The sequence below is a fragment of the Eleutherodactylus coqui genome, chromosome 3 (assembly GCF_035609145.1).
Source record: "Eleutherodactylus coqui strain aEleCoq1 chromosome 3, aEleCoq1.hap1, whole genome shotgun sequence".
Lineage (NCBI taxonomy): Eukaryota > Metazoa > Chordata > Amphibia > Anura > Eleutherodactylidae > Eleutherodactylus > Eleutherodactylus coqui.
The window spans coordinates 272,409,420-272,679,952 of NC_089839.1; the positions used below are offsets into that span (position 1 = coordinate 272,409,420).

Genomic DNA, 270,533 nt, shown 5'->3' on the forward strand with positions numbered 1-270,533 from the left:
GCACATTCTGCATGAAATGTTCCCTATCGGCTCTTCAGCATGGACGAAATTTCACATTCCATTTTCTTTTAAACTCCTTGTAACCTAAATAGAATGTCTATGACGTCGCCCCCGTGACAATGTGTCAGCCTCATGCGGCACACGTGTTCCACTAAGGTGGGAATCCATCTTTTTTGCTGCTACAATCTGTCCTGTTTGTGTGAAGCCCCTTATGTCACCGTGCCAGCTGTCTATACTAGTCATATCTCTGGCCCATGATAATCTGGGTACTGGGGGGATCCAATGTTTGCACTCACAGAGGAGCCCATCTGTTAAATCCTCATGTAACCAATTGGATGGTATTATGGAACAAGTTATCCTGGGTAATCCGGCTCCTGCCCTGCTGTGGATACATAGGGATAACGGAGCGGCTGCTAATCAACTCTATTAAGAGCTGGAGGGGGCAATCCGATTTGATGTGCAGTATACAGATTTCATTCTAGAAGCAGTGGAAAACAGACACAGCTTCCTGTGCATATTTTCTGACACTGATGTAGTGTTATAATATTGGATGCAAGTCGTGAGCAGCATTTCTGGTCTGCTATCCTGCAATATGGGAGAATGTACTCTAAGGAAAAGTTGTCATTCAGAAGATTAGGAAAGCTGGATGACCAGCACTGCGGGAGCTGTAAATGGAGGCCATAATGGTTTGATCCAGTTTTTACAGAAATAGGACTTTAAAAAAAAAAAAAAAAGACTAAATTTAATTTGGAACAATCAATGGTCTTTTTTTTGAGAGGCAAATGCCACCAAATAATGGGGTACATGTATTGGTATAGGAACATTTGATGTGTAGTGTGGCCTGGAGCGTAACGTGAACAGTGCAGACATACAAGGAGAGCGCTCATCTGTTATGCTTGGTTCTTTTCCGGAGGCAGTGTTAATGATTCTGCTATGCTAGCTGCCTTGTTGGTCCCTGGTTGTGCTGCACCATAGTTCCTGTTGTGGGGGAGCGGAGGAGCAGTGATAGGCCTCACAGCAGAGTTGCCTCAACTATCTGTTGTTTAACTGAGTTGTGCGGACGTGGTGGACATAAGCCGGTGGTGCATGTTTCCTTCATGATGGCACTCAGGTGCAGGCTTCTGGGAAAGTTACTGCAAATACTGTGCACCGTGAAGCTGCCCACACAACATCAAAGGCAATATTGAATGTTGAGCTGGGTGATCATGCGGAATATACAGAACACTTTGACCATTGTGATTGCTTTACTGAGAAATACTGCAATGTGGTGAACAGGTTGGTGGACCTCAATAAGAAATGCACTCATCTTGGAACCTCAATAAGAAATGCACATGAAACATCTACAGTTGTATTTGCCTCCTGTGATAGGAATTTTAATACAGTATCTTACTCTGGAGAGAAGGATAAGCATGGCCCTGTTTTATATGCTTCATCTGCCTTCATACGCTAAGGAGCTGGGAGGGCAAGATGTTGCCTTGTCACGGCGGCATTTACCACGCACCCTCTCGGAGGGACACACGCAGCCAAGGCCAGGGCAGCGCTGGGCCTCTTCCGTACACCCCTAGGATAGGGATGCCCAATGGATGGTAGAACAGACATTACAGTTGTCACTGGTGACGCCACCATTCCTGTAACACCCCCCCCCCCCATATGAACATTAGCGGGGGAATAAGTGAGCCACAGACAGGAGTATAGTACCTCAAGTCCCCAGGAACAGTCAGGACCTGAAATAACTTTACTTGAATAAACACTCCAACAATACAAGACAAAAATAGACAGTATTCCAAGTGCAGATAGAATTGGAAATATATACATACAAACTTGAAGATGAGTACCTCCACACAGCTATCCCAGGCTTCAGGACGTGTGTGTGTGTGTGTGTGTGTGTGTGTGTGTGTGTGTGTGTGACAATTGCAGATGCATACCTCTACGCAGCGGTCCCAAACTTTAGGATGCTTGGGCATGAACAATTGAGTAGAAGAGTACTTCTGCACTGGGCCTTGTTTAGGAAAAGCTTAGGACTGGCTCACACTCTCCCTCTCTCTTCCTGGGGGCTCACTTACTGATCATGCTGATCCTTGTGTTCGGGAAATCTCTCCTCCTGGGAGTTGAACATGGGAGCTGAAGGTGCTCCCATGTGCCTCTGTGCTTTACCCTCTGTGATGGAACTCCGGACAGCAGACAAGATGGAACTCTGAACTCCTTTCCCGCTCTCAAGCACTCACATTTATAGCCTCTCTCATACCATGTAACAGGATAGAAATTGATACATTTACAGACAGTCAGCTCACACTTTGCAGACATTAACCTCTCATTTGCTGCAGCAGTACAATACACAAAACAGAATGACAAGACCGTTTTGCACAGAGCATCTACATAAGACATACATGTATGACATTATGGAGGGGGCCAGGAAAGATGGGCGACTACATAGGTTCAAAGCATAAATAATGCATATCATTTATCATGGTTCAATAGCATAATATAATTTTGTGGAATCTGTGGGACATGGGGATAAAACTAAAAGATATGTTATTTTTTTCATGTATTTAATGATTTCAACCAGCTATTGTTTATTAAATACACACTAAGCAGGAGATACTGGACACCTGCTTCACCATTCTGTATGAGCACACACTTTTCATTCTGTGCACTCGTTATTTGTGTTTATTAAGTTAGTAATAAAAATGTAATAAAAATGTAATAAAAATGACCAGGCTGTTTTGTACCTTAAGGACCAGACACGTTTTAGGGATTTTACCCATGTGGTACTTTTTTCTTCCCTGTTTTTTTCCTTCAGTTACCAAAATTAATTTATGCGGTTTTTTTTCCATGACATATAAAGCTATTTTTTAAATATCTTTTTCACTGATTTTTTTTCCTGTGTTTTAGTTTTATTGGGTGTAAAAAAAGATTTTTTTTTAACATTTATATTTATTTTTTTAAATTAGTATATTTATGCTAAAATAAAGTACAGGAACGGGTTCCTCATTTTGTTTTGGACGTTTTGATATATAGTATGTATGGTTTTGGTTTTCAGGGCGCATGTAGCGACGGTTTTGGTTGGCGTCGGCTGTGGGTTATTTTCTTTCTTATGTATATATTCTTGTATTCTGTAATGTTTATTTACTGATGTATGTAATTATGTTTTTTACTATTTATGTCCCCCATGATATCATATTAGACCTCTGGGGGAAATTCATGTGTTTTTTTTCTTTTATTTGACATTTTTCTACTGTAGCTGGGGCCTCCATAGGAGCCCCAGTTACAGGGAAAAACATCCCCTGTAGTGACATTAGTCACTGGCAGAGTTGATCAGGGTCTTCTAGGACCCTGTAGCTTTGCTATAGCGCTGTGTATTCAGGGAAGGAGAAGACATAAAGGGTTAAAAACCCTTCCTGCCTTCTCCGGGTTATCAGCTGTTACTAACAGCTGACAACCTGTCCTGCCTTTGATTGATTGCAGAGACAGGAGGCTTAAATCCCTGCCGTAATCTTACATGCGGCTGGGCTTTAAGCCTGGGACTGGGCGCCGTAAATTTACAGTGCCTGTTCCAAAGTTGATTAATAGATTTTATGGGGAGATTTGTTTGTCTTAAATGTATTATTGCACAAAGAATTTTGTGGTGGCAATATATATCCACTCTCCATATTCCAGCAAACGTATTAAGGTGGTGATGGAATTTGTGGCTTTGTCCCCTACTGTTCCTACTTTAATTGCAGGCGATTTTAAGAATTGTCTGGATCCTTGTTTGCCAATAATTCTTTGGCTATAAAAGGAGGATGACAGTTTGGAGACACAAAGCAAGCTGCATTTTCTTTTGACCCCAAATGTGCAGGCAAATATGTGCATGTGAACGAACCCATTGCAAATACACCCATGTGCAGGAAGCTTTAAGGCAGGGGTGTCATACTCATTTTTACCGAGGGCCACATCAGCCTTATGGTTGCCTTCAAAGGGCCGATTCTAATTGTAAGACAGTATAGTAAAAGTGAACCCTATAGTGGCTCGATTGGTAATAAGGTCCCCCATAGTGGCCAGTGGCGCACACTATTGTACGTGTGTGTGTGTAATATATATATACACACACACACACACACACACACACACACATACACACATACATACATACACACACAGGCGCACACTATTATTATACATGTATACACAATCGCACACTATTCTACACATATACGCACAGACGCACACTATTCTACATAAATACACACAGACACACACTATTCTACATAAATACACACAGACGCACACTATTCTACATAAATACACACAGACGCACACTATTCTACATAAATACGCACAGACGCACACTATTCTACATAAATACGCACAGACGCACACTATTCTACATAAATACGCACAGACGCACACTATTCTACATAAATACGCACAGACGCACACTATTATACATATATACGCACAGATGAACACTATTATACATATATACACACACAGGCGCACACTATTATGCATATATACGCACAGACGGACACTTATGCATATTTTATGCACAGACGGACACTATTATGCATATTTACGCACACCATTCTACACATATACGCACACTATTATACATATATACGCACAGACGCACACCATTCTACACACACTATTATACACTTATATGTACAGACACACACACGTGCACATACATATATATATGCACATACGTACACACACACGTGCACATACATATATTATATATACACACACATATATATACACATACATACATATGCACACAAGGACACTTCTGCATTTTTATAGACATATTTATACTTACCTGTATCCAATGTGGTCCCACTGGCAGATATAACAACTGCTCTCAGTCCTTCTTGGGGCCCTCCTGCATACTTGGGCCCCCTGATGTCTCCCAGGCCTGCAGCCATGAACAGAGGGAGGGCCGGTGAGAGGAGGTCAGCGCTGACCAAGCTCTCACCCTGCAGCTGCTCCTCCTCAGCGCCGCTGTCCTCGCACCAGAGATCATGTTCTCTGCAGTCTTCTTCCCTCCTCCGCGGCTGTTGTCAGTGTGCTATCGGCACTCCTCTATTACTGTCTGCACTAGACAGAACAAGCCAATAGAAGATTGCATACCGACAGCAGCACCGAGGGTGAGGGAACTTGCTGTACAGCCGGCAGGCCACAGATAATGAGGTGTCGAGCCGGATTCGGCCCGCGGGCCTTGTGTTTGACACCTGTGCTTTAAGGGGTGCAGTAGAAGCACTTCATAATGAAAAGTTACTTGAGTTGGCTAGACTTCCAAATTAAGTATTTAAGCGTTACCAGGATAGGCTTCTGCCACACTTTTTGATGGTGTTTAATGAGTTATTGCATGAAGGTATACTTTCACCATCAGAGAGAGAGCTGTGATTGTTTTAATTCCTGAACCGGGAAAAGATTTGTCTCTTCCTGATTCCTATCGTCCAATATCTTTGTTGACCACTGATGTTAAAATCTTGGCGAAGGTACTTGCGAATAGATTACTTCTAGTAATGACTCATTTAATACATGAGGATCAGCCCGGCTTCATGCCAAACAAATCAACTGCTATTAATTCAAGGAGGCTATATCTGAATCTTCAGGCGGATCATCAAGTTTGTGGGAGAAGGGCTGTTTTTTCACTCAACATTGCAAAAACTTTTGACAGTGTCGAATGGAATTATTTGTGGGCTGTTCTTCATAGGATGGGGTTCAGTGAGAAATGTGTGGCATGGGTTAAACTTTAGAAGAATATAAAGAAAGTAGTGCATGTTTAGTGTTGTAAAAGAAGGCTTCACAGTCAAGGTCTGTCTCTCTGACATGCTCTTTTATAGACAGTCATGTGACTTAGTAGAAAATTGACCCTCCAGCTGTTTTTCATTAGTACCATTTACTTCTCCAGCCTTCTGTTACTCCTGTCCCAACTTTTAAGAAATGTGTTGCTGCCCTTAATTTCTAAATAAGTAATTTATTTTTAAAAGATCCAGAAAAATCTCTCACTTTAACTTCTGATATGTGTCCTATGTTCTATTGTGAATACAATATGGTTATATGAGGTCTCCAAATAATTGCCTACTTTTTTTCCTTTACATTTCACAGAGCGTTCCAACATTTTTGAGTTGGGGATATATATATATAATATGAGGGGGTACCCAAAAGAGACAGGAATCTTCTTGCGGGTGGGACGTTCCTAGTACAGGCTTCTGTTGCACCGTGAAGGTCTACAGAACCTATCCAGGGTGAATCTGGAGGGTGAGGCAAGGGTGGCATGCCATTTGTCATTAAAAATTGCTTCACACTCAGTGCTGTGTGGGCAAACAGGCGACTGGTTCTTCCATCATGACAAGTCACCTGCCCACACAGCCCTGGCTGTGGAGCAATTATTGATGAAAAACAGCATGACACCCTTAGGCCCCCTGTCTACGGGCGCTAAATCGCCAGCAGATCACGCCGGCTGAAGCTTTCCATAGCGCTACTATGGAAACCACCGGCCCCGTGTCCACGAACGGAGAAACATTGCGATTCTCCGCTAGCGGCCGGCAATTCGCTGCATGCTGCGAATTGCCTTAATTCTCCGCGGTCAGCCTTTCTGTCAGATAGGCTGACCAGCGGAGATTAGTCTGCCAGCTCCTGCAATGCAGATTCGCCGTGGGACTTCAACACCCGTGGACAGAGGGCCTTACCTCACCCTCTCTATTCACCTGAATTTGCTCCATGTGATTTATTTTTACCAGTGGTTTTAGCAGCAAAAAAAGAAACAAATTTCCACAGCTGCACAATGCTGTATGAACCAGCCAACACAAAATAGGCAAACAAAAAGCATAACTTGTTGAAAAAAATATCGCTGGAGCAGAGCGCAAACTTCCCTAATGTCGTCAGGTGACATAAGGCCTCAACAGAAGCCTGTACTAATAACACCACACCCACCAGAGGGAGAGTCCTTTTGGGTATCCCTTCATTTGTGTATGTATGTGTATTTATATGTGCGTAATATACATACATGCATACACTACCAGTCAAAAGTTTTCCAGTTTAAGTTTTCCAAAGTAGCCCCCTCTAGCTGATATAAGAGCTTTACACCATCAATACATTCTTTCTACAGTTCAAATATTGTTCAGAATTTACTTCCCAATAGTACTGAAAAAGTTCCCACAAATATGCGGTACTTGTAGGTTGCTTTGCTTTCTTCCTCCTGTCCATTTCATCCCAAACAAGATCAATGAGGTTAAGTCTGGAGGCTGTGCAGACTATTCCATTCTTTAAAGCCTATCGGCATCTTCTCGTCATCTTAAGTAGTTCTGACATAACCTAGAAGTTGCTTTTGGATCATTATGCTATCATAATATGAACCCATGACCAACTAGGCGTACACCAGAGGGTATTGCATGCCATATCAAAATACTGTGATAGCCCTTTTTGTCCAGTGTGCCAGTCACACTGTGCAAGTTGCCAACTCTGGATTCACCCAGACCACCATGCTTCCTCCTTTGACAGTTCGTATCACACACGCAGGAAGCATCCATTCTGTCCAACAGCGTACAAGAGCCCTGCATACCAAAGATGACAAATTTTGATTCATCAGACCATAAGACCTTCTTCTACTGTTCAGTAGTCCACTGGAGGTGCTGCTTGGCCCAGGTAAGTTGTTTTTTTTTTCAATTTTGCAATTTTAACAGTGGCTTTCTTACTGATACTCTACCTGTCAAACCTGCAGATAGAAGTCTTCTTTTCACATTTGAAATTGAAACTTGTTAGTTTTTGCTGCATTAAGTTCTGCTTGAATATTTTGTGCTGTGAGGCGCTGATCACGCAAATTGTTAACTCATAAAAACTTGGCATCTGACTTTGCAGTGGCCCTTTGTCTGCTAGACCTCTTCCTGTCCGTTTCCTCCAGTTTCCAAATTCCTTTTGATGGTATAGGAAACTGTACTGAGGCCCATCTTGGCTTTCTTGGCAATTTCTCTGTAAGACAAACCTTCACTTCTAAGGGTTATAATTGTCTGTATTCTTTGGTTAATTACCTTTTTCTTGCCGATATGATAACAATATGCGCTGCTCTGAAGGGCAAAACTGTCCATACCCCGACGTAATGAGGGTTGTAATGTAGTTTGTTCCAAGACTGGTTAAATAGAATCAGAGGGTTTGAAAGTAATCTACAAAAGTTGAGACATCTGTAGGAATAGTTTGCATCCAATTTCAAACCATAATGTGCTTTCTGTGCTGCAGAGCAGCTTTCCTGGGTGTGTTTCCTGAAAAAAAGCCCTTTGGTTAAAATCATAAATTCAGACTATTGTTGCGTTTCAGGTAAACATTTCATAATATTTTTTAACTTACTTTCGAACCTTTGAACCATTTGACATTATTTGCTGGATTTCAGCTCTGTTAATGGAAAAAATAAGTGAAAAATATTGAGGTGTTCTAAAACTTTTGAATGATAGTTTGTATGTGTGTGTATATGGGTAATATATATTTTAGCAGAAAGCCCATCCCAGGAGAGCGACTGCACTCTATATATAAATATCGATGCTCAGGAACATTATTAATTGGAATTAGGATAATAATATATCTGAAATAATTTGCAGCTTTGTATTAGTTATATTATAATAGTTATAATACAAAGGTGTAAATTAATTCAGATATATGAAATTGAGCAAACCAATGTGGAGGTCCCTTTGCATGTTGCCCCACTGGCCTATTTTTGTAGACATTGGCAGAATTTTTCGTAGACTTATTTTATTTTTAACGCATTTGATGTTTCCCAGTAAACAACATTCCAATAAAGTTTGTTGCACAGGGAGGGCCATGGAAAATTAGCCCAGCAGCACACTCTAAAAGAACACTTTGAAAGCCTTCTAAAAGAAAATCTTTGTTGCCCATAGCAACCAATCACAGCACAGCTTTAATTTTACCTCAGCAGTATAAAAAAATGAAAGCTGCGCTGTGATTGGTTGCTACGGGCAACAAAGACAGATTTTACTTTTAGGAAGCTTTCATAAGAGTGTGGTGTGGGCTACTTTTCCAAGGCCCACCCTGTAGATGCTATGGTGATGATGAGTAGTTTTAATAACAAACCGCACTACATGAGGTATATATGGACAAAAATGACCGTTCCAAGGAAAAAAAAGAACATATCCTTTTTTTCTAATCCCATCTAACCCCTTAAAGTCATTCTACTTTAAAGTGTTTTGCCTTCCTTTAACATATTTGTCATTCTTCTCCTCATTGGCAAGCATATGTTCCATTTGAAGATCAATACTATAAATCAAAAGGTCTTTCTGTGATTGAAGATCAAAAATGAAATGAGGAAAAGAAATCTTCTGATCAATAAGAAACCACAACATCAATTTTGAAGGAAATTCAGAATCATCTTAAAAATTCTTGTAAAACTGTACGTGACCCATAAGAGAAGACGCCGAGAAGGAAGCTAATCAGAAGTGCGAGAATACTGTAGCAAATCCTAAGTAATCAGGACTAACTGTATCAATGGTAGAGCAATTTCTCATTAAAGGGGTATTTCCATTTCATAAAGTAATAGCATATCCCAACACATGCATATAACATATCCATAGGCGTCATACATATAATGTATCCGTAGGCCCCTGTTCATCCAATGGGGGTGCAAAAAGTGTTCTTTGCCTCTGTAGAGTCTGTATATGGGAGTATAACTTTTTCTGACTTATGGAATGGTGTAGACTGCCACACTATCCCATACATCATGCAAAACGATTTATAGCATGTGATATATATGTGTAATTTTTTTTTTTTTTAAACATAGGAGCTTGTGACTGAAATACACCTCCGTATGGTTGTGCAGTGGCATATGCTGCAGGCAATGGCATGCATTAGAAAATCTTCCCAATACCTGCAGCATATACAACGAACTGCATGAATTGATCCTAAGTTGTCATCTACTATGTGAATGTATATGTGTGTAATATATAATACAAATGTAAATGAGGGACAACGCTCTGGAAATGGAGTAGCTTATGTATAGTAAGTATATCATTGTAGGATTAGGACTTACCTTGCATGTGCGGCCTTACCCTAATTAAACAGTTGACCGCAAACCTTGATGGCATCCCCGTAAAAGTTTTTTTTTGTATCTTCGTTCCACATCCACCTCAGGCAGAGAGCACAGAGGGCGATCCAGGCACAGATGCAATAAAGGCTAAAAAAAATTGGTCAAGTGTAGAGATGAGCGAGTATACTCGCTAAGGCACATTACTCGAGCGAGTAGTGCCTTAGCGGAGTATCTCCCCGCTCGTCTCTAAAGATTTGGGGTCGGCGCGGGTGACAGGTGAGTTGCGGCGGGGAGCGGGGGGGGGGGGGGGGGGGGGGAGACAGGGAGAGAGAGATCTCCCCTCCATTCCTCCCCGCTCTCCCTCGTCGCCGGCCCTCGAATCTTTAGAGACGAGCGGGGAGATACTCGGCTAAGGCACTACTCGCTCGAGTAATGTGCCTTAGCGAGTATACTCGCTCATCTCTAGTCAGGTGCTCACAGGATTCAGTACAATAAGCGTACAGGATGACACTTACTAGTAGGGGTCTCTCAGCTGGAGACCTCCCAAAACGACCTCCCCCACTGGTAAGTGTCATCCTTTACACCTAATTGTACTGAATCCTCTGAGCACCTGACCAATTTTTTTAGCCTTTATTGTAATATATAATACACTTGCGGGAAGGAAGTCTATTTCTGTAATTAGTTAACTGAATGACACGGCATGTGCGCACGCATCTATGATATCCGAGATAACTGCAACCACAAATCCAGCAGTGGACGGGACCGTTCACACAGGATGGAATATCTCTGCAACATGCAGCAAAATCTGCATCTAAATCCGCATATCTGAACATGGATTTTGATGCGTAATTAAGACATTTTCAATGATGCATTTAAATCCATACGTTAAACTTGCAGGACCGTAAATCCTGCTGTGTCCTGCAGAACAATTCTGTCCCCCGCAAAAAGTGCACCAAAAACTTTGTGTGTGAAGGCAGCCATACGGACTTATGGCTGCCTTTACACAGTTTTTGGTGCACATTTTTGAACCTAACACAAAAGGACACAGTTTAGGCTTTGATATATGCTTTTTCTTTCTTTATAATACATTTCTGCATTTGGTTAAAGAATGTTCAGAAACTGAAAATAAATTGTAAGGGCAGGTTAAGGTGACAAAGAAACCCAAAAAACTGCTGCAGCAGTTGTGCCATCCATTGTGCCCATGGCCGCAGCAGCCATCAACTGGCTTCAGTGATCATGATGCTTCTATGAAAAGCACATGACCAATTCTGCTACTTCTGGGACTGGAGTGGTGGGGTCAGTGGGGCTTTTTAAGAGCCGAGTATTGTTTTCTATGTTTTGTATGTTTGTTTTTTAATTTTACACTCATTCCCTGCTCAGAATTTTAGGAGAACGTAAGGAAGATACTGCATGTTGGGAAGTGACATAGGAGAAGCCTTAGCAGGTAAGGTCCGTCTGTTTGCTGATGACACAAAAGTGTGCAATACGGTTGCTACGCATGTGGTGGTGTCTTGAACATGGAGAACAGTTTCCCCTTACTAGATAAATGGTCAAAACAATGGAATCTGCAGTTCAATGTTTGCAAGTGTCAAATAATGCCCTTGGGGAGAAGAAATTCTAAGTATCATATCGGCTGTTTTGTGTTATTTTGGACTTCAGAAGATAAAGAATTAGAGGTTCTGATTTCTGACAGCCTCAAAATGAGTCCACAGTGTGGCCTGGCAGCAAAGAAAACAAGTAGGAGGGTGCTTGGCTGCCAGGCTAGAGGTATAATCAGTAGAAAGAGGGAGATTGTGATCCCGCTATATAGAGTTCTGGTGAGACCACATCTGGAATACTGTGTTCCGTTTCAGAAACCTCCTCTGCAGAAAGACATTAATAAAATAGAATGACTCCAAAGACGGGCTATAAAGATGGTGGAAGGTCTCAAGGAAAAAACTTAAATAAGTTAACTTACATAGCCTGGAGGAAAGAAGGGCGAGGGGGAACTTGATGGAAACCTTTATATATGTTACAGGTGCTAAAGTTATCACTTTAGGTGATACTCAAAAGGTATGGTAGCCTTATCAATCAGGTATGCCTAATTTTTATTCGATGTATCGGAGAAGAAAATAAGAAACCTCAAGTGATGTTTCTAAGCTCTTCAGTTTTATTGTTGCAATGCACGAGGTTATACAGTGTGGCACCCCCACAAAATCAACAAGTCAAAGTCTACAGCATGTGTGATACTTCTCTTCTAGTAAAACATTACAAAGGTTAATTATGACAAAGCTGCAAAGTCAGATGCAAGAGCTGGTATTAAAACATCCAAAGAGGTGTCTTTATTGGCTCACACATCGTTAAAAGATAGTAACGTTTCGGCTACCCACTGTAGCCTTTGTCGAGCTTCACAAAGGCTACAGTGGGTAGCCAAAACGTTGCTATCTTTTAACGATATGTGAGCCAATAAAGACACATCTTTGGATGTTTTAATACCAGCTCTTGATACCAGCTCTTGTGCCAGAGTCTGCTGTCCTGCATTGCCGCCGGCATGCCGAGCACATCCGCCGGGCCGAAGAAGGAAGATCCGGCCGCAAAGCAAGGAAGATCCGCATTGTCCGGAGCAGGTGAGTTTATTCTGATTTTTGTCCTCATGTCCGTGAGGCAGGAGGGACCCTCTGTGGATTCTACATGAAGAATCCGCGGCGGGCCTGATTTTCCCCATGGACATGAGGCCTAAGGCGGACTAGATGGACATGTGGTCTTTTTCAGCCCGCAATTTACTATGCATGTGTGAATACACCTACATTGGTATTGCATTGTCAGTTTTGGCATCTACACTGTGAATCATATATTTCATTGTAACAACTAAAAAGTGAAGCAAGCTTATACTTAGAAAAGATGGATAGATTAGATATCGCTTCCCAATGTGAATAGAAGGTTTAATCAGTCACTTCATAAACTATGTTGCCAATGCCATACAAACACACCAGGAGGGCGAGTTGTGGGCTGCATTTATTGTATTACTTCAGCTTGTTGTATGGACATGCTGAAACATTTATCCAAAGATCACAGCTTATAAACCCCATTTTTTGCAGCTCACATATACAAAGGGACAGCGCTTCTAGTTACCTGGAGGGATTGGCTACTGACCCATCTCTTCTCGGATTCTAGGACCACCATGTGCAAACACCCAATTGAAGGAAAGCTATTTTAAATCGCCCGTGTGCATGTACCTGTAGCGGAAATGTATACAAAAAGTAAAAAAGAAAATGTAATTTATTGTCGGTATTACTAAAATGATTTGTACTAAAATAAAGTACAGGAGTGGGTTCACTATTTGGTTTTGGATGTTTTGTATAGTCTCCAATTACAGGGCAGATATAGTGATGGTTTAGGTTGGCATATATATATATATATATATATATATATATATATATTATTATTATGTAAATTTTTTTTTTTAAGATCTATGTTCCCCGTGACATTACATACGACTGGAGGATATTCAATCGTATTTTTTTTGTATTTCACAGTTTTCCACTGTAGTAGCGGCAGCATCCATAGGGGCAGTATCCATAGGGGCTCCAGTTACAGAAGGAAACAAACCCTACGGTGACATTGATCACTGTGAGAGCTGGTCAGGAGTCTGCGAAGACCCTGCAGCTCTGACATGTCGGGGGTCGACGGCGATCACGTGATCACTAGGTCCCATATAGGAAATGGCACTGTCACTTCCTGTATTCTCTGCATAGTGCTCATTGAGCGCTATGTAGCCTACAAAAGAGAAAGCAGAAGTGGTTATAAATAGAGATGAGCAAGCATACTCACTAAGGCAAACTACTCGAGCGAGTAGTGCCTTATACGAGTACCTGCCCGCTCGTCTCTACAGATTCGGGTGCCGGCGGGAGGGGCGGGGGGGGAGGGGGGGAGAGTGCGAGAGAGATCTGCCCCTCGTTCCTCCCCGCTCTCCCTCGCCGCTCCCTGCCGGCAGCCGAATCTTTAGAGACGAGCGGGCAGGTACTCGCATAAGGCACTACTCGCTCTAGTAGTTTGCCTTAGCGAGTATGCTCGCTCATCTCTAGTTATAAATCCCTTCTGTTTTCTCCTCCTGGTCCTCGGCTGTGTCTGACAGCCAAGTACCTGACCTGCTCCTGCTAGAAATCTTAGGCCGCCTGCACACGGGCGGAAATCCCACGGCGGGATTTCCCGCGGGATTTCCGCCACTGAAAGTTTGCATAGGAGTGCATTACAATACGCACTCCTATGCAGATGGCCGCGCGAAATCTCGCGCAGCAAACAAACCGCGACATGTCCTATTTTTGTGCGGGGCACGCACTCACCCGGCCGCCGGCTCCGGTCTGCGCATGCGCTGGCTGCGCCGCAGCCGGCACATGAAAGAGCTGGGGCCACCAGGCGCGGGAGAGTACGCGCTCGTCCCTGCAGGCTCTCGGGTCGGGTCCCGCGGCGAGAATTCTCGCTGCCGGATCCGACCCGCTCGTCTGCAGGCGGCCTTAGGCCATATTTTTACTATGGCACAGGATTAAAGCCCAAGACCAAGCACCTTTTATTTACAACACTTGGTTCTTAACCAGTTGAAAACCTGACAATCGAAAGCATCTTAGTCACTGACACCCCCTCCTATCAGGAAAGATGCTGTTGGGCTATTGACTGTGTCTAGGATTTCATTATTTACTGCAATTGTTATCGTGGAGGAAAGTCTTTAAAGGGGTCGTCTAGTTCTAAGATATTGATGAGCCATTTGCAGGATAGGTAATCAATAGTAGATCAATTGGAGTCCACAACCCGAGAGCCCCACCAATAAGCTGTTTGCCAAGCCATTGTGGTTGTTTATGGAGTTGATTTCTGCAGGAAGCAGACAGCTCTGTTCTCACTGCAGTGGCCAGGCTTGGTATTACAGTAAAGTTTCCACTATAGTGAAGGATCTGTAATACTAAGGCTCCCCTCTGTATTGAGAATGGAGCAGTCTGCTTCCTGCAGAAATCATCTCAGTACCTGAGCTTTACCGGGCTGGCTGATCAGTGGGGTCTCTTGTGGCAGATCCAAGCTGATCTTCTATTGATGGCCTATCCCGTGCACCCTAAGGGCTCTTTCATAAATGTATTCCAGTCCCTGAATAAGCTGCTTCTTGTGGTACACATTGTGAAAATATTCTGCTCATATGAAAGCACCCTACATATTGCTGCTTCTTTTTGTAGTGGCGGGCTTCTTTCGGTCTATTTTTTCAGGTTGTATTCTAGCATTTTCCAATAGGCATAAAAAAACACTAAAGAGAAAACACGTGTGGGACTAAAGAAAACAAACAAAAAACATGAAGCATCAAATAAATATGCGATTTCTTTGGCTTTTCCACTCAAAAATAGCAGAAAAGAATCTGTATTTAACCCTTTAGTGACCAAGCTTTTTTCTATTTTCCTCCGCCCTTTTAAAAAATCGTAACTTCTTTATTCATCCATCGACATAGCTGTATGAGGGCTTGTTTTTTTGCGGAACGAGTTGTATTTTTCAATGGAGCTATTTAATGTGCCATATAATGTACTAAAAAACTTCGCAGTGCGATTTCCCTCCATACACGTCCTGCAACGGCAGGATGTAAAAACACGATAGCGTGGTCACTAAGGGGTTAAAGAAATCCTTAACTTTCTTAGTTTCTATCTTTCTTCATGTCCCAGAGAGAAGGCTATTTAAACATGCCAGAAGAAAGAAAAAACACACCAAGGGCTCATTCAGATTGCCGTAGGCGCAACTACGCTCACCAGCACGGAGATTAGTTGCGCCTGTTCGGTGGGAATCCCATCCATTTCGCCAGCTTTTTAAACTCTGCGCCAGAGCATAGGAGTTTGAAAATGATTGCAGGAAGACCAGGGCTGATGGAACCTCCCTGAAGTGATGCGAGGCAGTTTTGAGAGAAAAAAGGTCTTGCGTCTGCAGGAAAAATGCATACGGGCGAGCGTGAAATCGGGCCGTGATTCACGCCCCACATCGCCCTCGCAATCCATATGAAGCCCCTGGGTGCAGGGCATTTTCATGTGAAAACAGCCTTGCATCACTGTGGGGAATCCCTTTAACCCTGCCGTGGCTGAAGGGATTTCCCCCACCGCTTCTGAATGGACTCCCCTGGCGCAGCTGTCACAGCTGCAGGAGGGTATCCTGATGTTCCCCCATTGTTTTCAATGGGGCCAGGGCTACCGCCAGCCCCATTGAAAACAATGGGCGATATCGCAAAGGGAAAGGACATGCTGCAATTTTTTTGTTCCATGCAGCATCGCAGGAGTGAAAACATTGCAAAGCAAATCTTTGACTGAAATCATTGGTTTCATAATAATGAGTTTTCACTTACTCTCGTATCGCGCTATTTTCTTGCCATTATGAAGGCCCCCTCAGACTCACATAAAAAGAGCATTTTGCAATTTTTCCATCTCACAGCAAGTATCGCACTTGCAAACCCGCGTGCAATGTTATGTTTTTAGGAGCTTCATTTAAAATAATGGGCAATATCGCCCAAAAATAGAACTTGCTGAATCAGTATTTTCTCGCAGAATAACTGCGAGAGAAGAATCACTCATGTAATGATACACGCACACAGATGTGTAAAACGTTGCGTGTGATATTCAGGCGCAAATCGGATTGGACAGCGCACGGACATCCCATCTCACAGAACACAAAACTCTCATGATTGAATCACCCGTGTAAATGCATCTTAAGGGCTCTTATGTGAATGTATTTCAGTCCCTGAATACGCAGTGCATTCGCGGACTGAAAAATCGCCTATTCCCTGCATATTCTGGCCAGGCTTGTATTTTTTGTGCGCATGCAAGAAAGCCCATTCATTTCTTGCACAAATACGCAATGAATACATATGTATTTCCGCAGTTAATTCACTTCAATTACCGGTTTTGGTGCGTATTTTTTGCACGCAACCGAGAATCACATGAAAAATACGCACATGTGAATAATCCCACTGAAATCAATGGGCTTCATTCACTGCATATTATGCATGTACAAAATGTGCGCAGAAGGGTATCTCCACGCAAACGATCTTTCCATTCGATCTATCGGTTTAAAAAAAAATTGGACCAAAATAGGTGAAAATAAAGCATAGAATTTTCAATGGTTTTATTCACAGGTGTGATCTTTTAATTGGATGATTAATCCAAGAGTAAAAAAATTAAAAAATCACTGCATGTCCTATTTTGTTGCTAATTTTGGATAAAATTCACCAATGCAAATCTATGGCTGTGATGAAAAAAAAAAAAGGATTGCACTTGTTTCATGCATCCGTGGGGAATTCACATGGTGGGGAGCACTATATGGGGGGGGGGGGGGGGCGTGATTCACAGCCCCATATCGTGCTTGCCTGTGTGAATTTAGCCTAAGGCCTCCTTCACACGGGCACGGTCTGCGCACATTAGAGGCACGTGAAAAAGGGCTTCTATAAGGACTGGTGTAGAGTTTGAACAGCCGAAGAAGGGAAAGAAATTTCCCTTGTTCAGACAACAACTATGCGCCTACGGCAGTGTGTTTTCGCCCTTACACATTGATTTCATTTATTCACATAAGCGATTTTTTTTCCTCATAGCGATGCTGCGTGATTTAGAAAAAAATGTTAAAAAAATAAATAAATTTAAAAAAAAAATTAAAAAAAATTAATCGCTACATGTCGTCTTTTTGGGGGGATTTATCACTGATTTTCCTTGCAAGGAATCGGCAATTATTTTCCTTAGGATTTAAAAACAAAAACAGTCACACTGCGCATACAAATTTACCACTGAAACTTTTGTAGGCACTTGTGATTTTTTTTTTTTAAACACACGTGTGAAAATCCCAAGTACATAGATGCGATGTGTTTTTGTTTAAAGAAAAAAAAAACCTCATCATGATCGCATCGCTAATTAAGTACAGCAAACATTAACTGCTTTCGTACTCGCCTGTGGGGATGTAGCCTCGAAATGGGATTTTTCTTCCCACTTTGAGTGAAAATCTCATGTTGTTTCAATAAGAAAAAAATATGAAATCCCACTGCAATGAAACGCGCGTGTACATACGAGTGCAATGCGATTTTTACTTGCCCATAGCAAATAATGGAGGATCCGGTACTTTTCTGTTGCACGTGTAACTGCACCCATTGAAGACAATACAGACTTCTTTTCCCATGCGAGTTCTATGCGTCTCGCCGTGTGAATCCTGCAGTCTGATGGCAGAGCCGATGGACTGTTTTACCGAACGGTCAGCATCGGAAAGGGGTATCGGCTCTAATCAGAGATACCTGCTACAGCTCTTGTAGCCCGAGGGGGGTGTGGCCATTAGAAGACCACGCCAGTTTAAATGTAAACCACGCCTCCTGGTAGATGCCTACAGCCCGTCTGCACACTCCCCTTTGCCTCTGATTGGCTGCTGGGCGTGGCCTCCCAGCGGGCGGTGACGTCACAGCAGCTCCTGCAGTGTGAATGAATCAAACAGGCTGGGGTGTAAGCGGCACTCAGGCTGGAAGTGCTGCAGCATCACTGAGCCCCGGAGCCACCGCTACCCCGGGACGGCAGGAGGAGATCCGGCCAGGCCCAGCTCCAGCCACCTGTCAGCTGCCCCCATGCCTGCCTCCGCAGCCCTGCTGCCCCCATGCACTGACTCCTGACAGCCTCCTCTTCCTCCACGTCCCGTTACATTATTACCTTTTATTCCATTTCCATCTGAGATTTCTCCAGCGACGTCTCCATAAAATGATGCAAAGCTCAGCAGCGCTGGCCACAGATGCATCAGTCAAGGGGCTTCCAGAAATTCTTGGGCTGCCAATGCAACGTAAGGCATTTTATTCCTCATCCATTGATTTAATCATAAAGAAATCTGGCATTATGGAGGGCTGGTGCTGCAGGGAGTGGGATGTGCAGCAGTATGGGGACGGCATGCAGCTTGCAGATACCTTTCACCCCCCCTTTCTTCATCCTCCTTAGAGTCTTGGTTGATGTAGACTATATAGGGCAGGGGTCAGGGGTGCTAGAGGTCATGTACATAGAAAGCAGTCCCTTGTTTGAGATCATGATAAGGGTCTTTCTTCAAATCCCCTATGTCCTGTCACCCCCCCAAAAAAAGTTTATTGCAAACTTTCTGCTGATCACCTCTCACCTGCTGCATCCTCATTGCCCTGCAGCTCCATCCTCCAGTGGAAAATAGGATGGCTATTAGCTATAGCAACCATTAAAGCTTCTATACTAATCTTTCAATGTAGGGTATTACTGATGGAATGGAAGTATATAATGGAATCCATGGAATATAGGATAGAACTGATGAAATCGAAATCTCTGCATGGGCAATATACTGTATGATACTAAAGAGATGGGAGTTTATACATAACCCATATAATAGAGGATATTACTGATGAAATTGAATTTTCTATATGACCCATTTAATAAAGGATATATATTACACATGAAATGGGCATTTTTGTATAACTCACAAGATTTTGCATAATGTTGATGTTTGGAAGTTGGTATGTAAGCTATAGAATAGGGAACACTGGTGATGATATGGAACTTTCTATATAGTCCACAGAATATAGGATATTACTGATAAAAAATAATTTCTATATAGCCCACAGAATATTACATAATAATGATAGAATAAAACTTTTTCTATAACCTACAGAATTCAATGTAATGCTAATGAAATGGAAGATTCTATATAAACCATAGAATATTACTGATAAAATTGAACTTTTTCTATAACCCATAGAATACAGTAGAACACTGAGAAAATAGAAGGTTCTATATAACCCATAGAGTATAGGGTATTACTAAAGGAATAGAGGTTTCTATATAATCCATGCATAATAGGATAGAACTGAAGAAATTGACATTTTTAGGCAACCAATATAAATTGCAGAATATTAATGAGATGGAAATTTCTATATAATCCATAGAATATGGGATATTACTGGTGAAAGTGAACTTTCTAACCCATATTTTATAGAATAGATCTGACTAAATTGAACCTTGTATGTAACCTATATAATACAGGATATCACTGATGAAATTGAACTTTCTATATGAACCATGAACTAGAGGATATTATAAATGAAATTGATGTTTCTATATAACCTACAAAATATTGCATAATGTTGATGATTAGAAGTTGGTATATATTCCATAGAGCATAGGATACTGCTGATGATATGGAACATTCTATATAGCCCATAGAATATAGCATACTACTGATGAAAAAGGTATTTCTATATTTCCCACAGAATATTGCATAATACTTATGGAATAGAGTTTTTTATATAACCAATACAACATAGTATATGAATGCTGGAATGGAACTTTCTATATAACTCATAGAATACAGTATAAAACTGATGAAAAGGGCATTTTCTATAACTCAAAGTATATTACATAATAGTGATGGAATTTAAGTCTATATATAATCCTAAAATACAGAATATTACTAATGAAATAGTTTTCTTTTTATACCTATAGAACAGAATATAATATTGATAGAATGTAACTTTCTATATAGCCCATGAAATATAGAATATTACTAATGAAAAGAGCATTTCTATATATCTCACAGAATATTATGTAATATTTATGGAATTGAAGTTTCTATATGAACCATAAAACATAGGATAATACTGCTGCCATGGAAATGTCTTAATAAACCATAGAATACAGTATAATATTGAGTAAAAGGAAGTTTGCATATGACTCACAGAGGTTTACATAATACTTATGGAATGGAAGTTTCTATATAACCCATAGAATATAGGATATTACTTATCTGGTGGAAGTTTCCACATACCCCATATGATCTACTGATAATTTAAAAACCCCAAAATGTATACTCCTAATGGATTAAAGTAGTTTATACAATATACTACGGACGTATAGGATGAAATGTGTAATTAAGACATAATATGGTGTCGATAGGATGGTAGTTTCCATTTAACACATTCAATACATAGAACTCCGATGAAACTAAAGTTTATATGTATCACTCATCGAATATTGGATGGTCTTGCCTGGTTTCTAGTATTAATGACAACGGGCATCGGATTTATTGCGTAAGGTCATGGATTGAATGGTCTCCACAGGGCTTCTGAAGAGGGTTAAGTGGAGGTGTTGACAATAATGTGTATTGTCCTTCAGAGCAGAACTCGTTGGTGTAATTGAATTGTGTCGTATTTGTATTCTCACAATAACTAGAGTAACAGGAGCATCATTTAGGAATAAGGATGTTTTATGGAGCAATCTAGAGAATTACATCCTAGTGCTGGAGGATCTGCTATTTTGTCATTTGTAAACACTTACTAGCTGCAATAGTGATGGAAGTGACAGTCAACATCATAGTTTTTACTTGCTGAATTTCAACCCTAATCATACGTTGTACGATCGCAGTGATCGATTGTATGTATGATTTAAATGGTAATTGTTCTATTGTAGCCAATTTCTAGATAAATAATAGATTTTTATTCTTTTTAAAGATTATGCTAATTTGTGTGTGTACTTTGCCTATATAACTTTATAAAGTATAGGACTTAAGTTTCATTTAGCATCCAGTACATTAAATGAATACAATTTGCATCAAGCCAAAGGTCGTGCCTTTCACTTGATGGACAGAGGCAAAATGTAACATCTGATTATATTTGGATTATAGTCTTCTGTAAACAAGATTGCAGAAAATCAATTAATGCATACAAATACTTTTTTTACACAAATATTTGTTTTTCCAGTTGTAAAAGATGAGAAAATAAACTACACTGATGGAAGCATCACATTTCTATTTCTATGCAAAATGTTTAAATTTGGCAACCATCTTTACATTCAGCACTATGTAAAGTTTCAACGTAAATGGGGAAAAAGTAATTTACAATACAATAAAATACAAATGTGGAGTATTATGGAATTGTATGCATAAATGATGCAGAAGTAAGTTAGGAAATAGTAGTTGTAATACATAACTAACAAAATAATAAATAATAAGCAAAAATAACATTATGAAAGGAAATACTATACAATGCACAATACTGCTAAGTGATAGAAGCTAATTTAAATAAAATATACAAATTAGGTAAATAAAATATTTATAATATACAAAAATGAGAACATATACAAAAATAAATCAGTGAGTAGCAATTATAAAATTTGTGGAAATAGTATATGAAGGAGGGAAAAAATATTTCACACTGTGGACGGTGAGTGTACAGTACATGTCTCTTTATGTATGTATCTAATTTGAATGGAAGGACTCATCCTGTTAAAATCTGTTTTTTAACCCCTTATTACCAGTATCCGTCCTCTAGTAATGATAACGAACAGTAGATAACTGCAGTGATCAGTAATCTGGACTAGTTGGGTTGTCGTCTCTTCTCCAGTAAAAACTCTATGACAAATGTTGATCTTTTTATCTGTAGAGTGGAAATGAGTTTCTGGAGTCCTGACATTATATTCTCTCCTATTTCCGTGGATATTAACCCAGAGGTGAAGTGTAGGGAGCTACTGTCATATATCACATATAGCACACAGTCTGCTCCCGCCTGTTCTGCCTTCTTCCAGCTCTCCCTATTGCATCTTACATGTTAAATACATATATATTCTACATCTATACTAAAAGCCGTATATTGTGATTTTACAATATTGAAACAAAAGCAGTCACAAGTTCTAAGGTCAAGTACAAAGTATATACACTTCATTCACACTGAAGCACGCATTTATGTACACTCCTAACGAAATGGATGCACACTTGCACATAATCATATGAACACTACATACAACACACAGAATATTATGTTTGAGTATCTATCTATCTATCTATCTCTCTCATATCTATCTATCTCTCTATCATAACATTGTATTGCGTGGTGCTTTCAATTTAGTTTTTTAACTTATTGTTTTTAATTTGTTTTCTTTCGGAAAGCCAGCTATTAGTTTATCAGATTATTAGTAATGTATTGACAGACCTGTAATGTTAGTACAGTTTGTATTTGGGTCTACTGCAGACACACAGCTGCTAGAGATGTATGATGAACATATACATTACATCGAGTGGCAATGTGCTGATACCTATATATACATGCTTATGTATGTGATATAGGAGACTGTACCTATCTATATAAGACTAGTGTTTTGTTCTTTTTTATGCATGTGTCTTCTTCTAATTTACCTAATTATTATCTCTTCATATGTGGAATAGTTAGTTAGCCCATTAATCGATCTCTCTCTTTCTCTTGCTGTAATCAATAGTGCAGCCATTACCTTCCCTATTCATTAATATTTCTGTTGTTCCCTGTGTTGTAAATGCCTCTATTTATCTAATGGTCTGTTTTCTATATGATTAGAGAAGCTGCAGAAGATCAGTCTCATTTCTTGAGCAAATGTCAGTCATAAAAGTATTCGTTTTCTTCTTTTTTCATGTATCCAAACTACAATCAATCTGTCTCCTGTACACTATGTATGATTGCTGAGTTCTGTCTATCAGTCTTGTACAGAAATTACAGGCCACTGATTAATACCCTATGTCATCTCACTGTTAATGGTTATTAGGTAACTTCTATCTATCTATCTATCTATCTATATCTATATCTATCCATATCTATCTATCCATATCTATCTATCCATATCTATCTATCCATATCTATCTATCCATATCTATCTATCTACATTGCTGCTGTTCTCTGGCTATTGTAGAACTGCATTTCTGTCTTTCTCCATCTAGACACATCTGTCCCTGTTTTCAGTATAGGGGATATCTGTGCTGCTGCTTAGTCTGCCTCACAACCTGAGGTTGGTCCGACTATTTAATCTGGAAGCTGACCAATGTGAGAATGACATGTGCTCTGTCTATATAGTACACTGTGCTGTGCATATAGCTATATAGTCAGTGTATATTGTGTAACAGGCAGCAGATCTGGTTAGTGAAGGAGCTTTGTTCACATTTGCAACCTCCTTTCCATGTGCAGTAGATGGTGCTCCTGAATATTCCACATGGCCAGTGCCCTCTAGACCCCGGGCTATCCATCACTGACTGGCAGGCGGGCACTGGGCAGCCACATAAATTGTGCTTCCGTACAATTCATGGATATATTATGACTCTTCACTACACCAGGGGCTACATTGCACATCGTGTGCTTTATTCTCATTATTACAGATGGGATTCAGATCTGTAGGAGATTGCAAATACAAAGAACTAACTAGCAAGCAGGGGCACATGTTGCAATTGAACATATTCTGCACACAAGTCCATGTATACAGAGAAAGACAGATAAGTAGATTGATAGATGTTGTTGATACATTCATTTACATGAGGACATAGATTGATGGACGTCTGTAAATCTCACATCAATCCTGGTTCATTAGCTGATTGTATCAGGTATTCCAGTGCAGTATTGTGTCACCAGCAGTCACCATGTATTGACTGTCTATATCTCTGCTCTACAGTATACTAGCAGAAGTAATCCGTTTAAGATTCTGTCTAGCTGTGTGTAAAATATATACATATTTACTGCCTGCAAACTCTATTCTATATAACACAAGCTGCACATAGAACTTTTTGTACTGTCACATCACAGATTTACTGCAGAGATCAATGTCAAGAAAGCCTCTGAAGTTACATAAGATTTTATGAGTTTGAAATATAATTTATTACATCTCCTTACAAGAGCATAATAAAAATTCAGAGTCCATGCAACAGAAGTCTGATTACTGTTATTTTATGTAATATGCTGATAAGAAGTATATCTATTTTAACACAAATGATATTTTCTATTAAAACATATTTTGCTGTTGTTATTATTCATATAGTAACAGTGTATAAGACTAAAAAAAACATGTCCATCCAGTTCAGCCTATTATCCTGCAATGTTGGTCCAGAGGTAAAAGCCAATTTTCCTAATTTTAGGGAAAAATCAATTTTCCCAGCTCCAAATCTGGCAATCAATTATTATTATGTAGGATGCAGGGTTCCCACTAGTTCCTGTTAAGGTTTTAGATATAGTTTGGGAGATTTCTTACACAATGGAAAAAGATCTGTAGTAATAAGCCTTGCATTGTATCAGATAATTTCCTCTTTACATGCATAATAATTTACCTAATTTTTAAATACTGTATGAGTGGATAAAAAATAAACTTGTTTTTCATAGCTATTATGTGGAGTCTTAATGTAGATTTGCACATTTAAACCATATTGACAAAGTCAGTACCCTAAAACTGTCTTGCTGTTCGTAGTATGCAGAAAACACAAATAATATTTTTGTCTTGTTAATCTGCATGCAATTTATGTACAGGACATCGGAAAATATTCTATGGAAGCTACAAAAATAATGCAAAAACATTTTAGAGGACTTCAAATGCAGCAAGAAGTAGTAAGGCAGCACATACAGCATATAGTCCTGATACACATGATTAGGTGTGATAGATTTCTCTCTGTCTTTGTCTAGTGTTTACACTTCTGCAGTATTTTCAATTACTTTCTATTACACTCTACATTAATTGTTTGGTGTAAGTAATAGTAAATGGATAATAGGATATATATATATATATAATATATATATTCATTTATTCAGACTTTGTAGTTATATCTGCAGTCATATAGAAAACCATACATAACTATCAGCATATAGCATCCAAACTAACATATTGGGGGAATTTTTCTCCCACATTTTCTCCCCTTCTTTAGTGCAAAATGTGACAAATTAATCAAATGTGGTACAATGTTTATAAATTTGTCATGTATTTAAATCTGTCCAGAGATGTGGAATCACTTTGTACGCCAACCAGCTAGTGGAGTGAGATTGCAGCTTTTTAGAAAGTTGCAATTTTTAATTCTGCATAAAAACTTCATTTCCGTCAAACTCCGCCACTTTTTGTAGACACTTCTAAAAAGTGGAGAGAGAGGAGTAGCATCTGTTGTTTTCGGTGCAAATCAATAGTAAACTTGTCTACATTGATTTGTGCTAAAAAAGGCTTAACTTGCACCAGAATTCTGGTGCAACATCAGAAATAAACGTGTCCAATTCTTGTTACATTTTATAGAATCTGTATATTGTTTGAATATCTAATAAGATGCAAGAGCAGAAGTTATACAAAAGGAAATAGATGAAGCATAGACAGAGAATAGATATATGACATAGGGAAAATGGACAAACAAAGATAATTATGACTTGATGGGTAAATACATTTAAGATAGAATGACATACATGTAGATATGATATGAATTGATTTGATATGGATCCGTGTAAAATAGGTTGATGTGAGATACAAATTAGATTTTTCCTTACACAATATTCTAATTTAGAAGTTCATAATTTAGTGGTAATTAAACTCCGACATCTTCTTCTTTTTCCAAATGGCAAGGATGCGATCACATGATCTAGTAAAGGCGATCAGTCCTGACGTTCACTAGTAGATTATAGTAACCCTATGTGGGGTCACATACACTTTTGTTTGGCTGATCTCTGAAGCAGGGGATACATAAAGCAACATAAACCAGTTGTGTAATATCATGGATTTACCAGCATATATAGGTCCTTGCCACTCTCGCACTCAGGCATTTTTTATAGCGTTTAGCGTGGCATTTAAAACACCCGCTAGAAACGCTGTACCGAGCCTATTGATTTCAATGGGGCTTCTCAGATGAGTGTTTTGTCCAGCATTTCTAACGTGATGCTTTTCGAATGCTCTCTGTTCCATTTTAGTGCATTTCAGCAATTGTTAATACACTACATCATCCATTGCAATGATGGGGTGCATCAAAAGCGCTGTAAAATGCTGCGTTCAAAAATGTGGCGTTTTTACTATTGCCTGTGTGAGACTAGCCTGGAAATGGTAGTTCTTGTTATATATTAGTGTTATTAATAGTACTGAAATCTGTATTAAATATAAAAGCTGGACTGTAAAGATCACCATCTAATCAGCTGGTTCTATCAGGAAGCACTACCGGTAGTTGTACACATTGCATCATAACTTCTTTTTGAGAGGGGCTTTGTATTACAGCACATTATATAAGAAAAAAATTATATTATATATAGTGTGTGTGTGTGTGTGTGTGTGTGTGTGTGTGTGTGTGTGTGTGTGTGTGTGTGTGTGTGTGTGTGTGTATATATATATATATATATATATATATATATATATATATATATAGTATCAATCATAGTTCAAACTAAGGGCCCTTTAAACAAGCCGATTCAACAAGAGTGATGTCACCACTAACTCATTGGCCCCTATGTAGCCTATTTAGACAGGTAAACATATGGTTGCCTCATTCAAACCAGAATCGTCCAGTTTTTCACCTTCATTGTATAAGTGAATGAGAAGGACTGAACGAGTAGCTGATGTAGACTTCAGATTTTGTGCACAGCTCCCCCACAGATGGAACCTGAGCTTCTTATTACATTTGCTGCACTTACAAACAGCACAAACTTTACTTAGACTGGTGGATGACATGTTGGTCAAAGTCAATCTACCCCAACTTTACCTGATGCAGCCTGCTTTACTCCTTGCTCTGCCATTTCCCATCACTTTGCCCTCCTATCCATAACCCTACCTCCTTTGTGGCTGAGCTGGTTTCCATCCACCATAAAGGTTATGAGACACACAAGTCTCCCACAAATATGAAACCCATTCTTTTGAATGGGTTCATACACATTAATGATGTTTTCCCGTGATGCGGGAAACACATCACTGCATGTCCTATCATTCTGCAATATCGTCCATTCTTTTCAATGGGGCTGACCAGGGACACAACTATAGGGGATGCGGTTGCACCCGGGCCCAGGAACCTTGGGGGGCCCATAAGGCCTCTCTTCACCATATAGGGAGCCCAGTACTATGAATAAAGCATTATAGCTGGGGGCCCTGTTCCAGGTTTTGCATTGGGGCCCAGGAGCTTCAAGTTGCGCCTCTGGGGCTGACGACAGCAGTGCTGGTCCCATTGAAAGCAATGGGGGAATTCCGCCATTCTGTGATATCCACGCTGGGGGATTCCTTCAGCCCCGCAGTGATGCGACGTTGTTTTCACATGAAAACACATCACATCCACGGGGCTTTCACATGGTGGCAAGTGCAATATCGGGCCATGAATTAGTGTGAACGAGCCCTAAATGAGAAGAAAATGGGGCATATTTACTTACATGTCATATGCTTTTCTAAGTAAAGTTTGCACTAACTAAGGACTCTTTTACGTGGGCCAAGAAATCGTTCAGATCTCCACGATCAGCGGGAATGGGAATTACTATCATTCAGTCTAAATGCATGCATGACTGAATGACGAATGATAAATTCATTTGGCATTCAGTTTCTGCATACATAAAAACTAGAGATGAGCGAACCTACTCGTTGCGAGTAATTACTCGATCGAGCACCGCGATTTTCGAGTACTTCCATACTCGGGTGAAAAGATTCGGGGGGTGCCAGGGGGTGGGGGAGGCGTGGCGGAGCGGGGGGTAGCAGCGGGGAACAGGGGGGAGCCCTCTCTCTCTTCCTCTCCACCCCCCCCCCCCACTCCCGGCTGCAACCCCCCCACTCACCCACGGCGCCCCCCGAATCTTTTCGCCCGAGTATGGAAGTACTCGAAAATCGCGGCGCTCGGGCGAAAAAGGGGCGTGGCCGAGTACACTTGCTCATCTCTAATAAAAACTGATCGACGATCGGCCCGCGTGAACAGTCAATCGCTCCTCTATGAATAACTGCCAGTAAAGTGTGAATGGAATGATCCCTGGCCCACTTGGACTTGCAGAGGAACAATCATCACTTTATTGTGCTTTAGGACACATCCAGCTGCTGCAGAACCTCATAATAAACCGTCTAGCTTCTGCACATCTATTTAAAAAGAGAAGAGCTTTATGATCTGCGGGATGGCTTCACCCTCTCAAATGGTCAAAAAGTGCTTAAAGGGGTTTTCCAGGGAAATTCTACTGATGACCTATCCTCGAGATGGGTCATCAATAGTTGATCGGCTGGGGTCCACTGCTCTGTACCCCAGCCAAGCAGCTGATCGGATGCCCGCTGTTTGTGCCACAACACACGGGTATGGAGTGGAAGCTATTGCTCCCACAATTATGTGGTGGCCAGCACTTGTAACTGAAAATGCAACTCACATTGATTTTATTGCCAGTTGTGTCTGCAATTCCAATCACCAGCCTTTACACAAGGGTCGGCGCAGTAGTTTCCGCTCTATACCCCTGTGTGTTGCAGCGCTGACAGTAGGCACCTGATCTGTTGATTGGCCGAGGTCTCGCTTAGCGGACCCCAGTCGATCAAATAATAATGACTTATCTTAAAGATACAGTAGGTCAGTGATTCCGAATTGGTGTGCTGCGGATTGATCATTCAGTCCACCGTGAAAAATCCTGGAGGGCCGCTCATGTCTCAGTAGTGGCTGCTGCAGGCATCCCCCTAAGCCTCTAGTCTCCATGGTGGCCGGATTAGGCTATAAAGTATTCTTAAAAACCGCAAAAAACAGTGCACTCACCTCCTGCGCTTTTTCGCTGGTCCGATCCTGCCGGTTGTACAGCCATGTGGTATGTAGCTGCTGTGGCCAATTGGACACAGCAGTCACATGTGCCCGTGCAACCCAGAAGTCAGGAAGGACCGCCGGAGCGGAGCAACTTAGACCGCAAAGGAGGTGAGTATATTGTAGGACTTTTAAAAAAAAAAAATTTATACAGCATAAGAGAGTCCGGGGGAGTATTATTATTATTGTTGGGGATAAGGGAGAGTGTTTTTACTGATGGTGGGATACAAAAGGCAGCATTATTACTGACGAGGCAATAATGGGGAACACTATTCATGATGGGACAATAAGGGGGATCCTTATAACTAACAGGGGGAACAAAGGACAGCATTATTAACAGGACAACAAGGGGCAGCATTTTTAATAATGGGGCAACACTCAAGGGGATTATTAATGACTAGGAAAGAAAGGGAGCATTTTTAAGGATTGGGCAATAAGGGGGAGCATTATGTGTGAAAGGGCATAAAAGGGGGACACTATTACTACTGGAGCCACTGAGAGGGACAATATTACTAATGGGACCACTGAGAGGGGGCGCTCTTACCACTCGGTCCACTGAGGGGGTGCTCTTAATATAGGAGTCTCTGGAATAACAGAGGTAAAACCATATATCATGATAAGCTACGCACCTAGCCATGCCCCCTGACCAAACCTCATTTTTGATCGGCATGTCCTGCCCTAACATTTTTTCCCCAGGGGTGCCCCGAGGCTGAAAAGTATTTTCCTAGAAAGCCCCTTTTTAATGACTTCATATTCTTCCTTATTCATCATTTTCAGTAGGTGGTAGAGTATTGTGTACAAGGGCGTAACTATAGGGGATGCGGTTGCACCCGGCCCAGGAGCCTTAGTGGGCCCATAAGGCCTCTCCTCTCCATATAGGGAGCCCAGTACAAGGAATAAAGCATTATGATTGTTACAGGTTTTGCATTGGGGCCCACGAGCTTCAAGTAACACCTTTGGGGTAGAGTATTGTGTATATGTGTAGCACCTATGGAAAACATTTCCATTGGACCTAACACTATAGAATTACCCTGTTTTCCTGCCATTCCTATGCAGCCAGCTGGTTCCCTGGCCGCTGTCTGTATAGATTTCTACATGATGTCCGTACGGGCGACACAGCATTTGAACAGTCGTCGTCTGGAGACTTACCTAACATCACGTATGTAGAACACATTGTGAGGCATTGATTTGCCCACAGATTTTTCATGTGAACCAACTTTGTACTTTTTGTATCTATAGTGTCAAACATTGCAGGCACACAGTGGGGGGGATTTATTAATTCGACTGTGACAGAACTCTGGGGTCAAAAAGATGCAATTTTAGAGGAAGTGGGTTTTTGTACAAAAAAATTACTTTTTGCTATTTTATTCCACATCTGTCAACTTTTTGAAAAGTAGGCAAGGCTTGTAGGGAGGGGGGGGGGGCAGCTACAGCTCAACATATTTATTATATTTTCAGCCAGAAATTAACATAAATTATAGCCTAAATCAAGCCAGCTCATAGCTGGGGTAGATTTGCTTGTCGGACGCATGGGACAACCAGAGATCTGCATTAGTTATTGAAAGGCATGCAACTTTTAGGCCGGTTTCACACTGGCCAAAAAATCACGCAAATATCTCACGATGTGACAGCGCTACAAATCGCATGTATGTGAAGAAAAAATGCTTTCCAATCGGTTCCTTCACATTAGCGATGTTTTGTAGGCTGCTACATCGCGAGAAAAAAAATCGCGGATTGCTAAATATTACTGCGACTTGCAAGGCTTTGTAGCCCATGTTTCCCTATGGAGCCTTCCTATGTGTTGCATTTAGAGATGAGCGAACGTGTTCTTAACGAACACTTACGCACCCGGACACCGGCTTTACCGAGGACTTCAGTGTCCGCGCGTAAAGATTCGGGGGGCGCCGGGGGGCGGGGAGAGGCGCGGCGGCGCGGGCGGCAGCAGCGGGGAACAGGGGGGAGCCCTCTCTCTCTCCCTCTCCCCCCCCACTCCCCGCCGCACCCCCCCGCGCTGCCACGGCGACCCCCGAACTTTTTTCGCCCGAGCACGGAATTGCTCGCAAAGTTCGGTGTTCGGGCGAAAAGGGGCGGAGCCGAACACGTTCACTCATCTCTAGTTGCATTGCATGAAAATCCAGTTTACGTGCAATTCGATTCTACTTTTATAGTAGAAAATCCTACTGTAAAAGCCCAAAATTAAACCCTAGCTGCAGAAAAAAAAAGAATACATCACCTAACAGGCGCCGTCTCTCCTGAAGCTCCGGCAGACTTGCTGGAAGTTTTCCCTCAGCGCTTCCTAGTTTGGAAGTTCAAAATCCACGTCTCCAGGAAGCGCTGTCTGTCATTGGTTCTCGAGCGCCACAGCTCAGCAAATCATGAGCCAGCACTCAATGAACCAATCACAGCCATTCAATGAAGCTGACAGTGCCTGTTAGGTGATGTTTTTTTTTTGTTTTTTTTTCCTGCAGCTAGGGTTTATCTTTGGGGTAGGGATTATATTTCAAGCCCCCCACCCCCTCAAAAATCCTGGCAAAAGAGCGCTACTAAATTGCGTGTCTGTGTAGCACCACGTGCAACTTTGTAGCGACACAAAATCGCAATGTCACCACAAGAAAATGCAGCAATATCGCACAGATGTGATTTTCTCGTGGCGTTATCGCTATCGCCTGTGTGAAAGAGGCCTAAATTAGGTGACTTTTACTACAGCGCAGCTTATATTAAGACAGCTGTAGGAAACGAGTCTTGATAAATTCTCTCTAATATGTACAAAACGTACAGCTTTATTGTCCATTTAGAGAATACTCTTCTAGCATACTCCATCACTGAGGTATTCTGTTCTAGAGGCATTGCTTCTATGAGTGAAGATGGTGCCTCATCAATGCACCCATGGTGGCATACTGTTACTTGGACCAGTGTTTCATCCGACAGTCTAAGTAAATAATGTTCCTGTGACAAATGTATTAAGAGGTGCAAGCCTCCTATTACATTTATTGCAACACCTCTGAGCATGAGATGGAAACCTACACCAGCTATGAACGGGAGTAGGTTTCTGCTAGAATTACACAGGTTTCTGGTGTAAACTATAGTAAATCTGTGCAAGGCTTAACCACAATTTTCAAAAAGTTGTGGGACTCAGAGTAAAACTCCAAGGAGTTGCAATTTTGATGTACGCCCAACATTTTCAAATTGTGGGCAAAAGAATGCATTATATATAATTTACACACCCCAGAATGCCTATGACTGCACATGTGCAATATGTGGTCCACGCATGTGACATTCTTATGCAACTATTAGAACCAATGGTTTCCTATGGAAATTTTCAGATGAAGTAATTTTAGTTGCGCAAAAAAAAAATCAAATCGCACCTAAAAAGATAGGACATCAGTGACTGAAATTCAGCAACTGAAATTCCCTGCTGCACAAAATATAGCCTCTGACTTATCTTTGGTGCACACAGCGCAGATGCCTCCATAGTCTTCTATGGGAGACTATGCGAGCCGGCCGTAAAAGGGAGATGAAGGGATTCTTCAGCAGTGGGGCTAGAGGGGTCCGCCTGCAGGGGAGATGGAGGGATTCCCCAGCAGCTCAGCTGGAGGGCTTCCTCTGCAGGGGATAAGGAGGGATTCCCCAGCAACGCAGCTTGGGGAATTCCCCTGCAGGGGATGTGGAGGGATTCCCCAGCAGCTCATCTGGAGGGCTTCCCCTTCCGGGGATATAGAGGGATTCCCCAGCAGCGCAGCTTGAGGAGTTCCCCTGCAGGGGAGATAGAGGGATTCTCACCTGAAGGGAAACCCCTCCAACCGTGCAACTGGGGAATCCCTGCATCTCCCCTGCAGGGGAACCCCTCCAACTGGCTGAGATGAAGGGAGTCCCTGGTGATGGGGGAAAACCCCAGGGAGATGAAGGGAAGCCCTGGGGGACCCCATCATCTTCCTCTACAGCAGCACATATTTTCAGCACCTCCTGTTCAGTGAGGAAAGATCATGCCTAAAGCTTGGGACTTCAGCATGGAAAAATTGTCAACGCCTGTGTGAATGAGCCCTTAGTCAATAGAAGTGCATCACCAATAGAGATGAGCGAGCACTCTCAGTTAAGGCAGATACTCGGACGAGCATCGATCTTCTCGAGTAACTGCATACTCGTCAGAGCAAATGCAGGGGGGGGGGGGGGCAGCGGGGGGAAAGTGAGAGAGATCTCTCTCTCTCCCACCTGCGACGCTCGCTCGAGTATCTGCCTTAACCGAGCATGCTCGCTCATCTCTAATCACCAACTGTAGTCAGTTTAACTTCAGAGTTCTTGCCATCTATTGCCTTGACTCCTCTCATCATCCAGGGCGCAGGTCCCCAGTGCACAGAGCTGTGTAAAAATGTGCTATTTCGGCAATGTAACTTTCCATAGATTATATGTATCAGAGCTACACTGACCAAATAGTCTCAAGGAATAATGTGGGAAATATTTAAGTTTAACTTGACTGTTTTGCTGTGGTATATGGAATTTTCATGGTAAAGCGAATTACGTATTGGCGATTTTCTTAAATGGCAATTTACTAACATAACACCATTACATCAAACTCTCCTCTTTAGCTTCTGAAAATATGTCTAAATCTGTTATTAATTCTAAGAAATGAAAGAGACAACCTCAGCAAATAAGGGAAATGAAATAGAAGTATCACTCCACCATACTCCTCTACAAAGTGTGGGAAGATGAAGGGGTTAACAACTGCCAGACCTACCTCTTAAACAGTCCTTTTACATGGGATGATTGTTGGATGCTCAAGGGTCCGACAGTTGGCCCAATGATTATCGCTCCTGTGCTTTCACGTAGGAGCAATAATTATTCAGTGAATGGAGGCATAGTGCGCTGGAGATCGCTTCTAGCCCGCCTCCATTCACAGTAAACAGGCAGTTATTCGTGGATGGCTGCTGCCTGTTCACACAGGCCAGTTGTTTGATTTTTATGCCTGAATAAACTGAACAACAAACAATAAGCAGATATCATTCGTTCTTTAGTCACTGGCAGCGTTTACACTGAACAACTATCATTCAGTTTCACGCAACCTAGTGAGAAACTGAACGATAACCGTTCCGTGTTAAAGGGACCTTACAGACCAGAGAGGGTGGACCTGCTGTGTACAGAAACTGCATGTAAGAGGTTGGCCTATGAAAGTAAATTATCCCCTATTCATAGGATAGGGGATAACTGGCTTATCTGTGGGGGTCCGACTGCTGGGACCCCAACCAGTCATAAGAACAGTGAACCCAAAGATGTCTGAAGGTCCCAGGAAGTGGTGAGCACACATGCACACTACTGCTTCATTCATTTCAATGGTGTGAAGTGCAAGTACAAAAAGACTGATGAAATGGCGCAACCTTTCTGCAAATAAACCGGTGGAGTCTGGTGGATGGATGACTAACATTTCTTTTATTGGATTATATTAAAAGCCAACATATAAAACACATTCTGCGGCATTAAATCCCCTTCATCAGTTGAGCTGAGGTAAACTGTTACTGCGGCAGGGGGAGCCGAGCGCAGGGTGCTGCCAAGGGCAGGAAAAGTGCCGCCTATCCATCCACATGACTGAGGTTCACGCGCGGAACGGTGGCACCATTTTACCCGTCTTTTTGTATTTTCACATCACATTGATCATAACACACGGCTTCTGCAGGGAGATTTTCTTCACCTATCCGGTCTTCTAGCTTCAGTTATACTACGTGGGCAATATATCCATCAGGAACCATCTGGGCTTACTCCACCTTTTCCCTCACTATCATTCATTTCAATGGGACTGACAGAGATAGCCAAGTTTAAGTGCTCAGCTATCTGTGGCAGTCTTATTGAAATTAATGGAGTGACAGTGCACATGAGAAACTACCGGATAGTGGATAGGGAATAAGGCCTTTCATGGGACAACCTCTTTAAGGGTATACAAAATGTTCAGTGCACATAGCCTGTCATTTCTAAAGATCTTGATGGTCTGTGAATTGATGCCTGAACCTTTGGAAATAAAATTGTGTAAAAGCCAGCTTTTTCCTAGTTTTATTATTTGGGTAGTTTTGTTTGTATATGGTATAGTAGGGCATGGGTAAAGGACAGTTTCTAAGGACACAGGACTGGACCAAAAGGTTTTGATGAATGCTACCCCAGCCCTTGGCAGGTTTTTTGGGTAGGACTTAAGGGACCATAGCTCACCCGCACATTGGGAAAGGCTCCAGGTCTATGCAATGTTCTAATTATGTTTACCACCTGTCTGCTCCAGGGGCTGTAAGATGATGCATCACTATGCCATATTGTGCTGCCAAATGAACTCTTTAATGCAAATGAATGAAACAGTTCATAAGACACACAGTGCAAGTCCCTATACTTTAGAGCTCGTGGATCGAAGGCTGCAGGTCCTCAAAAAACTGAATTTACGCGAGTGCTTTTATACACGTCCGAAAAAGATAGTTTTGGTTCTATCTTTTGACCGATATATGCTGGCGGCTCCCATAGACTCCTATGGGAGCTGGAAAAATAGGGAGGTGCAGGTGGTTTAGCAGCATCCAACAAAGGGAAAAGCTTATAGGTGCCTTTTTTTAGCCATGTAAACTAATTCGAGGGTTTATGCTGAGTGAGGGATTTCTTGGCTGTGGCGTATTTTTTCACTAATGCATCGCAACCAGCAGTATGAATGGACAAGAAAACACTAATTTAGCTCAAGACTTAATCATGTCATTTCTCCATCACGCAATTTAACGGCGGGTGACCGCAAAAACGCATATGCTCGTGTGAAGGAGCCAATATACGCACAATCCCCCAGGTACAGATCCTACATAAAAAAATAAAGAATTGTAGAGGGAAAATGACAAGGAGTGACATAGGTCCCCCTTCTACACAAGGTATAGTTTTGTTTTTGGAGCACTACATGGTAACACTTAAACATAGAGCATCAATAGAAAGTTTTTTTCCATTACGCCATTCAAGCTAAGGCCAGTTCTGATTGTGTGAAGAGGTATAAAAAGGGTGGGGGCTACTGTTATGATTTTTCTCTGGGACTCCCTTTCTTCTATGTACACCTCGGTTAATTTATATGATAACCCCAGGGACAGTAGTGACTGGACAATCACAATCCCTGTTTTTAAATAACCAATTAGATCTAGCGTTTCTATCGCAGATAACCATTTGCTTTCATACTTTGATGCTGCTATCCTTAAAAACTCTGGTTTGGTACTTAAGGAAAAAAACTGACACCAAATTGGCTCTGCACCTTATAAAGGAAAAGGCTGTTCCCAGGGACTTGAGTTCAATATGGCTGATATGTAATGTACCTTTTAAGAAACCATATTGTTCTTTTAATTTCTTGCACTGTACAGATAAGAGCTAAAGTATAATTTACTCCTACATAATGAGAAATAATGGGACATTTATCCTATTCCTGTACATAGGCAATGAAAAATAATTAGAGAAATTGGAAAAAAACCTTAAAGTTCAGAAAATGTTACTTTCTGTGATACAATTTAATGGAGGGTGGAATGGAGAGCGTTCAGGTAACAATCTGTGACCAGGTGACACCATGTTCTTCTCTAGTAAATAAGAAGACTAGTTTGTGCCCTGGCAGCCTCCTCTGCTCCTCTCTATACAGTATGTGCATTCACATACAGATGTACACCAATCTGCCAATCCATTAGCATATTGCAGCCTTTCATAGAAAGTATATGCTTACTGCACAGTATTTAATACTAGGCAAAATCCTATTTACAGATAAACAGCAGCATTTTCTTAAGATGTATTTCTGTTCCACATCTTTCAGTGTCTGGAAGATTTTCCTCTAATTCTTTTGTAGCAGATCTTGGGGGCTTGGTGAGATTATGATCTGACCTTAATCCTAATCCCTCATTGCCCTGGGGACCTATAAGGAACTGGTAGGCAATGTGTCATCTCAGATTTATCTTCTAGAACACTGTTACAAAATTTCAGTGCAATTTTGGTTCAGACAAGTTAAATTAGCTCTAATTGCTATAATCGACTCTCCCTTATATATTGCTTTCAGTTGGTTTACATTGTAATCAGTGAAGATGGACGATGGTTACATAGTATACAGTTTTTTTTTTTTTGTGGATATTCCTTTTAAAATTCAGGAAAAAATACATAGATTGTCTGCTCTACATGTCTAAATGCAGGTTTTCCTTTTCTTTTTCCCCCACGTAAAGGGGTCTGCCCTGGTGGCAGATTCAATGTAAAATGACAGAATGATTTTAGTATTCAGTCAGTTGGAAACATTGTAACAATAAACATTTGTAGCTAAACAATTGGAGACTGTAAACCAAACATGTTGAGATGCTAACAAAAATCTATTGAGCATGTTTTGGCAATAGTGTTGTACCATATTACTCATTAAAGGGGCTAGCTCAACCTGACGGCACCTTTCCATATGTCCTAGACATTTGGATAGAGTCGCTCAGTATGGACCCCCTGCATAACCCAGAGAAGAATTCTGCTAATTTTGTTCTGGGTTAAATTCCACTGATTTGAATATCCACATATAGTCCTATATTTCCCCTTTATTGATTGCTGTCTGTGATGAGACCCCTCCTTTAGTAAATACGACAAGGACCAGGCATCATACATGTACAACACCTGGTTGTGGCCATTAATCCCCTGCTGCACTTGGGTTTAATGGGAACCTGTTGGATGTCAACTGGCACCAAAGTGTAAAGCAAGATCTCAACAGCATTACTAAAGCAAGCTATCAACAGCATTACATGCAGGTATCAAGTTGAAGGGAGTGATTTGCCACAAACATTATTTTGATAGCTCAAAAAAAGTTAGGTCCATTCAAACACCATGTGCGCAAAATTACTAAAATGTGTCAAACTATTTAGGACCAAAACACTCTATCAGGCAGTTAAAGTCAGACCCTTTCTTGTTTAACCTTCAACTGTAGACATGATTTGTTACACTTCCATGGGGTCTCACGGTTTCCTATATATTGTGGTTGACCTTTTTCACAATAATGAACTGGATATTTACAAAAACTTGCTTTTATTAATTTTCAGGTTATAAGTAATTAAAAAACATGTAGAAATAATCAACTTTTATTTATATATTTTAGTAATGTTACATAATAAAGAACTATAGGAACTTTTCCGTCTAAATTGACGACACAACCTCCTCTTGTACTGGTCTTGTCGCAATTAAAACAAAAGTTACTGAGCAGTTCAATCAAAGTGAGGAAGTGGTGAAATACGTAATTCTCAAAAAATCTAAAATGGGGCGGCGGGGGGGGGGGTCTATGAGCCTCCACATCCACAGTTAAACGTTAACTTGAAAGATTGGGAGTGCAAGCTTATTGGGAGGAGCAAATCTAGGTGTTTCAAAAGTTTGCATTGCCTAGCAGCACTTGCTGCTGCTAAACTCCCCCCTCCTTCCTTTGCCGCCCGGCTCTCATACACTTCCATAGGAGTCTATTGAGTCTCCAGTGTTAGTCCATCAAAAAATAGGCCAACACAGGAAAAAGACATGTCCTATCTTTTAGCGCACCAAGAAAGCTCGGTGTTGAAATAACGCGCCTATCTTCTATCTTTTAACAACTTAATTTTTACGGGCATCCAAAAATCAGGAAACCATTGGTTGCTTTAGATGCGATTTTTTTGAAGCGTCTACATCGTGTCAGAATGAACGAGCCTTTAATGTGTGTGTTACCGTGTTTCCCTGAAAATAAGACAGTGTCTTATATTAATTTTTGTTCAAAAAGATTTAACTTTTTTACATGTATAGCTGCCTGGACACTATTTAAATGGACTTTTTTAATTAACTGTTAGCAGGGCTTAATTTTGGAGTAGGGCTTATATTTCAAGCATCCTCAAAAAGCCTGAAAAATCATTTTGCATCCTCAAAAATTCTGGAAAATCATGCTATGTCTTATTTTCGGGGAATGTCTTATTTTCAGGGAAACAGGGTATGTGTGCAGTTTATTACTGCATTGCAAAAATACATATAGAGCAATAGAAATGCGCAGAATGCTTGTCATATCGTGGCCAAATATGTACGTCTATGGCCGGCTTCATGCTTAAACGCGTGTTTTTATTATGTATACTACAGCTCATTAGTTTCTATTCGCCACAAATAAGGCAATTGAACATAATTTTTACTCATACACATTGGTTACAAATAAATTGAGCCTTGATTTCCTTCAAGTTTGCTCCATGTATCCATCCTCACAGTATGTATTTGCCTAAATAAATCCATATTCACTACATACTAGCCTCTTTTGTTCACTTCTGAATCCACGACCATAGAAGAGCCTATGTAAAGCTGCACACTCTGCAGCAGTGGAAATAAGATGATCAGTGGCCATGGGGTTCATGCTGTCATCCAAGTACATCAATAAGGATCTTTCTACTTTTCCTATTTCCATACATGAGCCCAGAGGCATAACTTGAAGCTCCCAGGCCCCGATGCAAAACTTGGAACAGGGCCCTGAACTATAATGCTTTACTTATAGTACCAGGTTCCCTATATGGAGAAGAGAGGCCTTATGGGCCCCCTAAGGCTCCTGGGCCCGGGTGCAACCGCATCCCCTGCATCCTCTATAGCTACTCCCCTGCATGAGCCCCTTCCCAGCTAAGGTCCCTGTAATCCGTTCTTGCAACAGAGCTGGAAATTTGGGGCAGGTCTATATACTGACAATAAATGAGAAGTGTTACAGTAAAGCTGGGGGTGTATTTATTTCCAATGCATTAATGGCTTCTTGCTTTTGCTCTTTCTTTTTAGAGATTCCTCGCTGCTCAGGATGCAATGAGCACATATTAGATAAATTCATCCTGAAGGTTCTGGATCGTCACTGGCACAGTGCATGCCTTAAGTGCTGCGAGTGCCAGGTACCACTGGCTGAACGCTGCTTCTCTCGGGCTGGAAATGTTTACTGTAAAGACGACTTCTTCAAGTGAGTTCCAAACCTTTAATCACATTGCAGCATCTCTGAATATTTATACATAGACTTTTCCGTCTACTCCTTTTGCTATTATGCTGTAATCTGTCCACTTATTGTCTGATCCAAAATCTTACTGCATTTTTATGATTCGAAGCTTGTATTTTGTGATCTGCATTGCGTACATTGGAAGTGGTTTCTTGTTCATTGGCTCATATAGACCATTATAGATTTAGAAATTCTGTATATGGATTAGGGCTATTTACATAATACATGGAAGAAAATGAGAAAGTCTAGGGAGAAACACTACAAAAAAAAAAAGTCCCATAAAAGGAGTTGTCGAAGTTGGCCGAAACTTTCTCTGTGATTGTAACATTGATATAAGTAAGTGATTACAATATCAGAGCAAAAGGATAATTTATTGTGGAAAACTGAGCATTTGAAGGGAGGCTCTAGTACCCTGTTGTACCGCCTCTAGCTTGGACAGAAGATGTGATACGTGTGGGCATAGAGGCTCTAGTAGCCTATTGTACCGCCTCTAACTTGGATATGGTGATATGGTGGGCATGAAAGCTCTGGTACTCTGTTTTACGGCCTCTAGCTTGGATACAAGATGTGATATAGGTGGGCATGGAAGCTTAAGTACCCTGTTGTACCACCTCTAGCTTGGATAAAAGATGTGGTACAGACGGGCATGGAAGCTCTAGTACTCTGTTGTACCATCTCTAGCTTGGATACAAAATGTGATACGGGTGGGTATGGAAGCTTTAGTACCCTGTTGTACCACCTCTAGCTTGGATGGAAGATGGGAAAAAGTGTGGTATGGAGCCTCTAGTACCCTGTGGTATCACCTCTAGCTTGGATGGAAGATGGGAAAAAGTGTGGTATGGAGCCTCTAGTACCCTGTGGTATCACCTCTAGCTTGCATACATGATGTGATACGAGCAGGCATGGAGGCTCTAGTACCCTGTTGTACCACCTCTAGCTTGGATACAAGATGTGATACAGGTGGGCATGAAAGCTCTAATACTCTGTTGTACCATCTATAGCTTGGATGCAAGATGGGATCCAGGTGGGCATGGAAGATTTAGTACCCTGTGGTACCACATCTAGGTTGGATACAAGATGTGATATGGGTGGGCAAGTATACAGGTTTCATATTGTATCCTGCAGCATACATTGTACTTTTGCTGTAACTGAGCCTCTAGATTGTACAACTTGTAGGCTGTAGAAGTTGGCATCCTAGATGATCCCATACATGTTCTGTTGGTGATACATCTGATGACCGGGCAGCCATGGAAGTGTGACAATGTTGTGGAGACATTCCTGTGACCCCCCCATGTGTGTGCGGCTGAGCATTATCCTGCTGGAAAATGCCTCTTGGAAGTCCTGCCATGAGAGGAACACATGTGGCTGCAGGATGCCCTGAACATATCGCTGAGCTGTCGTTGTCCCTCGTACCATTTCTTCAGTGCCTGCTTAAAGCTGAGAGACCCTGTAACCTACTTTTAGCCCTATTAGCTAAACTTATGGGATAAATGTAGGTGACCCACTGAGTCCAGGGATGTAAGGGTTATACTTACCTACTCTGTTGCTCCTCCCCTGTGTCAGCGCTAAAAGCCCCGACTCAATGTGTTGAGTAGCGCTAAGTAGTCCGCCCATTATAAATTAGAATTAATTATATAATGAGGCTCCCTTTAACCCTTTCCAATCCACTGTCTGACCTCTGAAGACATTATGATTTAAGGCTGTACAGCTCCGATGTCGGAAGACGTCCATCAGGGTTCTCTTACTGTATATTGCCAGCCTCTCTGCTGTCGGAGCCTATCCAATGTGTCACCTCATGCAGTACTGGCTTTAGCCAGCAGATAGCGCTGTTGTATAACGACAGAAAAAGAGTAAGCCCCCTAGGAAAACCAGGATACAAATTGGATTGGAAAGGGTTAACAAAGTTCTGTCTGCATTTGCACAACTTTTTCAGGTGAGCAGATATCTCACCATCATGTATTGTTTTTCCTTTACCGAACAGTATTATGCAGTACTGCCCTGTATGTTTTTTATTGATTTTACAGATTAGCCGAGCTTTGCGATCACCATGAATCCTTATATTCTATATGAGCTTACTATATGCACAGAGCTATTATTTGAGCACTGAAGGTATTTTCTAGCATTTTGAGGCATTCCTACTTAGATACTTTACAGCATTTTTTTCCTGTAGCCAACCTATGGATATTTAAGGACTTTTCTGTAGATCATTGATAAGTCAGCATCATGGACAACTTGGTATTATAGTATTTTATTATCGATGTTAGAGCTCCCCTTTAATATAGAGGTTCTGTGCTATAGTGTAACCAGGTTGTTGTACCACAATATATGAACATTCTAAACTTATAGGAACATTTCAAACTTGCTGTCCACTGCTTGTAATATGAAGTCTGTCTCTAGCAGTAAACACTGAGTCAGATTATAGTATGCAAGTAGGTGGGGTGGGGGTGTCTTTGCTTGTTGCTGTCAGATGCTGGCAATAGAAGTCTATAGAGAGGAGAGGGGTGGAGGAAGGAGACAGAGAGACTCAGTACTATATTCATAACTACACTATTTAGCACTGCTACTTCTCTGAGTATGAGAACTAGGGATATGCTAGCAGGAGCTCCTTCTCTCTGTGTGCTGTAGATGGGAGATATCATGGCAGTTAGTCTCCACCCACCAGCTCAGGGATAATAGAAAATAAGACATGGAGCCTCCAGATGGGAAAACTGGTGAAAAATTCCATATGCAAGTCACATAATGGCCATAAATAGTATTCCTCATCGAAACACATGGCAGTGTATTTTGAAAAGTCACCTGAAAGTGTGGGTACACAAACTTACAAATCTGGCCATTAAATGAATTAAAACCTGCATTTTTACCAGCTCCCACCCTCAACCCGCCACAATAAAAATCTATTAGCTGAAGCACCATCTTTGTATGTTTCACAGTTTCTCTCTCACTTGTCTCCTCCCTCTTTCCGCTTCTCTTCTTCATAGTCTTCTATGGGCAGCATGTAATCTTATATGTCAGTGAGCTCTTCATCTTGCCTGCTATGACGGATTTTGGCAGTTTTTCTAAATAAGTGCACAAGGAGTCTAAAGCCCCATTTACACACAATGATTATCGCTTAAAATTCATTAAAACTATGGCATATGAACAATAATCATTGCGTGTAAGCGCTGCCATCGTTCACTCTTCGGCTGATGATTTTAAGGTGAGCTTAAAATCCATCGTTCAGCTAGAGAGAGATAACACAAACCGCATGCTGTGTTCTGCATAGGAGTTGGAGATTACATTGTATTCTGCGAACATCCCTGCGAGAACAATGGAGCTGTGTGCAGAGCTCAGACCACATGCTGTGCGCAGCAAACAGCTTCCGGAGGCCATTTTACACGCCAATGAAGTTGATAAAGTTGTAATGGACATTAGTGTGCATTAACACTTTATGCAAAACGATTGCTAAAACTGTCAATCTTTCAATCATTTGAAAGATTGCCTTTGCGTGTTAATGGGCCTTAAGGGTAAAAAGAAGTATTTTTCTGATTAGCTGTTTTATAAAGTTTCACTTGTACTATTAAAAGGGTTTTAACTAGAAAACACATTTATCAATTATCCATAGAATAGGTGATAAAAGTGTGATAGGTGGGATCTCACCGCTGAGGTACCCATCAATCCCAAGATTGAAGGTCCCGTGTTCCCCTCTTCTGTCACTGTGGGCTGTCTGCACCCACCCACAGTGATGCCAGATTCAATGGATCTGTGGCCGAGCATGCAACAGCTGCTGCTATATTAATTTAATTGGGGCTAATGGAAACAGTGGCGTACAAGCACTTGGCTATCTCCAGCAGTCCCACTGAAAATGAATAGAGCAGCATCACGCATGTACAATCGCCACTCCATTTAATCCTCTCACTGCCGAGGGTGCAGTAAGGCCTCATGTCCACAGGCAGATTGGATTCCGTATGCGGGAGCCCGCAACGAAATCCCACCCTGCCCGCGGCCAAGGACCCTATTTTACCTGTGCGGGTCCTGTCCGGGTCTTCTGTGTGCTGTTCGAATCTTCTTTCTTCCTCACTGTGGATGTGTGCAGAAGTGCTGGCCGGCCGCTGCCCATGCGCAGTATTTTTTTTTGAACTCCTGCTTTCCTGCGGTATCGGCAGCCACGTCTGCAATTAAATTGCAGACAGGCTGCGGATCGGACGGCTCCCATTGACTTCAAAGCAAGCCGTCCATGGGGGATCCGCAGGGAAATAGAGCTTGCTGCAATTTGTTTTCCGAACCAAAGGGTCCCTAAAACAAATCTGTATGCTTTAATACATTTGCAGACACCGATGTTTCCCTATTGGCAGCTTGATTTGCGCATCTTCCGCGTGGATTCCGTAGATCAAACCCGCCCGTGGACATTGGACCTAAGCCTGCAGTGAAGAAGGGCGTGAACACAGGAGCCCCATTCTTGGGATTGGTGGGGGTCTCACCAGACTTTTAGCACTCTTTACTTACCAAAGTATTTTTTTAGTACAACCCCTTTCAGTTATGCAAAGTTTGTTGAAAGTGCAGTGCCTTGTTAAACTTTATTAGATGCGTCCTATAAAGCCATCAGGAGTAGAGAAGGCACCACTTGCACATTCTATACCTTTGTTAAGGCTAAAGACAACCAGGTCTACACTATGACTAAGGGCCGACTAAGGTCTGAACCGCATTAGAGATGCTTTTTCTGCTTATGATTGCTTTTAAAGGACACATCAATAAAGGTTGAAGATTTGATCCCACAAGCCAAGTATTGGACATTCTCCGTTTCAGATGATCCTGGTACTGCCTGCATGTCTGTGCATTGCTTGTATTGGGAGATACTGGTGAGCTGGACTTCCTCCACAGCGTATATGGATTATATGCAGTCACAGATAGTGAGGGGAGCTGTTTTGTTTTTTACTTTGCATTAAAATTGGAGGTGGAGGAATTTATGGGATTTTGCAAGAGCTGATACTCTAATCCTTGACATCAGATCCAACAATAAAAAAAATCTGTAATGTATTATTGTGCAAAATAATCAATAATATGGTCATTTACAGGATGAGCTTTCTATAGTCCATTTATTTTGTATAGTCACATTTGTCACATTTGTCTTATGGGTTGTTCTTCCAATTTCATTCTTTACATAACAATTCTGGACTTGCCCGCTGTAATACTGGGGGGCAGATTTGTATACTTACAGGCCGATCTGTATAGAAGGGATACATACATTGGGGTATATGTATTATGTTTTATAGCCAGTTTTCTTTTTGAAGTTTTCCAATGGGTTCCGCCGTTTTGTCAAGACATAGGCGGTGCCTAGTGTCAGGGGGTGTGGCTACATGCGGCCCATCAGGTTTACTACAATTTATGTCTGAAACTGGTGTAAATTCTAGCTGACACACCTGTAGGCTGCAGTCTGGCACACAGAGGGGCCATCAGGTGCAACAAATGTAGAGGCTTGTGACCAGTGTATGAAATGCCTCCTATGTACAAATCCCATTCAAATAGTTGCATATTCGGTCCTCAACGTCAACATTTGGGAACTAATTTCTTATATAATATCTGTTAGTTGTCTGCCCTTTCAATGAGGCCGCTTTCACATCTGTCTTGGAAACTCTGTTTTGAGGTTCCGTTGCAGATTAAGCCCAAAATACCAAAGAAAAAGTCCAGTAAAATGCTGAACAGCTGAGCAAAAACCAAGGGGGGCAATTCGGCGCTGTTCGGTTCTGTCATAAGACGGATCAGTTCAACCAGGGGATTCCCCTTTCCTGCTCCCATAACGGAGCCAGAAAATGGAACCCAGACGCTCATATGAAAGCAGCCTAACTCATTTATTCCACGTAACGTGGCTTCAGCTGGCAGCATGCCCACGGGTGATGCCATTACCACTGCATTCACTCATTGACTCTTAGTCAGTGTTGGACTGGAGCACCTAGGGTCCACCAGTGAAAGTGATTCTAGGGGCCCACCCTACAGCTATATGATAATCATACATATGTACTGCAGTGTATTAAAAGCGACCGTGCAATTGCATCTTCAAGTCCCCTTGTGAGATTAATATGTGTAAAAAAAAATATTCAATAAAGAGTAATTATATATTAATTTTTACACAAAAGAATAGCAAAAAAAATTAGTACAGCCACATTTGTAAAGACCCAAAACCGTGAATAGTGAACGCCATAAAAAATTCAAGCCAGACTTGTCATTTTTAGGCTAGCTTCACACAGGCGATCGCGACTTTTGTGCATCACCAAAGCTTTTTTTTTTTGAGAATAATCTCGCATTGCATTGCTGCCGCCCACAATAAAATTGCCTGATGATATCGTAGTTTTTTTTTAATCCCGAAAGTCAATCAGACTTTCTAATGTTTGTTGTGTTGCGATGCGATCAAATGCCGCCTCCATAGGGAAACATGGGAGATTAAAAAAAATCGCACATCGCATAAAGATAGGGCATGACGCACTTTTTTGTTCTCTCAAAATCTTTTTTTTTTTACCGACAATCGCATCAGGCGAAAATTGCGTGATTTTCTAACTCGTGATCACAATTTTGGAGCACAAAAAATCACGGCAAAATCTCATCTTTGTTCCGGCGATTTTTGAGCGTCAGCAGTAAAATAGCTATGAGGCGTATACTCGGCTCTCCCGCTGTGTCCCGCGTCGGTGCTCAGTCCTCCACCTTTGTGTTGGTTTGCAGGCCACAGTCCCGCTCGGTTTACGGCATAAGCTATATTATAAAGTTTCGCTTGTACTATTAAAGGGGTTCTACTGCATAGAAAAGCCATTTTAGTTAAAACCCCAGAACTCCCCACAACTCGGACAACCCCTTTGATCAATACATTACACATACATTAAAATGGCGCCACTAATAAATAAACCGCCAGAAGCAAGCCTTCCAATGGCTATGTTGGTGGAAAAATAAAGCGAAGTCTCTTGTGAGGCAGCAATGAAAAGAAGAAAAAAGGCACCAAAAGTCGCATCCAAATTTGCACTGTTTGATGCGTTTTGCAGTAGAGCCGCAGGGGATTTCACCCTTTCAGTTGGAAGGATGAAGTCTGATGCAGATCCGCTGTAAATTCTGCTTCAAAACCCATGCGGATTTTACTGCAGTTCCTGCAGCGGAATTTGGTGCAGATTTTCCGATCCGTGTGACCGTATGATAAGAGAATCTGGGGCTGCCCAGCTGTAAGGAAAACAACGACCAGCGTCTCTGCTGCTGGGAGTTGTAGTTCTCCAACAAATGGTCGGAAGTCTTGTCACATGATGACAACTATAAATGTCAATTAAAGCATTCATCTCCCTTTTTTGCAATGCAGGGGCAATGTACTGGGGGCACAATCTTTGCTTGTCACCTTCAGCCCCTTGCCTCGGCCCTTAGCTCTGCTCTCGGCGCTGTGAGAGCGACACACGTCTGATTCCGCTGTCGCACTCTGCGGATCAGGATGGCAGCTGGCGGTGGGGATATGCTGCCTGACATTCTCACTCAGCGGTAGACAGCAAGAAGCAAGTTGGAGGCCATGAAATGTCTGATTCAGGAGGCCTATAGAGAGACACAACGGGCCTTGCTGTCTGGTCACTAATGACAGAGTACAGGTACAGGGGGTCTACTGCCCCAAGGACTGGGGAGAGGTGACAAAGGACTTTGTTGGCAGGGCAGTGTCTGGGGCCCTTATATACAAGGAGGCCCACATGATGGTTCGGGGACTCACCGGAGAGCTCCTTGGTAGGCCAGCCCAAGCCTGCTCTAGTTTGTGGAGGATAGAACTGTGTTCTGTAAACTTTGTTGCTTTGCTTGTATCTTGCTTCAGTTTGCAAATGTTGGAGGGTTTGAATAGTTAAGAAGTTTGACTGTGTCTATGAAGGGACGTCATTCCCATTAGTGTGGCACAGAAACAGGCAATACTTTACAGTACGGCTGTTTAAACGGAAGACCGACAACCCCTATAATTCATAGAGGTTGTCTAATATGATGTAAATAAAGTTTTCAAAGTTCTTATCTGCTTACAAAGTCACATTTTAAAAATAGAATTTAAATGCCTTAAAAAAAATTAAACAATGGTACTTACCCGTCCTCCGCCTTGGCGATTCAGAGCTGCAGCCCTGCAATTTTCTGTGACAGCATTTCCATTGATTAGGGGCAGGGAATCTCCATTCAAATCCCCTATCAACAGATTATGGTTGGTACTACAGGCGCAGCTATATATCTATGTATGTGTGTATATATGTATGTATATATGTCTATCGATAGATAGATAAGCTGCGCCTGCAGTACCAACCACAATCAGCTGATCGGCGGCGATCCAAGATAGATGGATATGGGAGCTGTGCTACAGTACCAACCTAGGCCACTGTGTTATGATCAGCGCTTTCTGCTTCCTGTGGTGACAGCAGCTCTGGGAATCAGCTGATCAGGAGGGATCTTAGCAGCGACTTCCTGCTGGTCAACAATAGAAAAAAAAGGTTCCAGAATACCCTTTAATTTAGATTTGGTGGCTTTGGATTATGTAAGCATTGTAATGTTGACTCTGTGCAGTCTGGTACTGCAGGCGCAGCTTTATCTACCAATCTATCTTGTCATAGGAAATGGTGGGACATAATTATTAACTACCGTACGCCAGATTTCTGGGGTAAAAAAGTTCACACACCATCATTTGCAACTTTGTCTTTTTGAACCTGCTTTTGACACTTTTCTAAAAGTGGACGTGGCCATGCAAAAGGGGTCTTTTTTTCCTGGACAGCAGTACCCCCAGACACCCACTGTGCCGGGTAACACAATACAGCTCCATGTAGCTGAGTGTGGATAGACGGGAGCATCACAGTGGAGGAAAACACCAGAAGTGGCCTGTCAGATTTACAATCCTTTACACCAGAAATGGGTTTTGTTTAGTTTTTCTTAATTTATTGCGTAAATTCAAGCTACAATCTATGCCAACTTGTAGCTGGCATGGGTTTCAGTCTGGAGCATGTAGATGCCACTACATATGATAAATGTATCAATAGGCTTGCATTGCTGCCGGAGCATAGTTTGCCCAAAGCAGCGTAATCCGGTCTATGTAAATATGCCCCATTGACCTCAAGTTGGGCAGCACCTCCGTCTACTAAATATCAAACAACCTTAGATAATGTTAGAAAGGCAACAGTAAATGCGTTCTGCCATAATGCATATGTTCTGATATGAAAGTAAATCCTACGATCATCACTCATAATACTGATGGTATTTACATGTAAATGAGAGCTTAGAACAGATTCGGGGGGCAATCCAATGGCCTGGAAAGTTATCCTTGCGAAAGGTGCGATAAATGGGAAATAAACATGTATCCACCTTTATATAGCGCATACTTATTCCGCAACGCTGCACTTCACTTCCATGTAAAATAGAGCATGCTGCGATTTTTCTTCTGCTCACAGAATACGCAATTCGTATCTGCAAGTGTGAAGGAAGAATCGAAGGTTTATGCCTTTCCATGCCCGCGCACGACGAGCGCGGAATCCACAATTCAAATCTGGTCATGTGAGACCGGCCTAACAGCACCATAACATAGTCTATGGTGCTGCAGTGAGGTGACGGGTTCCCTTAAAAGTATGCCAGTGGGGCAGGATCACGTTACTTTAAAATGATGGTATCTGATTATGTAGCGCTGGTGTGAACTGACTCACATTATACAGTGGTCACCAGCATTAGTACTGATGCAATCAGAATTGTTCAACCTCTACTGCAAATTATGTTTATTTGCAACATTTACAAACTTGCAGTTGTTTGCAAACAAATAATCAAACACAAACAATTTCGAGTGGTTTCACAGCTGTGTTGGACCTGTGATGGGAGGTTCCATTACAGGTCCAGCACAAAGTACCAGAAGAAAATGAAGTGCTTCTTTTTTTTAGCTGGGCAGCTGAGTGAAAAGTGAACGGACCCATTATAGTCAATGGGGTCAGTTCGGCACTGTGTCATAGCACAGAACCATTTGGCCACGGGATTCCCCTTTCCTGCTCCCCGAACGGAGCAGGAAATCGGAACCCCCAGCGCAGATGTGAAACCGCACTTAAATAGCTCAACACAACTTGTTTCTCCAAATTCAACGCAAAATGCCACTTTAATGACTATTGTTGCCTTAGAATTATTCAACGTCTTCATGACAAGCGTCTTTAGTACTTGGAGCACCTTTTGCTGTTGTAACCAATTGGAAACATGAGTAGCCAGTTAGGTTTATTATTGCATTCCTCATGGGCACAGTGCACTAATAATTCACTTAGGTATTCCTCATGGGCACTGGCCTCCAGTCCACTAATAATCTTGGGTTTACAAGTCTAGCTGCAGATCTTTTGTAGCCACTTGAGGGTTTTTGGCCACCTGTCCCCTCAGAAATCTAGTGGTTCCCTTTTCTGCCACTTTCAGGTAGTGTAGTTGGTGTTCCTTCACCTTTGAACTTGTGGTCCGCTCCTAATTGTATCTCTATGAACATTCAGTGCCTGTGCTATGTTTTTGTGCAGGGCAGCAATCTCTTCTCTTAACTTTTTGGACTATTCTCTTGACTTAAGCCCCATTTAGGCCGCTTGTCCACGGGCGGGTTTGAATTCAGTTCCCCACGGCGATAATCTGGCCGCGGAGAACGCAGTGAAAGCTCTCCATAGCTTTGCTCTGCTCTGGGGAGTGCTTTCCCCCTGTCCACGAGTGGAGAATCATTGCGATTCTTCGCTCGCGCGGCAGATCGTAGCATGCTGCAAATTTACCACGATTCTCCGTGGTCAGCCTATCTGTCAGATAGGCTGACATCAAAGATCCACCTGCCGGCTCCTGCTCACGGGCGGCGGTATCCTACGCGAATCTCCGCCACGGGATACCGCAACGCCCATGGACAGGCAGCCTAAGACACAGATTATTGCCCGAAATTCGTTATAACGATAAAAGTGAGCGATGGTTTTGCTTTTAAATAGACATTTTTTATTTAACGAAAATCGTTGGAATCGTTGGGCTTTTCAGCCGTTGTATTATCGTTGTGCAGTGTTTGCATTGAAAACTCCCCTAAAATCGCTGAACGATGTCAGTTTGACCAAACGAAAAGCAAGCGTCCGAATGACGGATTTTAGGCAAACTGAAAGACAACAATGAGCGAATCCTTAACAAAAACTGCACGACGGGCACAAGATAGACACAACGACTATCGTTTAAACAATGCCTTTTGGGCGAATTTCGAGCGATCATCGTTGTGTCTAAATCAGACTTGAGCCGTGTTTCTAATATGCAGTCAACAAAGCCCTTCCTAGCCTAGGTATTTGATGTGCGTTATCTCAAGTGCACCTGATGTAACTAAGGTCCAATGCCCATGGGCGGATTATCGCTGGATACCCGCGCCAAATTCCGCAGCAATGTCCGTCCACAGACATGCCATGTTAAAAGATTCTTCCCTGCCCACGAGCGCAAATCAACTGCATTTTATGTTGAGTTTGGAGAAACCTCTTATGTTAGTTGTGTTGAACTATTTAAATAGTTTTTGCTTGTGTGTTTTTTTGCAAACAGTTAAGTTTCTAAATCTTAGAGTTGGCAACGGGGGTTGAAGCATTTGATTGCAGCTCTATAATATATGCTACATGAACAATAAATATTGCATCTGGATCAGAGATGAGCGAGTATACTCGCTAAAGGCAATTGCTTGAGCGAGCATTGCCTTTAGCGAGTACCTGCCCGCTCGAGATGGAAGGTTCGGGTGCCGGCGCGGGGGAGCGGTGAGTAGCGGCAATCAGCAGTAGGGAGCGGGGGGAAGAAAGGGAGAGAGAGATCTCCCCTCCGTTCCGCCCCGCTCTCCCCCGCAGCTCCCTGCCCGCTGCTGGCACCCGAACTCTCTCCTGCTCTCTGGAGGATAGTGGCTTACTATTTCAGGGATAGGAGGCACCTCTGAAAGTGATATGCCCAGCTACCATACTGCAGGGTCATCATCTCGTAGTCCACATAGGCCGGTACAGGCACCAGCAGGGCCTCGTGAGCCAGTTCTGGTCAAACCTCTTCACTAGAGGGCCTCGTTCTTTAGATATTCCATTCTACAACATATCCAATGTAATCGGGTGTAGAGGGGGAGGGAGCAAGGGAGTGATATGTCCCAATCACCTTTGCAACAAGGTTCCCATGATAGACTTTACGCCCATAGGGCAAATGTTACTCCACCACAATAGTTTAACAGGAGACACTCCGACGCTGACCTCCCATCTTAATGGTACGCCGCTTGCTCTACTCATCATCCGACTCCGCTTGCCTGCCCCCTCTTAAAGAGACAGCATTCATCATCATACTGCCGAATGAGTACCAAACTGTATAAGAAAAGTGTAACCGTCCCCCCTTATACAAGGGTCTTAAAACCAGAAGAAATGGATAAATAAAGTATATTAGAGAACTGAATAACATTTCATTATACAATAAATGAGCTTTATGTTCTGAGAACCCATTTAAACACGGCTGAGCCATTGAAACAACAATGGGGTATTTCATTCTATAGAAGATATATAGGAGTAGGTGTAATTATCACATGAATGGTTCAAATCGCCTATATCTCTCAGCCAATCATGGCGAATCCATCTGTGCTGAGTATTTATTATGCTTAGGGCCACTGCTGACGTTGGGTCTTGCATCATTCTTGTAGTATGCCCCCCTTGCCAGAGTACAGAGATTATAGAAATACAATGACTATCTCTCATAAGCATATCCTATAGTACTGGAAAGAAATGTATCCCTGCAAGGCAACAAGAAAGAACAGCCGTGATATTCCAAGGGGTGTTTTTAGCCTTTCACCTATATACAAAGACAGAGCATCAAGTGGCTCAGTACATGGTTTGAGGCATTCACAATCAGTTTAAACCCAGCTGTGCCCTATGACACAGAATATTTAATGCAATCTTCTCATGTTGGCACCCCTTCCTCGCCGATGGTCACCCTAACCTCTCTAATCATTGCCGTAGACCACTAGATAGCTGTCTAGTATTTATAGGCTGCCTTTGTTATAGTCTAATACTGATACCCAAATGGCCTGTGTTACTGAACAGATTCTCCACAGCCTTGAAAATGTAATCCCAGCAATGCAGGGTTTATCCTTGGAAGTAGTGAGATAGCTGGAAGCCGTCACCGTCTTGATGCTTAGAATGTCAAGAAGCTTGGAAGGATTCGGAGACAGTGGCCAAGTTTAACAGTCAGGAACATTTATTCCGAGGTTAGGCTTAATTACATTTAAAGCGGCCCTGTCACTGTGAATTAGCATTTCCTGAATCAATAGTCAAGAAATACTTTTATATTATAGCAGCCATTAACTCCAGAAATTTCCATTTTAAGGCTGTTTACTATAATCTCTTCTCATCTCTCCTCTGCTTAGAACCAAGGAATTGACAGATTTGCTTTCTTGAATAGATAGGAGTTAAAATTTGTATCTACTACCAGGTTTCCCTGAAAATAAGACCCTGTCTTATATTATTTTTTCCCCCAAAAGTGGCACTAGGTCTTAGTTTTTGGGGGATGTCTTATTATACTTAGCAGGCTTGGTCCGCGTCCCTCCCGCTGCTCTCCAGAGCCCCAACAGGCTTCCTGCAGTCTTCCGCCGCCAAAAGAAGATCGCTTTCTGTTACAGGATTCCTAGATCCCGCTTCCAGGAAGCGATGGCTCTGGTTCTTGAGTGCTGCTCAACCAATCAGAGCCATTGCATTGATTCATCAAGCGTTGCATTGATTAGCTGAGCAGTGCTCAAGAACCAATAAGGGCCATCGCTTTCTGAAGGCAGGATTTATGAATCCCGTAACTAGGAAGCAATCTGCTGTGGGCAGCCGAGGACTGTAGGATACACAGCAGAGCTCCAGAGAGCAGCGGGAGGGACGTGGACCGAGCCTGCTAGGTAATGTACTGCTTTTTTAATGTAACGCAGCTAGGGCTTTTTGGGGGGTAGGGCTTATATTTCGAACCTCCCCCCCCCAAAAAAAAAATCAGGGTAGGGCTTATTTTCAGGATGGGTCTTATTTTCAGGGAACGGGATATTTTGGTGCAACAGTTTTACTTGGGCCCAGTACTGAAACTCCATTAACATCTGGTGCTTTCATATGATAATTTGTTGTATGGGACCTACTTTAAGAATGAGCTGTACATTTGTATAGTAGCATAACTCAATCTTACAAGATTAGATTAGTTTTTACAATTATGTTTCATAGTGTTCAGGTTATGACTGCTACCTCTGCTTCCCAATCCCACGATTAGGCCAATGTTCACTATGGTTGTAACGTCTCACTGATATCTCCTGGCCCATTGATAGTTTGCATTTTCATCAATGCTGGTTCAGCTAACAAAATGGTTTCTTGCATTATGTATATACACTGATTGGCTCCTTATTAGAGACACTCGTCCAGTAACATGTTGGACATCTTTAGAATTGCAGAAATTTGTTGTGGCGTCCATTCACAGCTATTGGAGGACTCGGGGAGTGCCGGGAAAACATCCCCCTTACCATTACTCCACTCCACCAGCCTGAACTGTTGACACCAGACAGGAAGGGTTCATCTATTCATGCTGCTTGCACCTAATTCGGATCCTCCTATCAGCACGGTGCAAAAGAAATCTGGTGTCATCTGATCTGCAATGGTTTTCCACAGCTCAGTGGTCCAATTTTTGCACTCCTTTGCACCACTAGAGTCTTACCTTTTCTGTTTTTCTCCTAGACATCATCTGCACTTGAACTGGTCATCTGCTGATATAGTCCATCCATGCCAAGGAATAATGAGTTGTGCATTTGGACATATTAGTTGGAGCACCAGTGATATATGCAGCTGTAATTTGCTTGACTGTGCCAATCAGAATGATTCTTGCTATCCTTCTCTGACCCCTTTCGTCGACTCATTCTTTACATCCACAGGATTTGCTTTCACTGGATGTTTCTCCATGATCACACCATCCTCGGTATACTGTCCACACTAGTGCCAAGGTTGCCAAGCAGCTTTTTTTCTGGACAATTTATCTAAAAATTACAGCAGACATTTTTTACGGAAACTAGAATGAATTATAAGGAACATAAGTAATGCAAGTCTATAACTCAGAATACTGATATGATAATTACAATTACAATAACTTGCACAAGATCTCCTAGCCTAAAAAAAAATCAGACACATCAATTTTCTTTCACAGACACTGGAAAAAATCCCCTATTTTACGGACTATCCATAAATTTATGGATGGTTGGCAACCTTGCCCATCGCACAAGAAAACCACACAAGGTTGACAATGTAATCCCGGCCCTGGCTAATCTAGCACTGATGACCAGGCCTTGTGCTTGACAAAGGCCCAGTTGGGGGTTGAAACGTCGCCTTTTTCTGTTGATGCTATGGGAGAAAAAAGTACTTTTTGTAAATTCTTCACATCCATGGATGCTGCCACATTTTTTTTATTTCTACCGGCCTCATTCAAAGTCACTCAGATTGTTCAAGTCTCCCATCTAACGTGGATTCATGCCGAAACTGATCCATGAAAAACTTGTTTGCGCCATATAATGCTGCACTCCGGGGTCACGGGTCTAATGTCCTTACAGCAAAGCTCTGATCATGAAATGGCCAGTGTCTCTAATAATTGTGGTCTTTCAGTGTTTTACATATCCCGAAGGGCCATACCATCTAGGCTAAACAACTTTTTGTATTTTATTGTAAAAAAACAAAGAATGTGAACTTCTATAGGAATGGGGTGAAAATTTTGGTACATGGGTAATACCTGAGCCACATCCAGATTAAGCTCATTGCCTTTTTTGTCCATGGGCGCAGACCACTCTCGCTCCACCCCCGTGGCTCAACTGTCCAATGCCAATGCTCCTTGTTCCACTGTAGACGGGCCAATGCATTTTCTTTGTGAGAATTTCCCAGACGTTTACAGGATGAATGGAGGGAAATACCAGCTGAATTGTATCAGATATTAGTAGAAAGTATTCCACGGAGAGTATCTAGTGCCATTAGGGCCAAAGGACCCCTACTTAGTATTTATATTTATATATAATATATATATATATATATATAATATATATATAAATAAATACTACTTTTGATTCTTTATCAGGTGTGCAATTACTTTTGGTAGGACAGTGTACTTGGTACAGCACTGTGTTGCTGTTAGAACATGTTGCAAATGTGATGCCTGGCAAGACATCAGCTTCAGACAAGCATTTCTAAGGAATCTTAGCCCATTCCTCATGTCCAGTTCAATAATATTCTTCGGTTTGTGTGCTGCAACCGTCTTCTTCGAATCTCACCAAAAACTTTCTGTATATGAAGAGGGAGAAAAGCATAGAGCTCGTCTACTTGTTTGTATTGTGAGATCCTTTTTTGGCACTTCACAGCATACCTGCGACGTGAATAGTATGGATAGAGATGAGCGGGGTCTTAATGAGTGCAGAAAATACTTGGGATAAGGGGGTCAATCTTAAATAGATCCTAGTGGAATAAAAAAGTTGGTTTGAAGGTGAAGCTAATTGTCTTGAGCTAATCTTTGGGGTCTTGCTGTGTCTGGAGCCATAGCTGTGTCAAATTCTTGGAGGAGCCGTTATGTAGGTGGCTGTCTGCTAAGACATAGTAAAACTATACACACATGGTAACAGTGTTTGTCTGAAGCTTCACCCCCCTACAGTAGACAAACCCTAGTGTTCGAAAAGATAGAGACATCCATTGTACTGAAGTCCTTGACCAAATTTTACAACATTTTCTAGTGATCTCTAATAAGTATTTTTGTCTTCACCAGGCGATTTGGCACCAAGTGTACAGCCTGTCAACAAGGGATCCCTCCAACCCAAGTAGTACGGAAAGCTCAAGACTTTGTATATCATCTACACTGCTTCTCCTGTATCATCTGTAGTCGACAGCTGGCCACTGGAGATGAGTTTTACCTCATGGAGGACGGCAGATTGGTCTGTAAAGAGGACTACGAAACTGCAAAGCAGAATGGTGAGAAATTGTTTATTTTCTATTGATATATCCTACATTCCATTTTTTGACATCTGTTGGTACATCTTGATTTTGAAGGAAGTCATGGAAGAAATATTGATTTTCTATGGTGGCTTGAGTGTAGGATTGGCTTGGGTGTGATCACTCGTAGGGAAAAGCTAAATTCTGACTTTTCCTCCTCCGCAGGTTTGGGAGATATGCGGAAACTGGCATTAGGCGATTATGTAGAAGGAAACCTTGGAGGTTTATGTATTTAAAGCCTAGTGAGTTCTAGGCCATAGCAAGAGTGAAACCTGTATCATGGTGTAGTTTCTAGGATATAATTCGGTACACCAGGTTCTCTTGCTTTATTGAGTCTGGATTTCCTCCAGCACAGTTCTTGGACTGTATTTTGGGAATTGTTATTTACAGATATCACGTCCCCTGGGTTAGATTAAAGTTGATGGGAACCCCTATTTCAACATTGGGACCCAGACTGCACCAGACTGATAAATTAAGTCGCATAGAGGAGAGGTGACCGTGCATTCACATGGCCATACCAATGGTAGATTATGGAAGCTATGGCCATTTCTCCACTTCTTCTCGAATAGCTAGGATAACCCAAAGGCTATCAAGGAGGGTGGATGTTGGAGACTCCAGGGTACATATTCGAGAACATGTGCCCTCCCTAAAATTTATCCCTGTATGTCTATGCACAAGAAAATTGGGGCATATTTACTTAGATGAGCATTTCATATGCCAGTGTGGTAAACAATGCGCTAAGCTAAGAGCAACAAATATATTAATGCTGGGTTCCCATGGGACTGTTTCACCACGGAAATCTCGCGCTTTTGCCGCAGCGGGATAAGCGTAGCTTCAAAACCCGAGGCTTTGCCGTATGCTTTTCTGTTGCGGCCAGCTCTCCCATAGAGAGGAGTGAGGTCACAACGGGAAAAAAAAAGAATCGACATGCTGTGTCCCGGGAATCTGCGCTGTAGTGCTGGCTAATGCCGGCTTTGGCTCGACAGATTGTCCGTCCCGTGTGGACGAGATTTTTGAAAAATCTCGTCCACATGGCTGGCTAATCCCGGGATTAGCGGCCGCAGGTGGATTTGCCACAGCGAAATTTCTCTGGGAAATTCCGCGGCAAATCCGCCATGTGTGAACCCAGCCTAAGGGTCTTGCGCCTCTTAATATATTAGTCCACATCTGACACCATCTCCATGTGTCAAAAGAAGGCCTACACCAGCTTGGAGCTGACCTAGGCTTCTGCTATATGGCATATATTATAATTTGAAAGGCAGCACACGGTCATGGAACTTTTTAAAAAAGTAGTGTGCCCTGATGTAAGAGCCCAAAAAGTCACACATTTTGTGTATGTATCAAAGCTGTGACTTTTGTACACCTGAAAACTGGTGTACAAACCTTCATAGATATACCTCAATGTCTGTAAACATATCTATGAGGTATTGAAAAAATCTATGTAAAAGTATGCACAGTTGTGTACTTCGGCCACCTTCACACATGCAGTAAACGCTGTGGAATTTCCGCTTGTGGAATCTTTGCAGAAATTCCACAGCGCTTACAGTACAAGCCATGTAGTGGAGATTTCTGAAATCTACTTCACATGATGCGGAAATTTTCCACAAAATTCCGCAGCGTTTTTTAAAAATGCCGCAGACTCTAATTCTTAATTCTGCAACATGTCTGTATATGATGTGGAATACAAGGTTTGAATTCTGTAGCTGTCCCTCAATTAAAAATGTGGCCAAAGCCATACCTCTTAGGTATGGATTTGACCACCGTGGATTTTCTGCAGAACTGCTGCGGGTATTCAATTTCAGATTGCCCACAGTGATTTTGTTATGTGGGAAGGCGGCCTTAGAGTTATCTTAACGGGAAGCCAACTTCTAGGGTGACTTGCAACAGTCCCAAATCTTCTCGATTGGTAGATAATTTGTCTATTCACAGATTGATATAATCCTAGGTCTTTATAGCATTTTTTTGCAACTAGGTATGGTTTACGCTACCCAGTCTTTCTACAGAAGAACAGAATTGTCAGTGACCAGGCTTTATATGCCTTGATTTCATGGCCAAAGCGCCTGAGAAACCAACATTTCTAATCTTCTCTGCTGAACTAAAACTCCTTTTGCCAATTAGCTCTTGGAGAAGCCATTAAGACCTCTTTCACACGGATGACTGATTTCGCCGCTATGTTCTGTGCAATATCACTCCGTTTTCTCGCTGCATGCGATTTTTGTGGCACTACAAAGTCACAGGACTTTGTAGCAACCTTTTGCTAGGATTTTCAGGTGGGCTTGAAATACCCTACCCCGAAAATAAGCCCTAGCTGCATTAAAAAAAATAAATACATCATCTAACAGGTGCTGTCCGTTCTGATGCACTTCTCCTCTGGGAGTTTTGTGGCACTTGTTTTTAGTCTTCAGCCAGCGCAACCTTGTCAGAGGTCCCGCCTCCAGGGAGCACTGGCCTGATTGGCTGAGCCGCCGCGCTCAAGAACCAATCATTGCAGCGCTCGATAAACCAATCACAACCATTGCATTTAATACTGCTAAGGCTTATTTTAGGGAAAACTGTAGGACTTTCTACTGTAAAAGTTGCATCGCACTGCAGGAAAACCTCATTTTCATGCAATGCAGCACAAAGGAAGGCTCCATAGGGAAACATGGGCTACAAAACATTACAAATCGCGGCTGTATAGAGCATGCAACGATTTTTTTTCTCGTAATGTAGCAGCCTACAAAGCATCATTAATGTGAAGGAACCCATGGGCTTCACATACATGTGATTTGTAGCGCTGTTGCATCGCTATAGAATATTGTGCAATTTTGTCGCCCGTGTGAAAGCGGCCTAACACAGAGGTTCACTTACTTTTTCTCCCTGTACTTTGGATGGTTACTCCATTTTTCCTTAATTAAAGACCTGGACGGCACTACAGTTTGTGTTATTAGTTCAGTTAGATTGTGTTTGTCTTTGATTGTGACTTTGTTATCAATCAGACCACATTTTATTAGTCAGAGCAGAAATGTAAGCAATTCCAAAGGGTTCACTTACTTTATCTTGCAACTGTATATTTATGCCTCCTGCAGTAGATTATTTTCCTGTGTTAATTTGTTGGATAGAACAATATTTCTATGATTCTATGATGACTGTGGAGAATCCTGCACTGAGCAGGGGGTTGGACCCGATGACCCTGGAGGTCCCTTCCATCTCTACCATTCTATGATATTAGAGTATTCTACAGATGAAATGCCATTTAAAGTAACATTTATAAAATAGCTTTGCTCACTGAGTATTGTGTGCAGTGCCAATCTCCCATAGACTTTAACTGTACCTCTCACACAGCGCGAGAAATGCACACGCAAAAAAAATTGCGACATGCACTATCTTGAATGCGTATTATGAGCGCATTCACACCAAGATGGTTTGTGCGTTAGAGATACACTTACAGCGTGGAGCAAATTACGTCCGACTTGCAGTTTTGCCGTGAGATTTCCGTGGGATAAGCGCAGCTTTAGAACCCGCCGCACGTAGCCGTGGATTTTGGAGCGGCTTCGCCGCATGCTTTTCCGTTGCAGCCGGCTCTCCCATAGAGAGGAGCGAAGCCGCAACAGAAAAAAAAGAACTGACCTGCTGCGTCCTGTGAATCTGTGCCGCAGCGCCAGCTAATCTCAGCACTGCCACGACGGATTGTCTGCCCTGTGTGGACAAGATTTTTGACAAATCTCGTCCACATGACTGGCCAACCACGGGATTAGCGTCCGCAGGTAGATTCGCCGCAGTGAAATTCCGCAGGGTAATTCCGTGGCAAATCCGCCCCGTGTGAACCCAGCCTTAGGCTTGTCTTGTGTGCATTTTAGTCCATAGTGAAGCCTGCCAATCCCATTATTGTCTGTGCAGCTCAATAGAATGTAAATTCTGCTCCTACTTTTTCTTAGTCAAGTGTTTGATTGAAATAAAGTGTAGTAATTGGTTTTATGACATCATCACTGACAGCATCGAACCAGAGAACTACCACTTTCTGGTAATAGATGAAGCTTCTTCCCAGATGTGCTATTTGTCATGTACGGTGAGGAATGATGAGGAGGGTTTTGAATTATGATTCCTTCAATCTGTGAATTAGAAAAAAAACCTCGCTCATAAATACATCATAACTTCTTTTAAAGGGGAACACATTGTAATTTCTTATTTGTACCATCCAAGTACACAGTATTAAATACACGTTCATAGAAATACAGTTTGAGATTCACTGCATCTAGTTTAGAAAAACTGATGTTGCGACATTTTCATGGCATACTACGAGGGTGAGTCAAAAATGATCCGCACTACAGTTATATTAAAACTTCTGTTGGTCGCCTTGTATTATCAACACTTTCCATAGTAGGTCACTGTCTCCCCAGTCACTGCCGGGCAGGTTTGAACGTGTTACGTTAATTAATTTGTGACTGCCGTGCAAGAAAAAATGTCTGCCCCACTTATGATTTGCACGAAAGAAGAGCAGTGTGCAGTGATTCGTTTTTTGAGCTGCAGAGTAAACTGAAATGGAAACGTCCTCAATCGCCTACCACAAAAAAAAAAGTTCAAAAGTCAACCATCAGCCTAAAAATTGATGCTTACAGTTTTCTGGGATTCTCTAGAGCCAGTATTGGAATACTATCAGGAAAAAGGTTCAACAATCAACAGTGCCTATTACAGTGAGATTCTCACGGAAGATCTGCAGCCTAAAATTCAAATAAAACTTTGTTTTGAGATGGTAAAGCATCCTACCTATAGTGCTGATCTTGCCCCACTGGTCTATCGCCTGTTTGGTCCCCTGAAAGGAGCCCTATGAGGATGAAGATTCACGTCTGATAAAGAGGTGAAGACAGCAGTGCATTTGTGTCTTGCAGCTCAGCCTAAAACCATTTTTAATTGGGGAATATGAAAGCTTGCTGACAGATGGACAAAGTGCTTTGAAAAGCAGGGAGATTATGTTGAAAAATGTATTTGCCTTTTCAGAAAGTTGATTAAAATATATTCTACAGTCAGCGTGTGGATAATTTGTGGCTCCCCCTCATATACTACAAGGCTAGGGGGACTTGATGATATAAGTAAACAGCTAGGATTCACAGTAATGTGGCGATCTGGTATTTTCACGAATGTTGAATGAAAAAGGTTGTTTGCCTAAGGGGTTTTCCAGAACTTTGGTCACCTTCTGTTAGGATAGACCATCAATAACTGATCAGCAGGGGTCTAACTCCCAACAATCTCACCCATCAGCCAATTGCAGGTACCTGTTAAATATTGGAGAAGCCACAGCGTTCTACCTTATATGCTATTTGTTGGTCGTGGAAATGCTGGATGTTGGAACCCTGATGATCTGATACCAACTATCCTAAGTATAAGCCATCGATATTAAACCCAAAAGAGGTGTTTCTGGGCCCTGATACAAAATTTGTCATGGTGCCACTCACCTACCATGTGACATTTATCATACTGGTATCTTGTAATGTGACAAAGTGTCATTTTGCCCTCTCGGGCACTGGGACTGGTGTGACTTGCACCTTCTATAGCTACACTTTTGTCAATAGCACTTATGACTCCAGTTTCCAGAGACTGGAAGACCCTACACTTTTGTCAATAGCACTTATGACTCCAGTTTCCAGAGACTGGAAGACCCAGTGCTTAATCATGGATTATAGGGGTGGACTTACCATATATATATAACTGCCCTGTAGGCAAGAAGGCCCTGATGTCAACACTACAAGATTTCCTTGTAGATCTGGCCATACCCCCTAGATAGCTGACAACTGAACACTCATTTGGCCAACGGCTAGTCCTCATGATCCCCTGATACACATACATGCTCTGTTCAGCCCAGTGTGTGGGTATCCTCAATAGGGAGAGGTGGGGAATCCCTTTGGGTACAAAAGATCGGACATTTTGAAATTCAGTGTGCAGACCCTTCTTTCCCCTGACATCTGCCTTTGGTGAGAATCGGGCTGTGAGAAGGTTCAAATTCACTGCAGCTGCCTAGAATACCCAACAGCGAACTTGTTGGTTGCCTAGGGAGGGTATCAGTGTGCAACATGGTGCAAAATCTATAGATTTTTTTCTGTACATTTAAAGCCAAATTCTGTTTTGATATTTTGTGCCAATCAGTGTTTCTTGATAGAAATATGAACACTGGGCATTGGTGGGTAAAACTACAAAGAACAATTAAATGAGTGACTGTATATCCAATCATTTTCATGCTCAACTTCATGGACTGAGAGGTTGGTGGCACATTCTAAAATTGCCTGCTTGGCCAACAACAATGGTTGTTAATCTTTCCTTGGATGGACTTGACCATCAACCATAAAATGCCCCAATGTTGCCCCATGAGCAACAGAAGGGTTACCTGGTCTTGTGGTTATCAATAACTGGATGACAGACTACAGACTGCTGATAGGTATACTGGACAGTGAGAATCTGAACTCCTCTGTAGCCCTCCTGAGTTCTACTATTGTAACAATCACATTGGGTTGTGGCTCTACGTACAAGTTATACTATGCATATAACATTCTATGCCGTGAGCATTTTTGGAAGTTGAAAATGTAATCAGATGACATTTTACGTCCTTCTATTACTCAGATGATTCAGAAGGTGGAGCCAAAAGGCCTCGTACTACGATAACAGCGAAACAATTGGAGACATTAAAGAATGCTTACAAAAACTCACCGAAACCAGCCCGACATGTGAGGGAACAGTTGTCTTCTGAGACTGGGCTAGACATGCGTGTTGTGCAGGTACATTACATACATATATAATAAGTATATATAACATTGCTGTAGCAATTGTATGGAATGTGAGCTGTACCTTCGAAAATCTATGCTAATGTTACATCAATCTATTATTGTATTCATTAATCCAATGTAAATATAACAGCTGGTCAGGACATTACTTGTTCGAGCTTGTAGTTGGCCTTGCAAAACGTTATTGCAGATGGTGTCAAATGACATGTCAATCGGCCTTGGTATAGAACTTCCATAGTTTTGGATACCATTCTCAGCGTGTTTAAAGAAGTTGTATAGTTGTAAACTATTGATGGGCTATCGATAGGATAGGCCATCAATTGTAGATTGACGCAGGGTCCGTTACTAGGAACTCCTGCCAATCAGCTGTTTACTGAATCGGTGTTCATACAATGAGCCGATTTCTACAAGAAGCAGACAACTTCGTTCCCACTGCTGTGGCCAGGCTTGGTATTGCAGGCCCAGCTTGCATTCAAGTGAATTGGGAACTTTGCCTACAGTACCAAGCCTGGCCACTACAGTGAGAACAGAGTTGTCTGCTTCCTGTAGAAATTGGCTCATTGTATGAACACACTTACCCGGCAAATGGCTGATTACTAGAGGTCCCGGGTAGCAGACCCCAGCTAATCTATTATTGATGGCCTATTCTGTGGATAGGTCATCAATAGTTTACAACTGTACAACTCTTTGTAAAGACTAACTGGAGATTTGGAAATACAAGAGCCATTGATGGCTTATGGAAATGCATGTTGAAATGAGGGGTACTTGGTGATGGCAAACTAGTGTGGGCTTCCAACCAGACACTCTACCTAAATACACAGTTGTGCCAAATGCCATCTCAGCATGCAAATCTATGGGTGAGACAAGTGGAATTGGCAGTTGCCTTGGGAATCTTTGTGCAACGTGAGGTGAAATTTGTGGATTTTTTTTCTACATTTAGTCATGTTCTACCTTTTTATATTTTGTGCTAATCAGTGTTTCCTGCTAGAAATAAGAACTCTAGACATTGGTGGGAAAAAGTGCAACAAGGAACAATTAAACGAATGATTGTATATCCAATCGTTTTCATGTTGAACCTCATGGACCAAGGGGTGTGAAGCACATTCTGAAATCGCGTGCTTGGCCACCAGCAATGGTTATCCCATGCCTATGCTCATTTAATCTTTCCTTGGATGGACTTACTCTCCTCCCCACCACCACCAATAACCCTTTATATGGTTGAGGAATAGGCTGAACTGGTTGGACTTAATGTCTTTTTTCAGCCTTACATACTATGTTACTGTGTTCCCTGGTCTTGTGAATATCAGTAAATGCCTGGAAGTTAGAATTTTATAGAGTTGGAGATTACAAGGCACTTACATTTCTCAAGTTGTAAGGCATTGGAAGCCTACGGAGAAGGTGGCATCTCAAGCACTTCTACCTAAGACCAATATCTTAATAGGAACTAAGAAATGCAGAGTCTCGTCACAAATTCCCTTTTACCATCTCATACTGGCAACAGTCGTAATGAAGATCAGACCAAGGCAACCAATAAGAAGTTTGCTTTATTGATCAGTATCTGGAAATGACAGGGTTAATTTGATATTATAGAGCGATATGTCCCCGGCTTGCTTTTCTTGTATGTTCAGAGCTTGATGTTCACCTTTTCTCCTCAGGTTTGGTTCCAGAATCGAAGAGCTAAAGAGAAAAGGCTGAAAAAGGATGCTGGCCGGCAGCGATGGGGTCAGTTCTACAAAAGCGTTAGGAAATCACGGGTAGGGAAGCCGGGGAAGGAGAGCTCTACAGAGGATTGTGGAGTCAGCGACAGTGAATTAAGCTACAGAGGTAAGTAAGAAGTTAGACCATTTTTCTAGAGTAATGTTTCTAAACATTCCTAATTTGTTTTATTATTCTTTTTTTTACAATTTAAAGGGGTTGTCCCGCGAAACAAAGTTGGGGTATACACTTCTGTATGGCCATATTAATGCACTTTGTAATGTACATCGTGCATTAATTATGAGCCATACAGAAGTTATTCACTTACCTGTTCCGTTGCTAGCGTCCTCGTCTCCATGGTGCCGTCTAATTTTCAGCGTCTAATCGCCCGATTAGACGCGCTTGCGCAGTCCGGTCTTCTCCCTTCTGAATGGGGCCGCTCGTGCCGGAGAGCAGCTCCTCGTAGCTCCGCCCCGTCACGTGTGCCGATTCCAGCCAATCAGGAGGCTGGAATTGGCAATGGACCACACAGAAGACCTGCGGTCCACCAAGGGTGAAGATCCCGGCGGCCATCTTCACAAGGTAAGTAAGAAGTCACCGGAGCGCGGGGATTCGGGTAAGTACTACCCGTTTTTGTTTTTTTTTATCCCTGCATCGGGTTTGTCTCGCGCCGAACGGGGGGGGGGGGGGGGGGGGGCTATTGAAAAAAAAAACAAAAAACGTTTCGGTGCGGGACAACCCCTTTAATGTACCATATAATGTACTATAAAGCGGAACGAAATGGAAAAAATTGCAATTCCCTCAACTTTAGGGTAGGGGGAGGAATCCTTTTTATGGCAGACACACTACAGCAAAAATTACATAATTTATTACCATGATACCAAAATTATTTAGTTTTTTTCTTTTGCTGCACCAATTTTAAAAATGTTAATCTTTTTTCCAAAAATGTGCGTCCCTATCTTCTGACTGGAATCACTTTTTTTAATCTTTCCATCAATGAGTTGGCGTGAGAGCTTGTTTGTTGCGGGATGATCTGTGTTTTCTATTGGTACCATTTTGGAGTAAATACAACTTTTTGATTGGCGATCGGGCAACCAAAAAGATGCAGTTCTGGTCGTGTTTGTTTATTTACTTTTTTTTTTTTTTGCCTGATGTTCACCGTCTGGGATAAACAACACATTATTTTAATAGACCGGCCTTTTATGGACGTGGCAGTGCAAAATATATTTTCCTTTTCTTGGTTTTATTTTTTTTAATTTTTATAAATATGGGAAAAGGGGGATTGTTTTGAACATTTTAGTATCCTTTTATTTTTTTTACAATAATAAAAACTTTTTTGACACTTAGTTTTACTTTTTTGCGGCCTCATAGGAGTCTTGAACCTGTGAATGTTTGATCACTTCTACCATATACTGCAATACTTAAGTATTGCAATATGTGGTATTTCTGCTGACATTCTATTAGTACAGGCCACAGGCTAGTCTTAATAGGCAGGAATACATGGCAGCTCTGGCGGCCTTCAGAAGGCCCTGGTATGCCATGACAACAGAAAGGCACCTTGCAATCTCAAGTGGGGGCTGTTCTGGACTGGGGAGTTAACAGCTGCCATCAGCATGAACACTGATCACAGGTGTCAGCTGTCAAAGACAGCTGGCACCCACTGTTTGCCAGCCGACTTCCAATCCCGCTCCATACAAACATTGCACATACTTCTACGTCCTTTTTGATGAAAGGGTTAAATAAATCGTAATGAGTTAGGAAAACACGGCTGGTTTCTTTCAAAAACAGTGCCACACTGGTCTACAGGTTTTATGTGATATTGCAGCTCACCTCCATTCACTTTAACAAAGCTGAGCTGCAATACCAGACACAACCCACAGACTGTTGTGGCGCTGTTGCCGAAAGAAAACCGTCCCATTTCTCGAGCGTTTAACAACTCGCTTTTAAAGTGCAGTTTAGTATATTCTTATCCGACTTAGAGACATTACGCTGTTAAATGGCAGCACACATAGAAGCCTGCGGAGCTCAATAGCCATAAATGACTATAAAAAAAATTCTGCTTGCGCACCATTATTTTCATGATGCCAGTAGCTGGCTGAGAATCAAGCAACATCTGGAATGCTGAAGACGGTCCATTTTAAAAAGTGCAAAGCGATTCACCAAAGTCTTAAAGTTCCAGTGAATTATGGGAGTTCATGCTGTGTTGTGATGAAATATAGCGCATTGTAATGAACTTTGTATTTGTCGGCCAGTTTCCAGAGCTGCAAGAAAGTTGTAGCCACCACGGAGCTGACAGCAATCGGTAGTTACAAAACCCTCTCCATCTCCCGTAAATACCTGAGTAGTATTCCCTGCAGTCCATTTGTCAAACACGGCCGTGAACTAGGCAATTGATCAAATAAATAAGGGCGCAGAAGGACGATTCATCATACCTCTAGTTCAGCCATCAACTGGTTTATGATGATTTTTGTGCGTGTGGAATATTAAGCAGCTTATAATTCAAAGCTGCCGCCTATTATTTTATATCAGACTAATTTCTTCATTATATCTTTGCTTTAGTATACTATAAAGAAGAGCTTTATACTGTGACTTGTCATGTTTAATGACATACAGTACTAAGACTGTCCTGGAACCTCGCCCCTGGCCGGCGTTCAACTACCTAGAAACACCGCTCCATTCTGTATATATTGTATTCGAGATATCAACTTGAAGAAATCGTTTTATAGTTTATACTGTTCTTATTTTTATAGTCTAATGTCTGAATTCGATCGATACATTTCAGACCAATTATACTTAAAGAATATATTTCTATGTGGAGGCAGATGCAAAAAAAAAAATCTTACCAAAAAATGTTTTTTGGGCTTTTGATTCCGCAGAATTGTTTTCTACATAGGCTTGGAGATAACTGTTCCTTTACTTCCGTAGAGGCAAAGTGACAACTTGTTCCCATTTTGTGGTTGGGATTTTTACAGCCGCCACAGTTTTGCATCATTACATACTGATAGATGAACCTATAATCCAAATCCTGTCTTTTTTTAAAGTGACCCCCCCCCCCCCCCCGTTTCAGGAGAAAATTCTGTCCTGGGTCCGAAGGAGTTGAGGGTATATTACCAGCATTGATCTGCTGGTTCTGGTTCCAGGTTTTGGCCACTTGACCCTTTCCATTCCACTGTCTGACGTCTTAAGACATTATGATTTAAGACTGTACAGCTCCGATGTTGGAAGACGTCCGTCAGGGTTCTCTTACTGTATATTGCTAGCCTCTCTGCTGTCGGAGCCTATCCAACATGTCCACTCATGCAGTACTGGCTTCAGCCAGCATATAGCAGCATTGTATAACGGCAGAAAAAGAGTAAGCCCCCTAGGAAAACCAGGATACAAATTGGATTGCAAAGGGTTACGATAGCTGCTGCAATTTTCTATATAGCTAATCCGCACTGTGCATTGCTCACTGATTGGCCAGTCCCGATCATGTGATTGACACTGGCCAATCAAAGAACAAGTATAGTGCACTGGTAGTCCAACACTATCAATGCCATATGGGGATTAAGTGGTCTGAAGATTGGGGCAGCTATCTTGGAGGGTTAAAAATGGGACAGGCAAATCTGATGATCAACAGAGAAGAACAACCAACCAACCAACCACCTCCACCAATCCCAGGACAGAATTTTGTCTCGAAACCCGAGAGTTGCTTTAACCGCATACAATCTTCTAAAATCTTTTTGTATGTTTGAAATGAATCAGACATTTATAATTATTCTGAATCCATTTACATTATGTATTTTTTCTTTTTTTACCCACAGATGAACAGATTTTGTCAGAGCTGGGATCAACGGCTGGTATTTACAATACAGGAGGGGACCTTGTGAATGTGCCTCTAGTCAACGGAGGCTTTACAATAGATGCAACAGGACAGTCCTACCAGGAACTTCATGATGGAAGCCCCTATGATATACCACAGTCGCCCTCTTCTATTTCATCCCTTCCATCCCATGGGTTACCGTACAACATGGACAATGCGGGCGGGCTTCTCAATCACCCTCCTTTACGACCACTACCAGCTGCTCCAACCTCTGACATCTCCACAGAAAGCAGCATGGGCTATCCAGACTTCCCAACCAGCCCAGGTTCCTGGTTAGATGAGATGGACCATCCTCCATTTTAAAGAAAAAGGATATAGATCACACCACCTAGATGATCATTGAGTTTGCCAAACTCTGCGGACACCACACTCAGCCTTTGGAAATCTCTTAAATAAAATCACATGCTCCCCCATTTTGGACAGTCCTGCAAAACTGATGCCCATACTCGGTCAAGTTGGAGATGGTGATGTAGGGTGCAGCAGCTTCCAAGATGATGCTCGGTAAAACCATGTATTGATATGAAAAAAAACGGAATGTTTGCACTTTTGTGGGTTCTGAATCTCCCTACCTAATCCTGGGTGATCAAGAGACATGTCTTCCCACATTTCTCAATCCTCAAGAGTTCATGCTCATGAGTATTTGTGTCATCTTGCTACTTGAAAATATCAGATGGATCCAACCAACGAAACCACCAGCCTTTCTACAAGGCACAGACCATCAGTTTGACATGCAACCGACAATCTATACCCATTATAATGCAGCATTTGTTGTGGGACAGAATCATGTGTTTCTGAATAAATGAAATAGTGAGATGAACATATTTGAGTTTATTATCTCATTCTCTACTGTATGTCCTGCAAAGTGTAATGGATACCATGGATAGCAGATGTTTATCGGTGATCAGGGGTAGCTGCTAAGTCTATAATATGTGGTTACTAAGCATATCAGCACAGGCTATACCAAATGTCCACAGGGTAAGGCTGGACGTGCACTTACTGTGTGCGAGTTGTCTATGAAAGGTTAGGGCGCAATTCGCATTGGACACCACACGGACACCTGTCTATGTGCTGTTTCATATACGGATGACCTGCAGATTGACATGCATTTGGATGTCCTAATTCTTATCCGTGATACAAACAAGAATAGGACACATTATGAGTTTTTTTTAAAGTTGGCCATTGGTCCTTTCGGCTGCATGCTCACCTCCATATTAGGGTCTGTATTGTATGGATCCAGTTTACAGCACCAATAGTCTGCAATGGGCTCTTACTGTGCCTTCGATATTTGACATGGAGGCATACAGTGGGCTTGTTTTCACAGGTTGACTGAGAATCCTCAAATGTAAGACCTAGTATGCCCAATTGAATGTCATAACATGAAGGAATTCTTCCCTAGAAGCCTTGCTAAGGGAAAGTAGAATACCTCATGTCGGCAACCAATTAGTATTGCAAGAAGGAACAAAACAAGGAAGGTTGGCGCTCAATGGTGCCATGAAGGTTACAACACTAAGTATGTCCAGCAATGAAAGGGATGATCACAAATCTGGAGGAGAGCTTACATAAAAAAATAGCTCACCCCCACAGGATCCGAGCATGCAATAGTTCCACTAGTCAAGGGGCTTAGATTAAAGCCAGTGATCCACTCTTGAGGAAGGGAATCATAGCCCCCTGAAACTCATTGAGCATTTTATACCTTGATTTGAGTACTTGGATTCTGCTGGGGGTGAACCAGGTTTTTACCTAGGCTCCCCTCCAAATTTGTGAGTGCCCCCTATATTGTTGGATATGCATACTGTTGTACCCTTCATGGCACCATTGAGTGCCAGCTTCCCTTGTTTTTTTGACTACTTTCCATATTATTTCCTCCACCAATGGGGGGTGGGCGGGACAAGGCAGCCCTCCCAAGGATTTGTGGACCAGGAAGGGGAAACAACAATCTGAGATCGTGTTAACTAATAATATATATATATATTTTTCTGCACCAAGGGTCCGTGTTACAGACCTGTAAGGATTTGGTGTGTCAATTGACAAAGTTGTATTTAAAGACCCTTATGCAAAGCTAGATCCGAAGTATTCAAAATGGCTTTCTAAAAACATTTTGAACAGAGATGAGTGGTTTTATGCGATACAAGCTTTATCAATTGCTAAATCAGTTTAGGATTTGACAGCCATAAGAATGCATTGGGCTATTTGATTTACCAGTTTTGAGATTTACGGTTGGTAGCGTAGGAGAGTAGTAAGCAAATTGATTCATCCACTGGATTTTATAGACTGTGAATCAAGCAAAAACGTTTTTTTTTTTTTTACTGTCATTGGCTATGATGAGAATTATTATTCATAAATACTACAATATACAAAGATTGAAGCAACTGCCTGCTTTGGGCAATTCCCTTTTGGTAGAAGGGACCCAGGAAAGTAAATTGATCACAGGGTACCATGCTGCTGGAACTCCTGGCCATTATCCGTTGTCTCACCTCTGGCCGTTTTCAGACAGCGCTGTACATTGTGAAGTGGCCTGGGTTGGTATTACAGGCTCAATCCAATTGAAGCAAATCGAACTCAACCTGCAGTACCAACTCTGGCCACTTCACAATGTACAGAGCTGTTTGAAAACAGCTAGAAGCGGGAGAAACCCTTTAAGGGCATCTAACAAAGTTTACTATTTCTCTGCAAAGAGGAAATTAGCCGTCTATGTAATGCATATACAAAAGTGGTATTGTTTGTGGCCACACTCTGGCTTATTAATGGTGGCTCCTAAATGAAAGTATCCCCCTCATTAACTGCCAAACAGATTTTGAAGGTTGCTTATGTTATGCTTATTATAAGAAATAGTGTTTTTGCTTCCTTTTATTACTATGAATATGTGTCCATGTATTACATGTGTTATTTTTTCTACTGACTTTGCCATCACATTGGGCCTTTAGAACATCCTTAATGTGAAGTTTTTAACTTTGGTCCTAATATAGTGCTTGTTCTACACTAATTAAATATGGTAAGTGCTTTTTCAGGCAGGCATTTCGGGACAGTTTAGTAAAATTCTACCACGTGGTGTCCAAATCAATATGAGATCATTACTACTAAGTACAAATGTCAAGAGGGAGAATTGTTAGACAAATGGAATAAGAAAGGAAACGAGAACATGGGAAACAGAGAAAAGTAGCCCTGTTCTCATTTCACTGCTTGGCCCATTAATGTGGCTTTGTAGACCTCAGATTTCATACATTATGTATGAGTCTGATGGAAAAAAAGTCGTGGTCTACTCTACTGTATTCTGTATGCATGCAGGTACTCTGCCCAAGAAGTATTGCTTCTAGTAGAGGAGACCTCCGTACATGGAGGCTGTGAGGCTGCAACTACAGGCTCAGCGCTGTGTGCAGAAGGCCTTATGGAGGGCACTACTTCATTTAAGGCTTAAGTTGTAAAGCTATTGAGATATTGTCCATCTCTTCTTCCATCAGCCCACGATTATTCATGAATTTCTGATATGGTATAACATAAACTGCTATCCAATTTGTTTTCTGTAGAGCTGCATCAATATGGATAATTCCAATACTTATCCATATGGATGTCATAGTGGTGTGGGGGAGGGGGTGGGCTTTCTCATTTGGGACTCTGCTCTGTAAGCCATAATGAAGAGGCCAGCTCCAGTCTTGGGAAATATGAACCATCCATGTATTACGTTGACAGCCATTCTTCTGAATGGCCACCATGCAATATCTGCAGTGGTCACTGAAGGGTAAGGATCTAGATGTCCATGGCCTCCCCTGCAAAGATCAGTTGATAGCTACAGAAGTTTCTATTTGAAAGTTGTCTGTGATACAGAAGTGTGTGTGTGTGTATATATGTATATATATATATATATATATATATAAAATGTGTGTGTGTGTCCTGTATCTATGTTGGTACATTCAAGTTCTAAGATCTCCTGAAAGTATTGTCACTTCTCCACATAATCATCTTCCTATCATACACATTTTTCCCAATGCCAAGTCATGCATAGCCACTGCAAATACTACTTCTAGGGTCTGTTTCGCCCACTGGAAAACTGCTGATGCATGACTGCAAAATATGCGAGCACTGAGCGAGTCCTTCATGCAGATCTCATCCATTGATGGAATGAAGGCACCATTCATGGTGTCATCATGTGTCAAATTTGCCTGACACATCGGCACGCAAGCAGCCTTATGATCATCATCAACATTTGTGGCACCCCCCTGCAGGAAACTTTTCCATATCTTCAATTCTTCATGCAGGATGATGTGCATAGATCCTACAAGAATGCCCAATATCTTACACAGTCAATTAGTGGTCCTCCATACCGGTTTGCTCCACTCGCGCAATCATGTTGTCAGACCGGCTGGTTTGTGGCCAAAGCTCCTTTGGTTGCTTTTCACATGGCATTCGGCCTTCTTTGAACTGTTGCATCCACGAATGCCCATTTTCCCACCCATGACACCTTCACTGTATGTCTCACTCAGTCGATGATGAATGTCGATGGATTTCATTCCATGCAAGTGAAGAAAACTGATGATGACACGCTGTTCTTGGAACGCGAACATCGCCATTTAAAGCAATGAAAATCCACAAACTCTAGCCGCTACCACGTGGGCTCTGTGCACTGGACGATGCTGCCATCTGTGCCGCTCATCCCTGAAGGATGTCCGAGTCTTCGAAAATATGTCACATGTTTTCTATTTCCTCCTATTCCCAAGAAAAACGATGAGACCCTAGAGCTTGAATGCACCTCATATATAATTACTATCAGAGGCGTAACTTGAAGCTCCTGGGCCCGAATGCAAAATCTGGAATGGGGCCCCCAACTATAATGCTTTATTAATAGTACTGAGCTCCCTATATGGAGAAGAGAGGCCTTATGTGTCTCCCAAGGCTCCTGGGCCCGGGTGCAACCGCATCCCCTGCATCCTCTATAGTTACGCCCCTGATTACTATATAACATTCCATGTCACAAAGGTAAGTATAGGCCAACATTGACTCATTATTTTGGGGGCTTCACACTACACAGTAAATATACACTTGGGTAAAAGACCCCCTTAGGTCTAATTGTTTTGCCCCAGATGCTTGTGAAATTGTATACTGACCCAGCTCAGACTCAGAGGTAAAATTAAGTTTGAAGATAGCAATAGGCTGTTATATTGCAGAGATTAAAGCTCATTTAGTTTGTATTGTGGCTTTTTGGACTTTGCAATTAGGGTCCAGCGTGAGAAACCGATTCTAAAACCGTATTCTGTAGGGAATATACTGTAGCTCTATTCTGCAGATGTTCAGGTGTAGAACCTTCTGGATGGAATAGGAAGATGATTGGCTCCAGCACTCTCATCTTTATTTGAAATACATTAAAAAAAGGGAATACATATAAAATTGAGAAGTTCGCTTACGTTTTGGCTCAACTGAGCCTTATTTATAGTGCTGAAATGTGTAGGTTTTTTAACTTTCTGCCCATTCCCCTTCTTCCAACATACTTGTATTTCTAATAAAGATTTAGATTGGATGGTTCCGGAACCAATCGCCTTCTTTTTCCATATGGGCTTACCAATAGAGATAAGCGAGCGTACCTGCCAAGGTAAACTACTTGAGCGAGTAGTGCCTTATGCAAGTACCTGCCTGCTCGTCTCTAAAGATTCAGGTGCCGGTGGGGAGCGCCAGGGGAGAGCGGGGAGGAACAGGGAGGAGATCTTTCTCACTCTCTCCCCCCTCCTCACGCCCCCCCCCACTCCTCCCTGCTCACTCCTGCAACTCCCCGCTCTCCCCCGCCAGCACCAGAATCTTTAGAGACGAGCGGGCAAGTACTCTAATAAGGCACTACTCGCTCAAGTAGTTTGCCTTAGCGAGTACGCTCGCTCATCTCTACTTGCCAACGATCTGACCTGGCGTCTTGGTCTCCGTGCACCTTCGATTCCGACATTGGAAGATCACTTGCATTCTATTTACTCTGCAAGGCGGCCATTGAGCTGACTGCATGTTTTTGCCTTTCTTTTTTCTTATAGAACCCTTTGGGTCAACTCAAATATTCAGTGTAAGGGTGGCTACCCACTAGCGTGAGCGAACTCGTTGCATTAATAAAGCTGCAATATCGCATTGCTGTCTTGTGCGATGTTACTGCATTTGCCGGATTCTTAGGATTGTTTCCACAGCGCAAATGACAATGCTGCGTTGCGTTTTTTTACAGAGCCCCACCTGCAGCACCTCAGCTCAAAACACGCAAGATATGCGCGTTGCGATGTTACAGAGCCTGCCATAGACTTTCTTAGGCAAGAAAAAAAAAAGGACCACGCAGAAAAATAGGACTGGCAAATGCAATATTAAAAAAATCGCAACCCAAAGCTAATAACATCGCTGGTGGATAGAGACTAGAGATGAGCGGGTATACTCGCTAAGGCACATTACTCGAGCGAGTAGTGCCTTAGCCGAGTATCTCCCCGCTCGTCTCTAAAGATTCGGGGGGGGGGGGGGAGCGGCGGGGGAGAGCGGGGAGGAACGGAGGGGAGATCTCTCTCTTTCCCCCCCCCCTCCCACCGCAACTCACCTGTCACCCGCGCCGGCCCCCGAATCGTTAGAGACGAGTAGGGAGATACTCTGCTAAGGCACTGCTCGCTCGAGTAATGTGCCCTAGCAAGTATACTCGCTCATCTCTAATAGAGACCCATTGAAATATGTGTCCCTGACTTTCACAGGCTCACGCTGTCTCGCAACGCAGCAATGCGCAACGCTAGCAGGTAGCCACCCTAACAGAAAGAGTATTGCCACGTTACACTGATTTTGTTAAAAGCAGATCATTTCACGGCAATGGGTTGTAAAGCTGCACCTGCGTTAGCCAATCTGTATATGGGCTTTTATGAGAAGGATAAACACAATGATGAGAATATAGTTTTATATCGGAGATACACAGACGATATTCTAATAGTCTGGAAGGGTTCCGAAACGAGCCTTATTTCCTATATAGATAATTTAAATAAGAATAACAATAATTTAAAATTTACATATAATTTTAGCTGAGAGAAAATAGTTTTTTTAGATTTAGTTTTAATGTCCTTTAATGATAAATTAATTAGCAAAACGCATTTCAAAAAATTGATAAAAATTCCTACCTCGATTATCGCAGCTGTCATGCGACTAGCTGGAAAAGAAACATCCTATATAGTCAACTTAAAAGAGTTAGACGCATTGTAAAAAATCGGTTCAAAGAAAAAAGGTACCCCATCAAATTAATAGAGGATGCACATAAAAAACTGTGAAAGAATAAATACAGTACACATGGAGGCTGGTGCAATAAAAATGGTGGCAGTTTTACATAACCAACATTTCATGTGCAGTCAGAATACTTGCTAATTGAACTGGATATTACTCCTCTGTTGGTAGGGATTCATGCCGGTGGGAAAAGGCAGCAGAGAGCCAGAGATGCTCTGTAGACAGAACTGCAACAACAGTTATTGGTACTAGTGTCCCTTAAGGAATAGAGTTGAGCGAACATACTCTGGAGAGCTTGATACTCGTTCGAGTATTAGCGTACTCGGTGCTCGTTACTCGAACGAGCATCAAATCGCGTTTGACCCCACACCAGTTTTTGGCTCCTCCCCGCAATGACGTGCCTATTTTGGCCCCTCCCCACCGCGATGCAGCGTGTGTCATTTGAAAGTTTTTAGGAGAGGGGGGACGGGAAGGAGGGAGAGGGGGGAGAGGGACCCTGCGTTCCACATACAAAAATGTTTGAGTCTCCTATTGTAGTCAATGGGGTTTGTTACTCGAGTAGAGCTCTCGAATTTTACGAAAAGCTCAACTCGAATAACGCGGACCCGAGCATTTGGGTGCTCGCTCATCTCTATTAAGGAACCTTTCACATGGGACGAAATTAGTCCTTACAGACCTTTCTGCATCCCGATGTTATCCCTATCGTCTTTACTTCAACATCACAAGATAAATTCCGCAGCGGGAAAACTTCCTGCTGAGGAATTAAGGACGACTTGCGGAATTGTTGCGGATTTCTAACATACAGGAGATGGAATTCTGCAATTATAGTCTGTAGAATAGGGCGAACGTCACACAAGCGATCGCTATAGGAGGCAGCGAATCCCGCCCCCATATTGCGCTTGTCATCCATGTGAAAACCCCAAGGATGCCAGGCGGTTTCATGTGCAAACAGTCTTCCATCACTTCAAGGACGAAGGGAACCCCCCCCCCCCCCCACCATGGCTGATCGCGGAGTTCCTCCCATTGCTTCCAATGGGATATCTCGCAGCGCGTGCACCTAGCACATGGGCGCTGTGATATGAGAGCACGTCCAATGATAGAACATGCCGTGAACTGTTTCCCGCATAGCATCGCGGTGCCGTGTAGGGAACGATCACTCATGTGTATGACCCTACTCAAAAGAATGGGGTTTATATTTGCGCGTCTCACAACATACAAATCTCGCACGATTTTCTCGGCTGCGTGAAGCCGCTCTTAAATGCAAGAAATTCTGCAAGACGTTCCGCAGAACGCATTCTGTAGCTAAAAACGCAAACATCCGCATAATTGATAAAATCTACACCTGCTCTGCGTCCTGTGGACAATTCGTCACAAGTGAAAGGTCCCTTAAAGGGATTGTCCAAGATTAGAAACAAACACGGTTCCTCCTTTCCAAACATAGCAGCACACCGATGCAGTGGCTGTAAGTGGTATTGCAGCACAGCCCATTCACTTCAATGGAGCTGAGCTGCAATAGCAGACACAACCGTGTGGACAGGGGCGGCGCTATTTCTAATAATGGACAACCCCCTTTTTAAGACTGAAGTTAAAAAAAATCCATATGGAGCGGATTTTCTGAATAAACCAATGTTAATAAAAAACGCAATTCACTTAGCAGATATCGGATAATCAAACTTATTTTCTCTCCAGACCTTAGCTTTAGCTTGAGCTAAGGAAAACAAAAAGAAGAGACCAGAATTTGCGATCCGTGGATTACCTCTTTCGTAGAAAGAGCTGATGAGGAGTCCGAGTGCTTTGGAACCCAGTTCCATCTTGGATTTTGTAAGTGTATTTCTCTGATTTCCTGTATGTGAACATACTATACTATCAGGTGCGTCACGGTATGGGAAAAAGTTGCGCCATGTCCTATCTTCGGGCGTTCCCTCTGAACGCGACACCCATTGTTTTCAATGGGGCCAGAAAACACATCGCACAGTAAAAAACAATGGGAAACACTTGATGTGGCTGATCCCAACCTCACCACAGCGATGGGAGGCTTTTAGAGAAAACCACCTTGCATCCGCAGGCACATCGCACATGTACGAGCGTGCCATCGGGCTGAGGTTCATGGCCTGATATCGCACAGGCCGTGTGTGGGAAGCCTAGGGGTGGTTTTACATCTGCACACGGGGTTTGCTTTCCTGCTCCATTCAGATAGTAAGAAAGGGGAATCCCTGCGGCTTAGCGGTTCTGTCAGTGGACGGAATCAAAGAGCACCGGTATCCCCAGGAGAAAATCACAGCAAAATCGCAGCTTTGTTCAGGTGATTTTTGAGCATCAGCGAAGCCATTTCTTGTGAAAAATCCCACATCCCATCATTACTGCCCACGTGATTTGCTCAAGCAAAAGTCAATAGGAGTTTCTAATGTTAAAAAGCGCAAGTTTGTGCGTTGTGATGCGATAAAAGGAGGCTCCATAGAGAAACATGGGCTAGAAAAAAAATTGCGAAACGCAGACAGATAGGACATGCTGCGATTTTTACATCTCGCAACATCGCATGAGTGAAAACATTGCAAATGGGAATGAAACCATTGAAAATCATTGGCTTCATAACTCTACATTGTCACTCACTCTCGCAGTATGAAGGCAGCCTAAGGCCTCCTGCACACGGGTGGATTACCATTACGGAGTCCACGGTGGGCGTCCGCCTCTGTACTCCGCAGCAAATACCACCCCATAGCATGCTATAGAATTATGGGATTTCATCTCCACGAGCGGCAATCGATTGCGATTTTCCACTTGCGGAGAAGAAATCGCGGCATGCTGCGATTCTGTGTGGGCTACGCACAGACGGCTTCCATTGAAGTCAATGAATGCCGGCCGTCCCGCAATGAGCACTGCGGAAGTATTGCGGGATCCGTATCATCGCCTAGTGCCAGCTGCGCATGTGGGACAAAACGCCGTCTGGTTCATTCACAGCGAAGAAAGAAGACAGTGGACAGGTACGCAGGGTCAGCGGCCGGGCACCGGGTCAAACTCCATTGCGGGAATCCCGCATGCGGGGTCCGACCCGCCCGTGTGCAGGGGGCTTAAGAGTTTTGTGTTCATTTTTAGAGGAACTTGTCAAAAACTTTGCAAAACTATTTTCCCTTCTGTTCTATTGATTGGCAAAACATCCTGTTTTATTTGCTTATCTCTAGGCATATTCTATGGCAAAGAGAACAACTAGTTACTAAACTCTTCACAGCACAGAAGCCCCTCGCTAAACAACCCAAACAAAGACAAAAATATGTGAGCCACAATCCAAGCAACCATCCAGGCTCCAGCTGTCCCAAGTGCAACACAAAAACTTAGATATATCTATTACATATATGTGGACTGCTATGGTCATAGAGGGCATCTATCATACTTATCCCTCTCATCTGCCAGATTCTTCACATTGAACCTGCACTTTTTGAGATCATTGGCATCCTGGTACAGAATAGATGAAAAATCTCTGTCTGAGGATGCGGCGATGGCAAATTCCAGAAAGTTTAGGAGGGGCCTGGATTACTTTTTTGAGTGGTAGAATATAACATGTTATAACTTATAACCACTGATTACTTCAGAAGGGTCACTGATTCGGAGATTTTTCTAATTGCCATATTGGAGTCTGAAAGGAATTTTTTCACTTAAAGGATAAAAATTGGCTTCTACCTTTTTATTTTTTGGGTTTTTTTTTTGCCTTCCTCTGGATCAACATTGGGGGAAATAGGCTCAACTGGTTGGATAGTTTTTTCAGCCTAACGTACTAGAGGTCCTGAATGTGAGTACATAGGGGGATGCATGCCTCCTGCATTCTGTATGTAAAACCAACACCCCATTACAGTGATGCATTTCTCTGAACAAGCCCTTATGTCTTAGCATTGCCAACCTGATTCAGCACTGGATCTTAAACGGCGCGGCTCCTTACTGACACAGCACAATCTCGCTCATCCGCACTTCTCTTACAGTAATGTTCTGCATGCTGACATTTTTAATGGCAGTTTAAGTGAAGATCCAGAGCAAAAATTCTAAACCTTCACATTCGCCTCCTTCAATGTGGGGCAGAGGGACTCGATGTGATCTTCCCCGATGCACTATGACACATTCAGCTACTGTTGTGTCTTTACATTCAGACACTGACGGGTTTGCACAAAGTGTCGGTTTCTCAAGTCCTCCTACTGCACAGATCATCAAGTGAATGTCTTGTGACGTGAAGGCCGAGAGCTCCGGGAATCCAAGGCAGGAAAAAAATAAGCATTATTAAAACTTGTTTCTACTTTTATATGGGTGAAAACATATACAGCACTTCTCTAGCCCCCATTGAACATGGTCCTGGTCATTGAAGAATTCTGCTTAGAAAACTGCCAAATTTCAATGTTTTGTTGACTCAAAAGACAATGGGGAAGATTTACTAGTGAAAATTCAAGTTTACTGATGAAAATTGGTTTGTACCACATTTATCTTGTTTTTAGACACTTTTGGACACTTTTTACAACTTTTCCATCTAAGGGTGGGGCTTTGTGAAAAGGGGGCATGCCCTAACTGCAGCATCGTGCACCAAAAAATTGAGCTAAAGTTTGGTTCAATTTTTGTTGTAAACAAAGTCATGATTGGTATAAAGTTAGACTGGAGTCAAAAGATATGCCAAATTTATCATTCACCACAGCCACTATATAAATCAGGCACATTAAGGGAGTCTAGTCTAAGTTTGCAATGTCTAACTAGAAGACTGTATTAGTAAGTTTGTGTAAACTTCTTCTTTGCAGGCATTCAGACACTAAATTGGTTTTGTTCATAAGGGAACAATCAGGTAGAATTAAAATTGCTCTACTTTTAAGGTCAGATGACACAAAACTGGTAGAGCAGCGCAACCTTCCAAGTCCGAATAGGAGGTGAGTGGTGGTGAAATACAACTTCTCACTCATTAAAAACCAGCAATAAAACACATGTTGGGGCTCGCTAAGGCAAATTACTTGAGCGAGTATGGCCATTTTCGAGTACATGCCCGCTTGTGCCAAAAGAGGGGTGAGTGGTTAGTTGTGGGAGTAAGCATGGGAAGCGGGGGGGGGGTCTGGGAGAGAGATCTCCCCCCCCCCCCATTCCTCCCCGCCAGCCCCCGAACCTTTTGGCACGTGCGGGCATGTACTTGAAAATGGCAATACTCGCTCAAGTAATTTGCCTTAGTGAGTACACTCGCTCATCTCTAGGCTTAACCCCTTCCTCAGTTCCACTGGGACAGGTACAGAGAGGGTGGAAGTTGAGGTTTGACTGTGCCAGTAGCAGCGGAACGGCAGGAACACCACTACTTTGGTGAGGCAAACAAGCCGGGCACCCAGGAGAATAGGCTTGTGTTAATTCTGCTATGTGTGAACGTACCTTAATGTAGACCCCAATCAGATGAAATCCATCAAGGAGATCATTGGCATCATACTATATATACAAAACGAGAAGTTCACAAGAAGAGCTAATGCTCTCATAGCTAACAGTTGTAGACCCCCCAATTTCACAAGGATCAGACAAACTCAAAGCAGTAACCTTTAACTGAGGACATGGAGTCTCACAGACCCCTCCACATTCTACATTTCTGAGTATCACTTATTTCCCCACTCCCCGCCCCCGCGACCGAACAGATCAGTAGCTTTTATTTTAGTTGTGAAAAGCCCGGTACGAGAGGAGGTTGTGTCGTCAATTAAGACTAAAAAGTTCCTAGAGTTCATTATCATGTAACATTACTAAAATATATCTGAACAAAAGTTGATTTCTACTTTTTAAAATTTTTATAACCTGCAAATGAATAAAAAAAACCAAGTTATTGTAAACACCCAGTTCATTATTGCGAAAAAAAGTCAACTGCAATATATAGGAAACTGCGAGATCCCACGGAAGTGTAACAAATAAATCACATCCACAGTTGAAGGTTAAAGATTAAATTCATTTTCAAGGGAGTTTCAGGCAAAACTATTGATGACCTATCCATGGGATAGGTCATCAACAATTAATCGCTGGGGACCCGCCAGCCGGGATCCCTGGAGATGAGCTGATCGCGCGGCCTACAGTCAGTGCAGTGACACCGGACGTCATCATAGGGGACAGGAGGAAAAGAGCTATTACACTTCCACATCCGACTCCAATGTCAGAGGTGGAAGTATAATAGCCAGCTTCAGATCCCATTGAGTTCGGTGGGAGTGAAGCTAGCGATTCCACTTCTGCTCTTATGACGACATCCGGCCTCGTTACGCTGACAGCGGGACAGCTAATCAGCTCATGGGCAGGTGTTCGAAATTAGTTATTGTTGACTTATCCTAAGAAGTTTTTGCCTGGAAAACCCCTTTAAGGGCATGTTCACACAGAAGAATTGCTGTGGGATTTTGGGTGTAGAATGTGATATGATTTTCACTCCAAAGGTCATTCATTCTGTCGTGAAAATCAGCTTGAAAACCTGCATGCAGATCTTGTTGTGTGATCATACCCTTAATGGACATTCTCCAAAGAGCTCAGGTAGCGCACATAGCCACTGGTCATCTATAAGGTTAGATGAGAAGCAGCTATGCCCAGCATGAACTCTTAGGTTTGGGAGGTAACATGTTCTGGAACAAAAGGGAAAAGGCTTTGGTGTTTCATAAAGCAAGAATAGAGCATCAGCCTAAACGCAAACCTCAAAAACCAGAGCTGCTCTTATTCATGGGTTGCATTTACCATGTTTCCCCCAAACTAAGTCCCTGCCTCATAAAAATACCCCACAAAAAAAGAGGCGCTAGGTCTTATTTTTCTTATTATACTTACCAAGCAGGCTCAGTCAAGGTCCCTCCTGCTACTGTCTGGAGCTCCTATGTGCTGAGCTGCAACATTGATTGGCCAATTCATAAATCCCGCCTCCATACACGAAGGCTGTGATTGGTTCTTTGACCGTTGCTCAGCCAATTAATGTAGCGCACTATGAACCAATCACAGCCATCGCATTGTTCCATCAAGCACTGCACTGATTGGTTCTCGAGCACTGCCCAGCCAAACAGAGCCATCGCTTCCTGGAGGCGGGATCTATGAATCGCATAACCAGGAAGTGATCTTCTGTGGGCGAACGAGGACAGCAGGACACACAGCGGAGCTCCGGCCAGCAGCAGGAGGACCAAGCCTGCTAGGTAAGTATGCCTTTTTTAATGTAATGCAGCTAGGGCTTGTTTTCAGGGTAGGGCATATTTTTTGGGAAACAGGGTAGCATTGCCTTTTACTTTGAGATGAGCTGCAATACCAGACAACCCAGGAACAGGACTAGAAAATAAAAAAAAAATTAAAAAAAGCAAGCTGAAGTTTTTGGATTTTTCTGATCCTGGACATCACCTTTAAGTTTACCAGTCAATAAAATCCAATAATTCTTTTTAGATTGGAGGACAAAAAAACCCCCTCTATGAGAGCATTAAAGGGCACGGCCCCTCGGAAGACCGGCGAGATGGTCTGGTTTTAATGTTTGGAACTTTGTAAGCCACAAGACAGATTCCCCGCTCCCCCTCCCATCCCCACCACTGCAGATGCTGGTCTCAGCCTCTCTTTGGGTTTTATTTATATCATCTTTTTTTAATCATTTTAACATTTAATGCTCCTCAATTAAAGTGTTTTTAGAGTGGATCCAGCTTAAATTGTGCATTAAGCACTTTGGTTAACGGTAGTTAAGGGCAAGGAGAGGGATTATGGTTGAGCATGTGTGCGTGTCAGAGTATATATATGTGCAGAGCGTTCTGCTGTAAAGCAGATTAGGCTGCGGCATTTGCAATGGTTAGGGCAGCTCACAACCCGCATGCATATGGCTGGGGAGAGGAATTAACCCCTTAGTGGGATGCAGAAGTGATGCACGGGGACTCGTGCATAAAGGGATTAGTTCTGCTACGGGAACGTCATTCCAAGCAGGTTTCACGGTAAACGGATGTGACGGACATTTCTAAAGGCAAAACAGCAAGGCGAAGAAAACTGCTGGAAAGATTTATTGGCAGGCAGGCGGAGCGGTGGCAGCGGACGCAGGCGGTCGCCTCATTATAAAAGTTAGTTAGGGATTTAAGAGCTCTATGAAAGTTTGTGCCGAATGACATGTTTTTTAAATTTTTAAGTTAAACGTTTTTTGTTTTTTTTTTAAACACCACCACCGTAATATCTCTATTATAATAAACACAAAATGAGAACGCATCCATTTTTTTTTTCACGAAAAAGCCACCTTTGGACAAAGATGCCCGAACGGTTTCTGACTACCTGATGCACACTGCGCAATAGTATGCAATCAGTCTGTGGGCTCATTCACACAGGCGGATGTGTCCCACGGAAGTGCATAAAATGCACAGTACATAGCAAGTATTAGAAACCCCATTTCCTATATTGGTGTAGAATATGTACCAAAGTATGATATGCAGCGCCATTTCACACGAGTAATACTTGCATGGAAAAAAAAAAGCAGCAACCCAATAGAAGTCAATGGGCACTTCGTATTATGCGCATGAAATATACGCGGGTGACATACGCCCCTGTGAGTGAGCCCTAAGACACTTCACTTTGCTTGACAAGTACTGAGTAGCATGTAGTGTTTTGGAACAGGGGTCCCCAACTCCAGTCCTCAGGGACCACCTACAGGTCATGTTTTCAGGATCTCCTATAGTAAGAACCCCTGTGGCAATGCCTGAGCCACCGACTATAATTACATCCCCTGTGCAATACTGAGGAAATCCTGAAAACATGACCTGTTGGGGGTCCCTGAGGACTGGAGTTGGGGAACACGGTTTTAGGCTATCAGTACATACTAATGCAGTGTGCAACAGGTAGTCAGAGAAGAGGGTCGGCCATCTTTGTTTGTCCAGGATCGGAGGGTCACTTTAACAACAGTCCGGTGTTAAGACACGGGGAAACTTGAGGAAGGTCCAAGAAAAGTTAAATTAGAAAATGTTAGTAGCTCCCAGAATCCATTTAAGGACTGCAGTTACGATGGTTTTTGCAGTCTGCATTTAAAAAAAAAACCACCCACAGACGTATTTTGAGAAATGCCTGTAAAACAGATGCGTATTTTACATTTTTAATCAATGTTAATTATTCTCAGTGATGAAAAATGCAAAACACGTGCGCTTAACTCAGACACTAGTGCTGCCCTGTAATAGCAGGCAAACAAAAGGTCTAACCATCTATCCAAGTGTCCTTTCCAGCTGAATGCCAATCGGTCGTTCCCAGCTATCCGGCATCAGGCTACATTCACACAGCAGATCATCGAACCTGGAAACTTGCAATGTTCACTGCGAGTCGTTGGATTCTTACTTAAAAAGAAAAAAAAAACAGACCAACGCATTGCTTCTGTGAAGCTGCAATTTTCACGTGCGTGAAAAGATCGCAAGCGCTTCTCATGGACTTCAATGGGGGAAATAAGAAATAAAATCGCATCTTACGCGCATGCATATTGTATGGTATGAGAGTTCAATCACCCCCCCCCGCCAAGATCCCATAGGAAACAGCGATTCCTTCTGTGGGAGTGCCCAAACATAGAACATGGTGTGATTAACCTCATGCAGGAGAAGGAGCTTCATACCTGTGCAAGTTGTGTCTCACATCGAACTCACCCGTGTGAAGAAGCCCTCATTGGTACAGCTATGATGAGTAACTAGGGCTGCAGTCACACCGGTGATTATTCTGCGCTAGTTCTGCCCGAGATGGACAGAACTCCCATGGCAAGACCCATGTCTATGGGATTTTTCACTCGGACCAATAGGGTTTGAAAATTTTCTGCGTTTCCTACTCTTGTGCGATTCTCAGATACCAAGCAGTCCCGCAGATTACGTGGATGGGGTGCTCATGCGCTGGCAGCGCCACTCATGACTGGCCATGTGAATGTGGCCTAACAGCAGCTATGGCCGTATTCACAGTGTCTTATCAGTGCCCATGATAAATGGGTGGAAAGCCTACAGACGCCCGTGTGCGGTCCAATATTTATAGTCCTCCGCTCATTGTAGGTGGTGGTCCTGGTCTGTGAAAGTGAACAATTGGACCAGTATAAAAAAAAAAATCAGGCACGTGAATTATCTTACAGGCTGCTGTGGAATACACAGACCGCGCACAGGGGCCAGAAATGCAGCACATGAACGGGCCTTTATCATAGGGATCACACTATTCCAGAAGCAGCATTTGTGCAGCTGTATACTAAGAACCAAGACTTTGGGCATGTGATAAAAGTGTTGTCTAACAGCTTTGTCTCATGACCGAGGTACCTCTAAGGCGAGCCTGATAGCCCTTCTGAAGCGACTTTTAGTAATTCTCACTGCAGTACCAGTACTGGAGGATATTTTCTTCTTACACTGTTACTCTTGTTCCTCCTAGAAATACATTAATAAATTCAGGACTGGGTGTTCGCATTCCTCTTGCTAATAGCATGTAGCCATACAACATCTGACATTGTCGGCGCTGGTTGAACAAGGTCTCGGTCAGTATTTCCAGAGTTCGGCTCTAGAAGGGATGGGAACGGCCTGCTTTGTCTGAGCACTATATGTGGTCCACCAACCTGTAATTATATTCTTGTCATTAACAAACAGTCATCTTTACCCCCCACCCCCCAGCAAGCTGGGTACTCATTTTACCAACCTCGGAAGGATGAGTCAACTTTGACACTGCTACCTGAACCATGCAGGGATTGAACCTGCAACCATAACACTGAGCCAAACAAGACTCATATTAATGAACTAGTAGAATCCTAATCAGTGTGATGGATAATCACTTATGTCCTCTGTAACTGCAATACACCTTAAGAGCTTATTCACACGTCCGTATATCAGCCAAATTTTCACGCCCGGCTGATATACAGTGTCCCTTTCTGCGTGGGGGGAGGAGGCAGGCCGGGAGTAGTGCACTGAACTCCCACCCCCTCTCCGGCCCTCGCCACTGTTTGCAATGGGAGGGGTGGAGGCGGAGTTGAGTGCAGCCCCATTCTGCCCCCTCCCATTGCAAATAGTGCTGAGGGGCGGAGAGGGGGTGGGAGCTCAGTGCACTGTTCCAACCCACCCTGCTTCCTCCCTCTTCAGAAATTGACACCGTATATCGGCCAGGCGTGAAAACCCGGCCGATGTACGGACATGTGAATAAGCCCTAAAGGGGTTGTAGCAGGAACACAAGTTATCCCGTCCACAGGATAGGGAACAATTTGCTGATCAGTGGTGTCTCACCGCCAAGTCTGCCACCCATCCCAAGATTGGAGGTCCTGTGTCCACCTCTGCCTTTCAGTGAAGGATCTCTTCACCCCCAAATAACATCAGAAGGAACGGAGTGCTGGCCGAGTATGTGCAGTCGGCGCTCCATTCATTTCATTGTGGTGGAGAACACACCCAAAGTCTTACTGCTCAGCAATCTCCAACAGTCCCATTGAAAACAGGACGCAAATCTGTCTCCTCCTCACTGTGGTGGGTGCAGTAAGCCAGCAGTAAGGACGATAGGGGACACAGGACCCCTGTTCTCAGGATGAGTGTTCTCAGCTGTGAGACCCCTACCGATCATCAAGTTATCCACTATCTTGTACATAGGGAATAACTTGCGATTCTGGTACAAACCCTTTAACGTTGGTCAACCCGCTGATATCTGCAGACCACCTAATGTGTGCATTGGGGCCTCGACTCTCCTCCAAGGACAGGTGTCAGGGGAGAGAAGGATCGGACTGTTGGATTTCAATATGCCTGATCCTTTCTTGTAAGGGAGATAAGCTGCCACCAAAAGAGAGCGGCTGAGGGTACTTTTACACGGGCTAACAGTTGCCCAAGTAATTGCTCACAAGAGTGCCAGGTATGCGATGACCGTTTTGGCTATCGGCAGGCAGGCAGACAGATAGACAGACACAAAAGAGGCATCCGATAAGAGTACAAATAAGCATTGTTCTTTAAAGATATATTACAAAGTTTATTAAGTTTGCATGCATTATTGATTTATCGGGAGCAAAAAGTTTAACACAACAGGTACACTTTAAAACAGAAAAAGTACATGTGAAGGCCAGAGAGGGTAATCTTGCACCGAGCTTTATTTCGCACTTTGTAAAAGGCTTGGAGGTTTGTCATGCTCCCCGAATGAGGCATGTTGCTTTAACATATCTGAAATTTCCTTGCTATCTGTGACTTCATATGGCTGGAAACCATCGTTGTCCACAAGAGACGGGTCGGCACCGTGGTCCAAGAGCATGTCCACTATATCCGTGAACTCACAAGCAGAGGCTGCAAGAGACAAAGCATTTACGTAAGAGGATGGTATGATAGGGAAAGCACAAATTATAAAACCCTCTATCTTATAGGTCCGCCAGTCTAAATAATCTCATCTGTAAGAATCCAAGATCTCTCTGATCATCTTATTGGGGGACTGCAGGAGGGGAGAGCCGTCAAAACTAATGGCAAAGGGGAAGAATCTGCAGAGACTGCATCTGTTTGTGCTGAAGGCAGATCTATATAGACTGCAGTTCCCAATCACAGAAGTCTCTATAGTGCCATATTAACCCTTACACATTAACATGTAAAGGCCCATTTAGACAACGATTATTGCTTAAAATTCGCTCAAAAGCCATCTTTTGAGCAATAATCGTGTCTAAATGCGCTGCCACTATGCGCTGTTCGTGCACTAGTCGTTCTAGCAAGCTAGAAATCACGATGACCCTTATCAGTGCCGCACGCTGATTTTCTCAGTGGGCAGTGCTGATAGCATTCATTCAGCTGGTATTCCACTGGAACTTCTCAGCGGGATACCAGCTGAAAGCTCCGAGAACAAAGCAGCCATCAGCGCTCCTGCTGTTTCTCGGAGCCTTCAGCTCAGCGGGACACCGCTGATAACTGCGAAAACAAAGCATCTGTTTGCATATACAAAACAGCTGCTGTTCTTAGAGTTATCAGCGGTGTGTCGCTCTGCCTGCACTTAACTCTAAGTAGTTAATTAGCTATTTAAGAGTTATGCAAAGGTGATCGTTCAAAACGGTCACTCAAACTGCCGTTTGAGCAATCATCTTTCAGTCTAAATGGTCTTAACCCACTTTAAGTGCATGCACTCACTGCGACTATAAGGACTTATTATAGTAGTCACACATATCTACTACTCAAGACAAGTCGTATGACAATGTCCTAGATTGTTAGAGGACAGTCCTTGTATTACTGCTGTCGAGGTAGAGCTCTGTTAAAAGTGATCCTCTGAGCCTAGACAAAGATGTCCGAACTCGCTTCTCAGACTACCTGATGCGCACCATCAGTCTAAGGGCTCTCTTACACGGGCCGAAAAATCATTTAGATTCCCACAATCAGAGAGAATCTGAACGAGTATTATTCAGTCTTAATGCATGCACGACTAGACGAAGAATGATAAATTAGTTTGTTCAGTTTCTGCATACTAAACAACGGATCGGCCCCCTGGTAAACAGATTCTGGTCCGAGATTGTATCCTTCATAAACTCACTATTACCATCCCCCCTTAATATTGGGATGGACCCCAAAGCAATTCTGTTTGGCCTACTGGAGGAGGAGGAGTGGCCGCATTACACCCGCATCTTTCTACAGAGGACCCTGTTCTTTGCACGCAAAAGAATAGCCACTCATTGGATGGCTGCGGGAGTCCCAACGATTTCAGGATGGGTTCGGTCAGTAAACACAGTAATCTCTTACGAGAAAATCATCTATCAAAACAGAGGATGTCCAAATTTAAAAAAATATGGGAGATTTGGCTGGATACCAACTCCACCTTATCCACGGATTGAATCCCCGGACTAATATCCCCTCCCCCCCCCCCCCCCCCACTACATGTGCTCCGGTGTCCACCTCTTCTTAACAAATAGCAAATGCAGAGCCTTATCCCACAGAGTTTAAACAATAATTACATATACAAGGAAAACGTTGTTCTACCACTATGATTAAGCAAGTTATGGCACAGCATGTAATCTATGTAACACCGAGTCAATTTCGTTATGATTTTACTATGTACTGTGCAATCTTCCTTTAATAAAAGAAAACAAAGTTAAAAAAACACAATGGATCGGCCAGTGTAAACAGGCAGTTCATCTACAAATGACTGCCTGTTTACTGTGAATGAAGTTGGGCGGACCACAATGATGCCCGGCCTGCTCAGTCTCCATTCACTAGTGATAGTCCTTCCTGTGTAAAGGCACAAGAGAGATCATTTGCAGGAGGACCTATTGGGAATCTAACCGGCCATTCTGTATAAACGCACCCTAAGACACTAACTACACTTGCTTTGACTGACTAGTGCTGCCACCCTGAGCAGCACTGGCCATTCAGAGCCGCATGTAGACTACCTGATGTACACTGTGTATTGGTATAAATCGGTAGTCAGATGTGGTACGGCCATCTTCGTTTGTCCAGGAACAGAGAGTCGCTTTAATACGTACCGACTGATAGAGACTAGGCCTACCGGTGAATGATAGAAGAACTCAACAACTTCTGTTCCTCAGAGGGGTTTCCCACAAGCAGAACTTATGGGATAGGTGCCAAATGTTACAATACTGGGGGCCCCTGTTCCTCCTTACCAGTAATCTGCATAGATCAAGCATGTGTGTCAATGCGTGAAAAACTCTAGGAATATATAGAAAATGCAAAGTGCGCCAATCCACCCGTTTCTGTATCATCCATAGAGTTGTATTGCAATTTACTACTAACCCATACAACTCTTGCCATGGATGCAATGGTGAGGAGGAAGCAGGGACAACAGAATGACGAGTATCCCAGCGATCTGCTGTTTAGCACCTATCAAGCAAACTATTGTAATCTCTAAAACGTAACTTTTATTCAACAAAAAATAAAAAGGAATTTGTATCTCAAAGTCCTAAATTCTAGACACACAAACGAAAATATAAAACCTAACCCCTATCTTAGAGAGGGGAAGGCGGTGTGTGAGCCGCCTAAGGAACTAATATTTAGTGCCGAAGGTATCGGATCTTCTATCCCTGTATCCAGTCATATACGTCCTGAGGCTAGAGATAGAATAAAGGTCAGCTCACTAAGAATGATGTTCCCAACTTAGTTAAATTGCCGCAGCTATTCAATAGTTAGGAGACATAAAGAGCCCGCGCCTTTAGAGCAGGTGCATTGTTCCTCCCATAGATATCCGCTGCCTGTTCTGTCAGAAAGCCGTAAGTGTGAGAGCAATCACGCTTTTTATGGCTAGTTTAAAAAAGATCAGATGTATCGCTGACATCTAAGTATAACTCAAGCTCCACACAGTTTTTTGTGAGCCATGGCCAACAGGAGCCAAAAAATGAAGTACACCAAACTGCCAAATAAATTCTTCCGTGGGTTCAACGCGTTTCCGCTACGGATGGCGTAGCCTCATCAGGAACCACCAAAATTGAGAACAAATAAGTCAGCTTCTAACTAATCGGTCAATCCCAAAGTAGGGAAATTAACCTCAAAGAATGAGGGAGATAGACGATCCTATCACTAGGTAAACCAAATAAATAAACCCAGTTTCCCCCAGTGTAAATTGCAGGAACAAAAACAACAAAGCAGCAGGACCGGCCTCTGTGGCAGGCCATAAAAAGCGGGATTGCTCTCACACTTACGGCTTTCTGACAGAACAGGCAGCGTGTATCTATGGGAGGAACAATGCACCTGCTCTAGAGGCGCGGGCTCTTTATGTCTCCTAACTATTGAATAGCTGCGGCAATTTAACTAAGTTGGGAACATCATTCTTAGTGACCTTTATTCTATCTCCAGCCTCAGAACGTATATGACTGGATACAGGGATAGAAGATCCGATACCTTAGGCACTAAATATTAGTTCCTTAGGCGGCTCACACACCGCCTTCCCCTCTCTAAGATAGGGGTTAGGTTTTATATTTTCGTTCGTGTGTCTAGAATTTAGGACTTTGAGATACAAAATCCTTTTTATTTTTTGTTGAATAAAAGTTATGTTTTAGAGATTACAATAGAACCCTCACTGTGACAAATTAATTTTACATCTAGGTGTTCTTCCTGCAACTGTGGAACCCCTATCAAGCAAACTAGTTCTAGGGAGAAATCAATGGCTTAATGACCAAAACCATTAGAAGTGAAAAGGTCTTCTATAAAAGAGAAAAAGTTCAGAAAGACCCAACCTGTTCTGTAATCTCATTCATCCAGTCTGCTCTACAGATATATGCGCACAACTCATAGGACCGTCTATTGTAAACCATACTACTACCACTACTAAGACAATGGCCTAGACAATTAGGATTGCAGAACCAATTCTTGCCTGCTTTTTTTGTGCGATCCATGCCTTACAATAGAAGGTACCACCAGGAACCCAACACTAAAGGCTGTGCATGAAAGTTTGAGAAGTTGTAGGATCCCTATATCCAGTATAATCTATAATGGTCATTCTGTATATTCATTCTCACTAGATGACATTTAAAAAGCATTTCATATTCGTGATTTTTTTTTGAAAAGCAATTGTGATTCCTCTAAGCGATGCAACCACTTTATGATGCCGACTGCAAGCCTTTTCACGGTGATGACAGAAGAGATGTATATTGCCTCCTCCCCTGCACAGATGGGGACTAGTCCGATTCTAACCTCTCCCACTGCTGGAAGACGACTGATTTCCACTGGGAGTTGTGGAAAATAGTATTTTAAACCCCTATTGCATGGCATCTTCAGCATAGTGGCAGAGATCAAGAGGGAGGGGAGCTGGATGCTGACCTTGGACGGGCGCGAGCCAGAAAGATGGATTTACAACCGTTTTATGGGGTGCCTGACCTTTGCTATTACCTCTTGTTGTCAGGTTGTAGATAACTCATGAGAAAGGCTCTGCCCCGTGTATAAAGGGTTTAGGGACAGGCAGATGTTACTTTGTGGGTCTACTGGAGGAATACATTGCAACAGGCCACCCAAACCTCTCAGGAGGGCATCACACAAGTAGGAGACCCTCCAAATCTTCTTTAATAATGCAAGTATTTCTACCACTTGTAAAGGTCACGCACCGTCCTCTCTGGCCTTGTAAGCCACTGGGCATATTTTAATGCCGGTGGCCAATATTGTACAGAAATCACTATAAAAATTCCCTTAAAAAACCCTAGTTCTGTAAATAACTATGCAGCTTCCCGCGGCTGAAACAATCACAATTTTGCAGAAGTTGTGGCAAAATCCGCATAACCAGCATGTACTCCGACGGGGACCGACTTGTGCTTTACCAATGCATAGAGCCAAATCTCCCATACAGATACAATGCCTTGGTATGATGAACTCCGTTACAAATGTATATATTGGGATGAGAACAATAAACTGAAGGTGAAGAACTGAAAATCACACTTACCATAATGTAACGGGGTCTGTCCTTCAGCGTCCTGGAAGGGGACATTAAAAAAAAAAAAGGATCAATTGTGGGTTTATAGAAACATACGGCGTAAATGGATTGGCAGGTCTCCTAAAGATCCCTAGGAGCGTCCCTGAGCTTTAGCATGTATTGATAAACTGTCACATCATAGACCGGAAAGCATTAAATGTGCTCTGCTTCTTTATTCGGAGCAGCTAAGTCACATATGACTTATATGAAATGGCTTTGGTTTTCTTATATCAAATGACATTTCTGCACCACTTACATCCTGGGAGAAGTATATAGCATCAAGCATCTCACATTGACCCATAGACATGGGGTGTGCCATTCTCATGATCGGGGGTTCCCATCAGTCAATTATTTATCACCTATCCCATCACTTGTCCAACTACGTCTAAATTAGAGAAATAAGTGATGTCCCATCTACCAATAACCACCTGTGGTTGTGGAGCTCCATACACATGGTTACATTAGTTAAAGGGGTTGTCCCGCGCCGAAACGGGTTTTTTTTTTTTTTCAACCCCCCCCCCCCGTTCGGCGCGAGACAACCCCGATGCAGGGACGTACAGAAAGCTTACCGGAGCGCTTACCTTAATCCCCGCGCTCCGGTGACTTCTATACTTACCTGTGAAGATGGCCGCCGGAATCCTCTTCCTCCGTGGACCGCAGCTCTTCTGTGCGGTCCATTGCCGATTCCAGCCTCCTGATTGGCTGGAATCGGCACGTGACGGGGCGGAGCTACACGGAGCCTGCATTCTGCACGAGCGGCTCCATTGAAGAGAGCAGAAGACCACGACTGCGCAAGCGCGGCTAATTTGGCCATCGGAGGGCGAAAATTAGTCGGCACCATGGAGACGAGGACGCCAGCAACGGAGCAGGTAAGTAAAAAACTTTTTATAACTTCTGTATGGCTCATAATTAATGCACAATGTACATTACAAAGTGCATTAATATGGCCATACAGAAGTGTATAGACCCACTTGCTGCCGCGGGACAACCCCTTTAATGGATGCTGGACAGGTTGTAACGCAGACCGCTCATGTGTTATCGGAGCTCTGGCATGCTGGTCCGCATATACTGCCTCACATCCAAGGACGGATATACCCTTCCACCCTTGCTTGGATTGGATCATTTCGTCTTTCCTCACTTTAAGCTATGATATACTATTGATAATATTACACTTAGGGGTGTAACAATAGGGTGGAACAATAAGCAAAACCAAAATAAATGGGTTGCATAAGTGTGAACACCGTCTAATATTTGGGAAGTGGTTGTGTTCATAATCAGCCAATCACATTTAAACTCATGGTAATAGTAGTCAGCACTCCGCTGCCATTATTTACAGGGATTCTGATTTACCCTACAGCAACATTAGAGGAGCTGCAGGGGTTTCTGGTAAGTACTGGTTATGTAGTACATGTGACAACCATCTCCAGTACTCTTCATATGTCTGGGTGGTGAGGTGGTAAGACAGAAGCCTTTTCTAATAATGCAAACCATCCAAGTCTAGCTGGATTTTTCCAAAGCCTACATCAAGTCTGCCAAAAGTCTGTGGGAGAACGTGATCTGGTCCGATGAGACCGAGGGGGGAATTTTTGGCCAGAATTCCAAAAGATTTGTTTGGTGCAAAGCCAACAATGCGCATCACCAGAAGAACACCAGACCCGCAGTGAAGATGGCGGAGGCAGCACTATCCTGTGTGACATTTTTTTTTCTACTGGAACTGGGGCTTTAGGGGAGGGAATTATGAGCAGTTCCAAATATCAGTCCATTTTGGCACAAAACCTTCAGGCCTCTGCTAAAAAGCTGAAGATGAAATTTCACCTTCCAGCAGACAACGACCCAAAGCCTACATACCTCCAACACAACGAAACGGCTTCACCAGAAGATCGACGTTTTGGAATGGCCCAGCCATCCCCTGTAAATCTGTGGGTTGACCTGAAGAGGGCGCTACACACGAGATGCCAATCTGACATATTTGGAGCGCTTTTGCAAGGAAGAGTAGGTAAAGCTTTCCAAGTCAAGATATCCCATGCTGATAGACACCTACCCAAAGAGACTGATGCACTCTTTGTTGATGCACCCTTTTGACTTTACGACAAAGTATTAGGTTTAGTATGTGCATATTTATGAAACCCCATTATTTTACGTTTTTTCCCTACTTTTTCCAGCCTAAGAGACTACAGTTGGTCTTCCAATGGAATTGTACAGATAACGGGTCACACTGAAGGTGGAAATAAATCTGAAAGGATTCATCTTTGGCAGATTTTTTTTTTTTAACATGTCAAACATGGCATTTTAACGGGGGTGGGTAGACTTTTTATAGGCAGTGTCTATTTCAAGTGATTTGCAGCAATACGGATGCGACAAGTGACAATGCTGATGGACTGCAGACCACCCAGTACTGCAGTGGTTAAATTAAACTGACAGTGCCCTTAATAGGTTGTCCCCGGAGAACGAATACAGAGGTTAATGAATACAAAGAAACACAAAGCTGCAGAGTGTTTCAGAATTCCACCTGACCCCGGGCGGAGGGAATAGGGGACAGATGATGTGGGTGGGAGGATGGGACGGCAAACTCGTGCCAGCCCTTAAACAACCAAGCATCTGAGGCCTGCCACGCGTTCCTGATTGGATTAACATCTTAGAGCTCCCAACAGATGAGTAGTTTGTCTGATGGGATCACAGGAGGTAACAAAGGTCTTCTCCCATCGCCTACTGTGTATACGGTTTGGGGAATAACAGCCTGACATTTCAAAAGGCTCTAGAAAAAAAAAAGGTAGAGAACGAGACAAACCTAAAGATATACAGCAGAACACGAAGACCACGCATTTCGCAGACCATCCCTACAGATCTCAAGTACATCCACAACTTCTCAATTCTTGGTTTGGCAACTACTGATTTGAGTTTGGTTTTACCTTGATGCATTCTGAGAAGGTTAATCAGTTGCATATGACAGGTATAAAATTACAGCCTGTACTCCGCAGGTCCAATTCTATAGGTTACACTATTGAAGTATTTTACTAGTTTTTCCACACTCGAGGGACACGCGTTTTACTGCCTCAGTCTTAACGCCAACATTCAGAACATCTGTAGGGGGGTTTCCAACACTTTATGGCATGAACAGTACTGCAGGAATCCCTACTCGCTGTCAAAACGTCTAGCGATCCCCAATACAACCCAACGGGGTATGTTGGCGACTGTTTGAACCAATTACACAACGGATCTGCCGCAGCAATGCTCAAGTTATCCACAGAATTCCAAAATCAATATAATACAATGGAAGGATTCTTTATTAAAGTGACCCTCTGGTTTAGAGACTAAATGCGGTCCCTGGACCGGCGGGGATGGAGGTATATTACTTGCAGCTGTTCTCTGATCCACCGCTTCCAGGTGCCATTTACGGGCATCCAAGATAGTCTAACACTACCAGTGCACTGTGGGCATTAGGTAATCAGACTACTTGTGCATGATATCCGCTTCCTAATTGGCCAGAGCTGATCATATGACCATCACTGGCCAATCAGATAGCAGTGCACACTGCGCATTAGGTAGTTAGAAAATTACTGCAGTCATCTTGGCATCATGTCTAAAAACGGGGCCAAGAAACAGAAGATGTGATGTGTGGCAAAAGAGAACAACGTCAATTAATATACCTCTTTTACCCTCATCAGACTTTTTCAGCACTACACAGAAGCTCTGGTTTGCAGCCACTTTATAGGGAAAAGCATGACTAGTAAATTCCTAGTATAAAGGCCATTAACTGTTCCTTTCAAAAGCTATATATTAACTATGTGTGATGCAGAACACAGAAATGCAGTCCTATGCGCTCACTCATGACCTGAAGGTTGCAAGTTCAATCCCTGCTTGGTTCAGGTAGCCTGCTCAAGGTTGACTCAGCCTTCCATCTTTCTGAGGTCAGTAAAATGAGGACACAGCTTGGTGGTGGTGGTGTGTGTGTGTGTGTGTGTGTGTGGGTGGGGGGGGGGGGGGGAGAATAAATAAATTACTTGAAAGCGCTGCGGAATAAGATGGCGCTATACAAATAACAGGATTTATTTTTATTTATTTAAAAGCTGGAGCAACTGGACGGACGATTAGGGTGGTTGTGATTAGGCTGGTCGTACACATTAACTCTGGATTGACGAAATCCACATCTCCCAAAACATGTGTGGCTTTGAAGTGCCCAATCCTTTTGCTCTCTGTAGCCAAGCCAGTGCCAGAGGTGTCCAGTAGCAGCTTTCATCCCTCTTTACATACCTGGGCAGTCAAGTCACAGTAGGATCCCTTATTGTGGCTCCCCAAAAAGTATATGTGCACTCTGTGGCCCACTCCACAATGTAACTGTGCTCCCCTCCCCACAAAATAATTGTCGACCCTCCCAAGATAACAGAGCCCCCTCGACCTTCCACAACGTAATGTTGGCCCTTTTGCTGGCCCCCAAGCAGTAAACTCCATCCAGCGCATGCACAACTTCATTTGCTGCACATAGCCCAACTACTTCCTCCTTTCTCTGGGCTCCTCCGTCACATCTCAGTCTCTCATAGCAAAGTGACCTGAAGTGCCAAAAACAGGAGGACACGTCAGCCCCGAGCGTTTGGCCAACAGCTGGCCTTACTGACACAAAAACTGCTCAGCAAGAGTCTTTAGAAGTATACACACACTATATACTATGCAGTTGGAATGCCAGCTCCACATGCACGCATCTGCGCTATTATCACAATGGGCATTGAGTTTTTGGCACATGCCTGTACCACGTATTTGCACCCGACCTCATGAGCATTTCTATCTATCAGCATGAGCTCCAGTCGTTTGCTTTTGCAGCTTTGCCACAACTAGATCACAATAATAAGAATAAACTCTGGGTAGACAATCCTCGGCAAATCAAATAGATTGTGTCTCTATAGTTCTGTCACAGACGATGTCAGTAGGCTGCATTTAAAGGCGCACGACATTTATCCTAGAACTGTAATGTTATTAAGCCATTTTTCAGAAACCACAGGAGTAGTCTTGCAAGAGAAAAATAATAGCCGGCCTCTTGTGTTCCGGCAGAACAAACCATGCCAGACTTACTTATACGTAGTATGAGATCATAATGGAGAGCACGACATCGGCGCGGGTAATACGTTCTACATGACCAATACCTTGGTTTTAAATTGGGTTAGAGTTTCCGTCATGCCCTAATCTCTGCCTAACCGGGTCAGAGTAGGAGCGCCTCATTGGGTTTTTATAGGAAGTTGGCAGTTTACATTAAACTCAGCCGCTAATAACCGGACAGCCTGTAGCATATGGGATATTATATGGATACGTAATTGTGCTCCGCCAACCCATACAGACATTCCGTGTACATAAACACATCCGGCAGCTATGCTGATGGAGATCTTCGTGTAGGAAGCCAACTGTGGCCAAGGTACATAGATGAGCATCTCAGTAATCACTTACAGAAAACAAACTTAAAGGGTCGTGTTTTTTACCCCCACGAACCGTAACTTCTGTCTACTTGGCGGAGATGTACCAGAGACGTCCGCTTTCATCTTACCAATGAGCATGCTAATTTTTTTCCCCCTAAACTGAATGGAGAAAGTCATCCTGCCACAAATTTTTTGTTCTTCAACAGTAAAACCCCATAAATGCAAATAAAATAATTTAACCCCTTAATGCCAACGCCGGTTTACACCTTAATTACCAACGCATTTTTTAGTTTTTCAGGAGCCATAACTTTTTAATTTTTGTAAACTAAAAACTTTTTTTTTATTTTTAAAGATTTGCTTTTGTGTTGAGCCATAGTATTTTTATTTTTCCATCGACTGAGCTCTAGGAGGGTTTTTTGCGGAGTGAACTCTAGTCTTCATTCATCCAATTTTTGGGAACATAACATTTTGATTGCTTCTAATTCCATTTTTTCTGGAGGAAAGATGAAGTTTATTTTTAACGGCATTCACTGTGCAGTATAAATATATTAAATTAATTCTGCAGGCCAGCACGATTACGTTAATACCAAAATTATTTTCGCTGGGTTATTACGAACATGGCAATACCAGATTGGTGATTTTTTTTTTTTTACATTGTAAAAAGGAGAAAAAAGGTGGAGTTTTGACTTTTTAAATACTTTTTGAACTTTTTTGTCCCACTAACGGCCTTTAATATCACTGTATGTTAACCTGTAATACACTGCTATACTTCAGCATAGCAGTGTATAAGAATGTTAAGCCTCATAGGCCACCATAGCTGGCTGACCTGGAGGCCATATTCAAGCCTCCAGGTGCATTAAGCAACCCATTGGGACCCTGCGGGTCTCTGGTCCCCACTGTTTGAGCAAATGCCAAATGGTTATCCAACAGCCGTAGACTTGTTCCCCCATAGCACGGGAGACCCATGCTAAGCTTCTGATACAGCGTTGTAAAAAGGCAATTGTACCAGATTAAAAGCCCCTTAATCGTTACGGTAAAAAGGCATATTGGTGGTCATTAAGGGGTTAAAGGGAACCAGTCACCAACTATAAGCACCATAAACTATGTTATGGTGCTTATAGTTGCAGTGATATGGAATCCGGCTTCCTGTTACCACTTTGTCCCCCGGCAAAATTAGTTTGCGCACCGTTAGCTTGACTCCTCAGAAAGCTGTGTGCGAGTATTCCCACTGAGATAAATGTGAGCGCGCATGCTCAGCCTTCTGAGAAAGTAATGCTGGCTGTCCATGCGGGAATCGACGCTGTAATGGGGAGCCAGACAAGTACAAAAACAGGCACCCCAGAATCCACATAACAAACCAGGGGTGTGGGGTCTCCGGCCCACATTGGAAGAAGACGAGTTGTCTTGGGCTGTACATTTAATATTCAAACACTAACTAAATCTGATAGTCAAAAAGAAAAAAAGAAAGGTCTGTGCACAACTAGTGCTGTCCACCACCACTAAGTAAAAAAGTCCTCTCATAATAGTCCTAATCATGCAGTAAGCCCATTCGGAAAGTCTTTTAAAAGTGATGAGCAAGTCCCAAACTTGTGATGACTAATATATTGAAATGCTTTGCCACAAACAAAAAAAAAAAACTGGCAAAACTTATTGACTCAAGTATTAGCCTAGCTATACGAGAGTATATACACTAGGTAAAAAAAAAACTAAAACAAAAAAACTGAGACAATACTCACCTCCCACCCAGCATCTGTATCCTCGGCACAATGGTCTCCCTGGCGGTGCGGCAAGCTGCTTGAGAATTCTCCCTGCTCGGCTTTGAATTCCCCCGCCGTTAGCACTGTGTAAGTAAGTGCTGTCATTGGATCGAGCACCAGCCAATCACAGCCGACGCTCGATAAACCAAATCACAGTCATTCAGTGATGTCATTCAACTCATCTGGAATTCTGTGTCCAGTTCTGGGCACCCCACTTTAAAAAAGACAGACAAACTGGAGCAAGTTCAGAGAAGAGTTACCAAGATGGTGAGCGGTCTGCAAATCATGTCCTATGAGGAAAGGTTAAAGGATCTGGGAATGTTTAGTTTGCAAAAAAGAAGGCTGAGAGGAGACTTAATAGCTGCCTACAAATATATGAGGGGCTGTTACAGTGCAGAGGGATCAGCCCTATTCTCATTTGCACAAGGAATGACTGAGGCAATGGGATGAAACTGAAAGGGAAGAGACACAAATTAGATATTAGAAAAAAACTTTGACAGTAAGGGTGATCAATGAGTGGAACAGGTTACCACAGGAGATGGCGAGTTCTCCTTCAATGGAAGTGTTCAAAGTCGGACAAATATCTGTCTGGGATGATTTAGTGAATCCTGCACTGAGCAGGGGGTTGGACCCGATGACCCTGGAGGTACCTTCCAACTCTACCATTCTATGAGCTCCGGCTGTGATTGACTTGTGCTCGATCCAATGACAGCACTTACTTACACAGCACTGATGGCGGGGGAATTCAAAGGGGAGAGGTACACAGCGTAGGATGACCACGATGAGACCACAGTCTTTCATCCTCACGTTGATAGAAGTGGTCAGGACTTGGGAGGACAGGAAGGAGAATCGTTGCCGCAGGCCACTCACCGGACCAGGAGCGACTTAATGAGTCAGACAGTCACAGCTGCACGTGCCGCCAACTACCTAGTCACCTATATGAGCCCGTTTGTGAGTGGAAGCTCATGGCCTGTCGCTGCCACGTATGGCCTGCAGCCTCGCCACCTCCAGATTCAGCCTACGCAGGCAACCAGTGGGGAACCCAGTGTTAAGACCTTAACTCATCAGCTCGTTACTCCTTATCCTGTAGATAGGGGGACAATGTAATGTAATTGGAATACCCTTTAATATTAGAATAAAAAATACATAAGACTGATATATATATACACACACTAACCACATAAAAATGCAAAGCTTCTTGGTGCATATTTTGCTCAAAACATGCCGGCCCATGTCCAGGTGACCATTTGCTTTTGGATGGGATCCTAATGCTGACAGATACCTCTGTTTGGGCAAAAGCCTCAATTTTAGGGAAAGCAGGATACCAGGCTATATATCATTTGCATTATAGGCTATATAGCCTAGTATCCTACTTTTCCTGAATCCATTATAGCTTATGCCAAAAGTGCGGTATCTGTTAGCGTTAGGAACCTAAAGGGAAATTGTCGCCTGGACGGAGCAGATGGGCTCACATGTTTTGACCAAAATATGTACAAAAAAGTCCCCAAAACTTGTATTTTTATGTGGTTAGTATGTATAACAGTTATGCATGTTTATTAAGAGAAAAAAATATATATATATGCCATAGCCACAGGTTTTTGCTTGTACATTTAATTTATTTCTGGGAGGTGCTGACTTTTTTTGCAGCGATAGATTCAGAATTGCAATAATTTACAACGCTGGAGGAGAGGAAATAATATATGACCAGCAGAGGACAGAGTTTGGTACTTTTACTCCTGAAACTTTTGCATTAATTCCAAGAAGGAAAAAAAAAAAAAAAAAAAAGTTAAATCTCAAAAAGAAAAAACAAAGAAAAAAAAAATACCAAAAACTTGCAAGCATGAAACAGTTGTACATAAAAAGCATCCGCTTTTTAATTTTTTCCCCCTCAATATTAATTATGCCCAAACCCCAAATTACTGGTACGACGTTCATCAAATCGGTTTCATTTTGGGTGAACAGTTAAGGCCTTGAAGGAGTGAAATTGAGAATCTGCTGGTCTCCACCAACTAATCTGTCCTACTCCTCATCTCTGAATCCAGGACACAGAATGGGGACACGGAGAAGATGGAAGGAGGGGACAGGTGGGACCTGCAGAGAGCAGACTGCAGCTTTTATAAATACATACAGAAATAATTAAAATCTAAGGGGTTTAGAAGGGTTAATCTGCTTTGTATAATCTGAAGCATAAAGCCAGCACAATCGCAGCTCAGGACCGGCTGTGCCATATCAGAGGCGGGAGTGCAGTAGGGAGGGGGGAGAAGGGTGTGGATTAGCAGAGCCCAGAGAAAGGCAGGGAGGCCTATTAGAGCCATATATTAGGGATGAAATGGGCCATAATATATACCGGGCAGCAGGACCGATACAAAAATATGAAAGAGTAAAGTGGGAATACTGGTGCAATAGTAGAATGTGCATCAGAGCCGTCGCCGTGCCACCTCCTCCTGGTTTGTCTCTGGCGGGTTGAGGGGTCAGCAGAGAATAACTTTCATCCTGTGGCTGCGGAGAGTGCTCAGCCTATGCTGATGGAATCACGGAAATTGGATTGCACCCATTTACCATGCTGGAGTAAAGCAGTGTATTTATCCTATTACGAGGGACATTGCAAGAGCAGTTCCATTACCCCTCCTCCCCACCCACCCGGATGAGCGCTCGGTCCCCAGCAAGCTCTGCTGTGTTACTCAGTGGCTAAGGGCTGGCTATCCAAAAGCCCACAGATGTGTGCAAACCCATGTAGTTTCAGCAGGTGATGGCCATGCGATATTCTCAGCAATCTGACCAATAAGTGTCAGATCAAATGACTTGACTGAATGATACAATCTCATAGTCATCCAACCTTATATCTGTCATCTCAATGACAGTGCTACTGAAGACACTATTACAAGTCATAGCAAGTCAAAAGTAGGTGACCAACAGAATACGGGAATGTAAGAGTTGAACATCAGATTTACATATAAATTCAGAGTCCGGAAGGAATTTTTTCCCTGAAATGGAGGATTGGCTTCTGCCTCTTTTTTTTTTGCCTTTCTCTGGATCAACATTGAGGGGGGAGGATAAACTGGATGGACATGTGTCTTTTCGGCCTCAACTCTCCCATCGTTCTCTCAAAGTTAGAACAGGAGTACTTAGCGCGTCACTCAATGCACTGATCAGCGGCTTCCAGCACTGACACTAGGGGAACGACTTGGTATGTAAGTAGAACACATCCCTGGATTTAGTGGGTCACCTACGGTACTTTTAGCCCATAGGTAAAGATAAAGTCCCCTAGTACAAGCATGAGTCATGACTAACTCCTAGTCTGACGTCACATTGTCAAAAACGGTCTGCCAAAAAAAACGTGTCAGTCATCTTTCACCCCTCTACCCAACTTCAGGAAGCAGAGTCAACCTTGAGCCGGCTACCTGAACCCACAACCTCCAGGCCGTGAGCGAGAGCTTAGGACTACATTTCTGCTGCCACATGAGCTTAGCTTATAGGGCTAAAAGTAGGTGACAGTTTCTTTAAACCGTAAGATAAACTAGACATAGAAAAGAGAATCTGTACTTATCAAGAAGTTCCTTAAGGAGTTTGACAATTTTTTTGTCAACTATAGCTGCAAATGTGTTAAAATAACAAAAAGTGCTCTGCACGTATATATGGATTAGAGCCATCTTACCCTGGATTACGGCATTAGCCCCCTGGGTGCCTAAATCTGCATTTCAGGTCTACTTCCTGTGTTCTAACAAAAAAAAAATGGATATTTCAACCTTTCACGAAGCTTTGATACCGCTCTCCCTACATGAATCAGTCTGCCCATTCTCTGCTCTGGGAGTCAGACTTGGTCTTGAATTTTGATGTAGCAAAGCGGAAATTAGCATTTAAAGTTGGGCCAGGAAACTTTAAAATACTGGCCATTGGGAAATGGCTAAAAATAGAAATAAAAATCTACCTTCGCTGGTATTTAAAAATTAGCTTTATGTGACCAGTCAATATCTGACATGTTGGGAGCGGGTTGTGGAGGTGAGATTACTTTGACATGTGGTGAAGCTGCCCAGTTATTACATTTCGGAACGCTGTGGCTACGATCATATTACCAACTCCCATCTACCTCCAATTCTAGAGCTTGTGTAAGGTTTTTGCATTACAGCACAATATTGGGTTGTGGCTCGAGACACCTGAGGATCAGAGGCCGCAGCGGCCATGTGCCATGTCTAAGCGCTGAGACTCCCCCCATTGATCCCGAAGACATGGGTCCCGTGTTCCCTTGTTCTAGTCGCTGTAGGGATGCCCCACCCCCCCACAGTGAGGTCACTGGCTGAGCAAGCGTGGTCGGCGCTCCATTCATATTAATGGGGCCTACAAATACCTGAGCATTTGCTGCTTGGTCATCTCCACCGTCCCACTGAAAATGAATGGAGCGACTGACTCCATTCTCCTCCTTACTATGGGGTGGATGCAGCTTTCCCACCGTGAGGACAACGGGACCTCTGTTCTCATGATCAGTTACGGTCTCAGTGGCGAGACCCCCCACTAATTAGCATGTACCGGAAAGGGAATAACCAATTCTGGTACAACCTCTATAACCAACTACTAGTACTACTGCGGAGCAACTCAAATAAAATTATTAAACTAGTTTGGCATGTTTGTGCTCGGTGGAGCCCCTTCAGGTCAGTATGATGGAAGCTACATCTGTGTGCTTCTAGGAAGCACTGTATGCCTAGAAGTAGGCCTGGGCAATGACAGAAAATTAAGATTCCAATTTTTTTTTTCATCTTTTCTTTTTTGATTTTAGATCAAAGTTTTCTTCTTTTGTCACTGAAGCAGCTAAAAATACGTGGACACTTTATTGTTACAGAAGGAAATCACATAAACAGCAATTCCTTAAGCCAGAATAGAATGGGCCAATTCTGATAATCCGTTACATCACAGAATGTGAACGCGCTTCCTTAAGGCCTCATGTCCACGGCACGTGCGAATATTTCATGCAGATTTACGCAGCGGATGCACTGCGGGTCAACTTAAACAAAAAAAAAAAAAATTCCCCTTGCAGGCGTGGGGGATCGCGAATTGCGTATTTATGCGAATGCACTGCGGCTTAGTCGCTCGGGGTAAAAAAAAATAAAATTGCAACCCCCAGCCTTTTTCTCTCCTCCCTAATTGCTTCTAACCTTCAAATATGCAGCGGATCCAGAAATGCATTTAAAATGTATTTGCGGATGCACTGCGGATCCTAAGCTCCCATAGAGATAAATGGAGCCAGATCCGCGGTAAGGCCTTATGCTCACTTGCACGCACGGATAGTACAGCTAATTCCTGCAGTTGTATCCGTGCGATACTGCGGACATGGAGGGGAAAAGGTTTCTTACCTCTCCGGGTCCAGCGCAAATCTCCTCTGAGCCGTCAGGATCTTCTTCCTTTAGCACGGCGGATGCATCTGGGAGCATCGGGCAATGTGCCCGACGCATACGCAGTGCTGTCTTTTGTTTTTGAATCCCCTGCTTTCCCGCGGCACCTTCACAGTGACAGCTGCGGGTCTGCCACGGCGGGGACAGCTTCTATTGACTTCAATGGAAGTAGTTGCTGCAGGACCCACAGGAAAATGAAGTATGCTGCGATTGCTTCCCGGGCGTGTGATGCTTTTACTTGCTGGCAGTTCGTGTGAAGCCCAAAAATATCACCAAAAATACAAAGTGGAGATGAAAGAAAATTAAGCAGATAAAGCAGCCAGAAAAAGCCAGGAACATCATGATGAATTCTGCACATTGTCGTGGTCTGAAAACCACCCTCTCCAAAAAAGATGGACCAAACCATTATCGAGTAGGTGTTCCTGAGGGCTTGTTCACATCACCATTTGGGGATGCAGTTTTTCCTCCCTCTGTTCAGGGAGCAGGGAAACGCCAACCCGTGGCCAAATGGTTCCATCTTATGACGGGACCCAACGCCCCCCCCCCCCCCCCATTGATTATAATGTGGTCGAATCGATTTCTGGACAGCCGTCTAGAATCCTGGTGGAATTTACAGAAAGAAATAAAGCAGCTGGCTGCGCTATTTTACTCTGTTTTCGAAATCCTCTCTACACCAGCCTATTATCCTGCAATATTAGTCCTCAGGGCGGCAAAAAGGAAACCCATGGAGGCGAAAAGGCAATTTTCCTCATTTTAGTGAGAGAAAAAAAAAAATTTCTTCCAGTCCCCAAATCTGGCATCAGAATCATCCCTGGATGAACAACCCTTCAGTTAGTACCGTGTTGGTTAGGATCAACATGCCAGTGGGAGCAAAGTTTCTTTAACCCTTTCCAATCCAATTTGTATTCTGGTTTTCCTAGGGGGCTTACTCTTTCTGCTGTTATACAATGGCGCTATCTGCTGGCTAAAGCCAGTACTGCATGAGGTGACACGTTGGATAGACTCCGACAGCAGAGAGGCTGGCAATATATAGTAAAAGAACCCCGACGGATGTTTTCCAACATCGGAGCTGTACAGCCTTAACTCAATGTCTTAAGACGTCAGACAGTGGATTGGAAAGGGTTAAATGAAGTTAGATGCATGCGCCATTAGTGAACCGGTACCGGATCCTTCATCTGATGGGATACCTGCAGGCTACACCTGCCTATAGAACGTCCATGCAGACAACTGCAAAGATTCTCAGTCCTGAAATGTACACACAAGTTCAGAGCGGAATCACTTAACTAGATGCAACCGTCTGCCGTCCCACTTCAGATCTAGAACTGTAAAATGCCTTGAAGGAGCTAATCCCAGGAAGCGTGCCGGCAGAGAGCTTTTTGTGTACTACAAGTAATAGTGGCGTCCGCCTCCGCTGGGATTTGGGAATATAAAAAGCACTGGCAAGGGGTTTTAAGAAGCTCAAAGGGAGTGTCACGGTGCATGTTTTGCTATCGCCTGCTAATCCTCTCTGAGAGTTTCCTAATCTGCCTTGTGAGATGTCAGAATTGAGCTTGAAAAGGGAGCAGAAGATGCTGCAGCGGTTATTGGAGTGAGGGTCTGTGCTAAAAGGATCAGAAGGTGCTGGTGGAGGGGGCCGCGGATGGGGAAAGCTGGAGGTCTAATCAAATCAGCTGGGAAAGCTGCAGCCTCTCAGCAGTAACCTTGCCAATCAGAGCGGGACAGAAACATGCCTGTGCACACTAATCCCAGGGCGTCCTTCACCCCACCCCAATCACAAGGCAACCCCCAAAATCATAATCTAACCTTCCAGGAAAGAACCACCGGGGCAGGTCTTATCGATCAGATCAACGAGAGACGCTTCGCTGGAAACAAACATTACCGGGAGTGATACTTGTGAGTTACGCCACATATTGAGAAAACGATACAATTGTATCCAATGCCTTGTTCACACCGCCTATTAGCGGTACGCTGGAGGACCACATGACGGCCCATACGGGTTATACTTTGCCACATACTTCTCTTCAAGCTTGTCTACAGTTTTAGAAGACTTCTGATATGCCCCAGTGTCATGGCAAAGGTTTTGATCAGTGAGGGTCTGGGTGCTAATATGCCCCCCCCCCCTCCCCCTCCAACCGCTGAAAGGAAGGTGCAGAAACAACACTCAGTTGGGGACTTTATAAGCTTGTTCAGCTCTGCTAGGGTAATCCTTGGAAAAGCAGGGTAAGCGATGTAGGGGGTTCATAAAAAGTATACGAGTCCATATCACCCCTCTGCTCTCAACTGCGCAAGTGCTGGCCGGCGCTGCGGCTGGCACATTCGCAGAAAAGAAGGCAGCAGCATCATAGTGACAGCGCGGTGTCCTCTGTACTGCCCATGTGCCAGCCAGCACATTTGCGGCAGGGGAGAAGACGCCGGACAGGTAATCTGGGGTCACCGGACAGACACTGGGTCAAATTCTGTTACGGGAATCCCGAATGCGGGGTCCAACCTGCTTGTGTGCAGGTGGCCTTATGCGAGATTCCATAGTTGTAAAGCTACGTTTTTCACGGCGAATTGTGAAGATATTGCGCTAGTTTGAAACACCCTTATAACTCCTGTTCACCAGTGTTGTGGTAAAATGCAGTGGGTGTCCCCGCAGTCTTTTACCTGCGTATGGGCAGCCAGTGTACAGTGCATGCCTGCGGTTATGTGCAGTGTTACTACTTTTTTCCTTTTAAATTCTCCCCCGTTTCATTGCTGGCTTGCGTAAGAATTGCCGCCCATACATAATGTATTGCATATGGACAGAGTTTGCATACGCTGCCCATACAATAGTATAGGGCTCACGCTGCGTGGTACACTGAGAAATAGAGCATGCTGTGATCTATTTCTCGCGTGTATCTATGCGCAGTGTCTGCATGGATCAATGAAAGTTCAATGACTTCATTAACAGTGTATTACGTGGCCGCGCATCACACGTGATACATGGGGGAATACCGCCCGTGGACATGAGCCTTTAGGCTGGGGTCACATGGGACCGAAATGCCACGGAAATCTCTCGGAATGACTGTATGGAAATACCGCAAGATTTCCGTCAAAGAACCGCAGCTTCAAAACCCGTGGCCTTTCACCGTGGACTTTGGAGCAGTTTCACCGCCTGCATTCTGCTACGGCCAACTCTCCCCATAGAGAGGAGTGCGGCCGCTACGGAAACAGGGAAATAATTGACATTTCGCGTCTTTGAATTCCACACGCCACGTCAATGTCAGCGCGGCTTGGCTGCAGCGCATGGATGAGATTTTTGTAAATATCTCATCCACTTTACTGCCTAGTCCCGGGATAAAAGGCTGCAGGCAATTCAGCCGTGTGTGAACCCCAGCCTTAGGGTGCTTTCACATTGGCAGATTTAACGCGCAATTTACACCAAAAGATGTGTCTTCATCCGCCATCGGGGAATTCCGCTACAAAAGCGGCAGGTCACCCTGTGGATTCTGATGCAGAATTGATGCCAGAATTATCAATTTTAAATTCTGCACCAAAATCTATACAGAAGGTGCAAAATTTAGTGCACCCTGCAGTGTGTAATGCAGGTTAATTCCACCCATGTGAACGCCCCTTAGGGCCAGCATTAGTCTACGTGGACGATTCTCCCGCCCCATATTAGCCTACGAGGCTTGAAATCCGCAACATTTAAAATCTGTATGTCTATTTCAAAAACCACACATCTTTTATAGGTCCTTTCACAGGGTTGCGGAATATGCCCTCCTGCAGTATATACTGCACCAACATCTATAGTATGGAGTTCCGCGTTCTGCAGCGCGGTGTAAAAGGTCCCTTAAGCAGCGGAAAAGGCGACCGCTGCGGAATTACCGTCGCCTCGCAGAACGGTTGCTGCAGATCTCTAACAACTAGAAAACGTAATTCTGCAAATAAAGTCTGCAGAAAAAAAATCTGCAGCTGCACCGTGTGAACGCACCCCGAGGGTTTTAAGTCACTCACTTGTAGCTATGGTGAAGTTTCTGGAGAATCTTGGCAACAATCACAGCAAGTCAGAGAACCTTTACAGTAGATCGACAGTGATACTTTATATTGCGATTTGTCACAATTTTAATGCCTGAAAACAAAAAATTTTTGAAAAAAAAAACAACCCAAAACCTGAAAACCTGCTTTGTTCCAGAGCTGCATGCAGTGAAGTCTTTTTTATGGAAGACTAAAGTCTAGACAATTATAAATCTTGCATCGTTGCGCCCTAATGGGCTACGCCTCTAATTTGTCAGAATTTTGTTTTTTCGAAAGGAGCGCGTCACAGAATGTAGGTGCTTGGTGTCTGATGCCAAGGTAAGCGAAGCTGCCCACAAGCATGGGTCGTTTCTATAGGTAACAGCGAATGATGTCCCGACACCTGTGACAAAGACCTCCACAATCCCATTAGTGGGGGGCCTAGACTTCCACCTGTAGGTCAGGCCGGAGACGTGTGCTGGGAAGGTACAGATGTGCCGTGGAGCCGGGTCCGCCGGGAGAGATATTTATGGTTATTGATCTGCGGTGAGAGCAGTTAGGAGGGGGACTCTGCCCTCAATTAACTTATGAATCTGAATCCAATACAGCCGGCGCTCTGACCCCGTGCCTCACTCTGCCTGCGCTCATTACTGTTACCAAGACCTCGTTACCCCCTCCCGGACATAATCCCTGCATCCTGACGGATGGCGGGCCGGGGGCATCACTCACTCACTGCCAATACCAACTGACCGAACTGCCATGACATCACCTTATAGAGTCAGGCGGCAACTTCCTTGGAGGAAACAAACAAACGGCGGAATTTATAACCATGGCAAAAAACATCAAATAACGGGTCTCTGTAAAACAAAAGACATTGGGTTAAAGAACAGATTACCTACACTTGTAGGGCTATGTCCACGTGCTGGGGGATAACCGCTTATAGCAACAGCTATAGTGCACAAAGCGGTAACAACCCAGACCTGGACTACTAGATTAGTCTACATTGTTAGGTTAGACCAGGTTAAAGGCAATGACCCTGCAAATGTACTACTTCTATGCTATTCAGGAAGTCTGCGTGAGAACCCTTAAAGGGATCGTCCAGTTACTGACTAACATCCCTTCAATAGCGCTCACTGTAGTAAAAGGAGTAGTTCTTAGCTCTCCGCCGCCACCGGAATCCAGCGCTGCAGCCCCGCCGCGTTGTGAGAGCTGCCATCTCCGGTCAGCAGAATGTCTCTTGGCATCATGGCGCCTGGGATCTGAATGGGGACGCTGCAGTCTCTAATTTTCCAGCTGTCACAACAGACATCGGGAAGGCGGCGGGGCTGCAGCAATGGATCCCACCGTTTCCAAAACGGATTCGTGTAGCATTGCTTGTCATAGGGTAGTGGATATTATTCAGGGTATAGAAAGGTCTCATTAGCGAGGACCCTTCCGGTAACAGTTACAGGTTGTCTGGTTATGGGTCTCCTATATCCCTTCCAGCGTTACGGAGGACGACACGAGGGACTGGGGAAAGTTGGAACTAGGACTTAGGAATATTACACTTTTTTGCAATTCCTATGTATATAAAAGTATTACGTGAACACCGCGAGCCCCTCGAAACGCGCTAAATATTTATTGTTTGACAGGTAACATTTTATAATAAAGAATATTGAGCCCCATGAACTGATGAAGTTGGGGAGAAGAGCGGCGCCAAGTAACTGTGTGACGCTCCTAGAATGAGCGCCCCTCCCTCGATACGGGTAAAGATGGTTTGCGGACGGCAGCGTTTCTCTTCACCCAGTTTGATCCCCAATAGTTTTTGTTTTTAAGGTTTCTTTGTTCTAAAACAAAAAGCTCTAGCGGTCTCCCATACAACACTAAGTCCCATTAACTGACCGGCCTCCTCCTCTTTAGGTCACTACAGCAGTAAAGAAACGCTGATCAGCGCCAAAGTTTAGTTGCTTTAGGCCTAGGTTCACATGAGCACATGCAAATTTGTGAACGCAGGAGTGTAGCATTTTTAAAATACGAACAATGGTGTTTTTTTGCAGGTGCAACGGCGTATTTTACGGTACTTTTTCCACATGGCAAAAAAAAAATATGCACACCTTGAAATGGCGAATTAGTCCGAGTTGCAGAGGTGGTGTTCTTCCTGTGCAATTATGCAGTATTTCACACATCTCCTAACGTATTTTGGGCAGGTTTGTGCCTTTCCATTGACTTGGTGCGCAGGAAAAATACACACGTGAACCCATTGAAATCATATTTGCGAGCACAAACACGCCCATGTGAAGCTGGCCTTATGGCCTTGGAAGTGGACTTAGAGGTGTTGCCCGATTATCATCATGCATTGTTTTTACACCGCTGGTGCTGTAGGGGCAAAGTAGTACTCAACACTCCTCCGCCGTGTGGATCCGGTGCTGAAGCGCCGCTGTCCTCTGGTGTTTATTATGGAAGAGGTCACCACCATAAGTCACATGACCGCGCCAGCATCACCATTCTGAACTCCTGGCATCATGGCATTCAGGACTTGAGTGTGGATGCCAGGAGTATGGGCGGTGCTGCTGAAGTAGTCAGGTGACATCTTCCGCAACGAACACCGGGAGGGCGGTGGGAGTACAGCGCTGGATCCCCGCAGCAGAAGGGTAAGAACGCCCATTTTTTGTTGTTCTTTTAACACAGTTGGAGCTATAGGGGCAATGTTGGCTAGTAACTGAACTTAGACTTAAAGGGTTTGTTTAAAGACTCCAACTCTTTATAAAATGTACACAAACTGTACCTGAGATATAGTTTATCTTTATAATAGCAAATGCTACAATGTTGATCCGGACATCATAGTAGCTAAATAAAACATGAAGCGGCTCGGCAGCGACGTCTTGGAGCAGGAAAATCTTAAGACTTAAGAATGTCTCAACTGCAGGTTGTTGTCAGTAATGAGATGGATTTGGCAATGGATTGAGCGCTCAATAATAATGTTGTTTGTGAGAATCTCTCCCCGTGGAGACGCTCACTCTGCTATTTATTATCTCTGGATTGTCTTCCTCTGAAAGCTTCAAGAAGCCCCCCACCCCGCCGCCGCTGCTGCCATCCCTCCCCCTCCAAGCAATGTATTTAGAACCACTTTCACCAAGCTGCCTCATGTGAGGGGTTCCCTGCGAGCTACTTAGTGTGGGGGTCACCTCTGAAATCAGCCTACAGAATAATTCCCATCTCCCCCGGTAAAAAAAAAAAAGTAAGATATGATGGAAAAAGGTCCAGCAAAGAGCTGCGGTGTAACACAACAAAGCACTTAGGACTTGGACTAAAAGCGATAAGAATCCCTTAGCCAGCACAGTGCCGTTACTAATCAGATCCATTGTACCTACTACCTGGATCCCACTGACACATCAATCAATCAATAGCGCAAGCTTACTAATAAGGCAGGAAACAAAATGCTCATCAGTTATAAAACAACGCAGCAATCTATAGTTTATAACACAAATAGTCATAAAGGGTTTACAAAAACTACTAAAAAGTTTTATTACAAAGCACCAATCAGACATCAGGGGATCTGGACCGGGATTGGAAGGATTTTTTTCCCCCCGGAAACCAGGAATATGGCGCCTTCAACCCTTCCACTGCTAAGGACGGATCCGTATTGAGCTTAAACGCTTGGCTATAACAGTAGGCCTAGAGCCGAGTGTCTAAGGAAGCTGCAAGTCACATCAAGAGCCGAGACTATTAAGGTACATTCAATAAGTGGAAAATTCGTACCAAAATCCGTATAATTCCTGCGTCCAAGTCTTCAGCATCGGTGTGGATCTTGACGTGCAGTTTGGTGCAGATTAGCAGCACATTTCACCCTTTGGCTGGGTTCACACAGGACTGATTTGTCGCGGTTTTGCCGCGGTTTTTTTTCTGTTGCGATTTTGACGCAGAAGAACTGCTTCTGCGGCAAAAACGCTTCAAAGGTTAATTTGGGCTTGCAGATCTTCGTGCGGAAAAATCCGCAAGCGTTTTTTCCCGCAGCGCTTTTTTACTTTTGTCGCGTATTTGGTGCTGTTTTGGCTGCGTCCATAGAGGTCTATGGACAAAAAAGTGCTGCGGAAAAGACCAAAGAATAAACATGCTGCATCTTTTAAAACCGCGACGCAGTTGCATTTGCGCACTGAGGCTGTGCGGAAAAAATCCGTCCTGTGAAAACAGCTTTTTGGCAAATCTCATTTGTGCTGCATTGCACTGCAAACGCAGCGGTTTTGCAGCAGTGCGGATATGCAACGGCAATCCGCGGCAAATTCGCCCTGTGTGAACCCAGGCTTTTAATACAATCTGCTGCGGTTCTGCACCAATCGTGCAGATTTTCAAGCGTAAACTAGGCAGATTTTGGTGAGGATTTTCAGTTGCGGAAACCCCCCCCATCATTTTCCGCTACGTATGAACGTGTCTTTAGAGGGGCAGTACCAGAATTTCAAGTTCTGCCCTATACACAGGATGTGGGATAACGTACAGATGAGTGGGGGTCTCACGGCCGAGAGCCCCGCCGATCTTGAGATTGGGACTCCTGTCTCCCGCTCTTTTTCTGCAGGGGTCCCTTCTTTCCCCGCAGTGACGTCACACTAAACAGAGCGCCGGGCCACACATGCATGGTCAGCGTTCCTTTCATTTCAGGTGCGGCAGACGGAAACACCCGAGCGGTTGCTGCTCAGGCATCTCCATTGAAAGGGAATGGAGCACTGTTGCGATTGGGTGACCAGCGCTCCATGCAGTCTCCTCCTTACTGCAGGGTTCTTGAGATCAGCAGAGGTCTCAGCCTTTCCTTTGGCTAGGGAATAACTTGATATTCTAGTACAACCCCGTTATGGTCCCTATATACCTTCAATAACAAATCATTCGGCTAACAGTCATTTGTCCCAGCTCCCAGATTCACATGAACGCTCCATTCGGGCGGACGTTCCCGTTTTGCACATTGGTCGCAGCTTTCTTCATTGTCCTAAACATCTCTAGTGGAGGCCTCTCTCCAGGGAGGACAAGAGGATTCAACATGTCTTTCCCCAAGAAATGTCACCAGGAGGGATGTTGAGAAGGATCGGTCATGTTGAATTTCAACGCCTGACCCTGTTGTCCACCATGGAGTTAGACCTCCACCAGAGATATTTGGCTGTGGCTTGAAGTCTGAAGGCCCCATACACAGTTGTCAGGTTCCAAGAAAGTCAACACATTTGGACGTCTAATGCGTATGAGAGCCTACAGGGTTACCCCGTCCAGCCTGCAATGACCCTGGGGGAAAGGGAGGATTCAGGACTTTTCTTCACGATATCCCTCATTACAAATTCCAGAGTATATGTTCCCGACTGTCCCTCCGTGCGTTTTTGCGGCAGAATTTGCACGAATTCTGCGCCAATTCCACATCCCATTAATTTCAGTGGGAATCCACGCCGTAGTCTATATTACTAAAATAAGTGACTGACTGTCGTTGTACGTGGAGAGCAGGATAATTAGTGAAAGCATGTGCAGCTCTCTGCATCGACTTCTGTGGGAGTTACGGGAACAGCTGTACAAACGTGCCATGTGGTTTTTGCGACTCCTATGGAAGTAAAAGGAGAGAGAGCTGCCCACTTCCTCTCCAACTGAAAGCAGTGGACAGCATCAACAAGCAGGTCAGGAGTCAGCCATGTTTTTGATATTGTTAAAGGCAAATAAGGGAGATGGAACAATACCCGTGCAGCGCCACCTATTAGAAGGCTTTAGTCCTGCAAGTTAATGTTATACTTTTTATACAAGCCTTGTAACAATGACTGGGAATTGGAAGCCAAGGCAGAATCCATACACAGACAGCTGTTTCGGGGTGTTTGCGCCTCAGTGTGCAGCAGGTTTCTGGCTTTGCTAGAGAGGTGTCTGCGATGTGGGTCAGAACATTTTTTTCTCCTTAGGGAGAGCACATGGATGGTGAGTGAGAAGACTTATAAGGCCATTCATGCTCCTCTGGGTAATATGCAAATGAAGGAGATTAAACAATACCTCTGCAGTGCCAGCTACTGGAAGGCAACATAGTGATGAGATCCCAGAGTTGGGAACTGCATCTATGAGACCTATATCATATCTGGTAGATATCTATGAGATGAAAATAGAGCCTACTACACACGGGCAGAAATTCCGCAGAGGATTGCATTGCAAAACGAAATCCTATGCACACAGCCTCGATTTGTCCACATGAAAACACACACGGAAAACAAATCGCGGCATGTGCCATTTCTGTGCGGGTCTCACAGAGGCCCACACAGAAATGTCAGTAAACACCCACCGGCTCAGTTCTGCGCTTGCGCTTGCTGGGCAGCAGCTGGCACATCACAGAGCTTCGGAGACGCCGGGAGCGGGTGAGCCGCAGGGCTGTGCAGGGGCACGGGTCTGCATCCGGCCCAGCTCTTATTAAAATTTGGGTCCCCCCCCATCCAGGGGGACCCAAATAATTTACTTTAGTCTTGAAGGTAGAAGCAGTTCCACGTCTAAAAACTCCTCAGCGTGCTGCTGTTCAGGGGCTCGCGAACCTCAAATATCTCCGTGAGATGTAAGTCTGATAATACTACATTGTTCTCTCGTAACTTTAGCTTACCTGCATATTTATATGAGCGTTATGAAACAGAAGAAGAGACACCAACTCTGTGCGTCCCCGGTCACAGGCCCAGTGCAGGAGGCTACGGCCCTACAGAGAAAAAAAACACACATCTTTACCCAACATTTGTGTTATACCTGCAACTTTACATTATGCACATCTGTAAACAGGTGAAAAATAAAACTGTTGGCCAGAGATCTATGTGTGTCGATGGGATTAGCCGATAATCTCATACCCATATCGACTGGCAGACTGTCCTTGACATCTGCCATCCGGGGACAAGGACCAGAGAGACTGGATACCTGACTGATCCGCCAGTCCTTATTGAGATGACTTACACCAGCTGTACATACAGAAGAGATTTGGGGTAAAAAAAATGCTCCGAAAAATATATAGAATACGAATTTTCCCAGAAGAAAACAAAAACTGCAAGGTTACATCATCTTCACGTCGTCTTATGCTCCAGTGCAAGGAGGTAGAAAAAGACGCAACCTTGCAAAGTGTTGATTAAAAACATCCCATCCTTTTATGGATACTGTTACAATGCAGATCTATAGGTTTCCATGGTAACAGACTACAAACTAACCCTAGTCTGATTCTTCAAGGAATTTTCCAATAGAATTGTTTTTTTTTTTTGTTTTTTTTAAGTGCCCCCACTGCCCGTATCGTTTACCTGCCAACTTCCTCTTCCTCTCATTTCAATTACCCAGCTTACCTTGTGGTAGCTTCTATGCCAGCACAAGGAACTCCCACGCTCCCCTCCTTCCTCCTCAGATTACACACTCCCTGCACAATTCATCAGGCTGGCTGAGCATGTTAGAACTTCAAGAGTTACATTGCCCATGCTTTTGGTTGAGCCTACAGCATTCGGTCCGGTTACTCTGTCCTCGCAAGTTCTAACACCAATGATCTTACCACCACACAAATCAGACTGGAACAAGGCTCTGGAAGCCGTATGGACATGACGTCAGAAACAAGTTTTCATCAAGACTGAAACGTGACCAGCCGTGAAAGTTGGGTCGAATGGCGTACAGAAGGTAACTAATGTATTTGGAGAATTTAGTTAGGGTGTACTTCAACACTAGAGAAAATTAGTTTAGGTCCTGGGATACCTCTTACAGTCATGTTGCCTTCCATCTGTCTCCTATTACCATGAAGACACACGTGTCTGGAGGAGCTGTTCACAAAACTATTGAATATAGTCCCGAATTAAAAAGTTACACTGTTCTTAACTGTAAAGGCTATTGAAACTTTTGTGCATTAAAACCACACACACACACACACACACACACACACACACACACACACACACACAAAGAGAAGAGGAAAAAAAAAAGTGCATGAGTTTTCCTTCTCCTGTATTTAGAAAGGCTCATACTTTTAAGTTTCTGGCTCTCGGCGTTCCCAGCACTGATCAGCTGGTCTCTCATACAAACACTCACAAGCTTAGCACCCCTTCCCCTCTCCGCCTTCATAAACTGTGTAGCATAACCATGCCCACTCAACATGGCTTTGTAGGTCATCCTCTGAGTAAATGCCGATGTTACCGCTCCCCCCCTGCCTCTCCATTCAGTTAACAAAGTGAGTGGCCGTTCAACACTGAACGACTGCTATTTACACGGAATGATCATCGTTCAGCTCATCGCCCATCGTTTATGCAGCACGAGCGATGAGTTGAACTATGACAGTGCAGTGTAAAACAGCCAGCGCTCATTGCATGCAGCGGGATCAGCTCTTGATCTCGCTCCGTACAAACCCCGATCACCCAAGATGTAACTGTACGTCCTGTATAGTAAAGGGCTTACCGGTAAATTGGAATAACTGAAGAAAAACAAATTTGCAAAATTGGGCATTTCGTTAAACGTTATAGGAGAGGATGTTATGCTTTAACCCCTTAAAGACCAGCTAATTTAGTTTTTATTTTTTTAATTCATCCCCACCTTTCAAAAGCCATACCATTTTAACGTAGCCATTGAGGGGTTTGTTTTCCACAGGAGGAGTTACATTTTTAACATGGTACCACTTACTTTACCATATAGTGCGCTGAAAAATGTTAAATTTTTGAAATGGAAACAGGGCGAAATCGGTTTTACAGAGTAGGACACTTGGCTCATGCTTTAATACCTACGCTGATGAGTTTTCCCGTGTCTCCATCAACTTTAGTATTTTCTCACCGGCGCGATTACCACCAGTTCCAATATAGTCTCCATCACACGTACATAACGTGCGGATGCTAACGAGTAATTAAAAGGCAACATTTATAAAAACAGTCCACAGGAACTTCCCGGAACTAGATTAACAGCCAGATTATATTCCACGCCTGAACGAGTCAAACGCACTCCTCTAAAATTACTATATAGCGCAAACGTATTTACGGTAAAATATGCAGCCAGAGGTGCCGAATCTCCGACTCCAGCTCATATCGTACTGACTTCAGGGAGCTCTACCCACGATGGTTAGAGCCAAGTAGCCCCGCCTCGCGCACATTAATTCCCCGTGTCTCAGGCTATGAATTGATAATTACATCCCTTATTCAAAGGGAACATATTTAGGAGCCACCGGTGACAGGAAAACAGACAGGCCAAAAATCAGGAACCGTGCGGCCTGACAGGACATTACTGGCTCACAACGTGGGTAAGGAGAATAAGGGATACAACAGAAGATAGAGAGCTACAGTGACGTGCAGGACATTAACGCCACCGCACAAAGTTATACAAATACATACGGCTAATGCCCATGGAAGGATTTCTGCCACGTGACAAGCAGCGGAAATCCGTGGCGTTACACCAAAGCTGAATGTTCACGCTACGGAATTCAACCGTGAAACTCTGCAGTGTGAAATAACCTGCGGCATGTTCTATTTGCCGACCGGCTTCCCTTGTAGTCAGCGGAAGTATAGGGTGAATAAGCTTCCCCGTCCATGTCACATGACACTACCGGTGCATCATAACACTGCCGATGCGTCATGAACAGTTTTTTTGCAAATGGTTGATTCATATGAATAATCTGCAGCTGTAAAAGCACTCGTTAATAGAGATGAGCGAGTATACTCGCTAAAGCACATTACTCGAGCGAGTAGTGCCTTAGCCGAGTATCTCCCCGCTCGTCTCTAAAGATTCGGGGGGCAGCGGCGGACGGGGAGCAACGGAGGGGAGATCTCTCTCCCTGCCACAACTCACCTGTCACCTGCGCCGGCCCCCGAATCTTTAGAGACGAGCGGGGAGATACTCGGCTCAGGTACTACTCGCTCTAGTAATGTGCCTTAGCAAGCATACTCGCTCATCTCTACTCGTTAACAAAAAAAATTGAGTGACTATGGTGGGTGAGGCAAGGGTGTAAACAATTTTTTACAAAAACGGCATAACACTCAGTGCTGTGTGGGTAGATGGGTCATCATGATGGAAGAACCAGCCACCTGTTTGCCCAAAAATGGCCTGACGCCCTTGCTTTCCCCCCCTGTAGTCATCTGATTCCTCTCCATGAGTGCTTTAAGCAGTGGAAAAGGAAACCGAATTTCCCAGCTGCAAGTTATTGTTCTGAATCAGCCATCACAAGATAGACGAAAAACTGCACCTCTTGTTAGAAAAAGGATAAAATCCCTCGAGCTGAACGCACCTTTCCCCAACAATGTCGGCTGGCACACCGCCAACAGAAGCCTGTACTAGTAACGCCCGGCCTATCAGAAGGAGACTCCCGTTTCCTTTGGGTAACCAAAATTGCACAGACCGAACCATTCAAAGATTTGGACGCACCTTTTCATTCCATTTCATTCTCTGCGAGCCCCGCACAGAAATAGAGCATGCGGCGGTTTGTTTTCCACACGTGATTTCACGGGGACAAGTCACGGCCGTCTGCCTAGGATTGCGTATTGTAATGCAATCCTATGACAGCGGCCATGGGCAGAAATTCTGCGGGAAATTCTGCCCGTGTGCAGGGGGCCTAAAGGCGTGAAAACTATGAAGGAACACACATGGAATTAAGTAGTAGACAAAAAGTGTTTAACCACAGAGTTTAAGATTTTAGATTTTTCAAAAATGACCCCATTTTGCTTTGATGACGGCTTAGCATATACTCAGCTTCGTAAGGTAGTTATCTGGGATGATTTTCAATTAATAGGTATGCCTTGTCAAGAGGTCATCTGTAGAATTTCTTGCCTTCTTAATGTGCTCAAGACCTTCAGTTGTGTTGTACAGAAGTTGGGTTGGTACACCGTTCCATACAGTGTTTAGCCCTATTCAACTACTATTCTAGTCTACAATACGACCAGAACTACTCAACTAAGAAACGACAGGCCATTATTTTTCATACATTAAGGCCAGTCAGTCCGGAACATTGCAAGAACTTAGAAAGTATCCACAAGTGTAGTCCTGAACACCAAACACTGATGAAACTGGCCCAGGAAAGGAAGACCAAAAGCTACCTCTGCTGCAGTGAAGAAGTTCATTCGAGTTACCAGCCTCAAAGTGCAAATAGTTAGCACCTCAGGTTACAGCCCACATAAGTGCTTCAACACAGATCAAATACCAGCCATGTCTCAATATCAACTGTTCAGAGGACACCGAGAACCGGGCATTTGTGGTCAAATTGCTGCAAGGAAGCCCCGACTGAGGAACACCAACAAGAGAATTGTTTTGGCCAAGCAACACAAGGAATGGATATTAGACAGGTGGAAATCTGTTCTTGGATCTTAGGCGTCAACATTTGAGATTTTTGGTACCAATCACCAGGTCATTGTGAAACAGAGAAGGTGAGTGAATGGTGTCTACTCTCCAAGACTGCTGGAAAACCATTCAAGGCGACTACCGCAAGAAGTGAATTGAGAAAATGCCAAGGAGTGCAAAAGTAGTCCTCAAAGCAAAAAGGGGGCTACTTTGAAGAATCTAAGATGTAAAACATTCTAGTTTAACACAGTTTCTCAATCCATGTATATTCCTTCATGGTTTTCAGGTCTTCAATATGAAACTAGAATTAAGAAAACACTATAGAATAAAAAGGGGTGTCCAAACTTTTGACTGGTACTGTGTGTATATTATATTCTATACATCTGAACAGCCATAATGTTAAAGCCTCCATCTAAGGGTGGATTCAGACGACCGTATATCGGCTCGGTTTTCACGCCGAGCCGATCTACGGTGTCCTCATCTGCGCAGGTGGGGGGGTGGAAGAGCCAGGAGCAGGAACTGAGCTCCCGCCCCCTCTCCGCCCCTCTGCACTATTTGCAATGAAAGGAGGCAGGGCTAAATGTTGTGAATTAGCCCCACCCCATCCCACCTCTCCGCATTGCAAATAGTGCAAAGGGGCGGAGAGGAGGCAGAGAGGGGGCGGGAACTCAGAGCACTGCTCCTGCCTCTTCCAGCCTCCCCCCATGCAGAGCGAGACAACGTACATCGTCTGGGCGTGAAAACCCAGCCGATATAGGTTCGTCTGAATCCAGCCTCAGGGTGTAGGTCCCTCACGCCACCAGAACAGCTCTGACATTTGAGGAGACTCCAAGACTCCACAGAACCGCTCTAGGTGTTCTATGGTATGGGGCACCATGACCTTAGCAGCAGCTCCTTCAAGTCCCTCCAAGGATCAGACTTTTTCCAGGACATCTCACTTGATCAGACAGCCCTGAAATTCCCCGGAGTCAAAGTCATCTCCTTAAAATCTGTCATCTTCCTCAAACCATAGCTAAACAATTTCCGCAGTGTGGCTGGTCTCGCTAATGCGGCCATGAAGTATCTGATAAGCAATATTAAGTGGTAGGTCTCAAAGTTTATCAACCACGTGAATGCCAGGACCGAACATTTCCCAGGAGAGAAATGGCCCATTTAGACACAACGAAAAAACCTCAAAGCCGTCTTTTGAGCGATTCTCATTGCGTCTAAATGCACAGACATAGTGCAGCTTTCGTGCACAAGTCATTGATCGCTCACTTCAAATTTTTTTAAAATTGAGCAATCAGCTGTTATCAACAGAGCAGTCTGTTATCACCATCTGCTGCGCTGATAAGATTCTCTGTGCCCGCGTCCTGCTGTGAATTCACAGCAGGGCACGGGCAGCAAGTGTGGAGAACACTACATGAAAAACAGCTGTACTGTTCTATTAGCAGCCACGGCTGTGTCCTGCGCCGGCTGCATACCTCTATAGCAGCTACTTAGCTACTATAAGGTATGCAAATATGATCGCTCCAAACCGTCACTCAAACTGACGTTTGAGCAACTTTTGAGCGATCATCCGTCAGTGTGAATGGGGCCAAATGCCCAGAGCATCAAGTCAACTCTGCTGGCTTTTCTTCCCACAGTGCATCCTAGTGCAATCTCTTTCACAGATCAGGAACACAAATGCACCCGACTGTTCAGACGAGGTGTCAACAATGTGATTAGCCAGGCCACCTTCTTCCATTGCTCCACAGCCCAGTTCTGATACTCTGGCCAGTCTGTTGATACACACAGCAAGCTGCGATATCCTGCGTGATAACTTTCCATAACTTTCCATCACTTTCTACTCCAGTAGCTCTTCTGTGGGGTTGGACCAGAGGAGCTAGTCTTTGCTTCCCATGCACATCATGACCGGGTTGCCGGTTATCCTTTCTTGGACCATTTTTGGTAGGTACTGACCACTACTCACCAGGACCACCTCATTAGACATAAGGTTTTGGATATTCTCTGACTCATCTAGTCTTCACAATACGACCTCGGTCAAAGTTGCTCAGATCCTTACATTTAGGTATATTTTGCACTTCCAACTAATCAACTTCGTGTTTGCTGTATCCACCTCTTGATAGGGGCCATTGTCAAGAGATAATCAGTTATTCTCCTCACCTGGTCGTGGTTTGATGTTATAGCTGATCAAGATATAGATCTAATAAAACATATATATATTATATATACACATTCTATAGTTACACGCACTGCACACCTCATCGTCTGCCACATTCACATCGATGGTTCCCAAAGCCAGAGCCTGGGATATCCGTGAAACGTCATTTTCCCGGCAGTAATCAAAGATGTCTTTATCTTCATCCCTACAAAAATAAACTACATTAGTCGGTACCCCCAGTAACATCACAAAACACACAACAGATTAACAGATGTAATGGACACACTGTCAGCACTGGTTCATTTGTAGTAACATTCATCCTGTTGTGCTTTCTTTTACCTGTATATTGAGCACAAACCACTACATAGTAAAGTCATAAAAGAGAGGTCCCTCTAAGTAAAATCAGAGGGGTTGCTATAACAAATGTAAACTTGAATGTGGCTAGCCTAAGGAGCATGAATGGCCAGCTACACTGCAATGACAAGCGGGCCAGAGGACCAACTGATGGGAATCTTGAACGATGGACGAAGAAGATATCAAAAAAGACTTCTCTATGTTTAAAGCGGCCTGGGGTAAAGGAGGTGTCCTCTGTTATGTGTGTGCGCCTCATACCCCCAATGATATCCATTGTTCCAGAGATCCACAAGCATCTTCATAAAGGTTCCTCCACCATGGCCACCTGTTCAGGCAACTTTGGAGGTAGGGGAGCATTTCTCTAAGCAAAAGTGGCATTTCAACTTTTTCCGGAAGGGTCACTTTAACCCATTCCCGGCTCCAGGACGTACATCTACGTCCTGGAGCGTCGGGGTATATATGAAGAGAGATCGCGGGGTGACCTCTTCATACAGCGCGGGCGTCAGCTGTTTATTGCAATAGCTGCAATTGGCCATACAGCCAATTGCGGCTATCAACCCTTTAAATCCCCCAAATGATGTTTGGTGGTCCCGTATGGCCCCCCACACAGTGATATCAGGGGAGCCGTGCAGGTGTCATGGCTGCCGGGCCTTCTGAAAGGCCCCTGGGCTGCCGAGGGACGGCCTATCAAGCCATGCCCGTGGGCTGGCTTGATAGGCTGCCTGTCAGAATGCAGTATGACGTAATGCTATAGCATTACGTCATACTGCAGGAGCGATCAAAGCATCGCATGTTGTAGTCCCCCAGGGGGACTTAAAATTAAAAAAAAAAATAAATAAATAAAATTTTTCACTACAATGAATAAAACAGAAAAGGTTCAATTACCCCCCTTTTGCCTTATCTATAAAAAAAAAAGAAAAAAAAGAAATACATATTTGTATCGCCGCGTGCATAAAATTCCTATCAAAGTAGAGCATTTACCCCGCACAATGAACGTCATCGGAAAAATAAAAATAAATAAAAGAACGCCAAAAATGCACTTTGTTACCCTGTCTCCCAGAAAAAAAAAAAACACAATAAAAAAGCGATCAAAAAGTATTCTGAATTGGTACTAATGGAAACTACAGGACATCCCGCAAAAAATGAGCCCTCGCTCAACCACATTGACGGAAAAATAAAAAAGTTATTGCGCTCAGAAGATGGCGGCAGAGAATAAACGAAAAAAATGAAATCTCGAAAAGAAAAAAAAGTAGTACAGTAAAAAAAAAACAAAAAACCCTATACAAGTTTGGTATCGTAGCAATCATACTGACTCATAGAATGAAGTTATGTCATTTTTGTTGGTTTGTGCGCCGTAGAAACAAGACGCACTGAAAGGATGGCGAAACGTGTTTTTTTCCCCATTTTACTGCACTTAGAATTTTTAAAAAGTTTTTCAGTACATTATAAGGTACTTTAAATAGCACCATTGAAAAATACAACTCGTCCCGCAAAAAACAAGCCCTTATGCATTGATAAAGGAGTTACGATTTGTTTTTTTGTTTTTTTAAAGGGGGGGGGGGGGGGGAACAGATGGAAAAAAAGGGGGGCCGCGTCATTAAGAGGTTAATAATGGATTACATCATGGAATTTGGCCACTTGTAAAGTTGCCATAGACTGTTATGCAGAGTGGTCTTTATTAAAATGTTAAGTTGTTGGACACCTTTGATGTTTCTTCCTTCATCTTCAGACTCCTTGATATCCAATGTATGACCTGCTCCTACTGTCAGGATTTCCTCATGGAGGTGTCCCTACTTGCAATATATGTTGGATACAAGTTCTGCCTGTCAAGGATACTACCACCACCTTCACTAGATCTCATGTACCAGCACAACCTAAGGCAACCCTGTGGTTTCTGGACACAACTGTCTTGGGGCTGGAAGGGAAGGGTATAGTACCTGCAGTTCTTCTTTACCCGCTTTGCATTCTACTGCCTCCAAGTCCCGTTTTCAGCCATCCAAGATAACTGACACTCTTCAGACTACCTGACCCCCAGAGTGCATTGGTACTGTTGAACTACCAATGAACTATACCTGCTCTCTGATTGGCCAGAGCTGCTCATCTGATCAACAATGGCCAAATCAGAGATCAGTGCAGTGTGCAGCCATTGGGATGGCCAAAAACAGGAGCCCAACTGGCGGATCAAAGGGGCGGCAGAGAAAAACCACTGCAGGAAAAATACCAACTTTCTCAAGTCCCGAAAAAGAACTTTGTCCTGAAACAGGAAGGTTGCTTAAATTCCTCTACTGCAGGGGTCAGTCCGTATGTCCAGCAGCGACGGGTCTTGCATTGATAATATGTGATCCAAGCACCACTTTCAACTTTATCAACGTTATCCGAACATGGATGAAATTGAAACCTGCAGTGGAGTCCATGAGCCATTGAGTATGTTCACTGCATGGGGACAGAACCCAGGATGGCACCATATGGAGACTATGTGAGACCAAAGAGATCTCTACTAGGGATGAGCGAGTATACGCGCTAAGGCACATTACTCGAGCGACGCGGGTGACAGGTGAGTTGTGTGTGTGTGTGTGTGGGGGGGGGGGGGGGGGGGGAGAGGGATATCCCCTCCGTTCCTCCCCGCTCTCCCCCCGAATCTTTAGAGACGAGCGGGGAGATACTCGGCTAAGGCACTACTCGTTCATCTCTAATCTCTAGCTCCCATGTCTTCCCCATAGAGGAACGCAGGTTGTAGCCCCATGGAGGACGGAACCCAAAACAAATCCAGCGCTGTAGAGGGAAAGTCTACTGTGGAAGCCGCCTAAGGCACTCTGCTTGGGGGAACGCATCAGTGCACCATTAATGTCTATATAATGCCCACTATGTTTGGGCAGCTATTTTGAAGGAGGCTCTTGGTTATACATACAGCAGGAAGTTTATTAAGACCAGTTTTCCATAAGGTGGTTTTAATATGGACCTCACTGGAGGAAGAAGCGACAAATGTATTTAAAATAATTGGCAGCCATATTGATGGGTCATTCTGCTTTCCTAGAAAACTAAATACTTTGAAACGACCCCCTGTTGACGACAAAATTCTGTCCCAGGATGGGAGAGGAGTAGAGGTATAATGCCTGCAGTTCTTTTCTGCCGCCCCCTGATCCACCAGTTCCAGGTCCTTTATTTGGTCATCCAAAATGGCCAACAATCTTCGGACTACCCGATCCCCTACAGCGCATTATTAGACTATCAATGCACCACTCCTGCTCTGATGGGTCACAGTTGCTCGCATAATCAGCACTGGCCAATCAGAGAACAGTACACCATGTGTATCAGTTAATTAGAAAATAGCTGAACTGGAAATGGGGCCTGAAACCAGCAGAAACCAGGAGGGGCGTCAGAAACGAACTACTGTACATGTCAGTGGGAGGGGGCTCTTTTTGCAGACCATCAGCACCCCACAGTGCAATCGCAAGGGGTACTAATGGATTCCCATGGCAGCTGGAAGCCTAACAAAGGCCTCAACGTCTGCCATGTAACTCAGCCTATTAGACCTCATCTCCCACAGAGCCCAATTGGCTGCTTTCACAGGCTTAGTAGAATGCACTACATAAGTAATGCAGTGTATTATCCTAGTAATCAAATGATCACATCAAATACTCCTCATTTGACTACAAGAACAGCATTAAAAAATTTAAAAAGTTCAATAAAGCTAAAAAAATTAATAGGAAAATCCAGTTGGGAAAAAAAAAAACAAAACAAAACACTTATCTATATACCGCATATAATTTTTTCCTACATAAACCAGACTTAAATGGATAAAATAAAAAATAAAAATAAAAAAAAAAAAGTAATGGGCATTACCGCATTTCTAACGACCCAAGCAATGAAAATATTTTGTTCTCCATCTTTCATGGTGAATGCCAAAACGCTAATTTAAAAAATAAATGAATGCCAAAATTGCTGTTTTTCTTTTGTCTAGAAAAAATGTAATAAACAATCCAGAAGTCACAAATAGCGATAAATACTACAACGCTCCCCGCAACAGAATGAGCCCCAGAAAGCTCTATTGCTGGAAAAATACAAATCTTACAATGGATCTCCTAATGTGGCGATGTAGATTCAACAGGTTTTTTTTTTTTATTGTGCTGAAGTACTAGAAAATAATCTATTAAAACTCGGTATTGCAGTAATTGTGCCGATCCAGCAAGAAAATTATTGTGTTATTTTTCCCGAATAGTGAGCGCTGTAAATACAAAACTCCAAAATGATATATTTTCTGGATATCTTTCCCATGTGCCCCCCCCCCCCCTTATGTAATAAAAATCATATGAAAATCACAGTATATGTACCCCAGAATGGTACTATTAAAACTATACAGCTTGTCCCCCCCCCCCCCCCCCCAAAAAAAAAGTTAAACAGCCATCATACAGCTAGCAACCGGTTGAGGCTCTCGCATTGTGACAAAAAAAAAGTCGCTTGGTCCTTAACGCACAAAATAGGCCAGTCACTAAGGGGTTAAAACGAGTTCTGCGCAGACACATCAAAATGTGTCAACAACCCTCTTAGAGTAACTACGTTCAGTGAACATAAAAAGATGAAGTTTAGAGTAACCGCTCCCGAAAACTAGATCCTCAGAGCGCCGTGTCAGAGGGAGGAGATGTATGTGAAGGGTCCTAACAACTTGCTTCCCTCCCTCCTGGGATCCGGAGTCACATCACCTGTAATTATTTCCACTCTTTAATCAGCCGATGCTAAACGCCTCTCAAGGGGTAAGAGAAGCAAAAGCTCATTAAGAGCAGCGTCCGCAGCCCTCCGTAGCGCGGTGAGCTTTTAATTGCTTAGTGTGATTAGGCAATGGTGCGAGAGTGATCATTTTCATAAGAATGGGGGAATGCGAGATGATGGGAGCTGCAGTCCCCCGGGGGGGCGCCGCACACACCCCCTACACTCATGCAATTATTCACACCAGCTGAGCTGCTCCATGGCTGCATGAGCACCGTGCTGAACACATTGCAGGAGGTGGGGAGGCAGAGTCTTGGGGGGGCACGGAGTGGCACACGCTTACCCGGCACGTGCCAGTATGTTAAGTAGGCAGGAGATCTGCCAGGACATCAAACCCTCACCTTCTGATAGTTTAATTGCTACAAGTGTCTGGATCATCCAACGCAGGAAAGTGTTGTATCCTAGGAGGTCCATGTTAGGTAGTGATGTACATATAACATAAAAAGGCATCTCAGAAATATTTAATGCACTGCAATTTTTTTTTTCTTAATTGCAATTATGCCTTGGCATTTTTTTCATATTAACCCTCCCTGCATGCTCATGCACATGATCCAGGAAAGCATGTGTATATAGTCTGATCTGAAGCCAATGTGATTTCTGCTAGTCTGTGCACATCTCCTCCTAAAAGCAAAAGCCTAACTGCCTGACCACACTGACTGACCTGTGATACTTCATGCCAAAACAGTCCATTTATCTGGCAGAGCAACTAATCAATTGCAGAGCCCATCAATCATCCTTGGTGGAACTAGTCGGGCCTGAGCGGAGAGGAGCGGACAGATGGCTGCCCGAGTGAGAAGGATTAATTCAATTCTGATAGATTACTGCAAAGCCTCATGGGACAGAGGAGAGGGAGGAGAAGAGGCACAGAGGAATGTGGGAGACCTGTTATGTGGAGAGAACGAAGCATAAAAATGGAGAACGCAAAAGTGAAGACGCGAGAAAAAAAACAAAATTAATTAATGGCATTCGTTACCTAAGCGTCTCCTGCACCTTGTACAGGCAGCTGACCACCGGGCCACCAAAGGTCGTCTTGTGCTTTTCAACAGGTTCTTCAGAAGCCTGTAAGAAATGAAGCAGGAAACAATGAGAATTAAGTAACAATGTAACCTAGCTGAATGCACAGAAGAGGTCCGGCCAATAGATGTGCAGATATAGAAGGCATTCTTGCCAACATTGCAAGTAGCAGCAGTAACTGAACACCACGTGTTGGCCTCAATGCCTAAACAGAACATGCCATAATATCTGCAAGTCATTGGGTATTGCGGCACGTGGCTCCGCAGCGCTTTTCTTGTGCAGTAAGTTCAAGAATTCATTTTACAAGTCTAATTCAACTAGTCATTCAGGTTTTCGCTATGGCAGTGTTGGCAGTGCTCAGCATTCTATGTGGGCCCGTTCCTCCGGTGCCTTCATTGAAAGCAGCCATAAGTACGATATCACAATCAAAAGAAATCCATCAGGTTTAGATTTGTTACTTTTGTATCTTGCAATTTACAAAATAACCTCATTTACCTGCTTGCGCTAAAAGCGGCGTGATCTTTTGCCATGCCACCGGCATTGTGTCCAAAGTCATCAAGTAGCCTGAAGGATCTGCTGCCAAGGCCTCAGTGCCAGATGCCAAAGAAGGTTTTGCGTTTTTATTTACACACGCGATCGAGGATCGTAAGGGTTTTCCATTGGATTTCAATGGGAAACATGGCATCACACTCACATGCGCATACATGACCGCTACAGACAATACCACGGACGGTGGCTGTGGTGGTCGTACTCCGAGATGACATAACATGGCTGGGACCAGCGGAGTACTGCTAATGCAAGTACTACACCTATTTTATACCATCTGAGGGCTCGTTCACACCAGCGTTTCGCCTCTGTTCAGTGTTTGTGTTCCTTTTCTGGAGCAGAGATAAAGAATTTAAATTAAATGAAACGTTTTGGTCTTTAGAACCATTGGACGCAATGGGGTTTCTAAAAAATAAAAATAAATAAATAAAAAAAAAAAAAAAAAGGAAAGCTTTCCATTCCATTAGAACAAAGAGCGCTGCAGACGGGGCCGCTTCCTTGGAGGGAGGGGGTGGGGGGGAAATTTAATGGAAAGCTTCGTTTGTTTTTGTTTTTTTAAACCCCATTGAGATAAATTTTGGTAAAAAATTAAGCATTTAATTCCATCTCTCTGCTCTAAAAACAGAACAGAGACGGAAAGTGTGAATGAGCTCCAAGCTATCTGGAAAGCATTTCCTGCGGTTTGAAAACTTCCTCAAAAGTGGAATTACAAGTTACCCCCATCCACAAAGATAGAGGGTAGCTTGCTGATTGGCGAGAGTCTCAGTGTTGAGAATCCCACCAACTCTGAGAGCGGTGGTCTCGTATCCCTTCTGCCTGACACTGCAGAGTCGCTTCCCCCACCAACAGTGCCATCAGACTGAACGGCTCCCTGTCTGAGCATGGTTCAGCTCTATGCTCTTCAATGGGGCTGATGGAAGCCACGGAAGCGCTTGCTGCTCTCTCTCCACAGTCCCACTGGAAATGAAAGGAGTGCCGGCGCGCTTACACAACCTTCACTCCATGTATTCTCCTTCCCCCTGCAGGGCATGTAGTAAGCCCGCAGTGCTGACGACAAGGGACTCCCCATTATCAGGATCGGTAAGACCTCCACCAATCAAGTTCTCCTTTATCTTTTGCAGTACAGCCCCTTTAATATCTTGACTGCACACAAGGATCAGCATTTGACTTTTCGGGGTGCATGCACATGTAGCGGCAAAGACCGTGTATTTATTTCTGTTGCTCTTATCAGACAAACCTGTTCCCCGGCCTTGTAGAGAAGGAGCCATCACCGCACCCAGTGGGGCTCACAGAAATCCCCCATCAGCAGGTTTTAGAGTTTAGGAAAACTCTTGCAGTTTAGATTAGACGAGCAAAATAAATGTAACCCGTGTTGGAAGATTAGACTTCGGTCATAATGAAGTCAACAAGTTGCACTCCGAAGGCCAGAGATACGGGGGATCTGGGTGCACGATTGTGCCGGCAAGCAGGGACAAGGCTGAGGCGGTATTAAGCGCTTAGCAGCCATCCATCATGGTGTAATACCGGAATAAGGATGTGACTGGTCCCATGTTTAAAGACACACATTCCCGGTGACAGCCCATGCTATATTTCAAGTGTCCATCTGCAGCGGCCGGCGAGCCATAAATAAAGCTGCAGAGCTGTAAATTCCCAGCGAGCGGGACATTAAGAGGCGGCAGTCAGGTAAACGGGAAGCAGCAGATGAAGAATACATTATGGATTCCACTTACCATTCCTCCGACACAATCCCCCCGGGCGGGTGACATTAACCTCCGGGCGGCACAAGCCCTCTTAATAAAACCATATAGCCGATTTCTATGAAGCTGCTACTTACATAGCAAACGAGCGCCGTTAAATACACTCTAAATACAGCTAAAGAGATCAATCTGAAAAGCTTATGTCCCTCCGCCGTCCCCCGGCCAGACACAAGCACACGTCCGGCAGGCAGCAGGGCTGCGAATACCCGTCAGCCTGGATTTGGTTCCTCAATGAATAGAATATCCTCGGTGTGGCTGGGGACATGCTGCTTGTGAGCCGGCTGTGCCAGAAAACACTCAAAAAGCTGATTTTTTCCCATTTCTGGTGAAGCTGGGTGACTAAGATTTGACCACCATTAGAGCTTTGCCCACACAGTACTGGGCAGCATTATTTCCACAGCTGCCCAATACTGGTCTCTCACAACAAGGTTTGAATTGCGGATTGCGCAAGCGTTTGATCTATGGCATTACGCGGGTCAATCGAATGCATTGAATTACACCGTTCCGATCCCATTAGCGGGTTGAAATTCCATAATCCACTCGCGGAAAATAGAACGCAGCGTGTACAGGTTTATCATGGATATCCGCGACAGAGCTCGTTGTTTTCTATGGGCGCGGATATACCAGCAGCCCATACATGAGTACATTGCAAATGGCTGCGGGTGTCAAGACTAAACGATAGCATGGGAAACAAGATAAAACAGTACTGTGCATGAACGCCGGCGGCAGTACGGAGTACAACTCCACCACCATACGTGACCGTACACAGGGTCACAGCAGGAATATAGGCGAGTCCGGCCTAAAACTCTTGCTATCAGTAAGAAAACTTTCAGTAATAGAAGGGTTAATAGTTTACTTTTACCAAACATACAAAGGGAGCGAAGAGAGGCAAAATGTAAATCAAATCACTATATAATGTGACCGTCCTTTACCTTCACAACAGCATCTGTTCTTCTAGGTGCACTTGCACACCGTTTTTGAAGGACATTGGCAGGGAGGTTGTTCCTGGAGAACTAACCACAGATGCCCTGTGGATGTAATTCGCTCAAATCCTTCTGTCTCTTCATGTAATCCCAGACAGATTGAATGATCAGGGTTCTATGGAGGGCATATCATGACTTCCAGGACTCCTTGTTATTTAGGCTGGGTTCACACAGGGGCGGATTTGTTGCGTTTTTTCCGTTGCGGTTTTGCCGCAGAAGAACTGCTTCTGCGACAAAACCGCTTCAAAGGTTACTTTTGTCTTGTGGATTTTCCGCAGCGCATTTTGCTGCGGATTTTGCTGTCCATAGAGGTCTATGGATAAAAAAGCGCTGTGGAAAAGTCAAAAGAATTGACATGCTGCGTCTTGAAAAACCGCACCGCAGCTGCATTTCCGTACTGCGGAAAAAAATCCGTCCTGTGAGAACAGCTTTTTGCCCAAACACATTTGCACTGCATACGCAGCGGTTTTGCCGCAGTGCGGATATGCAATGGCAAACCGCTGCAAATCCGCCCCGTGTGAACCCAGGCTTACACTGAAGAGTTATTAAATGACATTTCCTGGATGTCTGGGATTGCTGTGCTGCTGCAGAATAAATTTGGAGCCAATCAGACGCCTCCCTGATCATATTGCATGATGGATAAGTATGTGCTGCATTTCTCAGGATTGAGGACACCATTAATCCTGATCAAATCCCTAATATTTGCTGAAATGCAGCCCCAAAGTTGCAGAGAACCTGCACCATGCTTCACTGCTGCCTGCAGACACTCATTGTCCCGCTCTCCACCACGCTGCACTGCTGCCTGCAGACACTCATTGTACCGCTCTCCACCATGCTGCACTGCTGCCTGCAGACACTCATTGTCCCACTCTCCACCATGCTTCACTGCTGCCTGCAGACACTCATTGTCCCGGTCTCCACCATGCTGCACTGCTGCCTGCAGACACTCATTGTCCCGCTCTCCACCATGCTGCACTGCTGCCTGCAGACACTCATTGTCCCGCTCTCCACCATGCTGCACTGCTGCCTGCAGACACTCATTGTCCCGCTCTCCACCACGCTGCACTGCTGCCTGCAGACACTCATTGTACTGCTCTCCACCATGCTGCACTGCTGCCTGCAGACACTCATTGTCCCACTCTCCACCATGCTTCACTGCTGCCTGCAGACACTCATTGTCCCGGTCTCCACCATGCTGCACTGCTGCCTGCAGACACTCATTGTCCCGCTCTCCACCATGCTGCACTGCTGCCTGCAGACACTCATTGTCCCGCTCTCCACCATGCTGCACTGCTGCCTGCAGACACTCATTGTCCCGCTCTCCACCATGCTGCACTGCTGCCTGCAGACATTGATTATTGTATGGCTCTCCACATGCTTCACTGCTGCCTGCAGACACTCATTATTGTACCGCACTCCACCATGCTTCACTACTACCTGCAGACACTCATAGCAATGCTCTCCACCATGCTTCACTGCTGCCCGCAGACACTTCTACATTTCTCCAGCCCTTCACAGTGAACAAACTGGCCGCAATTCTTCCATGAAGACCACTTTTGGCCACTTGTCCAGACAGTGGATGGATGCCACTGGTTTCTGCCAGTTCTGAGCTGATGTCAATGCTGATTTTTAAGGGAAGCATGATGAGTCTCATCTGCTCCACCAAGTTTCCTTGGCCGACCACTACATCTATGCTCCTCAACGTTGTCCGTTCATTTGTGCTTCAACAGAACTTGAACATATCCTGAAACCCCCAATCGGCTTTAAAATCTTTGCCCAGAAGAGACCTTGCTGATGCAGTATAACTAGCGTGTATCTTGTTGCTGTACTCAGTCTTACTGTGGTATATGACTTGTGACATAAAACTGTCTTCCACAATCTCACCTTCGTAGCAGAGTTTGGCAGTTCCTCCCGCAGGTTCAAGCCTCCTACATGGCTGTTTCAGTTATTGACAACCTACCTATGAAAACGATGATCACCACCAGTTTGGTATAATTGGCTATTGTACACCTGACTATAATCTTACAAAATCTGATTTTGAGCAAGCGTATCTAGTAGAATTGATGGTGTTCTGAAGGCAAAGGGTGGTCTCAAATATTTTTGAAAGCATTCTTACTTTGAAAAATATTAAGGCAGGCGTAGGAAAAAAATGGTGCACCTTATTGTAGGTATAAGAGCCCCTGCTAGACACCAGAACGTAAAGCCACCCCAAGAGCAGCTCCTTGTACTGGGGTGCATTCACAACACATTGCAGTGTACGAAGAAGGACTTCCGGACACAAGGAGGTCTCCGACGTGTGACACCAAATAGACATACATAAGCCCCACGAGAAAACAAAAAACACACAAAACCCCCCCAAAAAACTACATTTACAGCATAGTCAAGATATACTGGCCCTACAGGACACTCCTCTGACAGCCTAAGGACATGTTAAACGCGAATATCGATACAGCCTTAGAATGGACTTATACAGGACTACTACTGCTTGATATAGTCAATACAGCGAGTTATAGCGCACCAGTAACAGTTGTTAGGGAAAAGTGATATGGAAAAGGACTTGGGGGTACTAGTTGACTGTAGACTTAATTGGAGCAATCAATGCCAGTCAGCTGCTGCAAAGGCAAATTAAGTATTGGGGTACATTAATAGAGGTATAGGGGTGAAGGATGAGAACATTCTTCCACTATATAAGACACTTCTCAGGCCCCATATGGAATACTGTGTACAGTTCTGGTCACCGGTGCTCAGGAAAGATGTTACAGCGCTGGAGGGGGTTCAAAGAAGGGCAACAGAATTAATAAACAGCCTCTCTGGGTATTCCAGTCCTCCCATTCTATCAAAATTAAGGGGTGACCAAATATCAGGGGACAATACAAGGATCTCTCCCATGATCTGTTTATATCCAGGACTGCGATGGTAACAAGAGGGCAACCACTATGTCTAGAAGAAAGCAGGTTTTATCATAAACATAGAAGGGGGGTTCTTTACTGTAAGAGCAGCGAGACTGTGAAACTGCCTGAGGACGTGGTGATGGCAAAAATCAAGGGAGGAGTTAAAGACTATTTACACTGACAGATGACCACTCAAAAGATTGTTCAAAACGGTCACTTAAACTATCAGCTTTGCATAGTCTATAGTAGTCAAGTAGCTACTTAAGAGCTATGCAGGAGGAGCAGGACACAGCCACTATCACTCGGCAAACAATACAGCTGTTTTTGCATAAGCAAACAGCTGTATTGTTCTCTGTAATTACAGCTCACATCCCGACGTGAACTACCAGCGGGATGCGAGCTAAAGGAATCTCATCTGCGCTGCCGACTGGGATAACAGCCTGCACCGCTGATAAGAGTTCATCGCTCAATTCAGGAAAACTAGAATTGAGCGAGGAACGAAATCGTACACGAAAACTGCCTGATGTCCGTGCATTTAGATGCAACGGTGCTCACTGAAAAGATGGCTTTGAGCAAATTTTAAGAGGTGACTAGATGCCTCTACAGCCCTATGATATTACAGGATCTAGACATTAAATAACCAGAAGGGTTGTTGATCTCAAATGCTGATCCAGGGATTACTGACTGCCATTATGGAGTTGGGAAGGATTCTTTTCCCCCAGAATGAGGTGAAATTGGCTCCTGCCCACTGGAAATCTTTTGCCTTCCTCTGGATCAACAAGGTGGGGTTGGAAACAGGCTGAACTGGATGGGCATTGTCTTTTTTTAGCCTAGTATACTAGGTTGCTAGGTCTCATGTCTTGGGTCACTTAAGCACACCCCTCCCTGCAAAGTTATTGGCTAGGTGTTGAAACAAAAACAATTGCTTGCTTACAATAGGCGATAATCAACCAGTGACTATTTTTAGGTGAGCTGACATGACTAGCACCTAGTGAACACATTCTCTGGTCCCCCTGTTGGCGGCAGTCTAAGTAGGACAACTATCTCAGTCACTCAATTGAACAATTACTTGGACATAGAATGGTTTTGTGCCAAGCCAGCCTTATAAAAGCCAGCTATGCATCTGAAGGACGACCATTTCCACCAATAATTAGTCGTTTGCAAAGGTGGGACTTGGGGCCACCAGCCAATTGCCCTGGGGGCTACATTTTGAAAGGTGCCGTTTCTGATGAGGAAATACACAGTTTTAAAATCCCTGCATACAGACGAAAACAATGCGCAGAGACTAATTAGCGACTATTCTTTCCCCATCAGTAGAGGGTTTCTCCAGAGCCAGCACCACGTCTCTCCATGGGTGGTGCCAGGTACTGCGGCTCATCTCCATTACAGTGAATGGAGCTGAACGGCAATACCAAATGGCAGAGCCTTTGGACAAATATGGCGCCATTCCTGAAAGCACAGCAGACCCTTTTTCCCCAGTCCTGGATATAGACCCCTTTAAGTCATCTCTTCATCCATCTGCAGCCTTGGTTTACTCAACAGGTGGTGACTATTCTACAAGCACTGACCCAGGTGGAAGTACCATTACACGCCTTGGCACCATCCTTCTCCGTGCGGATCAGCGCGGGGCAGGTTTCCTTCCCTAGAAGAGATATGTCTGCTACTGACTTGGTCCACTTCCCAGATGAGCGGAGGGAGGGGTACATGGATTAAAGAGTCCGATACAGCCCTGATAAACAATAAAGCGGCTCTGTCTCTACAGACTTCCCTGGTGACAGATGTTCCTAAATGGCGCTGTTATTTTATGCAAATGTGCGTCTGCTCCGGTCTCTCATTTACATACCTGAATACTAGCAGCTAAGAGCTTGGCAATAAACTAGCAAGCAAAATAATAGCCACAGGTTGCAACGTTCAATGAGTATACGGAGGGGGGGGGGGGGGGGGGGGGCTGTGTAACTCCTTCCATGCCAAGGAGGTTTTATACACTTGGTTGCGATTCCTATAAATTACCGTTCGCTGCCAGTAAAGGCGGCACTGCAATCTGTTAATGGAAAGCATGGGGAGATGTTAGATCAACCCTTTAGTGTCAGACCGCTTTTAAACAGTCTAGCAATGACAAAACCGGGCAGGAGAACGCCATGTGTGGCATAACTAGCACCGTGGAGGGGGTTGCCCAATCCTAAGAGGGTCAGCAATAAGCCTCGTTACTGAGATTTGAGGTACAAACTACCTCCGTAGAGTCGCTGCTGAAGTGAGCGACTTAAGTAGGTCCCTTAAAACGTGGCGTTTGCACAGACTGATAGGCTCTGGCATGAGGCGGGCTCACAACTTGCGGTTCCCGCTTCGGCATATGCACAACTTAAGGGACCTTTCACACGGGACGGAACATACCCGCCTGCGGAATATTCAGCACCAAAATCCATACTGCTCTCGTGCGGACTGTGAGGAGGGATTAAAAGTGGCAGAATCCTGCCGGCAGTTCAGCATATAAAACAGTTAGCTGTGCGGAATTCAGCGGCGGCACAGTCCGCAACGCGGTTACGGAATATTTCGTACCGTCTGATAGGTCCCTATGGATCCCTTCACACATGGCATAATCGCTGCAGGCATTGCGCAACAGAAGGACAGCAATTCCGCTGGAAAATGGCAGTGGCCAAATCCGAACGCAACTGTTGCTGCGGTTTCTGCTGCGGATCTATTACGGGATTTCACACTTGTATTTCAGGGGCTGAATCCCACGACTTACTTAGACATGCTGCAGATTTACAATTTGCAAAGCGTGTCAAAAATGCTGTGGAGAATTTCTGCACCGCGTGAAGTTAAATCCGTAATGAAAATCCACCCCATTGATGCGGATGAGATTTGTTAAGCGGCCTTCACGTGGCGGTACCGCAATACGCAGCCTCAGCCAGTCCGGCTGTGGAAGACACAAACCATTGCAAAGTGCGAACGGACCTCGATAGCAGTAATAAAGCAGAACCTTTATGGACCGTTATAAGAAAAAGCGCCTTAAGAGGACATTATAAGGGTTTGTGCTGCAATGCCCAACAGTGCCCTGGAGTAGGACCATTTGGGTGGGATTGGTAGGACCACGACTACTTAGATACTCATCGCATATCCAAGGGTTTAATGCAAAAAAAAAAAAAAAAAAACACAGTAAAAAGGGGGTTAAACCAGTGAAATTATTTTACAATATAGGTTATAAATGATTGTTAAGGTCCGACCTCTGGAGTCTGCAGGGCGAATGGCGTAGCGGTCCGCATGTACGATCGCCTCTGTTTACTTCTATGAGCCATGGCTAAGGGCTGTGCTTGCTCATCTCCATAGACAATAGAGTGGCGATCACGCATGCGCACCTGTACTCCATTCTCTTAAGGGACTGCTGGTCTCATGATCCCTGGGAGGGGAGGGGTGGGGGTGGGGGTCACACAATGTATAAACATGGAAGCTTTACCGCCATTTTCTTTTAGCACTTGTGGTCAGAATATGATGAAAGCTATGGTAAATGTTGGATGTACTGCCCCCCCCCCTTTTTTTCCCTTTATGTGCTGCACGAAGCCATGCATGTCCCCCCCAAATAGCCACATATGATTCCTTATGCCTTATCTGGTCACCACTAGATATAGGGCTCTGTTCACATCTGCGCTCAGCCTTTCCGCTCGACTCCATTGGAGGAGCTGAACAACAAAAAAAAATTACGAAGAGCTGAATCTGGCGCTTCAGTGATACAAACCGCGTCCGATGGATGCAGAGTGTAAAAGGGCCCATTGGATGTCCAGCACGCCACCCAACATATCATCCAACACCTCGTTTACATCTGCGTTGGCCATCTCCCTTTGAATTGAGTCCGTCTCTTCCGGTTTTTTTTGACCAGAATAAACGGATTTGGACAGAAAATAAGCAGTTTTGTATTTACCCCCATTTCAATAGGTTTTCAACCCCCCCCCTCCCCCCAAAAAATGGAATGTTTCCCTTTGTTTAAATATAATAGTGCAGCTCTATTCGCTGTGTGTAAAGAGTGAAACCAGAACAGTTTGGAATTAAACAGAAAGCATTAAAGCATTCAGGGTTTTTTTTTTTGTTCTCTGTTTTTTTATTAATTTTGAAAACCCATTGAAATCAGCGTAGAAAAAAAAAATGAAAATACGCTTGTTTGAAATCCATTTTTAGAGCAAAAAACAAAAACAAAAACTGAACAGCCAAATCGAATTAAAATGGAAATCCCAGATGTGAACGAGCCCGAGAATAGTGCAGCACGTATGCTGTGCCATTTTTTTTATCCAGGCATTTGGGCAGATCTGAAGGCCCCAAACGGAAACCCTGGTGAACATGGGCTAAGCGTGTGTCACGGGAAAGGGACGTGGAGCTTCAGATATGAGAGCAGACAACGAATTCACCCATTTACAAAAGAAGCCATTAACTGACAGACATCAATATTAATCACCTCTGTCCGAAGTTCTAAAAATTACACACACACACACACACACACACACACACACACACACACAACAGCCCCAGCTGGACATCCATCGCCCCTTTTAACTGCATCGAATTAAATGTCAATTCTGCGCCGTCCTTGTACTAGGATCCGATATGGAGAGGCTCCAATAATGGACGGAGCGGATATATAGATTAGTAGAATGTGCAGCACAATGTGTAGCGCTATCTTGCTGTAAGTAAAAGGCTTTCTGCTATAAAGCCGTCAGCAGCCATTGGCTCCCTCCTCAGTGTCACTCCTGTCCTCCTCCCTCCCAGAAATGATTTGTATTCCTACCATACTGACACCAAAGCCATAATTCAATTAGTTGGAGAGCAAAGGATCCCCCAGGAGTAGCATTCTCCTGGCCCAAATCGCTGCATTTCTCTGGCAGATGACAGGAGGGCGAGTGTGTGTGTGAGCTGGGGAGAAAACCAGGCGCAGAGAGAGCGGGCAGCGGCGGCGGGCGACAGCCTGGTGGAATGACACGGGCCACGTACCCTCTCAGGTTTTAACTTGTCCCATAGGGAAGAAGGGAAATGATGTGCAGAGACCCGAGATGGGCAGTTAACAAAACACAGAGAGACAACTAACTCCCACTGCAACCATAACACATTAATTCACCAACTGCTCCCTTGGGCGCCCAGAGTGAAGTATCCGGCTGGGAAGGAGGGGGCCGAGCACCAGCAGATGGCTCAGTGTCTTGCGGGATCATTTTGCAGATTAAAGAGCAACGTGATGGCGGCGATGTCAGACGGTGTCACCTCCGCGCCCGTCTCCAAAAGTAGAAAACAAACCAAGGACAGGTTAAAAGGAAGAAAAAAAAAAAAAAAAAAAAAAAGGGCCGACCCTTTTAATAGTATGGGGGTCACTGGTCACTCTGCGGGGGGATATAGATGCAAGATAGACATGAGGCGTTAGGGAATGTGATAGGCCTGTTTAAAGGGAAGTGTCTTTAAAGGGGTTGTCCCGCGAAACAAAGTGGGGTTAAGCACTTCTGTATGGCCATATTAATGCACTTTGTAATGTACATTGTGCATTAATTATGAGCCATACAGAAGTTATTCACTTACCTGCTCCGTTGCTAGCGTCCCCGTCTCCATGGTGCCGTCTAATTTTCAGCGTCTAATCGCCCGATTAGACGCGCTTGCGCAGTCCGGTCTTCTCCCTTCTGAATGGGGCCGCTCGTGCTGGAGATCTGCTCCTCGTAGCTCCGCCCCGTCACGTGTACCGATTCCAGCCAATCAGGAGGCTGGAATCGGCAATGGACCGCACAGAAGACCTGCGGTCCACCGAGGGTGAAGATCCCGGCGGCCATCTTCACAAGGTAAGTATGAAGACGCCGGACCACGGGGATTCAGGTAAGTACTATCCGGATTTTTTTTTCAACACATCCATCGGGTTTGTCTCGCGCCGAACGGGGGGGGCTATTGAAAAAAAAAACAAACCCGTTTCGGCGCGGGACAACCCCTTTAAGGGCACACTTAACCCCTAAGTGACCAGCCTATATATTTTTCATTACATTAACAGAATCGTAACATTGTTCTTTTTTGTCGACGTGGCCATATAAGGCTTTGTTTTTGATGGAACAAGCTGCATCTTCTAATGCTACAACTTTGGGGAACATATAATGTATTGTTTAAGTTTTATAAAATTTTTTTGTAAAAGGATTGAAAGAAAAAAATAAAATAAAACAAAAACGCCTGCCCTTTTCTCACCTTTTATTTTAGGGTTTCTCCTACAGTTCACTGTACGGTATTAATGAAAGGTTACTTTTATTCTCAAGGTTAATACAATTACGAAACACCAAATTTACACGTAGCTTTTGTATGCGTTACTAGTCTTTCTACAAAAACATTGTAAAAAACACTATTTGCATCACAGCATTCACAAACTCATACAATTTTTAATTTTTTGCCCATGTGTGAGGTTTTGATTTTTTGCGGGACGAGTTGTAGTTTCCATTGGTGCCATTTTAGGGGAGCTGAGACTTTCACTTTCTATTGCATTATTTTGCGATACAGAGAAGAAAAAAAAGGCAATTTTGGCATTTTTTGTTTATTTTATTGCGCTTACCAGTTAGTATATGCTAGCTTAAGGCCACGGTCACACGGGGTGGATTCCTGACGGAAATGTCGCAGTTTGGCTGCAGCGAAAAACCCGCAACATTTCCGCCGGGAAGATGACTGTTGCAAAACCCACAGCAGCTTTGAAGCGGCCCGGCCGCTCGCTCTTCCACTGCAGCCGGCGCACTTAGAGGAGAGCGCGGCCGCAGCGGGGAAAAAAACAAAAACAAAACATGCTTCGGTTGGCAAATCCGTGCCGCAGCAGCAGCGGTTTCTGCCGGCTTAGCAGCAGCGGATTTGCCGTCCCGTGTGGACGAGATTTCTGAGAAATCTTGTCCACATGGCTGGCTAACCCCAGGATTAGCAGCCGCATGCGGATTTGCCGTGGCGAAATTTTGCACGGAATTTCCGTGACAAATCCGCCCCGTGTGAACCCAGCCTTATTCTTTGGGTCAATACGATTATGGAAATACAAAAACATAAAAATCTATAAATTCAGTATTACTTTTGCAGAATAAAATTTTTTTTTTTTTTAATTTAAAAAAGTATATTTGTATCACCCCTTTCCATGGCTCTCATTTTTCCACCAAGTAAGCTGTGGGAAGCTTTGCTTTTTGCAAGACGAGCTGCAGTTTCCCTTCATACCCTTTTGTTATTAAGCGAATGAAAAAAAAAAAAAAAAAAAAAATCAGTTCTTGCATTTTTTTTAAAATCCGTAATATTAAATAGTTAGTATTTTATTACTATAAATACTCATACCATGGGTATGCAGGAAAAGTTTTTATTTGCCTTTTCAAATAAACTTTAAAAACATTTTTTGGACCCTCCAATGGACCTAAAGAATCAAATCGCTGGTACACTATACTATAGCGTCTGATAGGCTGGCATGCTTTGCAGATCCGAGGGCCTTAATGAGGCCTCCGGTTGTAATGGGAATCCATCAGCACCCTGCGATTGCATTGCGGGAAGCATATGAAGAGGTACTTCTACCTGTCCCATCATCCGCTTACATGCCGTAGTCATTTGACACTCTGGAATCCTGTACAGGGGAGAGCCAAGTCCAGTGTCAACCTAGGCCGCCGTTATAACACTGCGGCTTACAGCCCAAGGCTCTGTAAAAACCTGCATAGCTGGTAAATAAGGGGTTAAAATTGTGGATATTGGCAATTAAACAAATTGCGTGGGGTAACACCCCACAGAACTGGTGCTGCTTGGGAAAAGTCTTGGAAACGTCACTAGGAAGTTCTGTTAACAAAGGAACTTAGTCCAAGGTCATTAAAGTGGAGAGCAGGAGGTAGGGTGGTACAGGAAGAGGAGGGCGGTGCAGCACTGAGGAGAGCATTATGGATACATTGTATTCATCTATCAGGATGGACTGGAGGGGGGGGGGGGGGGATTATCAGTAAGCTACGGTAGTCAAGATTAGACTGGATCAGGGCAGCAACAAGAGTTTTTGCCACTTCTACAGCAAGAGGGTGGATTTCGGAGAGTTTTGTAGAGATATAGGTGGCTTGGGCGTGTGAGTTATGAATATAGTGAATAAAGAAAAGATCAGAGTCCAATATGACCGCAAGACTTGGGGCGTGCTGCCGAGGAGGTATGGTAGCATCACATACTGAGATGAGGATTAGTAGACAACGGTCTAACCATTGCGCTAAATTAAGTAACCCCATTAGACCATATTTGGAAGATTACACCACCTAGTCTATGGTACGAGTCTACATTTCATTTTACAGAAGGATAGCCTAGGTATTGGATAACCCACCGCAATACCCCATGAGAACAGTCCTAGTCCTCCGGCTTGGCACCTTCACTCTACACAAACTCTTAGCTAAAAATATGACACTTTCTTCAATATAAGCTGAATTACCCGGACAACTAACCCCTCGGTGTCCATTATAAGTCAGAGCTCTGAATCAACTTATACCAATAAGAGGGATCATAGAGGGACCAGCAGGGGTGTCACCATCACAGCGATCGGATTGAGAACATTCCCCGGGACGTCACACAGACCCGCTCTTATGACATTCGTGTTACATACAGTGCCTTGAGGTTAGGATAAAATACAGTAGGCTAAAAAAAGGGGGAAAAATGCAGAGAGTCTTCCTTAATCTTGATAAGTGGGTTTCCTTGTATGACTGCTGACAGCGGTCCTCCGCAGGAGCACACTAGGGTTGTAGTCTTATCATGGAAACCTATTGGTCTTCGTAAACGTTACAGGCAGAAATGAGATTTATTAATTAAGACCATTGGGAAAGCTGCTTTATTTTTCTTTATTTTACACACATTGGAAGAATTTAAATAGACCTGGTTACAAGAGGTGGACCTTCTCATAAAGGCCATTTTCACACAAGCGCATTACGGTCATCCATAATACAAACGTGTTAACCCACCTCACCGCAGGGTTTACGGACGCGAACTCGAAGCATAATAATAGGTCCCTACTAGAGATGAGCGAGCGTACTCGGAAAAGCACTACTCGCTCGAGTAATTGGCTTTATCCGAGTATCGCTGTGCTCGTCCCTGAAGATTCGGGTGCCGGCACGGAGCGGGGAGCTGCAGGGGAGAGCGGGGAGGAACGGAGGGGAGATCTTTCTCTCCCTCTCTCCCGCCCCGCTCTCCCCTGCTCCCCGCTGCGACTCACCTGTCAGCCGCAGCGGCACCCGAATCTTCAGGGACGAGCACAGCGATACTCGGATAAAGCACATTACTCGAGCAAGTAGTGCTTTTCCGAGTACGCTCGCTCATCTCTAGTCCCTACATATGTATAACAGAAGCAGATATGTGGCTGCAATAAGCCTGTGCGAAACCGGCCTAAGGCCTCATGTCCATGGGCGGGTCGGATACCGCATACGGGATCCCGGATCCCCTTTGACTGCATGCCCTGCACCCTTTTTTCACATCTGTGTGAAAGTACTTTATATGTGTATAGCCTCATTGGCTAGAATAGGTCCGTGTGCCATCCATGGAATCCACTGACTAAAAACACACCTGTCTGAATGAGCGTCAGGGGTGGGTTTACATGGGGTGGAAACGCTGCAGATTGTCCGCAGTGGAGAGTCGGCTGCAAATTTCGCAGCATTTCCACATCCAAAATAGAGTTAAAATTTCCACCATTGGTGCACATTAAAGGGGTTGTCCCGCGCCGAAACGGGTTTTTTTTTTTCTTCAATAGCCCCCCCGTTCGGTGCGAGACAAACCCGATGCATGTGTTGAAAAAAAAAAACCGGATAGTACTTACCCGAATCCCCTCGCTCCGGTGACTTCTTTCTTACCTTGCGAAGATGGCCGCCGGGATCTTCACCCTCGGTGGACCGCAGGGCTTCTGTGCGGTCCATTGCCGATTCCAGCCTCCTGATTGGCTGGAATCGGCACACGTGACGGGGCGGAGCTACGAGGACCAGCTCTCCAGCACGAGCAGCCCCATTCAACACGGAGAAGACCGGACTGCGCAAGCGCGTCTAATCGGGTGATTAGACGCTGAAAATTAGACGGCACCATGGAGACGGGGACGCTAGCAACGGAACAGGTAAGTGAATAACTTCTGTATGGCTCATAATTAATGCACAATGTACATTACAAAGTGCATTAATATGGCCATACAGAAGTGTATAGACCCACTTTGTTTCACGAGACAACCCGAAAACCAGCAGGTGCCTATATCTGCAGGTGATGACAGAGGATACAACGTTCACCTCTCAAGTCTTCGGCTGTCAACGCTTCCTTCGCCGGGCACTCGGTACTGAACGCAGTACCGCTGGTCAGATGACGTGTGAGTGCCATCACCCGACTAGTGGCGCTGCACTAAGCACAGGTCGCCAGGCGCCCGATGACGGAAGCGTTAACAGCCAGAGACTTGGGAGGTGAACGCCGTATCTTCTGATATCACCTGCGGGTCACAGCTGGGCTCACAAACTGCAGTAGAACCCAATCCAAGGTCCTGCAATGCTGTGAACTCGGGTTTAACCAAATCTGCCACCTCTGGTCTTTCTTCTAGCAACTGTGACATCACGGCGCTAGTCGTCCTCCTCTCTATAGAAGGTTAATCAGCGATTGCATCTAATGACTTTTTAATCAGTTTGACAATCCAGCCAGAGATTAATCCCCCCTGCCAGCTGAAGGCATCATGAAGCCGTAAGAGATCCAATATTACTGTAAAGGAAAGGAAACATGGATGCAGAACAGATTCACATCCCTGTCCGCTCAGTCGCTATCTAGTTTACAAACTACATCTAGACTCCAACCATCATCTGTAATACCACATGTATCCGATACAAAGTTATATAGAATGTCTGCTGCATCATTCTTTCCATGTATTTGGTGGGGGTATATTAAAGTGCTGCGGATACAGAACGTTCTTGTTTGCAGTAAGAGAAACAAAATCTTGTAGATATGGAACATTAAGGCTGGGTTCACACTGGGCGTATTCCCGGCGGAAACCCCGCGGTTTGGCCGCAGCAAAAACCGCGAGATTTCCGCCGGGAGAACCGCCGGGGAAAAACCCACGGTGGCTTTGAAGCTGCCTGGCCGCTGGCTTTTCCGCTGCGGTCGGCGCTCCCATAGAGGAGAGCGCGGCCGCGGCAGAAAAACAATAAATAGACATGCTGCATATTCTGAAACCGTGGCTGCGGCGGCTGCAGCCGCGGTTCCAGCCTGACTTACCGCAGTGGATTGGCCGTCCCTTGTGGACAAGATTTCTGAGAAATTTCGTCCACATGGCTGGCTAATCCCGAGATCAGCGGCCGCGGGGAAATTCCGTGATAAATCCGCCCTGTGTACACCCAAGCTAAATGGCAAGGAAAAAAAAATGTTGCAGCAAGCTTTCTAGGCTCCTTGGCCTCTATGAGGTTTAAGCCTAACAAAGCGGCCAAGGAGGCTCGAAAGCTTGCTGCAACATTGTTTTTTTTTTTTGTTTGCCATTAAAATGCATGATATCTACCAGGTTATTTGTGTCTCTTACTGGGAACATGCTCTGCTGGCCCAATGGTACGCAACGGTTTTCCTGCGTATATGGAATCGTGCTTCATATTTTCTTTAAACAATGGAAGTCATTGGCGAACAGACTTAAGTGCATGTCTATAGATATCACAGCACAGAGAAGACATCACTATACAGAGGCAATATACAGTTGCATCTTATATTAGGGTAACAATGTGTTGTAAACGCAGCCCAAAACGGGCAAAAAATAAGATAAAAAGATGTGTGATTGAGCCGGAGGGCCGTCACCATGAAAGCCACACAGTACCTGTAGCAAGGCTAATTCAGCGGTAAGTTAAAGGGATCAGATAGCTTTAAAGGGATTTCCCAGGGAAATACTATTGAGGACATTTCCTCAGGATATCCCATTTAAAATCCTATACTCTGCCCTAAAATAGGCCACAGGGGGTCCCCACCAATCAACACAAAGAAGGAACCCCATTTGAATGGGCCTGAGTAGAGATGAGTATACTCACTAAGGCACATTACTCGAGCAAGTAGTGCCTTAGCCGAGTATCTCCCCGCTCGTCTCTAAAGATTCGGGGGCCGGCGGGGGAGAGATCTCCCCTCCGTTCCTCCCCGCCGGCCCCCGAATCTTTAGAGACGAGCGGGGAGATACTCGGCTAAGGCACTACTCGCTCGAGTAATGTGCCTTAGCGAGTATACTCGCTCATCTCTAGGCCTGAGCCCTGCAACACCAAGTATAGTCACACATACAGCTGCCGTGACTCAGCAGACAATGATGAACCGCAGTCGATGCACCACAGCCCCTCCATTCTACTCATCTATAGGTGCCCGAGGGCTCTGGACCCCCACCAATCAGCGATGGCCTCTCCAAGTCCCAAAGTTTGGCACACAATACATTTAAGGCCATTCCCCTTAGCCAAATTAAAAACACGATAAATATGGTGCAAAGCACAGAATAGTCTTCTGATGCAATTTGCGCCAAAAACTATTGTTTTAATAGCCAATCAGCCCCAACATCTCCACTTCAAGGAACATTGTGCATTCAAGATGGCGCACCATCGGCGCATTGGGGATCGCGATTGACATCTAGGTCTTTGGCTGGAGACGTCAATCAACCGCAAATAGGTTTGAGGCAAAAGAAGAAAGCTGAGATGATTCGTAAGCAGGGGCCGCCCAGCAGACGGTTTGCGCCTAATTCGCATAAATGCACAGGAGGTTTATAAACAGTGTTTTCGGGATGGGAGCCAGATCCCCCACAATATTTACAGTTGATGGGGAAACTGACTGACCGATTCCCTTTAAAGACAGACTTATAATTCTTAAATACGGAAGATATGGAAATAGATGAATCCCAGATCGTAAGAAAGGTGAAAAGAGAGTATGAAGGGGTGAAAAAAGAAGAAGGGAAAAAAAAAAAAGTGCTCTACTGCCCCCTGCAGGTTACTTAAGAGGTCTAGAGAATACTTCTATTAATAGTAATTTTGGCAAATTTCTGCAACACCCAGAACAAAGCTCTAGTGAAAAACGTGCCACTGCCTACTCGCCACCATATGTAAAGTTACGAGACGCGATCCGTAGGTCAAAATGGCATTTGCTGTACACCAGATACACGCAACCTACTGGAATTGCGAATTCCTGACTTTGTCTGGTACTAAAGCACCACCTAGTGGATACAAGTGGTACTGCAGATACAGAGCTAATTCCAGATGATCTAAGAGCTGGATTAATGGGAACGCTTCCTACGGAGTAGCCAAAAAGTTAATACAGCAGGAGAACTCAAAACCACTTCCGATAGGGACACGGCTCTCCTGAAGATACAACCAGGCCGAAGACCAGGAGGGCCTGAAACCTGCCAGCATGAAGAACGCAGGAAGCCGCATTGTGGACTTCACCGCTTGTGGGATATATGCAGGTTCATCCTAAGTGTTAAACTGAGGAATACGTTGGCGCTACACAAATAAAGAGGATTATTATTAAGTGAGCGGAGTTGATGAGCGAGTATGAAGAGTCCGACTTGCTCAAACATCACCCTCATTAGATTACAGTTACTGCCTTGCTGATCGGCTCTGTTCCCAAGATCGATCATGGCGGATCCATTTTCAACACATGTACCTGTGGTGCCGCGGTCATACTCCGGTTATTATATGGAGAATTTTTAACTATTTTCTGTAAAACTGTCTGCCGATACAATTGTTTTTTTGTACTATTATGGCTTTTATAGGGACCCCATCACCAGGTTCATTCTGTTTGAACCACAAGCACCATGAAGTGGGCGGGCATGTACAGGGCGACCGTACAAGCTTTATTCTGAAGTGTTGTGGCCTTTATGAATGAACATACTTTGAACTATATATAAAACAGTAAAAAGGTAAAATCCAGCTCACCGAAAACCTGATCCACAGCATCACTGGAGATGTTGGACTCCCAGTTCTAATTATTGCGCGCACAAATACACTCAGTTAATAAAAAAGATTAAAAAAAAAAAAAAACACAAACCTAGGAGTTATCATTTTGCTGCAAAACTCTGCATGCAGTTACATCTCAGGCAGAGAATTACAGTTGTGGTGTGATTAGATGAACAGTCTTGTCACCTGAGGCCCTAATAGTGGGCCCCCCTTGGATGTGCCTTGTATGTAGCGACCTCCTCTTATGCTCGTGTAGAGCTTGTTGACCACAAGACGCCTCTACAACGCAGAGAAGAGATTTCCCCTGTTACCAGAGTCTGAGAGGGGCGCATTATTTAATTTTAAGAAGCTGGATGGTTGAGGTGACCCAACAGGGTACTAGAGCCTCCATGCTCGCCCATATCACATTTTGTATCCAAGCTAAAGGCAGTACAGAAGGGTACTGGAACCTCCATGACCGACTATCACATCTTGTATCCAAGCTAGAGGTGGTACAACAGGGTACTAGAGCCTCCATGACTGACTGTATCACATCTTGTATCCAAGCTAGAGGCGGTACAACAGGGTACTAGAGCCTCCATGACTGACTGTATCACATCTTGTATCCAAGCTAGAGGCAGTACAACAGGGTACTAGAGCCTCCATGACTGACTGTATCACATCTTGTATCCAAGCTAGATGCGGTACAACAGGGTACTAGAGCCTCCATGCTCCTCTATCACATCTTGTATCCAAGCTAGAGGCGGTACAACAGGGTACTAGAGCCTCCATGCCTGCTGGTATCACATCTTGTATCCAAGCTAGTGGTGGTACAACAGGGTACTAGAGCCTCCATGACCAACTGTATCACATCTTGTATCCAAGCTAGAGGCGGTACAACAGGGTACTAGAGCCTCCCTACAAGGGGTCAGTTTTCTGCAATAAGTGGTCCTTTTGCTCTAATATCACTTATATCAATGTTACAATCACACAGTTTCATTTGACTCTGACAACTCCTTCTGGGGGAGGGATCTTTCTTTTTGACAATGAGCGTGTATTTATGTGAAAGCCAGCCTACGGGTTTGTTTTTTGCCAGAATGCGTCGGTATTGTTCGCACATGTGAGCGTTTTTACCTTTTCATAGAAATATTCTAATAAAGATTCTGTTTTTTATGAGAAGTGCCGGAGCTATATACATTGTTGAGTCAAAGGGGCTGTGCCAGCCTCTCTGCACCCGCATCATGCTGATGACAGCTCTTCGCCCGGCACGACCCACCCCTTTAACAGAGCTCCATTCCCGTTCAGCTCAGTCATACTTCAGAGTACGTTTATTCAGACCTACAACAGCATTTCACAATAGTACATACACGGACGCACTGTACATGACTGGTTCAGGCAGAACGGACCTGCTGACAGGTTCCCTTTAAATGTTACCTCCAAATGGCATCATTTACCAAAAGCTAATAACCTACCTTCTGGTCTCCTGATACTCCACGGACCCTTGTCAGAGTCCATCTACACTGGCCGGAGCAGCGACCCGATGTACCCGCATGTGCCCACCAGCCAATCACTCACTGCAGCTGTGATCTACCTTATTAAGGTGCAGAATAAGAGCAAGCAACCTCCCCTGACTGCATCCACGGTCCCCGATGCCAGCGCTGGGGGGGGGGGGGGGGGGGGGGGAGGGTCAGCTTGTACTGCAGGTAGAGCGTTTAGAGGAACCCATCCCTCTTACTCCATTAATGCACTTAATAGAACTCCAATGGTAGTAGTGAGACATGACTGTTACTAGCCAAGTCTGATATCGCTCGCTCAAATCATTAATCATTTGGTGTAAACGGACCCTAAAGTAATAATTAAAAGTTTCTACATACTGACCCAACTTTTTATGTAGATTACACAACTAAACTCTGAAGCGGAGCTGTGTACTGCAGCTCTGACACGATGGGACATTAACTCCGCATCACTGCCTCCTGGTAACAGCAGGTTAAGGCCCCTTCTAGACAACGATTATCGCTCAAACCATATATTTTTAGTGATAATCGTTGCGTGTAAATGCTACCATCATTCGCTTTTCGGCCGATGATTTTTAGTTCAGCATAAAAAAAAATAAATCATCGTTCGGCCAGCTGATTGCAGGGACCGCACGCTGTGATTCTCGCTGAGCGCTGGTTATATTGTTTTCAGCTGCTGACCCGCGGGAGAACAATGGAGCTGTATGCGAAGGGAGCTCCACATAAATGCAGATGAAGCTAATAAGCTACTAATAGGCATTAGTGCCCATTAGTAGCTATGCAAAATGATCGCTCAAAAAACTGTCTTTTGCAGGACCCATCAAGGCCAGATACTACAGCGACAACACAGGACACATAAATTGCGCTTTGAAACTCCTCCCCCTGTTCAAGGCCGCACACAGTAATCACGGGCCGCATGCACTCCCAAGGCCAGAGGCGGTGTATGTATTTTATATTCATACCGCACCTTTGGTTTCCAGTCTGGATCAAGCTTTTTCACAGTATCAATGTAATCTCGCATGGCCTGCTGACAACTGTAATCGCCCAAGGACTTCCACGCTTCCCTACAAGAAAAACAAAAACACACAATTTGAAAAACAAAAACTTCTAACTCCTTTGTTGCAGTGATGAGTGCTGGATGGGGTGCGTCGCCGAAAACTTCTGACATGGCAGAAGTTCAAGTCAGTGGAAGTCCAGCTGCTAAGTATACGTCCAAACGTCAGAAACCGGTTTGTTCCACGCAACTCTCAAAGCCGCAGAGTCGCACGCGGATTCAGTCCCCATAATGGGCAAAATCCGTATGCAGAGTTATTAATGCAGATCCATGTTACAAAGTGACAAGCGACTTCTTACCATAGATCCTCGTTGGAAATTCAGTGATAAATCCACGTGTCAATTGGTGTCAGTCTGTGGCTTCGTCGCAGATTCATGACGCGCTTTTAATGGTGCAATCAGATCAGATTCCACTGTGTGAACGTACCCTAAAAGTCAATGGGAGACCTTGCGTCGAATCACGTGTGCCAAGCCTGTGGCGCGATGCTCTTGCCAGACCCATTGAAAACAATGGGCAATACGATGCCAGAGCACGCAGGGAGATAGAACGTGGCGCGATTTGTTTCCTGCATCGCGGTGCCGTGCAGGTAAACATCACCCATGTGTGGGACCCCATTCAAAAGAGTGGGTTCATATTTGTGAGTCTTGCTACACGCAAATCTCGTGCGATGTTCTCGTCCGTGTCCTGTCTTGTGTAAATCACTCCAATAACTTTCACCTGTCCAAGTTGTACAGACAGTGCGGTAAAGATGCTGAAACCAAAAGGCTTATAGATGTTGCCTATGGATTCTTTAGAATGTGACTTGGGGTGGAAGAGAGCCTTTGGGTGGAAGAGAGCCTTTGGGTATTAGGGTTACAAAAAATGAGGCCCCATGTGAGCCCAGAAGCGTAAAGGGGTATCCTTGTATCTCCACAGGCTATGCTATAAAGGTCTGATAGGTAGGGGTCCCAGGTGGGATTCTTACCCATCTCAAAACTATGACTGTTATCGGGGGCGGTGAAAACATTCTGCTTCCATCATTTACAGAGAAGCGAACAGGAGTTATGGAAACATGGCTGAGCCGTGCTCCCTTCATCCTCCGGGCCACCGGGAGAACAGATGTTCCCATGCTTGGCTGAGAAGGTAACACCCCTTTAAAAAAGGTGCCATACACCCCAAGTAGCCATCAGTTGAACCAACTTGTCAAGCGAAGGGGGTTTTCAGTCTGCACCCCTATACACTTCTGACAGCGGCTTATCTCCTGCAAGAAGAAAGGCTTGGCATGTTAAAAACCAACACGCATGATGGTATTTTTTATGTAGTTGATGGCCGGTTGGTCCCACTAACGTGTATGGGAACCTAAATTGGTTTGTCTACCCACATTTTCATTGACCACCCATCCTCCATATGGGCCACCAGAAACTGATGGGCAGGGTTCTGCCGCTCGGGAATCGAGTCTATCAGCTGATTGTCTGGCCCGCTGTTCAGTGGGGCATGCGGACGTTGGCATCATCCGTCAGCACAAAAAGCTTGTCCGCCAGCTTCACTCCCACTGAAATCAATGGGAGAGCCGCACTGCTACGGCACTTCCTACTGGTCACGACCTCACATCCATTCTTGACCAGAGGAGGAGCAGGAAGTGCCAACGCAGTGAAGCTCTCCCCATTGGTCTTAATGGGACTGGAGCCTGTTCCCACACTGCCTTCCCATCCGCTTATGACAATCAGGCCCACTGCACTGGACAGTAGGCGGGATGACCAGCTGATGGATAGGGATCCCGATCGGCAAACCCCCGTCCATCAACTACTGCATCTGGTATGGAAGGATTTAGGAGCATGGTCAACTTCTCCTTTTTGGCTGGAGGCACACTTTAAAATATCACTAAATCGATGAATACGGCAGATTATTTGCAGCAAGTATGGCTTTTCTTCAGGTAAATTACAAGCTAGTTGGCTCCAGTCGGCCGTCTATAGGCCGTCCTTATAAGTGCTACTTCAATAGCAGCAGGGAAGATGGAGAACAATACAAAAACTAATAACAAAACAAATTAGAGAGAGCATGTGAAGGGAAACGTAAGAACCTGAAATTAATTTGGCTTTTGGAAATTAATTAAATGGAAGCTATAATTCAGGGTGAATGAGCAATTCTCTCAGCAAACGGCCCTGTCACAATGAATTAACCTGATGGAAGAGATTTTAAAGAACAAGCCGGGGATTCGGAGCATTACTCATATTTCAATGGGACTTGTTTCTGGGAAGCAGAATACGTTCCCTTCTTTCACATCAAACCTGGTTCCCAAAACCGCATCAAAGAACAATAATGTGGAGCAGCTGAGGGCCAAATCACCAGAGCCGAGGCACCGCAGACCCCGAACTTGGTACTGGGGCCTAACTTTTTAGATTGTTCTCAACTGATGTGTACAAAAGTTCATCTAACTTTTTAATCCTCCCCTTAACAAGCAGTCCCTTCTCTAAAAACAGCCGCCTCGCCCATCAGCTGATCGCCACGGCTCCGTCTTCTAGTACCCTGAGAAGTTATCGGTTATTAGCAGGGGTAACTTCATTTGGCTGTATATTACCTTGGGATGGCCAAGCATATACTAGACAGGCGGGGTGCAGACAAGCAGGAGCTGCTGTTACTGAGCAGCTCTCCACAACAACTTAGAGAGAACCCCAAGCTGGAAGTCCTAATAATGCTCATTGACTGGAGGGGTCTTCAAGAGTGAAACCCAAGTTTAAAAAAAAAAAAAGTTTTTCTTTAAGGTACGCTGGTTACCAGGTGGGAGCCCAAATATACAGAATATTGGACAGTTCTGGGCACCGGTACTCAAGAAGGACATGTCAGAGCTTGAGCAGGTACAAAGACTGACAACTTGAGTAATAAATGGAATGGGCGGACTACAGTACCCAGGAGCTGGTGGACCACTAGATGCCCCTACGACGTAATCAAAAGAGATTTCACCCAGTTAATAGAGTCTGAGGAAGAGGGGGCATTATAAGAATGCAAGAAGCTGGATGGTCAGATCGACAAAGTACTGCCACCTGGGCCATCCTGACCAGACTGTTAGGTGGTGTTGGGACCAGTGGATGCATGATGACATACAAGGTGACCGGGCTCAGGACCCCCTCGACAGACAACCAGTGGAGAGGATCATCTGACAAGCATGAGCAGCTCCAACTGTTTCATTGTCTACCATTCAGAGACAGGGGGCGCCATTGGTACAACCCATGTCTGCCAAATGGTTTTCTTTGTTTTTTTAACACACAGTGTATTTTGCTCCAGTCACCATTCCCCAGCGCTGTGAAACGTTGCAACCATCTACTCCTCAGTGTGCCCGTTCTCCACCACACCTGATATACCGCACTGTCAGGGTGTCGGTGCATTGGGTTGTGACATACTGTATGTCACGACATGATGCACTGAGGCCCTGACAGTGCAGTATATCAGGTCCAGCAGTGAACGGGCACACTGTGAGGAGAAGGGGTCCAACACATGACAGCTTCTTCACTTCACAGCCAAGGGGGACGGTGGCAGAAGTGATATATAGCATATTAAAAAAATAATAATGTCAGCATAAATGACCCCATAGGGAAGATATATACAAATGTAATAAAATAAAAAAGGCATATATATTTCTGCAAGCGGAAAATTGCAATTGAGGTTCACTCGTGGACATGGAAAAGTGACTTTTCATAGCATGTCTATAGGCAGTAATTGCTGCGGAATACAGAGGCGGACGACTGCTCTGGATGCCACAATGCAAATACGCCCGTGTGCCATAGAGATAGCAGTGCGGGCATAGCTGGAGCTCCCTGCCCTGCTAGGCAGTTATCTAGCTGAAGACTGATTTCTCAGCACCTTCTGGCTGCATAGCTGAATAGGGGTTTTGTATGAAGAATGTACAGAATAAGCCGATGGGACCTACTGCAAAAATGCTTAGGATCACCTAGTCTGTGCATTTTCAAGAAAACATTTAAAGTGCGGTTTCACTTTAAATGGAGTTCCTCTAAGCAGGGCTATTATGTAAATATCGATCATAGAACCTAACCTGGATGATGGGATGTATGATGGCTTAATAATAAATCCATCCATCTTTTATTAATTCAGCTAAGAGTTTGTACGGCTCTGAAATTAAACCGCTTTCGCCATAGACATCAATATGCGGAGATGACGGGTGCGCTGAAGTCTTCCGTTTACTTGCCCTATACGTTTAGCAAGATGGGATGCTGATTGACATCACCAGCACTGCAACATTTACTGGGATAGATAGAATCTATCCATCCATCTCAAACGCAGAGTCAGCGCATCCATACATTCATCATCTTACCATTTCTGCCTTCCTTCAAAATCAAAGAATCCCGGTTTTGACGTTGAGCATTTTCCAACTTTTACCTGCGAAGTACAAAACATACGGTAAGGGAAAAGAACGGAAGACGTGTTGTGGTTTCACGAACCCTGATACATTTATGAGAACCTTAAGGCCCATTTACACGCAACGATGATCGCTCAAAGTGTGTTCAAATACCCGAAAACGAGCAATAATCAATACATGTAAACACGGGCATCGTGCACTTTACGCCTAAACGATGATTTTAAGGTAAACCTAAAATCCATCGTTGAGCTAGTGAGATAAAGTATCTCGCAATAGACCGCACGCTGTTATCTCCACGGCAGCCGGCAGATAACATTGTAGCCTGCCGTCAGCAGCAAAAGAACAATGCAGCTGTGTGCACAGCTGGTAGTGTAATTGATCAGAGGCTAGGCATTGCAAACAGCTCCTAGAGGCTCTTTTACATGCAAATAAAGATGATAAAGTGTTAATGGCCATTAACACTATGTAAATAGGTCGCAAAATCTTTCAATCGTTTGAAAGATTATCTTTGCATGTAAATGGGCCTTAAATTTAAGGCCATATTGCATCATCGGTTATGTGGTAATTTCCTATAAAGGGCCACAGTTAATAAGTAACAATCCCCATTACTGTATACTGTAGGTATATCACCCGGCTTTCTATGTAGCCTGGAGAAGTATTCTGCACTAGTATGCCCTTCTATTTGTTGACTACTTTCCTTTTCCTCTACTCGCACAAACAAGTAATGCTGCATCTGTGACCACAATATACAGGGGACTTTTTGGAATATTTAACTTGGGTCTGAGCTTCAATTCTGTGCTTCCCTTCACCATTTGTATCAGCAGCCGCCACTAGGGGGAGCTAACTGCATACAGCATCAACGGCTTCAATTGAACTATTGTTTATTTCAATTTAGGAGCCGAGGTGCACGCAGCGAAGCAGCAAAGTAGATCCAGGGAGGTCATGGGTTTCCTCTGCTGCGTATGCCTTAGCTTCTGAATCCTGACAGCCACTGTCTGAAGGGAGCGTGATCTCAGGAGATGGTGCAAGTCTCAAGAGGTGACAGAGCTGGAACCACTGTGACACAGGATAGGTCGTCAATAGTTGATCGTCTGGGGTCCACCGCTCGGGACCCTGGCTGATGAAACGATTGGGCGCCCGCTGTCAGCACCACTACACACATGGAGAGGCAGTTAACCCTCACCCCTGTGTAGTGGCCAGCGGAGCTCCCATTCAAGTCTACGAGCGTCAGCCACTACACAGGCATGGGAGGGATCTGAAAATACTTAAAAGCAAGCCAAGACATAGTCCATATCAGTGAGGGCTAATACATTTCGGATGAATCGTTCTTAGAGATAGCTACGACTAAGGACAACACACATCAGCGCTCACACATATGGACTACATGCTGGCTGACGTTATATTCCCGTCCTCCACGTTGAACATTTTTCTTCTCCCCTTTGGATTGTCACATGGCGTTTGGAGTGGAGTCCTGGCGGAGGAACTGGTTCCATGGAGTCGGCTGAGCCTTGGCATCCCCTATAAGATTCGATGTACCTTCCAAGGACTCCAACAAGACACAAAGTATCACATGAAGTTCTATATCAATCCGTTTTGCATGTAAAAGGTTACGATAATCTGTGTTCCACCCAGTATGTGACAGACGCGGCCTCAGGTCCTGCTCACATCTACACTGAAGGCTCCGTCATAGACTTTTAATAGGCAGCACGGCCAAGATGTCCAAGTGCTTCCCTGACCCCCAAAATCTCCAGACTCCAAGCCAATTGAGCATCTGTGGGACCACCCCAATAATCAGGTTCTCTCTATCCACAAACTCCAGCAACTGATGGATGCAGTCAGCATGGCTTCAGTTACCCGAGACCACCCATCAACTTGGTTGTACGGCTGCAGGATGGGGAACATAGTAGAAGAACAAACTACGAAGACTTAGCAGACCTGGGAGATGTATGCCGCCACCCAACTGCTGTACACCGTCACATACTGAAGCTTGTATTACAGCACTGAGGGAGGCAATATGGCGGCTGTGGTTTCTTGCACGTTCCCCCGACCCGGCGTGTCACTGAGCGATGGAGGCAACAAGCCTATAAAATACACACAAACCTCACATACTTGACAATTAGTTCTTAATGCTTATGTCAGACTGGTTTCACATTGATTGGATCCTCTGGTCGGAGGTTCCATTGCAGATCCGGCTGCAAATAGCAGAAGTGTCGCATGCAGAGCTTTTTCTTCCATCCAAAAGCCGGGCAGAAAGTAGACAGACCCCATTATAGTCAATGGGTTCCGCCCAGAGACGGAACTGTTGCGCCCAGAGACGGAACTGTTGCGCCACGGGGATTCCCCTTCCCTTCTTCCTGTACAGTACCGGAAAGTAGAATCCCCAATGCACATGTGAAATCAGCTGCAGCCCGGGCTCACACGGCCGTAAGCGTGAATCACGCAGTGCTTTACCGTATAGGAAGTGACTCTCACGCACGCCGTCATGCGCAGTCTTCCTGTTTTGTTTACATTTCCTGCAAAGGCGCGTATATACACGGCTCATACGCGATGTAATTGCGTATGGGTGGCGTGGATCACGCACCCATAGAGAACAATGGGCTCTGCTGCGTAATACGCAACAAAATAGAACATACTGCATTTTTTTTGCGCCCACATATTACGCAACTCCTATACGCAAATGTGAGCGTAACTGCATAAGGCAATATATTTGATAGCTTGTGAATTACCCCATATTGCACGTGTGATACGCAGTAGTCCGACCCGACCGTGTGCAGGAGGCCCGAGATGCGGATGATGTGAGATTTGTTGAATCCCATGATAACGCAGCATTCCTGATTCGACTGAAGTGATAGCGGCGCTTGAGTGAGCTCCATGGCCCCTTTAGTCCTCAGTAGTCACAGCGCCATACATCATATAGTGGCTGTGCCTGGTATAGCAGCTTAATCCTATTCACATGAATGGGACTGAACTATTCTCACTCCATGTGGCGTTACAGACCCGAGAAGAGATTGCGGTGGTCAGCTGAGCATGGAAGCCTCTTCAGACAGGCGGGACCCCGAGCATCGGATGCCCATCAACCACTGATGGCCTATCCTCTGGACACTTTAGCCCTAGAAAACCACTTTTCAGGTCACCAGTTTACTGCAGATCTGAGACACATTCACCCTTTCAATGGAATTCAAATTAAAGGGGTGAAACCTGCACCAAAATCCCCAACAAAAGCCTATGGCATATCAGTGCTTGTGAACGCACCCAAAAACTTGTCCCCATCAGATCCAACTGACACGGGAACATGGAAAGCGTGCAATGCGTTTCTCGCCGCTGGATTATCACCATGAGTAACGCAATGCATTATCGCCCGTGGACAGAAGCCCTTAAGCATGTTTTTTGTAGCCTTGGGAAATAAAAAATATTTCTGCAAGCAGTAGTTGGGCAGCAACAAGTCACAGATGCTGGATTTACGATTACGGTCTATGTATTGGTAGCACAGCGGTCTGATAAAGCGCTAACCCAGACTCGAGCCCCGCGTTGTCAGAACTGCCGGGTCCATCAAACTGTCCCACTGAGCAGGTTTCGTTTAAGTAAGTTAGTTGGTGCGCCACACTGGGCGCCACGGCCGCTGAGCCACACTGGGCGCCACGGCCGCTGAGCCACACTGGGCTCCACGGCCGCTGAGCCACACTGGGCTCCACGGCCGCTGAGCCACACTGGGCTCCACGGCCGCTGAGCCACACTGGGCGCCACGGCCGCTGAGCCACACTGGGCGCCACGGCCGCTGAGCCACACTGGGCGCCACGGCCGCTGAGCCACACTGGGCGCCACGGCCGCTGAGCCACACTGGGCGCCACGGCCGCTGAGCCACACTGGGCGCCACGCTGCAGAACGTGCAATAGATAACAGCGAACGCTACATTGTGTTCTACAGATTTATCCTCTTTTGCAAAGGTCGGACGTATAGAAAAAACTACCACTACTGTCTCACAGGGGCTTGTAGAGCCGTGTAGCCTGCAGAACCTTCCCCCCTCCTCAGGTGTACGGAAACTGTTCTCCGATGCAGACCTCGGGCTACCTACACATGGGGGAGCGCGGAATTAGGCAGTCAAATTCGGCGCAATATTGCACTCACAGACGTGCGATTTACCCGCGAAGAGGCATTTATCATGTATGTGAATCCATTCAAATGAATGTCAACGCACAAATCTGACGCGATTATCTCAGCCGCGTGCAAACAGCCTGACAGACTAATCCGCCGCGTGAATATCTGTAACACGTGTCCTATTCCTTTTTATCAAGAAGAAACCTTTCCGAGGAATTACTGCGGTTGCATTTACCTGTGGCTCATCGCATAGATCTAGCCACAACTATCAGAAGACGCATTCGCTCAGGTTGGATGGAACTTCCAGCGGTGGGATTGCGTCTAGAACTATGCGAATTAGGCTGCGTTCAGACTGTTGGGGGCTCAGTCGGCAGTACTGGCATGCAGAAGATTACTACACAGGAATCCAAGGCAGGGCCAGAAAGACCCCACTAAGGCCTCATGTCCGCGGTCCCACACGGTTTTCCTGTGCAGAATCCTGCAGCGGATCCCACCCGGCCCGCAGACACGTGGCCAGGAAATACATTATACTCACCAGTCTGGATGCTGCCGGGCTCTGCTCCGTGCAGGCCAGATGATCTTTCTTCTGCCCGGCGGATACGCTCGGGACGGCGGCGACGGTATGACAGGCGCACGCGCCGTTTTTTTTTGTTCAACTCCTGCTTTCCCGCAGTACAGACGCAGTGACAGCTGCCTTTGTACCGCGGATACAATTTGTGCGGGAAAACCGAACAAAAACGTAGCATGCTGCGGTTGTTTTCCCACACAACGCCGCACACAGATTTTGCCCGTTGACTTGCATTCACGGCAGAATAGCCACGGATTTTCTGTGACATTACAGAATCCACGCGGAAAATAAAGGTGATGCAGCGTTAATTTTAAGTCCACTTAACTTTTTTGTGCCTTGGGAAAGGCCCTTTAAGTGAACGCAGCGAGTGGCTGGAAGCGTCGCTGCGCAGGAGGAACAGGGTATACAGCACCAGATTACTACTGCAGCCCCAATGGGGAGCGGGGGCAGCATTACCCAGCCCTCCGATTATGAAGTGATGGCGTATCCTCAGGGGGTAGTCATACAGACAGATCCAGCACTAGATCCCAATACACGGGCCCTAGACTGCAGTAATACAGTACTTGTATAGGAAGACATGGATGTGTTACATGATGGCATAGTGTACAGGCTCCTGAGGGCCCAGGAACATGGGCATCAATTGTGTGTTGTGGCCCCCAAGAGATACAGAAAGTGGATTTCTGCTTCTCACCTGATTCTCTTCAGCTTTGTAATTGTGTTTTACTTTCTCTTCCAGCGGCCACAACACATGTCCCAGGGCCCCAGCGTGCCCCACACCATCGTGTAGCACATCCATGCCTTCCTATTCAAGTACACTCAGGATAGTAAATAAGTATCTGACTGGTAGGAGTTGAAATGTTGAGACCCCCACTGACAAGAACAGGGTCCTGAGCGCCCCCCACTGAGCAGGGGGGGTGATGACACATGACACACATGGGCACTACTGCTCTGCTCATGGGGGACAAGGGTAAGCAGCCTGGTATTTCCAGCAGCTCTACAGAAACTAGTGGAGAGGTAGGGCACATGTGTGACCACCAGACCACTCAGGACCCCCATGCTTGTCACCAGCAGTCGGACCCCCGACGATCATACACTTACCCGCCTCATGTGTACAACCGGTCGGCGGTGGCAGGCCCTCTTTAGAAACGTGTCAGGGGTCTCGCCCCCACATTACGGAGACCTCTGGGGAGCCGTATACCATTAGTAGGTGTTTACAAGGCTCTGCACTCTACCCCTTCCTCCGGGGTGGGGGCTGCACTGGGGATGCACTGATGGCCGTCGCCCTGGACATATATAGTGGTGGACATCGATGTGAATCTGTATTCTGCCCTCAGTGACTCATGATCAGGAGCGGATTTTTTTTATTTAACGTGTTTTATACTTCTGTGTGCTGCTGCGTCTCTTCTTTGTACGACTTTTCTATATTTAATATACATAAATAATTTCCTCAAGTTCTGTACTCAAGTTTGCATTACTTTTATGCATATAGTACTGCTCTAGGTATATAGCACTGCCTAGGACCTCTATATAGTACTGCTCTATGTACATAGTACTGCCTAGGACCGCTATATAGTACTGCTCTATGCATATAGTACTGCTCTATGTACATAGTACTGCCTAGGACCGCTATATAGTACTGCTCTATGTATATAGTACTGCTCTATGTACATAGTACTGCCTAGGACCGCTATATAGTACTGCTCTATGTACATAGCACTGCCTAGGACCGCTATATAGTACTGCTCTATGTATCTAGTACTGCCTAGGACCGCTATATAGTACTGCTCTATGTACATAGTACTGCCTAGGACCGCTATATAGCACTGCTCTATGTACATAGTACAGCCTAGGACCGCTATATAGCACTGCTCTATGTACATAGTACTGCCTAGGACCGCTATATAGCACTGCTCTATGTACATAATACTGCCTAGGACGGCTATATAGTACTGCTCTATGTATATAGTACTGTCTAGGACGGCTATATAGTACTGCTCTATGTACCTAGTACTGCCTAGGACCGCTATATAGTACTGCTCTATGTATATAGTACTGCCTAGGACCGCTATATAGCACTGCCTAGGACCACTATACAGCACTGCTCTATGTATATAGTACTGCCTAGGACCGCTATATAGTACTGCTCTATGTATATAGCACTGCCTAGGACGGCTATATAGCACTGCTCTATGTATATAGTACTGCCTAGGACCGCTATATAGCACTGCTCTATGTATATAGTACTGCCTAGGACCGCTATATAGCACTGCTCTATGTATATAGTACTGCCTAGGACCGCTATATAGTACTGCTCTATGCATATAGTACTGCCTAGGACGGCTATATAGTACTGCTCTATGTATATAGTACTGCCTAGGACCGCTATATAGTACTGCTCTATGTATATAGTACTGCCTAGGACCGCTATATAGTACTGCTCTATGTACCTAGTACTGCCTAGGACCGCTATATAGTACTGCTCTACGTATATAGCACTGCCTAGGACCGCTATATAGTACAGCTCTATGTATATAGCACTGCTCTATGTACATAGTACTGCCTAGGACCGCTATATAGTACTGCTCTATGTACATAGTACTGCCTAGGACCGCTATATAGTACTGCTCTATGTATATAGTACTGCCTAGGACCGCTATATAGTACTGCTCTATGTATATAGTACTGCCTAGGACCGCTATATAGTACTGCTCTATGTACATAGTACTACTCTATGTACATAGTACTGCTCTATGTACATAGTACTGCCTAGGACCGCTATATAGCACTGCTCTATGTATATAGTACTGCCTAGGACCGCTATATAGCACTGCTCTATGTATATAGTACTGCCTAGGACCGCTATATAGCACTGCTCTATGTAGATAGTACTGCCTAGGACCGCTATATAGCACTGCTCTATGTATATAGTACTGCCTAGGACCGCTATATAGCACTGCTCTATGTATATAGTACTGCCTAGGACCGCTATATAGCACTGCTCTATGTATATAGTACTGCCTAGGACCGCTATATAGCACTGCTCTATGTATATAGTACTGCCTAGGACCGCTATATAGTACTGCTCTATGTATATAGTACTGCCTAGGACCGCTATATAGTACTGCCTAGGACCGCTATATAGTACTGCCTAGGACCGCTATATAGTACTGCTCAGTGTATATAGTACTGCCTAGGACCGCTATATAGCACTGCTCTATGTATATAGTACTGCCTAGGACCGCTATATAGCACTGCTCTATGTATATAGTACTGCCTAGGACCGCTATATAGTACTGCTCTATGTATATAGTACTGCCTAGGACGGCTATATAGTACTGCTCTATGTATATAGTACTGTCTAGGACGGCTATATAGTACTGCTCTATGTACCTAGTACTGCCTAGGACCGCTATATAGTACTGCTCTATGTATATAGTACTGCCTAGGACCGCTATATAGCACTGCCTAGGACCACTATACAGCACTGCTCTATGTATATAGTACTGCCTAGGACCGCTATATAGTACTGCTCTATGTATATAGCACTGCCTAGGACGGCTATATAGCACTGCTCTATGTATATAGTACTGCCTAGGACGGCTATATAGTACTGCTCTATGTATATAGTACTGCCTAGGACCGCTATATAGTACTGCTCTTTGTATATAGTACTGCCTAGGACCGCTATATAGTACTGCTCTATGTATATAGCACTGCCTAGGACCGCTATATAGTACTGCTCTATGTATATAGTACTGCCTAGGACCGCTATATAGTACTGCTCTATGTATATAGTACTGCCTAGGACCGCTATATAGTACTGCTCTTTGTATATAGTACTGCCTAGGACCGCTATATAGTACTGCTCTATGTATATAGTACTGCTCTATGTATATAGTACTGCCTAGGACCGCTATATAGTACTGCTCTATGTACATAGTACTGCCTAGGACCGCTATATAGTACTGCTCTATGCATATAGTACTGCTTTATGTACATAGTACTGCCTAGGACCGCTATATAGTACTGCTCTATGTATATAGTACTGCTCTATGTACACAGTACTGCCTAGGACCGCTATATAGTACTGCTCTATGTATCTAGTACTGCCTAGGACCGCTATATAGTACTGCTCTATGTACATAGTACTGCCTAGGACCGCTATATAGTACTGCTCTATGTACATAGTACAGCCTAGGACCGCTATATAGCACTGCTCTATGTACATAGTACTGCCTAGGACCGCTATATAGCACTGCTCTATGTACATAATACTGCCTAGGACGGCTATATAGTACTGCTCTATGTACATAGTACTGTCTAGGACGGCTATATAGTACTGCTCTATGTACCTAGTACTGCCTAGGACCGCTATTAGGTACTGCTCTATGTATATAGTACTGCCTAGGACCCCTATATAGCACTGCCTAGGACCACTATACAGCACTGCTCTATGTATATAGTACTGCCTAGGACGGCTATATAGCACTGCTCTATGTATATAGTACTGCCTAGGACCGCTATATAGCACTGCTCTATGTATATAGTACTGCCTAGGACCGCTATATAGTACTGCTCTATGCATATAGTACTGCCTAGGACGGCTATATAGTACTGCTCTATGTATATAGTACTGCCTAGGACAGCTATATAGTACTGCTCTATGTACCTAGTACTGCCTAGGACCGCTATATAGTACTGCTCTACGTATATAGCACTGCCTAGGACCGCTATATAGTACAGCTCTATGTATATAGTACTGCTCTATGTACATAGTACTGCCTAGGACCGCTATATAGTACTGCTCTATGTACATAGTACTGCCTAGGACCGCTATATAGTACTGCTCTATGTATATAGTACTGCCTAGGACCGCTATATAGTACTGCTCTATGTATATAGTACTGCCTAGGACCGCTATATAGTACTGCTCTATGTATATAGTACTACTCTATGTACATAGTACTGCTCTATGTACATAGTACTGCCTAGGACCGCTATATAGCACTGCTCTATGTATATAGTACTGCCTAGGACCGCTATATAGCACTGCTCTATGTATATAGTACTGCCTAGGACCGCTATATAGCACTGCTCTATGTATATAGTACTGCCTAGGACCGCTATATAGCACTGCTCTATGTATATAGTACTGCCTAGGACCGCTATATAGCACTGCTCTATGTATATAGTACTGCCTAGGACCGCTATATAGCACTGCTCTATGTATATAGTACTGCCTAGGACCGCTATATAGCACTGCTCTATGTATATAGTACTGCCTAGGACCGCTATATAGCACTGCTCTATGTATATAGTACTGCCTAGGACCGCTATATAGCACTGCTCTATGTATATAGTACTGCCTAGGACCGCTATATAGTACTGCTCTATGTATATAGTACTGCCTAGGACCGCTATATAGTACTGCCTAGGACCGCTATATAGTACTGCCTAGGACCGCTATATAGTACTGCTCAGTGTATATAGTACTGCCTAGGACGGCTATCTAGTACTGCTCTATGTATATAGTACTGCCTAGGACCGCTATATAGCACTGCCTAGGACGGCTATATAGTACTGCTCTATGTACATAGTACTGCCTAGGACCGCTATATAGTACTGCTCTATGTACATAGTACTGCCTAGTACCGCTATATAGTACTGCTCTATGTACATAGCACTGCCTAGTACCGCTAATATAGTACTGCTCTATGTACATAGCACTGCCTAGTACCGCCAATATAGTACTGCTCTATGTACATAGCACTGCCTAGTACCGCTAATATAGTACTGCTCTATGTACATAGCACTGCCTAGTACCGCTAATATAGTACTGCTCTATGTACATAGCACTGCCTAGTACCGCTAATATAGTACTGCTCTATGTACATAGCACTGCCTAGTACCGCTAATATAGTACTGCTCTATGTACATAGCACTGCCTAGTACCGCTAATATAGTACTGCTCTATGTACATAGCACTGCCTAGTACCGCTAATATAGTACTGCTCTATGTATAAAGCACTGCCTAGGACCGCTATATAGCACTGCTCTATGTATATAGTACTGCCTAGTACCGCTATATAGCACTGCTCTATGTATATAGTACTGCCTAGTACCACTATATAATACTGCTCAATGTATCTAGTACTGCCTAGGACCGCTATATATAGTACTGCTCTATGTATATAGTACTGTCTAGGACCGCTATATATAGTACTGCTCTATGTATATAGTACTCCCTAGGACTGCTATATATATAGTACTGCTCTATATACTGTACTGCTCTATGTATATAGTACTTCCTGGTACTGCTCTATATAAGGTACTGCTCTATATATGTATATAGTACTCCCTAGTACCGCTCTATATATGGTACTGCTCTATATATGTATATAGTACGCCCTGGTACCACTCTATATACAGTACTGCTCTGCTCTATATGTATCTAGTACTCCCTGGTACCGCTCTATATATGGTACTGCTCTATGTATATAGCACTGCCTAGGACCGCTATAAAGCACTGCTCTATGTATATAGTACTGCCTAGGACCGCTATATAGCACTGCTCTATGTATATAGTACTGCCTAGGACCGCTATATAGCACTGCTCTATGTATATAGTACTGCCTAGGACCGCTATATAGCACTGCTCTATGTATATAGTACTGCCTAGGACCGCTATATAGCACTGCTCTATGTATATAGTACTGCCTAGGACCGCTATATAGCACTGCTCTATGTATATAGTACTGCCTAGGACCGCTATATAGCACTGCTCTATGTATATAGTACTGCCTAGGACCGCTATATAGCACTGCTCTATGTATATAGTACTGCCTAGGACCGCTATATAGCACTGCTCTATGTATATAGTACTGCCTAGGACCGCTATATAGCACTGCTCTATGTATATAGTACTGCCTAGGACCGCTATATAGCACTGCTCTATGTATATAGTACTGCCTAGGACCGCTATATAGCACTGCTCTATGTATATAGTACTGCCTAGGACCGCTATATAGCACTGCTCTATGTATATAGTACTGCCTAGGACCGCTATATAGCACTGCTCTATGTATATAGTACTGCCTAGGACCGCTATATAGCACTGCTCTATGTATATAGTACTGCCTAGGACCGCTATATTGTACTGCTCTATGTATATAGTACTGCCTAGGACCGCTATATAGTACTGCTCTATGTATATAGTACTGCCTAGGACCTCTATATAGTACTGCTCTATGTACATAGTACTGCCTAGGACGGCTATATATTACTGCTCTATGTACATAGCACTGCCTAGGACCGCTATATAGTACTGCTCTATGTATATAGCACTGCCTAGGACCGCTATATAGTACTGCTCTATGTATATAGCACTGCCTAGGACCGCTATATAGTACTGCTCTATGTATATAGTACTGCCTAGGACCGCTATATAGTAGTGCTCTATGTATATAGTACTGCCTAGGACCGCTATATAGTAGTGCTCTATGTACCTAGTACTGCCTAGGACCGCTATATAGTACTGCTCTATGTATATAGTACTGCTCTATGTACATAGTACTGCCTAGGACCGCTATATAGCACTGCTCTATGTACATAGTACTGCCTAGGACCGCTATATAGCACTGCTCTATGTACATAGTACTGCCTAGGACCGCTATATAGCACTGCTCTATGTATATAGTACTGCCTAGGACCGCTATATAGCACTGCTCTATGTATATAGTACTGCCTAGGACCGCTATATAGTACTGCTCTATGTATATAGCACTGCCTAGGACCGCTATATAGTACTGCTCTATGTATATAGCACTGCCTAGGACCGCTATATAGTACTGCTCTATGTATATAGCACTGCCTAGGACCGCTATATAGTACTGCTCTATGTACCTAGTACTGCCTAGGACCGCTATATAGTACTGCTCTATGTATATAGTACTGCCTAGGACCGCTATATAGTACTGCTCTATGTATATAGTACTGCCTAGGACCGCTATATAGTACTGCTCTATGTATATAGTACTGCCTAGGACCGCTATATAGTACTGCTCTATGTATATAGCACTGCCTAGGACCGCTATATAGTACTGCTTTATGTATATAGTACTGCCTAGGACCGCTATATAGTAGTGCTCTATGTACCTAGTACTGCCTAGGACCGCTATATAGTACTGCTCTATGTATATAGTACTGCTCTATGTACATAGTACTGCCTAGGACCGCTATATAGCACTGCTCTATGTACATAGTACTGCCTAGGACCGCTATATAGCACTGCTCTATGTATATAGTACTACCTAGGACCGCTATATAGCACTGCTCTATGTATATAGTACTGCCTAGGACCGCTATATAGCACTGCCTAGGACCACTATACAGCACTGCTCTATGTATATAGTACTGCCTAGGACCGCTATATAGTACTGCTCTATGTATATAGCACTGCCTAGGACGGCTATATAGCACTGCTCTATGTATATAGTACTGCCTAGGACCGCTATATAGCACTGCTCTATGTATATAGTACTGCCTAGGACCGCTATACAGTACTGCTCTATGCATATAGTACTGCCTAGGACGGCTATATAGTACTGCTCTATGTATATAGTACTGCCTAGGACAGCTATATAGTACTGCTCTATGTATAAAGTACAGTCTAGGACCGCTATATAGTACTGCTCTATGTACCTAGTACTGCCTAGGACCGCTATATAGTACTGCTCTACGTATATAGCACTGCCTAGGACCGCTATATAGTACAGCTCTATGTATATAGTACTGCTCTATGTACATAGTACTGCCTAGGACCGCTATATAGTACTGCTCTATGTACATAGTACTGCCTAGGACCGCTATATAGTACTGCTCTATGTATATAGTACTGCCTAGGACCGCTATATAGTACTGCTCTATGTATATAGTACTGCCTAGGACCGCTATATAGTACTGCTCTATGTATATAGTACTACTCTATGTACATAGTACTGCTCTATGTACATAGTACTGCCTAGGACCGCTATATAGCACTGCTCTATGTATATAGTACTGCCTAGGACCGCTATATAGCACTGCTCTATGTATATAGTACTGCCTAGGACCGCTATATAGCACTGCTCTATGTATATAGTACTGCCTAGGACCGCTATATAGCACTGCTCTATGTATATAGTACTGCCTAGGACCGCTATATAGCACTGCTCTATGTATATAGTACTGCCTAGGACCGCTATATAGCACTGCTCTATGTATATAGTACTGCCTAGGACCGCTATATAGTACTGCTCTATGTATATAGTACTGCCTAGGACCGCTATATAGTACTGCCTAGGACCGCTATATAGTACTGCTCAGTGTATATAGTACTGCCTAGGACGGCTATCTAGTACTGCTCTATGTATATAGTACTGCCTAGGACCGCTATATAGCACTGCCTAGGACGGCTATATAGTACTGCTCTATGTACATAGTACTGCCTAGGACCGCTATATAGTACTGCTCTATGTACATAGCACTGCCTAGTACCGCTATATAGTACTGCTCTATGTACATAGCACTGCCTAGTACCGCTAATATAGTACTGCTCTATGTACATAGCACTGCCTAGTACCGCTAATATAGTACTGCTCTATGTACATAGCACTGCCTAGTACCGCTAATATAGTACTGCTCTATGTACATAGCACTGCCTAGTACCGCTAATATAGTACTGCTCTATGTACATAGCACTGCCTAGTACCGCTAATATAGTACTGCTCTATGTACATAGCACTGCCTAGTACCGCTAATATAGTACTGCTCTATGTACATAGCACTGCCTAGTACCGCTAATATAGTACTGCTCTATGTACATAGCACTGCCTAGTACCGCTAATATAGTACTGCTCTATGTACATAGCACTGCCTAGTACCGCTAATATAGTACTGCTCTATGTACATAGCACTGCCTAGTACCGCTAATATAGTACTGCTCTATGTACATAGCACTGCCTAGTACCGCTAATATAGTACTGCTCTATGTATAAAGCACTGCCTAGGACCGCTATATAGCACTGCTCTATGTATATAGTACTGCCTAGGACCGCTATATAGCACTGCTCTATGTATATAGTACTGCCTAGTACCGCTATATAGCACTGCTCTATGTATATAGTACTGCCTAGGACCGCTATATAGCACTGCTCTATGTATATAGTACTGCCTAGTACCACTATATAATACTGCTCAATGTATATAGTACTGTCTAGGACCGCTATATATAGTACTGCTCTATGTATATAGTACTGCCTAGGACTGCTATATATATAGTACTGCTCTATATACTGTACTGCTATATGTATATAGTACTTCCTGGTACTGCTCTATATATGGTACTGCTCTATATATGTATATAGTACTCCCTAGTACCGCTCTATATATGGTACTGCTCTATATATGTATATAGTACGCCCTGGTACCACTCTATATACAGTACTGCTCTGCTCTATATGTATCTAGTACTCCCTGGTACCGCTCTATATATGGTACTGCTCTATGTATATAGCACTGCCTAGGACCGCTATAAAGCACTGCTCTATGTATATAGTACTGCCTAGGACCGCTATATAGCACTGCTCTATGTATATAGTACTGCCTAGGACCGCTATATAGCACTGCTCTATGTATATAGTACTGCCTAGGACCGCTATATAGCACTGCTCTATGTATATAGTACTGCCTAGGACCGCTATATAGCACTGCTCTATGTATATAGTACTGCCTAGGACCGCTATATAGCACTGCTCTATGTATATAGTACTGCCTAGGACCGCTATATAGCACTGCTCTATGTATATAGTACTGCCTAGGACCGCTATATAGCACTGCTCTATGTATATAGTACTGCCTAGGACCGCTATATAGCACTGCTCTATGTATATAGTACTGCCTAGGACCGCTATATAGCACTGCTCTATGTATATAGTACTGCCTAGGACCGCTATATAGCACTGCTCTATGTATATAGTACTGCCTAGGACCGCTATATAGCACTGCTCTATGTATATAGTACTGCCTAGGACCGCTATATAGCACTGCTCTATGTATATAGTACTGCCTAGGACCGCTATATAGCACTGCTCTATGTATATAGTACTGCCTAGGACCGCTATATAGTACTGCTCTATGTATATAGTACTGCCTAGGACCGCTATATAGTAGTGCTCTATGTACCTAGTACTGCCTAGGACCGCTATATAGTACTGCTCTATGTATATAGTACTGCTCTATGTACATAGTACTGCCTAGGACCGCTATATAGCACTGCTCTATGTACATAGTACTGCCTAGGACCGCTATATAGCACTGCTCTATGTATATAGTACTGCCTAGGACCGCTATATAGCACTGCTCTATGTATATAGTACTGCCTAGGACCGCTATATAGTACTGCTCTATGTATATAGCACTGCCTAGGACCGCTATATAGTACTGCTCTATGTATATAGCACTGCCTAGGACCGCTATATAGTACTGCTCTATGTATATAGCACTGCCTAGGACCGCTATATAGTACTGCTCTATGTACCTAGTACTGCCTAGGACCGCTATATAGTACTGCTCTATGTACATAGTACTGCCTAGGACCGCTATATAGTACTGCTCTATGTATATAGTACTGCCTAGGACCGCTATATAGTACTGCTCTATGTATATAGTACTGCCTAGGACCGCTATATAGTACTGCTCTATGTATATAGCACTGCCTAGGACCGCTATATAGTACTGCTCTATGTATATAGTACTGCCTAGGACCGCTATATAGTAGTGCTCTATGTACCTAGTACTGCCTAGGACCGCTATATAGTACTGCTCTATGTATATAGTACTGCTCTATGTACATAGTACTGCCTAGGACCGCTATATAGCACTGCTCTATGTACATAGTACTGCCTAGGACCGCTATATAGCACTGCTCTATGTATATAGTACTACCTAGGACCGCTATATAGCACTGCTCTATGTATATAGTACTGCCTAGGACCGCTATATAGCACTGCCTAGGACCACTATACAGCACTGCTCTATGTATATAGTACTGCCTAGGACCGCTATATAGTACTGCTCTATGTATATAGCACTGCCTAGGACGGCTATATAGTACTGCTCTATGTATATAGCACTGCCTAGGACGGCTATATAGCACTGCTCTATGTATATAGTACTGCCTAGGACCGCTATATAGCACTGCTCTATGTATATAGTACTGCCTAGGACCGCTATATAGTACTGCTCTATGCATATAGTACTGCCTAGGACGGCTATATAGTACTGCTCTATGTATATAGTACTGCCTAGGACAGCTATATAGTACTGCTCTATGTATAAAGTACAGTCTAGGACCGCTATATAGTACTGCTCTATGTACCTAGTACTGCCTAGGACCGCTATATAGTACTGCTCTACGTATATAGCACTGCCTAGGACCGCTATATAGTACAGCTCTATGTATATAGTACTGCTCTATGTACATAGTACTGCCTAGGACCGCTATATAGTACTGCTCTATGTATATAGTACTGCCTAGGACCGCTATATAGTACTGCTCTATGTATATAGTACTGCCTAGGACCGCTATATAGTACTGCTCTATGTATATAGTACTACTCTATGTACATAGTACTGCTCTATGTATATAGTACTGCCTAGGACCGCTATATAGCACTGCTCTATGTATATAGTACTGCCTAGGACCGCTATATAGCACTGCTCTATGTATATAGTACTGCCTAGGACCGCTATATAGCACTGCTCTATGTATATAGTACTGCCTAGGACCGCTATATAGCACTGCTCTATGTATATAGTACTGCCTAGGACCGCTATATAGCACTGCTCTATGTATATAGTACTGCCTAGGACCGCTATATAGCACTGCTCTATGTATATAGTACTGCCTAGGACCGCTATATAGTACTGCTCTATGTATATAGTACTGCCTAGGACCGCTATATAGTACTGCCTAGGACCGCTATATAGTACTGCCTAGGACCGCTATATAGTACTGCTCAGTGTATATAGTACTGCCTAGGACGGCTATCTAGTACTGCTCTATGTATATAGTACTGCCTAGGACCGCTATATAGCACTGCCTAGGACGGCTATATAGTACTGCTCTATGTACATAGTACTGCCTAGGACGGCTATATAGTACTGCTCTATGTACATAGTACTGCCTAGGACCGCTATATAGTACTGCTCTATGTACATAGCACTGCCTAGTACCGCTAATATAGTACTGCTCTATGTACATAGCACTGCCTAGTACCGCTAATATAGTACTGCTCTATGTACATAGCACTGCCTAGTACCGCTAATATAGTACTGCTCTATGTACATAGCACTGCCTAGTACCGCTAATATAGTACTGCTCTATGTACATAGCACTGCCTAGTACCGCTAATATAGTACTGCTCTATGTACATAGCACTGCCTAGTACCGCTAATATAGTACTGCTCTATGTACATAGCACTGCCTAGTACCGCTAATATAGTACTGCTCTATGTACATAGCACTGCCTAGTACCGCTAATATAGTACTGCTCTATGTACATAGCACTGCCTAGTACCGCTAATATAGTACTGCTCTATGTACATAGCACTGCCTAGTACCGCTAATATAGTACTGCTCTATGTACATAGCACTGCCTAGTACCGCTAATATAGTACTGCTCTATGTACATAGCACTGCCTAGTACCGCTAATATAGTACTGCTCTATGTATAAAGCACTGCCTAGGACCGCTATATAGCACTGCTCTATGTATATAGTACTGCCTAGGACCGCTATATAGCACTGCTCTATGTATATAGTACTGCCTAGTACCACTATATAATACTGCTCAATGTATCTAGTACTGCCTAGGACCGCTATATATAGTACTGCTCTATGTATATAGTACTGTCTAGGACCGCTATATATAGTACTGCTCTATGTATATAGTACTGCCTAGGACTGCTATATATATAGTACTGCTCTATATACTGTACTGCTCTATGTATATAGTACTTCCTGGTACTGCTCTATATATGGTACTGCTCTATATATGTATATAGTACGCCCTGGTACCACTCTATATACAGTACTGCTCTGCTCTATATGTATCTAGTACTCCCTGGTACCGCTCTATATATGGTACTGCTCTATGTATATAGCACTGCCTAGGACCGCTATAAAGCACTGCTCTATGTATATAGTACTGCCTAGGACCGCTATATAGCACTGCTCTATGTATATAGTACTGCCTAGGACCGCTATATAGCACTGCTCTATGTATATAGTACTGCCTAGGACCGCTATATAGCACTGCTCTATGTATATAGTACTGCCTAGGACCGCTATATAGCACTGCTCTATGTATATAGTACTGCCTAGGACCGCTATATAGCACTGCTCTATGTATATAGTACTGCCTAGGACCGCTATATAGCACTGCTCTATGTATATAGTACTGCCTAGGACCGCTATATAGCACTGCTCTATGTATATAGTACTGCCTAGGACCGCTATATAGCACTGCTCTATGTATATAGTACTGCCTAGGACCGCTATATAGCACTGCTCTATGTATATAGTACTGCCTAGGACCGCTATATAGCACTGCTCTATGTATATAGTACTGCCTAGGACCGCTATATAGCACTGCTCTATGTATATAGTACTGCCTAGGACCGCTATATAGCACTGCTCTATGTATATAGTACTGCCTAGGACCGCTATATAGCACTGCTCTATGTATATAGTACTGCCTAGGACCGCTATATTGTACTGCTCTATGTATATAGTACTGCCTAGGACCGCTATATAGTACTGCTCTATGTATATAGTACTGCCTAGGACCGCTATATAGTACTGCTCTATGTATATAGTACTGCCTAGGACCTCTATATAGTACTGCTCTATGTACATAGTACTGCCTAGGACGGCTATATATTACTGCTCTATGTATATAGCACTGCCTAGGACCGCTATATAGTACTGCTCTATGTATATAGCACTGCCTAGGACCGCTATATAGTACTGCTCTATGTATATAGCACTGCCTAGGACCGCTATATAGTACTGCTCTATGTATATAGTACTGCCTAGGACCGCTATATAGTAGTGCTCTATGTATATAGTACTGCCTAGGACCGCTATATAGTAGTGCTCTATGTACCTAGTACTGCCTAGGACCGCTATATAGTACTGCTCTATGTATATAGTACTGCTCTATGTACATAGTACTGCCTAGGACCGCTATATAGCACTGCTCTATGTACATAGTACTGCCTAGGACCGCTATATAGCACTGCTCTATGTATATAGTACTGCCTAGGACCGCTATATAGCACTGCTCTATGTATATAGTACTGCCTAGGACCGCTATATAGCACTGCTCTATGTATATAGTACTGCCTAGGACCGCTATATAGTACTGCTCTATGTATATAGCACTGCCTAGGACCGCTATATAGTACTGCTCTATGTATATAGCACTGCCTAGGACCGCTATATAGTACTGCTCTATGTATATAGCACTGCCTAGGACCGCTATATAGTACTGCTCTATGTACCTAGTACTGCCTAGGACCGCTATATAGTACTGCTCTATGTATATAGTACTGCCTAGGACCGCTATATAGTACTGCTCTATATACATAGTACTGCCTAGGACCGCTATATAGTACTGCTCTATGTATATAGTACTGCCTAGGACCGCTATATAGTACTGCTCTATGTATATAGCACTGCCTAGGACCGCTATATAGTACTGCTCTATGTATATAGTACTGCCTAGGACCGCTATATAGTAGTGCTCTATGTACCTAGTACTGCCTAGGACCGCTATATAGTACTGCTCTATGTATATAGTACTGCTCTATGTACATAGTACTGCCTAGGACCGCTATATAGCACTGCTCTATGTACATAGTACTGCCTAGGACCGCTATATAGCACTGCTCTATGTATATAGTACTACCTAGGACCGCTATATAGCACTGCTCTATGTATATAGTACTGCCTAGGACCGCTATATAGCACTGCTCTATGTATATAGTACTGCTCTATGTATATAGTACTGCCTAGGACCGCTATATAGCACTGCTCTATGAATATAGTACTGCCTAGGACCGCTATATAGCACTGCTCTATGTATATAGTACTGCCTAGGACCGCTATATAGCACTGCTCTATGTATATAGTACTGCCTAGGACCGCTATATAGCACTGCTCTATGTATATAGTACTGCCTAGGACCGCTATATAGCACTGCTCTATGTATATAGTACTGCCTAGGACCGCTATATAGCACTGCTCTATGTATATAGTACTGCCTAGGACCGCTATATAGCACTGCTCTATGTACATAGTACTGCCTAGGACCGCTATATAGCACTGCTCTATGTATATAGTACTGCCTAGGACCGCTATATAGCACTGCTCTATGTACATAGTACTGCCTAGGACCGCTATATAGCACTGCTCTATGTACATAGTACTGCCTAGGACCGCTATATAGCACTGCTCTATGTATATAGTACTGCCTAGGACCGCTATATAGCACTGCTCTATGTATATAGTACTGCCTAGGACCGCTATATAGTATTGCTCTATGTATATAGTACTGCCTAGGACCGCTATATAGCACTGCCTAGGACGGCTATATACTACTGCTCTATGTATATAGTACTGCCTAGGACGGCTATATAGTACTGCTCTATGTATATAGTACTGCCTAGGACGGCTATATAGTACTGCTCTATGTATATAGTACTGCTCTATGTATATAGTACTGCTCTAGGACGGCTATATAGTACTGCTCTATGTATATAGTACTGTCTAGGACGGCTATATAGTACTGCTCTATGTATATAGCACTGCCTAGGACGGCTATATAGCACTGCTTTATGTATATAGTACTGCCTAGGACCGCTATATAGTACTGCTCTATGTATATAGTACTGCCTAGGACGGCTATATAGTACTGCTCTATGTATATAGTACTGCCTAGGACCGCTATATAGTACTGCTCTTTGTATATAGTACTGCCTAGGACCGCTATATAGTACTGCTCTATGTATATAGTACTGCTCTATGTATATAGCACTGCCTAGGACCGCTATATAGTACTGCTCTATGTATATAGTACTGCCTAGGACCGCTATATAGTACTGCTTTATGTATATAGTACTGCCTAGGACCGCTATATAGTACTGCTCTTTGTATATAGTACTGCCTAGGACCGCTATATAGTACTGCTCTTTGTATATAGTACTGCCTAGGACCGCTATATAGTACTGCTCTATGTATATAGTACTGCCTAGGACCGCTATATAGTACTGCTCTATGCATATAGTACTGCTCTATGTACATAGTACTGCCTAGGACCGCTATATAGTACTGCTCTATGTATATAGTACTGCTCTATGTATATAGTACTGCCTAGGACCGCTATATAGTACTGCTCTATGTACATAGTACTGCCTAGGACCGCTATATAGTACTGCTCTATGTATATAGTACTGCCTAGGACCGCTATATAGTACTGCTCTATGTACATAGTACTGCCTAGGACCGCTATATAGTACTGCTCTATGTACATAGTACTGCCTAGGACCGCTATATAGCACTGCTCTATGTACATAGTACTGCCTAGGACGGCTATATAGTACTGCTCTATGTATATAGTACTGTCTAGGACGGCTATATAGTACTGCTCTATGTATATAGTACTGTCTAGGACGGCTATATAGTACTGCTCTATGTACCTAGTACTGCCTAGGACCGCTATATAGCACTGCTCTATGTATATAGTACTGCCTAGGACCGCTATATAGTACTGCTCTATGTACATAGTACTGCCTAGGACCGCTATATAGTACTGCTCTATGTATATAGTACTGCCTAGGACCGCTATATAGTACTGCTCTATGTACATAGTACTGCCTAGGACCGCTATATAGTACTGCTCTATGTACATAGTACTGCCTAGGACCGCTATATAGCACTGCTCTATGTACATAGTACTGCCTAGGACGGCTATATAGTACTGCTCTATGTATATAGTACTGTCTAGGACGGCTATATAGTACTGCTCTATGTATATAGTACTGTCTAGGACGGCTATATAGTACTGCTCTATGTACCTAGTACTGCCTAGGACCGCTATATAGCACTGCTCTATGTATATAGTACTGCCTAGGACCGCTATATAGCACTGCCTAGGACCACTATACAGCACTGCTCTATGTATATAGTACTGCCTAGGACCGCTATATAGTACTGCTCTATGTATATAGCACTGCCTAGGACGGCTATATAGCACTGCTCTATGTATATAGTACTGCCTAGGACCGCTATATAGCACTGCTCTATGTATTTAGTACTGCCTAGGACCGCTATATAGTACTGCTCTATGCATATAGTACTGCCTAGGACGGCTATATAGTACTGCTCTATGTATATAGTACTGCCTAGGACCGCTATATAGTACTGCTCTATGTATAAAGTACAGTCTAGGACCGCTATATAGTACTGCTCTATGTACCTAGTACTGCCTAGGACCGCTATATAGTACTGCTCTATGTATATAGCACTGCCTAGGACCGCTATATAGCACTGCCCTATGTATATAGTACTGCCTAGGACCGCTATATAGTACTGCTCTATGTATATAGTACTGCTCTATGTACATAGTACTGCCTAGGACCGCTATATAGTACTGCTCTATGTACATAGTACTGCCTAGGACCGCTATATAGTACTGCTCTATGTATATAGTACTGCCTAGGACCGCTATATAGTACTGCTCTATGTATATAGTACTACTCTATGTACATAGTACTGCTCTATGTACATAGTACTGCCTAGGACCGCTATATAGCACTGCTCTATGTATATAGTACTGCCTAGGACCGCTATATAGCACTGCTCTATGTATATAGTACTGCCTAGGACCGCTATATAGCACTGCTCTATGTATATAGTACTGCCTAGGACCGCTATATAGCACTGCTCTATGTATATAGTACTGCCTAGGACCGCTATATAGCACTGCTCTATGTATATAGTACTGCCTAGGACCGCTATATAGCACTGCTCTATGTATATAGTACTGCCTAGGACCGCTATATAGCACTGCTCTATGTATATAGTACTGCCTAGGACCGCTATATAGCACTGCTCTATGTATATAGTACTGCCTAGGACCGCTATACAGCACTGCTCTATGTATATAGTACTGCCTAGGACCGCTATACAGCACTGCTCTATGTATATAGTACTGCCTAGGACCGCTATATAGTATTGCTCTATGTATATAGTACTGCCTAGGACCGCTATATAGTACTGCTCTATGTATATAGTACTGCCTAGGACCGCTATATAGTACTGCCTAGGACCGCTATATAGTACTGCTCAGTGTATCTAGTACTGCCTAGGACGGCTATCTAGTACTGCTCTATGTATATAGTACTGCCTAGGACCGCTATACAGCACTGCTCTATGTATATAGTACTGCCTAGGACCGCTATATAGTATTGCTCTATGTATATAGTACTGCCTAGGACCGCTATATAGTACTGCTCTATGTACATAGTACTGCCTAGGACCGCTATATAGCACTGCCTAGGACGGCTATATAGTACTGCTCTATGTACATAGTACTGCCTAGGACCGCTAATATAGTACTGCTCTATGTACATAGCACTGCCTAGTACCGCTATATAGTACTGCTCTATGTACATAGCACTGCCTAGTACCGCTAATATAGTACTGCTCTATGTACATAGCACTGCCTAGTACCGCTAATATAGTACTGCTCTATGTACATAGCACTGCCTAGTACCGCTAATATAGTACTGCTCTATGTACATAGCACTGCCTAGTACCGCTAATATAGTACTGCTCTATGTACATAGCACTGCCTAGTACCGCTAATATAGTACTGCTCTATGTACATAGCACTGCCTAGGACCGCTATATAGCACTGCTCTATGTATATAGTACTGCCTAGTATCACTATATAATACTGCTCAATGTATCTAGTACTGCCTAGGACCGCTATATATAGTACTGCTCTATGTATATAGTACTGTCTAGGACCGCTATATATAGTACTGCTCTATGTATATAGTACTGCCTAGGACTGCTATATATATAGTACTGCTCTATATACTGTACTGCTCTATGTATATAGTACTTCCTGGTACTGCTCTATATACGGTGCTGATCTATGTATATAGTACCCCCACGGTACCACTCTATATACAGTACCGCTCTATATATGGTACTGCTCTATATATGTATATAGTACTCCCTAGTACCGCTCTATATATGTATATAGTACGCCCTGGTACCACTCTATATACAGTACTGCTCTGCTCTATATGTATCTAGTACTCCCTGGTACCGCTCTATATATGGTACTGCTCTATGTATATAGTACTCCCTGGTACCACTCTATATACGGTACCGCTCTATGCATATAGTACTCTCTGGTACCGCTCTATGCATATAGTACTCTCTGGTACCGCTCTATGCATATAGTACTCTCTGGTACCGCTCTATTTACGGTACTGCTCTATGCATATAGTACCCCCTGGTAACGCTATGTAGTACTGCTCTATGTATATACCTTGTACCGCTCTATATACGGTACTGCTCTATGCATATAGTACTCCCTGGTACCACTATGTATATGGTACTGCCTAGTACCGCTATTATGTATAGAATGTATTCTACCGCGTATCGTGCAGTACCGATCTCACATTCACCGATGCCTCACACACAGCGTGCAAAATGTACTGACAAAAGAGCTCCCGGCACACGCCATCCGGGCCGCAGTCCACGTGCGCACACGCCATCCGGGCCGCAGTCCACGTGCGCACACGCCATCCGGGCCGCAGTCCACGTGCGCACACGCCATCCGGGCCGCAGTCCACGTGCGCACACGCCATCCGGGCCGCAGTCCACGTGCGCACACGCCATCCGGGCCGCAGTCCACGTGCGCACACGCCATCCGGGCCGCAGTCCACGTGCGCACACGCCATCCGGGCCGCAGTCCACGTGCGCACACGCCATCCGGGCCGCAGTCCACGTGCGCACACGCCATCCGGGCCGCAGTCCACGTGCGCACACGCCATCCGGGCCGCAGTCCACGTGCGCACACGCCATCCGGGCCGCAGTCCACGTGCGCACACGCCATCCGGGCCGCAGTCCACGTGCGCACACGCCATCCGGGCCGCAGTCCACGTGCGCACACGCCATCCGGGCCGCAGTCCACGTGCGCACACGCCATCCGGGCCGCAGTCCACGTGCGCACACGCCATCCGGGCCGCAGTCCACGTGCGCACACGCCATCCGGGCCGCAGTCCACGTGCGCACACGCCATCCGGGCCGCAGTCCACGTGCGCACACGCCATCCGGGCCGCAGTCCACGTGCGCACACGCCATCCGGGCCGCAGTACACGTGCGCACACGCCATCCGGGCCGCAGTACACGTGCGCACACGCCAAGGGAGTATGAAGATTGTTGGGACGCAGCAAGAACATTTTATTGGTACTTGCTGGCAGCATTGATTCTTCACTGAGAGCCCTGTATACAGTATATAGTACTGCCCGGTACCGCTATATACATGGTAGTGCTAGCCGTATACGGTAATGTATATTGTACGGTATATGTTTGCCTGATCTATATGGAGCCACAATATGTATATGCACTTCCTGGTATTGATACATTCATACCGCTATATGGATAAGGTACTGTATATTGCACCGGCATACCACTAGGGGTCGCAATTATGACCTGGCCCCTTAGCGTTGCCCAACAATGGAGGACTGCTGCAGCTCCTTACCTGCTTGTACCTGGCATCACTGGGGCGAGGAGTCACGGATACGGGGGAGGGGTGCACCAATACAGATGTACACAGTGAGATCCACCAGGGACAGGCAGGATGCTACAGGGCAGTGCCAGGAAGAACAATGAAGGACCACTGCAGCTACTTACCTGCTTGTACCTGGCGTCACTGGGGGGAGGGGGTCACTGATATGGGGGATGGGTGCACCAATACAGTTGTACACAGTGAGCTCCGCCAGGGACAGGCAGGATACTATAGGGCAGTGCCAGGAACAACAACGGAGGACCACTGCAGCTTTTTACCTGCTTGTACCTGGCATCACTGGGGGGTCACTGATCTCGGGGAGGGGAGCACCAGTTCTACAGAGAGATCCACCAGGGACAGACAGTTCCTCATCTTAGGGTGGGCAGTGCCAGGAAGAACAATGGAGGGCCGCTGCTGCTCCTTACCTGCTTGTACCTGGCGTACAGGTAGAGCAGCTGCTGGGTGGTCGCCACATGGGCCAGGTTCTGGGCATGCTGGGCCGCCTGCTCGAAGTGTCGGCGCAGCTCGTCGTCTTCCTCCTCGTCCGCCCGCTCCTCCAGCAGGAAGTCCCCCAGCTCCCCGTAGCCCCCAGAGCAGGCCTCTCCAGAGCTCGACTCCTCAAACACCTCCGGGGAAGCCATGTCGGGGCTCAGAGCAGCGCCGTGCACATGACCGGCCAACAGCCCAGTCCCCCGCAGCGCCGGACACACCGGCAGGATGCTCCACCGCGCACTGACCTCCTGAGGTTTCAAAACTGCCAGCAAGCACTGCGCATGCGCTACAAATGTCGTCTGCTGAGCATGCGCGGACTGCGGTCTAGCGGACATGCGCAGTGCAGCTCCGGGGGCGCCGAGCAGAAGCCGGCGAGTGGGTGCAGAGTAGTGCAGGGACTGCGCTGTGCCGAGGGGTCTGCCCGTGTCTGCAGCCCGTGTTATGTGGCAGGCGAGTAAATAATGGCTGCCTGAGGGCTTGGCTTTTGCGGGAAAAGTTTAAGTTTTTATTTGTACCGTTTTGCCTTTTGGACTTCTTTTTATTGCGGAGGAGAGCAAAAGAAAAATAGCAATTCTGGAATTCTTAAAATATTTCTTATGGCGTCCAGTGCGTGAGATAAATAACAAGATTCCGCGGCCGCCGACCCTGCGCGCCTGTCCGGGTCTGTATTGCGGATGTGCTGGCAGTCGCGCAGTACACATTTTCCTGCGCCGTCGCCATTCTGTAAGAGCCGCGGATCGGACGGCTTCCATTAACTTCAATGGCAGCCGTTCGTGCAACACCCCAAAATGGAGATTTTTGTCCACGAGCGGAGATGTCAGTTGGCTTCCACTCGTGTGCGTTGAGCTATCCCTTTTGCATTGCAGCGTACGGACAGACCCGCAGGCCGCGGCGGGATCCGCAGCTGATATACGCCCGTGTGCATTCGTCCATAAAAAGGGGGTTTGTGGGGAAAAGGTGCTTTTCTTTTAAAGCTGGATTTAAAAGAAAAAAATTGAACTTTCTTGCACTTTGTTGCTTATTTTTTTAGAACTTCTGGATGTGATTGTTTGATGGCTACAATAGTACACTGCAGTACTTAAAGGGGTTTTCCCAGGAGAATACCACTGATGCCCGCTCCTCGGGACAGGTCATCAATAGTTGATCTGCTGGGGTCCGTCACTCATGCCCCCGACCGATCAGCTAATTGTGTGCCCCTCTCAGCGCCACAGATACACAGAGGTTGGAACTGAAGTCTCTGCGCCGACCTCTCTGTAGTGGCCGCCGCTTGTAACTGCAGGCATGGCTCTCGATTTCATTCTACATTGCTTATGACATCAGCCTGTTGTGAGGCCTAATAGGCTGATGTTACATGGCAGGCACAGAGACCTTCATCAGGCCTCAGGCTGTCATGGCAACCCATTGTTACCTTGCATTCCCATTGCCCAGTGCTGTTAGGTGACAGAAGGAGCGCCTCCTCTGGTCAGATGCTTACATGCTGCCATTGCTCTTGATTGTGGCATGTAAGGGGTTAAACTGCCAGGATCTGAGGTTTTCCCCGTTCCTGGCTGTCAGTTGTCAGTCAAGCCTTAAAAAGATGTATGTGTAGGTTTAACCCCTTAGTGACCGCCAATACGCCTTTTTACAACAGTCATTAATAGGCTTTAACCCCTTAACGCCACATGACTTAACCTTACGTCATGTGGATAGTGCGAGATCAGAAGAGACCCCGCGCCATACCCATAGCCGGCCTCCCGCAGCAACAGCGGGGCTGCATAAGGACAGCGACCCCTGCTGTTATAACCCCCTTACATGCTGCGATCGCAGCATGTAAAGGGCCCACAGAGGAAGGGCGCTCCCTCTGTGACGTCATTGGACCTCGGCGATTTAATCGTGGAAGACTGACGGGTTGCCATGGCAACAGGATTCCAGCTACAGGCGTCCTGCTTTGCCATTGCTTATGATCACTATTACAAGAGATAAGGCATTGCAGGACAGAAGTCCTGCAATGCCTTACCATAGCGATCATAGCTGCTATGGATCAGGTCCCCATCAGTGACATAAACGGTGTCAAAAAACTTAAGGAAATAGTATTAAAAAAAAATAAACATAAAACTTTTTTGCTAATTTCCCCCTATTTGTATTAAAAAAATTAAAAATGTAAGAAAAAACTCACATATGTGGTATCATCGCGTCCTTAACGAACTGTGCTATAATTTGAGCACACTAACTATCCTGCGCAGCAAAAAACTGAGATAAAATGCTTATTTTATTAACTTTACCTCCCGAAAAGCGCAATAAAAGCGATTAAAAAAGCCATGTCTATCCCAACATTTTATAAATAAAAACTGCAGCTCGTGGCGCAAAAAACAAACCCTCACCGAGCTCCGTCCACGGAAAAACAAAGGTATACATCTTTGTAGGCAGCGCTATAAAATAATTACAATTAAAAAAAAGGGGTTCTATTGTGTAAAAGTGCAAAAACCTAAAAACTGTGTAATGTTTTTGGTTGTGATCGTACCGAGCCGCAGAAAAACTGGATTGTGTCATTAAGGACTTATTCAGACGACCGTATATTGGCCGGGTATTCATGCCGGCCGATATACGGCGTCCCTCTCTGCAGGGGGAGGAGGCTGGAAGAGCCGGGAGCAGGAACTGAGCTCCCGTCCCCTCTGCGCTATTTACAATGAGGGGAGGTGGGATGGGGCGGAGCTACTTCCTGGAACTTAGCCCTGCCCCGTCCCACCTCCTCTCGTTGCAAATAGTGCAGCGGGGCAGAGAGGGGGTGGCGAAGGGGGCGCGAGCTCAGAGCACTGCTCCCGGCTCTTCCAGCCTCCTCCCCCTGCAGAGAGGGACGCCGTATATCGGCCGGGTATTCAGCCTATTTTGGCCATACGGGCACAAGGATTTTGGGGGGATTTTCATCTCCACTTTCCAAACCCATATCTTTTTGATTTTTCCGTCGGCACGGCCGTATGAGGGCTTGTCTTTTGCGTGGCGAACTGTAGGTTTTATTGGTACCATTTCCGGAGGGCAGGGAGATTAAACACATCGATTCTGCCATTGGTTTGTTTTTTTTCTACAGCGTAAGGCTTCGGGCCGTGAATCTTGGCTGATAGCGTGCTTGTGAACGTCCGAATTACCCGTAGGTGCGAAGAGTTTTAATGTAAAAAAACGCCTTCCATCACCTGAGTACGGTTGCGATCCCAGAGGATCAGAGGATCGGCAAGGGTCTTCCATTGTTTTGAATGGGGAGCCCAGCTTCACACTCGCGTCACACGCCGTGCGATGTGTTTCTGTCACATTGAAAACAATGGGCGATGTTTTCCAAGGAACGCGAAAAGTTAGAACTCGCCATGATTTTTTCCCGTACAGCAATGCGGTGCTGAAAGCATCACTCATGTCCATCATGCATCCGTTCAAAAGAATGGCGTTCATATTCGGGCGAAATTGGTGCATCTCGCAACGTGCAAATCTTGCGCGATTTTCTCAGATGTGTGAAAGCGGCCCTAATCATACAGCATAAATGACGTAACTATTTTTTTCTGTGGGTCGGTACGATGACACCAAAATTATTTATTCTTTACGTTTTTCCACTTTTTCACAATAAAAACCTTTTTTTTTTGGAAATGATTACTATTTTTACATTTTTGCATTCAAAGCCCCATAACTTTTTTATTTTTCCATGGACGGAGCTCTGTGAGGGTTTTTTATTGGTACTGTTTTGGGGTACAAACATCTTTTTTTATCAGTTTTTTTGCGTAATTTGGGAGGCAGAATGAACAACATAACCATTTTTTATACAAACTGGAAATTGTGCAAAAAAGTTTTTTTTCAGATTTTTTTCTGTTTTTTACACTGTTTTACATTTTTTCTACACTGCAATGCCTTATTGCTTACAACAGCAATAGGGGGTTAACAGCAGGGGGTAAGGTTACATCCTGTTGCGTTAAGTACCACCCTGCCAGGACGTGAACTTACATTCTGTGGCATTAAGGGGTTAACATGACTGGCACATCATGATAACTTGATTTACAGCATTGTAATACAATGCAGTTTAGTTATCATAATGTGTTAAGTTAACATTGGTCACATCAGTAGTTGAGTGCTTTTAATCGGCTTCATATACTACTATTATTAGGCAGTGTAGTTGTTGCTATATAGGACTGTTACTTGTATAGTCTACTAGCTGATATACCCGGCTTCGCCGAGTTAATTTGGTACTGGTGTTTATCTGGTGTTCACACGGAAAATCTTATGAAGTCGTGGTTACTTTAGAGATACCGAAAAAAAAATATGTTCACCATTTTGCATGGTTCTTTGCGTTACCCAGGAAACACCATGTGGAGGTAACCATGTGACGTTTCCTTTATATAAAATGACATCAGGAAGTGAGAGAATTAGATTCCGTACGTAAATTTTGGACGCTAATTCTTTTGTGCTAGAATTGAATAATCGAGTTAAGACCCATTAAATTTTCCTATTTATGGCATAATCAATGCTCGTGCCAAATTTTAAGTTTCTATGACATTGGGAAGTGAGAGAATTGGATTCCGTACGTAAAATTTGGACGCTAATTCTTTAGCGCTTGGAATTGAATAATCGAGTTGGGCCTATTAACTTTTCCTATTTATGACATAATCAATGCTCATGCCAAATTTTAGGTTTCTATGACATTGGATTCCGTATGTAAAATTTGGACGCTACTTCTTTTGCGCTAGAATTGCATTATCGAGTTGGGACCCCTTTACTTTTCCTATATATGACATAATCAATGCTCTTGCCAAATTTCATGTTTCTATGACATCGGGAAGTTAGAGAATTAGATTACATACATAAAATTTGGACGCTAGTTCTTTTGTGCTAGAATTGAATAATCGAATGGAGACCCATTAACTTTTCCTATTTATGGCATAATCAATGCTCGTGCCAAATTTTAAGTTTCTATGACATCGGGAAGTGAGAGAATTGGATTCCGTACGTAAAATTTGGACGCTAATTCTTTTGCGCTAGAATTGAATAATGGAGTTGGGACCCATTAACTTTTCCTATTCATGACATAATCAATGTTCGTGCCAAATTTCATGTTTCTATGACAACGGGAAGTTAGAGAATTAGATTACGTACGTATAATTTGGACGCTAATTCTTTTGCGCTAGAATTGAATAATCGAGTTGGGACCGCTTTACTTTTCCTACTTATGACATAATCAATGCTCTTGCCAAATTTCATGTTTCTACGACATCAGGAAGTTGGAGAATTAGTGGTGAGTCAGTCAGTCAGTGAGTGAGTCAGTGAGGGCTTTCGTCTTTATTTCTATTAGATGAGCTGATTTTTGGGCACCCTAATACTGGGATCTCTAAATGTCCGTATTTTGCTGCACTGGAAATGTAGAATTATTCTTGGGCTACAATGCAACACTATTGAGTCACATTGAAGCCATGCAACAAAAAAATGTGTGATTTGTTTCTAACTTGCCATTAAAAACCTTCCACAACATTGCAGACACGTCACAAGCAAGTTGCTGTCACACGACTTACATTGAGGTCTACTTTGAAGAAGTCCTGCGCAACTGACGACCCAAAATCCAGCAGGTTTGGATTTTTTGCAAGTGTTGCACCACCGTTACATGTTGCAATGCGCCCACCTTCATAATCATAGCTTGCAGTGTCACAATACAACACGTTGTGAAACCTAACCCTACACAGCAGCCATTGACTTCATGGTTGTTCCAACTGTTGGGTGGTCAACGTACACCGAAGTCATAGATGTAACTCATGGGCTCCACTGCAACATTTATAATAGCCACCCACCTACCATTTATAATATCGTTGTCCCCTATGACATACAGACCTTTTGGGCCCACTCATACACGAGGGTCTAAATGTGGTTGCCCCCATAGAACGTGTCCTTGTTGGAAGGAGAAGCCTCTGAACACCATATTCTTCAGAAAAGAAGAGAACGTTATAATAAGTCTTTGGTATAGAAGACGATTTGCCGACATTGTCAATAGACAGAAGTTTCACCCAAAACCCACGTGGCTTTAACATCTACAGTAACCAAAAATGTAGACAAGTCATCATATGCAGAAGACATGAACATTATACAGATGAACACATGTCTTATGCAACGATGCCAGCTGGGTCTTCGAGTGCCCCGTGGAGCTGGTGGATAACATAGCAGATGCCACGTCTTAATGCCTAGCTGGAAATATTCTCACTTTCATGCAGGACAGATGAAGATCAGGGCTCTGGTACCTGGAGGAAGGAAGAGATGCCCATCTCGTTGCCTGGCATGATGATATCCAAATAAAATTAATTTTAGGTTTGGTGGCTACAAAACCCCAACATCCAGAGATCTATCATTGATTGTATATTTTTTATTTATTTTTGACTTTTATTGTAGGTCGGTCATAGACAATGCACTTGGCTAATCGCCGTTGGTCGGTCTCATGGCACGCCCAGAAGATAGTAAGTTTTGACGGGGCAAGCTGTGGCCTGACAGAGATTTCTGTTACCACGGCAGGGGAAATTAGATGTCTATCTTTTAGATAAACGGCCTTTCCTAGAGGTGGTCTTCAGTTACAGCAGTTCTGGCTCATAGGATCCCGTTATAACCGCTGGCCATGGCCAATGGTGTTTCCTGGCGTGGGCCATGGCTGGCACCGTATTCCTCATGTCACTTGTGACGCCGCGTCCTCTCCCCGCATTCCGCCTTTCACTTCTGCTGAAAAGGTGCGCATGCACATGTCCGGTCCATCTTTCAGAGGGCCAACTCGTGCACCCAGCTTTCCAGTCCCCATTCAATCTGGATAGACTTCAGTCTATTTAAGGTTCCCTCCCCCAATGGAGAGTGCCTGAGCAATTAATCCTCTACGGTGCAAGGAGCTAGAGTGTTTCTGTCTGGTCTCCTGGTTTGTGACTCCCGTCTGACCTGCTTGGCTTTCCCTGTTTCTCCTCTTCTTCCCTTTGGCTAGTTTACTGACCACGATTCTAATGCTTGCCCTGGCCCACTGCGCAAGAAATACGCCTCTCCTGACTGCAGCTCTGTTACTCAACGACAACTCTGTCTACACCCTCTGGTACCACGTTATTCCTGACCAGGTTGCACCAGCTGCCCCTGACCGAGACTTTACCGCAGAGAAGACCAGATCCCGATTGGTAGGGTTAAAGGGTGAATACCGGGGATCCCCAGATACCGTTCTCTTATCCACCTCTAAGGAAAAATTGGTTTAGAGGCACAGTGGATCCACCTCCACTGACTTCCACTACATGAAGGTCTCTATAGACAATCTTCAGTAGAATGGGTCATACTGAGCTCATTGACTTCTAACATGGTACAAAATTTGTACAGTTGTGCGCTACATTGAGTGAAGTTTTTAAGATTTTCTTAAAGAGGGTTTCCAGGACTGAACTATTCATGGCCTATCCCCAGGATAGAGTCATTAACAGTTGATTGGTCAAGGTCCACTGCCTAGGACACTGAAGCTCATCTGTTTGCCGAGCCACTGCTCTACTGTACTGGACTAATGTGTTGCCAGAAACGCACAGCTCTATACGCCCTGCACTGGTCCAAAATGGTACTACAGGCACTTGAATGGAAACTTACCCGCAACACCATCCTGGGCCACAGCAGTGTGTATGGCGCTGTGCTTCTGCTGCAATACATCAGCTCCATATGGCCAATCAATCAGCTGATTGTTGGGGATCCCTGGCAGTGGATGCTTGGAAATTAACTATTTCCTATCCTGAAATTGGCCATCAACACTTCAGTTCTGGAAATCAGTGAAGCCACATTCAGGCATGTGTATTTTTGCTCCGTATTAGGTCCATGTCAACGGGACTTTAATACGGAGCTGATGTAAATCTATAGGGCTAATCACATGACCGTATTTTTTATGGCTGTTTTTTGAAAACGCAACATGATCTATTTTTTGCGTGTTTGCCTCCGTATTTGTATTCTTTTCTGTCGGTCAAATAAAGCTCAGTGTTTGCCCAACAGGAAATAATACAAATATGGAGGCAAATACAGATGAAAAACTGATGACATACGGAGGTAATGTCTTTTAAAACACATCCGTAATTAGAGCTTCCCCTGACTGATGTGGCATGTCACTCGAAAAACTGCAATACATACACCAGGCCTCTAGAGGCAATGTTACCAGGATGTAAAAGGAAGACCTAGTGTTGTGGTAAGACATCAGCAAAATACTGTAAGTGAGAGGGGAAGGAGAGAGCGTGCAGCAAGTGGTAGCAGAGGTGTGGAGATTGAGTACCATAGAGACTCTCAGGCAGATGGTCGGGCTTTGAGTAAGTGGGGGAACCCTAGTTTTCACGCTTGACCCATCTACCGTGTTTCCCCGAAAATAAGACAGTGTATTATATTAATTTTTGTTCAAAAAGGTTTAACTTTTTTACATAGCTGCCTGGACACTATTTAAATTGACTTTTTTAATTAACTGTTAGCAGGGCATAATTTTGGAGTAGGGCTTATATTTCAAGCATCCTCAAAAAGCCTGAAAAATCATTTTGCATCCTCAGAAATTTTGGAAAATCATGCTATGTCTTATTTTCAGGGTGTGTCTTATTTTCAGGGAAACAGGGTAAATAGGATACCGACTTTGCTGCAGAGTCCCCAAGCCATCACACACACAGATAGTCCTGGTAATGTGGTTGCTGACGCTGCATTGGGCCGAGGCGCGATATGTGAAGGTCTGAACAGAAGTCTTGCAGGAATACAGGCTGTAGCACAAGTGCAATAATAAGGTCCAAAAAATAGAGTCAGGCAAAAGGTCAGAACCAGAAAGTACAAGATCGCCAATTTTGTCACAAATGGCTATGATACCAAATTGCTTAGGCATCCTTCACGAGGTTAGGATGTCTAATATAACAGGGGATGGCTGGTGATTGGTGGGGGACGAGATTAGAAAGCGTACGCTGGCCCTTTAAGAAAAGGGGCTTGAGTGCAAGCCCCCGAAACAGAGGCATGGGAGCAGAAGCAAAGGTGTGATCAGCATGTGACAGTCATCGGCGTCCAATCACAAGTTGTAGGTGAGCAGCATCGACGAGCCATGACAGACGCATTCTGTAGACCGGTGTTTCTTTACTCCTCTTGTTAAGTACCAACACCAGATCGGTATTAGTGTACCTTGAAGCCACCAGGAATTCCTGGTGGAGTCAAGATTGACAGGGGAGTCACGCCCCCTGAACGTAAATGGCTGAACATGCAGTTGGGCTGCAGGTACTGCAAGCTCACTAAAGATAAGGACAAAAGAGGCATACAGTGCTTGCCGGTGCTCCAGCCGCAAATCCCCCGGAGCAAGTGCCTTACCTTCCGGTGGCGTCGGCCCACGAGTCTGCACCCCATCACAGTAGAAAGGGTGCTCGGCGTCGGCGTCACACACCAGTGAAGCAGCTGGCGGAAGGGACCTGACCTCCGCCGGCCGGGAGAGAGACGCCGTCGTCGGAGTAAAAGGAGAGTTGATGCGGTCACATTCCACTAGATGCCTCCAGCAGGACGGACCTCACAGCCGCCTGCCATGAGGGAGAGGGTGGCTTACACCAAGGACACGTGAGGCGCATGCTTCTGGGACCTGTGGTTCTACAGGTTTCCATGAGCACAGCTTCACAGGTGAGGGATAATTGAGCTGGCTGGGGGTGGAGTTCCTCCCGCCAGCCAATCCTCACGGATCTGCTGCATATATGTATACACACACCAGTCCCTCTGGCATGTTTTCCTGCATGCCTGTTATATGTGTTCAGTGTATATGTGTGTGAACAGTGTCGTGTTCAGTGTCTGTGCGGGTGGCCGGATATCAGGTGGGAACAGGCATGTTCAGTGTTAATGGTGTTCTGTCCTGCATGCTAGCCCTTGTGTGTTGGTGTGAACTGTGTCCTGTCCTGCTGGATCGTGTATCATCTCTGGGCTAGTGAGGTCCTTAGGTTCCAGTGCGGGGCCGCCCTTAGCAGGGCGATCGCCCTGCTTGCAGGCAGAGTTCTGGTGAATGTCGTCTCGTTAGAGTAGGGACCTGTGAGACAATGAGGACTCTTGAAGTTCGGGCTCGCGGGTTTAAGTGACTTGGCCAGTCCACGACCTAATACCTCATACTTTTATAGCAATTCCATCTGTTATGTCTGCTGGTATGCAAGGTGAGTGTTTGGGTCGTTTGTCAGTCCTTATGTTATGTCTGTCTGTGAGTCCGGTTCCCAGTATGCAGTTCACTGCCTCTTTGGTGTCCTAGCCAGCACGTATTGTTTGAACGCGATACCACTCTTGCGTCCTTGCTGCGGTGAGGTGCGCCCAGCAGACGTAACACATAGGTGATGTAATTACTGTCAGTTCCTCTGAAATTGCCACTGGTGGATATCCTTAAATCATGACCTGTTTTGAGGTATTTGAGGACTGGAGTTGAGAAACACTTGTGTAGGCAATGAAAGAAGCTGGTGGAGATGTCCCAATATAGAGTTGTTACCGTGAACCAGAGCCTGACAACTGAAATGGTCCAACAAAAGCATAGCGGGGATATGGGAGCTGAAGTCGTAGTCAGAAGATGAATCAAAGTCGGAGCCAAGAAATAGACCAGAAGCAAGCCAAGTGACGGAGACAGAAGCTGACCAAAGCCAAGACACAACAAGAAGGGAACCAATGTCTGCAAATGGAGCACACATCCCAACCGTCAATCAGGACTGCACAGAAAAACTGAGGGCCGATACCTGGGAAGATGGGATTTAAATAGCCAAATATTGCCTGAGATGAGAGTCAAGCCTTAGATCATTACTATGATCGCTGCTCTGGGGATAAGATAGCCAGGACTGAAGGATGAAGGGTAGAAGCTAATATAATCTGAAAAGGGGCTCGAGATATTGTTACTGTTAGGCTGGGTCTACATGGGGGCAGATTTGTAGAAAGAGTGAACAGTCCCTAAGTCTCAATTCACATCTGTATTCATGGGTTTCATTTTCCTGTTCTGTCATGGATCTAACGATCCATCCCATGACAAAACCAAACGGTATCAGACGAACCCCACAGACAATGATGGGGTTTGTCCGCCTTCCAAAATGCTCTACAGCATTCTAAGTGCAACATGCTGCGCTCTTTTGTCTGTCATTTTGGGGCAGATCTGTGCAGAGCCTCCAACCAAAAAGCAAAAATAGCTTTAAATGTTAGAATTGATAAGATATAAAGCGTTACTGTTTGCAACAGTGTAGAAAACGGTATGTGTTTCCTAATAACTACCAGCAGAGGGAGCTCTTGCACTCTCTGTAGTCCTGTTTATCGTCTTTCTCACTGTCATTTTATGCCCGTCTCCTCCACCCTTATCGATGTCATTTATGGACTATTATTTCTTTTGTCCCCCTAGTCAGTGAGGGGCAGACAAGCCGTACTCAGGAAAAAAAAAGAATAACAGTAAGAGCTGCGTACAAATACTACCAGGGATATGGAGATTTTAAATGCAATTAGGGACTCCAGGTGTTCCCTTCTAAGCTCAATTAATGGGCTACATAAGCTGTAGATCTTCCGCTCTCTGGAATCAGACGGAGGAGGAAATTGAGCTTCAGACTGTGAGCTGTGGGTATTTCCTATTGGCGAAGACTAATTGATTTCCAATTATAAAGTGAAATTGGCCATGCGCTTTCCGGAGGATTTACCTTCATGTGACCGGTAAGCACGTGAGATTTGTAGCATAAATCGGAAAATAAGAATCTACTTCTGTAATGAAATGCTGATTGGTAAGTTATTACCCAATAGTGCCCCAGTTATAGGACAACCCGGGCATTCGCATTGGCGCACTTGACCCCAGCAACAACATTTAAGGCTCACATTTGGCCTATGGCACCTTCAACAAATGAGTCACATGGACAAGGAAATCCCAAGGACTAGCGAACATCTACATTTCAGATAGTTTGTCATGCTACATCAAACACAACAAAAAAAACCCCTTTAATCGATACTCAACAGATATCAGTCATGTGTCGATTGCAAGAATCTACAGATTTTAAAAGATTGTTGACCGACGTTGGCCAAACATTGGGTTGGCTCTGATAGAGGAGTTTAATAAAGGACAATTATGGTAAAAATGAGGAAATGTTCCTTACAGAGGCACAGGACACGGGATTCAGTGTGTTCCTGCAAGAAGTAGTTGAATTTCTTCTACCGTGTGAGTTCTCGCTGTTCCTTGACTCTTGATTGCTCTCTTGTGCTTTGATTATAGGCTTTCAAGGAGCTTTTAATGGTGAACGCCTGTCAGTCCTGTGCTGCATGCTGAGGAGGGGGCTACTAGTACTTATGGCTATACCGCAGAATATAGGGTGCATTCACATTGGTGGATCACGGGTTTTGGTTGCGTAATTGCGCTGCTCCATATACTTAATACAGTACTTTGGCGTATAAATACGCGCAAAGATAGGACATGCTGTGATTTTTAACAGGACTGAAATTTACCGCAAAAATATGCAAAAATTAATAAACATTCTGAAATCAATGGGTTCTAATCACGCAAAAAAAAAATCATTCGTAAATTCATGGCATATGTGAATGAGCCCTTATGAGGTTTACTGTATATTTATACTAGTGCATTTACAACCATTCAGCCATAACCGTAAAACCACCTGTCTCATATTGTAGAGGTCTCCCTCCACTAAGACAGCTCAGACCCATTAAGGATGGACTCTATAAGACCTCTGAAGGTGTCCTTTGGTATCCAGCACTAAAAGGTTACTAGCAGCTTCTTTAATTCCTGTAAGTTGTGAGGTTTTGCCTACATGGATCAGACTTGTTTTTCCAGCACATCCCACAGATTGCCAATCGGATTGAGATCTGGGGAATTTAGGAGCCAAGTCATCACTTTGAACTCAATGTTCCTCAAACCATACCTGAGCAATTTTAAGCAGTGTGGCCGGATGCATTATCCTGCTGAAATAGGCCGCTGCCATTAGGGAATACCACTGCCGTGTAGGGTGTATTTGGTCTGTTCAATGTTTAAGTAAGTGGCATGTGTCAAAGTAACAGCCACATTAACTCCAGGACCCAAGGTTTCCCAGCAGAACTGTAGCCGTTTTGAGCACAAGGCTGGAGCCTCAAGTGCAATGGCCGCAGGCCTGGAGAGTAGTCGGGGAGTAGCCAGAAGTCAGCAACGGGAGATCTCGGTTTGCAGCACAGAGGGACGAGGCGGGTAGCATAGTTAGGGAGGAAGCCAGAAGACAGGAGCAGGAGATCTTTCAGGAATAGCGAAGGAGCAGGCAACACGGTGTTACCATACGGCAGCTGCCGGGGCCATGGGTGATTGCTCGGCGCGGTGTGCGCACTCGTGGGTCCAGGCGACGACTTGCGCACGCGCCTGTGAGTGCAGCTCTATGCACGAGTCCCTGTTATGGGATTCTGCTGGGTGGTGTCGCCTCCCCCTCTCCGCCTGTGGGCAGAGGCTTCTGTTTGTAAGGCTGGCAGTGAGGTCCATTCACTGCCAGTTATTGGTTTCTGTCAGTGTGTTTGCTTCCTGCTCTGACAGTCTCCTGTTGTCAGCTTGTTTGCTTTATCTGCCAGGTTATCCATCTGCCTTGGTCTGCTTGTAGTTTCTGTTGGTTTATTCATCTGCCCTTCCTGTCAGTATTCTACCCAGTCCCATCTTGGTACGCCAGCGTCCCTCCTCAGTCCCTAGCGAGAGTAGGGACCGTCGCGCAGTTGCCCGCCTGGGGTTAGCCAGGAGTGGAGGCAAGTAGGCAGGGACAGGGGTTGCGGGTAAGTTCTAGGGCACCCCGGGCTGGCGTATCATCGGGTAGGATACCGGAACACACGGAGCTTGACCCAACAGTGCTGCGAAGCACATTAATCATGCACTGGTGCTGTGGCAGTGTAAGGCTTTTAAAATGAGCCTAATCAGGGACCGGGGTGGGGACAGAGGCAGGAACTAACTAACTAGGATCATGGAACAAGGCTGATAGTAATGCAAGGGTTACTGTCCACAGACTAGATGGCTCAGCAGTGAGAGCCACCGATTGGAGAGCAATCCCCCGGCTCGACTCCCGACAAGAACATTGCCAGCCACATCACATTGCCTTTACCGCTTTGTCTTCTTTACAACTGTATCCTGGTGCCATCACTCCCCCAGGTAAGTGACAAATATGGCTGTCCACCAGATGTAAGAGAAAATGTGATTCTCCAGACCAGGCCACCTTCATCTATTGCTCTATAGTCCTGCTCTTATACTCACATGAGCATCATAGGTACTTTCAGCAGAGGAATGTGGTCATCATGGGCAACTTGACCAGTCTGTGTCTACCCAGCAAGCTCCGAAGACCTTTGTGTTCTGACACCTTTTTATTATAGCCAGCATTAACCTTTTAAGTAATTTGTGCGACAGTAGCTCTTGCTTGGGAATTGACCGAATGGGCTTGTAAATGAGTAAGTCTTGGGTGTCATTTACCCTGTTAAAGGTTCATCAGACCACTTTTCTTGGACTACCTTTGGTAGGTACTCACTACTGCATTCCGGTTACACCCCACAGGACCTACTGTTTTAGAGATTCTCCGACACAGTAGTCTAATCATCACGATTGGACCCTTGCCGAAATTGCTAAATTCCTTATATTCGCCAATTTTTCTAGCATCCAGCACATTAACTTCAAAAACTGACTGTTCCCTTGGTGCTTAATATATCACATCCATTCACAGGTGATATTGTCACAAGATAATCAGTGTTAATTAGAGATGAGCGAGTATACTCGCTAAAGGCAATTGCTCGAGCGAGCATTGCCTTTAGCGAGTACCTGCCCGCTCAAGACTGAAAGTTCGGGTGCCGGCGGAGGGCAGGGAGCTGCGGGGGAGAGCGGGGAGGAACAGAGGGGACATCTCTCCCTCTCTCTCCCCCGCGCTCCCTCCTGCTGACAGCCGCTACTCACCGCTCCCCCGCACCGGCACCCAAACCTTCAGTCTCGAGCGGGCAGGTACTCGCTAAAGGCAATGCTCGCTCGAGCAATTGCCTTTAGCGAGTATACTCGCTCATCTCTAGTGTTAATCAGTTCACCTATCGGTCGTGAAAGCCGTTTCATCCAGACTCATCGGCTGCTGACTCAAAGGCTCTTCTGTCTCCTAAGGCAATAGCACAGGTTAGATAGGGGCCCTTTTACAGATTTTGCTCCAAGGCCCAGAAACGTCAAGTTAAGCAAGCCCACTATGGCAAAAGCAGAGTTAACTCCGGCAGCTCTTTGGAGTGCACTTTGACACTAATGCATAATTGAAAACTACAGCCTTAGAAGTTGAAATCAAAGCTTTTGCTGACCATTATTCAGCTTTCACTTGCATTATGTTAAGCCCCACTAAAATCTATTATACTTGCCCCAGAAGGGAATTAGACCCCAAGCGTGCTGAGTATAGACAAGGCTGGTTGCAGTCTGTCTCCGGCACATACCAAGGCTGATTATGGTTCACCACAAAACAACTTTGGTTTGAGTAGACGCTTATTATTGGCTTCTACACACCCACAGACATTAAAATAAACAGAGGGGGAAACCTCCATGGTTACATTATACGACGGAGGTTGTTTAAGCAAAAACTGAGCTCAATTATAACAGTGGGGGCACAATGGCCAGGCGTAGCCTTGTGCTAAAATGCTCTCTACACCAACTGGCGCTCTCCATACGAGCTTCCACCATTTCTAAGTCATTGAGATAGCCATAAGAGTTACACAAAGTAACTAATCACTTGACACAATGTACAATCTACCGAGCCTTACGTCAACAAAGAGCTTCATTATCTTCCTACTACTCGTATCAAAAAGTGCACATTATTACTACCCCACAGCCTTGCCCTACTCACCTCTACGCCTCCCTTATAAATAAGTGTAAAATACAGCTCTGACATTAAATCAATGTACGCTGCACCGCGAGCAATAATTGCATTGTGATAAAATATTTGCTTAGTAAAAGATTAAAAGTACAGAACCATTTATGGCAGGATTATCTCTCTCCCCCCCCCCCCCCCCCCCCACTCCCCACCACAACCCCCCTCTCACCCCCGGCACCCCCCGAATCTTTTTGCCCGATTAGGCAGTTACTCAAAAAAAGCGATGCTTGATCGAGTAATTGCTCTAAACGAGCACGTTCGCTCATCTCTAGTAGCCAACCCAGGCGGAGATCAGACCCGCAAGGGTGGGCATGTTAGCAACAGAAGGTACTTGGAACAAGGCCAACCTAATAATGTAATGGAGAAAGCACAAATTAATAGGATAAATTTGCCTGCCTTCTCTGTTTATTAGTAGTACCAGCATGACACGCGTTTCGAGGCATCAACTTCTGTTTCTCAGTAGGTCCATGAAAAGAGAAACCAGGAACCTGGACATAAGTCTTGGCACTTCCATCCTCACCTAACGTGTCCAGCTATGCTGAGGAAGATACGTCATTGCCTTGAAACGCGTCAGAAATGATGGTACTACCAATAAACAGAAAACTCTGGCAAATTATCCTGTGAATTTGTGCTTCTTCATTACATCATCAGGTCACACTTTTGCCACTTTGACAGTTCTGTAACTTATTAAAAGGCATACGTAATAAATTTAACCTTTGCATTTAACAAATGAGCTGAAAATTACATTAAAGGGTGTTCCAGAACTATCCAACCGATGGGTTATCCTCCGGATAGGCCATCAATATCACATCACTGAGGGTCCAACACGCAGCACCCCCATAAGGTTTGCCAGAGTTGTGCGCTAGAACTAGCACAGCTTCATACATTGAGTAGTGACTAGGAATGGGACTGTAAACTCAATCTTATTCATGTAAATAAGAGAGCACTGCTGTACAGTTCTGGGCAACCATACAACATACAAACTATGTCTGTTCCGGCACACAGCGGCTCCTACAAACAGGTGGTGGCGGGCGTCAGGCCACCATTGGTCTCATATTGATGACCTATCCTGTGTATAACCCATTAATAATCTTGGAATATTCCTTTAAGATTAGTTCCACAGCTTGTGGTTGTGTAGAGGTTTTTTTTGCCTGAGTTCTTGAAATCGTGAAAACTTGAGAATCCAGTGCTACAGTTAGACCATACCTAGTTTTTTGATCTGTTGGGGGGGGCGGGGGGGGGGGGGGGGTGAGAAGACAAATGTCATCACTTTGGCAGTTTTGGTATAATTTTAGATGTTCCTTCTTAAAATGTGCAATTTTCACAGTAATCTATATATATATAAAGACGAAAGCCCTCACTGACTCACTCACTGACTGACTCACTGGCTGACAATTCTCCAACTTCCTGATGTAGTAGAAACATGAAATTTGGCACAAGTATAGATTATGTCCAAAATAGGAAAAGTTAATGGGTCCCAACTCGATTATTCAATTCTAGCGCAAAAGAACTAACGTCCAAATTTTACATACGGAGTCTAATTCTCTCACTTTCTGATGTCATAGAAACTTGAAATTTGGCACGAGCATTGATTATGTCATAAATAGGAAAAGCTAATGGGTCCCAACTCGATTATTCAATTCTAAGCACAAAAGAATTAGCGTCCAAATTTTGCGTACGTAATTTAATTCTCTCACTTCCCGATGCAACAAATAATTACACAAATTTTTACGGCACAAATGTGAAATTTGCCATGACCATTCTTTGCGTACTAAATATTGCAAATTTAAAGGGTTGGAACTTGATTATTCAATCCTATACATAAAAGTAAGTGACCCCCTATGTAATGTAACTAATAACACACATCTGTACTGCACAAATTTGAAATTTGGCATGGCCATTCCTATGTTATATAACTAATAACATATCTGTACCCCGCAATATATGAGACAGTTATCTTCTCAGCAAAACAAAACACATTTATCTAAAGTAACCACGACTTCATAAGATTTTCCGTGTGAACACCAGATAAACACCAGTACCAAATTAACTCGGGCGAAGCCGGGTATATCAGCTAGTCAGACGTACATGTAATAATAAATGTAAGCCACAGTTCATATGTATATTCATAACTAACAAATGATTAAACCTACAATAAAGAATGTACTTCCAATCTATAGAACAAATGTCCATCGGCCAGAACTGATCATAGCCTTTAGTTCCATCTGTGTGCAGTATATTCTGGTATCTTCCATTTTGGAAAAAGAGAAAACGTTTGGTACCGAGTTAGCGAACACAGTACCAAACGTTTTTTCTTTTTACCCTCATAGACTTAAAGGGGTTGTCCCGTGGCAGCAAGTGGGTCTATACACTTCTGTATGGCCATAATAATGCACTTTGTAATGTACATTGTGCATTAATTATGAGCCATACAGAAGTTATAAAAAGTTTTATACTTACCTGCTCCGTTGCTGGCGTCCTCGTTCCCATGGAGCCGACTAATTTTCGCCCTCCGATGGCCAAATTAGCCACGCTTGCGCAGTCCAGGTCTTCTCCTGTTCTCTATGGGGCTCCGTGTAGCTCCGTGTAGCTCCGCCCCGTCACGTGCCGATTCCAGCCAATCAGGAGGCTGGAATCGGCAATGGACCGCACAGAAGAGCTGCGGTCCACGGAGGAAGAGGATCCCGGCGGCCATCTTCACCGGTAAGTATAGAAGTCACCGGAGCGCGGGGATTAAGGTAAGCGCTCCGGTAAGCTTTCTTTAGGTCCCTGCATCGGGGTTGTCTCGCGCCGAACGGGGGGGTTGAAAAAAAAAAAAACCCGTTTCGGCGCGGGACAACCCCTTTAACAAACATATTGTTATTACATTGGTGAACATACTGTATATTCAGATGGTTAACTATTGCAATTCTCCATATGGTCAGTTTTAAGTCCTTTTTAGGACATTTCTGCACTTCTATTTGCTGAGTAAGATTTAAACTGTTCTTGAGTTAAGTTTATCTACGATCAAGACCAATATTTTCTCAATAACATTATCTGGATAGAACTAGAATTCTAGGTGTGCTCAGTATTATTGCTGGAGCTGTTATCCCATTTTACTGTATATAGTATTCACATGTTTTTTAGTGCATACAATTTTCACATTCTTCACGTCAACCTTCCATAAGAACTTCACTGCTGTGAATTCCAGAACACAAATTATTACCTCAATGCTCCACCTAATGTATTTCTGTATACCAAACAGGAGAAGTTGACCTTGGCCAGCAGCTTTCAGACTTGTGAGGGATATATTTCCACTTGTCTCATAAATCGTCAATTCCCTTCATTGGCCAAGAAAGCTATTGTCACACAACAGTTGTGGATCCACTGTGCCAATGACCAATTTGACTTTGGTCTACATTGAGGGCAGCATTTAGGGGTCTCCTAGTTTTCACCCTTTAACCTCTTCAAGTGGGACCTGGTCTTAGCTGCAGGGGTCCCTAAGCCATTACCCCAAGAGTAGTCTCCATAGCATGGTACCAGATGGACAGGCAGAGATGTAGTTGATACACAAGCCGAGGTCAGGACAAATGAAATGCTTTCATAATGGACATACACGAGGAAGCTTAGGGTAGGCATCAATGCAACAAAACTTGGTTAATAACAAGCCGAGGTCAGGACATGAGAAGATGGTAAAGCTGGGCAAACACAGATGGGTCAGAACCAGGAGTCAGGCGGAAATCAGTAAAACCTTTGGAGGAACAAACAAGAACTATTGTTTAGGCACCCTCCACTGTAGGGGTGCCTTTTATAACTAGGGAATTGCCCAGATTGGGATGGAAAAGCTAGGTGCACATGCTAGCCCTTTAAGAGGTGGGCCGTGCATGTACATGCATCCTACAGGAGGCATTGACGGAGGGGACATTATGGTGTCCGCTGCACAGTAGGCAAAGAAGATACAGTTGGCTACAGCTGGCAACAGAAGGGGTAGGTTAGGATATGTCAGCTATGGCCAGTGGCCATAATAGCTATAATGTCCAGAATTGCCCAGAAAGACAATGCCTATCTCTCCGGCACCCCTGCCAGACTTGTTCCACACTGTTTATAACATTGGCTATATGCCTTGAATCAACCCCCTTAGTTGATCTGCCTCAATGAGTTTTGACTCTCTGGAACTATACGAAAACATCAGAAGAGCTTGTGATCAACTTTTAGCTGCATGCAGAGGCCTGTGTACCCTCCCAGGTCTGGCTAACACCATCCAATTAGAGTATTTAAATTGCAACCCTTACCCATTGCTATGCCTTAAGAACTATCACCAACGGTCCCAGTTCTCTACAGATGCAGACTCCTCTTTTATCTTGCCTGACAGCTTAACACAAACTACGTTATCAATATACTGCCTAAAGGCTACAAAGTATTATGTTGGGTGGGCATTCAAGTACGTGTTCCAGCACAACCCATTCCACTACCACAGTGACCTACTTGAACCTCCACCACTGACCTTACACCACATTAGCAGAGGCCATTCTCCTAACGTAGAACCAGTATGACTTCACTGTCACCTCTACACCCATAAGAGTGTTGTAAGTGACAGCTCTATTATGATACCTGAGGTCTAAAGTAATGGTTTATCTCCTTTATCCCCCATTCTTTTTTGTCTTCTCGTCCTCTTTTTTACCTTTCTCCATCCCACCCCCTTTACCCCATCTTCACGCAGGTTCTAGTCTATTCTAAGTTTGGGCTATGACTATATTATGGTTTAATATTATAGATGAGCGAGTATACTCGGTAAAGGCAATTGCTCGAGCGAGCATTGCCTTTAGCGAGTATCTCCCCGCTCGAGATGAAAGGTTCGGGTGCCAGCGGCGGGCAGGGAGCTGCGGGGGAGAGCGGAGCGGAACGGAGGGAAGATCTCTCTCTCCCTCTCTCCCCCCCACTCCCTCCTGCTGACAGCCGCTACTCACCGCTCCCCCGCGCCGGCACCCGAACCTTTCATCTCGAGCGGGCAGGTACTCGCTAAAGGCAATGCTCGCTTGAGCAATTGCCTTTACCGAGTATACTCGCTCATCTCTATTTAATATTACTTCAGTTCCTGTGTACTACATATATTTTGGAATGAGCCACAGAATTTGCGTGCAATGTGTTTTACCGTTCCATTGAAAACAATGGGCGATGCGTTCCGAGGAATGCAAAAAGATAGAACGTGTTCAGAAAACCCTCCTATAATACGATAAACTAAAGCCAAACATTACCATTCCACCTTGCTGACTATAAGCTGGGGGATCTCTTATTATCAACTCCTTTCCCTTTTGCATCATCAGAAGTTCTCCAGGACCAACAGGGATCTTCTGTTATATATATTATTCATTTAGGTCATAGAAAAGATACCCTGTTTGTATTGCCAACTCCTGCGCTCCAAATGACAGCTCAGTGTTTTTCTTACAAATGTGCCGCAGCCTTGAAAATCTACAATTCCACTCTGTCATATGGTGTGGAGATTTTCATTTCGCATTTAATGCCCATCTGGACTATTCATTCCCATTAGCAAATGAAACATCATCAAAATCCAAAAGGGAGATACAGTTAGTATTCCAGTCTATGCAAATCGCGGACTGTTGGAGGGAGCACAACGACCCTATTCGAGGCTCCTTTTAAGCACTGTAGCAGAATTGACTGGATCCTTGCTACAACTCAGTTACTTCTTGTATACCAGTATGAAATATAACATCAGGACATTCATCCATCTTCGTGTGCCAGCTAGTGTTCTCTAGTATCAGCTATTTTCATGCCTGAGAAAGCTGAGTTAAATGCAGGTATCAGGTGTGCGCCCTGTCATAAGCAAAGCTCAATTAAAGTTAACTAGGCTTCCTATCACACCTGCTTAGGGGTTTTCTAACCAGATCCTCTGTCTTTGTAACTTTGAGGATGTGGCAATTAGCATTGGCTCATGGCTCTTTGGATCTGTAATGAAATTACCAGCCAACATAGGAGGTTCTATGGAGCAACATCCTCACCATTGCCCCCCTCCAGTTCTGAGATTAAATACTGCTATTGATTAAAGGAGAAATGTAATAATTGGCATTATGAGTAAACCGAGAGGTTTAGCCCTAAACCAACTAAAATTTTCAGAATCAGGAGTTGATTGTGAACACAATGCATTTGTTAGGTTGTGCATCAGGGAGCTGTGGTTCTACAGGTTTCCTTGTGCACACCTTCACAGGTAGGGTTTAATTGAGCTGTCTGGGTGTGGTATTCACCACCAGCCAATCCCCCTTGTCTCCTGCAGATAAATACCAGCAAACTCTTAGGATAGATTGCTGGTCATTTTAGTTCTTCACTGTTAATCCCACTCAGTGCTGGTGTGGTGCGTGTTTGTCTGAAGTGTATCTCTCCTTCCCTGAAGACGGTCTGGACACCTGTTGTCCCTCCCCTCCATGCGTTCTGGGGTGCATGCATTGTGCAGTGTGTGGTACGGTGACCACACAGGTGCAGGTGACCCGCAGGTTTCTTCCTATCCCTGGGCAGGTGTGGCCTCCAGACGTCTGATATCCTATGTGTGTGTCAGATGGGTGATGCTTGACACTGTTCCTTATGTCAGCACGGTGGCTGACTCTCTGTTCCAGTGGTGTGAGGACACTTAGACTGGCTATGGTTTACCATCTATATGCATGTGAGCTCTGGGTGGGGTTCCCGCTATATGTTGCATGCACAACCTGGTATGTTGGTGTGAACAGTGACATGTGTTGTATGTCTCTGCAGGTGGCCAGACATGTGCTTTATGTGTAGTCCTGTTTTGTGTTCAGTGTGTGTGTGAACAGTGTCATGTCCTATACGTGTGTTTTGTACTCTTCTCCAGGTTCCTAATCAGGGATAGCCAGGTTCCAGAAGAAGACCATGGGGCCGACCTTATCAGGATGATTACCCCGCTTTTAGGCAGGGGTTCCCCACTTTTCCTGATTAGTAAGGGACAGAGGTCCTTCTATCTCTGCCTAGAGAGGTGCAATTGGCCCTTGCAATACTATGTATGTGATTGTGGTTTTAAAAAGGACACAATCCTGCATCCGCATGGAGGCATGGCACTTTAGTGCACCCAGCGGACGTAACAGCATTTAATGTTGTGTGATCTACAGAATACGTGGAATCGGATACTTGCTGGACTAATCATCTTCTACATATGGAGTGTGGTGTCTAGTTGTAGATAACTTCATGTTATGAAATATGGCAGCCAAAGTTTCCCTCATTGAGCGCCCCCTGGGGAAATGTTGCTGGAATATTGAATTGTGTTATCATCTGGAATATTTGTGCATCTACTCAGCCAGCCTCTCCCTGATGTTTTGAGAAGAGGTTGGGGGTTTCAAGAAGCCTTAAAACTATGTTTTGGGGCATGCAAGACTGTGGTGAAGGGTGATTTAGACTCAATATTGCATGAGTGCAGGATCCATTGAGCCAGGATAAGTCCACCCTGTGGTCTGCCCCAGAGCCATACATCACATACCTGTCATATCTAATGCCCTTGGTTGTACACAACGTTGTCATAACTGCGGTGGCAAGGTACCAATAGCGGCAGACCACACATCTGCTACAGGGCTCATGGAGTAGGCATCCTAGGTGATGAATATCTAGCCCCCACTCCCAGCCAGAACACCCAGCCCCCTCTCTGTCCTGTTTATTTACTTGGAGTCTTAATGAGTATCGCCATTAATCAATGTATCTTTATAACAGCTCTAACTAACAACTTTACTAATAACCGACCAGATGAGACCAACCCAGGCATGGGCAGCACAAAAAACTATGGTACAGGGTGATTTGATTGCAGAAGCTTCCATCCTCAAAAATACAGACCAACTTGGAGTTTTAACTTTAAGAACTAGAACTCGGAAATCAATGCTAACCATCTTAATATTTAACAAAGGCAATCAAAGTTTTTCTAAGTTAAGGCTTAAGGCCCATTTACACTGAAAGATGATCGCTCAAAATTCTTTCAAATGGCATTTTGAGCGATCACTTTGCATAAACTCTTAAAGGGGTTGTCCTGTGAAATCAAGTGGGGTTATACACTTCTGTATGGCCATATTAATGCACTTTGTAATATACATCGTGCATTAAATATGAGCCATACAGAAGTTATTCACTTACCCACTCCGTTGCTGGCGTCCTCGTCTCCATGGCTCCGACTAATTTCTGCATCTTCTGGCTTCTTTAGACGCGCTTGCGCTGTCCAGTCTTCTGCTATGTTGACTGGGGCCACTCCGGCGTGCTCGCGCCGGAGAGCTGGTCTGCGCATCGCCATCGTAGCTCCGCCTCCGTCACGTGCTGCCGATCAGCCAATTAGTTGGCTGTAATCGGCAGAGGAACCCAAGACAGGAGAAGATAATCCACGGTGCACCATGGGAGAAGACCCGCGGTGCACCATGGGAGAAAACCGCGGTGCATCCTTCGGAAAGGACTGGCGGCCATCTTTAAAAGAAGAAAAGAAGAAACTGCCCGAACGGGGATGCAGGTAAGCGATTTTTTTTTTTTAAATAACAAAGGGATTGTTTTTAACGGGGCACAATGTGGGGGTATGTAGAAAAAAAATTTTTTGATTTTGCCGCGGGACAACCCCTTTAGGTAGCTACTTTTTAAGAGTTTATTAGCATGTAATTGAAGGCTCTTGCTATATGCAGATTACAGCAGGAGCGCTGTTATCTGCATTCTGTCAGTGGTATCAGTGGTATCCCGCTGAGAACTCCGAGCGGGATACCAGCTGAAAGAAAACTATCAGTGCTATTCCGCTGATAACTCAGCTTGTGGCGCAGATAAGGCTCATCGCTGACTTCAGGCTGGCTTGAAGTCAGAGATGAATGAATGGTGCATGATGAGCAGGAGTTTAGACACAGCGATTATCACTCAAAAGATGGCTTTTGAGCGATAATCGTTGTGTCTAAATGGGCCTTTGCACACTTTATGAACTGATTAAGAGGTGGACACAAGTACAATTATAAAGATACTAACAATCTTGATAAAAAGTTAGCTGATAAACTCAAAGCTACACGGAGCCTAAAATGGGTTGTATGGTTACTGCCCCCTTAAGTATCTGTTGTGCTAAAATAAGAAGAGTGTTCCATCAGCACCTTTAATGTGGCTTTCATCTCTTTGATTACTTTCTATATTGGGTTGAGGTGCTTTGGATGACTCTTCCCTGGATTGACCATGGGTTGAAGCTGGCGGATTGGAAAGCCATATATGCTATTCAGTGGGCGATTTTTGGTGTTGAGCCCTGATAAGCACAGCCCCATCAGGTCAGGTCCAATGGATAAGTCATCAATAGTTGTTCCCAGGGGACCTTCCACTCAGGATCCCCAGCAATGAGCTGACCCGCTGGCAGTGCAATGGGTTGGACATGCGTCATAGGATGTGCATTGCAACCTCTGCTCCATTCACTCGGGTACTGACCAGATCCATGTTCTCTGGATAACTGTGGGTCACAGCGGTTGACCCCACCGATATCCTGGGGATAACTTTATAACTTGGCACAACCCCTTTAATAATCATCTTTGCATCTAAGATCAGCCACAGCTGTCTGCCTTTTTATAGATGCAGATGAATTACTTATTCTGAGCACCATTCTTTAACATATATTTCCATTGTGCCCGCGTTTCAAAGTCACCATCAGTTGCCAAGGACTCCAACTCATGTGCGGCACTAGAGTCTAGAGGCAACATCACACAAGACAAACTGGCATCTAGAGAGTCCTATCACAAAGCTGGAGTTACACTTTATATTGTAAGCTTTTAGCACATCATTGATGGGAGACTTCATCCAATATGTAAATGAGAATATTATCCGACTCACTCCGCCAAAGTATTATGGACCTCTTGGGCATTTAGAGACCGGGCTCATAAGCTGTGCCAGGTGAATGTTTGACCTCACGCTAGCAGTGCAGTTGCGTGTGCCGCCTATAATAAATGTACAAAAACATTGAGTCTACGTGTTTGACGTTGCAGGCCCTTAGCTATTTTTACGGATGCACCTGTGAAGCATTGTGTCAGCCCCATAGTACACAAGGCTGTCAGGATTATTTATCCAGCGGCAGCAGAGATGTGTTCCAAGCAGGTCTGTTGTGCCATTTAGGCTGCAGTCTCTGCAGGATTTCCCTTGTTGCCTTGGCACGCTCGTCCAAGCTTGTTTACTGTGGATGTGTAAGGACTATTGATGATCTGGTATATGGAAGCGTGACATACAGCTTTTATTGATGATTCCATAGAGGAAGCAGCAAAATGCATGTGCTTAATTCTAGTATCCGACGCCTTCCCGCTCGTTCCTTTACTCCATGGGTATTTAATCAAAGGAAGGAATTCAAATGTACAAAAATGTTTTAATTAAGGCGTTTCCCCCATTATAGGAGGCCAGATAGTCAGTGAAACTTACATTTGTTTCATGGTCCTATTAGGACAATCAGCTCCTCAGGCTGAACGCTGAAGCTACTTAATCTGCTACTATACATGAGAGAAGTATCCGCTGGAACGTGGCGTCGTTCATACTAAGCAACATAGCCAACCATCGTAGCCAATCCGGTAGCCATTTATATACAGTGGGTTTGCACAAAATTGGAAATGATCAGGCAAAGTAGGATGATCATGCCATAGACTAGTATTTGTGACTGACTACAGCTGAAATTTTCCATCTGGATGGTTCACGCTTTTGGTAGACTCAAGTTTGCCTTTGACCATTAGAAACGGGTATTCATGTCAAATTTCTAAGCGATGGTTGCTAAAATGACAAAAATCGGCCAGTCCGGCCAGTTTTTATCTCGTGTATGAACAGCATTACTGATCTGCATAGATAACAATTTCCAAATGGGATATTATTGCGGTACCCCATTTAGCCATGGCCGACGATCTTATGTGTCAAGAAGTTGCAGAGAAGTGCTACATTTACCAACTCTGTTCCCTACCATGCAATTAAGGGTGTTTGTGGCTGCTTATACACATCACCGGGGGTGTAGTGGGGGGCAGGTGTGTGTGTGGCTGTGGCACACATACTCTTCTTCCTCTTCCAGATACCCTGCCCCAGCATCTGCTTGGACAATAACAGCAGCCTGAAGAGCATGCACACTCGGCCATGTTGTTAAAGGGCCAGTGCACATCTCTCTGATGTCTCCCCTACCAATCATCAGTGTTTCCTGGATACATCAGAAATCTTCCCCCTATGCAGGGTTCCTTAGGCCTTTTGGTCTCACTCAAGGTGCTACTAAAGTTTGTTCTGATTGTCTAGGTCCTGACATTGGCTATCCCTGACTACATTATCTCGGTTCCCGACCCCGCCTTGATATACTGATTACACTTCTGTCTGAGGCTTACCCTGACCAATGGCTTGCTTGACCATGCTGAACCCATTCTCCGTTAGTTGACCTCTGGCCACAACCTGATTGGGAGGTTTTAAAGGGAGAAGACTGGGGTACTTCAAGTGTCACCTCAAGATTTGATCCCAAAGCCAAATCAGTGTGTGATGCAGTGGTTCCTTGTCCACCGATCCTGACACAGGGACTATTTAGTGGATGCTGTAGTACAAATTAGTCCCTCTTGACAATCTCTGTCCATATGCTGTAGTAGGGTCTGCTCACATCTGTGTTGGAGGCTCCCATTAGCATTTGATGGAAGAAATAGTGTTGCATGTGATGTCATTCTTTCCAGTAAAATAATTGTGATAGGATTAAAAGTTAGTGGGGTCCGTAGGGCACCATTGGGGGTTGTTGCATGATGGATTTATTACAGCATTTTGGCTTCTGTCATCAACAGAACTCACAGCACAAATCTGAACAGAGCCTTAGGGAATAAGGCGGAGCGAGAAGTCAAGCGAAATAAGCAAATTATGTTAGTTTGCTTGGTCGCTCGGGAAGGAAAGGGAAGGGGGGGTGAGTTTAAATGCACAGATACATTGTTAATTTTTTTTTTGTACAGGAGCGACTGAACGATCAATATTTTAACCAATTAGCGAACGAGCTAACAATGATTTTCATGCTTGAATGCAATGAACGATGAACAAAGGACTCTTCGCTTGACCGTTGGCTGTACTCACGATCATCATTCAAATTCGAACGAACTAATGATTTATTTTTTTTAACAGTAATCATTCCAATTAAAAGCACCTTAAGACAACTGTGCCGGAATCAATGAAACAGGGGTATTACATGCTTGTCCATTCGCCTGAATGCGTGCTGTAAACTACTACAAATGTGTGACCAAGCTGATCACAGGGACAGCTTCCATTGGACAAGGTCTTGTTCATTTAGGGGTGACCCCTTTAAATTGCCCTTAAATAAAGGAAACCTGTACTACTGACAGTTTCCTTTCATTGGACACAACTAGACTCCTTTTCATGAAAATGAATGGTCGCTGTCACGGCCCTTCCTCTTTTTCAAGCATTAAAAAAGATTAGGCAGTTCTGCAAGAAATGGGCAGCCGCAAGTCGCATAAGCCTTGACTATGGATTGGACACACTCATGTAGTTATTGGGATCCCGAAAGAGAGCATAATGACACGGAGTCTCTGGCTGCTCCCCATACAGACATCCTTATTATAATTATAATGATAGTAATCAAGAGAAGGAACAATTCTGATCTGAAAAAGACATTATTTCTCCTAAGTCCCACTTAACCCTTTCCACAATGGATGTACTACTCGCCTACAGAATGTAAAATCAACAGAATCATTATCCCTACTCCAGAGCTAAGACAGCAGGAGGCAATGCATATAGCAGCTGAGATGAGAACTAGAATGACAGATGCATTAACCAAACATTGGTTTATATGTGTATTGGGTTTTATCCATAAATTTATGGAACCACATGCTTCAGAAAATGGGAACATTAATAACATCTGCCGCTGTTGGGTATTGCTAAATGGGTAGATCAATGTGTGGAAAATACATGGGTACTATATGTAATTTAATGTATTTCTATATTGAAGCATCACAGAACCAGTATTTTGAAAATTGGTTATTGGGATGTTACTATTTGATGACATCCTCAGAATAGGTCATCAATACTTGATTGGCGGGGTCCACCATCCAAGATCCCCACCGATGAGCTGTTTGTCTTGCCTACTGTCAAAGCAGATGAGGCTGGAAGCTGATAGCTCTATCAACATTGCAGTGCCCCGAATTGGTAATGCAAGCATTGAATTTAATGGAAACTGTGCTTGCAATACCAACCGGGGCATTTGCAATGTTGACAGAGCTGGCAGCTTCCAGCAGGCCTGGCAAGCAAGTGATTGGTGGGGATCCTGAGTGGCGCATCCTTGCTAATCAACTACTATCCTTTAGATTGTTCATTGATAATAAAGTCTTTGATTGAATACTGATGCCCACAGACATTGAAAGAAGGATAGGGATCTGCATGTTAACAGCGAAATGTGTTGAGATGGTTGATAGTATATAAATATTAGATTTTTAGTTATCCATGTGTGAGTGCAGCCTTAATTTTGCCCACTCTGTAGGGAGTAAGATCTCCACAAGACCACAGTAAAGGCAATTGTAGTGGTTTCAGGCACTAGATTGGAGCCGCAGGTATGGAAAGTCAGGGAAGAGCCAGGGGTCTCCAACAGGAGGTCTCGTGTCACGGTACAAATGGAGGAGGTTGGTAGCGTTGTTAGAAGGGAAGCCAGAAGTCGATATCAGGGGGTCTCAGTTTAGGTTGCAGATAAGTAGGTAGCAGTAGAGCTTGATCAAGGCTTGTGGAGCACAATAATCATGCAAGAAAGGACAGAACAGAACCAGGTTTATATAGGAAGTTTAATGAGGAACAGGGGGGGGGGGGGGGGAGCCAAGACAGGGAAACAGAGGAGCATGGCTTGGTTTCAGCAGAGGAGCTGTCCATGCCCTGGATGGCCTAGTGGAGAGCGTTGCCAACTGGAGTACAGGAGGTTGTGGGTTCAAACCCTGACAGCAATGTGAATTGACACACATATAGTACAATGTGATAGATGAAAAGCAATGAGATATAGAGATTTGAGACGTGATAATAAAATTGGATCACTAAATGGGATTCACAGACCCTGATAGACAAGCGTTTCAGAAGTGGGACACCAATCATGTATGTGTGGCATATTCTCCAGAATACCCCTTTAATACATTCTTCAGTTATCTCTTTTAAAGTCTAAATGTGCTTTTAAAAAAATCTGGGTCAGGAAGGGTATTGTTTCTCCTCAGGGACAGCACTTAGAAGGTATGAGGAGACTTAAAAGGAAACATGCAAATAGGAAAATAAAACAATACCTCGGCAGCTCTACCTATTGGAAGGCAGCATTCCTGCAAGTCAATGTCAGACGTTTTAACAAGCCTTGTAACAATGACTGGGAATTATGAGCCAAAGACAGAATTCTTTTCTAGAAGGGAAAGAAAACCATATACAGACAGCTGTTTCAGGGTGATTGCCCCTCATCAGTGCGCAGCAGATTACTGGAACTGTAGAGGTATTGCTCCATCTTCCCATTGTTCTATTTTAAACAACTTTTGACATATAGGGATAGGTGAAAAGTTGTGATCAGTGGGGGTCAAGGTGTTAAGACTCCCACCGATCGCTAGAATGAGATATCAGTAGAGCTCATCTGAGTGCTGTCTCTGCCCGCTAACAGAAAACTGAAAGTCTATGAGCCTGTCTTCAGGTAGTGAGCAGTGACAGCACTTGGATGAGTGCCTCTCAGCACCCGGACCCCACTGATCAAAACTTTTGACATATCTCTATGACATGCTAAAAGTTTTTTTTGAAAGAACAGTTACATTATAAACTGTTCAGTCAGTTCTCACTCATATTATTTCTGTGTGCCGCTACAATCCTGCGGTGGTTATCACCCAACAAAGCTGCCTAGTTATGAAATGTTTCATGCCCCTTCCATATCATTGTAGAACTTGTCAGAACAGCATTTAAGCAATGATGCCACAAAAGTTTGTACTTTTTTTGTTGCACTTCTAACACCTATTCTTCACCTCAGGATCATGTACATTTTACTGACAATGTATATAGAAATTACATACATTTACCAGCAATTCTCTCACTCAAGTAAGAACCTGCAGTACCATCCCTTTAATCCTAAAGAGACACCACTAAGACTATAAAAGTCTGGTAAATTACAGGAGTTGGCCACACACAATTGTAGCTGGAGCCTGAGTGCCTGGAGCCGAGAAACCAAGAATTCCCGCAGAAAGCTAGTGTTTCACTTTCTCTGTTCCTCGTCCCATCCTGCTCCATTACCCTAATCATCATATCACTCCGTTAAGCATGACACCGAGACATAGCTTACTCAGCCAATTAAGTGCTAATAAGGCTGTAAAATGAAATCTCCATCTATCAAGCGCACAGGGGCATGGAGCTGCTTGTGCACACATTTGCCAAAGACATTAACGTTATATAATGTTGATATTTATTGATATTACATTTGCCATCAATTGCACAGGGTAAAGTTCATCTCCATTGTTTGTATTTTATGGCCTTGTTCACACTTGGCAATAACGATAATGACCCCCTACGTCATGCTTTTTTTGGCTGTGAAAGTACTAAACCATGATGTGATCTCACGGAAGTCTAGCAATGGGACTGTTTTCATTGAGCACCTCCATCATGTCCATACTCTCACAACACTTGGTGCAACCGTGAGGGGTTGATGTATCTCACTTGCTAAATCTCATGCACACCTTTCATTCAGGTTGGCAATTGAGCAAAGATCACACCCCAAAACAGTCAATATACCCAGTAGACACAAAAACAACAGTTCCCCATGCGCAGTAAGCTTGATTGACCCTTAAACAGCTACCAGTGGAGATGCCATTGATGTAAAATATTATGTCGCCCACAATTCAGTAGCAGAGTCTATATTTAAAGAGACAGATTCCCGCTTGTGTGTAGGGATTGAGGTAGTAATGGGTACAGAGAGCTTTTGCTGAGACAGAGCAGAAGTAATGCAGCAGAAGCTTCTGAGGAGTGCCAGTGTGTAAAAGTGAGGGGTATAGGGAGTAGTCAGTAGAATGGCAGAGCCAATTGTACCATCATGAGTGGCTTTAGCCAATGAATGGGCACTGTGACTCCAGAGCAGATATCACGCCACCTCTGTTGTTGGCCACTCGGTCTGCTCAGAGAATGTTGTCTGTAGTTTTGATTAAATGGCCGGTTTCTACCGCCGTTAAAGACTACATTGCAAGTTAATAATTTTCAACTTACTTCTTTCTGCAATGCCCTTTGCTTGGCCAGAATAACCAACCCTCTACTTCTTACTTAGTAACAAAGTATGTTAGGCCTGAAAGGAGACAATGTCTATCTACTTCAGCCTGTTTCCACAGCAGCCTTGTTGATCCAGAGGAAGGCAAAAAAAAACTATGAGGCAAAAGCCAATTTAGCTCATTTGGAGGAAAAAATTCCTTCCCGACTCCATAATGGCAGTCAGAATAATCCCTGGATCAACATTTTGAAAGTTACCACCTAACTACAAGGCCTGGATCAACAACTCCGCTGGTATTTAATGCCTATATCCTGTAATATCATAGCGCTCTAGACAGACATCCAGTCCCCTCTTAAATGCCTTTATCGATTTTGCCATCACTGCGTTCTCGAGCAGAGATCCACAGTCTCACTTATCTTATAGTAAAGAACCCTTTTCTGTGTTGGTGATGAAACCTTCTTTTCTCTAGACGTAGAGGATGCCCCCTTGTTACCATCACAGTCCTGGGTATAAACAGATCCTGGGAGAGATCCTTGTATTGTCCCCTCATGTACTTATACATGGTTATTTGGTCACCTATTGACTGGCTTTTTTCCAGGGTGAATAATCCCAATTTGGATAGCCTCTCTGGGTATTCCTGTCCCCTCATTCCATTCATTAGTTTAGTTGCCTTTCTTTGAACCCCCTCAAGCGCTGCAGCATCTTTCCTGAGCACCGGTGTCCAGAACTGTACACAGTATTCCATGTGAGGCCTGACAAGTACCTTATATAATGGAAGGATAATGTGCTTGTCTATCACCCCTATACCTCTTTTAATACACCCCAAGACTTTATTAGGTTTTCCAGCAGCTGACTGGCATTGGTTGCTCCAGTTAAATCTACAGTCCACTAGTACCCTCAGGTCTTTTTCCATCTCACTTTCCCCTAGCAGTACCCCATTTACTGTATATTGGTGACCTCCATTTCTCCTGCCCATGTGCATAACCTTACATTTATCAATATTGGACTTCATTTGTCATTTTCTATCCAAGCTCCCAGTATATCGAGGTCCAGGAGGTACTTGTTCTCCTGTTATCCAGAGCTGCACAAAGAAACCTTCTGCCATTTAGCTAAGAGGAGGCTCACGGTCATGATTCTGCTATATCCATGAGCGGAGCATTCCCCGGGATTTCTCCACCCTTTTAGTTGTGATTGATGAGTTACATGTAAAGATACAGATACACGGCAGTCTGTCATTCACTACAGAGAAAGGTGGGAGAAGACAGACGCTATAGCGGTGTTCCTGATTATTGCATGGCAGACTCATAATGGGGTTCAGCAGGGTTCATTAAAGGTTTCCATCGCTTTGTTAGTCAGAATAGCACTCTGTGCTGTGCTGTTCTTGCCATCAAAAAGGACAAACACTGATAAAATAGAGTGTGCTAAAAAACAGATCACAACCAAATCCTATTCTTTTTCTATGGGACTCAGATTGACCCCAAGTGCATTATCTTGCATAAGACTTCATCTGTTTAGCCCTAATGTGTTTTTTTTTGTGTGTGTATATATATATATATATATATATATATATATATACACACACAGGAACTGTCTGTAATGGGGGTATGTAGGTGTAATTATTTTATTGTGATGCTGTTTGAAACACGCTGGTGAAAACTCTTTAAGAGGGGGAGGGTTCAAGGAGCTGTTGGCTCTGGTACACTATCACTGACCGAAAACCGGAAGGTGGCAGGGTGAGATATTGTTGAAAGCTGTCAAAGTATCTCTGAAGTTTTGGCAAAATTGAGAGACAGAGGCCCTACATACAGTATTGTGTAACCAAGTGTCCATGTCTGCAAACTTGACTGGAGCCATCCTTTTCTTTGGACCATCTGGCCTTTTGGCCTCCATGAAGTTCACCCTCACAAGGACAAGCGGGTCACTGGTAGGTATTTGTGAGATTGTGATAAAAACCTGGTACCAGGCTAACTGTCTGGACTGGCAAAAAGGACCTAAAGAAACTTTATTCAGAGACAAACCAACCCCCGGTAAACGGGAACTGTTATTCTTGTTATATGTGATAAACGGAAGGAAAGATGCCTAGTTTGTGGCCTGAAATTGGGCAACTTCTGCTCCTTTAATTCAACATTGTTTATTAGAATTCTTAAGCAGCAATGTCCGAGTCAAGGTCATTCACCATTACCATGTTTCTCTGGAGTCTCAGGAACACTGCAATGGCCTGGACCTATTTCAAGTCAAGGCCTACTTCTAATCAAGCCCTACTTCTAGTCAAAGCCTACTCACGAACCAGACTGGCCGGAGCAAGGCCATAACGTGTTATTGGCCCCATCTCCCACCTACACCGACAGGAGAACCATGATAACCCTTCAGAAGCTGGGCCTCTAACTCCCAGTGATGCCTTCTGCAGCCCAACTGGCTAGCCACCCTCCTCGAGACGGTAGAAGACAACCTCATCCCATGTCCCTCAGCCAATTTACATATCATGATCAGTTTATTTTTGAAACATAGAGAAAAACCACAATGAGAACCCAGCCTCGTTTTCGTAGAACGGCAGAGCTGACCTACGGGAGGGTAACATAAGTCTTTATTAAATCTACACCATTTGCAGCCAGTTAGTACAGATGTCAAAATTGCCAGCTTTTTGGAATTGTGCCGAAAATTATTTTTGTCATCTCGAACATCCAGAAGGAGAATAAATTAGCATAAAATACACCTGCTCTATCTCATGTCCTATACATCTTCTGTGCTCTAAGTTGATTCTGAAGGAACATTTTCCCATGGTATTGCAGTTTTCAGAATTAATATATGCACCATGTCACTGTCAGTAATAATTGTGACATAGCAATGCCACCCTGCTGGAGATTTATGCTGCATGTGTTCCATGCAAGTCAGACAATAGATTCTCTTTCCACCTCCGCAAAGTCAGCAACGTGCAAACTAAACGCACAACAAAGAAAATATCTTCTATTAGACATGTACCTGTCAAACGAAGCAAGAAAGACAGAGGAACAACCGATTTAGTGCGTCGCTACTAGCCTGTTAACATAATTATAGTCAATGGAAAATTCAGAGATGGCGCACATTTACATGCCTCTTTTTAGGGCCGTCATGAAAACCCAATGTTTACTGGCATCGGTTTGAACAAATTACTAGCTCAATGAAGCCAGGAGCCCCTCGCTTTAAGACCGTGCTGCTGCATACAGACGTACTACTTACAGATAGACATGTCACACCGCTGCTTCAGTGACCTCAATCAGCCATGCAACCCCAGGGCATTAATCATTGTCATAGGGGGTTCTTTTATCTTATAAACTGAGTATTCTTTTCGGGTTGGTCTGTAATACATGTCACAATTTTGAATTCTTAAAAAGGAACTTTCATGAAGCAAACTCGTTTTCTAACAGATTGGGGGACCACCGCACCATGATGTCTTAGTAAGACCACAATAATTACTTGCGAATGTTGAATATTTAGTTTATTGATCTCTTTTTGACCACTCTATCCCAACCCTGACTTCCACCTCAAACAAGCAAAGAAGAAGAAAACAATATAGAGCTCCATAATGCAGAACCATTAGACAATAAAGATAGTCGAATTGGTGGGAATTAAAATAGGGTGCCCACCTAGTAATATAGTATGGAAGACTACAAAAAGACATATGTCCATCCAGTTCAGTCTATTACTCCCCAGTGTTGATCCAGAGGAAGGCAAAAAAAAAAAAACCAATGAGGTAGAAGCCAATTTTCCCCATTTAAGGGAAAAAAATTCCTTCCTGATTCCAATCTGGCAATCAGAAAAATCCCAGGATCACCGACTCTTCTGAAGTTATTAACCCCGTATATTTACGGCCTGGAGCGTTGGGGTATGTATGCAGAGAGGTCGAGGGGCGACCTCTCTGCATACAGCGCGGGCGTCAGCTGTTTAGTAGAGCTGACACCCGCGGGCAATAGCCATGATTAACCCTTTGAATGCCGCTATAAAAAAAAGAGCAATAAACTTTTCTTAATTGTAAAAAAAAAAGTAGCAAAAGTCTAAATCACCCCCTTTTTCCATATCTATAATTAAAAAGTCTAAATATTAAAATAAAAATACATATTTGATATTGCCGCGTCCATAAAAGTCTGATCTATCAAATTAGCACATTATTTACCCCGCAGGCTGAACGCCGTCCGAAAAAACCCCCCCCCCAGAAATGCACTTTTTCAGTCACCCTGTCTCTCAGAAAAAACGCAATAAAAAGCGATCAAAAAGTCGTACATATTCCAAATTAGTACTAACGTAAACTACAGGACATTCCGCAAAAAATGAGCCATCACTGAACTACGTTGACGGGAAAATAAGATGACCACAGAAAATAATTGAAAAAAAATTAAATGTCTTTGAAAATAAAAAAAGAGTAGTATAGTGAAAAAAAAATACAAGTTTGGTATCCTAGCAATCGCACTGACCCATACAATAAAGTTATCACTTCACTTTTTTTGCAGTTTGTGTGCCATACAAACAAGACGCACTGAAAGATGGCGGAATGTCGTTTTTTTTTTCTTTTTACTCCACTTAGAATTTTTAAAAAGTTTTTCAGTACATTATATGGTACATTAAATAGCACCATTGAAAAATACAACTTGTCCCGCAAAAAACAAGCCCTCATACAGCGACGTCGATGGATAAATAAAGGAGTTATGATTTTTTTACGGGGGGAGGAAAAAACGAAAATGGAAAAAAAAAGGCTGCATCATGAAGGGGTTAATGATTATAACATTTAATATTGTATCACTCAAGAAAGGCATCCAGGCCCCTTTTATACTCTAGTAGAGATGAGCAAGCCAGGAACAACTCTGTGATTAGGTAGTTCACAGGCAAGGGTGTCAAGTGCTGCTCCCTCTAGATCCTGGACAAATAGGTCCTATAGCCGTCAAAGAAATTCATTATTTGAAGAGCAGGTTTGAGGATGTAATGGGTACTACCGTCATCAGGCACAAAACTCGAAAAATGGGAAATGCGTTATTCAGCATTGTGTTTTTCAGCACCAGAGCACTTCTTTCATCAGGTTACCGAAACGCACAGTCCAGAATAAAGCTTTCCAAAAATGGACTTGTGTCAAGTCTCGTGACAGCAGTGCCCATTGCACCCTAAAACTTTTTCTTTGATTGTTGAATTACAGGGATTGACTGAGCAGATCAGCTCTAACCATGTGATAGATTGAGTAGACATGACAACTACTCCTGGAAGATATATCACTGGTTGCATTCTCCATTTGGAGATCATGGCTGTCATCCCTGTGACTCCATTAAGCTCCATATCCCTTTCCCGGCCGATATATTTCACCAGCTTTTTATTTCTTATTCCTAGAATTGACTGACATATTGTACTTTTCAAAAACTTTGCGGTGAGTTATTCATGCCAGTGATGAGGCTCAATGTATTTTAACCCCTTAAGGACCAAGCACCGTAAAAATACGACCAGGATTAAAGTTCCTGCAATGTAGCAGGAGCAAGTCAGGTCCTCGACTGTCAATGACAGCCTAGGACCTAGAGGAGAAGGCAGAAGCAGTTTTTAACTGCTTCTGCCTTCACTCTTACAGAATACATAGGCCTCAAGGAGGGGATAGAGAAAGTGGAAGTGTCACGCTATTCGACTTGGCAAACACAAGTGTCACCTGCCGTGGCAGAGCTGCAGGGTCCTAGCAGAACCAGATCAGCTATGCTAGTAACTGATGGGTCTACAGGGTTTTTTTCCACCTGTAACTGGGTCTCCAGTTACATTGGAAAAATGGCATCATGGGGGACACAGATGTTACAAAAAATAATTATAAAAATAAGTTTAAAGAAAATTTACATAATAAAATTTTAAAAAAATGACCCACCGCCGATGCCAGCCAAAACTGTCGTGATATGTGCCCTGTAATCCGAGACTATGCAAATTATAAATCAAATTGTCTGAAGCAAAGTGAGGAACCCATTCCCGTACTCTATTTTACCGTAAATATACTAATTTAAAAAAATAAATAATTGTAAATTTTAAAGAATTGTTTTTTAATTTGCTACTCCTAATTAAACAAAAAATATATTTAAAAAATAGCCCTATATGTCACGGGAAAAAAAAATACTGCAAAAATAATTTTAAGAACTGAAAAAAAAATAGGGCCTTAAAACTAAAATACATTTTCAAATTCCGCACATCCCATTTCTATTCACAGGGGAACTATAACTTCCATCATGCCCTGTCAACTGCAGAAGCTCCGGACCTGCTGGGAGTGTTTGCCTCTGCTATAGGTGACCATGGACCGGGTAAAGCAGGTAAAAGGCCTGATGTACAAACATCACTAATATAAATAGGCTGTGAAACCATCGTATGAAAAGCCATCTGTAGCCTTCTATTTTATATAGATTTCTGCTAATTACATTCCTTTTGCTCTGAACAGGTTAACATTCTGTTCCTCTTAACTCCCCCGCAATCGCTTTGTGCGCTATTATCTGACAGCTTGAGAAAAGCAACATTTTACTGTATGGAACATTCGATGAACAATGGGCCAGAAATCAGACAGCATTGCTATAGTGACACGCATCGAGAATGTCAGCCAGATGAGGCATCTGCATAAAGCCGTACAACGGGCAGTATAGTGTTCATCTATAGGAGACCAGCAGGGTGATGGGGTCCTATAGAGCAATATGGAACATATATGACCATTAGGGGAAACTACACGGCACTGCAGTCAGTAAAGCTCTGTTCACATCTGCATTATGAGTTCCTGAGGCGTAGCTAAAGGCTCATGGGCCCCAATGCAAACGTTCAGCATAGGGGCCCCCACTATTTAATTTGTATCATTGGGTCTCTCTTAACCCCTTAAGGGCCAGGCTGTTTTGTACTTAAAGGACCATACACTTTTTAGGGATTTTACCCATGTAGTGGTTTTACTGCCCCCTTTTTTTTTTAGCAACCAAAATAATTTTTGCTGCATTTTTTTCCGTAACATGTAGGGCGATTTTTTTAAATATCTTATTTTACTGATTTTTTTTCCCTGTTTCTTAGTTTTATTGGAGGTAAAACACTACGAAAATTATTTTTTTAAACATTTATAGTTGGTTTTTTTAAAAATAGTAAGTTTACACTAAAATAAAGTATGGGGATGGGTTCCTCATTTTGTTTTGGACGCTTTGATATATAATACGTATGGTTTTGGATTACAGGGCGCATACAGCGATGGTTTTGGTTGGCGGCAGTTTTGGGTTATTTTCTTTTTTTATACTTAGATTTTTATTTTATTCTGTAATTTTTGTTTTTAATTATTTTTGTAACTATTTTTTTTAACCATCTATGACCCCCATGACGTCATATAAGACCTCTGGAGGTCATTCACATGATTTTTTTTTTTATTTCACACTTTTCCACTGAAGCTGAGGCATCGATAGGAGCCCCAATTATAGAGAAAAATATTCCCCTGTAGTGACAGTAGCCAATGGCAGAGCTGATCTTAGTCTGCTAGGACCCTGCAGCTCTGCTGTAACAGGTGGACCCGGGGGTCACATGATTGCCAGATTGCATAGAGGAAGAAACGTTTCCACTTTCAGTTCTTAGTACATAGTGCTCATTGAGTGCTACCTACCTGGGAAAGAAGAAGACGGTAGCGGTTAAAAACCACTTTTCCTTTCTCCTTCAGGTTCTCAGCTGTGACTAACAGCCGAGGACCCGAACTGATCTTGCTTGATTGCAGGAGCAGAAGCTTTAATCCATGCCATATTTTTCGCTATCGGCGGGGATTAAAGCCCAGGACCAAGCGCCGTAAATTTACAGCGCTTGGTCCTTAAGGGGTTGAGAAGCCCATTAATGGAACACTAGCATACAAGGACATTGCTAGAAGCTTAAAATATTAAGCTGAGGCTGAATATAGGGGGCCCTAAGACAAAATATGTAATATGGCTCCCCAGTCATCCATGTGCTATTTATAACAATGGTGTTTTCCTATATGATTGAGAGGCCTTTGAGTGCCCTAAGGCTCCTGGGCCCCGTAGCAACTGCTAACTCTGCAACCCCTATAGCTACTCCCCTAATGAATTCCATTACCCTGTTCCGTCATAGGAACTGAAGAATGGAAGTCAAGCTGTAACATGTCCATCAGATGTCGAAGATCAGCGACATCCTATGGTCCCCATTAACTTAAAATAGGGTCTGTTGAAATCTGTCATGGTGTCCATCATTTTGCCATAAAAAAGTAGTGCTGCCGGCAAATATAATGGAATCTGCAACAGGCTGAGGATGAAGCCTGTGTGTATTAGGAATCAAATGTGGATCTATTGAGATACTTCCCTTATTGTATCACTATAAACATAGAAAACTAGGAACAGGAGACAAATTATTTATCGAAATATACACATTTTTTTTGATATGCGTTAAAATATATGTGATACAACAATATGTAGTAGACGCCTAGATCGGTCCCCAAGCTCAGTAAGGCTGATTGACTCTTAAATAGCTACCTGTATACTTCTGCCTCAAGGTGCCAGGCAATAACATCCAAAATATATATAAATGAAAATGTCTTACCATCCAGGTGCCGCAATGTCCTCATTCAGAAGAGCAGACAGCATGGAGTTACGGTGCCCACGAAGATGTACTCGGCATAAATATCTAAAAGAGTCAAGGGAACAACTGAGAAACTCAGCCTATTAAGCCCTAACAGGCTAACAGACCCGAAATATGGAAAAGCAAGGCAACCACCCCGACAAGAGCGACCCCACATGTATTCAAGCAAACTAAGCATGTGGCAATCTGATCATAAGGCCCAGTGTATGGCAGCCTAAGCTGCAAAATTGGTACAGGTTTTGGGGCAGACTTTCCACTGCCGATCTGCAGCAGAACATCAGCTGTAGATATTTCGCAGCAAATCACCCCGTGTGAACCCATCCTTGGGTATGTTTACACGTAACGGAAATGCTGCAGATTTTCTGTGAATGACAGAGTCAAAATATCCATGTGGATTTTCATATGAAATCAGCTGCACCTTCTTCACGGGCATCTGGTGGGCTATAGCAAGCGCAGTGTAGCTGTTCAGGTGACACGTGAGCGCAACATCGCTGGCCACTTCTTAGAGGTCGCTGGGTGCCCAATATATCAGAGGTAAAATTATATGTTATGATAAGCCATGCCTCCTGACTTCACCTCTTTTAAGTAGGGATGCCCCGCAGTAAAACTTTTTTCCCTGGGGTGTTCTAGCGTTGGAAGGAATGCTATCTTTTTTCCTTTGGGAGAGCAGCTAGAAGGTGAGTGAGTGAGGAGACTTATAACGCCATTCATGCTTCTCTGGATAGTATGCAAATGAGGGAGATGGAACAATAGGCAGCATTACTGCAAGTCAATGTTAGACTCTTTATACAAGCCTTGTAACAATTGAAAGCCAAGCAAGAATACATACACAGACAGCTGTTTTGCCTCTCATCAGTGTGCAGTAGGTTTCTGACTTGGCTAGCCAGAGGCCTATAGTCATGGGTCAGGAACACTATCACTTCTCCTTAGGGAGAGCACCTAGAAGATAAGTGAGGAGACTTATCAGGCCATTCATGCTCCTCTGGGTAATATGCAAATAAGGGAGATGGAACAATACCTCTGCAGGTTGGAAAACACTCTTCTAGTCTATGAGACCGTGCGGGTACTTTCATAATATAGAAATATGTTATATTGTGTCATATTATTATATATCATATTATGCTGTGTATTCTTTCCATATTGTAACCTGGAAACTCTGCAAATATCGAAGGAGGAGTAATCCAGGAGTAAAATGCTGAGGAGCCATGTGTATGTCAATGTATCGGCATTACTCCGCAGCCCCGCTGCTACAGCAGCATCATGAAATAACTTGTTTTGCATCGGTCTCCTCTGGGAATAAGAATGGTGGGATAATTAAATAAATTATTAATCAGTCAGGAACAAGTCGTCCCGCCGTCCCCGGGGCAAAGGGCATCTCTGTTTACAGCAAGCACTTACTATACGGCAGTACTGTGGAGGCAGCATTGTATCATCCGGAGTCTATATGTGTATAAGATTCCTGTGGAATACACTGAAATATTGTTCTTTATAAGGAAATTAGAGATGAAGAATATTAATAATCCCGGTTACTATGGAGACGCTCGGTTTCTCCCCCACCATGTCACTTTACTTTGCTGTCAAATTAGGTTAAGTATTCTTTTCTTGCGTTCTGTAAGATGTGTCAATCATGATCACAGGAATTAATTAGTCTTTCTAGATAATACGCCCATTTATAAGACCCCTTAAAGTGATGCTTCATCTTCCAGACACCTTTCACATGTCGGTAAATCCACAAAATAACTTCATTATGCTAAATGCTGGAGCGTTCTGATGACAAGCGAGGAAGCTGATGGAAGCTTAAGGCTGGCTTCACACGTGCGTTTGCGCAATTGTGCGCGCCTTGAGCTACGAAATAGTATTTTTTTTCCTTGCATGTCGGTGTATTATTCTGTACACTTTCTACCCGCATGGCATGGACATTTGTGTGCGCCAAACAAACGCATTGATTGAAATGGCTAATTAGTTCCAGATGTGTTCTTTTATGCATGTCCTTGCATGTTGCGTGTGCATTTGCGAACCCCTATTGACTTCAATGGGGCTTTTAGTGCGCAAATATGTAGAAAAAAGAATATGTCCTTTTTTTTTTTTTTTGCGCGACCGATATGCGCATGCAAAATACAGAAATGTGAATGAACCCATTGAAATCAATGGGTTCTATACTCAGTGTATTGCTAACTAATATGCTATATGTGAGGCCTCATTCACATATGCATCAGATATGCAATAAGAAATGATAGGTTCCATTAGGAATCTCCATCATAGATGCCATCAAACATACTGAAAAAAATGGCGCAGCATGTAGCACTATTTTTCTGGCAAAATGCCAGACACCATATCGAAAACCTGACAGATCCAAATCAATGGGGTTCATTACGCACCGTTAGTTTCTGCCATATGATAGAATTGGAACCACCATTTGCTTTCATTGTTCTGCTCCTATGAAACAGAACAATAGGAATTGTAACTGCATCTCAATCTATTTCAAAATACATGTGAAATGTAACAAAACAATGCTTAAAGGGCCACTCCAGTGGAAAAAAAAAAAGTATATATTTTTTTCCCCATCACTGCACCCTTCAACTGATTGTTGGTCGGCTACATATATTACATTCGCTTCCATACAGTGCAACCTGTCTGATACTTATCCAACACCATCTTGATTTTTAGATTTTTCCTTGCTTTCTCTTCCTCCATGCTATGGTAGTAATCTCACGATGCATCAGAACAGCATCACATGACCAGCTAGAGCCAGGGCTATCTCTGCCTGCTGGGAGGAGAGTGTGAGCAGCATTAACATCTACATTCTCCTAAATAAGCAAAAGAGTGTAAATATATCTTTACACAGGCTGATAGTCACCCGAAAAGCAATGACAGGTGACTGCTGGCCCACGTACACAGGCCTCCAATAAGGCACTGAACGAGAAGTGGCTTAATAGCCGTTCTGTGTCTTCTCACTGAAACAGAATGACTATCTGGCAGCTTTGTGCTCAGTCTTTGAATGATTCCTGTTTACTGTGGATGCAGGCGGGCAGCCAGAAGAGATCTCCGCCTGTTCCACCTCCATTATCTGAAAGACTAAAGGTTAAAGAAGAAAGGAAAAAAGCAGGCCTATAGTTGAATATCTAAAAAACTAAGATCATGACAACTGTTACGACCAGTGAGTATGGACCCACTATGCCAAATAATCATTTTGGCTGTGGGATAACCCTTAGAGCATTATTCTGAAGGTTCCCTGGTATTCACACTTTAACCCCTGTACAGGGATCTGGCCTTCGCTGCGGTAAAACGAACAGTCCGCTACGTCCTGCGATTCTCCCGATATAGTTGGCGGCTGTACCACAGGGGTCGGCGATACTGGTGCAACGCACCACAATACAGGCCAAAGTGCAGTGTCTGGATACGGGCCTTATGTCAGAGCAGGCGGTGTATAAACAAAATCTGGGTCACAAATCCAAGGGTCAGGGCAGGCAGAGTTCAAGCAAGTCCAGGTCAAAGTTCCAAGGGTCAGGGCTGGCAGAGTTTAAGCAAGTCTGGTAAACAGGTCCAAGGGTCGGTGCACGGAAATCAAGATCACCTTAGCTGGGAGCAGAGGTGTAACTTGAAGCTTCTGGGCCCCAGTGGAAAACCTGTAACAGGGCCCCCAACTATAATGCTTTATTCATAGTACTGGGCTCCCTATATGGAGAAGAGAGGTCTAATGGGTCCACTAAGGCTCCTGGGCCCGGGTGCAACTGCATCCCCTATAGTTACGTTCCTGGCTGGGAGCAAGACACAAATGAACATCAAAGCTCAGGCAAGGAGGAGTGTCTCTGGCCCAGTTAAATAGGAGGGTAACAGCTCATTAGTTTGGAGCTGGGCTGGAGACACTGGGAAGTATTAACTCCTACAGTGCTGAAAGGCAACACCACATTGTACAGGCAGGGCAAAACCTAACATTAACTCCCACAGTGCTGGAGGAAAAAGCCATATTATTCAGGGATAGCGGGGTGACGCATAACAAGAACAGCGGGTAACGGTACAGGAAAAATAAAAAAATCAACCATGAAGAAATCAAAGCAGTTTAAGACTTCACCATCCTCGACTCAAGATAAAACTATGAATCGCACTAAGTTGTAGCGCAATGTTAAATATGAATACGATTTGGAAAATCAAAGGCATAAGTATTGCAACAAAATGCTGAATAGTCAACACAATCATCTTCTTAATCACAACTTATGGCCTAATGCCCACAGAGGGAAATTCTGCAGCAAAATTCTGCGCGGAATTTCCGCCATTGCACGCTGCCATAGGATTGCATTAGTTTATGCAATCCATGCTGACAGCCGCGATTTGACCGCGTGCAAACTCGTCCGGTACTAAAATCGCGGCATGTCCTATTTCTGTGCAGGACTCACAGAGGCTAACACAGAAACGTCACAGCTGACGCACCGGCTCTGCTCTGCACATGCGCGGCTCTGCACTAGCCGGCATATCACAGAGCGGAGGGAGAAGACGCCGGACAGGTATGTGGGAGGTCAATGCAGTCAGAGTCCGACCTGGCCATGGGAATGAGGCCTATGGCTGCGATAGTTGGACACTGAAGAAAATTGACTGAATGAAGATTGATGCCTTTGATCTTTGGTGCTTGAGGAAACTCCTACAAATTCCTTGGACCACTAAGATGGCAAACAAAACAGTCCTAGACCAAAGTTTTCATTGGAGGGCAAAGTTACGAAACAGAGACTCGTATACTTCGGCCACATAATGTTAGCGAATTCATTAGAAACATAATGCTTGGAGTGGTCAGCGGTAAAAGAAGACCGGCGCCAAACAACAAGCTGGCTTCATACTATCAAAGCCGACACCAACATGCGAATGATCAAACTGAAAGAACCAGTGCGAATCAGAACCGCGTGGAGAGTGCTGATCCATAATGTGTCCGAGAGTCGGCTCCGACTAAACGGATAAAGATAAAGGTTACGTTCATTTCTGATTAAACTTTCCTTTCTTCCGTTCTGCTATGGAACAGAACAAAAAATACAGCAGGTCAGAGTTATCAAATGACAGAAGCCAGCGGCACCTGATGAATCCATTGACTTTAATAGGTTCCGTCCAGTTTCTGTAACGGTTTCCATCTAGAGATGAGCGAACATACTCATTTAGGGCAATTTCGCAATCGAGCAGCGCTTTTTTCGAGTAACTGACTACTCGGACGAAAAGATTCGGGGGGCGGCGTGGTGGAGCGGGGCGTAGCAGTGGGGAACAGGGGGGAGCTCCCTCTCTCTCTCCCCCCCTACTTCCTTCTGCAACCCCCCCGCTCACCCCCGGCGCCCCCCGAATCTTTTCGCCCGAGTAGTCAGTTACTCGAAAAAAGCGCTGCTCAATTGCGAAATCGCCCTAAACAAGTACGTTCGCTCATCTCTATTTCCATCATTTTACAAAAAAAAAAAAACTTCTTATTTATGGCGTTTATGATGGAAGCCATGATAGAAGGCCGGGACGGAAATGTGAGCAGAGCATGACAAAAGCAGAAAACCCAATACAAACAGGTTGCATGTCTCCTTTAAATATCAGTGGCGCTGTCATTTCCCCAGATTATCTCTTTCATTAGCACATTCGGTAAATCACAAGAAATGACAAGAATGTAGAGGATATGGAGAGAAAAAAACACAGGAATCAAATTGGTTGTGATGTATGGCTTCGACACGTTTTCCTTTTCAGCGTTAATTATAAGGTTAATAGGGCCAAATGGTAATTCATCTATCACATCCTTTAGCACAAATCCGTTAAAAACATCTTTGCATCTGTCACACATATTCACAATCAGCGTTTTAGATCTTAGAGAATGAACAGGAATGGAAGGGACTGAATCTTATCACCACAAGGTCTGAACTAGGAATGTATAAATCCTCTCTTTGTAGTCATACTGATAAAATAGCCACTCAAATGTTACCAAATGTCAGAATAATCTTATACTATCCTCTCGGGGAAATTCCATTAAAAACCGTCTGTCACTTTTAAGTGCCCATTGCACTGTTATTCAGAAAATGTTATCATAGCCCCACCCCTTGGACTCCTTCACTAGGTCTCAGCAATGCTATGGAGGGAAATGTATCACATTCACTGAATGCCTGTCACATTGATGCCTATGCCAGGATGTTATGTGTCTATGTATCTTAAGACCTGTAGGAGTAATGCAGACACTTACATGGGGTCTACATATGCTAAAAAACATCACATCTGGCTCTAAGACCTACTTGAAGCAGTAAGGTAGATAAAGTTGCTTGAGGAGGCAGTGTCAAGGTCTCCAGGTTATCTGCAGCAGTCGCCACATCTTTGTTGCGCACCCCCTGGCTGTCATCACCACCCGTAGGGTGTATGTGTAAACCGGACCTGCTTCCTACGGAGTCAGTGTGCGCACTGAGCTTTCTACTACCCGTCTATCATGATAGGTTCCAGCAGGGGTGTAGCTAAAGGCTCATGGGCCCGGGTGGAAAAGTTTATCTTGGGGGCCTCCAACTTCTCTTAACCCCTTAACACAGAGACATAATTTGAAGCTCCTGGGCACCAATGCAAAACCTGTAACAGGGCCCCCAAGTATAATGCTTTTTTGTAGTACTAGGCTCCCTATATGGAGAAGAGAGACCTTATGGGCCCCCTAAGGCTCCTGGGCCCAGGTGCAACCGCATCCCCTATAGTTACCTCAGTGGGTTCCAGGCTATATAGGGTATCCTTCCCCACTGGAAGGTGTCTGGGTATTCAGTCTCTCCTGTGAAAAGCTGCTTGTTGTTTCCTATCTGATCCTCTGGTAACTGAGTCGTGCCTGAACAACCCAGCTTTCCTGATTCCTCTATTCCTGATCTCAGCTCGTTTATTGACTATGCATTTCTCCTTCTACTGCCTGTCCTGACGTCGGCCTGTTTCTCAACCAACAAAGACCTCTGCCTGCCCTGACCCTTGGCCTGTTCCTTGGCCATGCAAGTTATCTGCCAGCTCCGAACTCGGCTTGTTCCTCGACTACGCCTCTGTCTACACCATCTGGTACTGCATTACTGTAATGTCAGCTATCTCTAAACTGAGACTATTTCTGGAGAAGGGATCTAGGGCACCCTGCAGTGAAGACCAAATTCCAACAATGTGGTTAAAACCGGGGAACCCCAGGTGCAGCTCAAGACTTAGCCCAAAGTCAAATTGGTAAGAGATACAGATCTATATCTGCTGTTGTGACAGGCAGTACCGGAATATCAAGTCATTTCAATGATATCGGAAACAGGCATTTGCCAGATTATCGGGATTTCCAGATCACTGGGGGCCGAATTATTTCAATTTTACTGTACACGATAGACTAAGACATGTAGTACATCTTAATATTCAGTTGTTGCCTTTGAACTTGGCACAAAATAACTATTATATCAAAATGTACATTAGGTCCATTCACTTTGTTTTACTTTTCCTATGGATATGAACTATAACATCGACCGCAGTATATTACAGTGTATTATCAGCTAGGCCTCTCCTTGAGGGATGAATTCTAATTGTTGCTGCTGCCAAAAGGAAATAATTATTCTTTTTAAATGGCCTGGAAGGAAATGTTCAGATACTTTGTCTCTTGGGATTATCTGGTATCAATCTTTTTGTAGCTGTGATAGTGATACAATTGCCTACTAATAATACAAATTAGAGTGACATGTCCATCAAATGGGACCCAACACGCTAGTTTCCTATGGGGATATTTTACATATTTGGTCTGTTACAAGAATTAAATTGACAAATACGTTTATTATAATGGTACCATTAATGGGGTCTTCCGGCTTTTAAAGGGGTTGTCCCGCGCCGAAACGGGTTTTTTTTTTTTCAATAGCCCCCCCATTCGGCGCGAGACAAACCCGATGCAGGGGTTAAAAAAGAAAACGGGATAGTGCTTACCTGAATCCCCGCGCTCCGGTGACTTCTTACTTACCTGGTGAAGATGGCCGCCGGGATCTTCTCCCTCGGTGGACCGCAGGTCTTCTGTGCGGTCCATTGCCGATTCCAGCCTCCTGATTGGCTGGAATCGGCACGTGACGGGGCGGAGCTACAAGGAGCCGCTCTCCGGCACGAGCGGCCCCATTCAGAAAAGAAGAAGACAGGACTGCGCAAGCGCGTCTAATCCGGCGATTAGACGCTGAAAATTAGACGGCACCATGGAGACGAGGACGCTAGCAACGGAGCAGGTAAGTGAATAACTTCTGATAACTTCTGTATGGCTCATAATTAATGCACAATGTACATTACAAAGTGCATTAATATGGCCATACAGAAGTGTATACCCCACTTGCTTTCGCGGGACAACCCCTTTAAGTATTGATAATGTATACTCAGGATAGCTCTTCAACAGTTGATCATGGGGGTTCACTGCCTAGGACCAGAGACGTAACTTGAAGCTCCCGGGCCCCAATGCAAAACTTGTAACAGGGCCCCCAACTATAATGCTTTATTCATAGTACTGGGCTCCCTATATGGAGAAGAGAGGCCTTATGGACCCACTAAGGCTCCTGGGCCCAGGTGAAACCGCATCTCCTGCATCCTCTATAGTTACAACATAGCCTAGGACCCCTACTGTTCACCATGGCTAGTGCACTAGTGAATAGAGATGACATGCACTAGAAGCACACAGTCTCACGGCGCTGCTGGCGCCTGTTTCTTCCGAGATCGTGTCTGGGGTGATGTCACTACATCAGCTCCGGATCATGTAGTGCGCCTGCTGTTGCATATATATACATACACCGAACTGTGCATATATGTTTCAGTTGGTCATCAAGGGTTAAACATCTCCCTGCTGCTGTTTAGCTGTAGGACTGGCTGGTGATTGACAGCCCAGCCAACTAATCACTAATGTCATTACAGTTGTTTAGCTGATGGTCTGGTTGGGTTGATTGACAGCCCACTTAGCCAGTCTGCAACTTTTTTATGATATATGGTAGTTATACTCCTTGTATTTTGGCCCTGCCAAAACTCTCAGCATACCTGTCTGATTGTCTGTTTTATACTCTCTGTATTCCTGTCTATTGTCAGTTGTCAGATTGTCTGTTCATCAGTGCCCTGCCCTATGCTTCTAGCCCTTCTGTAGTCTCTGGTCCAGTCCCCTGGTTCCTCTCTGACTTTGGATCTTGCCACGTGCAAGCAATGGGGTTGCCCTTCTCAGGGTAAGTGCTCCGCTTCATGTCAGGTCCAGTTGGGGAGGTTCAGAGGGTTCTGCTCTGTTTTATACTTTGTGTTTTCTTCTGTTACTTGTCTAGTCCTGCATCTAGCAACCCTTAGTCCCCCGCATAAATGTTGCCCTGACTGCCCCTGTGTTCAGACCTCCATAGTTTTTGTTTGTATTCCGCATCGATAATGGACAGGCATAATTCACAGCTTCGTATAATGTGCTGCAGCTCAGAATGGTATTGCAGACACAGTTCCCATTCAAGTGAATGGGAACATTGCCTGTAATGCTATTGCAATTTACAACACGGTTTGTTTCTGGTATATAACAGTTTTGTTAACTAGCCCAGCGGCCCATGCAATCAGCTGATTGGTGTGTGTGTGTGTGTGGGGGGGGGGGGGGGTGTATCCTGAGTATACGTCATCAATAGTTTAGAGTTTGAAAACCCCTTTAGCAATGAGTATGTAGGGGTATAACTCTGACTGTTCCTTGATAGGCTATCAGGACATGCTGAAAGTTATAGCTCCTGAGCTGCTGGAGAGCCAAAGATTGCAGGCCTGTGTCCTAAAGTCTATAGACATATCTGCTCAGGTCAGCTATTTCATCCATACTCACTGCCAACACAAGTATAAAATCTTATGTATCAAATCACGATAGACAAAACACTAGCAGTAAATTTGGGTTAAGATATATAGCTCAGTGATTTCTTTCCTTTTATCATGGCACTGCCATAGGATACCATCTTTACAAAATAAATCATTGCTAAATGGCAAAAAAGCTCCAAATAACCTTAAATAGAAAAACGATAAACTTTTTAATATACTTAACTTTCTAGTTCTCTACACTAGCCGGCACAGGGGAGCTTGTTACACAGAGCTGTAACACTGTCAAGCGCCAGTCTTCTCTCTCAACCCTGACCAGATACCACACCAAAGAGGGTAGGAACTCATGAACTCACAGCAGTATAGCCTTTGTTGGGTGTAAGGGAGAAAAAAGGCAATGCTACTGTTAGGGTTTGAACTTGGATGTTGGAACAGTTACTGTGAGAGAGACCTTGGGGGGAGAAAGTAGATATGTTTTACGTGTGATTTATAGTGTAAAATGGTCAATAACAACATTTGATTAAAAAAGGGTTGAACTTGGGAACTCCTGTGCTCCAGCCGGCATCTCTACCTAGTGAGCTATTCAGCCTGCTGGACAGCTTTCCTGCTTAACCTTGCCCAGATTCTGGTTCCTGCAATCTAGCTCCTGATTAGCTCCACCCTGCACTGATTGGGCTTTTTTTTAATAAAAACCTGCCCCTCCCTCAGTGCATGATTATTGTGCCTTGCAGCTCATGGTCAAGCTTCACCCCCTGCCTACTCCTCTGCAACCAAACTGATACCTACCGTTACCAACCCCTGCTCTTTCTCTGACTATGCAACCAGCCTGCTACTTTGTACAGATACCTACTATTACGACTACTAGCTTTACTGACTACGCCTTCTGTCCACTCGTGTCACAACGCGGGGCTCTGAACCAGCACCTGAACATCACAGCTACCCGCTTACACTGGCACAAACATTTTGAGACTTTTTGTCATTTATGCCTCCTTACTTCATGTTGCGGCAAAAATATATGGCTGTCTAGGGAAAGCGGAGTGTACCTTGTGAATGACGTCATATGACCCATGCTACGGCGATAGCCTGATGAGGGACAGCAGAGTGTACCCTGCGACCGAAGTCTAGGTGACCCGTGCAGTAGGGCTGCCACACCTAGAGTTCAGTACGTCATATGACGGAGGAATTAAATGACAGAGCCCACACAGTTATGGATTCATCAAAGAATTCCCAACAAATCGATGTCGGGCTTCTTTATTTATAGCCCCCTTACATTGGGGTGTCGCAACATCATTGGACAATTAACTATGCAGTTTATTGGTTAGTTTCCAATCCAACATTTCTCATAGGTCAACTTAACCCTTCTTCGTGTCCATTGGTTACACCTCATTAATACAAGAAATATCATAGTTCTTTGCACAGTTCTCAATCTGACCTCTGATTGGTTACTTCTCAGACATTACATGGCATTTACTGGATACATTCTGATTCTTCATTTGCATACCTTCCAGAAACTTCCAAGTCAGCAGTGAATATCTCTTGACGGAGTGCTGAGAGGCCCAAGTAGCTCGAAGTCCTTATCTTATCTCACCATATGTGTTCCTTGTACTTTAGCTAAGCATGTGGTCGGCCATTTTGTGTAGTCCTTTTCATATGACTCTGTGGCGTAATATTAAATATTACTTATATACCCACATTTACATACATATAGGCACACATACATACATGTGCACCTTCATATATACATACACATACATATGCACATATATACATATACATACATGTGTATATATATATATATATATACACATCCACATATTTGAACATTATTCTTTTATTCCTAGTGTGAGGAGTCAACCCCTCCCTTAGTATCTTGATATTCCTAGGGCCCCTTCAGCTAACATGTGGAAGCTTCTTGATATTCTTATCTCATCTAGACATATGTCCCTAGTTTGTGAAGTAACTTCACCTGGTATATTTCAATGGTGTCTCGCATTGCGCATTTTAAATTCATACAATTATTATAATACCTTACAATCAAATAATTTCCATTACACTTCACTTACTGGAAAGGGGCGTGGCTTGCCAGAGGAGGCGTGGTCACTCAACTAGAATATTTGTATGCCAGAAGCTAGCAAATTATACCAAAAATCTACTCCATCTCCTAGTTGGCTAGTTTATGTGAGGGGCATGGACAGAGATGTGCCTTATATATGAAGAGATATTAGGCTTGGGGGCTTAGCTTCTCACAGCACCTTATATTCAATGCATCTATATAGCTCTGAGGATTTTATATTCTTTCGATTCCCTATAGATTTCATATCTAAGTACTTCTTCTCTTTCATGGTTAGATATCACATTGCTAGTTTCCCCTAGTGGGATCTTTTCCCTACAATACCTAATGGCCTTTGGATGGACACTTCACTTCAGACCCTTTTCACTGTAATGGCATTGTCCTTTATATATGAACATTTTGGTATATTTTGTGTTCATTTTGTCTGTTGTGCAATATTAATTATTTGTACGGTTGCTTTATTATTGATGATTTCATACATTGGCTCTATTGATTCATTTCCCTCTGCCATTGTATGGCATCCATTATTTGTATGTCTTATTATTGACTGTTTGTTAAGTGCTGTGGTGAGTCTCACATTATTATTCTTTCCTTCAATTTGAATGTTTTTAGATATTTGTATTGTTTGCTATGTCTATATGAATATTGTCAGTTATTATATTTCTGGGTGTTGGCAAATTCATGAAACTTGCATTGACATGCGAGTACACTACATTTTCTTTTTTTTTTGCTCCCATAGGGAACAATGAGCAATTTTTGAGCAGAATCATCCAAAAATAGGACATGTTGCAATTCTTCTATCTTGTAGCATCGCTGTGAGAGACGGAGTGCACATGTGAAGAGACCCATTTAAAATAATAGATTCTTTTCATGGGTGATTTCTGTGCATCTTGCAGTGCATTACACATGGAAATCAGTGGTGTAGATGTACCCGTATCCATGGATTGTTTTAGGCGGATTTCCATTTTTTAACATGCAGGAATAACTTAGATTCCACATAGATTTCTGAAGTCATGCCGAATCTGCATCAAGTGTGTGACCTATCACTTTTTATATAAAATGCTTTCTGGTTTCTTCAATGTTGTCAATGCGAGGCGTCTGTGAGCTGATTGCACGCAGATTTCGGAGCAGAATTTGCAAATGCTCCACGTTGAAATCCACATGACAATCTGTCATGTGAACGTAGCTTTATGCAGACAGCCATTGACATGCCCAACTCTCCTCTTCTTGGCTGGAGTGGATACCATCCAAGGGTGTAACTATAGGGGATGCGGTTGCACCCGGGCCCAGGACCCTTAGGGGGCCCATAAGGCCTATCATCTCCATATAGGGAACCTAGTAGTATGAATAAAATAAATAAATAAATCTTGGTATTTGTATAGCGCCAACTTATTCCGCAGCACTTTCAGGTAATTATTACCCCTCACCAAGCTGGGTTCTCATTTTACCGACCTCGGAAGAATGGAAGGCTGAGTCAACCTTGAGCCGGCTACCTGACGCATGCGGGGATCGAACTTCCTTCCTTCAGGTCGTAGGCGAGAGCTTACACTCTGTGCCACACGAGAATAAAGCATTATAGGTGAGGGAACTTGTTACAGATTTTGCATTTGGGCCCTGAATCTTCAGGTTTACACCTCTAGGTATGGGTACAGATAGAGCTGAACTTTTGCACTCGGGCCCCGGAGCCCTTAGTTACGCCCCTGATACCATCATAGAAGGACCATTAAGAAAGGTGAGCAATGAAGGCGGCTTCTCCAGCAAAATCAGCTGTTGGGGGTCTCAGTAGCCATATTCATAGATAGAGATTGTCCTTTAATTCACGCACGTTATATTGGAGGTACACTTGAAATCCTCAGTTTCCAGGCATCATCCAGTAACCACAGGTTACTGTTGAAGATGGAAAATTACATAGCGTGTTCTTCCTGGCCATCACATGATCCCCCGGCTTACTAATACACATTGGATGCTTCATATATGAGTCACACAGTTCCCTTAACCTCTTACATAGTCATGCCTTTCGCCAGTAACTGTTAATATTGATGAATTATTAGACAGAGGGCACTGCTGCAGTTCTGTATGAGGGATCAGTCTTTTGCATGCCGGCTGTGACAGCAAAGAAAGAAAAGAGATGTTTTTACACTTTTGACCTGATTTAGTGTATTTCTGCCATAGGGGAATATGTGAAGAGTTATATGCCAGTATCATCAACATTTGGTACCAGAAATAAAACTATTATCGCTAACAGTTGTGAAATGGTTTTGATCATGAACGCTAATGGTTAGATCTATGGCCAACATCAGTCAAATGTTTCAAGGGCAGTTCTACAGATATAGGAGAGCTAAAGAGTCTATAATGCTGCCTATACGTTAGAGATCACTGCTGTACAAGTGCTTGATTGGCCAATAGCTATCTGTTCTGAAGCCAAGCATGCATGTGTTCTGAATGCAGAGAGGGTAGAAAGTCCCTGCTGGATACCTCTGGCAGCGGCTTATCTCCCAACGTTAGATGTAGACTGGCCAATCTCCATGATTACAGCGGGATCAGACGATATATAATATATATGGTCATCTTGACTCTCCCTTGATGACAGATGTTGGGAGATAATAGAGCAATTGGATTTTAACTGTCTGATCCTTTTGGAGATAAGTGTAAGGAACCATGGGCAGCAAGTTTGGGCTTTTAGAGTTTTCTGGGTCGATGACAACCTGACAGGCATGGTGTACAGGAGTCACCATTGCTGAAAAAAAAGCACTCTATTAACTGTAAAACAGGTAAAGGGTGACTTGTGACAAGGTAATCTGGGGTATCTTAGTCTGTCAACCGAGTTGAAGAGTCCATATGAACAGTTGTTAATCCTAGCCCGGTTGACCAGAATCAGCGATAAACAATAATTGTCTTCCTAAGCAGTCTTTAGGTCTATTAGTGCGGGATACCTGTAACAACTCTATGCCTAGATGACCAAGGATGACTCCCTTCTACGTCTGCTGCCGTGGGTTCAATGTCATTGAAACGGAGGGATCAAAAGAACCAATTGGCACTGACCTCACTATTCAGCACTCCTTTCCCTGTTCACCAAAGGAAAACTGCCCATAGGACAATTACTAAATTGAACAAACCAGAAGGCTTCTTTATTTCTCTGTCCACAACTTAGCTGCTCTCTACACACTCTGAAAGCCTCTCAATGGCTCTGACTCTTTTTTCCGGAGGGAACCGTCCTTAGGACTGTATCTGTGACACTATAGTGGACAAGGAGAGACTCCTGCTTCAACCTCTGTCCTGCGCCAAGCACCTCTCACAACTACTTCCTGTCTCTTCTTCCTGTTCAACTTTGTCCCTCCATTTCCTCTTCCTATTAAAGTACAATTACAAAGAAAACAACATCATACAATCATTAAACAGTGATAAACCGCACTTGCCTTACATAAGCTCCTTTAGCAGTGGCTTTCATCTCTCTTTACATTTGGAACACATACACAGAGCTAGGCATGTATAGGGGGATCAGGAGATGTTTGGTCAACAGCTATCTGAAAAAGATACGCTTTGCTACGCCTGTAGTGGTTCAAGTTTCACAGCAGCTTGCAGGTTGCCAGCCCGTTATATGCTGTGCACAAAATATATTCTAAACGTGCTACAAAAGCAGGAAATAGCGAACAATGATATTTTCTGTTGACCGCATATTAAACTCAAGGTGCAATTTTGATGCCAGATTTGTATAAACTGAGAGAGTTTACAGAGAGAGAGAGAGAGAGAGAGAGAGTCAAGAAAAACTTTGCATTTATAGACTTCTTTTTTTGGTTTATTCCCCTGTGGACAGATGTTTGCTGTAAATAAATTGAAGAATATGATATTTTACGTTTTGTTCTGTTGTGTTTTTTTGGTGTTTTGATCCCTTTTTTGATTACTCCTAGGATATAGTTAACCGTCGCTAGCGACACAGTATTTAAAGGGAACAGTTTAATTGCTGAGTTATTATCATAACCTTCTTCACTTTCATTCCTTTGTTCGAAATTATTGTATTGTTCATTTTGTTCATTCCATCTGCTCCGTCCTATCTTGAATCCTGTTTTGCATCCCCACCATCCGCGACAGTTAAAGGTACTTTTATGCAGAAAAACAGGACTTATGAGAAATCTATTTTTACACAGCATAAACAACTAAGTAACAGATTGATTATTCTGATCTCATACCAGCTAATGGAAAGGCTCATAGGAGAACTTAGCAATTGAGTTGGAAGAATACATCAGCGGTTTATCTTGAGTTTGCATTTTTAAAGCTTTAGTTAAAGGTATAACTACATTGCCCATTACTAAGGTGTTAGGCTGCCTGCACAATAACGAATTTAGGCCTAATGCACATGGCCGGATTTCTGCGGCGTTTCACTGCAGCTATTAGGTTCTATTGAACCTTATAGCTCAATGTACATGCTGTGGAATTCCACCACGGAATTACTCGCAGCATGTCCTATTTGCTGTGGGTATATGCGTGGACAGCTACCATTGTAGTCAATGAAAGCCGCCCATTATGCTATACTTCCGCTGTAACACAGCGGAAGTATAGCGTGAATACGCACCCCGCCCACCGCCAGCCGCATCATATGATGCAGCCGGCGGGTCATGTGACACTGCTGGCACATCATGTGGCACTGCTGGCGCGTCATGTGACACTGCTGGCACGTTATATGACACTACCGGCATGTTATGCGCTTTACTGCGCATGCGCTCTGCAGCGTCATGCGGGACTTCAAGCAGCGGATCTGGAGGTGAGTATGGGGTCTTTGGGGGGGTGCCGTGATGGACTCCGCTGAGGTATTCTGCTTGCGGAGCCCGCCACGCCCCTGTGTGCATAAGGCCTTAAAGTTCGCCCGACATTCTGGTACACAACTCACATCAGATAGCACACAGCCATCCTCTCCATGTGCTGTCCCATATGGCCTGCCACTCCCTCCTTGCTGCTCCACAGCATAAATTGATCAATTTCCACTTATTCCTGCTCCTCTGCTATTGCTACAAGACCTCCTGATACCAACTTCTGGCTTCCCTTCTGACTATGTTACCTGCCTCATCCCTCTGTACTGCAAATTGAGACCTCCTGTTGCTGATCCCTGGCTTCCCTTATGACTAGGTTACCCGCCTCATCCCTCTGTACTGCAAATCAAGACCTCCCATTGCTGAGCCCTGGCTCATCCCTAACTACTCTCCAGCTATTACACCTGAGGCTCCAACCCAGTGCCTGAAACCACTACAGTGGGAGGATACTGATTGCGATTGAAGAGATGTAGGTAGTATGGAGACTTGTTTTTCAGGCAATGGTTTGCCAACCAGTACTCTACTATGTACGGATGAGGGGCAAAAGCCCTACAACAGACGTTCTCTACAGATAGGTGTCTTTACTTTTGGAAAAGTTTTGGATTTGGCTGGTATGTAAAAGTATTTTACCTTCTGGAGGAAAAATTTTTCCATAATTTGTTACATGGAAACAATCAATAAGTAGACTGGTGCAAAGCTGCTCTTATTGAAATTTGGGCATCGGAAACATCTCCAGCTATGTGGCGTTACGGACCTGAAGCTTCAGGTCACCCAAGTGTGTTTACTAGTATATCCACATACCTCTCTCCTATACTTTCTCTTTTCCCACTGTGCGTGTTACTTTTGCTACAACCATAGTCTCATCTCTGTAACTTCTGTACCTACTTGGATTAATACACAAAAAAATCTTAAACTCAGGCAGAAATATTCATATAGTAGCCAACATGTCCCTTTACGTCATTTAAGGCCTCAGCCAGCTATAAAATGTGGTAATCCCTTCAAATAAGAATGAGACACATCTGTACCAAAAACTTTTAACTGTTTAATAACTTAATGGAGATAATTGCATTATAATCTCGGTGTCACACAAGCTCAATGTTTCCCTATTACAGAAACAGTCTTTCAACCTGTGTTTACTGCAACCAGAAGTCACTGAGTTGCCCTAGCCATACGGCACTACCAGATACTTCTTGTTGGATGTTGCACTGATTATCAGCTCCAAAATGAAGAAAAACCATGTGAGGTCTATTTTGGATTCATCTATCCAGGAGACCGATAGAGCCATCAACAACAGAGTAGGATCCGTTCTTCTCATCCTACTCACTGCACATGGCTTCCTTCTAAGTGGTGCATATCTCTTATACTTCAACACAGCTGCATTTGGCTTTCTGCTATAGCTATTCTGTGTGTACTGAGGAAGAGGTCTTGTACCTCGAAACACACTTATATTGGCTGATTTTACAATAAATGAGAAGTTGGTCATAATTCCTTTGCCGCGTTGCTTCTAATTTGCACTTTGCAAGTTTCCACCAATTTACCAGCCATATTTGGGATCCTGTTCTGTGTTACATCACGCCTGCATCCGGCAAGGCGTTAGTCTGGTTGGGCAGTACCTCCGTACTTTCTTTACTGAAGGAATTCATTTTTGGGCACTCTTAGACATACCATTATTACGTAGGCGCTTAAAAGGGTTGTCAAATTGCAAACTATGGGTGCACCTATCCGCAAGATAGGCCATGAATTGTAGATTCGTTGGACCTCCACTGCTCAGCTGTTTTCTAGCCCAGGGTGCTCATGCACTAAAGTGATTTCTGCAGGAAGCAGACAGCTCCGTTCTCACTTCACTGGTCAGACTTGGTATTACAGGCAAAGTTCTTATTTGCTTCAATGGCAACTTGGCTTGCAATACCAAACCTGTCAAAGTGCAATGGGAAACAGATCTCTCTGTTTTTCAGCAGAAATCAGCTCAGTGCACAAGCACACTGACCTGGAAGACAGCTATCCTGTAGGATTCCGGGCAGCGGATTGGGCCATCAATAGTTTCCAACTGGACAACCCCTTTAATCACTACTGTGGTTCTGCTGCATTGCCTTTTTTTCCATATTCACTTCTGCACTCAAGAGCAGAGGGCAGAGTTTGGGAAGTGTTTACTGCTGAGGGCCCAGTGGACACTTGACATGATGGCACGAGACAAACTAAAACGTCTTTTCCTCAGCCATGCTCCTATTAGGAATATCCACATACTGTATGTCTACACTGGTTTCCTGGTCACCTACCTAGCTTTGTTAGCAATTTTGCAGTGTTACAACTGCTAACGGATTCAATTTAATGAACTCATTTTTTATATATGAGTCATTAGTTTCTTCTATAGCTGTGTTATCTAAGGACACTACATGAAACAACTTTTTCTAATTGAAGCAGTAATATAATTTCTACCACAAGCATAAAAGAAATTCTCTAGAAATGCTCAACTGTATTTAAAAGGAAGTGGAGACAACGCTTGCTTTGCTACATAAGGTTCTCCAGCTATCACCATCCAGTAGCCAAGGTTTCATAGCTTCCCGAGACTGACTCATCAGAGAACCTAATAAGGACAAGAACAGGACATGCAAGGAGTCTTTTTATACGAACCATAGGTCCATCCTTGGGGAAAAAAATGGCAGTTTGCATAGCCCCATAGGTCGATGTGCTGTCTATGAATTAATATGAACAGCACACGCACCCAAATATGCTAATGTGTCGGAGGTCCTACTGAGGGATTTTTCTGATGCCAATACAGGGGAATCTGTGTTGGAAATATTGGATTAGATCTACTCTGCTGTGATCTCCATATTCTGTGAATGATTTTCATGGTACAAAGCTTCTTCCAGCAAGGTTGGTGCTGGACACTGCATGAAATAAAAACATTGACTTGAAAGATTAGTATTACTCCACTGAGCCTGCCAACCACTCATTAGTAATAGGCCCTAAGAATTCTGACCATGTCAAAGTGTTTAGAGATTCATCTCATCTATAGAAGTCCTGATAGAGACAACAAACTGGAGTTCTACATCTCAAAGGTGCCCATGGATGGTAGGTCAAGATTTTGAAGGCCTTCCAGGAAGGAACTGATATTTTAACCCAGATATTTGAAGTCTTAGTTGTATTATTTTGAGGGTTTTATAGATGGTCTCCCTTCCAGATCCTCTGCAGTCCTGTTGTTAGGTATTGAGCTTCTGTACTAACTGGGATGCTGGACTGTTTTCGTAGCTGTGGGGTGAGGCTATAGGCACTCTGTAAGCGGTTTCCATATTCTCTGCCTCTCCTGTTACAGCAGCTCTATGGGAGCGCCGGCCGCAGCGGAAGAGCGAGCGGCCGGGCCGCTTCAAAGCAGCCGCGGCCAAACCGCGGGATTTCCAACGGGAAAACGTCCCGTGTGAACCCAGCCTTACACTGTAGATTGGCAGTGTGTGAACATACCCTGAGACTATACATTGTAACATATACGTACCATATTAGTAAATTAGTGCATGTGTTTTGTTTTATTTTGGCAGAATTTCTATTGTATATTAGTAAACACCGTACTAGTAGTACAACTACACTATACTTTATTTATTTTCCTCTTTTTCTGTTCCTTTTACCCAGTGCATTTGTGCAATGTCATAGAATAGGCATGATCTTTGATGGCTTTATTATTGCATACAACAGGATACATTTCTATCTGCTGCCCGTGTACATGCTAATATGTCTTACAGATATGCCTTATCATTAGTCATCCGTATTGTTCCTCTTTGTGCCTGGATTCTGTGATATGTTTGTAAAGCCCTAATGACAAAACACAAGCTGCTGCTCTCAGTATCTGCATCTCTGTAATACCGTGAGCTTTGTACCGCAGATCCCCAGTGATTTTCCTTTTTCTATTTCATAGGCTGTAACACAGGTCTCATTTGACTGACTCAGAAACTGTAGAAGCTTTCAGTCTGAACTGCCAACTGAGAGCCTCTGACAATATCAAGTCAAAGTATTGTCAAGGTTACATTGCTCTTTTTTTTTTAGGAATAGCCAAAGGCTGGCATAGACTTCTCTGGTGTATACAGTGTAGGATTCTTTTGTAAAGTAGAGGTTTTTTAAAATCATATAAGCCATGGGGTTTGTACAGTACACATATATTGCCATCTTTGCAGGGACATACATAGAGGAAGGGGGCCCTACAGTGTAAATAAAATAAGGGCATCCTTTTTTATGATCTCTGATACCTGTCTTTCTTGAGCAGAACCAACCAATTTGTCAGTAACCAAGCATTGTGAGCCTTTACTTAATGGGAAAAGCACATGTGAAGCACACACTTCTAATCTAATCTCTGTAATTGAAAGACATTTTGCCAATTAGTTCTTAGAAAGTCATCATAGGGTCACACCGACAAAAACTCATGTTTCCACCTGGACTCCCTCACCTGGTTGTCACACTCTGGAGGTCTCCTATGTTTGTAGTCACTTTCATGCAGTGCAGTCTGTTGTCTGATACTTACCAGGTACCATCTTGATACTAAGATGTCTCCCAGCTCATTCTCTATTTGCTCTGCTAACACTACCATGATGCATTAGCACAACAACATATGACCAGCTAGAGCTAGTACCATCTCTGGGAGGCAAATTCCATTACTATCAGTATTCTGTATTCACCTAAATAAACTACAGACTATAATTATACAATCAGGAGGATGAGCTGTCATCTCCTTCATTATGACTGTGATTGGAGCCTCAGGTCATAGTAACTCATAGAAGTTACTGCTTCCTTCCCCCACCTATTTTTGCAGTAGAGTTCATGTAATATCATCACACAGGAATTACGCTGACTGCAAAACTGACTTGTTGAGAGAACATAAAGCCACGTAATCCTCAGGTGGTCAGAATGAGATCACATGACCCACCTGAGGAGAAGAACTCCGGGAAGTTTCAGATAGAAGGGAATAACTAACCGAGGTAATGCTAGCCGACTTGTATCTACCGGGGGACTAATTGCACAACGAATGAAAAAGAATTACACCAGAGTGGTCCTTCAACACAGGGGTTCACTTATTTTTTCTCCCTGCACTATGGATGTTTATTCAATGTACTCAATGGAAGACATGAACGGTAGAACTATTTATGTGTTATTGGTTTATTTAGATTGTGTTTGTCTATAATTATGACTTAGATGACAATCAGACCACATTTTCTTAGTAATCAATGCAGAAATCCAGATAATTCCAAAATTTCAATTAACTTTTTTTGCAACTGTATTTCACTTTTATTTTTACACCCCTCTTATATGATATGTATGTTCCGTGTACGGAGTATGAAAGGGGTTGTCCAGTTGATAACTATTAATCTATCTTCAGGATAAGCTATCAGTAGCAGATCGGCGGCGGAGGTTTATTGTCAGGGATCCCCACCGATCAGCTGTTCTTTGTGCTACTGCACTTATGTACTTAGCTTATGCACTTACATTTGCTGATTTTACAATTTGTGAGAAGTTGGTCAGAATTGCTTTGCCTTGCTGTGTCTTATTAGCACTTAGCAAGTTTCTGCCATTCTGCCAGTTATTTTGGGGATCCTATACTGTTACTTCATGCCTGCATCCAGCAAGGCATTAGTCTGGTTGGGCAGCACTGCCGTACCTTCTTTGCTAAAGCAATTCATTTTTGGATTCTCTCAGTCCTACTATTATTACATAGGCACTCAAAGAGGTTGGCCAGTTGCAAACTATTGATACACATATCTGCAGGATAGGCTATCAGTAGTAGATTGGTTAGGCTCCACTGTCCAGGACCTCCACTGACCAGCTGTTTTCTGGGCCAGTGTGCTCATGCACTTGATTTCCGCTCATGTGCAGGAAAAAGCACTTTTCCATAGACGCCTGCTCTGAATTCCACAATGCAAATCCGGTCGGTGTAGCCGACCCAGAGTGTTTATTATTATATACAGCAGGGGGCGTAACTAAAGACTCAGGGGCCCTGATGCAAAAGGTGAGCTGGGGCCCTCTCTATCTGTTTCTATACCCGTACCCATACCTAAACCATGCTGCACAGAGACATAACTTGAAGCTTCTGGGCCCCAATGCAAAAACCAGTAACAGGGCCCCCGACTATAATGCTTTATTCATAGTACTGGGCTCTCTATATGGCGAACAGAGGCCTTATGGGCCCCCTAGGGCTCCTGGGCCCGGGTGCAACCGCATCCCCTGCACCCTCTATAGTTACGCCCCTGATATACAGAAAAACAGAAGTTAAACCCAGTTTTGTTTCTCTTTGCACGCAATTAGCCATTTATATGATTTATTCGACTGATGAGTAAAGTCTTAGGCCTCATGTCCACGGGCAAAATAAGAATTAAAATCCGCAGTGGATTTTAACTCTTCTTCTGCCCGCGGATCCGCACCCCATAGGGATGCATTGACCACCCGCGGGGTAGATAAATACCCGCGGATGGTCAATAAAAGAGATTTTAAAAAAAATGGAGCATGAAAAAATCTGGACCATGCTCCATTTTCGTGCGGGTCTCCCGCGGGCTTCTATTGAAGCCTATGGAAGCCGTCCGGATCCGCGGGAGACCAAAAATAGGAATTTAAAAGAATTACTCACCCGGAGCGGGCGCGGAAGGTCTTCTCTTCCTCACGGCCGGATCTTTCTTGCTTCGGCTCGGCGGATGTGCCCGGCGCATGCGCGCGGCACGTCGGCAACGTGCCGCCGGCGTGACGAATTCATCCGCCGGCCGAAAATGGAGATCCGGCCGTGAGGAAGAGAAGGCTTTCCCCGCCCGCAACGGATGGGTAAATGCTTTTAAATTGCTATTTTCAGCGCTCATGTCCGCGGGGCAGGAGGGACCCGCTGCAGATTCTACATGGAGAATCTGCAGCGGATCTGATTTTCCCCGTGGACATGAGGCCTTAAAGGGGTATTCCTATCTAGTGAATCCTATTTCAGTGTGTTCCGAATCGCAAAGCGATGCACCCACCCTTAAGATGTTTAGTTCCAAATGCTCCGTTCTCCAGATATTGCAGATATTGATTCCTCTGGTTGTTTACTATTTGCTGCCAGGAAATCTGACCAGCTCTTCTATGAAAAGAAATAGCAGAGGAGGCCGGCACTTCTTCCTTCTTTCATTTAAATCTGTTGGCAGGAATCTCAGGAGCGCATGCCCAATAGCTTTTGGCACAAAGGGCAGAGAAATCAACAGCTGCAATATCTGGAGAACGAAGCACTTTGGAAATAGATACTGCTGAGCGATAAGTGAAATAATTGGTTTGCATCGGGATCGGGCCGATTTCACCTACATCATCGTGAGTCGGGATGGCGGATCTGACTCAGTGAAAGTAAAAATCAGGTGACTCATTTGCTCTCCAGAAGGTACCCAATGCAGCTCCTGGCCATGTATGCTGTACCACACGCCCATGGTTAAGTGCACCCTGCCACTGACAGCATTCTGCAATGCTAGAGACACGTCATCGCTTACATGGCAGTGCAGGGCATGGATGGCTTTTTGGACCAAGTAATTGGATCTAGGCATCTGATACTGTGGGTTAACATCGTGGAAGGTGTCTGTGTCCACTAGCCTGAAGGACAGTATTTCCATTGCAAGAGGCTGTACAATATTTGCCTTCAGACTCTTGCAGTGGTATTTTATTTACGTTCCCATAGCTGGGGAATGGAGGGATGCTGACCTAAGACATGCTGGAATATCAGGTAGATGTCAATGTCGGTGAAGGTTGTGGTGATGGTGGCACTAAACTTTTGCTCTCTGTTTCGCTCCCCTGGCTCTGAATCTTTAGCCCGGTGGTCAATTGTAGAGGAGAGGCCTGAAGTAGTTGTGCTACTGGTCTTATACAAAACTGCCTCTCTGTGCTCAGAGGCTACTGCATGAACAGAGAGGAGGGAGATGGAGGAAGAGGCAGCTACAGTAGCGGAAGAGGGAGCAGGGTGAGGCTGACTCTTTGCTCTCTGGCTCAGGTGGTCTCACCAAGTCAGTCGGTGATGGGAGTTCCTGTGACTGTTCATACACGTTGTGTTGAGGTTGTTTACGTTCTTGCTGCATTTTAAATGCAGATCTTACAGATGACCGCTCTTCTGTCATCAGGAGTGGATTCAAAGAATGCCCAGGCTGCACAAGTCCTATGAGCGGACCTAGTTGTGGGCCTGATGTTGGTGCTGCTGTGACTAGTAGTAGCTGGTGGTGATGGTATGAACCTTTGGTTTTTCTGCGACACCCTACTACAAGTCTTAGCAGGGTGCTGCCCCACAACGTCTGCCTCTTCCTCTTCCCTCTAAGAGCAGCTATGATAACTCTCCCTTCCTGTCTATGACACTGAATGATCAAATAGCTCCTCAGACTGGGGGGATGCTGATGGCCCACTGGTGCAGACTGACTGCCGTGAGCCTGCAGCTTGGAGGACTGGGTGGTTGTGCTTGAGTCATGTTGTGTCTTCCACTCTACGACCTGTTCTGCATGCTGCACATGTAACACATGGACAGAACCCCTTCAAAGGAATGGCAGCAGGCTTTCCTCTTCAAGAACATGGAGTTGTTACTTCAGTGGGGGCCCCTTGAAGTGCCAACTTGGCCCATCCTCTGCCACCTCCACCACTACTAACGCGTCCCCTACCCCATGCTTTCTTCATGGTTCCCTTTTATTTATTTACTTTTTAGTGTAGTTTTATGTATCTTTTCAGCTAACTTTGTAGTTTGGAAGAAAACCACAGGTAGCAAATAAATCATAGTGATTGGACTTGCAACTTTGAACAACGTCTAAGGCCGCTGACACGCACTATGTGTATTTGCTGTTTCCCAGATGTGAATTGTTTTTGCTTATATTCACTAAAAAACACTGACAACTAAGGACTAATGCCCATGGCTGGATTTCTGCCGCGTTTTACGCCCACCGCTGCCCGTGTCATCTTGCACTGCCGGTGCGTCATGCGCGTCGGCTCAAGGGATGGGAACAATGCGGCGGATCCGGGAGGGGAGTATGAGGGTTTCGGGGGGCACCATTGCGGACTCCGCTGCATTTTCCGCTAGCAGAGTCCGCCACGACTGTGCTCATGAGATCTAACTGAGTCGCAATCTGTGGGCGGCATGATATGTGAAAACAGGCTACAAAATATAGCTTTTATCTTTGTGAACTATCCCTGTTTTGTGAAGCTTAATTTAATTCATCTGAGGCCACAAACAGAGAACTGCAATATTCCCCATGCCAAAGTGCAGTTTGTCTGTCTGCTTTGCTACTATATATATGGTGATAGCAGCAGAAATAAATCTCCCTATAATAACAGACCACATTTTATATAAAATGTGATTGTTCCCAGCTAGAGAAACCAAGTAATCTTGTAGACATGATACCTTTTAATGGCCAAAAAAATGCATGATGTTACAGCGAGCTGTCAAACCTCTTGGGGTTCTTCCTCAAGCATAACTAATATGATCCAAAGATATATATACACACACACACATACATATGACAAGGCACAGACATGGATGTGATTAATTTGCACATTTTATATAGACATATAAACATCATGCAGCTTCTTTCTCTACTTCCTTCATACCAGCCGCAGTATATCCTCTGCAGAATATCTGCCCCTAACAACAAACCACATTTTATATAGGCATATAAACATGATGCATCTTTCCTGTGCTCATCTGCAAAATGGCTGCTGGTTACACTGTGCCTATGTTATATATGGCTAGCCCATGTGATGCCGAAATCCAATGAAACTGCTGCCCAAATAAAAGAGGGAGGACACATTTGGTGACATCATCAAGGCACCCTGCTGACTGGCTGCACTCTGACACTCTGGCATTTTAGGAAATGTGATTTTTCCACCCAGCCAATTAAGACAAGCAAAACTAGAAATAAACATCTTATGGGTGGATGGACTGTTTTGCAATTTCGTACACATTTAAATAGCATTTCCAAAATGGGAATACCCTTTAACTACAGGTGCGGTGCAGTCATCATGCCAAGGCAAAGGCCTGTAGCTTTTTCTCTCTCAGAAGAATAACAAAAAATATCTTCTAAGATTGAAAAGATATATATAATGTCATAATATTGCCCAGTGTAGACATCAGACACACTCAAGAATCACATAAGGACATTCTGGTTGTGGCCCTTTGGCAACAGAATCATAGTAGGCTCCTGTCTAAGGCCTCATGTCCACGGGGAAAATCAGGCCCGCTACGGATTCTACATGGAGAATCTGTAGCGGGTCCCTCCTGCCCCGCGGACATGAGTGCTGAAAAGAAGAATTAATAAGAATAACTTACCCGCAGAGGACCGGGCAGGTCTTCTTTTCTTCACGGCCGGATCTTCTTTCTTCGGCCGGCAGATGTACTCGGCACGCCGGCAGCGTGCCGCTCGCATGCGCCGGGCACATCCGCCGGGCCGAAGCAAGAAGATCCGGCCGCGAAGAAGAGAAGACGTGCCCGGTTCGCTGCGGGTAAGTTATTCTTACTTTAGGTCTCCCGCGGATCCGGACTGCTTTCATAGGCTTCAATAGAAGCCTGCGGGAGCCGTCCCCGCAGGAGACCTGCACGAAAATGGAGCATGTCGCATTTTTTTTCATTCTCCATTTTTTTAAAATTCCCTTTTATTGACCATCCGCGGGTATTTATCTACCCGCGGGTGGTCAATGCATCCCTATGGGGTGCGGATCCGCGGGTGGGAGAAGAGTTAAAATCCGCTGCGGATTTTAATTCTTCTTTTGCCCGTGGACATGAGGCCTAAGGGTGACTTTACACAGGACGACTGTCAGGAGCATAACCACCCGACAGTCGTTCCAAGACTTATTGCTTCTGTGCTTCCACACAGGAGAGGTAGTCGTTCAGTCAACAGAAGGTGGATTACACTGGAGATCTCTTCCAGCCGCTCATTCACTGTAAACAGGCAGTTAAAGATGAATGACTGCCTGTTTACACCGGCTGATAGTCACTTGGTTTTTAGATGGGCTGAAAACCAATTGTCTTCAACAAGTGAGAAATTCTCACTCACTTGGCCTGTCGTGTGTATACATTGGCCAACAGTTGCCTGTAATCGCTCTATGGTATGACTGCTCAGCTACTATACGCCTGTGTAAAGCATTCCTTAGCTAAGGTGACCAGACGTCCCGATTTAGGCAGGACAGTCCACTTTGGGACCCTGTTTCTCGCTTTACTCAGGATCCCTAGGCGGGACAGCCTTTTGTCTCGCTTTCGGGACATCTGGTCACCATTAAGGTGATTACCAGCCGGGGTGCCGCAGCTCCCCGGCTGGTAATCACTCAGTGGTGCTGCTGTGGGATGCACTCAGATTCCTCCTCTGACCTCTGCTCCTTGGTTCCGCAGGAGGAGAGGAGGAGTCTGGGTGCACACATGTCCACCCGCAGCAGTGCTGAACAGAGAATCAGCGGTGCTTTGAAAACAAGGAGGAGGTAAGTATATCGGTCTCAGGGAGGGTTACTGTGGGAGTCACTATTAATATTGGGGCAGATATAGGGGACACTATTAGTAATAGTGTCCCTTATATGTGCCCCAGTAGTAGTAGTATTACTACTGAGGCCGCTGTGGGGGTCACTAATACTAATGGGGTCAATATAGGGGACACTGTTACTACTGAGGCCACTGGGGGTCACTATTACTACTGGGGCCACTATAGGGTATACTATTACTACTAGGGCCACTGTGGGAGTTACTATTACTACTGAGGCCACTGTGGGGATCACTATTACTACTGGGGCCACTATAGGGGATACTATCACTACTGGGGCCACTATGGGGGGTCACTATTACTACTGAGGCCACTGTAGGGGTCACTATTATTATTGGGGCCGATATAGGGAACACTATTACTACTGGGGCCACTTTGTACATGGCAGCAAACCTCAAGTTGACATGGCATATGTTTACATGTGGCGGTAACGCCATGGAATGTCTGGAATGGAAATTTCCGCAGCAAATTACGCAGCATCCAAAAAACAGTCAAAATCCAAACTACTGCTGCAGATTTTGACTGGAAATCAGCCGCGTATCTATAGCTGATTTTATACCATACAACGCTTCCCCTCACATCCTCCTAAGGCTTCCTGCACTCAGCGCTTCCCGGCTTCCGGGTCCAAGCGGCCTGGTCAGATGAGATCATTACAGGCTGCTGGGAACTGGAAGCCGGGGTGCGCTGACAGCAGGAAGCCTTTGGAGAAGGTGAGGAGGAGTGCGCATAATATTTCCAGTCAAATGACTGTTTCTGGATGCGGAAATGCTGCAGAATTTGTTCCCTGACTTTTTTTAAACAGCCCTGTACTTTTTATAACAACAGAGGTAAAATCATACATTGTGATAAGCCCCGCCCCTGACCACACCTCTCTGTCCCGCTTTGACCCAGGCGAAATCTGGTCACCTTACCTTAACTTTACTAGGAAATTGGCAACTAGATCTTGTTGATCCCAACACTGGATGTTTGTGCATGATGCTTTAGGTGGGTATGTCATACTGACACCACATCATTAATTATACATTGTCACAGCCGAGCCAACAGTTGTGCTTGATCAAGCAGCTGATTCTGTCCACAATGGTTTCAGCACTTCCCTTTGATATGTGTTATTTATGAGTTACTAACACCTTCCATCAACTAACGCTTTGAGCCCAGCATAACTTTATGCCATGGTATTTCTATACAAGTCACCATAACTCATCCGGTATCAACATTTCCAAACCTGCTTGTGGGTTTATTAGTAATGGAAATTGAAACACAGGTTCCACGGTCCCACATGATGATTCTATAGATAGGAGAAAGAATGAGTGTAAACTGGGACCTTATTATATATTAAAAGACTGAATTAAAGAATATGCACATTTTTAACTATTTGTATTCCTCCAATGAATTTTAAATAAAAAATGGAAAGAAAAGTATGCATATCGTCTTGAAATTGTGATAAATGAAGTTTCAAACTGCATTTCAGCAGGGACACAAGAGCCATCTTGAAAAATAGCGATGTGGGGAAACATCAGAAATGGAAGACGAGATAAGAAGGTAATGGCTGCACAATTTATAGTCCTTAACCAGCTGTGCATTGACATGGCGGAAACACAATTTCATATCTGGAATTTTTGAAAATCCGCTTCTCCACCAGTATAGCCCTTTAATGGTCTTCATTACCTAGTAGAGTCTGAATGAGCCTGCGTGAAGGCCTGGTAAGCAAGCGCCAATCTCATTGATTGGAGCTTGTCTACTGGAGCAAATTGCTACTTGTAAGTGGGCCATTGCTCTCCTCCATCTATCTGCTCTTCTTACTATCTACAGTACATAGGGCTCATTGGGCTTTTTGGAGGCCGACTGTGATTTTGATAAATATGCTCTATGATCGTCGAGGTTGGTTAATAGGGTCAACTATGGCTTTGTCATCCAAGGGCTGCTATACTCTTCGAGACAGCCTTGTATAGAACTATAACCAATGTTTACAGTGTATTGACATTATCCTTCTTGTCCTGCACATTACAAGTGCAAAAGTTGGAGAAAAAGTAATTGCGTTTATTCCCAATATGGCAATAACCTCCTGCCGGACACCTCTGCAGATTGGTCATCTATTCTGTAAACAAAGTGTCGGGCATGTTGAAATGCATCTCCCTTGGTTGGACTGTCCGACAGCCCCCATAGACATGAGGTGGTTATATCGGTGCTTATGGACAACTGATTTAATGTGTATTGTCAGTTTTAGAATATTATTCATACACTTTCTATCACTTCAACTAAAGACTAAATGTCTATCTAAAATGGCCTTAAGACAAATTTATATTTAATGCCTCATTAACTACTCAGATTTAGCAATAGATGTTTAAACCCATGTGTTACTTCTCAACTGTCCTGTTTTTTGTAGGCTGGTCCAACAAAACGGACCTCAAAGGGGGTAGGGTTATGCAAATGTATTAAAAGTAGGCGTTTATTGAACTTTTGTGGGTGTTTCTGGGAAATTTGTGGGTGAGGATTTAAAAGTCTCATCAATGGGAATTGAAATGGTAGGAGGTAATATATGTTTAAATCAAGTGTCGAGAAGTTGCATGTCGTTTATGAGTGGGTTAAAAACATGTACTGTATATTTTTTGCAACTACTCTCATTGCATGTCTACCAACATGTGCATCCCCATTTACAGGACGCTTTTGGCTCAGTCCAACTTGAAACACCTACAACATCTCCCAGAGACACCCATTTAAAGCAGTTGTCCTACAAAATGAAGTTATCCCGTATCCACAGAATAGGGGATAATTATCTGACCAGAGGGGGTCCAACCATTGACACCCACATCCATTATGAGAAAGGGGGCCCTGAAGGTTCCCGAATGAATGGAGCAGTGGTCATGGATGTGCTCTAGTGTTAAGGGGGTCTGCAGACGCTAACTGACTTTACCTAAGAGATTTCCTGTATAGAGTTTCTGGATGCAGAAGAGCTGTAGACCTGTGCTCACCATGAGTGATCTTGTGGACGCAGCCCGGGATTGTGGTTTCACCCTACAGAGTGTCGAGCCATCCATCAACTTTAGCCAGCTGAGTTTATATTGCCTGGGAACTAGATCAGAGACTGTTGTTGTCGTGCAAAGCTAAGCAACTACCACTTACCATACTCCCCTGCCACCAACCAGAGACCATCTGTATCACAAGTCAAGAAATTGTTTGCTAAAGTTCTTTGATCTTTTAGTGTTCCAGAACCAAAGTTCTTGTTACACCCGGGTGCAAAGTTGTCATGTATAATAATATACATTGTTTATACCTTAGATTGCACTGTCTTATATTTATATTTGCCAAACCTTGCATAAACTCAGTTGTACAAGTATCCTCTGCATACGCTGTGTTTACTAACCTCCGGTGGAAACAGTGCTAGTCAGCTACCACGCTGATGCATCGTCCCCGCATGTGTCCTTCCAGGTACTGCATGACGGAACTTAATTGTGAGTAACAAGTGGATATTGTAATGCAATTTCAGTGTAGCCCCACAGCAGAGGTTAATCTAAATTGGACTGGCATGTTAAGAACTGAATCAATAACTGATAGCAAAAATATTCCTGTTACCAACCAAGTAAGAGACATTCCCCAAAGCATTATAGGCCGTATGTTCAGTAACTCTGCTAAAGCAATCACCTTTAAAGTCATGATAACCAAATGATCATTCATCTACTGCTGTTGTGTAGTTATGCTGTAATGGACTGTTGTAACCTGAATGTGCATAACCAGTTACAGTAATTGCACTCTGTATAACTGAAACAGGTCCCTTGACAAAAGGGTACGGTGTGGAGTCCTGGACCCTCTGGTTAGTGAAGCCACCCTACCACGTGACTACAACCCTTGCTAGCCTGCACTATTAATCCCCAGTGCACCACAGTTCTCAATTAAAGTTCGTCAAGCATCACTTAGTGGTCTTATTTTTACTCCTCTACTGAGCCGCCTCACTCTGCAAGACACATCTTACAACAGGTATAGTTTCATAAAGTAGGATTCTCTTGCAATTGCCATAAGCAATTCATTGCAGAGCTGTTGGTCTAGTTCCTCGTGGCCCATATGTTGAGCCTGGGATTGGCTCACAAGTGCTTCATTCACTTCAATGGGACTAAGGGAGATAGGCAAGTGCTTATATTTGCTTATCCTTGAAGTACATGAAGTGTTACTGCACATTTGTAACCACTGCTCCATTCATTCGAGGACCTTCTGGACCCCATTCTTATGAGTGGTGGTGGTCAGACACCAATCAAATACTTATCCCCTATCCCGTGAGGAGGGGGTAACTTCAATTCGACTCCAGTTTGTGACCTGGTTTGCAGGTAATCCAGTAAAACCCTGGCGGCCGGGGAGTATGCCACTGATATCAGTAACTCTACCACTCTCTTTTTTATCATTTTCGCTCTACCGTCTTTCTTGGGAAGGCTAAGCATCAGCAAAGGAAGATTTTGTACTACACCTCTGAATTTCGAAGTAGCATGCATATTTTATGACTAAGAAAAAAAGAAAGATTTGTTTCTGTCAAGTCCTGCCAATCACCTCCGATGCAAGTATAATAAGATTTTAATAATTCACATCATAATAACCAGTGATATGGAAATCTTCACTTGATCTAATGGAACTGATTATGTCTTGCAATTTAAACTATTATTTTATATTAAACCCATACCTCAAATATCAGAAATGGGTGAATGTTTTCATTTCAACATTATTTTATGTTTGTACATATTAAGTATTTCGATAAATCACCATTGTTGATGTGAGAAAAGCTTATTTCATGCAATGTAAACTTGAGTCTTACAGCTATTCTAGCGGACCGTGCAAATGTGGACACTTAAATGGGTGGCCCTCTTTAAAGGGAACCTGTCATATCTCCACATCACTATAAACAAAGTTTCCGGACGGCTTCCATTGAAGTCAATAGAAGCCGTCTGACCCGCGGTCCACCCGCAATTGATATTGTGGACAGGTCACGGATTCTGCGTCATTGCCTAGCAATGATGCGGGAAAAGCAAGAGTTTAAAACATCTGTACTGCGCATGTCCGGTGGCTCACCGTGACAATCCGCAATACAGAAAAAACAAGTACGCAGGGTCATCGACCATGCTCAGAGCCAGAATCCGCTGAGGGAACCCGCATGCGGAATCCGGCTCTGCCGTGTGCAGGCGGCCTAATGGGACGTGACAGGGAGCGGGGGGATGTCTTTTTATACTCACGTGCTCCCTGGATCCAGCAGTGTCCCCCTCTGAAGTAGGTGATCAGCACAAAAATCTGACTCTTTACAGAATCCCGTGTGCGCACTCTCCTGTACAAGTCTATGGGAGAACACAAGGATTGAACCCTGAAAAGAGTCCGATTTTTGTGACGCATGCCGACTTCAGAGGGGGTACACTGCTGTATCCTGGTGAGTATAAAAAATACGTCACCCGGCCCCCTGTTATGTCCCCTAACAGCACCATAACTTAACTTAAAGTGGTGTAGGGAGGTGACAGGTTCCCTTTAATACTACAGTTTCCAAATGTGCTGGAAACCATCGCAGAAGCATCTTACTGATTAGAAGATCACCATCAATGTTCTCCTCTTCTGCACTGACTGTACAGCACTCCCATCCTGGACATGGCTGCTGATAACAGGTATGTGACCCCCATATCAATCAGCAACCTCCCATCCATAGATATTGCACATGCACCAGTTTGCCATGCATACTGCTTTTCAATTGGATCAATTCAACATAGAGACCGACAAAATGTTCAACAACTGAAGAATGTCTGCATCTAATTCCTTTACTAATAATATAACTGCTGCATAAATAAATTATCAACAACCTCCCAAAAATATGCAGACCACAATGTAATAAGAATGAATCCACTTTATTGAGCACTCATTAAAAATATATTAAAAATAGGGTATCGCAGCACTGAAAACTGCCATCGTCCTCATATCGAATTACATATCCTAACAGCATTATTCTAGCAAGTATTTGATGAAAATATTTGAATTACATAAAGATGAGGTGCAAAAAGTGCAAAAATTATACCAATATATGAAATGAAATCCATCACAGAAAATACTAACTCATATATAAAGGAAAGGTAGGAGAGGATGGCATCTGCCCCGTTTCGATCTAACCTTTTGATTAGTCCATATTTTTGGTAGGTTGTTGCTTTTCGGTTGGAGTCTAGAGGGGACAGAGGGGTCTGGCAGTGGCTCCCCTCTCGCTGTTGAAAACACATGCATGCTTGGCTTGGTATGTGTATGGGGAGGTCAGGAGGAATAGTCAGTGGTAGATTATAATAAGGGCATTTTGGGTGGCAACCTGAAGCTTCTAGGGAGCCCATGGCCATCCAAGGTATCCAATCAGTTAAGTAGTGGTTTTGTCGATGTTTATCATGTAAATTGCGCACAACAAAATTACAACCTATGAGTTGCTTGGTGCAAGCTGCCGAGGAGAGCGGTGGTTGCTTTCTTTTACAGAAGAAGAGGGCTTCTACTAAACTGGCTATGCAGATGCGGGGTTTGAGTTGGAATCCGTTTAGATAAGACGATTTACTGTTTGAAGGATGAAGGGAATCCCCAGGGAGATGAAGGGAATCCCCAGGGAGATGAAGGGAATTCCTGGGGAGATGAAGGGAATCCCTGGGGAGATGAAGGGAATCCCTGGGGAGATGAACGGAATCCCTGGGGAGATGAACGGAATCCCCGGGGAGATGAACGGAATCCCCGGGGAGGTGAACGAAATCCCCGGGGAGGTGAACGGAATCCTTGGGGAGGTGAACGAAATCCCCGGGCAGGTGAACGGAATCCCCGGAGAGGTGAACGGAATCCCCGGGGAGGTGAACGAAATCCCCGGGGAGGTGAACGGAATCCCCGGGGAGGTGAATGGAATCCCCGGGGAGGTGAATGGAATCCCCAAGTCTTCCCTTAATCTCTCCCAAACGGAGCAGAAAAGCAGAATCCCGTCCGGAGATGAGAAACAACCCATACTATTACCTAAAGGTTGTATCTGGATTTGTAGTTCTAAGTCGTTCACTTAAATTTGTCTATTCTGCAATACCAGACAGTCCATTGACAAGAGCGGCGCTGAATCTGGAGAGTAAGCAGATACACCTTAGGGTTCATTCAGATGGTTGTAGGCGCAACTATGCTCGGCAGCCTGGAGCATAGCTGCACCTTAATGGGGGAGATTTCTTCTCCCTCGTTGGCAGTTCAGACTCTGCGCCAGAGAGCAGGTGTTTGAAAAAATAGGTGGGAAGACAGCGGCTGCCCTATCTCTCCCGCACGTGGTGTTCACTACATGGGGAAAAGATAGGGCAGGTCCTATCTCTTCCTGGCCATACAACTCACGGCCGGGAGAAGTGGTGAAAAAGAAACCACTGAAATCCCATAGAGACCAGTGGTTTTATTGTGTCCTGCTATACTGCTGTGATTATCACTGTCGCATAAGGGGAGAAAAACGCCCTCGCCTGAATCTTCCTGAGGGTGCATTTACACGGGCGAGTCCAATATTGGTCCGAGAAACTGGGACCAACATAGCACTTACAAACCCACGATTTTCATGCGAATGCCATGCATTTTGCAAGAAAATCACATTGCACCTCACAGTCGCATAAAAACTCACATATACATGCACGCATGCTGCGATTTGTTTTCTGCTCCCATTGGGAAGAATGGGCAATTCTTTGACAGAATCACCCAAAAATAAGACATGCTGCAATTTTTCACTTCTTCTTGCAGTGCTGCAAAAAAAAAAATTGCACATGTAAATGCACTAAATAGAAACAATGGATTCTTTTCCAGTGCAATTTCTTGCAACACCCAGAGATCGTGCGGGAAAACGTATTTATTTGGAACAGTTACAGTATGTGTTAAAAAGGCCCTGAAATACTCATCCTAGGAAACGATGATGCTCTACCTATATGAGAACCAACAGGGTGCGGTAACAGTCGGTATGTCTAAATCCAATACAAGGCAAGTCCTGTTTTCAATCCGACTTGTTTTGTGAACACTGAAGTGTTTATATTATTTGATGCTGTCACATTCAAGCTAAACGGGTCAATTAACAACTGTTTTTAAGATCCGAGTTTGTACTACAAATAGTGACCTAGAACTAAAACCTGGGAAGAAGCCATCTGTCTGCACAATGTAGGTCTTGTTCCTAATCCTTGGGCCACCCTCACACGGGCGTATAGTCATTGCACCTTGCAATTTTCCTGTGCGTGACACGCAATGCCAACGGCCCACTGATTTATATTGGGCCACTCACACCATCGTTTGCAAGAATGATCACAGCATGCGTTATCGTATCGTGTATTACGTGTGCATACAAGCCAAGATGGCACATGGGGATTGGCGGCATGCAGCAAGTGCCCATCTCATTTTGTAGTTGCTGCACGCCCACATGCGCCATGCCAGCTCACACGGTTGTGTGAGCCCATCCTTAGTCATATTGTAAGGCCTGTTAAAATGTCTGATATGGACTCACAGGGCAGCTACTATCCCAATAGGTGGCGCTGCGGAAGATTATTCCATCACTTATTCACATGGCTTACATGAGACTCCCTCTATCTCCACTAGGAGATACAGGTTTTATCAAAATAGTGGAAACTCCTGGATGAGTACTATCAATCTGATACATATCCATACTACTAGATAAGTATTATTAATCCTAGGGGTTTCCATTATTTTTATAAACATCTCTCTCTACATTACCCCCTGGGCTTATATTGATGGCCTCCCACCTAGCCAACCTACTGAGCACCGATGAGGGGTAAGTACCCCCAAAAGAGTTGTATGCACATGGATATTCTGATTAAGCTTATATCTATAGTCATATTAAAGGCTTGTGAAAAGATTGGAGATTGACATATAGGGTAAGTACCATTCCAATAGGTGGCGCTGTGGAGGAGTATGCCATCACTCATTTGCATCCTTCTTATATAGAAAGCCTAATGTAAACTGACATTGATACAGATTTATGAAGCCAAGCTGAACTTTGATACCCTACCAAGCCTAAAGCAGAGTAGCCGTTTTTATCTAATGGGGTTGTGGATTATGGAAAATTCTCTTTTGTTAGAAGTGTCCCTGAATGAAAAGCTGATCACGGGGTGTCCTACTAATGTAACCTGTGAGGGAACTCATCATCATGCGTTCAATTAGTTTCCACCACCACTCAGGGGAAATTAAGCATTAAATACTGCCCATTAAAACTAATGGGCTGCCTGTGTAATGCATTTATATGACAATCACTCCAGAGTAAGAGAAGATGCTTGTAATCACTGTCTGCTCCGAGTAAAAGACGAGGGTCCTGGATGACTACTCTCCCTTTATTAACCAGTCCCTTTATAAATATGTCCAGTTCCTGCTCCTGGAATGGTCCTGGGATTTAATCCTTGCCAATAGTAACTATACAGCGCGGGATTAAAGCTCCTGCAATCAATCAGGAGAAGGTTGGGTACTCGACTGTCAGACACAGACGAGGACCCAGAGGAGAAGACAGAAGGGGTTTTTAACAATTTTTGCGTTCTCTTTCAGAGGCTACATAGCACCCAATGAACACTATGTAGGGAATGCAGGAAGCGAAACTGCTGTGTCTTGCATGGGAGCTAGCGATGATCGACCGCCGGCATGTAAAGGCCAATTTAGACGGGATGAGTGTCTGGCAAACTATGCCTGACACTCGTCCCCGCACATACTCGCTCTCGTGCTGCTGCAGGGAGGCTGGAGGAGATTTATCTCCTCGCTCTCCCCTATCCCTCTCTATTCACTTAACATAGAGGTCGTTCAATACTGAACGGCTGCTATTTACACTGATCGATGTTTGTTCAGCTCATCATCCACATTTATGCAGCATAAATGATGGACGAAGAGCTGATTGCTGATCGCTCAGTGTAAATAGCAGCCGTTCAGTACTGAACGGCTGCTATGTTAAGTCAATGGAGAAGGGCGTGGGAGAGCGAGGAGAGGAATCTCCTGCAGCCTCCCTGTCGCCCTGCTGGCTGTTCTGTTTTCACGTCCGGCCGATAAACACTATCGCTTTCTGTAGGGAGAGGAGGCGGGATGGGTGGAGAACGGTGCACTGGGCCCCTCTCCGCACTCTCGCTGCCCCTTGCCTCTGTTTGCAATGGGAGGGGCGGAAAGGGGGCATATCTAAGTTCCACCCCCACCCCCTCCCATTGCAAATAGTGGCAAGGGGCGGAGAGAGGGCGGGAGCTCAGTTCACTGCTCCCGGTCCGCCCCCCTGCAGAGAGGGGCAGCATATATCGGCTGGGCGTGAAAACCCGGCCGATATACGCACATCTGAATAAGCCCTTAAGGACTGAAACACTATGGTCTTTAAGGGGTTAATAGAGTATTTGAAAAATTGTTATGTCTACACCATTTAATTGGATTTTCCAGGGAAATACCATTGATGATCTATCAGGATAGGTCATCAATAGTTGATTGACTGAGGTCCACAACTTGGGACCCGTCCGATCAGCTGATCGGGCACTCTCTATCAACGCTGCAACACACACGGGTAAGAGCAGAGGCTACTGCTCCTACTCCTGTTTAGTGGCCGACACTCGTAATTGCAGGTGCAGCTCTCATTATAATCAATGGTAGTTGCATTTGCAGTTACAAGCAGTGGCCACTACACAGGAGTTGGAGCAGTAGCTTCCACTTTGTACCCTTGTGTGTTGCAGCACTAACAGCAGGCACCCAATCAGATGATCGGCCAGAATAGGTCATCAATAGTATTTAGCTGGAACACCGCTTTAAATTTCTCACAGTTGAATTTAGAGTTCTTTGACAAAACAGCAATATTTAGCTGTGGAAAGCACCTTATTGCTTGTTCACATAACACAGTTTCCTTGAATGGTCACCAACCTTTCAACAAACTTGTGCTTATGTGATACCCAACGTGATACCTAGCAAAAGTGCAACTCATGTTACCCAAGGCCAACTGCACACGGGCATCTTTGCATTGCGGAATCCGGAGCGGGCGTCTGCCTACGGATTCCGCAGCAAATACCGCCCATAACATGCTATGGAAAAACGCTGCACATAAGCAGAAATCAATTGCAGCATGTTCTATTTTTGTGTGGGCTCCGCATGGACGGCTTCCATTGATATTGCGGAAAAGTCGCGGATTCCACATCATTGCTAGGCAATGACGTGGGAATAGAAGGGGTTTAAAAAAATCTGCTCGCAGTGCAGACCATCCGCAGTACAGAAAAGAAGAAAATATGAGAGGTACGTGCGGATGCCAGCTGGGCACAGGGTCAGATTTTGCTGCGGGCTCTCGCATGTGGAATCTGACCCGGTTGTGTGCAGCCAGCCTAAAATTATGCAGAATTTTTCTAAAGTGTTGGCCACTAGAGGTCTCCCTTCCTTTTAATTTGCTGTCCACTACCGATTGTCATGTGAAATCTGTCTTTAGTAACAGAAACATTGAGACTTATTATAGAAAGTGGGGCTGGGAGCTGTCTGTCTCACGCTGCCTGTAGAAATCTATAAGAGTGAAGGGGGACAAAGAGAGAGCTGTTAGAGGGAGACAGAAACAAAGGGACTCATATAAATATGCAGTTGGAGCTTTAAAGCAAGTGCTTATCTAACCCTGCTCATTTCTGCTGTATAATGTCTTCCATAATGTTGCTGCTTCTATGTGTGTCAGAGATAGATAGGGGATCAGGATCTCCTCTTCTTTATGTGTGCAGTGTGTGTGGGACATCATAGCAGATAGTCTACACCCACCAGCTTAGCGGAAACTGAGAATTAGAGCCAGAGGAGGCAGAGGAAATGCTAAAAATGCAGGACACAAGTCATATAATGGCCAGACATACTGCTATTCAAGACATAGTGCTATTCTGGAAAGTTTGGTATGCTTTAAGGAACATTCAATTTGTCTTCTTCTGTCAAAATTCTATTCAGCAGTTTCCTAGTATCTGTCATTGCAAAAGTTGTGTGACATTAATAAGGTCACTGTCAAAGTTCTCATGGAAGTTATCATTCCTTTTTCTCAGACTTCTGAATGACAAGTATATCTAGGCATTGAGTGATTTTGAAGCAAGGGATGTACAGTTGGAAGAAAAAAATAAATGAACCCTTTAGAATTACCTGGCTCTCCGCACTAAATAAGACCCAACGTCCACGGGCAAATTTGAATTGCAGGAGACATGGGCGGCCGCAGCTTAGCTAAAGCATGCAGATTTGTTTTGCGGATCTTCTGGTCCGGAAAACAAATCACAGCATGCTCCATTTTGCTGCAGTTCCCACAGGGGCGGCTTCCATTAAAGTCAGTGGAAGGCGTCTGATCCGTGGCCCGTCCTTGGGAAAGGAGATTTCAAAAAAATCTCTACTGTGTGTGTGCGGTGGCGCGATGGACGGCGCTTCCGAACACATCCGCAGTAAAGACCTGGACAGGTAAGCATGGTCCTCGGCTGCGGGAAGGGTGGGATTCCGCTGTGGGTTCCTGCATGCGGAATCCGACCCGCCCAGGAACATGAGGCCTAAGGCCACCTGCAGACGAACGGGTCGGATCCTGCGGCGAGGATTCTCGCCGCGGGACCCGACCCCAGCGCCTGCAGGGAGGAGCACGTACGTACCCACGCCCGGTGGCCCCGACTCTTTCATGTGCCGGCTGCCGGGCAGCCGGCGCATGCGCAGACCGGAGCCTGCGGCCGGGTGAGTGATATTTCTGTGCGGGGCTCGCAAATTAGGTCATGCCGCGGTTTGTTTGCCGCGCGAGATTTCGCACGGCCAAACCGCAGCCGTCTGCATAGGAGTGTGTATTGTAATGCACTCCTATGCAGGCTTTCAGTGGTGGAAATCCCGCCACGGGATTTCCGCCCATGTGCAGGCGGCCTAAAGGTTATAAACTGCTAACAAAATGTGGTCTGCTATCAAAGTCACAATTATAGACAAACACGATCTAACTAAACTAATAACACAAACAGTTCTACTGTTCATGTCTTTTATTGAGCACATTGAGTAAACATCCACAGTGCAGGGAGAAAAAGTAAATGAACCCTTGAATTGAATAACCTTTAGATCTCCCTTTAACCCTTTCCAATCCACTGTCTGACGTCTGAAGACATTATGATTTAAGGCTGTACAGCTCCGATGTTGGAAGACGTCCGTTGGGGTTCTCTTACTGTATATTGCCAGACTCTCTGCTGTTGGAGCCTATCCAACGTGTCACCTCATGCAGTACTGGCTTTAGCCAGCATATAGCGGCAGAAAAAGAGTAAGCCCCCTAGAAAAATCAGCACACCAATTGGATTGGAAAGGGTTAAACTCAATCAACTCCACCAAACATTTCCTTTAGCTGCCAATAAGATTTGCACAATGTTGAGGAGCAATTTTGGACCATTTTTTCCTGCATATGTGTTTCAGTTCATCAATATTTCTGGGATGCCTTGTGTGTACGGCTCTCTTCAGACCATGCCATATCATCTTAATAGGGTGAAGCACAGAGCTCTAACTTCCATAGCCATTCCAAACAACAATTAATCTCCTTTTCCAACTATTTTTTTTATTGATTTACTAGTGTTCTTTGGGTCATTGTCTCATTGTGTGAACCAGAGTCTCTTCAGCTTGAGGTCATAGACTGCTGCCTTACATTCTCCTGTTAGAATTCATTATTCCCTCAATAGTTGCAAAAAGTCCAAGCCCTGAAGCGGCAAAACAGCCCCAAATCATTCCTCCCTTCACCATGCTTCCCAGTTGGGATGAGACTTTGGTGTTGGTGTGTAGTGTAGTGTTTCCTCTAAATATACAACACGATCTTGTTTACTCTCCTTCCTCATTCCCTCTCACTCTCTCTTTCTCTCATTCCCTTTCCTGCTCTAGGTAAACCACGCCCTCTAGGTTAGCCACGCCTTTGAAAGGTGACTCCCATCACCATGCTTAAGGCTCTCCCAAGTCGATGTCTCTAGTCACATGACCCTCCGCCTGAAAAATATCTCCACTTCCTCTGACGTCTTGTCCGCATTTGCTTCTTCCTCCCCTGTCCATGTCATGTGAGCAGTGCATGATGGGAGGACTGGACTGGAAGCACCATACTGTATTGCTTGTGTGCAGTGCAGGACGGCCCGGTCCGTCTACTTCAGCAGGCTTTCTCTGGCACTCTGAGTCAGAGGGAGGTTGGTTAGTTGTAGGACCTGTGAGCTGTGGGCGGAGCTACTGTGTTGGCCGGGAGACAAGCTCTATGCATGCTGGAAGATGTAGGACCTGTGAGCTTGTGAACTGTGGGTGGAGCTACAGAGCTGGCCAGGTGACAAGCTCTATGAATGCTGGAAGTTGTAAGACCTGTAAGTTGTGGGTGGAGCTACAGGGCTGGCTAGGAGACAAGCTCTATGCATGCCGGAAGTTGTAGGATCTGTGAGCTGTGGGTGGAGCAACAGGGCTAGCTAGGAGACAAGCTCTATGCGTGCTGGAAGTTGTAGGACCTGTGAGCTGTGGGTGGAGCTACAGGGCTGGCCAGGTGACAAGCACTATGCATGCTGGAAGTTGTAGGACCTGTGAGCGGAGCTACAGGGCTGGCTAGGAGACAGGCTCTATGCATGCTGGAATCTGTAGGACCCATGAGCTGTGGGTCGACCTACAGGGTTGGCCAGGAGACAAGCTCTATGCATGCTGGAAGTTGTAGGACCTGTGAGCTGTGGGTGGAGCTACAGGGCTGGCCGGGAGACAAGCTCTATGGATGCTGGAAGTGTTAGGACCTGTGGGGGGAGCTACAGAGCTGGCCAGGAGACAAGCTCTATGCATGCTGGAAGTTATAGGACCTGTGAACTGTGGGCGAAGCTACAGGGCTGTCCGGGAGACAAGCTCTATGCATGCTGGAAGTTATAGGACCTGTTAGCTGTGGGCGGAGCTACAGGACTAGCCAGGAGACAAGCTCTATGCATGCTGGAAATTGTAGGCAACAGTCTGCTGCTGTGTTTACTGCGCACCAGATGAAGAAGAGAGTCCAGTGCGACAAACAAAGGTTACAGGTTGCTGCTACTTATCTGCACCTCCTTGATTTCAGCATTTTCAGAAGCTTCATTTTGTGCGCGGAAAACCCCTTTAAATATCTCCAGACTGGAGATATCACTTCTGTTATCATGTACTTAAATGCTGATTCAACATTCCTGATGGATCTCTTCCTGTCATTTCACTTCACAGAAGAGGGTGAACGGGTCATTTACAGGAGCCTCCCAGTTCCTATCCTAAAACTTCCTGCAAATCACCTTTTAATTGTGTGGAACTTAGAGGGAATGATGGCCTCGGATTTCATCTTGGCGCCAGATGAGATCTAGTATTTTCCCACAAACACGAAGTTAAATATACTGTGAATCACTCATGTTCTTCCACCCTACAGTAAGGCCCAATGTCCACGGGCGGATCTGATTTGTGGAATCCGCACGGGTCACCCACGCTGAAGATCCGCAATTCAAAGTGCCCATAGGGAAGCATTGGCATCTGCAAGTGAATTTAAGCATGCAGATTTGATTTGCAGACCCTTTAGTGCGCAGTCCATGCGGACGGGCTCAATAGAAGTCAATGGGTGCGGACTGAAGGTTAAAATCAATTAGGGAGGTGGGGTTGCAGATTTTTTTCGGCGCAGGTAATTCGCAGTGCGTCCACGTACATCTGCCCAGGAAACCCATTACATCTGCAATCTCCCGCAATGGTTTACGCAGGGCTCCCGCTACGGAAATCCACATGTGGAATCTGATCTGCCCGTGGACATAAGGCCTAATGCTGGATTCACACGACTGTAAGCGTACTTGTACGCGTTTATGTGTCGTGTTGCGTATTTGCGCATGCAACTGTGTTTTTTACAGTAATTTTTACGTGCAAAAAAAAAATATATGCAACAAGGCTCTCCGCCATTGAAATGGCGAATCAGTACCATGACTTCAAGATGTTCTCTTTCCTTGCGCAAAACCTCAGGAAAATAGGACATGCTACATATTTTTTGGCGCGACTGAAATGCACATGCAAAGTACGTACACTTGTGGATGAACCCAATTGCGGTTTCCGCTTGCGGATGAAAAGTCGCAGCATGCTCCATTTCACTTTGGTTCCCGCAGCGACGGCTTCCATTGAAGTCAATGGAAGCCGTCTGACCTGCGCCACGTCTGTAATTGACATTGTGGGCGGACCGCGGATTCCGCAGGAAAAGCAGAAGTTTACGGAAAAAATCTATGCTGCGCATGTCCAATGGCGAGGCGTGCGGACCATCCACGGCACAGAAAAGAAAAAGAAAAGCAGGTACGCACGGACGCCAGCCGGGCACAGAGTTGGACTCCTCTGCGGGCTCCTCTGCCCGTGTGCATGGGGCCTTAGGGTGGTTTCACATTTGCGATGGGATTCCGTTCGGGGAGCAGGAAAAGGGAGTTCCCGCGGCCAAACTGTTCAGTCCATGGACAGAGCAGAACACCGCCAGGTGGACCCCACCGACTATAATGGGGTCCGCCTGCTTCCTGCCCAGCTATCCGGTTGTGAGCCGGAAGAAAAAGCGCTGCATGCGGTATTTGCAGCCAGATCTGCGACGGAACCTCCCAGCGGAGGATCTTATGGAGATGCGAAGCCGGACCAATACAGATCGCACTGCGGATCTCACCTGTCTATGGCCGCCTGCAGACGGGCGGGTCGGATCCGGCGGCGAGAATTCTCGCCGCGGGACCCGACCCGAGCGCCTGCAAGGACCAGCGCATACTCACCCGCGCCCGCCGGCTCCGGCTGTTTAATGTGCTGGCTTGCCGGGCAGCTGGCGCATGCGCAGACCGGAGCCGGCGGCGGGTGAGTGATATTTCTGTGCGAGGCACTGCAAACACCGCTCAGAATTAGAGCATGCCGTGATTTGTTTGCCACGCGATATTTCGCGCGGCCAAATCGCGGCCGTCTGCATAGGATTGCGTTTGTTAACACAATCCTATGCAGGCTTCCAGCAGCGGAAATTGCGCGGGAAATCCCGATGCGGAATTTCCGCTTGTGTGCAGGCGGCCTATATTAACAGGGTTGAAGTCTGCAGGATGTCTTTAGGTCGGTGCCACAACGGCACATTTACACCTGAATTTGCGCAGCGCATTTGTACAATGGGCGTTGCATATGTTACTATACTTTTTACGTGCGCCAATCATGCACTTTTGCACGCACAAAAAACACATAAGAACGCTCCCATCCATGGAAATTACTGCACTTTTCGCGCACAATGTAAATGGCGAGTTATTTTAATATGTTCCAGATGTGTTCTTTTCCCAGCGGAATTCCGCACTGTATCCCGCACCTCCCATTGACTTCTATGGGGACCTTTGGCGCGCAATTATGCAAGAAAATTGAGCAAGCTGCGCTTTTTCACGCAACTGAAATCAATGCGATCTATTCTCTGCGTATTGCGCGCGTAAATCTTGCGCTCGCAAATACGTCCGTGTGAAACCGGCCTTCAGGTCAAAGAATTGACTAGTAGATGCAGAGAGAAATCCAATAAGATGATACAAGCCCTCCTCAACTACAAGGAAGACAACAAGGAACTCATCACCCCGCCAGAAGCAAGAAAGCAACACCCGGCTTCC

The 270,533-nt window shown here is 44.2% G+C and overlaps 2 protein-coding genes across 2 annotated transcripts; one reads left to right on the forward strand and one right to left on the reverse strand.

Annotated features, from left to right (window-relative positions):
• The first annotated feature begins 18,735 nt into the window (after positions 1-18,735).
• On the forward strand, positions 18,736-70,504 carry LHX4 (LIM homeobox 4). Its single transcript, XM_066594750.1, has 6 exons — positions 18,736-18,814; positions 40,265-40,436; positions 57,201-57,403; positions 64,016-64,170; positions 65,832-66,000; positions 69,675-70,504. Exons 1-6 carry the CDS (start codon positions 18,736-18,738, stop codon positions 70,034-70,036), a joined length of 1,140 nt encoding a protein of 379 aa, XP_066450847.1. The 3' UTR covers positions 70,037-70,504.
• Positions 70,505-88,816: 18,312 nt separating this feature from the next.
• ACBD6 (acyl-CoA binding domain containing 6) lies at positions 88,817-184,595 on the reverse strand. Its single transcript, XM_066597436.1, has 8 exons — positions 184,243-184,595; positions 157,200-157,264; positions 152,807-152,903; positions 130,237-130,322; positions 124,245-124,350; positions 117,342-117,431; positions 94,217-94,247; positions 88,817-89,151 (listed from the first exon to the last, which is right to left on the reverse strand). Exons 1-8 carry the CDS (start codon positions 184,456-184,458, stop codon positions 88,961-88,963), a joined length of 882 nt encoding a protein of 293 aa, XP_066453533.1. The 5' UTR covers positions 184,459-184,595; the 3' UTR covers positions 88,817-88,960.
• Between the last annotated feature and the right edge of the window lie 85,938 nt (positions 184,596-270,533).

Coding starts and splice junctions, on each gene's coding strand:
- LHX4 (XM_066594750.1), top strand. CDS start 18,736: ATGATGCAAAGCTCAGCAGCGCTGGCCACAGATGCATCAGTCAAGGGG. Junction 18,815..40,264: donor TCTTGGGCTGCCAATGCAAC/GTAAGGCATTTT, acceptor CTTTCTTTTTAG/AGATTCCTCGCTGCTCAGGA. Junction 40,437..57,200: donor TGTAAAGACGACTTCTTCAA/GTGAGTTCCAAA, acceptor TGTCTTCACCAG/GCGATTTGGCACCAAGTGTA.
- ACBD6 (XM_066597436.1), bottom strand. CDS start 184,458: ATGGCTTCCCCGGAGGTGTTTGAGGAGTCGAGCTCTGGAGAGGCCTGC. Junction 157,265..184,242: donor TGTACGCCAGGTACAAGCAG/GTAAGGAGCAGC, acceptor TGTACTTCGCAG/GTAAAAGTTGGAAAATGCTC. Junction 152,904..157,199: donor TTTGAAGGAAGGCAGAAATG/GTAAGATGATGA, acceptor TTTTTCTTGTAG/GGAAGCGTGGAAGTCCTTGG.